Consider the following 277952-nt stretch of genomic DNA (forward strand, 5'->3'; position numbering starts at 1 on the left):
CGTCAGCGGGAGTCCTCCTTCCAGCAGCTGCCGCAAACCCTCCTGGTCCTGGGGCCACTGTGTCCACCCCGTGGTGGGGTGGCTCCAAGGCAGGCTTCCCAGAACCTCAGACCCGAATCGGCTGTCTCCGTACTTCATGCTCAAGAAGGCCGTTGCTGTAGCGGGAGGGACAGAAGTTAGACGTTGGGGCGGACAGGACGGAAGCATTGGTGGGGAGGGTCTTCCTGGTGTTCGTGCGCACGGAACAGCAGGCACGTGGTGGAGCACGGATGAGAGAAAGGGAGAGAGTGCTTGAGTGTGCATGTGTGTGCGTAGGTGCACGTGTGTGTGCGCACGTGTGTGGCAGGGGCAGGGAAGGAGCAGGAGAAAGAGATGATGAGGGAGGCAAGACCATGATCCCTCCCCTCCGTCACTCTTCTTGGCTCTGAGTGCTTTGACATCAGCCCCTGGAGACTGGGGCCTGGGCGAGGTGGCTATTTCCTGAGGACAGAGCCATCTCTCTGTCCCATTCTGCCCAAGGAGGAGGTGGGCTTTCCCTTCCCCTCTGCCCCCTGGAACACCACCGGCCTTACCGAATGGCCCCAGGCTTCTGTAGGCTCCGAGGCTGGCTGAGGCCCCACCCGCCCGCCCCATCTTCCTCACCAGGAGCCTCGGAGGAGCGGTCCCCCCACCCGACTACGGCCCCATCACTTCCAATCACCTGCTCAGCTCCCGCAATAACCCACGCTCCCCATGGCTCCTCAGGGCTAATGTCATGGCTGTCTCATGTCCCTGGGTGACCAGCTCCCCCCACACAGTGATTCAATCTGGGTCTTATCACCCCTCGGCCTAGCCCGATGGTGTCTGCCTCTTGTCCAGGCTGGTTAGTGCTAATGGAGGTCTGACCCAGAGCTGCAGGCTGATTGATGGGGTGGATGGGGGGGGTCTGGTCCCTGAGGGCCAAGTTCACAGGTCCTCCCTCCTCTTCTGACCTGGGGAGGGTGAGTGCAGCCCCACCCAGTGGGGGGGGCTTGCAGCAGGTGGAGTGGGGGGGTGTGGAAACATGGTGGGAGAGACAGGGTCAGCGACCAGATCCAACAGGTAGGCCAGGGAAGGTGCAAAGAGAGAGACAATGCAGAGACGGGGGCAGAAGCTACGGACTTGGAGACATGCAGAAAGACTGTACAGGGGGATGTGGGGACAGAGCAGAGAGACAGACAGACACCGACGGACAGACAGGGGCAGATGGGTGGTGGAAGCAGACACAGGCCAGCCGAATCAGAGACCGTTCTGGAGCTTGCGGGGGCGCCTTCTCTCTCACCCGCGCTCCCATCCTCCCCCTCCTCTGCTCCTTAAGCTTCTCTTCAGGGCTGAGGAGGGGGTGGACTGGGAGACTCCGTGGGTGGAGGTTTGGGGGGTCCTCCCTGAGCGGGATTTGGGCCATCCCCGTGGCAGGGGGGATGGAGGGTCGGGCAGTAGAAGGGACCTGCCTGGGCAAGTGGAACATTTCCAGGGTCCAGAGCATCCGGAGCATCAGGGCATCAGAAGCTCTTAAGACCACAGCCAGAGGTATTGCTGGAAAAGCTGGGCAGGTAAGGTGAGGAGTTCTGGGAACAAGGTCGGGACGGGGAGGGGTATGTTCCGTGAGAGAGTGGGAGAGGGGACAGGAACAGGAGCTGAAGCCAGTCACTCAGACCCCTTTCAGGCAACCTGAGCCCCGGGCCTTCTGCTGGTTGGTGAGGAGGGTGCTTGCTTGCACCCACATGGCCAGGCTCATGGCCTAAGAGCCCCCGCTCCCCTTCACTCGCATGCAGATGAGCAGGTCTCACGGGCAGACATACTCACAGCCCCCACCCTCCTCCCCGTAGCTGTTGGATTTCTCTGTCGTTAATGGTGCCCCCCTCCACCCCGGCGAGGCACACGCCCCTCCCTGTTAATTACCTCCTGGCTGTGCCAAGTCCATTAGCTGCCCCCCCCCCCCCGCACCAGGGGCTAAGCACCAGCTGAGATGCGTGCCTGCAGGGGGATCAATGGAATGGAACCCTGAGGACCCCATGGGGAGCTGGGACAGGGACAGCAACCTGAGGCTGTGGGGATGGGACATCTGGGTCCCCTAGACCTAGTGTAAGCCCCACCCTCTTGGAAAAGTCTGTCTGGACTGGAAGGCAGAGGCTCAGACCTGGTGGTGGGTTCGGCAAGGACGCTCAGCATTGAGGGGAGGACCCAGAACTCTCCTCTGAAGGAGGTTGTTGCCAGCTCCACCCTCCCAACACTGGAGAGAGGGCATCAGTGATGCAGAAGCCGGGGGTTCTCCCCCAGGGCCACCCCAGTGCGGGGATGGGCTCTCTGAAGAACCCAGGGGTCCAAGCCATCCGGACCCCCTCAGCCTCCACAAGCAGCCTCTGCCTCCTTCCCGCCCTGCTCCCGCAGGGGCTGGGTTCCCGACAGACAGGGGAACCGCGCATCTGTTCCGGGTTCCGGGAACAGTGTGGGCAGAGGGCTGGGGCAGTCTGGTGGGGACTGTCCTGATCTGCATCCCTGTGAATCCCCAAGGGAAGGGAGACCCCAGAGAGAATCCCAGACTCCGGAGGCCCTGGGCTCTCTGAGTGTCAGCTGAAGAGAGCCTTTTTTTTTTTTTAAGATTTTATTTATTTATTTGACAGAGAGAGAGACAGCGAGAGAGGGAACACAAGCAGGGGGAGTGGGAGAGGGAGAAGCAGGCTCCCCGCCGAGCAGGGAGCCGGATGCGGGGCTCGATCCCAGGACCCCGGGATCATGACCTGAGCCGAAGGCAGGCGCTCAACGACTGAGCCACCCAGGCGCCCTGGAGAGAGCCTGTCTTGCCAAATTCCTGAAGTGGCCTTGGACAGGCTGCCCAGCACAGGAGGGGGGTGACAGTCCCTGGAGGAGCCAGGACCCAGGAACCCCGACTTCTCAGCCAGGCTGAACCCCCGGCCCTGCAGCCCCCCAGGGGCTCCACACCTCACCTCTGACAGCCCTCACTGCCACAGGGGAGCGTTTGAGCAGCTCCAGCTCTGGGGCGGTGGGGAGACAGGCATCTGCCACCAGGAGAGACGGAGGCAGGAAGGGCCTCTGTGCGGGCTGTCTCCGTCCCGTCGTGACCTTGTCTCCGGAATGGGGGTGACAGTGGCAGTCACCTCACAGGGCTGTTTGGAGGTTTCAGCAAGTCCTGTGTGTGAGTCCCTTCCAGCAGGGACTGGCCTGGACGTGCCGGGCACAAGGTGGCTGGCATCATTCCTCTCCTTGTCTCCTCCTCTGCCCTGCTCCTCTCCATCCTTTGCGTGCCCTCCATCCCGGCCTGGCCCCGGTCTTTGGGGGTGAGGCAGGATAGACTGGCAGGCGCCGTGTTTTGTGGGGACAGTGCTCACAGAAGAGGCACTCTTGCCTGGTCCCGACCAGCCCTCCAGCTGCAGAGAGGGAGGACTTAGCTGGCTGTGGGGGCTGGGAGGTGAGGAAGGGGATTCTTCTCCCTCGGAACCCCTGCAGACTGCAGGTCTAGAGAGGTAGGGGCCAGAGCGACCCCCGCTGACCAACCCTGTCAACTCCAGTCCCCTGATTTTCCCCAGGGAGACCTCCCTTCCCCACTGGCCTCCTCCGGGCAGCCCTCAAGGATTAGACAGGGACCTTGGCACCCCTGTAGGGTGCTTCTGAGGTCACAGATCCTCACAGACGCGAGTCAGGTCTCCGACGTATCCGTCCGGGTGTTAGGAACATGCTTCGGAGGCTTCCTGTGTCCTATCCTCGTGACCTCTCATTCCTGAGTGTCAGGAAGTCCTTCTTGCTGTCTACCCTCTTGCTTCCCACCTGGATCCGAAGGGGTTACTCAGCTCCAGGCCTGCCCACTGCAGGTCCCAGCTGCCTGGGCCTGTGGTGAGAGCTAATGTAGGCAACAGTCGGAGGACAAGAGGGGATAAAGTTATTAGCATCTTCATCTTTGAGGGATATCGATTGTTGGGTCTCCAGGCTCGCTTGGTCTTATAACGGGGCTCACGGGGGTGTTGGGAGGGACTTGGAAAAATCTCATGGAGCCTCCACCCCATATCCTGAGCGGGAGCTGGGGTGCCTGCGTCTTCCCCGAGGGCGGCAGGTAGAGACACAATGTGGGACACAAAAGCTGTGCGGAGGAGAGGGCTGAGGGCAAGGAGCAGACTGGGGGGGGGGGACCGGGGCTTTGCTTTAGAGTGTGTGTGATCTGTGCACGTGTGTGTGACACACAGAGGGGGGCGGAGAGGGAAGGAGAGGGAGGAAGAGAGAGAAAGGGGGGGGAGGGTGCAGGTGAGCTGGAGAGATTCAAGGTGGCCGCCTAAAGGGAAGAAGACAGGGTCCCTCCTCCTGAGGCTCAAGTGCATGCCACTCAAGGTCCCATGGTGGAGGCCGAGCCCCCTCCACTAACCCTGGGATGTTCTGTGACACCTTGCTGCAGCTCCAGGCAGCCTCCCCTGTTCCTGGGAACCGAGTGTCGCTGGTGTGGCTCCGTGTGTGGCGCTGGGCGGTGCCACACGGGGGAGAGTTTCGTCCCCTTCTCAGCACAGTGTGTCTGGTTTGGTGTTTGCACGGGACAGTCTCTGGGAGGAGGTGTGTGTAAACTTTGCCCTCTGCACACAGCTGAGCACATTCCTGTTCTTGAGGTGGAATCAGGAAGGATGCAGGCAGGGGAAGGGGCTCGGGGCTCTGGCTGCCCACCTCGTCCAGGTTTTGCAGCCCCTGGCTGACCACCTGGGGTCCGATTGCAGCAAGGCTTGCAGGGGTGAGGGCCTCAGAGAGGGGGTGCAGGTGTGGGTGCGGATGTGCTGGGGACTGAGGGACACTCTCCCTCCCTTCCTTCCTCAAGGCTCCTTCTGGCCTCTCTTCTCCTTCGCTTTCCCTTCCAAAGCCCGAAGCCCGGAGGAGGGGCAGGAGTGGCTTGTTGGGCAAGGGGTCGGATGCATTCCTTTTGCCCCAGAGGAGCTGGCTTCCCCTCTGCTGGGCTGGGAGAGGAGGTAATTAATGGCAGCGAGGCCAGGAGGGGAGAGTCTTCGGGGCTAACGTTGGTATTAATCAGCAGCCGGTCCCCAGCGAGGGGTGGCATTCAGCTGGGTGTGTGTGTGTGTGTGTGTGTGTGTGTGTGTGTGTGTGTGTGGCACTGGGGAGTGGGGGGCTGTAGGGGACTGGGGGCTCCTGACTCAACCGTCAGCTTCCCTCCCTCTCCATAGGGCTCCCCCTTCCCTTGTTTTGCTGGAAGTCCCTCCTTCTATCTGTCCTCGACCTCCTGCGGGCATCCTGATGGAGGGCCAGGATCCCTCCCCAAGTCCAAGTCCACTCCCCAACCCCTCCCGAGCCCTTACTGCCCGCTGGTGCATTAGGTGATTCCTGAGGCTGCCGGCCCTGCTAATTGCCTCTCATACCTCTCTCATCACCAGGGCAGCCCCCCACCAACTCCATTAGCCCCCCCTCTCCCCTGATAGCCCCTAAATCAGCCCCAATTATTCACAGGAGGGGGTCTGGGCTGAGCTGTGATTACAGCTCCAGTGGAGGGGTGAGGGACAGGGACTGGAGTGGGCAGGGCTGGGAGGGGCGGGGGTGGGGGTGGGGCCTGTGGGCAAATTCAGGGCTGGGACCACCAGGGGCGGGGACCTGGGATCCTGAGGCAGGGAGGGGATGCCAGACCAGAAGGTGGGCAGTGGGGGTTGTAGCTCCTTTTCCAGGGTCCCTTACCTGCACCCGAAGACCCAGGAGGGCAAGGGAGGGATCAGGCGGGCACGACCCCTGTGAGTGGGCCATGCTGGCCAGCATCATTGGCACCATGGCCAGGCACCTAGACGGGCTTGGGGAGCAGCAAGGAGGCTCTGTCCTTCTGGGCTTTCCCTTGAGGCTCCCACTGCCCGCCCCTGCCCTACCCTGCTGGCTACCGCGTCTGTGCCTCTGGGGTGTGCGTCTGCTGAGGGGCACTGTGTGCTCAGCTGGTTGCGGCATCAGGGCACTTTCCCCAGCCCTCTCCGCTTCCCTCAACGCAGCTGCCTCTAGGACTCCCCGGCAACCCCTTCCCATCCCAGAGGGAAGAGGCCCCCACGCTCTGCGTCCCCCAGCCTCCCCCCGCCCGGAGCACTGTCCTGGGTTCTGAGCCACCCACTGCACCGCACCCCTGGGTCAGAGCGGTGGCCTCCTCCTGCTCCCGCTGCTTCCAACGCGCTCCCCACAGCCAACTCAATCCCCGGTTATTCTTCTAAAGCTTGAATTGGATTGTGACCCTCCTCTGTTCAAAATCCCCTAGTGGTTCCCTATCTCCTAGAACAAACTCCAGTGCAGCCAACAAGGCCCTGCGAGGCTGGACCCATCCACTGCCCTGACACCCTCTCTGTTCCAGTGGCCTAGCTGGCCTCTGAACGGGGCATGTGCGCTGGCGTCAGGGCCTTGGTACCTGCTTTTCCCACAGCCTGGAATGCCCTCCCTGCAGATAGCTGCAGGGGCCCCTCCTTCACCTCCTCTAGGCCTTCACCTGGAGGTTACCTTCTTCCACTGAGGCCTTCCCTGACCCCCTTTCCAAAACCAGGACCCCCAGCACTCCCACCCCCTTGCCCTGCGTTGTTGGCCTCTATTTGTTTAGGACAGCACCGAGATCACGGAATGCATCACGATTTTATGGATCTCTCACCTCTCCCCCAGCCCCACCACTAGGCCGCAAGCTTCATTTGACCCCTCCATGTTTAGGCAGAGATTTTTCTCTATTTTGTTCACAGCTGTAGCCCCCCCATGCCTGCACACAGTAGGTGGTCAACAAATCTTCCTTCCATGAATGAATAATAGGGTCCCCAACTAGCTTGTGAGCTCTTGAGAACCGGGGAACTTTTATTTCTTGCCTAAATAAGTTATTAAATATAAAGGTCTTAGGCGAGTGCCTGAGTCAGTAGGGTCTGTCCAATAAAAGTAGCTGCCATCACCATCATCATCATCATGGTCATTTCCTCTGCATCCCGGGCACCAGGTAAGCAAAAGACCAGTGCCTGTTGAACAAAAGAATGAAGGAGCCAGGGCGCTGGGCTGGCTCAGTCAGTGCAGCGGGCAACCCTTGATCGCCAGCTTGTGAGGTCGGGCCCCACCTTGGGCACAGAGACTAACTTAAAAAGAAGAAAAGAATGAGGGCCTTGGATCCCCTTGTCCGCCCTTGGGAGAGGCAAGAGGAGAACCTTCATCGGTCCAGCCACAGGGCTGGGCCCCGGAGGTGGAGGTGGGGCCCAGAAAACTGGAGGAGCCTTGCACATGTGGCAGCCCCTCGCGCGGATGTTCATGAGCTCTTACTCTGTGCCAGGCTCCGGATCACAAAGGCCGTTTCGGCCTGTCCCCAGCCCTTGAAACACTCAGGCTAGGGGCGCCTGGGTGGCTCAGTTGTTAAGCGTCTGCCTTTGGCTCAGGTCATGGTCCCAGGATCCTGGGATCGAGCCTCGCGTCGGGCTCCCTGCTCAGCCGGGAGTCGGCTTCTCCCTCTCCAGCTGCCGCTCCCCCTGCTCAGGCTTTCGCTCTCAGCCTCCCAAATGAATAAATTTTTGAAAATCTTGGAGAAAAAAAAAAAGAACACTCAGGCTAGGTGAGACAAGTTTAACGTTCACATGCAAGAGTGGGGAGGGAGGGAGAGGCTGGGCAGGGTCTGGGAGAAAGCACCCTCGGACTGAACCTGAACGTGGAGGGAAGAGAAGACCGCGCAGGTGAAGGGCGGAGCGCAGATTCCCCCCTGGGCCCCTAGAAGGCGCCGCATCCGAAGACTTTCAAGGCCCCTCTGGCCTCGGGCGTGCTGAACTCTATGATCTTGGGCCTCCGGGCCCGGAGCTGTGCGCTGGTTTCTGCTGCCCCCTGCTGGAGACTTTTGGTCCTCCACCCGCAAACTTGTCTCGTGTCCTTCCTGGCGCCAGGTAAGCTGCACCTGCCAGTGTGCTCTCCCCACCCACACCTCCCCGAAGCACCACACTAAGCACTTGCTGGTCTTCCTCAGAGAGGAGCCTCTCAGGTAGAAGCTATGCGCAAGACATGTTGTTGATAAAGGACTCGAAACCAGAATACATAACAGATTCATCACTGTTGAACCCCACGATCCCACTCCAAAGAAGCTACTAGGACAGGGGCGCCTGGCCGGCTCAGAGTGTGCGACTCCCCATCGCGGGGTCATGGGTTCGAGCCCCACGTTGCGGGTAGAGCTTACTTTAAAAAAAGCTACCAGGATGAACGAAAACACGTTCACACAAGACTTGTACGCAAACGTTCAGAGTACCTTTACTCACAGTAGCTCGAAACTGGAAACCAAACAGCAGGTCCCACCCAGTGGCGCGTAAAGATAAGGGAAATTGTGGAATATCCATACAGTGGGATGCCACTCAGTGACAAGGAGCAATGAGCTACCCAAAACCCTTACGGTGAGTGAAAGAAGCCAGACATAAGTAAGTATGGCGTGAGTCCATTTATACGAAATTGTAGAACAAACAATTCTACAGTAACAGATCAGAGATTTCACAGAGCTGGGGGTGGGCATGGGGCATTATTTGCAAAGGATACGAGGGAAATTTTGGGGGACAGAAAGAATTTAAAAAGATTTATTTATTTAATTGGGGGGGCGGTAGAGGGAGAGAGAATCTGGAGTCGACTCAAGACCACGACCTGAGCCGAAATCAAGAGTCAGATGCCTAATCAACTGAGCCACCCAGGGACCTGGCAGACATAGAAAAATTTTTTAAAAATTATGTTGACTGGGGTGCCCAGCTGGCTCAGTCCGTGGAGCATGCAACGCTTGATCTCGGGGTGGTGAATTTGAGCCCCACTTTGCGGGTAGAGCTTACTTTTAAAAAGCTATTTTGATTGAAGTGGGGGTTATACAGGATAACACATTTGTCAAAACTCATCAAACTAAGACATCAAACCAAGTGAATAAGCCAGACACAAAAAGACAAATATTGTATGATTCCACTTATGCCACTTACCAGGAGTAGTCGAATCCATAGACACAGAAAGTAGAATAGAGATGACCGGGGGGCTGGGGGAAGGGGAGGAGTGGGGGAGTTGGCGTTTAATGGGGACAGAGTTCGAGTTTGGGGTGATGAAAACGTTATGGAGACGGATGGCCGTTGCACAATACGGATGCATTTATGTCACCGAACTGTCCACTTTAAAATGGTTAAAATGGTAAATTTTGCCATAATTTTTAAAAATCTTAAAAAGTGTCATCGAACAGTACATTTTTAAGTGGATACATTTTTTATTGTTTGTCAGTCATGCCTCAGTAAAGTTGATTTAAAAAATCTCCAAGTAAGAGTGTTCCTGCCTTGCTCTTTCTGACTATTGTAGCTTTTTTTTGTGGCAGGCGGTGCAACCCGGGGCGGGAGCACAGACCACGGTTGGAATCCTGCGTAGCCACTTAGTAGCATCCTAACCGCGCGGGACAGCCGTCTCATTCTGTAAATGAAACCGATCTCGAGTTAAGGATTCCTGCCTTCGGCTCAGGTCATGATCCCGGGGTCCTGGGATCGTAGCCCCGCATCAGGCTCCCCGCTCCACGGGAAGCCTGCTTCTCCCTCTCCCACTCCCCCTGCTTGTGTTCCCTCTCTCGCTGTGTCTCTCTCTGTCAAATAAATAAACAAACAAACAAATAAATAAATAATCTTAAAAAAAAAAAGGATTCAATGACGTAGTCCACCTGAAGGGCTGGCGAGGATGAAAGCAAATGGTACTCGTCACAAAAATGGTCTGCATCCGCTCAGAGACCGTGCGGTCCCAAGCCCTAAGAAGAGTGGGGCGCGGGTGCGCGCTGTGGCCGCCAGGTGGCGCCCGGCAGCAGGCGGGCTCCGGGCAGGGGCGGAGGCTGGGCCCAGGGTCGCCGCGGGTCCGGGGCTCCTCGGGCCGGAGCGGAGGAGGGGACACTGGGCCGCGGCCCGCCTCGGGTCCCGCGGTCGCCGGACCGCCCAGGGAAGGTGCCCGCTGCAGACGGGCTCTTTGGCCCTCGGCACAACCCCACTTTGCAGACTGGTAGGCTGAGGCGCGGGAGGCGGAGCAACCCGGGGCCCTGCTGCTGCTGGGGAACCAAGAGGGTCCCGGCTCCGGGGACCCCCCTTCCCCGCCCTCTCCGCTCCAGGGCAGGCTGCCACCCCAACACCGCTCCCTCCGGCTCCCAGAGCCCCCAACCGTCCCTAGCCCCCCTCCCCCCGCGACCGCAGCCCCCGGCTTCCCCAATCACCCTTCCCCGGAGCCCCCAGGCCCCCAGCGTCCCCTTCCCCCGGTATCTCCCTCCCCGGGTGCCCATAGCCCCCCTCCCCGGCTCCCCCGGCTCCCCCGGCTCCCGCGTCCTCCCCGGCGCCCCCTCCACACTTCCTGCCCCCGGGGGCCCGCCCCCTTCCTGCCCCGCCCCGCCCCGCGGGCCGCGCGCCCCGCCTCCCCGCCGTCCCACCGCCCCGCCGGCCCCTCCAGGCCGCCGGGCGGTCCCCACCCCAGGCCTGCGACAGACCGGGTCCGAGGCAGGTGAGTGACTGCGCGCCCCCTCTGCCCCGGGGAGGGGCTGCGGACAGCGAGTTCTCCTGCGTGAGGGTGGGGGCAGCGGAGGAGCCGAGGGCACTGGGGTGGCCCTCTCCTGGGGACAGCACGAAAGTGGCATGCAAATGAGGCCTCTTCCCGAGCCCCCCGGAGCGACTTGTGGCGGCGGGGTGGGGGGTGGGGCGGAGGGAGGGCGGCTGGAGAGCCGGGTACCAGGCCTTCTACTAGGCTGAGGGGAGCCTTGAGAGCGCCCACACTGGAATCACGGCCGCTTGAGTTCGAATCTCCACTCTGCCCCTTCCTGGCCGTAGGTCCTCTGTGCCTCAGTCGCTCTTTCTAAGTGGGGACTCATGGAGCATAGTGCCTGACCACGGGCTTATTGGAGGCTCCGATGAACAAAAACTTGTCTCCTCTTAGCACAGCGCCTGCGCAGGGCTATTTATTGTTACTGCTGCCCGGCGCTAAGACCTGACCTGACTCGGCAGGAGCGTTAGGGATGGGGCCCAGGTGTGCAGCTCCCTGGCGCCCCTGGCTTTGCCAGTTTTGAGCACGAGAAGTTGGCCACAGGTCTCTTGCGTCTGGATCGGCAGAAAGCCTTGGGCTGGGCAGATCATTTGCGGTGGCAAGGCTGGGGTGGGGGTGGCCGGCCCCAGAAGCAGGGGCCCTCATAAGGGCACCGCTCAGCCCCGCCCATCTCTTGCCTCAGTGCTGGATCCTCGATCTCCTGTCCTGACCTTGCATGAGCGGCCTCTCCCGGGGCTGGGCTGTGACCCCAGTCCCCAGGGATGGGAACAGCTTGTGGTGGCCTGAGGTTCCCAGGCTCTGCCAGACGTCTGCTCCAGGCAGGACTGGGCAAGCGGTCAGCTCTCAGCTGGGCCTGGGCAGAGGGATGGTGTGGCCAGGGGGCTCTTCCCTGAACCCCAGCCCACCCCAGTCCACGCTCTAGTGCCTGTGTGCGTCGCCTGTGAGCCAGCGTGCGGGCAGCTCTCTGTCCCCGTTCCCCTGCTGCTCCTCTCCTACACCTGCAGCCCACCCCCCATCTACCCAGCCTCCTTGCCGCTGCGGGTGGGGATACCTTCCCTGCGCCTGGGAGCTGAGTGGGAGGCCAGGCTCACCTCTCTGGCCCCCTCTCCTCACTGGGAGGTGAAACCCAGGACTGGCATCTTTCTTCACTCCCCTACCCCATTCCCTATCAGACTTTCCCAGAAGAGGAAACTGGCTCTCCAGGCAGACAGAGGTCACTGCACTGCTGTCTGCCCCCACCCCCCCAAGCTGCTGGGGAGGGTGCTGGAGTCAGGCAGGGCCGCCGCCGCTGTGCTTCCCAGCGTCTCCTTAGCGTGGCCTGGGAAACATTGAGAAAGAGCCTCCCCGGACGCAGGATGGCGCGGCCATTCTCGCCCCGAAGTCCTAGCGCCGCCGGGCTAGCTCGGGAGGGTGTTGGCACCATGCCTGGCACATAATCGGGCCCGGAGAGGCTAGCAGGAGGAGGGGGAGGCCAGGAAGGAGAGAGAAAGACAAAGATGGAGACATAAAGAGAAATAAGAGAACAGAGACGTGACACTGCAAACAAGAGCCGGAGGGAAGAAAGGGCGGACCTCGGGGAAACAGAGCGGCGACCTGGGGAAAGAACAGAAAGGGGTGGAGACAGAGGAGAGTGGGGAGTCCCAAGCCCAGAGGGAAGACCGGGGCTGGGGTGGGTGGGGGAGGATGTAAAGGGTTAGCACAGGCTTCGGGGTCCCTATCCCTGCTCTGCCCTCGCCTGGCTGTGTGACCTGGGGCAAATTATTTACCTTCTCTGGGATATTTCTTTATAAAATGGGGAGCATGATAGCACCTACTTCTCAGGACTGCCGAGGGAATGAGCAGAAATCATCTGGCACACATTTAACGAGGGCTGGCGGTATAGCTCTCCCACGCGAGCCAAGACAGAGGTCTCTAGAGGGAACCAGCATGTGGGGGGCTCTGGGACATGGGGCCTCCTGGGTCCCCTCCCCTCTCCCTGCCTCCCACCCAGGGCCCAGTCCCTCTGATTTCCGGGGAAGCGTGTGGGTGGCCAGGGAGGGGGCGGTGTCCCAGGCCTGAGGCTCAGGGATAAGGGTTCAGGCGGTGAAAGCACACCGCCTCCTCCCCAGGTGACTCAGAGCCTTGCAGGACTGTGCACTCATCCGTTAGGATCTCGGAGGCCGCCAGAGGAACGCCTGCTGGAGGTCAGGAGGGCAGTCTGGGGCCGCTTTTCACTCCACAAGGGTGGAGGCTCTCTATGAACTCCAGTTTCCGGCGTCTTGCCAATCCTGGGTTTGAGGGCCCAGTGCCGCTGCCTGAGGGGCCGGGGGTGGGGGGGGGAAGCCGCGTCCTGGGGGCCGGGCATCCCTGCGTGCCCTGCTGGCCGGGGCTGGGGACAGTAGCGAGGAAGGTGAGGAAGGCAGAAAAGCGCCCTGAGCCCACTGAGCTCCGTTCCAGTGGGGAAGACTAACCTTGATAAAGACATAATGGCCATGGCGCAGGGGCACCCAGCCCGCTCATGGCCTCGGAGAGGAACGGACGGAGGGTGCCCAGCCTGCTGGGGAAGCCAGAGCACAAACCTGCAGTCCCAACACTGGCCCCAGCCCAGGCCAGCAGACCCCAAGGCTTCCAGGGGCTGTGGACTCCTGGCTTGGCCTGGGTCGGCCCCACATGCCCCCCGAGGAGGGACACGGGTGCTGACCCTTTGGCTGGGGTCTGGGGAAGTGTTGGAGCCGGCCCCGGGGGAGAATAGCCCAGGGCCCCTCTGGGCCACGGGGGCCTGCAGGCCGGCCTGGCTCCTGGTGCCCTTTCCTGCGGTGGTGGTGTGGGGAGCCACAGGGGGCGTCAGACAGCAGCGGTGGCCAGAGAGGCGTGGCCCTTTCTGGGGGCATCTGGGGGTAGGCAGGGAGCAGGGGGCCAGAAGGGGAGTCCCTTCCGGCCTGTGTCGTCTGGGGGTTTCTCTCCACCCAGTGCTTTGTTCTTTGAAGCCGATTCTAATCCCGCTGCTGCTGCTGACCACCAGTTGGCCCTGAGCAAGTCGTTTTCCCGAGGCCTCCGTGGCCCTCCTGGGACTGAGGACAGCAGACGGCGGCACCTGTAGGCCGTGGCCGTGGCAGGGCTGGGCCTGGCGTTGGCGCCAGCCTCCAGGAGGCACGCGATAGACGTTCGGTGAATCAGAATCCCCGCAGTTTCCCTGTTTCCTGATGAGTAAACAGGTCGGGATGAGGACCCTCTAGCTTCTGTTTCCTGAGCCACAGAGAACACAAGGCCGGCCCCTCACCCCTGCCCTCTTCCCGCCCAGCCTCTGGCCGGCACACAGGCTTCCTGTCCCTCCATCCGGCAGACAAGCCTGGAGTGCCTGGCAGCCTGGCTGAATGTAGGCGGGGCTCTGGGCTTCTGTGTGCAAGCGTGGACACGTGTATACTGAGTGGCACGGGGGCCGGGATGCATCCCTGTGTGGGGAGGCGGCAGACTGGGGTCTCAGGGCTGAGTGGGGAGGACTAAGTGATCCTGTCTCCATGGCCAAGATGGGCTTGGAAAGGGCACAGGGAAACAGACACAGACAAGGGAGGTAGACCCGGGGCCAGGCTCCGTGGCTAAGCTAAGACACATGGCTTGGTGAGCTTCTGCTGCACACTGAGGGTGCATGCCCTTGTGCAGTGAACACACTGCACAACCGTGCTGTGCCTGGCAGCCATGATAGAGGAAAGGAAGAAGAGGGGTGCCTGGGTGGCTCAGTCGGTTGAGTGTCGACTCTCGATTTCAGCTAGGTCGTGATCTCAGGGGCCATGAGATCGAGCCCCGTGTCGGACTCCACGCCCAGCATGGAGTCTTTTGGAGATTCTCTCCCTCTGCTCCTCGCCCTGCTCTCTCTGAAAATAGACAAATAAATTTTAATAAAAAAAAAGGGGGGGGCGCCTGGGTGGCTCCGTCGGTTGAGCGTCTGCCTTTGGCTCGGGTCATGATCCCAGGGTCCTGGGATCGAGTCCCGCGTCGGGCTCCTTGCTCGGCGGAGAGCCTGCTTCTCCCTCTCCCTCTGCCTGCCTGCCGCTCCCCCTGCTTGTGCTCTCTCTCTCTCTCTCTCTCCCTCTCTCTGTGTCAAATAAATAAAATCTTAAAAAAAAAAAAAAAGGAAAGGAAGGAGAGAGTCAGAAAGACACAGACCAAGAAACTGATGGAGGAAGACAAAAAAGGCAGAAAGCAGAGAGGTTTTTTTTTAAGGGCTTTATTTATTCTTATTTATCTGAGAGAGAGAAGAGGGGCAGAAGAGGGAGAAAGCATCCGAGGCTGACTGTGCTGAGCGTGAGCCTAACATGGGGCTCAAGCTCACACCCGCGAGATCGTGACCTGAGCCCAGTTGGATGCTCCACCGACTGAGTGCCCCAGTTGCCAGAAAGCAGAGAGTTTTTGATGAGGAACAAAACAAAAACAAAGAGAAGAGGCCAAGAGCCTAGCACCTGGGGGATTCTGTCTCTGCCCCCGCACTCTGCCGAGTGGCTTCTGGTCTGAGGCTCTGCTCCAGGGTGGTTACCGGCCCTAGCGGTTCAACCCCCACTGTACCCTGCGAGCTGTGGGGGCCACTCTCCCATTTTACAGAGGGGGAATCGAGGCTTACAGGGCACAGGTGACATGCCTGAGGTCACACAGCTTGTAAGTACTAGGACCTCTGGACTCTGCGACAGGAGGGGGACACAGAGAGATGGGAGGAGGGGCTGGGGGCGCCAGGGGTTGGTGTTCACGTTGGGGGCTGGGGGCAGCAGAAGCCAGGCGTCCTGTCTCAGCAACCCACTTTGGCTTGAAGATGTACCTGGCGGGCAGCCCATCGTTCTGAGGGATCAGGTTTTGTGGGGGGGCTGGCCCCCTCCCACCCCCATTTCCCTTCTCTGTGTCAGCAGCTAAGGCCCCATTCCCGGATCATCCTGGGGGTTCTTCAGAAAAAAACAAGAAACAGCTTTTCTTGGAATTAATACCCAAAGGGTATGACAGTGCCAAGGGCAGTGGGGATGGGGATGGGGTGCGGGAGGTGGGGAGATGCAAATGTGAATTGAGCACGTTGGGGATCTCGCAGCACTTCATCTGTATTAACTCCTGTATTGATGTGCGGGACAGCTCTGCTGCTAGCACCCCCTTTTACAGAGGGGGGTACTGAGAACTGGGATTCGTTGCCCAGCTCAGAGGCTGTCCTCCACTGTCCCCACTCCCAGAGAAGAGCTGGGGAGGGGAGCCGGCGGGGAAGGCCCTCCTGCTCTCTGCCTCCTACCAAAATGATGATCACCTCCTGTCCACCAGGAGCTCTGCCCCCTCCCAAAGACCCAGACTCCTTTCCCTCCTGCTAAGGGGGCTGGGGCAGCGGAAGAACAGGGGCTCCCCACGGGAGGGAATCAGGCTGAGCGGAAGAAGGGCTGGGGCCGGCTGCGTGTGGGCCTGGAGGCCCCCGGGGCAGGGCTGGGGGAGGCCGTGCTCCACTCGGGCCTGGCGACTCGGGCCCTGGCCAGGGGCCCAGCTGCCTTGCATCTCGAGGTGGAGGAGAGAAGCTCCACTCATTCTTGACCGCAAACATATCCCCGTTCCCACGCCTCTGGTGTGTTCTGTGGCGGCCCCCCCCTTCTTCTGTCCGCCCCCTCCCGACTCCCCCTCTGCATAACTGAGACTGTTACAGAGAGATGCAAAGCCCCTGGGATTCCCCGCCTGGGCTGCACTGATGGGAACCACCGGGAGCCTGTGCCAGCAGTCTGGGTTTGGATCCCAGCGGGCTGTGTGGCCCGGGGCAGGGTGCTTACTCCTGCCGGTGCCCTCACCTGTCAAACAGTGCTGCCTCCCGTGGGGGCCCCAGGGCAGCCTGACGTGAGACCCGGGAAACGGCGCAGCTCCCCACCTTTCTCCACACAGTAAAGGATGCCTGGGCCACCCGAGCGTTCTTGGGAGGGAAGGTGTCAGGCAGGAGCCTATGGTGAGGGGGGTTGGGGGGGCGCCCTCTGGGAGTGCGGGTTGGGAGCCAGAGCTGCTGATTTAAAACCCGGGGGGGGGGCGGAGTGTAGGCACGTGGGCCCGGTGCTCATGGGCCTGGGGGTGTTGGGGAGGGACAGGACCAGGGCCTCAGTTTCCCCAGCCCGTAGGGGACAAAGTCTCAGATGGAGACAAGCTGGGGGCCAGGCTGGGGCTCTGGGCTCCTGGTCTGGCCTGGGGTCCCCCTCCTCAGGGGCTGAGGTCGGCCAGGCCAAACACTGCCCGCCCCCGCCGGGATCCTCATGGCACCTCTGCACCTCTCCCCTCCCTGCGGACCCCCCACTGGTCTGACCACCCGCACTTCCAGCCCTCCTCCTGACCCACTGGGCCCCCTGTGTACTCTGGGAGCCCGAGGCCCTTTGGGAAAGGAGAATCTCCCCACCCCTCCACCCCTGATCCCCCATTATCAAGGTCAACCCTGGGATGGGGGGTTGGAGCCCTCCTCACGCTCCCCTGCCCACCTCCTGAAGCCCCCAGGTGAACCATTTCCTCTAGACTTCGGTTTGGGGGGCAGTGGCTGGTGGGAGGGGCTGATGTGAAGGCCCCTGGCCCTGCCTCAGGTCCTTCCTGCTGTGGGGTGTGTGCCCCCCCCGCCACAGCCTCACGCTCTGGGGACACGGGTCCAGGAGAGGGGGGCGCTGGGTGGCGATCTGGATCTGGATCCCTTCAGACCGAGCCCCAGTCTGAGGACAGCTGGGGGCCAGGCAGAGGGCAGTGTGAAGACAGGGTGGAGGCGGGAGGTGTGTGAAGGCTCAGGATCCTGCCGGGGCGCAGCCAGGGGAGGCCCCGCGGGGACAAGGTCAGCTGGGAGCCCACAGGGTGGGCCCTGGAGACAGGCCTGGACCTGGGAAGGTGGCAAGAGGAGCCAAGTCTGTTTGGGAGGCGGGTGGGGGATGCAGAGTTTGTGGTGGGGGGTTGCCCCGGGGACAGACACTCATGACTGAGGCCTGGCTCTCTGAGGACGGGCTGAGTCTCCCCCCCACCCCTTCAGACGGGGCGCTGGCCCTGCCCCCTGCATCCCACCGTCTGAGTTCAGGGTTGGGGAGCAGGGAGCCCAGGGCCCCGCTCCCTGCTGCCCTCCCCCACACATGCACACACCAGCCAGGCTCGATTTCCTGTTTTCAGGCTCCATATCCTGAGCGCTGGGATCCCCCAGGACACTGCCAGGCCCCCCAGGCCCTACCCCTGGCTCCTCCGAGTTTCTCAGGCCACAGGGTGCCTGGTGAGTGCCCCGAGGACTGAGGGTAGGGGAGGAGCACCAAGGAGGCCAGTGGTGGACGTGTGCCCTGGGGGAGCTGTGACAGGGCCACGGGGCGTCCCGCAGCGGGGCAGCCCCTGGACCAGCCGCTGGGAGGTGGCGGAGACAGCGGGCGGCATCCCTGGGGCTGCAGCAGAGGGTGACATGGGGTCAAGTCAGGGCGCATCTCTCTCCCTCGACTTGGAGGGCTGACAGCGGCTGGGGGGCCCTGGGAGTGTGTGGGTGGGGGGCGTGGGGTGGGGCCAGGCAGCAGGCATTCCAGAGATACTGGGGGGGGGGGAAAGGGGCCAGCAACCGTGACCTTTCTCTCTTCTCGGGGAAAATTATAAGCAGATGTGGGCGCCGCAGGGAGACAGGGAGCCAGGAGGCAGGGCAAGTTTTAGGAGCACGGATCCGACTGCAGGGGTGGGTACTCAGGAGCTCAGCCCCTCCTGAGCCCCGCTGAGGTCCTGACCGGCTCCCCACCCGCCGGGGCGAGGCCAGGGTGGAGGAGGAGGCTGAGAGGAGCTGCCTTCCAGATGGCTGAGGGGGTGGCCAGAGGGAGCTGGGGACCGCTTACAACTGAGGCCGGCCTAGGGGCCGTAGCCCTGGGACTTGGGGGCAGTGGTGCGCTGCTGGTGGGGTGGGGATGGGGTTGTCCCTGGTTTGTGGTGTTTGGCGGTGTCCCTGGTGTCAGTAATCCCCCCGAGCGAGCGTGATTTCAGGCTCCTAATGTGTCCTCTCTGGCCGGGCACCGTTGGCTCCTGGAAGGCCCTGGAGACGCACCAGATACCAGTGGTTAGGAGGGGCCTCCTTCAAGGTCACCCGGACCGGCCCTACTCCTAGCCATTTAGCCGCCGGCCCCCAGCTGCATCAGAGGGGTTTTGGCCTCCGCCTGCATGCATGCAGCGACAGGAAGCTCCCCTTCGAGTGGCAGATTCCATGACAGGCTGCTGTGCCTGGGAATTCTTCCTCCAGCTGAGCCCTGGTGGGCCTCCTGCATGACTTCCCCACTGGCTCCAGCTTCCCACCTCCACACCAGCGTCCCGGTGCCCTGGGCAGGGGCTGGCCGGGGGGCTCAGAGATCCAGGGCAGGAGCCCCGCCTCTAGAGGCCCTGGGCCCTGTGTGAGTGAGTGGTGCTGGGAGGGGTGGGGGTGTCATGGCCCGCGTACAAGGTCGAACAGGGATGAGGGCAAGAGAATGAAACAAAAGTATGGGAACAGGAGGGTTGCCCACGGGGATGCCGCGAGCAACAACTTTATTCTTACTTACACACTTTATATAAGTTCAGGTTATATAACAATAGGACATAAACAAGTTCCACAGGTTCCTCCCTGCCCTCTCCTGGCTCCGTCCCGAGTTTTTGGTTCAAGGCCAGGTTCCCTCAAGCGCATAGTTTCTTCCCATGCCTTCAAAGGGCCCGGTGCGCTATTTTTCAGGGCTTATCAATAACACTGTGGTTTTCTTAGCCTAAATACAACTCGGGCTAGCCAGTACCACATGTTCTTGTATGGGGGCAGTCAGGTGGCCATGGTTCAAAGGGATCAGGGAGCCTTTGCTCTACCTGATTAACCCCTTTGTTGCTCATGGCTCCCGACATGGGGGCAGTCTGCAGAGAAGGAGAGGTGTCACTTCGGGGAGCCTTTAAGAGGTGAGGACTCAGGAGAAGAACGGAGGGCGGACGGCCAGGCAGAGGGGAACAGCCACCTGGTCGGGGATGCGACCTTGGGAAGCAGAGCCCTCCCATGGCAGCAGCCTGGTGCACACCCCCTTCTGGTCCCTGCAGATACTTGGTGGCCCGGCACCTGCCCCAGCGCCTGGCCTCGCAATGCTACCCCCTCTGTGCTCCCTCCTTCTGGCCCTGGGCCTGGGCCTGGCTGGAGCCCTCAACCCCAACGACCCCAACACCTGCAGCTTCTGGGAAAGGTGAGGGGCCCTTGCTGCTTCCGCAGCTCCCCTACTGTCTATGGGGTCTCCTCTCCTTCTCCTTCCCCGCCTCCCTGCCTCTCCCCAGCCCCCCCACCCCTCCTGATTCTGTCCCTGCTCTCTCCCCTGCACGGGCTGCCTCCGACCCTGTCCTTCCCTCATCCCCATCCCTGGTCCCTGTGGGAAGCTGGCTGCAGGACAGAGCGCAGGGTGGGAGCCATTCACTATGGAGCAAGCCGGGGGTTGGGGGGGCTGGCCCCAGGGGAGCAAAGGGTTGGGGAACGAGGCCCAGGTCAGGGTCTGGCCAGAAATGCTTCGCCCGTCTCCATCAGCTGGGCTCAGAAATCAGTTCTAGCTCAATCTCCCTGGTGGGGAGGAGGAGGAGGGAGAAATGGAAGGCTCTGGTCCAACAGGGCGAGGAGGGGGCAATGATGGGGGGTGTCCCAGGAATATTCCAACTCTGGGAGGACCCCTCCAGATGGAGGGGGCCAGGATAGGGGTCCCTCCTAGGCTTGGGGGAGCAAACCCCCATGTTGGGGCAGCATCCCCCAGCATGGCCAAGCCCTCATACCTCTGTTTCCGGAGTGCCCCGCGGCAGCCAGGCCTCCCCCCCCCACTGAGCCCTGGCCCCAACCCTGTCCTGCAGCTTCACCATCACCACCAAGGAGTCCCACTCCCGCCCCTTCAGCCTGCTCCCCTCGGAGCCCTGTGACCGGCCCTGGGAGAGCCCCCACAGCTGCCCCCAGCCCACGTGAGTGCCCACCCATCCCCCTGCCGTGCGCTGAGTGCTGCCTCAACGGGCCCTGGGCCTCCACACCCTCATTCTCTTCTCGGAAACTTTGGAGTGCCGAGGAAGCACTCAAGGGGTGGTGGTGGGGGGCTTGTGTGGGCGTGTGTGCACCCGTGGAATATTGTGTGTGTGTGTGTGTGTGTGTGTGTGTGGTTGGGGGGCAGTGAGGGAATGCTCTTTTTGTGCCCCCCACCCCTGCCTGGAGTGGTGAGCCATGCCCGATTCCCCAGTGCCACGTGGTGGTGCCACACGGCGGTGGGGGTGGCCGGCCTCAGCAGGGGGCACTGAGGGCCACCTTTGGGGTCCCCTAGGGTCGTCTATAGGCCGGTGTACCGCCAGGTGGTGAGGACAGAGCACCGGAAGCGTCTGCGGTGCTGTGTGGGCTTCTACGAGAGCCGGGGCACCTGTGTCCGTGAGTCCGGGTGGGGCCAGGGAGGGGGAGAGGGAGGGCCCAGCCCCCGCTTCTCTGCCCCCTCCGGGCTTGTCCTCCCCCCCCCCCAGCAGCTGCCACTAGCCACCTCTGTCCTGGCTGACCCCATGTTTCTCCCTCCGCTTCTCTCCCTGTGTTTGAGCATCTCTGTCTCTGTCTGTCTCGGGGCTGCCTTCGTGTCTCTGTGTCACTATGAGTCTCTGTCTCTTCCCGTCCCTGTCTCTCTGTTGCTGTCTGTCTTTGACTTGTCACTGCCCAGGCTCTCCTGCCCGGCCCCCGCACGCCCCGAAACCCCCGACTGGAGCCTTCTCTGCCTCTCTCCCCCTTCCTTCATCCCCTAGAGACTCCCACCCAGCCTGACCCACTCCCCGCCGGCCCGCCGGCTCTCCGCACAGAGCCAAGTCTGGTCCTGCCCGAGGAGCCCCTCTCTGTTTTCCCAATTTGGTGCTTGGAGAATGTCACACCGAGGGGCTGGGGAGCCTGGAACTCTGAGCCTTTGTCAAGTTCTGGCCTGAGTTGCTGGCCCTGTCTTCTGTGGCCACTTCTTTAAGGCAGAAGTGCTGCTCCGGGAGGGCCAGGCCTCCAGGGTCCAGCTTCGGAGAAGGAAAGGCGGGTAGGGGCAGGGGAAGCACCTCTCGCTCCCTCCATCTCTGCCCCAGCTCTCTGCGCCCAGGAGTGTATCCACGGCCACTGTGTGGCTCCCGATCGGTGCCAGTGCGCGCAGGGCTGGCGGGGCGGCGACTGCTCCAGTGGTGAGTGCGGGGCGGCTACAGGGGCATGGGACTGGGGCTGCACCCTCCTGACCATGCACGGGTGTTTAGTCCCCTAGGACAGGTGCCCCAAGAGCCCCACAGCAGCCAGCTGCCTTTTCTGAGGTGTGGCACGGGGCATGGGTGTGGGGCGCGGGCTGGGACACAGAGCCGGGGACTGAATGGACATTAGGGAGGCGGAGACCCCCGGTGACCCCCTTCTTCCCTCCTCATCCCACAGCTTGTGCCCCAGGCATGTGGGGGCCTCAGTGTGACAAGCCCTGCCACTGCGGGAACAACAGCTCCTGTGACCCCAAGAGTGGAGCTTGCTTCTGCCCCTCCGGCCTGCAGCCCCCACGCTGCCTCCAGCCCTGCCCCTCCGGCCGGTACGGTCCTGCCTGTCAGCTACCCTGCCAGTGCCACGGAGCGCCCTGTGACCCCCGGACCGGAGCCTGCTTCTGCCCCCCAGAGAGAACGGGACCCAGGTGCATAACGGGGTCGCAGACACGGGGCCACGTGGACACGTGGGGATATGAGGGGACTCGGACTTGGTCCCAAATGGGACAGAATGGAGAGGCTGAGGTCTTTGTCCCACAGCTCTCCCACTGGCGAGCTGAGAACCTTGAGCCAATCGAGTCTTCATGAGCTGTGCCCTGTCTGTAAGAAGGCAACCGTATTGTCCACCTGGAAGGCTCACTGTGCAGATGAGCCTGCATGTGTGTGAGCGGGGGTCGCGAAGTGGGGCTGACACGGTCCCAGAGAAGCCGGTCGTAAGGAGGTGCGGGGCCAGGCGGGGGGGGTGGGGGGAGATGCACTAGGTGGAGATGCACGAAGCCTCACAGAGCAGCCCCAGAGGGGGGCCCTCTGGGGCAGAAAAACTGGCAGGCAGTTGCACCCCTGCCCCCCCCCGCAACAGCAGGAGCAGAGCGGAAGGGGCACACCCCTCTCTGGGGTGCTGGCTGTCCCCACCGTTTCTGGGCCCGGAAACCTTTGCTTTCTGACTCCTCCCGCCCCCGACAGGGAAGGCGGGTGGCATCCGACCACTGGATGCCACACTGAGCCCTGAGGTCAGGATTTGCTCCTCAGGGAGCCAGGGGGCAGGGGGCCAGCCCTTGGAGGCAAAGGGGGGGTGGGTGCTGCTGGCACCCACCCTGACCTCGCCACTTTGCCCAGCAGCTGTGAGATGTCCTGTCTCCCCGGCCTCGTTGACTTCTGCCCCAGCACCTATCCTTGCCACAACGGGGGTGTCTACCAGGCCTCCCAGGGCTCCTGCAGCTGCCCACCTGGTTGGATGGTAGGAAGGGTGGGGCCTGAGCCGATGGGGTGCTTCTCTGAGGGATTGGGAGGAGGATGTGTGTGAAGGGGGTGGGCTCTGCGGACCTGCAGGGGTTCAAGGTATGGGGGTATCAAGGGGTCCTGTGCCCATGGGGAGGGGCTGTCCATCTTCCACCTCTCCAGGGCACCATCTGCTCCCTGCCCTGCCCAGAGGGCTTCCACGGACCCAACTGCTCCCAGGAGTGCCACTGTCACAATGGTGGCCTCTGTGACCGATTCACTGGCCAGTGTCGCTGCGCTCCGGGCTACACGGGGGATCGGTGAGTGGCTTTGGCGAGGGCGGGAGCGGCGAGGGGGTGGGCGCCGCCAGGCTCACTGGCCAGGCCTCCAGGTGCCGTGAGGAGTGCCCCGTGGGCCGCTTCGGCCAGGACTGTGCCGAGACGTGCGACTGCGCCCAGGGCGCGCTCTGCTTCCCGGCCAACGGCGCGTGTCTGTGCGAACACGGCTTCACCGGGGACCGCTGCACCGAGCGCCTCTGCCCCGACGGCCTCTACGGCCTCAGCTGCCAGGAGCCCTGCACCTGCGACCCGGAGCACAGCCTCAGGTGTGCCGCGGGAGCGCGCTCAAGGGTCGGACGCCAATGGGAGAGGACTTGGGTGCTGAAGCCGCGGACAGATGTCACAGAAGGGGGAGGGAGGGGCCTCGGGGGTGGGGGTGGGGGCGGGGGCGCGCTCGGAACGGTCCCCCGGTGCGGCGAAGCCCCGCGCCCGCCGCGCCGAGGGGCCCGGGAGCCCGGGGAGGCCGGAGAGCGCGCGCGGACCCCGTCAGACGGCGCCGCCCGCTCCCGCCGCAGCTGCCACCCGATGAGCGGGGAGTGCTCGTGCCTGCCGGGCTGGGCCGGCCTGCACTGCAACGAGAGCTGCCCGCAGGACACGCACGGGCCCGGCTGCCAGGAGCACTGCCTCTGTCTCCACGGCGGCGCGTGCCAGCCCGACAGCGGCCTGTGCCGGTGCGCGCCCGGCTACACGGTGAGGCGAGGTGCGGCGAGGACCCGGGGGGGGCGAGGCGGAGGGGCCGGGCCGCCCCCTCACAGTCCCCCTGCCTTCAGGGCCCGCACTGCGCCAGCCTCTGCCCCCCCGACACCTATGGAGTCGACTGCAAGGCGCGCTGCTCCTGCGACCACGCCATAGCCTGCTCGCCGGTCGACGGCGCCTGCGTCTGCAAGGAGGGTAATGGGGCGGGGCCTCCGGGGAGGGGCGACTTGGGGGCGGGGCCACGGGAGAAGGCGGGCCTAAGGGTGGGGGCGGGCCCCGGGCGGGGTGGAGGCTGCAGGGTGAGGGCGGAGCCCCCGGGGAGCAGCTGGACGGTGGGAAAGTAGCCAGGCTACTTCCTTCCTGGAAAATCCACTTTGCTTTTCTTCAGCCACAAAAATCCTACTTGTGCTTAAAGGCCCAGGTCAGAAGGCACGTCTCGGGCGAGCATCCCTCTCCCTCAGTCATCTAGAACCACGCACTGGCAGGGCCAGGAAGGGCTTCTGAGAGCCACCCCGGTGGCCCGTTGGCAACCTTTAGACTGCGTTCTGACACGGATGTGTTGTATTTGGCTGGCTCTCGGTGATGTGTAACCCACCTCCGGTCTCCAGTCCCCACTCCTCCCTGTAGTCTTACACATGACCTGCACATTTAGTTACCTGGTTTGGGGTTTGCTCTAAGCGTTTGCGTTTGCTGCCAAGCGCCCCCCACCACCACCATTCTGCAGGAGAGGCAGGCCCCAGAAGGGAGCGGTGCACCAGCAGCCCCGGAGCGTGTTACCGGTGTACATGCTTGCCTCCTGCGTGGGCCACGAGCATCCGCACTCCCACCCCCAGGTCACGGCACAGAGCCTGGCACAGCTGATGCCGCGTGTGTGCTTGCTCGGGAGGGGGGCTGGATCCCCATGCCTCTCTGCGGGGCCCCTCTTCCAGGTTGGCAACGTGGTAACTGCTCCGTGCCCTGCTCCGCCGGAACCTGGGGCTTCGGTTGCAATGCTAGCTGCCAGTGTGCCCATGAGGCAGCCTGCAGCCCCCAAACTGGAGCCTGTACCTGCACCCCTGGGTGGCATGGGGCCCACTGCCAGCTCCCCTGCCCGGTAAGTGCTCAACAGCCTGTCTGCCCAGGGGAGGGCGGGTCACAACGACCCCCACAGCTGACTGGCCTGCCCTGCCTTCCACTCCCTCTCCAAGAAGGGGCAGTTTGGTGAAGGCTGTGCCAGCCGCTGTGAGTGTGACCACTCTGACGGCTGCGACCCTGTTCGTGGACACTGCCGGTGCCAGGCTGGCTGGACGGGTGAGCATCAAGTTGTCTCGGCCCCAGGCCCCCCACAGCTGGGATGGATCCCACAGGAAAAGTGTCCAGAAGAGCCCCTGTGGACGTTGGGGGGGTGCCGGCCAGGCTCACCCTACCCTTCCGTCCCACAGGGACCCGCTGCGACCTGCCCTGCCCCGACGGCTTCTGGGGAGCCAACTGTAGTAAGAGCTGTACCTGCAAGAATGGGGGCACCTGCGTCCCCGAGAACGGCAATTGCGTGTGCGCCCCCGGATTCCGAGGCCCCTCCTGCCAGAGATGTGAGGCTCCCTCTCCTTCCCCCCACTCGCCGGCAGGAGGGTACAGGGCAATGTCAGATGCCAAAAGCCCCCCGCTGCCCCTCTTGGTGTCTTCTGCGGTGGGAAGTAGGGAGGGAGGGAGCTAGTGGGGTCAAGGGCTGAGTGAGGGGTGGTCCCTGCCCCCAGTCACCACCGACCTCTTTCCCCCAGCCTGCCAGCCCGGCCGCTATGGCAAACGCTGTGTGCCCTGCAAGTGTGCCAACCACTCCTCCTGCCACCCCTCGGATGGGACCTGCTACTGTCTGGCCGGCTGGACAGGCCCCGATTGCTCCCTGCGTAGGTGGCGGCTTGGGTGCGAGAGCGCATGCGTGCTGAGAGCTGGGCTGAGGACCAGAGGCTTCCGTGCCGCTGCTCCCGGGTGTGAAAGCCTCCCGGCCCACTTTGATTCAGTAGTTTATATAAACAATACGGACACTATATAATGACCCAGGTGCTCGGGGTGCAGCTCGGTACTTGCAGAAAACAAGTCCCCTGACCCTTCTGCAGGGCGGCCTGGGAAGGGCATTTTTGTCCGGGCAGGGCGGGGGGGGGGGGGCGCTAAGCTTGGTTTTGGACATGTTCTTTTTTTGCTTCTAAGGTTTTCAATTTATATTTATTTATATGTGGCTTCTTCCCCCCATAAATATATAAAGAACATCACGGAACAGATTAGTCCAAAAAACCAAGTACGGCAAGTGTTAGAAAGATGAAATAAGAAGCGGTGACCCAGAAGCTGGGTGTGGGCTCGGTGGCGGCGGTCGAGGGGCGTGATGGAGGGGAGCGTCCCCATAGAATTCGGTCCCGGCTACCGTTACAATTATTTGCTAATGTCAGGCACGCAGAAATTATACCTCAAATAGTGTGGGCGCTTACTTCTGTCTTAGGTTAAAGAGAAAAAAAGAATCCAGAGCTAAGCAGTGCAGGGTAGTAATGGTGCCCTTTGCTTGTCTGGCCCTGGGCACCCCATCTTGATATGGCTATTAGATAACCAAGCGCAGGTTCAAGTGGGCAGCTGGGCATGTGATAAACATCTGTGAGTCATCTGTGGGCAGCTCTGGTTCAAAACCTTGGTGTCCCAGGGAGACCAAGGCTGAGCAGATTCAATGAGGCTGGGGGCTGAGCATTCGTCCAGCGGGGGCCGGCCCTGCCCCGCCAGACAGCCATTTGTCCCCTGCAGCATGCCCTCTAGGACACTGGGGAGCCAATTGTGCCCAGCCCTGCCAGTGCCACCATGGAGGCACCTGCCACCCCCAGGATGGGAGCTGTTTCTGCCCCCCAGGCTGGACTGGACACCTCTGCTTGGAAGGTACCCACAGAAGGGGGACTCATGCCCCGCCCCCCAGCCCAAGGAGGAGACTGCAGCTTTGGGGCCCTCGCCCCACCTGCCTCCTTGCCTCCCTCCCAGGCTGCTCTCCCGGGACGTTCGGAGCCAACTGCTCCCAGCCATGCCAGTGCGGTCCTGGAGAGAGGTGCCACCCGGAGACTGGGGCCTGTGTGTGTTCCCCAGAGGACAACGGTGCACCCTGCAGGATTGGTGAGTTCTTCTCTAGGCCCCCGTTGTCCCCAGGGCACCAGGACCCAGACCCCTCATACTCCCGGCCTCCCTCCTGGGGCTTCTCCTGTGCATGCGCCCCACGCGTAGCAGCAGAGCCGGGACATGCCGAGTGGCCACCCTGTCCCCCTAGGAAACCAGGAGCCCTTCACCATGATGCCTACCTCTCCGGTGACCTATAACTCGCTGGGGGCAGTGATTGGCATCGCAGTGCTGGGGTCCCTGGTAGTGGCCCTGCTGGCGCTGTTCATTGGCTACCGCCATTGGCAAAAAGGCAAAGAACATCAACACCTGACGGTGGCCTACAGCGGCGGGCGCCTGGACAGCTCCGAGTACGTCATGCCAGGTGAGCCGGCCTGGGGGTGGGAGGGGGCAGGGCTCCTGTGTCCCCACTCCGGACCTGGAAGATGGGAAGTGGGGCGCTGGAGGGGAGAGGCGAGGTCAGAGAGGCTGGTTACTGACCTGCTGGGACAGAGCAGCTCTCCTGGGCCAGGGCCTCTGTCTGACCGGCCAGGTCACCACGTGCCTGTGTCTGTCCATGCAGATGTCCCCCCGAGCTACAGCCACTACTACTCCAACCCCAGCTACCACACCCTGTCACAGTGCTCCCCCAACCCCCCGCCCCCTAACAAGGTCAGTGCCGGCGGGCTGGGGGGGCGCTGCAGAGGGGTGGGCGCTGCAGAGGGGTGGGCACAGACTTGGTTCTCTGGGGGGCTCCATCCTGACGAGCTCCTGTCCCACGCCCCCTCCCCTCGTTAGGTTCCAGGCAGTCAGCTGTTCCCTAGCCTCCAGGTCCCCGAGCGGCCAGGGGGTGTGCATGGCCTGGATAACCACAGCACCCTGCCTGCTGACTGGAAGCACCGCCGGGAGCCCCCACCAGGGCCTCTGGACAGGGGTAGGAGCCTGGAGGCCGAGGCCTCTGGTGGGGGCGGCCGTGTGCAGCCCGGCATCCTGTTCCGTCTGAGCACGGGAGGCTCCAGTTCCAGAGGAGGTGGGAGCCTGACTGCTCACTGCCCCACTCTTCTCCCTCCTGCTCAGGTAGCGGCCGCCTGGACCGAAGCTACAGCCCCAGTTCCAGCAGCCACGGAGGCCCAGGCCCGTTCTCTAGCAAAGGCACGGGCAGAGCGGCGAGGGAGCGGGCTGAGCTGGGGGCTACGAGCCAGGGCCCCCACGGAGCCTGACTTCCTTCCTCTGTCCTTAGGGCCCATCTCTGAGGAGGGGCTGGGGGCCAGCCTGGCTTCCCTGAGCAGCGAAAACCCCTACGCCACCATCCGGGACCTGCCCAGCCTCCTAGGGAGCCCCCGGGAGAGCAGCTACGTGGAGATGAAAGGCCCTCCCTCAGGGTCCCCCCCCAGGCAGCCCGCTCAGCTCTGGGACAGCCGGAGGCGGCGCCACCCCCAGCCACAGAGAGACAGTGGCACCTATGAACAGCCCAGCCCTCTGACCTATGGTGAGCCCCCCTTCTCCGCTGGGGCAGGGCTAATGGTGGCCAGGACAGGGAGGGGGAGGAAGGGTCAGAGGGAGAGAGAGCAGGGGTGGCATGGCGTGGCAGCAAGAGCATGGGCTCTGGGCTCAGACTTGGGCTCACACCAGGCACGATGTTTGGGAAATCACCTTGCCTCTCAGAGCCCGTGAGCTGTGTACCTACCGCACAGGGCTGAGGACTTGAAATGGTGGTCGCACAGCACCTGACTGGTGGAGTTGGTACCCAGAAAAGAGGGGAATAAGGTTGGTGGCAAGGTCAGGGTGGCCTCGGAGGAGGCCACTGGCAGCGGAGGAGGGACACACATCCGTCTGGCTGGGGGCAGGAGGGGCTGCGGTCGGGAGGAGGGGGGAGGAGCCACCTCCCAACCTGTCCCCTCTCTGTCCCCAGACCGAGCCTCTGTGGGCTCCCAGCCCCCACTGCCTCCGGGCCTGCCCCCTGGCCACTACGACTCACCCAAGAACAGCCACATCCCGGGACACTATGACTTGCCTCCAGTACGGCACCCCCCGTCACCCCCGCTCCGGCGCCAGGACCGCTGAGGGGTCAGGATGGCAGGCGGGGACCAGCATACCCGTTCTTTGCTGCCCGAGGTTGGGGACAGAGCCTGCTGTACCCTGCCAGGCGCAGGGAGAGGACCGGCAGACCGTGAACATGAGCACGTTTACTAGAGGAAGTGAATGTGGAGGGGACAGGGCCTGGCTCCCGGCTTCCAGCGTGGGAGACCCCGGTCAGCAGGAAGCCCGCGTTCCCTTTCATCCATGTTCCAACCTGCTGCTCCCCAAGGCCCCAGGGCCCTTGTGCATAAACTGGTGGGATGAATGTGGCTAGAAAAGTCTGATTTCAGATTAATGTCAAAATTGTACATTGGGTTCCTTTTCTGTGCACTCCCAGGCTGTGTGTGTGTGTGTGGGGGGGGGTGTGTGTGTGTGTGTAGCTTCAGAGGGCTTTGAGGCACACCGCCTGTCCTGGGGCACTCACTGTGTAGTCGAGAGGCAGCCCAAACCAGTTAACTCTAGCAATAGCCTCACTGGCCTCCCTGCATCCACTTGGTACCTGCTCCAACCAACGGCTCAGAATACAAGGTGGTTAGCTGACCTCCGCCTGAAAGTCTTCATGGGCGCCCCATGGCTCTTGGGCCCGAGTCAAAACTGTCAGAGGCCTTAGGGGCTCTGCTGGCCTGGCCTATCTCTTCAGCCTCACCTGGAACTGTGTTCACTGTCACTCCGTTTCAGTCACCCTGGGCTCCAGGTCCTACCAGCCACGCTTCTTCCTACCACAGGGACTTTGCACGTCCATCCTCTTCTCTTCCACTCACCTGTTCACTGCTGTTTGTCCTTCACATCCTCTCTTCAGGGAAGTGCCTCTCTTGCATTGCACGGATTACAGCTGTGTGCGTTCACTGGATACCTGGAGAAGGCCTTCAGGGTGCCAGCTCTCTCTGGAATGTGTTGTTTCTTTATGTGATCATTTGATTAATCTCTGCCTCCCCCACCAGACTGTGGGTTCCCCCAAGGCAGTTACCATGTATTGTGCTCAACATTGGTTCCCCTTGGCACACAGTAGGCACTCAATAAACGTTCCCCAAAAGGCTGAATGGCTGAGTGAGCTGAAAGTACCAGGGATTAAGTGTTAGTAGGTGCTCAGGTGCGGGCGAACCGCGCGCTCTGAGCTCATAGCCTGCGTAAAGTCCCGCTTCCGAGGAGCCGCCTGTCTACAGGGCAGCATCACAAAGGCTCAAAGACCCGCAGGTGCTGGGAGCCGCAGTCGGGGAGCACAACCCTGGGGAGGCTGCTGCGGCTGGGGCGGGACGTCAGGCGGGAGAGGGGCTACTCAAATGGGGGCCCGCCGGTGTGGAACCGACAGGGTCTACACCGCCCGAGGACATTGAATCCGGATCCACTACCACATCTCCCAGAGGCTAACTAGAGAATAGAAACCCAGTGCCACGCCTTTTCCATCAGGAGCCCTCTCCTTCCGGGACAGGAGGGAGAACCCCAGAAAGTGGATCTGCCCCCACCGACTCTCCCTGCCTAGATCCTTCCGACTGCGGCGATCCCTAACATGCTCCCGGCTCTCCAGAGCGCCGCTTCCCGGGTGGATTTGGAGGGCGCCTGGCCCCGCTCCTCCCTCGCGCTCTCTCCTTGGCTCCGCCCCCGGGCTGCTCCGCCGCCGACCGTGGCTTCGCTCCCGAGTCCCCGGCCGTGGCCCGCCCGGTGGCCCGCGGTGGCTCTGCGGCGCTCCCAGGCTCCCCCACCCCGCCCCGGCTTTGGCTCCGCCTCCGGATTCCCCCCCCCCACCCCGGCTGTGGCTCCGCCCCCGGCTCTGGTTCTGCGGAGCTCCCAGGTTCTCCCGCCCCCCGTCCCGGCTGTGGCTCCGCCCTCGGCTGTGGCTCCGCCCTCGGCTGTGGCTCCGCCCCCGGGCTCCCAGCCCTCTCCTGTGGCTCTGCGGCGCCCCCGGGTGGCCCCGCGCGCTCTGCGGTTGCTCCCGCCGGCCAGCCCGCCGCGCACGGTTGTCGTGGAGAGGGACGCGGAGGCGCGCCACTGCGGGTGGGGCGAGCGGTGGTCGCGGAGTAGAGACCCCTGGTTCGGCCGTCGCCTGGGCGGGCCCCAACGGAGTCCTGTCTCGCCTCCTCGCCGGGCGAGCCGTCCCAAAGTCGCGGCGGACCGCGCCGGCATGTCTGGCGAGGCGAGTGCGCCCGGGGCCTCCCCCAGGGCCCCGCGTCCCGGGACCCAGAAATCGTCCAGCTCAGTGACCAAGAAGGGGGATCGCGGGGCCAAGGAGAAGCCGGCCACCGTCCTGCAGCCGGTGGGCGAGGAGGAGCCCAAGAACCCTGGTAGGCGGGCGGAGGGGCTCCGCGTGCGCTCGGCTTTGCCAGGGCGGGTGGGCGCCGTCGTGGTGCCGGGCGCTGCACTGGTCGTGCGGGAAGACGCTCTGGTGCGCGCGACAGCCGAGCGGGCGGAGAATCGTAGCATCTCTGGTGCTAAGGAGCGTTGTGTTCAGCAAGTGCACGTACCCAGCTCTTGGCACTTGGCGGGGTGTTCTGCGTGCTAACCGTTATTAGCAGTGCGGCCTTGGGCACCCTCCTTCTCTGTAGTACGGGGATGTGAGGAGCGGTGGAGTGGACCGTGGGAAAGTGTTTCGTAAACTGCGATTCCTTTGTTCCTCCACAAGCATACGTTGTGCACCCGTGTGACCAGCTCTCTACTCCATCTCGGAATACAAATCCCAGTACTCTCAGCCCAGCTCCTGGAACTCAGCTTGGCAGATGTTTGAATTGAACTTGATCCTAGAGAACCCACACTGTGGTTTGGGATGGTGACAAATGCCATAAGATGTGATAAGATGTATGAGAGAAGAGGGCCCAGGGAGTGATAGGAGGTCGCGGGGGAGGGGAGTGGTGGAGGGAACCCACCAGGCGGTGACTTTGAGTTTCATTCACTCATTCATCCAACAATTACTTTTTGGATACAGAGAGAACAATATGCACACAGTCCTTTTACGTTTTCTGGGAAAAGAAAACCACGGCACAGTACAAGTAAGCATGTGGCTCTGTATGTTGCAAGTGACAGAACCCCAACCCAAACAGATGATACATGAAGGGGAATTTATTGGAATTGGAATTTATTATTATTATTATTTTTAAGTAGGCTCCACATCCAACAAAGGGCTCAAACTCATGACCCTGAGATCGAGAGTCACATGCTCTACCAACTGAGCCAGCCAGGAGCCCCGTTTGGAAGTCGTCTGGATTCAAATCCATCTGCTTTGGGAGGGACAGGGGCTTGCTGTCCCTGGACTCATGGGAAACAGACTTGGGGGGAGGCTCTGATTGTCAGACCTTGGACAGGTGCCGGTCTCCACACACCGCTCTGTATGGACAATGGCGTGGAAGCGGAGAGAATGAGGCAGGGAGGTGGAGTATGAGGCATTTCAACAGGCCAGATGGGTGGTTGGAATTGAGCAGTGAGGGAGAATGGATTAGGCTTCCTGGAAAAATACTTCCCAAGTAGAAGGTAATAAGAATTGGTGGTCTCGGCTGGGGTGGAAAGAGAAGGACAGAGCCAGAAGGATTCCCAGGTTCCAGGAGGCGGGCTGAGGTGCCATTCAACGCAGACGGGAAGGCCTGGAGGAAGGGCGTGTGAGAGAAGACCTCCGAGGGGGGGATGTCGGCTGGACAGCTGGACACTTGGGTCTGGAGCCCTCAAGAGAGGGCAGGGCTGGAGATGTCACTTTGGGAGCTGCGGATGTCCGGGTGTATTTAAGGCCTGGGAAGGAAAGAGATTCCCCTGGGGCAGGAGGGAGTGTAACCAGAGGGCGCAGAGCACTCAGGACCCAGCCTAGAGCTATTAGGGGAGGCGCAGCAGGCGGGGAAGTCCAGCTGGCCGGCCGACAGGTGGGAGAGAATGGGGGTGACCACTGCCCGGGACGCTGGGCAGGGCAACACGGCGGTCAGGGCGGCGCTGCGTGCAGCGCGGCAGGTGCAGGGCTCAGAGCGTGATGGCGGCAGTAGGAAGGTTTTAGGAAGGTTTACGGGTTTAGAGGAAATCCCATCTGCGGGCTTCTGTTTCTCAAGAAGTGCAAAGGCAAGGTCAGTAGTGAGAGTGGAGTGTGCGTGGCGGGGAGCTGGAGCAAGGCCCTTCCGGAGCGGCGCCGGCCCCCAGGTAACCGCTCGCTAAAGCGCAGACGCGGAGGCGGAGCGAGTCGGGCGGGCGGCGAGGTTCAGGCAGGCAGCGCGCTTCTGGAGCCGCGGCGGCCCTCGAGGTGCTGGCCAGGAGCTTTGGCATCGCCGTGAGCTTGTTAGAAATGCAACTCCCCGGACTGCACCGGGTCGGTGGAATCAGGGTCCCTGCGGGGGGCGGGGGGGGGGCAGGAAACTGGTTCTCCCGGTTGTTCAAGTTTGAGAAGGTCTGTTGTAGAGAAAGGTGGCGTGGGTGAAGCGGGAAGGGTTGAGGGGCTCCCGCAGCAGGGGGAGCAGCGCCGGCCGGCACGCAGTGTGCCCGACGCAGCTGTGCGACGGGGTTACGCCGGGGCCTGTCCAGGGAGCTAATGTGTCTTGTGTGTCGCGTTCCCCCTGATGGCTGGGCGCACGAGGAACGTACCTCTCGCTCCTTTGCCACGAGAACCCTCCAACCTCTCATGTCTTGTCCCCACGAACGCCGAGCCCCTGTGCTTCCAGGCCATCTCCCGCCTCCGGGCAGGCTACCTGCTGCCCCTGGGTCAGCCTGCAGCCCCGGCCGCCGGCCGGGTGGGAGTGACGGTGCTGTGGGGGCTCCAGGCTGCTCGGCCCTTGGAAGAGCAGGCTGGCGCCAGGCCAACCCTTCTGCCTGCAGATTCCCCCACGGGCCGGGGACACGCCTTCCCGTCTCCAGGAGCCACTTCTTCCTGGGATGCCCCTGGGGAAGCAGAACCGAGCAGGGGCCTCTGGGGACTCACTCAGTTCTGCACAGCCCTCGGGATGGGATGTGGCGGGCGCCTGTCTGAATTAGTGTAACTCTTGAATGAATTGATTGTTTCTAAAGCATTTAGAACAGTGCGGGGCAGGAGTAAGTGCTATATACTGGTTTGCTGAGTAAATAAAAGCCGGAGGCTCTGCGGGAGCTCGGTGTCCAAGTGGGGTGCAGGGTGGGGGTGGGGGGCTGGGACTGGAGAGGTGCTCCTGGGTTCCTGCCTTTGCTCACAGCAGGCCTGGGCTTCTTTCCCCCCGCGTGACCCCGGGCCGTCCCAGCGAACCAGGGGCACGGGAGGAGGCTGGGTGGGGGACACTGTGGGAGGCGCAGGCCCCCGGGGGGCCGGCGGCGGAAGGGAAGCGGCCTTGACCGGTGGCTGGCTGGAGGCGCCCGTACAGAGGTTAGGCGCCCCGGGTTGTGTGCATCCTGAGCCCTCTGGCCCCCTTTCTCCGGGGTCTGGGTTTCCCGCTCTTTGCTCTCAAGTGTTCTCAGCTGCGGGTCTTTACAACGCATTTTACGTTTAAAAAATGGCTGTAAGGACGTCCTCCTTGGAGGAGGGGTCCCAAGCCCCCGGCGGGTGAGCCCGGGGACACGGGGCCTACGCCGTCCCCGCGGGCGGGGGACACCGCTGGCGCCCGCTGCTCTCTGCTGCCCCCCGGTGGCGGCCTCGGGCCACAGCCGCCGTACCCTCCCGTCGCCCCGCAGAGGAGTACCAGTGCACGGGGGTCCTCGAGACGGATTTCGCCGAGCTCTGCACGCGCTCCGGCTACACTGACTTCCCCAAAGTTGTCCCCCGGCCTCGCCCGCACCCGGCCTTCGTCCCCTCGGCCTCGATGTCGGAAAAGCCCACCTTAGGTGAGTGCCAGAGGAGCCCCGGGGGTGCCTGCCAGGGTCGCCTGGTGCCACCCAGTCTCCCATCGCAAGGCGGGCCGAATGGCTGGGGCGCCGAGCAGATTGCATTATTTACTCAGCGGCCGTGAAGGGAGGGTTCAAAGTCGGGGGGGTGGAGTGAGTGAGTCTCCCGCCTTCCTTCCCAAACCCCAGCCCACCCCAAGAAGCGGCACCCCCAGGCTGGCGCTCCCCCCCCACCATGTGAGCGGTACTCCCCTGCAGCCGCCTCCAGGCCGGTGGCTCTGCTTCCTCCCTCCTCACGCCGTCTCCTCGCTCCCCTGCCTTGTAGATGATCAGCGCCTGTCGGGGTCCTGCAGCCTCAACAGTCTGGAGAGCAAATACGTGTTCTTCCGGCCCACCATCCAGGTGGAGCTGGAGCCCGAGGACAAGTCGGTGAAGGAAATCTACATCCGTGGTGAGCCCGGCCCGCCCCCTAGCCCCGCTGTCCCCCCCCACCCCCCACCCCCCGCCCAGGCCTGAGGCGTCTTCCTCCTCCTCCTCCTGCAGGTTGGAAGGTCGAGGAGCGGATCTTGGGTGTCTTCTCTAAATGTCTGCCTCCGCTCAGCCAGCTGCAGGCCATCAAGTGAGGGGACACAGGGCTGGGGAGGGCAGAAGGCCGATGTGGGGCGGGGGGGAACAGGTGGGCTCTGGTGGCTTGGGGGAAAGAACTGAAGGGGCCCGGAGACCCCGGGACTGTGTGGGGTGGTGCATGAGGGAGGGTGAGGCTGGAGGGGCCGCCAAGGGAAGGTGAGGCTCCAGCTGGGTTTCTGTACCTTCCAAGTCCAGCTTGTGGAAGGTGGGGCTGACCGATAAGACCCTGACCACCTTCATTGCCCTCCTGCCTCTCTGCACATCCACACTCAGGTCAGAGAGGCGAGTGGGGAGTGGGGAGGGCCCTGGCGGGGTGGGCAGTTGGGGGACGAGAGTGGCATCCCTGCCAAGGGGTGTGTTGGTTTTTGAAGCTCCAATCTGACCAGAAGAAGCGGGTCCCTTTGCTGCCGCACCAGGGCCTAGAGAGCCTGGCCTTCGGGCCCCATCCCTCCTCGCCTCTCCCCCAGTCCCACCACCACCCACTCTCTCCCTGGAGGTTTTCCCTCATGCCCGCTGCCTGGGGCCTGCCGCTGGACTGAGGGCTGGCCAGGATCAGGCAGCCTGAGAGGGAGAGGAAGGATTTAGGACAGACACTGCAGGGCTGCATGGGCACCATGGCGGCGGGGAGTGCGGGCAGAGCAATGCCACCCCATTTCATGGGTGTAGGACAGGGAGACAGGAAGGCTGCCTGGAGGAGGTGGTGCTGAGCTGAGCTGTGAAGGAGGAAGAGGAGGGGGGCAGGAGCGAGGGGTGAGGTGGTGTAGCTGCAGGTGCGGATTGCAAAGCTGGTTTGGCCGCTCCTTCCCGAGGCTCCCCCAGCAGCCTTGACTTACCCTGCCTCACAGAACACACCCCCAGTGCTTCACACGGCTGGCCCACCTTCCCCGGTGGGGGAGATGGACGGCTGTCCAGGGCCGGGATGGTGTCCTCAACACTCTTCATATAGAACACCGTGAAACATAACTTGTGTCCGTCATGGGTGGCTCACTTGGTTAAGCGACTGCCTTTGGCTCAGGTCAGGATCCTGGAGTCCCGGGGTCGAGTCCCGCATCAGGCTCCCTGCTCAGCAGGGAGTCTGCTTCTCCCTCTGACCCTCCCCCCTCTCATGTGCTCTCTCTCTCTCTCTCTCTCATTCTCGCTCTCTCAAATAAATAAATAAATACAATCTTTAAAAAAAATTAAAAAAAAACACAGATTAGCCAGCAGAAACAAAACTGTAGAGTTCATTTTTAAGATACAAAAATAGTGGCGCCTGGGTGGCTCAGTCGGTTAGACGTCTGCCTTCGGCTTACGTTATGATCTCAGGGTTCTGGGTTCAAGCTCTGAATCGGGCTCCCTGCTCTGCGGGGAGCCTGCTTCTCCCTCTGCCTGCCGCTCCCCCTGCTTGTGCTCTCTCTTTCCCTCTTTCTCTCTGTCAAATAAAATCTTAAAAAAAATAAGATACAAAAATAAGTCACATCAACATAATCAAATAATTTACAATGAATGTAATCAGCTTTAGGTGAAAGATGAACCAACCCGAAAGGTTGAGCACTGATACTAAATCGTGGGAGAATATTTTTAAGTAGTGAAATTTCTAGCCATTAGTTCAGTTTTTGTTGTGACTTGGAAAAGGTCCTCTGTTCCTCCTGCCTCACAAATTCCCTCTCAGGGTAGTGGCTTAAAAGAACCACCATTTCTTATCTCTGGGTGTGAGATAAATCCGGGTGCAGCTGAGCTGGGGGTCGCCAGCTGCGGGGGGGGGGCTCTTGTCTGGGGATGCTGTCACCTGGTCACCTGGCTGGGCTGCAGCTTCTGCCCCCGAGCTGTGCTGCGCATGGCCCCTGACTGGCTGCCGGCGGGTAGCCCCGCGCATGCCCTGGAGCCCCTACTGGGGCTCAGTCCCCCTACTGAGGCCGCAGTCCCTTTGGAACATGAACTCAGAAGGGACATCTCACCACTTTTGCCATATCCCATTCCGTCAGAAGGGAGTCACTGGGTCCAGCCACCCTCCGGGGCAGGAAGTGATGGTCACAGGGATTCTCGCTTAGGCCACGTCACCACAGGCCCCTGTCGCTGGGGAGTGACCCCGCCACCCTTCTGTCCCATAAAACTTTCTCTGTTGGAAGGCCATCCTTTGACTCTGTTTCCACGCTGCACCCTAGAGACCCACACCTCCTCTCTGACCCCTTCCCTCCTGGGGCCTCAGTGGTGCCTCCTGGTTCTCGGACCTTCCCCGTCCGCAGGAAGGTGTCTCTGGAGGGCAACCCGCTGCCTGAGCAGTCCTATCACAAGCTCATGGCGTTGGACAGCACGTGAGACTGCTTTTTCTCGCCCCCTTTCTCTGCGCCTGTTCCCCAGTCCAGGTCAGCCCTAGTCCACCCTTCCCTTCCCTCCACCACCTGCCATGGACCCTCGGTTCCTGCCCCTCCACCCTCAGAGGTCAGGCCCTCCGGAGAGGCGAGCCCCGACCCCACGTTCCTAGTGAGCCTGCTCTCCCCCCACACGCGCAGCATCTCACACTTGTCCCTGCGGAACAACGACATCGATGACCACGGGGCGCAGCTGCTGGGCCAGGCTCTGTCCACGCTGCACAGCTGCAACCGGACCCTGGTCTCACTCAACCTGGGCTTCAACCACATCGGGGACGCGGGTGCTGGCTACATCGCGGATGTGTGTGTCTGGCGGGGACCCAGAGCGGGGAGTGGGTATGCGGGGAGCGGGGCAGCCGGAGGCAGGGCTCACACACGCCCCGCCCCAGGGCCTCCGGCTGAACCGCGCCCTGCTCTGGCTGTCGCTGGCGCACAACCGCATCAAGGACCAGGGCGCCCTGAAGCTGGCCGAGGTGGGTGCGGCGGTGGGGAGGGTGCCGGGGTCCGTGACTGGCGTCTGACCCGGCCGCTCGGCCCAGGTCCTGCGCCCCTTCGAGCTGACACACACTGAGGTGGTGGAGCGCCGCCGCCTCCTGCTGGAGAAGGGGTCTCAGGAGCGCTCACGATCGGTGAGCCCCGCGGCCCCCCGCCTGTCCTAAGCCGGCCCCTTGGGGCAGGCCTAGCAGGCGCCGAGTGTGTCCCCGGGCGGCAGTGTGTGGGGCAAGGGGAAGGATAGAGTTTGAGCCCGAGCAGGCCGGTCACAGCCCCAGAGCTCGGGCTGTTGGCTCACCTGCGGAATGGCGGCTTCCTGGGGCTGCATGAACTCACGTCATGCACCTGGAGCCCTGAAAGTGTCCTGCTGTTTCCCTCCCAGCGTGAGCGTCTGAGCCCCCACCCCAGCGTCCCCCCAGAGGTGTCCCCAGCAGCAGTGTCGCGTTTGGGGAGGGGGAGGGGGTGGGGGTGCTGTCAGTCCAGCCACCAGGCGTGAGGCTCCCCTCACTCCTCCTTGAGGGAGGGGTTCTGGCTGCTTCTTCCATCCCCTCCCTTTGTGGGCACAGCCCTCCTCCTCCCGACACGGGGACTCCAAAGCAGAGCGCGAGAAGAACCCCCTGATGGGGGTCAGCAATGCTGCACTGGCCGAAAGGTCAGACAGGGACAGGATGCCCACAGCGAAGACCCCGAGGGGCCTGGGCAAGAAGAAGGAGAAGTCAGGGGTGGGTTTGCCGCGACCCGTGGCCGGGCAGGGGGAGCTTCCGCGGAGCGCAGGCGGGGAGGAGGGCGGGGCCTGGGGAGGCCCAGGGCAGGCCTGGGGGCCAGATCTGGCCGTTCCGCCCAGCGAGCAGGGCTTCCCCGGCGAGCAGGCCTCTCATCTCTCCTTGCGCCCCACAGGACGGGGTGAAGAAAGAGGAGAAGTCAGGGTCAGGGCAGTCACCCACACAGGGAACTCCCAAGAAAGAAGACGCCACCAAGGCGGGCAAGGGGAGTAAGTGTCGCCGCCCACCGGCGGCCCCTCCTTGCTGTCGGGGAAGGAAGAGCAGTGGGGGCCCGTCCTCCTGGTGCCGGCCCCTCTGGGCCGTGTTTCCTTCCGTTGGCGAGCCCCCCATCCTGCCCCATGTCCCCGGCCTGGACCCCCGTGGCATCGCCCTCAGGGAAGGGACCCAGCCACAGAGTTCTGTTCCCGTTGCGCCCGATCCCAAGGTTTGAGGAGCGTCCCTCCTCGCCCAGCCCGTTCCCTCTGGGGCCCCTGGGCGGTATGGCATGTCCGCGCGGTGATCCTGGCTCGTCTCCCTGCTCCAGAGGTCACCATCCCCGAGCAGAAGCCGAGCAAGGGAAAGGGGCCTAAGACCGGGAACAAAGAGAAGCGCAGCTTCCTGCTGGAGTCCGAGGTAGGCTAGGGGAGCAGGGGTGGGGGGGGCGGGACGAGTGGGGAAGGAGGGGGCCACGGTGGGGAGTGTGCTGGGCAGCTGCACCTTCCCTGCAGCCCCTCCTGGGGGGGGGGTCTCTCTGGCTTCCATTCGCATCCTGTCGTCCACGTGTGCCCCCCCATCCCCGCGGGCTCGCTGGGCTGGGGGCCCGTAGGGGCTCAGTGCTCGCCTTTCCCTGTTGTCTCAACTCTCCCCACGGCCCCGGGGCCACCAGTCACTTCCCCAGCTCTCCTCCGCTGGTGCGCTCCCCCTTCCTCCTCACCCCTGTCAGCAGCCCCCCAGGAAGGCAGGGCGTCTTTAGGGTCCTGGTGCCACCCCACCTGGGCACGGCTCCTGGAGACCCTCTCTTTTGCTGCTGGAGCCTGCCTTCCCCCTTTCACCTCCGACCGGGCTCGCACCTTGCTCAGAAACTTCCCCGCTGCCGACCCCACAGCGCCCACCCGCCCCAGCCTTCAGCGGCCCCAGGTTCTCTGTCCTCACCTGTCTCAGTCAGGAGACCGCCCACCGCAGGCAGGGAGGGGTCTCTCCTCTTGGGAGTCTCCTCCTCCTTCTCCTCCGAAGGCCCCGCCGGCCTGGGAGCACAGGCCCCTGCTCCCAGAGGCTGTTCTGGGCTGTGGGCCTCCTCCGGGCTGCACGGACCCTGGCTTCTCCGTGTGTGTGTGTGTGTGTGGGGGGGGCGTTGCGTCACCCTGGCTCCCGGCTCACTTTCCAGGGGTGCTTCTGGGCGGTGCCAGCTCATCTCTGTCCCTGCAGCACTGAGGACAGAGAGCGCGGCGGCGCCCCTGGGCTCGGCTGCAGTGTTCTCCTGCTTTAGCAGCTGGTTGCCGAGCCTTCAGAGGTGGTTAGCCCTCTCCTGGAGCCTGTGGAGCACCGAGAGGGGAAAGTGTTCATGCCCGGGAACAAGGTCCTTTTGCACCTCAACCTCATCCGTATGTTTGCCGAGCACCCCTGTCGTCCTCCCCCAAGGCCACCTGGGCCCCGTGCAGCCAGGGGTGGGCGGCCCCGACTCCATGGAGCAGAACATGGTTGCGCCCCAGCTGGGCATCCTGAGGGTGGAGGCCGTTGTCCCGCACAGGGCTTGGGGTGACAGCAGGTCGGGCGAGAGACGTGGGAGGGAGGACAGAGGCAGGAAGGCCAGAGGGGGAGTCAGGGGAGTGAGGGGAAGGGGCGGGGGGCCACCTGGGCCGCTCCCCCCACCAGGAAACCGCATCACCGAGGTGGGGCTGGAGGGCTTCCTGGCCACCGTGCAGCACCAGGCCCAGTTCTCCAAGTCCAAGAGCGCGGCCAAGGGCCCCGTGGGGCTGCTGTGCCTGTCACTGGCGGTGAGTCAGTCCCCTGCTCCCAAGCAGGTCTGGGGGCCCCCTCATGCCTTTCCCACAACCACCTCCACCGCTCTTGCTGCTGGACCAGCAGCGATGACCACCGCGCCTTTTCTCCGTGTCCCCCTGCCCCGCCCCACCCTGTCCCGTCCAACTGTCTCCTCCCAGAGGGACTGATCCATATCCCTTTGTCGTCTGTCACCTTCCTTTCTCTCCTTCAGAAAAACTGCTTCTCCCCGCAATGTCCCACGTACACCATGATCCAGGAGCTGATGCTGCCAAGGGACCCCATCAGTAAGGCCAAGCCCAGGGAGGAGGAAACCATGGCTTCCTCCACCTAGCCCCCTTCCCCTTCTTCCACAGCAGCTCTGCTCCCGGTGTGCTGGGCTGGCCTCCCTGGGGGAGAGCTCCAGTCGTTAACAAACTCTGTCATCACTGTACTTTCTTTTCCCCTTGTGGTTGTCTGAAAGCTGTTTGAGAACGACACGGAACGTTTGGACTGAGTCTGTTCATGTCACGTGGCCCGAAATGGCTGGAGGGCTTCGCAGCTCTGCTGGGGATGCAATTGGGCCCTCCAGCCGGGGCAGCCGCGGGCGGGGCACGACGCTCCCGCCTCTTCCCTGCCTCCTCGGCCGTGCTTTGGCTCTCTGCCTGAGCTCCCTGTAGGACAGGGGACGCGTCAGGGTCCGCGTTCAGCCTTTGCTCTCAGAGGCCGGCGGCGGGAAGACTGGGATTGTAAGCCACCCGCACAGGCCCAGCAGAGGGGGTGCAGGTGGGGCGGACGGGCGGGGCTCGGGCTCCACCACTCCAGGCCCCCGCCTCTTCTGTGTCTGCCTGTTGGGCCCAGGCATCTGGTCACTTTGGAGGAGACGGGGACTCAGCTAAGGAATGCAGAGTTGGCAGGCTACTTCAGAGAGGGGAGAGGGTGCGAAGTCTCTCCGCATTAGCGGAGTGAAGGCCAAGCACCACGAAGCCCAATACCTTCGCCCCAGATGTTGGCAGTTTGAACCCAGCCCTGGCGGCAGGTGGGCCGGAGGAGCCTGGCGAGCGGGGGGCCTCCCCTGAGACACCTATGGACGGGGCCCAGGGAGTACGGGGCTGGCCTCTGGAGAATTTCCAGAAGCGTCCCTTCTGTCTTGGCATACCCCCTGGGCCCATGGATATCTGCTCTCCTCGCCCCAAACTCCCGCTCTGCAGGGCTCTGCGGGGCTCAGGCCTCTGTGCCTCTGGGCACCGGGCTGCTGAGGAATGCGCGTCGCCCCCCCCCCCCCCCCCCCGCCTCTAGGCCCATGGCACGTGCTAGGTCTGGGAGGGAGCACAAGACAGAGCCGAAGGGAGTCTGTCCCCTGGTCCATCGATGAAGGCAGAGAGGCAGGAGGTCTGGGGGACGCGGCTTCCGGGGGAGCTGTCAGGGCTGGTGCGACAGAGTGGAGGATGGGACCGGTAAGGGCCGGCCAGGCCTTTGACACGGCCCTCCCTGTTTTGTCTTTAAAGTTCTGGGGCTCATGGAAGGCAGCTGCTGAGGTCCCCCGACTCTGGGTCCACTGCCTGTTTCGATGCCATGGGTTCTGTGTCTCTTCCCGCTTTGGCCATGGGGCCGTGTAACTTAGTCTGCCCGACGGCGGCTCAGTGAGCACACGTCACGTGTGGGGAGCTCTGGGGGGCGTCTCTGGCCACAGTGGGGCCCGGGGGCTTGATGTCAGGGGTGGGGGCTGCCTTCTGTGTCCTCCACCCAATCCTGAGAACCACCACAGTATCTTTTGTCTGAGCAGTTCCAGAAATCACACGCACACCACCACAGTTGAAGAATATTTAACTTTTCTTAAAAAAAAAAAAAAAATCTTAACCATGAGAGAGAGAAAATAAAAGAGTATACATTATTTTAACAGGAAAACAGTCATTTCCATCTCTATATTTTATATATTATATATATATTTATATATATGTATATATACACCTAGCACAGTGTGTGGGAAGGGGGCTGCCATGGGGACAGGGGCCAATACTGCCGGTGGCCCCTGGGGATGGTCCTGGGTTAATGTGGGGACTCCAGCATTCAAACCCCCTGCCCCACCTCCTGGGCCCAGTTTTCAGGGCCGTACCTGATACACTGGTTTTCTCTAGGGAGAGGGTGGGGAAGGGTGGACAGAGGTGGGGGCAGGAACTCCCCTGAAGAGGACAAGTCCTGGCAGGGGGAAGAAGCTCTCAGCTAGGGCCACAGAGGCTGGGCTCTCAAGCCAGGTGGGCCAGGACACCTTCCTGCCCCTGGGCGACCCGGTGCTCAGGTCTGGCTTGGGCCCTGACCCCGGAGCCGCCTGTTAACTAGGAGATGCGAGCTGGTCCTCTGGACCTGCCTCCGGCACCCCAGGAACACAAACAAAACAGGTCGAAGTTATTTACAAAGCGAGATGCACATACAGTACATACGTATTTATAGGAAACCAAAGTGACAAAGAAGGCAGAGGCGGAGGTACCCCACACCTCAGCCCTGGGGTCCTGTGGAGGAAAGGAGGGAGGAAGAAAGTGCATTGACACAGAGACTCCTTCTGTCCCCTGTGTGTCTGGGGGGCCTTTCAGATGCAGTCAGCATGCTCAGGAGAGGCCTGGGGGGCTGCAGGCAGAGGAAGACACTGAAACTTGACCGGGACCTGAGCAGACCAAGCGGCACGTGGGGCGCCCCCAGGGTCTCCGCTAGACCCGTCCTCCACGGCCTCCACCGCAGGGAGGAGGTCCGGACTCCCACAGCCCTGTGCCCCTGCCTCCGGCCAGTCCCCAGAGGAGTGGGGACAGTCACAGTCCTGGGGACGAGGCTGCGTGCACCGTGCTGTCTTCCAGGAGGGTGTCGGAGCCTATGAGGCAGCAGGAGCCTAGTGAGGAGCTGGCCTTGGGGGGGGGACACCCCCAGCCTCCCCCCAAACACCCCCCCTCCGCGTTCGGGCTCACGAGAGCACCTCCTCCCGTGCATCCACCTGGAGCACCCATCCGGGGTCTCTCATGGGGCGTGCCGCACCCCACTCCGGTTCTGTCGGCCCCCCGCCCCTGGGCAGCTGCGTGCTGGCCCACTCGTTAAGAGCAGGTTTTAGGTGGGACACCATCTCCCTGGTTCATTGTCTCTCTAATCCAAGGAAGGGTTCCCATTTTTAGGGGAGCTTCCGTGGGGTTTCCCTGAAGATCCCTTTCTGAAGCTGAGGGTGTGATTTAACTGCACTCAGGGGGGATGAGGACCCCCGCCCGCCCCCCATGGGTACCCAGAGGACATCGCCTCGCTCACCGTCCTCCGAGCACGGCCCTGGCTGGTGGCCATCCCTGGAGTCGGAGGCCAGGGCTTCCCTGGCTGGAGGTGACAAGGAGCTGTCTGTCCATCTAGCCGCCTCTGTGGGGAAACTGCCCACAGGCGTGGTGCCGCCCGATGACTCTCCCGCGAGGGACCTGAGCAGCTCTCTGTGGGCCAGCTCCATGTCCTGGGAGAGCAGCAGGGGAACGTCTGACCTTGGCCCTGTGTGGCAGGGCCCTGGGGGAGGGGCCAGGCCGCCGCTCCCTCGCCGGGCCCAAGGGTGGCTCTGTGCTCCAGGGTGGCTGTGGGGAGAGACCCGGCCGGAGGGCATGCCTCCCTCGTGGCGCGATGGCTCTTGGGACAAGGGACTGAAGGCCCCAAACGCCCCCCCACCCCGGCCCACCAACCTTGAGCCTGTTGAGTTTGACGGTGAGCTGCTCGATGGTGCGGAAGATGCTGCCCACGTCCCTGAGGACCAGGCTGGACGGGGAGCGGCTGGGGTGCCGGAGACCTCCACTGCCTCCCCGAGGCTGCCAGGGAGGGAGGCCGTCGGGCTGGGAGGGCTCGGTGCTGGAGTCCAGGGGTCCTGCCGGCATGCTGACATAGAAGCAGTTCCCTGTCCCCGGGCAAGAGAAGGACGTCAGGAGACAGATACAGAGGGAGTGGGAACCACCTCCCAAGCCCCCAGTGCTCCCCACACCGACCCGGGGGGCTGGGGATGCCATCCTGCGGACAAGCTCAGCTCATGCTGGCCTCACGCTGCCCACCCGTCCCCGAAAGGCCCTCCTTCTCCAGAAAGCCTTCTCGATGGCCCTTCTGCTCAGCTTGGCCTATGCGGGAGGGAAGATGCTCAGTGGTGGAGAATAAGGAGACGGGAGCACCTCCCAGTCCTTGAAGGAGTAGAGAGGGCAGCTGGTGGGAAAATGAGCACAGGGAGGCTCCTTCACGTCTGCCCCGTCTCAAGCTCTGCCACGAGCCTCCACACAGCGCCCTGCCCCCCTGCCGTCTCCTGCAGGATCCCACAGGCCCCTGGGCTCACACGGGGTCGGCCACGGCGGGAGGGGAGGGGAGACACCAAGAACGTGGGGCTCTGGGCCCCTTGCACCTCCCGACCCTGTCTCAGGACTCAGCACCAACTAGTGTCCCGACTAGCGCCCGGGGCTCTCCCCTGGGGTCCAGAGGATGCACAGGGGAGCGCCCTGTGACTGCAGGCAGGGGTCAACTCCCAAAGCCTGGCTCTGCCCCCCGCAGGCCCCACACTCCAACCCTGGCCTGGTTCTAGCTCCAAGGGGAGATCGTTACCAGCTGCCTCTGCTCCGCCTTCCACTTCAGGTGGCTCAGGCCCTGACTGGCCGCTCTCTGGGGGCACAGCCTTGCTGCCCACCACCTCAGCTGCACCAGCCGCCACCAGCCGCCGACACCACCAGGGAGAGCAGAGACCAGGAGAGCAGGGAAGGGGAGGGGGGAGCAGGGAGGGGGGAGCAGGGAAGGGGAGGGGAGAGGGGAGGGGAAGGGGGAGCAGGGGAGGGGAGGGGGAGCAGGGGAGGGAGGGGAGGGGAATGGGGAAGGGGAGGGGGGCAGGAGGGGGAGCGGGGAGGGGGAGGGGGAGCGGGGGAGGGGAGAGAGGCAGGGAAGGGGAGGGGGCGGGGGGGAGGGGGAGCAGGAAGGGGAGGGGGGAGCGGGGGAACAGGGGAGGGGTGCAGGGGAGGGGAGGGAGAGGGGAGGGGAACGGGAGAGGGAGGGGGATCAGGCAGGGCAGGCAAGGGGGAGCAGGGGAGAAGTGGGGGGCAGGAAGGCAGGCGAAGACAGCAGGGGGAGAAAAAGAAGGGACAACAAAGTGAACACAGGTCGCACTGAAGACGCCCAGGGGGCTGCAGAAAAGCTGTCCACCGGTTCACCGAAGGGCAGAGAAGAAAGGTCAGTTCCCAGAAAACAGGAGGGGGGGCGCCTCGGGCAGACAGGGCGAGAAGTGCAGCGGAGGACGGGACCCCACCCTGGCCCCCGGGAGCACCTGCTTCACTCCATCCTTCCGTTGGGGGACCCCCCTCCCTTGGCTCACTGCTTTGCCCAAAGCCTCTGGAGCCCCCATCCCAGCTGCTCCTGGCTCTTCTGGCTTTGACGTGGCCCATGGCCTCCCCCGGCCACGTTCGGCTGGCCACGCACCCTCCCGGCTTGGAGGTGTGGCCCTCCCATGCCGCTGGGGCCCTCGGCGAGGCTGCGAGCATCTGCCCCGTGTAGGGTGTGAGTGTGAGCCCCCCCCCGGGAGAGCCACAGTTTCCTCAGGACACCGGTGGACAAGGCAGTGCTGACGTCCTCAGGCTATGGTCACGTTCAGGGTCACACAGACGCTAGGGGACGGGCTCTAAAGTCCGGTGGTCCAACCCCAAAGCCTCTGTGCAGCGTCAGCGTCCCCTCCCGGGCCCCGGCGCGAGCCTCTGCCCACACAGCCGGGAAGACGAGGCGTCCAGAAGACTCGCCTCTACCTGGTAAGCCTGTCTCGTCAGGACGTCCCGATTTACTTTACCTTTTCTCACGACTTTGTAACTTCCTGCTGCCTTGGTGCTTGAGGCCTCTTCCTCCGGGTTCCTGTCCAGCTCGGGAGACTCCCAGACCCCAGAATTCCTGGCCCGGGGGGCAGCCGCTCCAGGGGGCATAGAGCCGTGTCGTCCTGCTCTGGTCCTTCAACTGCAGGGGGGGCGCACCGCGGGGAGCCGCGGCCCGCAGGGTGACAGGTGCCGCTCACGAGAGACGGTGTAGGGTGAGGTCGTCCTCGACTCGCTGCTGGCGGGCTGTGCTTCCGGGCGGTGACCTGGCAGCAGGCTCCATAGGATCAGGCGCCGCAGGCTCTCCACTGGAGGAGAAAGAGGAGGCTGGCTTCCCTGGCACGGGGCCCGGGGGTGGCCCGGGGGTGCTGCTCCCCCCGCCGACTCCCAACGTCACAGGGCGGAGCCGGTGGTGGGGACAGGGGGTCACCACGGTCTCCTCCAGGAGGTGCAGGGAGAGCCCTCTGGCAGGTGGAGGCTGCAAATGGAGGCTGCAGCTGTCAGCCAGTGCACCGGGGCCCCCGGGCCTGCAGGCACTCACCGTCTTCCAGGGCTGAGTCGGCAAGCCCGTCCAGGAACAGAGGAACGGGGAGGGGCAGGAGGATGGGGTCTCTCGTCCGGCCGCCCCTGTTCTCTCCATCCAGGGCTGCAGAGGGGTGAGGCAGGGCACCCAGCTCCTCCTCTAGGCTGCCCTCCTGCTCAGGATCCTCCAGCAGGGCCGGGTGCTTCCCCTTGGCCCTCGGCTGGGGCCCAGTGCCTGCTGCGGATGGGAGGGCAGCGTGAGGCAGGGGAGGGAAGGCACGTGGGGGCCGACCCCATGCCTGGCTCTGGATTCGAGGGGCTAGAACCCTGACTGATTCATTCCACGGACGTTTACTGAGCACCTACTACGGCCAGACACCATCCCAGGCTCTTGGCATACACCAGAAATAAAACAAGGATCCCCGCCCACGTGGAGCTTAAATTCTGGTCAGGAGACACTCAGTGAGCTCTCTGGGAAACACAGGTGGGCAGTGCTGTGGGAAAGCAGAGTGCAGGCCGGGGGTGGGGGTGGGCGGGAACGCTCTTTACACCGCCAATGGAGAGCCAGAGAAAGCACAGACCCGGAGAGGGCAAAAAAGGGACCCAGATGTGGAGCCCGCCAGGAGATTTCTCTCTAAACCCAGGGTCCTACGTTCTTCCCTGGAGAAACTCTCAATGAGATTCCTCTGTGGGACCCCTCGCCCTCCGCCAGCCCCATCCCAGGGACGGTGTCCCACGGGCATGTCATTCTCCACGGAAACCCCCAGCTGCAGAAAGCAGGGGCCCCTGGACTCCACCCCACTGCCCTTCTCCCTCCACGGCCAAACACCTGTCCCCAGAGAGCCAGGGTCGGAACCTTCATCCAAGTGAACTCATCTATACTCACTCAGGTCCGTTCTCCTTCCCCTCCTGGACCCCCTTTTCTCCCTCACTTCTCTGTTCTTATCCAAACCTCACACTGCTGGCCCTGATGGCCTCTCCCATCACCTCCCGACTTGTCCTACCAACACTGGACCAGGGGGTTCCCGCAAAGACAGTTAAGGGGACATACCTCCGGGCACCTCCCCGGGCTCTGGTTCACTGTGGAACACTTCTGAGCCATCCAGCCGGACCCTGAGGGAAAAAACCACCAGAGGTCACCCGCCAGGCTTCTGACTCTCTGCCAGCCAGGAAGGCTGAGGTCTTGGGTGCTCCCTGGCCTCCTGCGTCAGAATGGGCAGTGAAGGCAGGTCTGTAAAGGGAGGTGTGAGGCTTCGGCACCTGCCGTCAGTCGGCAACCTAGGGGGAAGGGTGGATGCCAGCCAGCTTCTCCTGGTCCCGATGGCGTACCCCGCACCCCACCTCAGGCATGGTCTCCAGGACAGGCAGGTGGGGGGAGAGCACACAGGACAGAGGGCAGGGGTGTGAAGGGCTCAGAGGCAGCAAACAGGTGGCCTACAGTGGGGATGACCAGGGCCCGTGGGTGAGCACCTGCTGGGTGTGGGGCTCTGGTGCGCTGGCTCCTGGGCACCTGGGGGTGGGGGATGGACGAGCGCGGGGGCAGCTCCCGGGTGCCGGGTGGCGTTCCGCACGGCCTCCTCCAAGAGCTCCATCCACCTGTGGCTCGGCAGGAGCAGAGAGGACTGGTGGTGAGGACGAGGCCGGGGCGTGCCCCCCACCCCTGCTGCCAGCCGCCTGCAGGCACCCCGCCCCGCACCGCCCAGCGGCTCCTGTGGTGGCGCGGGACTGGCCGCCACATGCCACGGAACACTGGTCCTCTGCTGTGCTCTGGGCTAGGCACGGTCTAGTTCCTCGACTCCTCCACACAAAGCCCGAGAGGCAGCAAGACCCACACTCCACAGAGGGGTCCTGACCCTGAGACACCGTCCGACTCAACCAGTCTGTGGTCTGAGTCACGCCCCCTCATCGGCCGCCGCGAGGGAACACGGGGTGGGTGGGTGACTGCCCTGGAGGTGGGAGTCCGCCAGGAGCACATGGATGGAGGGAGCTTGGAGGGGAAGGAGGACCCCGAGGGCAGGGAGCGGGAAGAAGCAAGAAGAGCAAGGAGCGCTGGCGACACTGGACTCAGGCAAGGACGGCGGCCCCGGAGCCCCCTGCACCTGCCCTGCCCCCGCCGGCCCGCGCCCCGCTCACGGTGCACCGCTCATACACACCGCCCTGGCCCCAAGGGGATGGCAGCTACACGTGGCCCAATTCTCACGTGTTCTTGTCTGACGATGTCAGTGCCACCAGCTCGTAGATCTGGGGGGGGCCCAGCTTCGAGGTACAGATGATGAAGAAGGCCCGCTTGTCTGTGTGGGGAAGAGGAGGGGAGGGTCGGCGGGGGCGGCAGAGGCTGACAGCAGCCTCGGAGCCCTGACCCTCCACTTGGGACAAGGACCGCGGCAGGACACGCACTGGGTCAGCGGACCATGCGAGACCCACCGCCGGGACAGCACTCGTGTGTGCCCTTCACAGCCACCCCCCTGCCTCCACTCCTAACAGTGAGGGTGGGAGGGCCAGGGGCTTCAGAGCCCATCACCGCCCGCAACCCCCGGAGGCAGGGCGGGCATCACCCCGAGGAAGAGACGGAGACAGTGAGCCCAGGGCCCTTTCCTGCCTCTGTCCCCTGGGCTGCCCCCCCCATCCCGGGCCACGTCTTCCGGCTCAGGGGGTCCGCGAGGGAGTGGGGAGCGTGGCCTCCAGGCTGCCGCCCCCCCACCCCCCCAACCGTACCTGTGGCCACGGAGCGGATGAGCACGGCGTTGAGCTTGAGCACGGGGCTGAAGGTCTGCTTGCTGTCTGAGGAGCCTGCGGCCGTTTTGCTGTGACACTTGAGTAGCAGCTTCTCGTCCTGCTTCTGCAGCAGCACCAGGAGATCCTCCAGCAGCAGCACGTGGAGGTCTGCGGGGGGCACGCCGTCAGGAGCCCCCGGGCCACGCGGGGCCGGAGGCCGTTGGGCAGTGTGCCCCCACCCCCCCGTGGTCCCCTGGGTGTGCGCCCCAGTTCCCGCACACCTACCCAAGCTCTTATCCTTGCTGATCCTCCAGGTCAGGGGCCCCTCGTGGACCATCCTTCTCGCTGTAAGGTCCAGGCTCTGTAGGGCGACACCATCCATCCATCCATTCATTCAACCGCATGCGAGAACCGTCCAGGCGCCAGATGCCTGGCGGAGGAGCTGGGGGCCAGTGGCCAACAGGAGGCGGACTTTGCTCTGACGCTCCCGTCGGGCCTCCCCCCCACCCAACCCCGTCTTATACCCACCCCCAGCACCTCCGGTTCCAGCGTCCAGTCCCGCTGCTGGGGCTGTCTGCCTGGGTGTGCGCGGGGTCCCGCCGGGGCACCCCGTCCCAGGCCGGCCCATGCCGCCTGTTCCGAGTCCCTCCCGGCCCCGGCTCTGCTCCCAGGGGTGCCCCAAGTGGGTGTGGGGGGCTGGCCGTGCTGGGCCTCCCACCTTGAACTCTGCCGCCAGGGGGTTGCTGGCCCTCTCCAAGGACGTGGTGTCCAGGCGCTTCTGGTAAGCCTCCAGCCGGTGCTGGTTCTCTGTCTGCTTCACCGCTTCGTTCACATACTTGAGGATTTCCCGGCACTGGTCCCGCGCCCGGCAGAGCTTCTCGTGCTCAGAGGTGCCACCTGCCAAGGGGGCAGAGGTGGTGGTCGGGGCTCCTGCCTGGGAAGCCTGTCGGAACCCGCTGTGCCTGGCAAGCCGGCAGGCATGGGCACAGGGCCGCCGCCTTGGCCTAATTGAAGACCTTGAACGGAAGGGTCCCTGTCACTGAGGGTCCTCGGTTCCAGACTGCTGCTCTCTGAAGACACCGACAGCTCTTGGGAATTGCCATCTGGACCACAACCAGCCCCAGGGACACAGAGGAGGCCCGGGGGCAATGACGGCCTCTGGGGTGCCACTCCATACCCGAACGCCAGCGCCCCAAATTCAAGGGCACAGAGGCATGCTCAGGACCCCAGGGGGCTGTACTTTTGGGCACCGCACAGAGGCGGTGTCCAACAGGGGGACGGATGGGCGCTGAATGCACCTCGGCCCCGGTGTGGGACCATGGTCACAGGGGAGTCCCTGCGTGCACCCGGACACTACCATCAGATCTGCCCTGGGGCCACACGCAGGCTGGAGCGGCCCTTCCCTCCTCCCACGGCTGAACACCTTGTCTTCTTCCTCAAAGCCCAGGAACAATCACTTTCTTTGAGACTGACCCTAACAAGGCCAGGACGAAGGCCCTGAAGACCAAAGGAGGTCAGTGCCAGAGCAAGGTCGGAGTGGGGCTGTGTCCCCCGTGCCCTACCGTCTGTGTGCTTGAGGACGCTCTCCAGCAGCAGGGGATACTTGGTGAGCCGCTGTATCTCCGAGATGATTAGGTCTCTGAGTTGCAGCCGCCGGCACTGAGGGTGGCTCTCAGCCTCCTGGACGGACAGCAGTCAACCTGGTCAGGAGCTGGCCGACAGGCACGGGGCCCGGAGGGGAGGGAAAATCCCACGTGGGTCCTGACCCCAGAGGGCAACTCCTTAAATGTTTAGGGCAAGGCGGGTGGGGGCAGGGAGAGAATCCAAGGAAGGGACGTGGCCAGACAGGCACCACTGAGTAGCCGCCGTGCCCATTTTACGGACAAAGAGGCAGACATCCGCCTACAGGCCCAAGGGTACTAGGAGGTGAATGGGGCCTTCTGACCGCAAATCGGCGCTCGTTTCAGGGAGTGGCGGTCTGTCTCGAGAGTGGGCATGGGCCAGTGTTTCTGAGGCAGTGGCATGGGGCGTGGGGCATGGGTGGGTGTGGGGAGGCGCTGGGCCACCCCCCAGAGTGGAGGAGAGGCCAGCGCGCCTGCCCCGGCGGGGGGGGGGGGGCAGGAGGGCCGTCCAGGAGGTCTCCGGTGACCCTGGCTCACCTTCCTGGCCGTGGACGCACCTGCATGAAGAGCTGGAAGCGGCTCTCCTTGCGCTGCTTGGTCTTGATGAGCCCCAGGGCGATGGACTGGTAGGAGCAGAACTGGGCAGCCACCTGCTGGAGCTCCTCCCGGGCAGGGCCGTCGAACTGTGGCACAAGGGACACCGCCCAGGCGTCGCACCCCTGGCCCCCATGCCATCCTCCACCACTCCTGCCGCCACGGGAAAGGGGACCCGTCTCCTCCCGGCGTACCCGAGCCAACATGAGATCACCGATGTCTTTGATAATGGGGCCCTCCTCCCGGAGCTTCCTCATGGCCTCGCACAAGGAATCTGGGGCAGAGAGAAGGGACACACAAGGAATCTGGGGTGGTGCTGCGCTGCCGGGCCCTCCACGACCAGAGAGGGGGGGCTTGTGGCAGCAGTGCTGGGAGGGGGAAGGGTCTGGCGGGGGGGGGGGGGGATGCTGGTTTCCGGGCCAGGGAGAGCTGGTGAAGGTCTTCTGCTCAGGGAGGCCCTGGCGTGGGGGCGGACCGGGGACAGAGACCCGAAGGCTAGCCGGAGTGTGTGTGTGTGTGTGTGTGGGGGGGGGGACAGCGGGCGGGGAGGGTGAGCCCCTCACTGTGGATTTCAATGAGCTCAGGCAGGTTGGGGAAGAGCCGGGCCAGCTCGTCCCGGGGCATCAGGTTCTCCTTCTTCATCCGCTGGTAGAAGATCAGGTCGAGGACCCGGAGCGTGCGCAGATGGGAGGCTTCCGTCACAAACAGCTCTAAGCGCGGTGTTGCAGGACGGGGGGAGGACAAAGCAGGGGAGGTCAGCAGGTAGCCCAAGTGACGACCGTCACCCCAAACCCCCTCACTTCTGAGGCAATGGGGCACTGGTGTCTGAAGGTTCGGCAACAGCCACCCCCAGGGCAGGAACGGTGACGCGGACCTGAAGGTCCGGCAACACAGCCACCCCCAGGGCAGGAACGGTGACGCGGACCTGGTCTCGTTCCCGCCCGACTTACTCCCCGCTGAGTGCAAGGTGCACACCCTCACCGTTGATGACCTCCTGCCGGTCAATCTCCCTCTGGCTTAGCCCGGCCACCACGTCCTTGCCCACTGTGTGCTGCCAGTTCTGGGCATCCAGCTCTGGCTCCAGGTCCGACAGCTGGCCCAGGTCATCCTCCAGGAGGTGGGGGAGGAGGGCATCTGTGCAGAAGCCCAGGCTGGGGGACTCAATGCTCCTGGGGCAAAGGGGGCAGCTTCATGAGGAGGAAGGACACACACGAGGGGTTTGTGCCCCCCGCCTGCCCCGTGCCCATGGGAAACCAGCGGCTGTGGAGACGAGATGCACGCCCCCCCAGCTGCTCAGGGGTGGGAGCGCGCGGCTGGGGCGCCTCACTCACCTGCGGCCCATTTTGGGGGTGAAGGGAGGGGTTGGGTTCTCCAGAGACCTGTGGAGAGAAGTCAGCTCTCATCACCCGCTGTCCCCCTGCCCCGGCCCCGAGGCCCCCGGGCTGCCCGAGCCCCCCCCCCGCTGCCCGAGCCCCCGCCACCTGGTGGAGAGGCTGGAGGCAGAGGACGAGGCTGACTGGTGGAGGCGGGCGGCCTCTGCGGCCGCATCCATATCCACATCACTGCGAGAGCGGGGCACGTTCTCTGCCTTCCGGGACCGCTTCATCTCTTCCCGGCCCTTCAGGCTCTCAGAGCGGCCCAGGCGGATCTCTGAGCGGGAGCTGGGGGAGCAGGGCAAGAGACCCCGGGGTCTTACAGCCTGAACGGCTATTAACTGCTGCCCTGACTCAGGGGTCCTCCCCCCGCCCCCGCAGGGCCTGAACTTCCCAGGGACAACTCCCGCCGCTGCCCTACAATCTCCTGCCTCTGCTCAGCCTCCCATCCTCCCCGTGACCCATCAGGAAGGTGAAATCTGGGACCAACAGACCAGACTTGTGCTGTGTAGAGACGCCAAAGACCCCACACCCGCCAGGACAGCTATGGACACCAGAGGCCCTGCTCCTGGGCCGTGTGCTGGCCAGTCCCTCTCGCCCTCGGCTCCGGAGCAGGTCAGCCCCCGCCGCGGACTCCGCTCTCCTTTTATAGGACTTCCTCCCAGGGAGGTGTAGGGGCCACCCTCTCACTCTCGTGCTGGCCTCCTCACTGGCAGGCCTGGTGGGAAGTCTACCCACCGCCGGGCTCCGGCTTCAGCTGCGGCGTGGGGTCTCCCGTTCCTATCCTGTAGCACACTTCCTGGCTTGCACTACCCCTCCTGGGGGCCGGCTGGCTCGGGGGGGCCTGGCTCCTGGCTGGCAGGAAGCTGCCCCCCGGCAGCCATGTCTGGCCACCGTGTGTCTCTGGGCCTTGAGAGCCTGATGGCCGGTGCCACTCCTGTCTGCGCCCTGCAGAGCACGGTGACAATGGCACCTCTGACCCTGGCTGCCCCTGGATGGTGCCTCCCTGCGCAGCCCTGCTGACATCATCACTTACGTACATCCCACCCTGCACGTAGGACCATGGGCGGCCTGGAGAGCGCGGCAGGCTGCCACAGAGGAGCCAAGTGGCTCGGTCTCTGTTCACTGCGTCTCTCTGAACTGCCCAGGACCCAAGTGCAGCCGCCCCGGGGTCCTGAGGGTTAGAAGCCCCGCTGCCATCTCCTCAGAACACCCCCTGCGGCCTGCTAGAGCGCCTCCGACCGAGCCTGCCAACAGCACCCGCACCAGTGTCCACAACGGGCCGCCCGGCGAGCTCCTGCACTGAGCCTCCCAGTCCCCATGGGTGAGGAGCGGGGGGCACACCCTCCGCTGGGCCCCAGTCCCTAGAACACTGCCTTCTGGAACTGCGGGCCCCTTTCATCTGCCAACCCCTGCCCCACGGTGCTGCTGAGAGGGCCGGCAAGCTGACCATGGACTCAGGAGTCTGGTGAGTGCCTCAGGGCCCGGTTCGTTACCTGGCAACTTCAAGAACATAAGTTTGCAAAAGGCCTCACCTTGTTCTCAAAATGTTGATGTTACGTCTATATAACCATTCGTTTGATGCAACCTTGACATCAGGCCTACACGTCACATACTTTATACGTTTAGTTCACTCGCTAATATCAGAACTCAATCTCTCAGCTCAGGACAAACGTAACCTTCCTCTTCCCTTAAACCTCTGTCTGTTCTCACTACGGCAGTCTTCCCGCACGCACGCACGCACGCAGCTTAGGGGCTTCCTACGAGCAGGAGGGACCTTGTGCGGGCAGGGACGGCAGACTCACGCTGTGATGATGGTTTTGGAGGTGAGATGGGTGACTACCCAGGCCGTTCCCCGGTGAGTGGGTGCACGCCCGCTCAGGGGCTCAGGCTCGGGTGCACACGTGTGTTATTTCTGCACACGCGGGACCACGGGGACTATGGCTCGAGGGTGACTGAAGGAATGTGCTCGGAACTTTCCGACCACAGGTGGTTTTCACTGAGAGCTGGCTGGAGAGTGTGAGACAGGATGGAACTGCTGTCCCACCACGGTCGAGAGCAAGTCCAAGAGCACATTTCCAGCCAGAGAAGGGTTCTCATTAGAACCTGGCCAAGATGGACAACATGCTTGCAGACCCCTCTTGTTCTTGAGAGGAGAAGAGCAGTTTGCTCCGACATGGCAGAACCCCATCTCCAGCGCTCTTCCTCACCGGCGCCACAACCGTCCTTCTGTGACCTCGCTATTTCCCAGGACCTCCCCCTGCCTCCCTGCCCCATGGTCTTTCTGACCTTGTCACCTCCGGTGTCGGGACTAGCTGCTCTATTCCAGCACAGACGCTGCCTAGTAGCCTGGGTGAACTGGAGCAAATGCTAAGGGCAAGCAGTCCCTGGGCTGGGAGGTCAGGGGCCGAGCTCCGTCCTCCACTGGCCTGATCGCCAGCACACAGCATGTCCTTTCCTGACGACCCCCAGGCGGGGAGGCTGGGGGAGCGGTTGCGAAGTCTGCAGCGGAAACCTTATGGTCTAGGGGAGTGGACGAGGCAGCCGGGATCAACGCTGGCTGCAGACCCAGCCTGGGCTCCCCTCCTCGGGGAGGTGGCACCTGGCCCCCCTCACCTGTCGCTCTCCAGCAGGTCCTCAGGGAAGCTTCCGGTGGACAGCCGCTGCGTCCCAGGCTCTGGGGCATCATACGGCTGGTTGTTCTCAAAGTGCTGAATGATGTTCCTCACGTTGCCTGGTTTGACTGGAAGCGGAAAGATAATGAAGGGTACTCTGCTTTCTGTTCAGGGATGGTGTCCCAGGACCCTCGCTCCCCCCTCGCCCAGAAGAGAGCAACGAGCAAGCATAGATGACAGTAGCACTGGGCACAGAACCCGGAGACGCGGTGCTCGTCCTCTGGACGAGCTCCTGGTCCTCTCCCACTGATGTGCAGAGCGACCCGGGTGGCCACTCTCCCTCTCACATGTTTCTTGTTCAAAGAAACAGAGGGCAAGTAAGAAAGTCAAAAGGCTCATGTGATGCTCTGCAGAGGGGCTCTCCTCAAAGACAGTGAGCTCAGCTCCAGGGACCTCAGAACAGGAGCTGGGCTCCCAGGGCCGATGGGCCTGAGACCAACAGCAGAGCGAGGGGCCTGGGAGGCGGGCGAGGCCCTGATCCTACCCACACTAACTGGGGTCCCACCTACGAAAACGTACAAATCTCCCCAAATAGCCAAACTCAGGTTTTGTAAGAAAGCGTCCAGGCCAGAGGAAGTAGAACTAACTATCCTTTGGGCAGGCAGCTGGGGTAACAGTTTCACAGAACTGCGTGAGAGGGGGCTGTAAGGATGTGTTCGGATGAGGGGCTGCTACCGTCACCCCCACTCTGGGGACCAGGGCCACATCCGCCTGACCCAGGGTCAGCTATGCGACCACAGCCTGAGCAGTGCTGCTGGGCGATGGTGTGGGGCCCAGGAACACCCCGGGACAGGCGGCCATCAGCTGAGCCCCCACTCCCCTCCTGTGGGCCATGTGTCCTCGGCATGCAGCTGCATCCCGGTGAGGGGCGGGCGTTGTCTGGCAGCGAGCATAACTGAGTCAGGGTAACGGGAAAAACAGGTAGGAAGGAGCACAATTTGTTAAAAGAGCCCGTTTTTCACTGGTGTCCCCTATCCTCCGTCCTCTGTTCTCCAGATGACAGGGAAACGAGAGAAGTAAACTCCATGTCATTAACAATCACATACGGTCACGGCTAATCAGGGGTGACAAACTGATCACCCCAAATGGTCCAGTGCTCAGTGCTAGGGCATCTACCTCTGGGGGTGTGTGGCCTTCAGATGTGGATGCAGACTTTTCTGATATCCCGGGAACTCGAGAACACCGAACCCAATCCGTAAACTACTGTGGGAAGCTCTAGCTCGCGGAGCTGGTGGACGCCCAGGCCCCTCCCCTCCCCAGGCTAGGGCAGCTTGGTGGGCCGCTCACTCTCGGGCAGGGCGGATGGGAGGGGGTGTGTGCAAGAACTAAGGGCCTGGGAGTCAAGACCGTTCTTTTATTTTTCCACTGTCTTCTAGGCCTTTTCTCAAAATTTGAAAGTGTTTCTAATTTAAAACAGCATAATGGGTTTAGGAAGTTAAAACTTTGAAATAATTTTGAAAATCATTATTTTCTGCCATCACTTTACATAAAATGATTTCTAGCGACTGGACAAGTTCCTGATTGCATCCTACAGCTCTTTCTCCACAGACCCACCGCAAAACTAGACGGTAACAGTCACGTGACTGTATTCGCGGGGGCCGCACCCACCGCACCTGGGCTCACCCGCCTGGAGGCGCTCAGCCTCTTGGGGTTGACGCGAAGAACGTGGTTTTTCTGTGCTCAGAGCCTAACGTGCACGGTGGGGGCATTCTCCCTGACCATCGCGGTTACGCGGTGTGGTCCACGTTCAGAGTCAGGGGCAGGGAGGGGCCACACCGGAAGGCTTAAGCAGAGCAGGTGACAGACAATAAAAGGCCCCAGAGAACCGTTACAGACCGCTGTCTACTAAAGAAAGCCCGCATAATCCTCAAAAATGAGGATTTCGGTTATTATTTCAATGGAAACAAAACTCTGAGGAGCTCGTGCGGGACGTGGCCTCCCGCGTGCACACAGAGCCCCGGACCTTCCAAGGAAGGGAGGGAGAGAGAGAGCAGTGCCCGGGGAGGGCCGTGTCACAGGGCCGGTGGGGCAGCAAGGACGGATGGACGGGCGGAGGCAACGGATGGACGGAGGAGGGGGCGGACAGGCAGAGGAGGAGACACAGACTTGAGAGATGGAAACTCAAAGCTAAAGCAAAGAAAAACCCACAGAAAATGGTCCTTTTACCTTCCACAGGGGACAAGGGAATATGAAATGCTAAAAGAAAACAAACAAAAACAAAAGTAAACCATGAAAAGTCAAATTAATGTTTCAAGACTCAAAACAAAACTTACATCAAGCTGGAAAATGAAAAGGTAGTGGCAAAACTCAGGTCTGATAGAGAAGAGTCCCCCCCAAGCCCCCACCCCACCGGCAGGCAATTTCAGAAAAGGCTGCTGGCCCACCCCAGGGCCCTTCCCAGATTCCCAAGACTCATGCTGGGGGTTGAGGATCCTGACTGGGGACCAGCGGCAAGTTCCAGACCAACGACAGAGCCGGGAAGACCGGTGACCAGCCCACCCGAGCTCCGCGTAAGCGGCAGCAGCAGGGGGGCCTCTGGGCCCCAACCCTGCCCCCATCCGCCTAGCTCTGCTGCATGGTCACTCGGACATCTCGCCAAGGGCCTGCACGTGCTCCCCACACCCCCCCGGGGCACGGACAAGCCCACTGGAGAAGGTGAAGGGGGCATCTACTGCCGACAGAGCTTGCCGCGGGGGTAATGTTCCTCTGTGTGGTTGTGCCTACAACAGGCTCTGAGTTCCTAGACTCAGGCCCAGGCAGTGGCACGGCCTCCTGGTCCCCGTCCCTGGAGGAGCCCACACACGTGTGACAGGGGAGACTAAGCGGCACTGACAGGAAGCGGTGCGTGGGCACGTGGCTGCGCCCCCGCCCAGGCCGCTGCCCCCCAGCCCCCTGACTCACTGCTCTGCGAAGAGCTTTTGGGCTTCCCGATGTACTTGAGGATAGGGTTTCGCCTCTTGTCCTCCAGGGCGTCCTTGTCTTTTTTGGAATTGTTGCTCTGCTGAGACAAGAGACACGGGGTTTGGAGAAGGTCCCAGTCCCCAGACGTGGCTGCTGGCCCCAAACAACTAACTAGAAGGCAGACTCCTGCCTGTTCCTGAGCCAGCACGGGTGCTTCTGGCCCAGGTCTGAGCTAGTCTGTGGGTTCTCACGGACGCCCCTGTGAAGGCAGTGGGGGTCAAGTGCAGTGATGGAGGGGCTTTCCCAGGCTGCCCCCCTGCAGAGAACCGCACCAGAAGATACTGTTGAGATAGCTCTGTCACCTTCTTGGTCTTTGGGAAGAAGGGCAGCCACTTGTCCTTGTCAGGAGCTGCCTGGGCCTTTTCAGCTGTGCCGGAAGGCCGTGCCTCTCGGAGACGGAGCCCAGCGTGGCTCATGTAGGTATTGAGGACGAATTCCATGGGGGTGCTGCGGGAGAGGGGGCGGGCGTGGCCAGAGTGCTTGAGCTGTCCTCACCACCCAGGTGGTGGTCCCCGAGCAGCAGTGGCCTGGACCCCATGACCCCGCTTTGACCAGGGCTATACTCAGACCGTGACCCCCGAGGCTAGGGGCCCCCCTGTGACTGGAGGATGGCCGGCACACTGCATACTCACCTCCTGTCCTCCTCGTACTTGGACCTGGAACAAAAGAAAGGACAGATGACTCGCACTGTGGGGCACAGGTGTGTCCACTGCGCACACATGGAGGATGGGGGCCGTCGGGGAGGGAGGCTGGGCCTTGACTCTTGGGCTCAGCTCCGAGCCAGCGTGGGGCCCAGGAGGTGAAAGCCCTCACTCCCCTGGGGGCCTCTGCACAGTGACGGTGATATCCTTCCAGCTGAAAGGAAGGGGATGCGGCAAACACGGCCTTGGGAGGTATTATGGAGGAAGGGGCTCGTGCAGTGCCCCGCTGAAGGAGGACAGAAGGTCGCACCCTGAGACCAGATCCAGGGGAGCCTATTTACCAGGCAAATGGTAACAGCAACGGACGCTAGAGAGTGCGCTACCTGCCAGGCACCACTCGACACGTATTAACTCGATGAATTCTTGAACAGCGCATGAGTAGATACCAGATCTTGTGAGACCGAAGCTTCCCGGCTTCACCCCATCACAAGCGGGTGACCACGCTGCCGGTGATAATGCCACGTGACTCTTGGGCGTTAGGATCTCAGAACAAGCACAGGCTGGTGTTGTGCTCACCCTTGGAGCGGTCGGGCTGATTCCTGCCATCAGACCGCTAGGGAAACTGAGGCCCAGACAGGTCCAAGGCTTAGCTCAAGGCCAGGGGGCTGTTTCCAAGAATATGCCCCCCGTGTGCTCTGATCCGTTGCAAGACCGTCCCTGAGGCCGCGTCCTGGAACCTTCGGGTACGGTCTGACACGGGGCTCCGACTGGCTACTGCGAACTGCCCTGCACACAGCCACCTGGTCTCGGCTGATGGCACCTTGTCTTTCCAGCGGCTCAGGCACAAACTGCAGAGTCTTCCCTGACTTTTCTCTCTCCCACAACCCACACTCAGTTTTTAGGAAATGCCTGTTTGCTTGACCATCAAAATACCTCTGGGACTGACCACTTTTCACTGCATCCTTCGTTCCAGCCCCTACCCCGTGGGTTCCTGTGCAACCCCTTGCCTGGGACTCTCTCTTGCTCCCTACCACCCTCCACCCACAGCCCAGCCCCACTCCTGCCTCCCCATCTGTCCATCTGTCCACCCCTACAAGCGTTCTCAGGCTCTGTGGCCGCCCTCCCATCACCTCTGAGGTCAGCACAGACCTTCTCGATGTGCTCTGGCCAAGCTGCCCTCTGCTGCCCCCAAATGCCAAGCAGGCGCCTACCCTGCCCTGCTGCCCTCTGCCTGCGATGCTCTTCTCCCAGATGTCGGCGAGGGCAACGACCCCACTTCCTTCAGGTGCTCTAGTGTTACTCTCTGGGTGCGGCTTGCCCTGACCCCACTATTTAAATCTGCCATGCACCAGCTCTGTGCTCTGGACCACTTCCTTCGGCCTGCTGTCTCCCCCTCATCTCGAACATGTTATAGATCTTGCTTATTTATCAAATGCTGCTTTCTCTTCCCGCTACAACGTCAGCACCATGGGAACTGCTGTTTTGATCACGAACACATCCCAGGAGCCTAGAACAGACTCCATAAATCTCGCTGTATGGAATGACAGCATAAACAGACTATGGAGATGTCTCGTCTGCTTTTGTCATTTTGTAGCTGAGACCAAGGTCACACACGATGAAGCCTGACATGTGCCCAGAGTCACGTGGGTGACGCTGGGAGGACGGGCTGGAGAGGCGCAGCCCCTGTGCCGCGAACTCCTTCCTCGGAGAGTTAGGCGTCTTCTGATGCTGTCAGTTAAATACGGCTCACCCTCCGTCTGCCAGCTCATCTGCCTCCTGAAGGCAGCACCCACGGCAGACCTGAGGTGTGGCCCTCCCGCCGGTGTCCACGGGACATCCAGGCAGGAGGCAGAGCGGGCGGGAAGAGGGCTCGGAAGGAAGCAGAAGTTCCTAACGCCTGAGTCCCCGTGGGCAGCCCCGGGTCCTGCACCTTGCGTGGAGTGCCGCACTCTCCCTGTCCTTCAGGGAAAGGAGGGCTGGCAGGCGTGGAGGGGAGACATCGGGGAACAGACCCACGAGTGCTCGCATCTGTTCCGCACTCACAGAATGTCTGCCAGGGCAGCCAGCTGCTTCTCGGCCACTTGGCGCTCTCGGACAGGGTCCCCGTCCAGGTCCAGCAGGTCATTTTCTCCATACAGACTGCCAAGCCCCAGGGTGCGCTTTGTTCTAAGCCAGAGAGAGAGACAAATGTACACAGATGCCCGGCAGAGGCCCAGAAGCAGCGAGGCGCGTGCACATGCACGGGAGACATGGGGGCCAGCAGGCGGGCAGGCAGAGGGGGCGGCGGGCTGGCACCTGTAGTCCTGGATCTGCTCCTGGATCTCGGGCATGGCCGCCTCCTGAGCTTCACGGAGCACGGCGCGGACGTCCTCACTGCTGCGCAGACGCAAGTCTGGTGGGAACCCAGGGAGGACACGAACGGGGTGTCGGGAGGAGGGGGCCGCGCCTGCGGGGCCCCCTGTGGCCTGGAGGGAGGCCGGCTTTCCACCCTCCGGTGAGCCAAGGGAGGGGGAGGCCTGGACCCGGCCAGTCACTCCTGAATCCAAGACTGGAGCCCTGCCGTGCGGGGCCCAAGGCGAGGACAGGACACCTGGGCGTTCCAGGCTCCATGACGTGGAAGGACCTTAAAGCCCTCCCTGCTGTCAGACGTGCCGGGGGCTGCCCTCTGCCGGCACAGTGGCAACCTCTCCTTCTCGGTGGCTGCCCGGCAAGCACCTCATGTGACCCTGGGCGGAGTCCGTCCTCTGTCCCTGCAGCAGTGTCACGCGGGTGAGGACCAGTGTCCGCCCAGCTCTGTTCACCCCCTGGCCGTGGGACACCTATTCTCCCAAGCTGCCTGGGACCTGCTCCTCAGGCTGATGCCCTCTTATGCCGCCTTCCCTCAGCTCTTCTACTCACGACCTGAGAGCAAGAGGGAACGGAGCGACCAGCCAGCAGGCCGGGTCCTCACTGGACCAGCTGCTCTGGGATCAGTGAGGAACTTACAGAAACAAAAATGCTCCGCAGATCCCGACCCTGAAGTGGGACGGAGTAGGCCCTGGTTTCTGGATTTTTCAGAGTTCCGTCAGGGATTCTGATGATCGGCCAGGCTTAGGAATCCCTCAAGTCCAACCACCCCTTGCTACTGACGGCCCCGCAGGGCCCAGGAAGGCCCCAGGGACGGCTGGCGGAAACGAGCGCATGTCTCACGGGGTCATGTCTTCCCTTCCTGGGACGAGCTCCCCAGGCAGCGCCTGTCCTGTGGTTGCTTGTCCGCCAGCCACCACCCCCTCCTAGAGGGAAGGGGTGCCCAAGGACGGGCTGTGCGCCCTCTGCTCTGGAGCCCCCAGGGCCCAGGACGAGACTAAGTGGCCCATGAGCCGACTTACCAATTTCAGCCTGTAACACCTCTGGGACCTTCACTCTCAGCGGCTAGAAGAGAGAAGTGGGGGCAGGCGGTGAGACCCACAGCCCAGGGTGCGTGGGAGATGTTGCCCCGCGGCAAGGAAGGCCTCCCAACACCCCCTTGTCTCCTTCCCCGACACCTGCCGCCCGTCCTCCCCTCTCTCTCCTTGTAAGCCTGCACACGAGGTTACGGCATTTGGGAAATGGAATCTGAAGCCACAGGGCCAGCAGGCCATCTTCTGGGGCGGCCCATGTGGGTTTACGGGTTCCCCACTGCCACTGACTCAGCAGCAATGCGGAAATGTCACTGGGCCCTCTCCTCTGCTCCCCACTGTGGCCGAGCGTCCCAGTAAGCACGGAGCACGAGGGGCTGGCAGTGGGGACAGGCTGAGTCCACCACCCCTACAGGGCCACCCCTCCTCCAGACCCACACAACGGGACAGGCATGGAAGTCCTGGGGAACACAGGACTCATTAATCCCACGAGCTTACGCTGTGGAACTGAAAGTCACTTGGGCGTTAGCACAGCTGGTCAGACTGCAGGCCCCCCATGTCCTGTGCGGGTGGGCGCCGCCACGGCCCTGTCCACATGCACGGCACTCCTCCGCCCCCACACTCCAGGCCTCCTCCCTGCGAACCCTGCTTTGGGCAGGATCCCCGAGGGCGCTGAGTGTCAGAAACCTGGCTTCTCATCTGGCTCACTGATCTTCACCGCCATCGGGAGTCTCTGTGCCTCTGCTGCCTCGTCCCCCGATGGGCGGGCAGGGAGGGTTGGGGGGAGCCAGCACTGGTCCAGGGGGCAGGCAATGTGCCTTCTACCTTGCACACGTGGAACGAAGGGGCTCAGGGGTGACAGCAGGGCCGCGAACAGGACGCAGGAGCCCTCAGCCCTGACTTCTCAAAAACCTGTCTCCATCCGGCCTAAATGTGTGGCTTCATTTTTCCTCTGCTCCCGAGTGGCCCCAAGAGTCCAATAAAACTGTAATTCAATCCGTGACTGCCTTACCGCATTTTTCTCTAGGAAAATATTCCAGATGTCTTTTCCTAAGCCACGGGAATCCTTGGGGTTTGTCTGCTGGTAAACCTCTGTGCACAAGTAGAAAAGCTAGGAGAGAGAACGGGTTAGAGCAGCAGTCCCCACGCCCCCACTCCGCGGAGCGGGATTCTGACCCCGGGGACACAGGTGGTGCCTGGAGCCATCTGTGACCCTTCTTGGGAGAGGTGCTGGGGCACCTGGCAGGCGCAGTCTCGTGACGCGGCTGAGAATGGAAGACGCACACGATAGCCCCCAGCAAGCAATCCTACAGTTCAACATGGCCACGCGGAGGCTGAGAAGCCCCGCTTCGAGGTCCCGAACCCTCCAGTAGATCAGCGCCAGCCTCGGCCTGGCAGCTTCCAGCACAGGCAGCCTGGACTCTGCGTCCCCCCAGACCTGAGCCTTTGCCTCGTACTTGTTTGTCTCTTGTTTTCTAGGGGTTCGTGTCAGGCGCTCAGTGGGCACCTGCTTGGGTGCATGATGTTGACCCTGGCTCCCGATGGCGGTCAGCCCCGCAGGAAAACAGTGGTCGGGGTCTTGTGAGGGACACAACATTCTCCTCTCTTGTCCACCTTTTCCTCTGAGCCCAGAGCAGCATGAGAAAAGCTGCTGAGGCTGGTGGCCCTGAGCCCCGTCGCCGCACACATCACCCCATCACCTTTGTCATCTCGCCCCTCTGCCGAGCCTCCCCACAGTCACGTCGCGGGGCTGCAATCCCCAGTGTTACCCTAGAGAGACCGTGTCCTCCAAGCGGACCGAGAACAGTGGCGGGTGTCCTGGCCTGGCTCCTCCCCACACCACATGCAGTCCCTCCTGCTAATCTTGCACCTTCTCGGCCCTGCCTCTGTCCCCGAGCTGCCTGCCGCTGCCCGCGGATCCGACTTCTCTTGAGAGCAGAGGCAGAAGCGAGGGCAGAAGCGGGCCTCAGTCAAGACGACGCTCCTGACTTACCAGCGGGCTGGGGTCGGCCTGAGAGAAGATGTAGCGCAGGAAAACGCCCAAGTGAGCTGGCCGTGCCTTCAGCTTCTCGAGGTCCTGGAAGATGATGTCGCTCTGCAGGGCAGAAGGGCGGGGGCGGCTGCCGTGCGTGGACACAGGGCACAGGAGCACGGTCTGCTGCAGCTTGGCCCCCATGGCCCCCGCCGCCCCAGACCGACAAGCTGTGGCGCCCACCCCGTGCCCCCTCACGGCCGCGGCGGCTCCAACTGCTTCCAGTCAACAGCAGCTGGTGTGACCGTGACGAAAGGAGAAAACCAGGAAACCGTTACCTCGTTGTTGAAATAACCCGGGTCATAATCTTCCTCTGGGCCAATAATTAAAGGCTTCGGGCTTTGGTCTGTGCCCTGGGGAGAGAGGCCGGTCACAGGGAGGAGAAGGTACGGGACAGGCGTCCCAGCCCTCCACGACGCGTGTGGGGATGGCGTGGCAGGAAGGACCACACGGGTCTGGAGAACGTTGGCATCTCCCCACCTCCCCCAAATCTCAGAGGCAAGAACCACGATTTCCACTTGTGGAAGTCAAGTGCTCCCGGGCGGGGCCGCCGGGGCACGTGTGCGCGGGCATGGGAAGCGAGAGAAGGCGTGCTCTTCCTGTTTGCGAAAGCTCTGGGGGGCGGCGGCTCCTGCGACGGCGGGCTGGGGCTCTGCTGTCCCCTCGGCAGCCACGCCCGCGCCCACCATGGCATGCACCAGCGCCTGCAGGTACCGGTCTCTGTCACAGGACAGCTCGGGGCCTATCTCTGCCTCCCGGAGGCAGATGACGGAGGGGACGGAGCTGACCTCTCCCCAGCGTGGCCTGCTCAAGGGTCTCTGGTGGATCTCCATGACCTGTCTCAAATCCAGCCTTCTTGGCGTGGTTTCCTTCCTCGTGCCAATTTTACTAAAGAGCTGAGCCTAACTGGTGTGCCAATATTAGGTATGATGACAGTGTTCATACTGCACAGGCCTTCCAGATGCTTCCCTGGACAAGCTTTCTCCTGAAGGTTCCTTGGGCTTTCAGACCTTTTCTCCCAACTACGTTTTCCACTCAACGCAATCTACCTCATTTCCAGGGATTCCCCAAGAAGGACCCTGCTCTGGAGCCCACGTGGATCACTCACGCCCACTCTCTCCCAGGCCTCAGATGCCTCCCACCCCACTCACTCAAGCAGCTTCACCTGATGGCGCCTCCTGGTTGCCCCTCACTCATCCTGTTCTCCTGGATATTTGTGGACCCTACGCTCAGCATGAGACACACAGAACCCGAGACCCAGAAGGTACGTCAAGAGTCTGGCACTCACTGGCAAATGAAAAAGTGAGGCCCGCAGAGGCTGAACACAGAGGCAGGCCACATCCCGGGCCTCCCCTGTCCCGTGACACCGTGGGGCCCCCAGGGGACACGAGATGGCCACTTGAGGCTCCACCTGGCTCTGGGGTGAAACCTGAAAATACCAGGTTTTTGCTTGTTGTAAGGGGGAGGATATTTTTAAAGGCTTTACAAATACGCAGTTTTTCTGATCACAGAAAGCAGAAGACGCTCATTATTAAAAAAAATTAGATGTTGTACAGTGATGCAACAGAAAGTAAGAGTTTCCAAAGGGTCCACCTGCTGTGCTGAGCCCGGACGGCCCCCGGCCCCGCCCCCATCAGCACAGATTACGATTCAGAAACTGGGGCCGTGCTGAGGCCGCTCCATTAGTTCAAAGATAACAACTTCAACAGTTTTCAGAGAAAGGGAGAAAGGACACCATGACCAAGTTACTCCACACCTGCTCCCATCAGCCGCCCGAGGGAGCCCTCGCTCCAGAGCAGGATGTGCCTGAGCCATGGCCCGCAGCGCTCCGGGGAGGGCAGGTGGCCGGTGAACACTAAAAAACGCTGTTTTTCAAAACCGGAAGCTCTCGCCGTCTTGCTCACACGCAGTGACCCAGCTTCTGGCTCCACAACGTCAGGCAATCCCCTCAACAGCTGAAGTCTCTGCACTGAGCCCAAAGTGCTCCTCCTGACGCTCCCCTGCACCTAGTCTACCCCTGTAGGCAGTGGCGTCCACACCAGGCTTTCAGGACCGTGGGGCCACAGGGAAGTGCCCTGAAGGGCGGACAGGGCTGGGGCTGGTCCCAGGGTAGCTGAGCTTTCATTTGGTTCCTATATTGGCGTGCCAAATGTAAGACTTTGTGTAAGACAGAGGATTTTGCTAAAGAAAGAAAAAACTGAACATGAGTATTCTGGAGACACCAAACAAACCTATCTGCCGTTCCACACAGACGCCCTCTGCTCCTCCACGTCCCTTCCCTGTGGAGGTGTTCACGTGTCCTCACACGGAGCCCGTTCAAGTGCCTGTTCACACCATGTTCTTCCCTCGCTTTCGTTCTCTAGACAAAGTCTCCCTTAAAGGGGGTTTAGCCTGAGTATTCCTGGCCGGGCCCGGGGAAGCTGGTTCTGGAGGAGGGGAGGGAGAACTGCAGGAGGCTCTGGGCCCCTCACCTGGTCGCTGGCGCTGGGCACTGGTGCGTCCGAGCCCTGCCGCCGGTGGTGCTGGGCCAGCCGGGCCATGGTCACAGGCGAGGTTTGGGGACTGTCCGGCCCAGGGTCCGACAGCGCCGAGCTCCGATTCATCAGCGCCTGGAGGAGCAGAGCCCATCCAGAAAGTGCCCCTCCGCTGGTCTGGTAATGCCCACGCCCAGGGGCGCACGCATGCGTGCCCGGGGCTACGCAGAGCCCTTGGTTGAGTGGCACCCTACTCGGTGCCCAGGATGGCGCTCTGGGGCAGATCCCACTCCCCTCCCACCCTTCACACAAGGGAAACGACCACGCAGACGGGTCGCGAGACTTGCTCAAGGCCGGGAACCCAGCGCTGGGGTATTCCCCGGACGCAGCTCCGGCACCTGAGCCCAGCCCGCAGCCGTCCCCTCTAAGCCAGGCCACCTCCCAGACGACCAGCCCTTAGGATACGTCGACTGTGGGCCACCGAAGACCCTCCGCCCCTTCTCGGGGGTCTTTCCCACAGATGGACCCCTGCACATACGCTCACCGTCCTCCACGGACAGGCGGCAGCAGTAAGGAAATGCAATGCCAGCTATTGTTTAAAATTAGAGTTCAAATGTGTTAATTAGCCTGGCTGACCAGATATCTGACTGATGGCGTTATGACTTCTTCCGACCTCTCGTACTTTTACTTTGCAAGTTTACATGTGCAGCTTCTACGTGTAGGCAGACAATAGCTGGAAGGGAACGTGAAGCCGAAAGCTGAAATGCGTCTGACCCTCCAGAAAAGATGAGCTGTTCAAGTGAGATCTGTGAGGGAGCGAGACAGCCTGCCGCCCCGACTCGGCCGGCTCCGTGCGCGCATCCAAGACGGCGTGGCCGCAGCCGAAGTCCTGTGTGTGCGGCTGAGACTGAGGCTCTGCTCCCCCGCGCCCAGAGGCTCCTGCCGTTCTCACGGCTGCCTCCGCCCGGCTTTTTACAGGACGGAGCTGTGGTAAAGGAGACACTGGGTCTGATGGTCCTGCATGCAGAGCAGAGTGACTGAAACCCCGGGAGCTGGAAGTGTGGCCGAAGTGCACCTGCGGCAGGTCGGAGGCCGCGGCACAACCGGCCACAGCAGGACCTCTGGGTGCCTGGACAGGGGACGCCGACCGGGGTTTGAGACGGGGCTGGCCCCTGCGGGCACTCACCTCACTGAGGGAGGGGAAGCGCTCTGTCCCAGAGTCCCAGCCGCTGTCCGCCTCCTGGGAATCCAGAGGCAGCTGGCCTGGGGAGCAGACAGTTTACACGGGAGGTGGCGCCGTGGCCTGGGGGCCTGTGTGCGGGGCAGGAAGGCGAAGCCACCACTTCCCTCCTTCCCTGGTCTCTCTCGGGTCAGATGCTCCACACCCGGCTTTCGCCTCCCTGAGGGCCTGTGCCCAGTCCTATCACCTCCTGGAACGAGACTCCACGGCTCTGTCACCGTGAGTCGTACCCACCCCACCCCTCTTCTGGCTCAACTCACTTTGGGTCACAAGAGCACCAGGGGCCGGGAGGCGAGCCGGGGTCTGGACCCCCATCGTGCCAGTAGCGCTCTGGCTCTCCCGAGGGTGGGAAGCTTACGCTCTCGCGGCCCTGTCCCTGTGTGAGGACGCTGCTTTCTCTCCCCATCCTAATGCCTGGAGAGCAGGGACTACAGCCAACCTTTCCTGAATCGGCCCCATGGGGAGGAACGAGGAGGAGGAAACCAGGGCTGGAGGTCTGGGGTGAGGGGGGTACTCACCTTCTGATGCTCTCTGGCTGGCGTCGCCATGTAGGGGGGGTACGTCCTGAAAGAGAAAGGTCCAGAGGGTGGGCACATTCCACGAACCTCTCCCGCACTCGGTCCTTCCCGCAGCCAGCCCTTCCCTCTGTCGGCAGTGTCTGCTCCAAGTAGTGGCTCTTCCTGTTCATTGCCTTAGAAGTGCCCAGGCCGCGGGGCTCCTGCTTCGTTGGTAGTCTGGGGAGGACGGTAAGCCCTAACGCCGGAGAGGGAGCTCGGCCCTTAGAGAAAGTCTCCACACTCACTGTTTTATCGCCCCAGGCCCCACAGCGCCCACTGAGGAGCTGCCCCAGCGGGGCCTGAGGGGAGAGGAGGAGGGGCGGCCTCTGAAGGACTGAACCATGGTCACCGTGCCCCACGCTCGCGAAGCACGCCTTTCTGGGTCTCACTTAGGCTTTCGGCAATGCTGAGGCCCGTGTGACCAGTGAGCAAATGAGGCCCAGAGACTGTGCGTGACTTGCCCGAGCCGTGCAGCAGGACAACCCATGCCAGGGTTGGCGCTCAGCCCCGCAGCTCCCGGCCGGTGTTTTGGCCTCAACCTGCGGAGCACGTGAGCACAGCAGCAGCGCAAACACGCACGGCCCATGAAGGTGGCACGTTTTGGCTCGGACCATAACCCCCGGGCAGGCCCTGGTGGGCTCTCCAGCTCACAGACGAGGACATGGGGCTCCTGGGGCTCAAGCAACTTGCCCCAGAGTCTTAGCGCTGGTGAGCTCAGAATCTGAGTGCCTATCGGCCACATGACACAGATGTGCCTTTCAGAAAGTGGAGCAGTTTAAATTTAATTAGCCTGTGGTTCCCAGACATTTTGATCTGCATGGTCTAAAAAAGAAAGTAGATGATCCTCAAAGAACTTTTATTCGCTTTGGCAAATATGATTCTTGGAGATCTTAGTTTCTGGAGAATTCCTTCTCGTTTGCCTGAAGGGTCATGGCCTGATGAAGACTGAGCAGGACGCCAGGAAGAGAGGCTCTGACTGGAACAGGTAAGGGCATCTCCTCCCTGGGGTTTCCCTACAGACCCTGCTCCATCCACGGTGCGGGTCCCTTACCGCGCCTGACGTGGGAGGTGCCTGCAGCCTCCAAGGAGACCCACTGCTTGCGGTGCCAGAGGCTCCAGGAGCCACCGGAGGCGCGCTGAGTAAAACCGGTGCAGGAACGGCCACACTCCCCGGAGGGAGCAGATAACGGAACTAAAGCCGCGAATGCAGGCTCTCGGAGCACGAGAAAGGGCCCCCCCGCGCCCGCACAGTGCTCAGCCCTGTGGCGCCGAGTGAAGAATTGCTGCCCTTTGTTTCTTTGTAAGATACCGAACGCTGACTAGGCGAGGCCGGCATGGCTCAGAAAGCCTCTGCCCAGGCTCTCCTCCTCGTCCTCCCTGCGGCCACCTGCGCGGCGCCCCTTCCTGGAGCCGGGCCGCGGCACTCACCCCGAAGCCCCCCGTCTCCTGCTGGATCTTCAGCTGTAGCTGAGTGACGCGCCTCCGGGCACCTTCAATCCGCTCTTCCAGCGGGCTGGTGGGGTTCCGGCTGTACACCTCACAGATCCGCTGGGGACGGCAAGGGCAATAGTGAGGGAAGGGCACCAGGGTGGTTAGTGGAGGCTGGACGACTCACCCAGGGGCGAGAGCAGGCAGTCACCCCAAAACCAAGAGGAGAGATGGGAGCTCTCTGCCTTCGGGAGATGCACGGGAGCTCGCCGTCGCTCAAGAGAAAGGTGTAGAGATGGTGAGAAACATCCCGGAATGCCAACCGGGGCGAGAAGACAGAACACAAAGGCCCGTCCAGTCTGAACCACCGTCCAAGGCATTGCCGCCGTCCCAGCGCCCAGACTCAGGGCATCTCTTGTTCTTTCTGCCCTGCCCTGCTACCTCCCCCCTGCAGGCCGGCCATTCACCCTTTGACCCCTGACATGTCCCCTGTGGCCCGCCGTGTCTCCCTGGGCTGACTCCTACACAGCACTCCACACAGCAGCCGCGGGACGGTCTCTGGGTATGTCTGCGCACTGAACACACGTCTCTGGGGAACACTGGCTTGGAGATGTGATCACGTCCCTGCTCAAAATCCTCTGAGACCCATCCCAGGGTCTTCAGAATAAACTCCAAGCTCAGCGTGGGTTTCAAGGCCCAACGCACCTTCCAGAGTGAAATGGACTGAACCCAAACTCAAGTGCCCACCTCGGGAAGCCCTCCCTGATTCCTGTAGATTACTCCTTTTGAGCTTCCGTGCACTTAATATTTTAGAACCTGTTGACACACAATTCACATGAGATAAACCTCAGCATTTTAAAGCATACAACTGAGTGGTCTGCACACATTTGCAGGGTATACAGAGACGGCCCCCACCACGTAGTTCCGGAACACGGCCACCACCCGGCAGGATGCGGTCACTGCCACCTTCTCCCCGCTCCACCCCCACAACCACTAATTTACTTTGTGTCCTTGTGGACGTGCCTACGCTGGACCTCCCTTTAAATGGACTCACACAACCTGTGGCCTTTTGCTCCCGGCCCCTCCCTGAGCGCCTCTCGTGTTGTAAGCGTGTGGCAGGCTTCCCGCCCGGGATGGGGGTGGATCACGAATGTCTGCATACACATGTGTGTCTGATGTACGTTTTCAGTTCTCTGGGGTCAGACCTGGGAGTGGGGCTGATGGAGCGTCTCTGTGCTGTTCTGATGAGCCGCCAAACCGCGTTCGCGGCGGCCGTGTGACTTGGCGTCCTCACCAGCGATGGTGGGAATCCATTGGGATGAGGAGCACACAGGACATAAACTAGAATTTCCCCAATTTCTCCCTTCACCGACACCTGCTACTCTCTGTTGTTTTGGTTCCAACAATCCGGTGGGTGTATGGGGCGGCTGTGACCAGCACCACCCTGATGACCAGTCGCCACGGGCTTACCGGCCATCTGTATGCGTCTTCACTGTCCGTTCAAATCCTCTGCCAACTTACCAACTGGCTCAGATTTCTTTTTACCGTTATGTTTACAGGGTCCTATACGTACTCTGGCACAAGCCCTGGATCGGACAGAGGAGTTACAAGTATTTTCTCCCATTCTGCGGGCTTTTTACTTTCTCGATCGTGTCCTTTGATGCACAAAGGTTTTTAATTTGGATGAAATCCAATTTATTTATTTTTTGGTTGTTTCTACTTCTGGTGTCATATCTAGGAAAACACCACCTAATCCAAGGTCATGAAAATTTACACCTGTGTTTTCTTCTGAGAGTTTTGCAGTTTTACTTACTTATTTTTAAAGATTTTATTTATTTGACAGAGAGAGACAGCGAGAGAGGGAACACAAGCAGGGGGAGTGGGAGAGGGAGAAGCAGGCTTCCCGCTGAGCAGGGAGCCCGATGCGGGGCTCGATCCCAGGACCCTGGGACCATGACCTGAGCCGAAGGCAGACGCTTAATGACTGAGCCAACCAGCTGCCCCGAGTTTTGCAGTTTTAAAAAACACTTTTAGTTCTTACATTTGTCTTTGATCTATTTGGGATTATATTCTGTTTACTGTGTGAGGTACGGATCCACATTCATTCTTTGCATGTAGACGGCCAGTTGGTCCAGCACCATTGGGTGGAAGATGATTTTCTCCACCAAATGGTCTGGACGCCTTTGTCAAAATTCAACTGACCCTATTTGTGTGGTTTAACTTTTGGACTCTGAACTCTATTCTACTGAGCGATAGGTCTGTCCCATCGTTCTGTGCTGCTAAGCATCTGCACTTACTACAACGTGGTATATGCCACATGCATGCATCTCCATCCACCCACAGATACCCCACTGGATCACAAACCCCATGAAGGGAAGCTCCACATCTCACTTTTCTGTGTAACCTTTCCAGCTTCTGCCCCCACATTGCTCGGATGCCCTGCTCCCCCTGCCCCACACACGAGCACCCAGCATGCAGCAGCAACTCAATCCTGCCAAACACAGGAGCATAGTTTCACATGTCCGTGCCCTTGGCCTGTGCTGTCCACTCACCAGCGGACCCTCCTCATCTGTTCTGCTCGCAGAAGGCCCACCCGTCGAGGCCCAGCTGAAACACAGCCCTGTCCCTGAAGTGTCCCTGCATCCCCACCATTCACGGACTGCTCTCTTCCTTGTCTCCCTATTGACTCTCCTGCTATGCTGTGAACTTCCTCTGCTACTATAGAGCCGTGCAGAGGGCAAGAACCGTCTAAACTTTCCACGTCTATATACCATATGACCTAAAACAATGCTTTATATGAGGTGGGCACTGACAGAAACGTGCTGAACGGAAATGAAAGGGCCAGCCCAGGACTTGGCTGCCCCACCACACCCCCTCGACCAATGGGGTCCCACCGCCTCCTGCCCCCCGCCCAGAGACCCCGAGACCTTCCTTGGCTCTGGTGTTCCCCTGCTGTGTTCTCCCCACTCCATCTCCTGCTGGGACGGGGCTGTGTGTCCACTATTCGAACCTATTACCCAGGAGCTCTGGTCCCTGTTCACTTTCTTGCCCGAGTTCTGCTTTAATGAATCCCACGGTCACAACAACCGTTCAGTGGGCCGCAAGTTTTGGGTGCTGGGGTTTAGGGGTGACGGGCTGTGTCCCGAGAGTAAGGCTGCGGCCAGTGGCCCTCGGCAGGACCTCACCTGTAACTCCTTCTCCTCCTGCCTCAGCATATTACGAAGGATCTGGGTGGCATGTTTTTGGAATTCGGGATCCTGGAAACAGAACAGACCAGTGGTGAGGGCGGGAGCTGCCTCGCAGCTTGTCTCCCACCTGCTGGTTCTCAGGCAGGAAAAGCCGGCAGAGCCGTCGGGGTCGTCCGTATGTTTGAGTGACCCACAGCTCCTCAGCAGACTTCAGGCACCGGATGTCCCTCCTGAATTCCTAGAGGCCTTGGCAGCAACCACCCCTGGTACCGAACGGCTCCGCGTTGGTTCCCAGCCCACTGCTCGGTCTTCTGTCCGACCGCAGATCCCCGCCCCATTCCTAACCGCACCTCGTCCTTCCCCTGCCTGTGCGGGTTCACCCCTGCCGCTGCCCGTGCTTCCCCAGCTGCTCCTTCTGTCCCCTTTCGTCCCTCAGGCAGCCTTCCCCCGACTCGTCCGTGTGTCCCAGTCTTGTGACAGTGGCTGGCCGCGGTCTTTAATGGACGCCCCCGTCCGTGCCTGGAGGAGTGCACTCTCCCTGCTGGCGGGCGGCACCCCAAGGGCCTCCGTAGGGTCCCCCCCGTTGAGGAAGCACACTGCCCGCTGCTGGCTGGCAAGGCCGGATGCCTTCACGTGGAAGGCAGACACTAAGGGTGGAGTGGCCCCTTCCGTGCAGCCAGTCCTCGTTTTGCTCTGCTGACGCTCTTCACGGATCTCTGGCTTGTCTCTGCCTACCAGCACGCCTCGATACAACCCGCTTTCCTCCCCACGGGGTGACCACGAGGACCGTTACCTGCAGTGGTTTGGGCCCTGTGATGCGCTGTGGAGGGGGCAGAGGTGGTGGTGGAGGCGGCGGGGGGACCACAGGGGCGACTCGGGGGGCTCCAGCTGGGGCAGGGTCCTGCTGCAGCCCAGAGACACCGACGGATGAGGGGGAAGAGCCCAGAAGGGTCAGTGCGACGTAGGCGCCGGCTGCAGGCAGACAGACAAGGAGAGGTTTGCTCAAGGAGCGTCGTCCTGGGTGGTGGACAAAGCTACAAAGCGGGGGGGCACGTCTTCTCCCTTCTCCTTTCACGAAGCTTAAAATTCTGCAGATAAAACTCTCCACACTTCAGTGCCCCGCCGCCCCCTAATTCCAGCCCACCGGCCCTGTGTCCACACTGGTACCTCTTCCTTCCCCTTCTTCACACAGGATGCCCAAGCAGAATTCCACCTAGGTACGTGGCTGCCCTCCCCAGAGGCAGCCAGCCCTCGTGCCCTTCACCTCACTCAGTTCCCTCAAGCCCCTGGTGCACAGAAGGCACTCAGACGCTAGCCTCCCACCCTCCTCGGGCCACCCGCCCGTGAACCCTTCCCTCAACTCTTCTTGCTTCTGTTGGATTACCTGGGCAGCCCCGATGGTTGGGTCTTCCTGGCTGCAAACAGAATGTTTTTGCCTTTTCCCCCCAATAGGCAACCACTGAGGAAGGCTGTCCGTGGAGGGGACAGGGGAGTGAGTGGCCCTGGTGGGAGCTGGTGCAGCAGGGTATGGTCTCCACGGGTGTGCAGGGAACGGGGCAGGCCCAGTGGATCAAGATGACACACGTGATCCTAGCTGCCTCTCTCACCCACAAAGGCCCCGGGTCAAAGGGCCTGCTGCCCCAGCCCACCTGCCCCCCTGCCGCCTTTCTGGGCTCCGCTCTGACTCACATTTGATAAGCTTCACCACCTCCAGGTGTGAGCTGTTCGTCACCATGGTGCCGTTCACCTGTCGGGGGACAAACGACAGAGTGACCAGGATGGATGCAGGGGATCCTTCCGAAGCTCAAACGCCACTCCTTCACAAAGCCACTTTCCAATGCTCCGCAGACCCCCCTGGTCACTGGGACTTTGCTTCCGTTCACATGTGCTGTACATTCTGTCTTCCCGGCTGGCATGCGAGCCTCCGGCCCTCGGCCCGCGCCCCCGCCCGGCGTGCTTCCTCCTCACTGGAGGGCTAAGGCCTTGCCTCGCCTAGGATTCCCTTAGTGCCTCCAGGACTGTGTGGCACCACAGGCCGGGCAGGTCCCAGCAGGTGGCAGATGGCAAGGCCCTCAGGTCAGCAAGCACTGTGTGGGGACAGAGTCCGAAGGCCCTGGGCCCCTTGCTGGTCTAAGCCTCCCCATCTTAGGTGTATTTTTGTTGTTTGTTAAATGGGAAAATAAAACCCATTCCAGAAGCTTGGTTACTTAGAGTCAAGAAGGGCCGAGGATGGGGCTCCTGGGGGCTGGTCCCCACATTCCTGGAGTACTCTCGTGGCACCGCCCCCAACACAGCAGCCAGCCACCCCGGGGCAAGGCGGGAGGGTGCAGGGAGCTGGCCAGAAGGTGGGGGGGCACTCACTTTGATGATCCGGTCGCCCTCTCTGACGCCAGCTCTCATAGCTGCCCCTCCTGTAGGGAGAAGACCTGGTCAGCAGAGCCCAGCCCCCCTCCTCTGAGGTCCCTGACCCTGCACGGCAGTCCCTCCAAAATGTCTTCTCAGCCCTTTGTGCCAGGCCCTCAAGAGGCTGGCTATGCCTCCTGTCCTGCTCTGGGGACGATCCCATGAGCTGCAGGGGGCGTGCCAGCCACCCAGCTCGAGGCCAGGCTGCTGGTAGCCAGGGGGGCAGGCCTGGCTCCGGAACAAGACATGTGCTTTATCGGAACATGTCTGGATGGGTCCCACGATCTGGTGGGAAGAATGAGCTATCGTATTAAACGTAATTGTCAATGTAACAGTAATTATCAAGAGGAACAGGGAGAAATGGGTGAAAACAAAGAGTTTTCAAACTGCTTCCTGAGCCCTGAGAGGCTCCTTCTGGGGTTCACACCAGTAAAGATGACAGTGACCACTCCTTTATCGTCTGTTTAATTTGCTTTAGACCCTTTGCAGTTTCTCCCTTTATTTATTTTTAACGGATTTTATTTATTTGGGAGACAGAGGAAGAGCGAGCACAAGCAGGGGGAGAAGCAGACTCCCTGCCGAGCAGGGAGCCTGATGTGGGGCTCGGTCCCAGGACCCCAGGGATCATGATCTGAGCTGAGGGCAGACGTCTAACTGACTGAGCTGCCTGGGCGCCCCAGTTTCTCCCTTTAAAAGGGGCAGGATTCAGAGCTCCTGCTGTGCATTACTGGAGGCTGTCCCTCGGCTGGAGGCCACAGCACCGGTGACTGCTGTGTGGTTTCCAATGACTCAGTCCTGGTCTGGTTTACATCCAGGAAGCGTAAGCAGCACGAGAGCCAAAGCAAGCTAACAAGCGGCATACAGACTGTGTTTCGGTGAATCTGCCCCAGATGATCATTCAATGTGTAAGCTGCATCCGTCTGATCAAAACAAAACTCCCACGAAGCACATATAGATGCTTCTGGTCTAAAAGGAGCTTCTACAGTGGAGATGCATTCCCAGTTGGGTTTCAACCCAGGGACTCAGTATTACACCCCCGTCTGCAGCCTGCTATTTACGGAAGAGCACTCGTGAGGATCTTAAAGCACTCTAGGCTGTGTCTGGAAACCAAAGGTGGGAAAGAGCTATCTCGCCTGATTTCGAAAAAAAAGCAGTCTCCAGAGTAAAGGAACCAGAGAAGTTCTCCGGCTTCAGCGAGCACGAGGATCACTGGGGGAATTTGTTCAAAGGCATGTCCCCTGGCCCCCTTGCCAGAGGGTGATTCAGTCCTTCTGGGCGTGGGCTCGGGAAGACGACGGCAGCCCCCCTGGGGTCCGGGGGGAGACTCTCATGTCGGCACTGACCACACTCTGAGAAACAGCGACCTAGAGGAGACTCACGTCAGGGAAAGACAGTAACAACCACTTCGTTACTCTTGTGAAGTCAATGCTGACGCAGATGTCATCTCTTCGTGTCTCCTCGCCCAAACACACACGCGCATGCACGTGTACACAGAGACGCACGCAGACAGACGCAGACACACACGCTTTCCAAAACTCCGGTTTCCCTGGCAAGCCACCTTTCTGCCATTTTGTGTCCGGGTCTGACTGTGCTCAAGCCTCTGGCCACCCAGTCCATCCATCAAGTCGTCATCTCTCCAGTCCAGGAACAGGGAGAACGAGGGAAGCAGAGAACAGAAGCATCTCTTCGGAGCTCCATCCTCAGACAGGAAGACAAGCCTGCCACAGACCCAAGGGAACTCACAAACACACAAGCTGCAACTATTTACATCCTCCTGCAACCCACATACCTCGTTTGGGTCATAAATTTGAAATTCTCCTTTTACCTTCCCCATAAACAAATCCCAACTATTTCTCCAAAACTACCAATATTTTTCTTCCCATTTTACAATGTACTGAGTGTGAAATGCTGGCCTGCTCCCGACCTCCTTCCTCGTTTTACTGTGCTCGGCTGTGGGGGCTTCACTGCTGTTGGGTTTTTACAAACGGGAGATTTGGGGCAACCCCGCGTCGGCGCCCGTGGTCCGGCAGCAGGTGCTCACTTCCTATCTCTGTCACAGTCTGATTCTCACAGTATCTAAAACTTTTCCATTACTCGATGTTTATGATAATCTGTGCCAAGTGATCGTTGATGCGCTAGCATCATTGTTTGGGGGCACCGCAGGCTGCACCCAGATAAGACGGCCGCAGGCTGCACCCAGATTTAACCAATGTGTGTGTGACCACGGCTCCGCCGACGGCCGCTCCCCCGTCTCTCTCCCTCCCCGCAGGCCTCCCTCGTCCCTGAGCCATGGCAGTGTGGACATGAGGCCGGTTAATAACCCTATGACGGCCTCGAAGCGTCGGGTGAAGGGAAGAGTTGCACATGCGGGGCTGGGAGTGAGAGGCGAGCAGGGGTGAAGCTTAGCGAGGAAGGCGTATCCAGAGCTGACAGCCCGAAAGCCTGGGCCTCTTGCGCCAACGGTCCGCTGAGCTGTGAGCGCACAGGAAAAGTCGTTGGAGGAAATTAAAAGTGCGATTCCAGTGAACACACAGGCCGAGGAGAAAGCGAGCTGGCCTGCTGCTGGCGTGGACAAGGTCGGAGCGGTGTGGACCGAGCATCCGAGCAGCCAGCACAGCCCCTCCTGCTGAAGTCTAGTCCAGAGCAACGCCCCAACGCTCCTCCTGATTCTGGGAAGGCCGAGCCGGGGTCGGAGCTGCGGGAACGCAGCCTGGAGCCGGCAGGGGCTGGTTTGTGGGGTGTTGGCAAAGAAACCGTCTCTGTAACACAGAAGCGACCGGTGAAGCAGCAGGGTCCCCAGAGGATGGAGCTCAGAAATTCCTGAAGGTGGCTACGCGACCAACCAACTTCCCACGTGGACGAGACTGCCTTCTACTGGGAGAGGATGCATCTGGGATGCTCATGGCTGGAGAGCAGGGCTCAGTGTCTGGCTTCCAAGCTGCAGAGAACAGGCTGCCTCTCGTTAGGGGCCAACGCCGCTGAGACTCTAGGTGAAGCCCATGCTTGTTGACCATTCCAAACATCGCAGGGCCCTTCAGGGTGATGCGGACTCTGCTCCGCCTGTGCTCTGGAAATGGCCCAGCCAAGCCTGGATGATGGCTTGTCTGCTTACAACAGGGTTGACTGAATGTCTAAAGTCCACCTTTGAGACCTGCTCAGAAAACAGATCTCTCTCAAAATACCCGGCAGGGTCCCCTGGCTGCTCAGTCGGTAGAGCAGACAACTCCTGATCTTAGTGTCGTGAGTTCAAGCCCCATGTTGGGCGTAGAGCCTACTTAAAAAAAAAAAAAAATGCACCTGCCCCTCCCCCCAGTCCCCCGAGCTCTGAGAGACGGACAAGAGAGGAGTGTTGTTTTCATGCCCGCCAACACAACACCCACTCTGCAGCTCATGGATCAATGAGTCATTTCGACTTTCAAGTCTTTTTTTTTTTTTTAAATATTTTATTTATTTATTTGTCAGAGAGACAGTGTGCACGAGAGCCCAAGCAGGGGGAGCTGAAGGCAGAGAGAGAAGCAGGCTCCCCACTGAGCAAGGAGCCCGATGCGGGACTCAATCCCAGGACGCTGGGATCATGACCTGAGCCAAAGGCAGACGCTTCACTGACTGAGCCACCCAGGCATCCCGACTCTAGTCTTACTATTTGACAGATACACTTTGTGAGGCCCCAGCTGCCATAGATGATTCTGCTGATGGATCTGGGCAAAGTCAACTGAAAACCTTCTGGAAAGGATTCATCATCCTAGATGTCATTGAGAACATTGATGGTTCGTGGGAAGAGGTCCAAGTATCAACATTCACAGGGGTTTGGAGGCTGACTGTAGCCCTCGTGGAGGACTGTGCGGGGTTCTGGGCTTTGCTGGAGAAGTCGCCGCAGATGTGGAAACAGCAGGGGGCAGGAATCGGGACGGAACTGCTGTAGTCTCAGGGTGCAATCTACACGCACGTGGAGCTCTCCTTAAGGAGGAGCCAAGCACGTGCTTTCTCCGCAGGGGAGCTCCTCCTGGAGGGGATGCTGTGAAGACCACGGCCATGACCTCGACGGATTTCGGATAAACCTAGTGGATCACACAGAGGCAGCGTGGGAGAGGACTGGCTCCAACTTGGAGAAGACACCGCACGCATGCTGCGGGAGATCGTTCACGGAAGGAGGGGCCCGTTGATGCCGCAAACTTCACCGTCTGATGTTTGGAGACTGCCACGGCCACCGCCGCTTTGGCAGCCACCAACGCAGAGGCAAGACCGCCGCCAGCACAAAGGCTGTAACCGGCTGATGAGCAAGAAGGTGCTTTTCGCGAAGGCTCGTGTGTCGTGGTTTTAGACCTAATGCTACCGCACATGGCAAACCACGGTGTGGCTCACCTCATACACTTAGAAACCAAAATGTGTGTGACTTGCTTTACAGTGCTATTTGCTTTACCGTGGCGGTCTGGGACCGAGCCCGCCATGCCGCTGCCGTGAGCCCGTGACGCTCTCCACGTCGCCGCCCAACCCCATCTGCCACACTGAAGTTCACTACTTTCAGGGACACTTCCTTCACACGCTTCTGCACTCCTTCCCACTTGTCAGCATCAGCCGAGGGCACTCGCAACAAGACCCCGCCCGTAAGTGCTGGCTGGACCGACCTGCGTGCAGGCCCTCCCACCTGATCCCTAGCCTGCCAGCGCGTTTTCACTACCCCCCCTTCCAGACGATTCCTGAAATCCCACGTCTTCCAGAGCGGCTTCAGTCTCAAACTGCCGATCTCCCAATGCCGACTCCTCCCTGCTGTCCCGCACTTGTCACTTGTCACTCTTCCTTTGGTCATTTACCATTTAAGGTCAGCTGCATCCGCAAACGCAGGCAACCGCTTGGGCCGGCACGTCATCCCCAACTGTAAAGTGGGGTCTCAGATCCCGCCACAGTGTCTTCTGACCCAGTGTGAGAGGCTCCCTGACGTCCTGAGGGCCACTCTGCTGTTCTTCCCCTTCCCAGCTGGGGAGCATCAAGTGTGACCCCTAGAAATTCTGTCCTGTGGCAGGGAGTTCTGGAGACGTCCCCAGACATCCCTGGGGAACAGGCCTAGAGCCAGGCATTCACGCCCAGACCTTGCCATGAGCATGTTCTCTGGCTCCCACGGCGGCCGCACACGCAGCTCTCGCACACGCAGCTGCACACACGCAGTTTTCGCACACCCAGCTCTCACACACCTGGCTGCACACACGCAGATCTCGCACACGTGGCAGCACACATGCGGCCCCCACACGCGGCTCTCGCACACGTGGCTCTCACACACCCGGCTGCACACATGCAAATCTTGGACATGCAGCGGCACACATGCAGCCCCCACACTCAGCTGCACACACGCAGCTCTCACACCTGGCTACACACATGTGGCTCTCACACTTGGCTACACACATGTGACTCTCACACTTGGCTGCACACACGCGACTCTCACACGCAGCTCTCACACAGCCAGCTGCACACGCGGCTCTCACACTCGGCTACACACTCAGCAGCACACACGTGGCTCTTGCACACGTGGCTGCCCACATGCGTTGGCACACACAGGTGGCTCTCACACACTCAGCTGCGCACACGCGCTCACACTTAGCTGCACACACGTAGCTCTCACACATGCGACTGCACACACGCGGCCCTCGCACACCCCCTGTGCACACGCGGCTGCACACACCCAGCAGCACACACGTGGCTCTTGCACATGCGCCTGCCCACACACGGCGGCACACACGCGCTCTCACACACCCGGCTGCACACGTGGCTCTCGCACATGGCTGCGTACATGCGGCTCTCACATGTCCGGCGGCACACACGCGGCTCTCACATGCGGTGGCACACACGTGGCTCACACTTGGCTGCACACACGCGCTCACACACCCGCTGCACACACGTGGCTCTCACACGGCTGTGCACACGCGCTCTCACACTCGGCAGTGCACACGCGGCTCACACACCCGGTGGCACACATGCGGCTCTCACACACTCGACTGCACACATATGGCTCTTGCACACTTGGCTGCACACAGGCGCTCTCACACTTGGCTGCGCACATGCGGCGGCACACACGCGGCTCTCGCACACTTGGCTGCGCACACGGGCTCGCGGCGGCACATGCGGTGGCACACATGCGGCTCTCACACACGCAGCTGCACACACGTGGCGGCACACATGCGGCTGCCGTGTATAGACGGGCAGGCAGCACTCACCAGGCCGCACAGACTGCACCAGAACGATACGGTCCCCACTGACCGTGAAGCCGAAGCCATGCTGGTCCTTCTGGATGATGACACAGCGCTGAACAAGACCTGACAAGAGGTGACAAAGAAAGAAGGGGTCAAGGAGGCACAGTCGTTGGAAGGTTGGTGCGTATGAGCTCGGACCAGCCCAGGAAGGCCCAGAAAGCCTTTCCAGACTAACCAATTCCCCAGACTCTTCCTGTCCAAACACTATGTTTGGCAAGCAACAGGCCCTGTCACCAACTCTGTGTTCCACCTGAGGGATGACCCTCCTCCCAGCACCGAGCTGTCTCTCTTGCATGGGTCTGTCTCTTTGGCTCTGGCTGGGTGAGGCTAGCCAGAGAAGGGGCAGGGCCAAGTCCCTGCTGAAGAGAGGTGTGACAAAGCAGCAGCTCTATGACCGAAGCCCAGGGGAGGCTGAATTTCCATCAAATGAAGCCCAACGGGTGCAGCAGGTACACCACCACGCTGGCCCTGCCGAATCCAGGAAAGGGTGTGTGGAAAGAGAAAATGTATGTCTACGCACGAACGGAGAGGAAAAGAAAGAAGGCTGTAACTGCCGGCCGGTCCCATCCCTGTGGGTGTGTACTAGATGTCACACGCGCCTGCCAACGTGTGACCACCTCCTGCGAGGGGCAGAGCGTGAGTTCCAGAGCTAGAACCCGACGGGTTTCAGGCCCTGCCTCTCTCCCCTCTGTGCTTGGGCACTGGGGCAAGTTTCTGAACCCTCTGTGCCTCAGCTTCCTCACCTGTAAAGCATGATAACATTACTTACTAGACTGACAGAAAGACAAATGAGCTAATTTATATAAAACATGTAACGTCATGCCTACCACATGTTACGAGCTCGATATACAGGCTAAGATCTGTCTGTGTGGGTGTTCATGTCCGTGTCAATGTGTTAATGCCCCAAGTTTACCTGCTGCCTCAGAGGTGTCAGAGGGCTGGCGGAGGTGGGAAGGGGACCTGCGTTCAGGTGCCGGATCTCCCAAAGACAGGCTACTTAACCTGGAGGGTAATAAGGAAAGCACATTGGTGAGTTGGGAGGGGAGGGACCAGCCTTAGGTGCTGGTAAAAGGGGCCCCGAGTCTTGGGTAAAGAGAGGCCAACCCTCTCACCCGGAACCCGCTAAGTCTGGTGGGAGATTAGCCAGGTCTACACCACTGCCAACACCACCTATTTGGAATCCTGGGCTGGCAAGGCAAGCATGGTCTCTTTGATACCCAGCAAGGCGTGAAGGGCAAGAGCCCTCCCTGGAGTCAGGAGACAAAGAGACAGTGCAAAGGACGGGATGTGCACAGACACACACACTTGTTGAGTCTTACCAGGCTGCAATGGGGCTGATGGAACAGAACGAAGCAGCAGAGAAAATGAATGCAAGAAAAAGACAGGAAAAAACAAAAAAGCTAGTTAGTTTTAGGCGATGATTTGCAAAGGAAAGGGAGACTGAAGAGCAAGATTGTGGATGGTCAAAACCACACGGAGACCCGCGTGCACCCAGCAGAGGACAGTGGTGGGTGCAGCAGAAGGCCTCCCCAACGCGAACTTCGTCTTGCTGTCCCCCTCCAAACCAGTGTCTCCGGGAGAATAACTGGACATTTGATACTAACCTGTTGGGTAACCAGCATACACTTCTCTAGATAGGAAGGGCAGGGCAATGGCCCAAGCCTCTGAACACGCCACTTCTCCTGTGGGTTATGGGAGGAGTCTGGCCTGTCTGGTGGTAGTATTCCAACCCACGTCCACCCCCTGCCGGCAGCCAGCCCGAGGCACATTGCTTAGCAACTGTTAAGACCCTAAACCAAAAAGGTACCCCAGGTTACCAAACCAGATTTACCACCCGACCTTGTCTTGAACGGGACCCCTGCAGGAGTGGGGTAAGCTCAATCATTGCCATGCCTCTCCCTTCCGGAAGAGTGTACCTGCTGCCCCTCCAAGGGGGTCTCCCAGGCATATCTACAGCAAATGACCAGGTAGAAGAATATTCATGGAGGCACTGTGTGCAGGGGTAAAGCACAGACTCCTGTAACTGTTCCCATAGGCGGCAGGTTCCCTAAACCGCAGGGCGCTCAGCTGCGTGTGAGGGGGAAGCTCAGAGCAGAAAGCAACGGCCTCAGGATGTGTTGCAGAGTGAAGACAACAAGGAGCAGAATTATGTGCACAGGGAATTATTTGTTTCTATGTGTTTCCATACTTGTTTGCACGTGCACAGAACGTCTGAAACAACTCTGGGAGGACACAAGAGAAAGCCGCACCCTGGGTGTCTGGAGCGCAGGGCTGCAGCTGCAAGCTTTTCACGTTCTTGAAAGTACCCTTTACATTCTGTCACGTGAAGGTGCGGTTGCTTCAAGTAATACGTACAACACAACATAAATCACTTTTAAAGTTAAAGGGGGGGTCTTCTTCCCCCCTCACCCTGGCACCCCTCTTACCTGGACAGGTGAGACTGCTTTTTACTGGCTGATCTTTGGATCAGAGAGAGAAGGACACCAGGGAAGAAGAGAGCACGGAGCCCAGGAGAGAGCGAAACAGGAAAGGAGGAAGAAAAACAACAAAACAAGACATAAACCAGACAAGACACTGGAGCGGGCTGGTTCAAAAAAAAGCCACAACTGAGCTCAGAAGGGCCCAGGAGTAGAAACCAGCCAGGGCGCAGGGGAGTCATCCTGCGAAAATGCATCTTGCTGCCAGGAACGTCGCAGAGCTTCGCTACGGTTCTCAGGGAAGCTGGGCCACAGCGTTCAGCAGGGACTCCTGCCGGTCCTCCCACAGCCCCCGGGGCCACGGTGCTGCAGCAGCAGGGATGCGCAGGGGACTGCCTCCTCCCGACTGCGGGGCTTACAGGGGGCGGCTGTGGGCCCACCATGGCGGGGCTCTGGCGGCGCTGAGCTCATTGCTGGTCTGCCTACAGTCTTTCACCTGCTCTGGTTTCTGGCTCCTGCCTCTGCCCATACTGGGCCTGCCCCCTTGATGTCCTTCCTACCCCACGACCGGTACCGCGTCTGGAAGCCAGACATGAGGGGGCACAGCCAGCAGCTCCAACTTCCGGCCGTCTTCAAATGACCCGACCGCTCCACCCATGGCGGGTCCTCCACTGAGTTCAGCAGCAAGTGTTCTAGAATGTGCAGATGGTAACTGCACTCGCTGTGGCGACCGTTCTGCAACAGATGCATGTGCGGTCATCATCGAGCTGCAGCCTGTCACCTACGGCTCCGTGAAACTGAAAACGGTGTCCCAGCGTCCAGACCCCTGCTATCTGATAGCCACCAGCCACACGTAGCTATGCAAATTTACACTCAAAATTACATTTAAGATTCAGTTTCTCAGTTGCAAAGGCCACGTCTCAAGGTCTTCAAAGCTACATGTGGCTCGTGGCTAGCACAGCCCCTGGACCGTGCGCATCACCACAGAAAGTCCTACCGGACGGCACTGCCAAAGCACAAACATGAGATGCGGTCACGCAGCGAGTGGGTGAGGTGAATGTAGAGAACTTCCGCACAGACATGGGGGCCCCCACCCCTCCGAGAGGCCTTCTATTCCAGCCGTTCATCTGCTGTCTTTGGCCGGATCCACACACCACACCACTGGGTGACTGCACACAGGCGGGAACTCCTCCTCCTAGCCAGCTCAGGAGAAAGCCCGTTTCGCCTGGGACAGCTCGGGCCTCCTCCTGGCCGCCGCTGGCCTCTGCAGTCCACTGGCTTCCCAGGCCGGTCTCAGAGCCCAGCAGCGGGGAGCTCTTAACCTGCTTTGCTCTGCACGTGAGCCGGCCGAGCGCCACTGCACACAATTGAAGGCCCACGAGGCCGTGGAGGGCATCCGGGGCATGGACTTCTCTAGCAGGACATTTTCTCTCTGAGAGCTTCACAGAGGGAAACCCAGCACAGAAGCGGAGAAGGAGGACACGCGGGGGCAGCAGCTCAGCTGGATGGAGACCCCCCCGCCCCGGGCTGTGGGGCCCGCTGGGCTTTGAGCCTGAGCAGAGACGCTGAGGGAGACCACAGCAAGGTTAAAATCTGAGAGACGAGGGTGGAGGGAGAGCGGGAGGAACGCAGTTTGGCATGAAATAGGGGCCGTCAGAGAAGAGAGGACTTTGATGCGGGCTCCCCTCTTCCTGATGACATTCCCACGGAAATGCAGGAGCAGAGATCGGATTCCAATTGGCCTTCACCTGATGGTTGTGGGGAAGGCCCGGGAAGAGTGCAGACTCCCCCCCAAATTTGGGGCTTGTTAAATGGCAGCCGCGAGGCAGATGGCTGGCCCAGCTTCTCAGTAAGTCCCACGCCACCACGGCCGGCCGTGGCTTCCAGCCGCAGGCCGGGATGACTGCAACAGCCCCGTCTCCGCTCCCCCGCAGCGGCCTTCTCTGGGCCCCCAATGGGGACCTGTCATTCCCGCCTCACTCCCCAAAGCCCCAGTGTGCTCACTCTGCCGCTGCTGGTGATGGCCCCCACCCTTTCCCCCTGCTTCTCAGGGCTCTGGTCAAGTGGCAACGACCCCACCACGCTTCCCCTGGCCACGGCAGCCTGCATGTCCCTCACCCCAAGATTTTATTCTGAAAAATTTCAAACCCACATTAATGTTGAGGGAGTGGCACGATGAATACCTATACAGCCTTCATCTAGACTCACCAATTAACATTTCACACTTGCTTGATTTTTCTATGATTATACATTTTTTTTTCCCATTTCAAAGCTAGAAGACCACATGGTACTTTATCCCTAAATACGTCAGCAGAGATCCCCCAAGACCTTCAGGCTTCTATACAACCACAGTGATATCAGCACACCCAGGAGTTCATCTTTGACACAGAAAGATGACCTCATGCATGTCCCCACTCCACCCCCCAACTGTCTATTGCTCTTCTACATGGCTGTGCTCCAACAGCCTCGGACCAGGTCCCACCGTGGAGCGCAGATTGCATTTACTCGGGCTCCTTGGTGTTCATTTGATCTAGAACCCCCACCCACGCTGGTCTCTCTGAACACCGGTGTGTTGGAGAGCTCAGGCTGGTCGTCTTTGTGGATGGCCTGCAAAGGACTTTTCTGTCTCTGCATGATTAGATTCACATCAAGGCTTTTAAGAGAGTATTACATAAGCGATGCTCATTTCTGGTTCCACTAGGTTCGATTACTCCGGGGAGTTCACAGCGGTACAAGCAGATTTCCCATTTGAATGAGCGGGCGATCTGGGGTGCTATTTGAATTGTTCCTTCTACATCTACCAGTGCGCAGTCTCTTGTAGAGAATGCTGTATTCTCCCTCTTCTGGAGTGGTGTCGTGAATGCATGGTTTCCCCAGTGCAATGCATTATAGTCCATTACCACCATGACTTTTCTTTTAAATGTGTTTGTTTTGCTTTTTTAAGTTTTTTTTTTTTTTTTTTAGAAATCTCCACGCCCAACATGGGGCTTGAACTCAAGATCCTGAGATCAAGAGTTGCACAACTCCACTGAGCTGGCCAGGCATCCCTGTAATCATCACTTTTTTTTAAGATTTTATTTATCAGAGAGAGAGAGAGCGAGCTTGAGCACGAGCAAGGGGAGTGGCAGGCAGAGGGAGAGGGAGAAGCAGACTCCCTGACGAGCAGGGAGCCGAAAGCAGGACTCCATCCCAGGACCCTGACTGAGATCATGACCTGAGCCAAAGGCGGATGCATCACCGACTGAGCCACCCAGGGCCCCCTCCTCATCACTTTTTAAAAACTGTCGGAGGTGCTACATTTGGCTGGTAGGAGCTCCTGTTCAAGTGTCACCATCTGTCTTCGAGTGCATCCTTGCCTTTTGGACAACCAGATGCTCCCGGCTCACCTCGTACCTTCCCTGAGCCAGACCTGCCGTCGAACATTCCTGTGGGGAGCCCTGGTTCCTTTCAGCGGGACACATACGTAGAGACAGGGTCTGGGTGCCGGGTGCTCCCTGTGGCCAGGTTGTTGCTCCTCCAGCCCCTTTGGTGAGCGGGATATTTGTGCAGGAAGGGCGAATTCACATGGAAATCTCCAGTGTGACTGTGGCATGACAGGGTCCTTCCTCGTCCCCCCAATTCTGTTACTTTAGCTTCTCTCTCCTACAGTGAGAACCCGGGTCCCACACAAAAGCAACATGTTTGCTCGTTTGCCTGCTGCAGGATACACGCCGGACGGTGGTGGGAACGCCGCACCGACTCATGAGGTGGGAGTCTCCCTGCAGCTCCTTTGGTCCTCGGACTGTGTCCCATCGCCTTCGTGCCCATCCATCTGCAATGCATGCAGGCTTCTTTTCTGATTTGCACTTAATTTGGGGGTTTGCTTTTCTCAGACTTATTTATCTAATTTCATTTTTTGAACTTGCTACGCATTTACGCGGTTGAAAACTCAAAATGAAACTTTAAAAGAAGTACATTCAGGCGGCGCCTGGGTGGCTCAGTCCTTGAGCATCTGCCTTTGGCTCAGGTCAGGATCCCAGAGTCCTGGGATCGGGCCCCGCGTCGGGCTCCCTGCTCCGCGGGAAGCCTGCTTCTCCCTCTCCCGCTCCCCCTGCTTGTGGCCCCTCTCTCGCTGTGTCTCTGTCAGAAAATAAATACAATCCTAAAAAAAAAAAAAAAAAAGGTGCATTTAGAACTGTCCGTATTCCGTCTTCCCACTCCTCCAAGGAAACATTTTCATTTGTCTTCAGCTCCCTTTCTGGATTTCTTCCTGGGAAGTTAAGCAAATACGCAGAAATATTCTTTTTCCTTTCTTGCTTACACAATAGGTAGTATCTCATGTATTCACACCTTGCCTTTCTCATTTCACCTATCCTAAAAGTGACGGTATCAGTTCACAGAAATCTGCCATTTCCTTGTCCTTTCGCTGGGCCCACGCCCTGCGCGCCGATGTCCTTCCCTCGACTCCGCTCCCTGTCACCTGCTAGAGGGCAAAGGTCTCAGCGTGTACTTTCCGGTAGGCTCTCCAGCAGCACGAGGCCCCGAAGAGCCACCCTGCAAATACAGGCCGAAGATGCCCTCCTCATTGTAGCCCACAGGGTGCATGATACAGCCCGGAAACGTCTGGTGACCTTCCAGAGTGCAAAGGCACAAGTGCCCACATATTCCTTCTGTTGGCCTATGGGCATGGGTGTATGTGTATATATATTTTTTCAAATTAGTTAAAAATTGAAGATCAGGCAATTGTTAAAAATTGAAGATCAAGCAATTTCACATTAACAAGATACAGGTTTCTGGTTTCTTGGAAACGGGTGGAGTTTGGCACCACTGTGCTTCTGATCTCACTCGGTGACCGTCGGCTCGTGGGAGCTCCTGCCCTCCCCATCCTTACTCCATCCCACTGGCAACATGGAGCAGAGGAATAGCCTAGAACGTCCCTGTTCCTGGATACCAGTTACTAAGTGCCTCCCACCTTCCAGGCAGGTGCTGCCCACCCGACATACACCATCCATGGCCATACTTAGAGCGAACACGGGGGTTAAGTAAGTGGAATTAGGATTCACCTGACTTCAAGGTCTGTGCCCCTAAAGGAAAAGTTATCTCACCTGTGGCCTTAGGAAGATCTAACTGGCCTTTAGTGAACCTTTCCTCCTATTTTCTTTTCCACACACATGCATACATGCACACAGAACATGTGTACATGGGACAACACATGCGCACACACGATACATACATGTCACACGCGAGCTCACAGGATACACACTAGACTGCACGTGCCCTGTAGGTCTGGAAAGATAACACGATAAACACAGGATTAGATCGCACACCATACGTGGGCTGACCAAGGTCTCTGCGTTTGGGCAAAGTCACGTTCCCAGGCCCCTCCCCGAAGCCAGGAGCAGCAGTAAACCAGGAAAGAGCTACCTGGCCAGGACCTTCGTTCTAGATAAAGTCCACACTTGCTGAACCCTGACCTGGTCTTACTGGTCTGGTCTCCCTTATCTCCCAGGGTGGAGGAGCTCGAAGCAGGCTCCCGGCACCCTAACTTCCCCAGGATTCCGCATCTGGGTGGAATGTTCCCCACGGTCGGAAGCTGGCAAATACTCCCAGGCCTGCACATCCCCACGGTGAAGGGAAGACACACACATCCCCTTCGAGCTCGTGTCCTTGAAAACACTGGGACACAAGGGGCGCAGATCAGACACGAGCAGTGTGGATCAGAACCAGGGTGCAAAGTTAATGCCTCGAAGAGTGCTGTAAGAGACACCTGGGTTTGGAGTCAAGGACACTCAGGAGCTAATCCCAGTTCTCTCTCCCAACTGCTCGACTTCACGCATGGGGGGGGGGTCCCGTCAGCTGTAAACCAGGGGGCGGCCAGGTCACCTGCTGGCTGCAGAGAGGCGTGGGACTCATTTGACGCTCCGGCCGGGACCTGACTCAGCGGCTCTGTGGTGTGCAATCGATCTCCGCTTCCACAAGCAGCCCAGGCAACGGCCGTTCAGGGAACCGTCACTGTGTGGAGCTCTGCACCGTCCCCAGGGTCCCCAGTGGACCTTAGCCCTCCAGGTCAAGGTTGCCGGCCACGGCCCAGGGTGGCATCCAGGGCATGCAGCGTGCCCGTGCCACACGTCTGCTGAAGGGCTGTGCACGCGCCTCCTTTTGGGGCCGGTATGAGGGTCACAGAGGCCTCATTCGTCAGCTTCCCTGACGGTGCGAAGTCCTGCGCAAATCCACTCAAGTTCCACACCAGGCGACTGACACTCAACGTGCCAGAGGTGAGGGCCACAGATGGTGCGTGGACGAGAGACGGAGAAGTGAGGACGAGCCCGGTGTGTCCGGTCCTCTCTGCTTCCATGCAGCTCTCAGACGGCTGTGTCACCCCAGGCACACAGCCATGTGTACGGGGAGGCTGAGCTCCGGCGGGCTGAGCTTCAGCACCAGTGTTTCACACATGGCCCACGCGCTACAGTTAGGAAAACACACTTTCGGGGTGAAATACGGGCTCAAGCTTAGCCTTCTCCTGGCTGTCACCCCACTGAGAAGCCCCCGTTTCTCAACGACAAATGCGGAAAATACCACTTTTGTCCAAGGGTGACTGGGAGCGCCGAATCCCCCCACCGAAACCTCAAAGCCAACCCGTGCAAGCAGAAACCCACCTCCCAGCCGAGCCCAGCCCTACTCCTGAGCAAATGTCTCCTCCCGAGGTGAACGCCGGAGCCCAATTACCTTGGACACCCTGTAAATCGAGTTGCTGCTCAGTTTTACTGCGATTACCCTCCACTAGGTCTGGACCCACCTGCCTCTGCTCCTCCCGCCCCTCCCCCAGGACTACCGCTCCCCTCCCCAGAATCCAGCTGTTCTCTACACAGCCATCTTTTAAAGAGACACATCAGAACGTCACCTGGGAGTGCTTTCCCGGCGTCCAAATCCTAGCCCAGCCTACAGGTCCCCCAGCGGCCACCTTCGCCCTTCCTCCCTGCACAGCAACCCCAGCAGCCAGCCACTCCGCAAGGCCATCACACACTCACTTGCCAGGGTCGGCACAAACGCCTCTCCCTCTGCGAGACCTTCGCTGACACCCCGCTATGCGGGTCTCCCCTGAAGTCTTCCCTGTAGGGCTTGCTCAGAGCTGACCAGTCATTTGGTGCTTTGGGGATCGTTTCATGTCTACTTTCCCCGTTTACCGATAAGCTGTTGTCTCCTGTTCCCTAGAGCACACAGCAGCTCCAGAACACAGCAGATATTCAATAGATAGGAGTTGAAAAATAAAATCAGATAATACGTGCCAAGGAACTCTGCAGACATCCAAATATTACAAGCACACACTTGTCCTCAAGAGTCTGAGTGGCCTCCACAGTGCAGAGAAGTCAGGACTAAATTCACAGCCTCCTGGGTTTAACGAAGGCCGACTGAAGTGGGAGGCTGTAGCCTCTCCTCAGGTGCATGCGAGGAGCGCCATCAAGGTGCGGTCAGAACGGCTGAAGCTCCTACAGTCCTCCGTCTCCCAGATTCCTACAATTCCGTTCTGCACACAGAGCACTAAACAAGAAAATGCGTGTTGAAGTGTGTTCGTAAGGACAAGGTGGGTTGGGGAGAAAGAAGGCCAAAGAAGGAACGGGAAAGGTGGTCCACGGAGCAGAGCGTGGGAGCAAGGGCCGAGTCCCGAGGGGCAGCTCAGCGCGGGAAGACGCTGGAGGGGAGGAACAGTGTGAGACAGCAGCTCCGAGGCCGTCAGTGTGACCCGGGGTGGAGGGAAGGACCAGACAGGAGAGAACATGACATAAAACAGAGAAGACGTGGGTTTCCACCCCCGCTCTGCCACGTGCGAGCCAGGGCTGGGGGGGCGGGTCTTAGGAAACTCTCTGGAACGCTGAGTTTCTCCACCTGAACAACATGGACAGTCCACCTGCCTGCTCCACCTGTCTCAGGAGCAGCTGTGGGAATTAAATGAGGGGGCGTCCGAAGGCTTGGGAAACACTGAGGCACATGGCAATGACCGGGGAGAGGCTGGGCCAGCTGCTGAAGGCTTCCTGGGGCTCACGGGATCAGGGCAAGCCTTGGTCAGCACAGGTCTGAAGGGAGAGGCCGGAGTGGGCCGGAAGGGAGAGGCTGGAGGCCCAGAGCGCCCGTGGGGCCGGGCTGATGTGCGCCTGAGCACGAGCACTGCTGTGGAACAAACCGGAAAGGGCAGGTGGGAGAGAGGCTGGGGGGGGCGGGGGGGCACACGACTGCCTCCCGTGCTGCCCATGGGGAGCTGGGAGCCACTGGGGCTGCCGCAGGGCACCGCCAACGTGCTGGTTTGAAGTGAGAGACTCAGTATGAAATATCCACGAGGTTTCAGACAGTACAAAAAAGTGGAGGAATGTAAAATATCAATACTTTCAATATTGTTTACATGCCAAGATAACAATATTTTGAGTAGACTGAGTTAAATGAAATGTATTACTAAAATTCATTTCTCCTATTCCTCATTTTCATTTTTAAAAGATCTTATTAAGTAACCTCTACACCCAACGTGGGGCTCGAACCCACAACCCCAAGATGGAGTTGCATCCAGCCCCCCCTCCCTGCTACTTTTTAAAGTTTTTTTTTTTTTTCTTTTTTATTTGACAGAGAGACAGAGAGAGAGCACAAGTAGGCAGCAGGTAGAGGTAGAGGGAGAAGCAGGCTCTCCGCTGAGCAGGGAGCCTGACGCGGGGCTCAATCCCAGGACCCTGAGACTGTGACCCGAGCCAAAGGCAGCCACTTAACTGACTGAGCCACCCAAGCGCCCCATCTCCTTGCTATTTTTTTTGTTGTTATTTTTTTTTCCTTGCTGCTACCTTGCTACTTTTAATGTGGCTACTAGAAAGTTCCCAATGCCACGTGTGGCCTGTGTTCTGCCCTGCTGCACAGTACGGGTAGGGCCTCCCTTGGCCACACTCGGCCTTCTCCCCCATGGCGGGGCCTCCAGCCCCTCAGACCAGGCAAAGACACCAGTAGCCGGCCCAGAGTCACCGCCCAGAGTCGCTACAGCCTTCTGCCAAAGCACTGGGCGCACGGGCGCTGACCTCTCTCCCCTGTTCTTGTCCGCTGGGCTGTGAGCTCCCGAAGGGCCCCTCTCAGCGGCCTCAGCAAGGAAGGAGTGAGGGGCTCTGAAGGGCGGCCCTCTCCAGCGCTTGGCAGACAACAGGCTGACTGGCGGGCACCCTCTCTGCAGTTGGGACCCAGCACACATGTGCCTCCCTGCTCATCAGCATGGGCACAGACTCACATCCGATTTACTGAATTGGTCACACATTCCTCGGAAAAACCCCAGGACCTGGGCTGCACCCAGGGAGTCAAATGGGTATTGAGCCGCAGGGTGGTCAAGTGTGGAGCTGGACGGGGTACGTCTGCATCGTGGCTCTGGTTCTGACCGCCTGTGGGGCTTGGGGAAAATGACTCCCTGGCTGTGACCCTCGGTGTCCTCATCCACAGAACTGGAACACTAGCTACCTATCTCACGGGCACTTGCAGGAGCTGGTGAACGCGGAGTATCTGGCGTAATGCCCGGCACGCGGCCAAGCCCGAAAAGCGGTTGCCGTTCTTGCCCTGAGGCCCTGAGTCAAACCGCACGAGTGAGCTACCACTGAGCAATCCCATCGTGGCTTGAGCACAGGAGAAAAGGACGTGGGGTTCTCGCACGCCGATGTGACCGGCCCCTAGGCCTGCTCCGGAGCAGGCGCCCCGCTGCGGAGCCCGGTCCCCACTGCCATGCTCTGGTCTCCGCGTCTCGGGACGCCGGTGCCGAAGCTGCCCTGCACCAGCGCGTCACTGCAGACAGCAAGACCACAGGGTCTCCAGAGGCCCGGCCAGGTGCGCAGGGCGGAGGCGGGGCGGGCAGCACACGCGAGGGAAGCCACGGAGGCCGGCACGGCCGCAGGGAGGGGGCGGCACGGGCCGTCTAGACATCTGGGTTCTAGACCAACTCTGCCCCCGTCTTTCTGAACACCCTTGGAAAAGGAGAGGAAAATTATATGGAATCAGCATGTAATACGTTACAGACCTTCATTTAATCCTCACAACAACTTGATGAGGTAGACGCTGTTATTTGCCTTGACTGACGAGGAAAACAAGAGTCAGAGAAGCTCAGTAAGTTGCTCAAGGACACACAGCTATTCAACGGTAGAGCCAGACATGAGCTCAAGCCTGCCAGACGCCAGAGCCAACGTTCCCCTCTGGGCGCCTTGGCTTCACCCCTACCCTGCAGGGCTGGGCCAGGTTACCTTCCCCCGTCTCGTTCTTATCACACACCATCCTCCACCCCTCACAGGGCGTCCTGGGCACACGGGGTCTGTGCACCCCGGGCGGACGCACGCAGAACTCAATTTATACACCTGAGAGGGAAACGACAGACACCATCCCCAACAGTGGCCTAGAAGCACGGTGGAGTCTGCGCTGGGGACGTCCGCAAGGTGGCCAGGGAGTTTTATTCCGTTAGCTGGTACGAACAAGAGCCAAGGAAGAGCAGAGCTCAGAACCCACAAGACACAGGCCGAGCCTGTGTCCCAGGGCCCGAGGCCGGGGAGTGGGGGTAGAGGGCCTCGGTCTGGGGCCTGACGCGTCCTCCTCACCTGCGTAACGGCCCCGTGTGACAGCAGACAAGGCACCGAACACCTCCCAGTCCCAGCTTCCATGCCGGTACCGTGTGCGACAGAGCATCGTCCTCCCACAGGGCCCTGTGATGCCACCATTATTTGGAAACCCAGAATCACTCTGCTGGCGTATGCCGCCTCACCTCCAGTTTTCCTGAAAAGTAACTACCTGTGTCCTAAGTAAATCCTCCGGAAGCAGTGACAATACACAAGGCACACCACGCTGGGGACTTGGCATCAACAGAGTTATGCTCTGATTAGTCCACAAATAAAGGACGAATCGCAAATCAATCCCGAAAAACAGCCAATCTAAGAAGTCTCCATCTGCCTGGAAAAAAGCTGTCATCTGGCTCAGAATTCACCTTTCTAATTTACTTTGTTAGGGTGGATTTTAAATTTGTTTTCGTTCCCTGAGTTCGTATCAAAATTGATGGGAAATAGTGGGTGGCAGGGGAAAGTTCGCCTTTGGTTTTGAAACTGCTGAGCTTCAGCCACGGAATGACAATTCAGGCAAGCTGCTGCCCTTCCTCACCATCCCTCTGCCATAGGACCCTCTCCCTCAGCTGAGGCACCTGCAGGTCACAGCGCGGGAGCCCCCAGCGGTACTGAGGAGCCCCCGAGTCAGGAGAGGGACAAAGGAGGGCAAGCGGGGGAGGACCCAAATCCCTCTTCCACCCTTCTCAAGACTGCCCGGACACTCCCCGCCTTCCGGAAGCTTCTCTCAACTGACTCGCCGGCCACTCCTGTTGTTTACACCGTCTGGCCCTTAGGCTTTTGACTTGTGCTCTAAGGACACATCCCTGCACCGATGTTGCTTTAAAAGGGAACTGGTAATAAAACACCTGCTCCGAAGGGGGGACTGCTGTCCTCCATTTTGTGTTTCCTCAGCTCCCCTGACCCTGGTCCCCATCAAGAACGCCAGCTCCACACAGGTCACTTGGCAGACACAGCTGGTTAGGACGCTGATGGAAGGCCAGCCAGAACATGGCCTCAGGACAGGCCCATCCTTATGACAGCTCTGAGCTGCCACACCCCCAGGAGACCCCCTGCTGCCCTGAGATGGGGCCTGCAGGACCGGGTTTACTGGGGCAACTCCAGGCAGCCACTCAGAGGGGCCTGGCCGGGAGGAGTGGGGAGGGCAATGGGCGGGCTGCAGACCAGGCTGTACAGGCCCAGGCCGCAGGCTCTTCCGAGCCTGACACAGGCCGTGCTGTGGGAAGACTAGGGTTTGCAGAGCAGGGGCTCCGACCACTTCCAGCAAGGGCTGGCTCATACCCTTTCCTACCGAATCCAACCTTCTGAGTGGAGGGGTGTCAGGAGACAGGAGTCACTGGAGCTGGGAGACTGGACACGCCCACCCCGTGCAGGTGAACAGACGGAGCTATATTTCAGAGCACTCAGTGCGCCTCAGAGGTCAGAGATTATGATCAGGCAGCACGCAGTGGTCTCAACGAGGCCTCCTGATGGTTTGAAGGCCTGGATTAAACCTCAGCGGCAGATCTTGGCTTCCTCACAGATTGTGGGGCGTGCGCACACGTGCGGGTCGGGCAGTGATGGGGACAGGGACGCACAAGCCAGAGGGCCCTGCGGCCCCTTTCTGGGGACCTAGAAACACACCCTCCTTCCTCCAGGCACAAATCACATCTCAATGAGGTTTGTTCTAGCAACAAGGCACCCCCCACCCACCAGCAGAGCGATACGGTATTTCAACTCGGAACCTGCCGGACTGCGGAATATCATCTTTAAGAAACAAACCCGGACTGGCCCTGGGACGACACATGGATTTTCCCCGTGGGGCCAGACACGCACACATCTCAGGGAAAATGTGCTGAACGATGAATGACCAACCTTGAAATTCCAACTCCTCCCAAACCCCGGTGTGCAGACAGCTGCCCCACGCCCTGCACCCGGGCTCCCATGGCTGAGCTCAAGCCCTGCCCTGGCCTACCTGTGGGCATGCGGTCCCCGGCCCCTGCACCCGAGTCCACAGGCACCACTAATGCCAACATGTCTCGGCGCTTCACTGCTCTGAGTCACTCACCCGTGTCGATCACGTCTCCCTCCAAACAGGCAACATCCCTTTTTTGTGAGCGCTGTGCCGGGCACGCGGGCACCCACAGACGGGTTCCAGGAGGACGCGACGCACACACCTTGAGCACTTCCTGACACAACACGCGAGCGACGAGGAGCGTGGGCTCCTGGCACATCCCCAGCTGTGAGCGCCACATTGGCGCATCCCTGAGTGCTCTGTGTCCCAGCTTGCTCACCCTCTCCTGGCGCTGCTGTCAGAACTGGATTATTTAAACATGAAAGAAGAAAATGCTCAGGCCGGAGCCTGGCACAGTAAGAACTCAATAAACAGGAGCCCTTATTTATGTGACTCACTCTGCACAACGCCCCCAGGGGTAGAACCACGGCTGCCTTAACTTCACAGCAGAGGAAGCCAGGCCGTGGAAAGGCCGGGTACAGGCTTAACTTCAGGCACCCAGCGAGCGAGGTGGCGCGGGTACACGATGCCCACCAGCCCTGGCTGGCCGAGGCCGCGCCCTCTGGCTCAAGAGCGTCCTCACCACCTGCGCCCCCCTGCCTCAGACCCATCCTCTACTTCCATCTACGTCCCAAGTCCCACATGCCAGAGCTGCCTGCTCATCTCTCCTTCTGCTAGCATTTACTGAGCACCTGCTGCGTGGCAGGTGCACAGCTGGGCAGCACCTTGTCGGACCCTCAGAACAGCCCTGCACGTGTCTATTTTATAGACGAGGAAGCTGCAGTTGGAGAAGACACAGGACCCGCCGAGGTCCCGGGGTTAGCGACAGCTGGTGCCTGGGCTGGGGCTGGAACTTAGACCCCCGAGCCCTAAGCTCAGCGGCAGCCCCCACTAAGCCAGGCTGACTCCGGGTGTTTCCCTGCCCACACGTACAACACAACGTGGATTACTGTCTCTACACCTGCAGGCCAAGTGCTTGGGCTTCAAGGACGGTTCCCTGGGTTGGAGATCTTGCTGCTGACCCTGGCCCTGTGACCTCAGGCGTCCTCTCCTGTCGCAGAGGTTAGGACTGCTTCGTGGGATTGTTACGAGATTTAATGGTGCCGTTCATTAAAGCATTCTGCGCGGGGCACACCATAAACACTCAAAATATATATTGCTATGATTATCATCAACATGGGGAAAGGGAGTCGAGCTGTTCCCCTATTTGAGGCTAGCATTTCCCTGCCCATGATGATGGATGATCCGGTAAAGCAGGCGGATGGGATGTCAAAGTCCATGACAGGCAGGGAAACCAAGGCACAGAGACAGGGGGTCCTCACCGGAGGGCGGGGCTGGCCTGCGCTCCCAGGCCCTACTGCCTCCCTGAGCTCTTTGAAAATGTCCAGGATTTCAGGGTACACAATCTCTCATCCAAAGGAAAGCCTTGTTGCCCTACTCCTAACTGCCCTGTCAGAGCTTTAGGGATTCACCCTACCCCCCAACCAAAAATGGGCGATGGGCACGCTGTTCCAAGTGGAAAATCCAAGCCCATCCCAGGCGGAAACCCCAAATCTCTGCTGCTCCAGCAGATTTCCAGGACGCGCTGGCTCCCAGAAACCACAATTACAGGCAAGCTTGAGACCGAAGCGTAATTAGGCCCATACCGTGGGCTCAGCAGTCTCGGCCTCTCCCACCCCCTCCCCAAGCCCCACGGCAGCCAGTGCGTGGCAGGCCGACATGCCATGGGGATTTCCAGCCCTTCTCCCTTCCAGCCTCCATTATTTCCAGGAAACTGAAGAAGGGTGGGTGAGGGAGGAGAGGATCCATCTCACGGGGAAAACTCATGAGGAATGGCAGCAGGAGCTGAAAATGACTTCCAAAGAAAGAAGGCGCTCTTGAGGTCCCTCCCTCACTCCATCCTTTCCTTCCACAAAGATGACTCTAGGGAGGAGTTCCCTGGGCGAGACCCCCAATGTGAGAAGGAAAGGGGTGCTGAGTAACAGGAACACACTCTCAGTGCCCCCAGACAGGGAACACTCTCCACTGCAGACCAGATGGGGAGAGCATGGCATCCAGGAGGCCAGAGGAGTCCAGGCCTCTGACTCTCACTCCAACATCCTGGGGGGGTGCTGAGTAACCCCGCTCCCAGAGCCCCTCCTCACCCAGGCGGGCAAAAAGGCAGGCCTGGCCTTGCCTTCTCTTGTAAACACCTGGCTCTTCTGTTCGAAATGTGGGGCTGGGGTCCCCTGTGCTGCATGCACCAGCACAAGGGCGCCGTTGCCTGGGTGATGGGTTTGCTCCGTGTCGCTCCGAGGACTGCTCCGGACACACCATTAATAACAGAGTGCTGTCCCCACTCCCGCCCCCTTATGCCGCGGCTTTCAGGGGGGCTGAGAGCCCAGGATCATCCACAGGGACCCTCAGGTGGTGCAGCAGGTGTCGGACAGAGCAGAGGACAGGGACAGGGGCATCCCAAATAGGGTGTCGGCCTCAAAATTCTAAAAGGCTTTGGAGCTTATGGTGGGAACAGGAGGCTGTCCAGGTGGTTTCTCGAAGCCTGTCCAGAGCCCCCAGAATAATGGCCGACAGAGCAGACTGGTACCAACCCAAGTCTGCCCATCAAAGTTGGACTTCAAACATTAATCCCAAGAAGCTTTCCTTGATTTTGTCTGTCCTGGACAACCTCTCCCCCCAGGCAGGCATCACCCCCGCCCTCATAAATTCACTCTATCACTGGTTCGTTACAACATCAATGAAGAACAAACAACCGTTCCACCCACGGATCCCAAGATCCATCTGACATTCTGGCATGACGGGAAAGACGAACACTTCCCTGGAAGTCTCTCTACGAAGACCTGATTTGTGCATTAAATGACACTTGTGTGGACACTCTTAATCGGCCTCCGCGTCTCTGGTTCCCCAGCTAAGCTAAGCCATACACATCTTGAGAGGAGAGGATGTGTCTTCCACTTTTGGGGTATCTCTGCATCTCGCCTCCCCACGGGCCAGGTCGATAACCTGGGTGTCCTCCCACATGCACGCACATGCACACACACGCACAGCATCCATGGACATGCACACATGCACAGCATCCACGGACACGCACACACACAGCATCCACGGACACGCGCACGCACAGCATCCACGGACACGCGCATGCACAGCATCCATGCACACGCATGCACATAGCATCCATGGACACGTGCTCACACACACATGCGTGTGCACGCATAGCATGCACTATAAACTCTGGGACTCTGCACACAGCCCTGCTCCATCCACCTGTTAGGCAGACCAGCTGACAAGCGGTCGCTGGCACACGTCCAAGGGACCAGAAGCCAAAGAGAAACGAGATATTCAAGAGGGAACCACACAACCACACCGACTGAGAATCACCGCGGAATCCCATCCGGTACCGAGGCTGGTCCTGATCCGGAGACGGAGGGGACTGAGGGAGAGTGCAAAGAGCAAGGACGCATCCCATCAAAGGCACTGGACTCACAGGACATGCGCACACACAGCATCCACGGACACGCGCGCATATGCACAGCATTCACAGATGCAAGTGGCAGAATCTAGTTTCTCTGTGACTCTTTCCATTTCTTAGAGAAGAGGACCCCTGGGGCGCCTGGGTGGCTCAGTCGATTAAGTGTCTGCCTTCGGTTCAGGTCATGATCCCGGGGTCCTGGGATCGAGTCCCGCGTGTCGGGCTCCCTCTGCCTCTACCCCTCCTCGTTTGTGCTCTCTCTTGCTTTCTCTCAATAAATAAATAAAAAATCTTAAAAAAAAGAAGAGGACCCCTCTTGGATCCTGTTTGCCATCAGGTGCAGAAAGCGGCTCGGGAATGGGCCTCGAGGCTCTGGTTCTCGGTAATACCAGGGAGGTCAGGTGGCTCTGACCTCCTGGACCCTTAGGCAGGGCTGAGGTCAGAGACGGCGATGACCGATGAAGGTTTCCACCAACGGCTGGACCACTCCCCGGAGCAGGCTGAACCCTCAGTGATTTGACTGACAGGCGATACCATCCCCATATTCACTGACTGCAAATGTGCCAGGGGCCTGAGCCAGAAGACCAAGGACCCAACGAGGCAGCCCCAGGGCTGCAGCCTGAGTCCCACGTGAAGGCCCGGTGAAGCCGGGGCTCCTGTGGGGCCAGCAAGAAGCAGCCCTTCCGGTCCTAACTGACTGGAGTCAGCACATGCAGGAGGGGACGAGACAGGGGGGCGTGACCTGGCATGGGGAACCGGAGAGCCCCTCCCCTTGTGAGCCCTGCTCCCACAAGGAAAGGACACGGGGTGCGGGTGGTGAACGCGCGAGGTGAAGGGAGAAAAGAAGGCGCAAGAGAAGGGCCAAGAGTAAAGCAAGAGAATATGCCTGAATAAAAAGATCTGGGACGGAGGATTTCCCAGAAGGATGTAGAGACGGGGGCGAGCCAGGGCTACAGAGGGAAGGCCGGCTGGGGAGAAGGGGCTCGGGGGCGCTCTCAAGACACCTGACGGCCTCAGGAGCGGGTCTAGATCCTCCCCGACTCCAGTGGCAGGGGCGGGAAGTAGAACTCCTCACTACTGTCTTTGGGCGGAGATTTAAAAAGGCTGTGCAATCATTAATTGGCGCAGAGCATCTGGCACAGAAGTGGGTGATGGGGAGCGGGGAGGACAGTTATGGGAGGGGGACAGGGCAGTCGGCGAACGGGCAGGAGGCCGGCTGGGGGTTCTGCACAAGGGCGCTTGCCTTCACAGGGTCTCCGCTTCCCACCCGGCCATGAAGAATTAAACACATGCTCCCGCCCCTTGACTCAAACAGCACCTTCCTGAAAACTGCAACTCCACGTTCCTGACATTGTCTCCTTAGCAACGGTTACCTAGTGCACTACCATTTTATTTTTTATTTTTTCAAAAGATTTTATTTGAGAGAGAGAGAGCGCAAGCAAGCAGGGGGAGGAGCAGAGGGAGAGGGACAAGCAGACTCCTCACTGAGCCCAGAGCCCGATGTGGGGCTCGAACTCACGACCCTGAGATCATAACCTGAGCCGAAATCAAGAGTTGAACGTTTAACTGATTGAGCCACCCAGGCGCCCCCCAATTTTATTTCTTACTTAATCCGCCTAGAATGGAAGCTCCAGGAAGGCAGAGTTCTGTGTGTTTTGTTCCCCACTGCAGCCTCGGTGCTTACAACACACCAGATGCTCAGAAATACCCATGGAATGAAAGAATGCACCTAGCCCCACGTAACTCCTAATGTATTCAGTTCCGTGCTGCCTGAGAGAATGCAGGGGGTGCATCTCACAGAACTCAAGATAGAAAACCGTGCACATGCCCTGCCTGCACCGCCATCGTCGTCAGGAGCAAGCGAGGATCTCGATGTCCCCAATCTCGTTACGCAGACATGGAGACTGAGGATCATCTCATCAGAGCCGTTGTTATGGGCCAAACGTGTGTCCCTGCAAATTGCTGTGCTAAGCCCTGACCCCCAGTGTAGTAGAACATGGGCCTTTGGGAGGTAAAGAGGGTAGAATGAGGTCACGGAAGGCCCTCACGACATGGGATAGCGGGCCCCCCACCCTGGGCGTGCACGTGCCGAGGACAGGCCGCGGGAGCACATGGCGGGCACACAGCCATCTGCAGGTCAGGAGAGGTCTTGCCAGAACCCAGATGCGTGCCACCCTGACCTTGGACTTCCAGCCTCCAGAACAGTGAGAAAATCACCACCCAGTCTATGGTATTTGTTACGGCAGCCTGAGCTGAGCAAGACAGCTTTTATGTGACATCTTCGGGGCCCCTTGGTGTCAGCGTGAGAACCAGAACCCAGGGCTCCTGGCTCAGGCCGGGGTGTCTTTGCACACTGGTGTTAGCATGCTGGCCATTCTGGAAAGAACCACCCTGGGAGACGCTGGAAAAATGGGCTCGGTGTCTCTTGCTCTGTCCAACCCCTCGGAGCTTCTCGCTCCGGGCCTGGAGCCCGCGGCTTCACCTATGAGTGGTGCAGAGGGGGCTCCTTCACAAGGTGGGGAGAGGACGAAAGGCAAGCCCTGGCTCTGCTTTCATGCCCCCCCCCCCCGCCCCTGCCCGGATGCCGCCAGGTCATGAGGTTGCATAACACGTGGCACTTAGGAAAGATCAAGTCCACAGGAAGTGAGAAGTCGGACTCCCTGGCGCGTCACCGGTCGATAACGAGGGCTAAACTTAAATTCTAGGGGCAGTTTAGAGTAACACCCTTGCACATCTCTAAAACCCAAGCATGTCTGCATTAAACTTAAAAATCATGACTTTCAGGTAACCTCCTTCATCTCTGCCAAAAGTCTGCTTATCAAGTACAAAATGGATTGACTTAATATACTTCCCCAATGGCTCAGAAACCTTTGCATTTACCATCACAGTATTTATCAATCGTTAACGACTATCGGTCCACAGACGTGACTTAGATGTTTGGGCACACATGCTGGTGCGCACATGATTCTTGTTTGGGAAATTCACCATCTTGAGGTGTTAGGGGCACGGTGTGCAACGTATAAGTAGAGAAGCACAAATGCACAGCCAACTATATACAGAAAGCACTGAGTCACATGTGCAGGCACCAGAAATCGGGGCTCTCTGGCAATGCTGACATCAGTGGATGTGCTGAGCTCTGAAAGGGACAGTGAGTGCGTGAATGTGCTTCTCTTCCTTGTCCTAGGTTCTCGCCCAGTCTGAACCATGAGCTGACCCAAACACAAGAGGACTCCTTATCAATGCAAATTCATTCGCTAGTCTAAGCTGGCTGGCAGAAAATTCTGCAGAGGTACAGCCAGTCTACCTGACTGCGAAATTCAAAACACACGAAGGAGCCCAGGACTTGCCATCTTAGCTCTGAGCCATTTCTTCACCATAAAAGCACCCACCCCACCCCCAGGTGCAACATTCATTCGCTGAAGCTCTCCTGCCTTCTCCCAACGTGACCTTGCTGCCTGGGGCACTACACGATTAATCTCACCCTTCCCCCAAAACGAGTAAGACTCACTTTCATACTCAAAGGACAACATCAAGAAAGTGAAGAGGCAGCACACATGATGGGAGAAAGAATTTGCAAGTCATATATCTGGGAAGGGACCTGTAACCAGAATATATACAAAACTCTTACAAAACAACAATAAAAAAACCTTTTTTTAAATGGGCAAAAGATCTGAATAGACCATTCTCTAAAAAAGACATACAAATAGCCATAAGCATGTGAAAATATGCAATATTAGTCTTTCAGGAAACGCAACCCCCTGCTTGTGTTCCCTCTCTTGCTGTCTCTGTCAAATAAATAAATAAAATCTTTAAAAACAATGAAATGCAAATCAAAACCACAATGAGACACCACCTCACTCCCACTAGGACAGCTAAAACCAAAATAATGGGAAACAACAAGTGTTGGTGGTGATGTGGAGAAATTGGAACCTCGTAGGCTGCTGGTGAGGACGCGAAGTCACATGGCCGCCGCAAACGCGGTTCGGCGGCTCATCAGAACAGCACAGAGACACACAGAGACACGCTCCATCAGCCCCATTCCCAGGTCTGACCCCGGAGAACTGAAAACATACATCGGACACACACGTGTACGTGGACATTCATGATAGCATTAATCACAGTGTAGCCCCAAAGAGGAAACAACCCAAAGCCCATAGCAGGCACACTGAGGTGGTGTGTCCGGACCATGGGATGGACACCCCCAGGCAGCAAGCGCTGCCGCACACGTACCACACAAAGCACCAACGCGTGGTGCTCAGGGAGGAGCCAGGTGCCAAGACCACACGTTGTGGGGGTTCTGTTACATGTGAGACATTCAGAAGAAGCACGTCCCTGGACACAGGGAAGACAGCAGGGGGCTCTCTGGGGCTGGGGGCAGGGGGGCAGGACAGGGGAATGACTGCTAACGAGCACGCGCTGCTTCCCAGGAAACTGGAGAATTCTGAGATAAGACTGGGTAATGGCCTCACAACTCACCAAACCACCTAACGCGGATCCCATGGTCCGGTGGCTCTACAAAGCTGTAAAAAACACACGGCTTTTCTGGTTTTACTGAGTGGAGGAGAAGGCCTTCCCTAGGACGCTAATGGACACCTACCCTTCATCCAAAGGAAGTTGTTTCTCTAAGTGCTAGTTCAGGATTTTGGTCAAATCCCCTATGTCGAATCTGGAAAACAGCCTGCCTCACAGGACGGTTCTGAGCACCGCACAGCATTTGGTGCTGCCACCGTCTGGGCTCAGTGACTGCGCCAGGCCCCTCCGTGTCCCTCCCTCCCCGGCATCGCCTGTCGCCGATGCCCAAGAGCGGGTAGTGCCCCCCCAACCAGTCTGCTGCGCAAGGGCTCCCGCCTGTGGCAATCCTGCCGCTGACCCTGCCTCGCCGGCCGGCTCACCCCACTTCCTACCACTGCCCCCAGGTGTGTGTTCAAGGTCACCCTCTGCCACGAGACTGTCTTGCCTCTTGCCTCACAGAAGGAACAAGAGCCCCTTCAATTTCCCTCCCACAAGCTCCTCAGGGTATGCTCATTTGCCTCTTCACCCCTTCCCCCTGCCCTGGCCCCACTCCCCTCTGCTTCCTTGGGAACCCCCCTAAACCCCCACCATCCCTCCAGTTCCATGGCTCGACCCCTCAACCCAAATTTACCCAAATCCCTCTTGACCTGCGGAGAACTGCTTCCTGAGGCAGCAAGCTCCTCCAGCCCCACCAGCTGACCCCTTCCCCTTCGCCCACCCGACTTCTGGGAAGGGTCCAGGGCTCGTCTGCCCTGCTGGCTCACCTTTCACCTCCCATCCCTCTTCAACCCACTGCCGTTTGGCCTCTGCTCCCAGGACTCTGTTCTCAGTGAGATCACTGACCCCTCACCCTTGCAAGTCCCTCAGCCGGCAGGGCTTCTGCAGATCTCGTCTGACCAGGCCCCACTCTCTCCCACCATGTAGGCCACTAACCCTGCCCTACACCCCCTTCGTAGGGACCCTGCCTGTTCTGGTGCCATTAGCCAGCTCTGGAACACTGAAGACCCCACGTCCGCTTCAGCCCTTGGTCTCCCTTAAGTTCCCGACTCCCATTTGTAACTTTCAGGGGCGACACTCGACCTGCAGATACTCAGTCAATGCCCCGGAGACCTCCAGCCTCCTCTTGCACCCTCTGTCCCCCAGGGCAGATACTCCCAGGCTGCCTGGAGTCCTCCTCTCTAACCGCTCGCCAGTTAAATAATAAATCCTGTCAATTCCACACTAATGTCTATTTCTCCTACACGAGATGGTGCAGCAAAGAAGAGCAGACCTACAGCTTTGGTGCCTGGACTCGGATCCTCCTGCCCTACATCCCAGCTATGTGACCTTGACTCCCTACAGCTCCTTACCTTGGCTGTAACATGGAACACTAACGGTACCTAACTCATGGGGCTGTTACCACGTGGGCTGAGGGGGCTATTAGGTGCAAAGTGCTCAGAACAGCCCCTCACTCCTGGCTGGGTCAGCGATTTCGGCGCTGGGCCCTAACTCTCCCCACCCCTGCATCCAGCGTGTACGGCACGGCTGACCCTGAACAGCATGGGGAAACCGTGGGTTTGTTCGGGAAGTATACTACAGCACCGCAGGTGCGCGCTAAGTCTTCCTCGGGACTTTCAGTGTCTTCTCTCCAGCTCACTTTACTGGAGGAACACGGCGTATAACATAACAGACCAAACACATGTTTGTCGATGTTAAGTTGTCGGTGAGGCTTCTGGTGATCACTAGGCTACTGGTAGTTAAGTTCTGGGGAACCAGAAGTTATAGGTGGGTTTCTAACTGCCCGGGGCAGGGTGGTAGGCACCCGACTCCTGTGCTGTTCAAGGGTCAACTGTATAGTCTGTTTAACGGCCTGTGAGCTACCGGAGGCAGGGACTGTCCCCTCTGTGTCTGCAGCCTGCAGGCCACCACCACTCTCTAGGGGCTCTGTGAGCAGAGGGCGCACCGCGGAGGGTCGTGAGGTCACGGAGGGCCTTACCACACTCGGCACAGTAGATGCCCCCACGGGGAAAGAGGCACCGGTGGAAAACCCACCACCAGACTCCCGTTGGCTGCCAGCTGGGCTTCCCGTGATGCGACAGATGCACTCATTCGCTCGGTCGAGAGCACCAACTCAGGCCCCCCTCCCCTACACCAGCTCTGTCGGTCCGCGTGCTCTGTGAGGGCTCGGTTCAGGAAGGGGAGAGACTCTTCTCGAAATGGTGGTAGGAAGAGGGAGGTCACGGTGGCCGAGGTCTCAGACACAAATGAGCAGTGTGGGCATCTGCAAGCTTTCTGTCACTGACGAAGCAGAAAAGGAAGAACCCGGGTCAGGTTCTCAGCCCGGGGTCAGCAGCACGTGCGTCTGCCGGCTGCCGGCTGCCGGGAGCCGGGAGCCACGGCCCATGCTGCCACTCACAGGCCGGCCTCCGCCCCTTGTGCTGGGGAGGGCACGCAACAGAACAGAGCTACTTCTCATGTTACTGGCTTTCAACTGTCTTCCTCTGTGAGCAAGCGAGGCTCCCCACTGCCGAAACGAGGAGTGCTGGTTTGGTTGGTGTTGCCTAAGTCATCCCATTTAACAAACCAATAAAATACAAAATTCTCTACCAAAAAAAGTACCTACCACCATTTACTCCCTGGTGCCTGCAGACATCTTATCTGTAAAATGGGAACAATCCTGTATTATCTAAAGCATGACAACCGGGCTAAAAAGGAGCTACACCAATACACACGCACCTCCCCCATGCCAGACCCTGGGAAATATGCCGGGTGTACGAGGTCGCGGGCATGCGCCCCCAAAATGCATGTGGTGGGAGAAGCGTAAACATCTCACGAGCTGTGGGGCGCCTGGTGGTGCAGTCAGTTAAGGGTCCAACTCTTGGGTTTTGGCTCAGGTCAAGATCTCAGGGTCCTGGGATCCAGCCCCAGCCACCTACCCCCCTCGGTCCAGGTCAGGTTCCGTGCTCAGTGGGAAGTCCGCATGGGATTCGCCCTCTCCCTCTGCCCCTCATGCACGTGCGTGCCCTCTCTCTCTCAAATAAATAAATCTTAAAAAAAGCCCCAAAGATCTCAAGAGTTACTTGAGTATACAGAATAAGAGGATACATGCTACCGTGCGTTTAAACAAAACAGAGCCTTGCAGAAATGGGGCAACAGGGTCCAACTCACAGGGTTCTCCGAGGACGTGGCATCATTCAGGACTAAGACCACCATGTCCGGTACCCCTGCTTGCACTGCCCTTGGCCTCAGGTCAGGGAGGCTTCGGGCCAGAAGCACAGGCTGCTGCCACACCATGTGAGATTTTCAAAAACACAAAGAAAACAAGAGGAAGAACAAGAGCTATAGATAAAGATGTACTCTTTTCAGACTCTCAGTAATAATGAAGTAAACAACCAATCAGTACAGGGAGGTTTCACTATTTTCCCATCCACCATCTCTGAGTATTTGTTCCTTCGTCAATCACGGTGCCCGGGGCAGCAGGCCTATAACACCATCTCCCTGTCCCCGGCTCTGAACGGTCCTGCCTCTAAGCTCCAGACGTGCTTGGATCACGAAGACGGTGGTCGATGCTCTGCTCACTTCTTCACATGTCTGCCTCCTCCCCCGCTCATGAGGGTGTCTGACACACAGATGTCTGATCCTACTGGAGAGAAGTACTTAATGATCTTCTTGCTTCTTATTTTTAAAGATTTCCTAGGGAGGGAGAACCCAACATCTACTCTACAGGTCTAGCAAAAAGTAGTAAAATCCTGACTTTTTCCAAAACTCAAAAGTACACACATTGGAAACGAAGAGGTAAACTGATTTAGAACCAGACAGGAAGATTCTAAAATCTTGGGGAATTAACAAAAAATGTACAAGAACTAAAAAGTAAATTTAGCAAGGCTGCAGGATCCGAGGTCAACATACAACAATCAGGGCGCCTGGGTGGCTCAGTCGTTAAGCATCTGCATTCAGCTCGGGTCATGATCCTAGGGTCCTGGGATCGGGTCCCACATCGGGCTCCCCGCTCCGCGGGAAGAGTGGGAGAGGTCCCACTCTCCCTGCTTGTGTTCCCTCTCTCACTGTGTCTCTCTCTGTCAAATAAAATCTTAAAAAAAATACAACAATCAGTTGTGTCCACATGTATTCACAGAAATAACTGAAGAGTGGTTTGTAAAAACTGCTGTTTAAAATATGAAACATGGGGGGTACCTGGGGGGCGCCATCGGTTAAGCGTCCGACTCTTGGTTTCGGCTCAGGTCATGATCTCAGGGCCATGAGATCGAGCTCCCCTTGGGCTCCATGCTCAGCGTGGGGTCTGCTTGAGATTCCCCCCTCCTTCTGCCCCTCCCCCTGCTCACGTGCACTTTCTCTCTAAAATAAATAAACAAATAAAATATGAAACCTTTAGGGACAAATCTGACCGAAGATGGAGAAAGACCGGTTCACTAGAAACTATGAAACAGTGCTGAGAGAAATGAACAACCTCCACGTGGGGAAACACATGCTCATCAGTACAAGATGGGGTAGCCTCAAATGATGGTGTTGAGTGAAAGAAGTCAGACAGGAAAAGGGGTCACAGTGTATGACACAGAATTACAGAAGATGTAAACCAATCTACAGTGAAAGGAACACCCCCGAAAGTCCCCCGGCGGGGGGGCAAGAGAGAGACTAAAGGGACATTTGGGGGTGATCAGTCTATCCGTTATGTTGGCAGTCGTGACGATGTCACAGATGTACACACCTGTCAAACTGCATCCGGGTACATACTCCACGTGTGTGCATTTTGACGGCGCATGAAATATACCTCAATAAAGCTACTGAAGGGAAAAAACCAGCATTAAGGGAAACAAGTACTCTGCGCCCACAGCAGAAACTAAATTAAACATTGCCCTTCTCAATTATAGAGATGCAGGCAGATGTTTTTTCCTGGTGATACAAGCCTGCCCCAGGACATTCTGTTCATTACCCAGGTCGCAATGTTGCTAGATCATAAGATGAGGCAATGGCCTTTGGATTTAAAACAGGGAAAATCACCCTATGTACATACACTCTTGCATTCTATCTACTTGTATGTACACACGATCATTTAATTAATGCATGGGCAAGTCCCAAACACCCCTTCGGGGAGGCAGCACAAATAATCAGCAAAAACAGATAATCCAAAAAGCAATTTCATCTGCCTTTGTAATTTAATACACGGTTTTGTTTTGCAGGAGACATATTCTCAGGGACGTCAGGCTTTGACTACCACTGAAATGAACTGTCACCCCTCCTCCCATCGTACACTAGAGTGGGAGCTAAGGTGATCGCAGAGCAAGGATGAATTATGACGCTGACACGCATAAGGCAGCTGAGTTACGTGTCGACAGTGAGGGTGCAGAAGCATCCATACCTATCTGCCAGTATCACATACTTAAAGGTAACTGCCCACGTGCCCCCCACTCACCCTCCTGAGCTGCCCCAGAGCCTTTCTGGGTCTCCAAGTGCATGTACCTCAATGTGAAATGTATTCAGTCTGTTGATGCTCACATCAGAAAAGATAGAAAAAGCCAAAGATTTAAGGCTGAGATTCAGTGTTTAGAGTCTGATGAACCAGTCGCTCTGCAGGAAGGAGGGAGAGAGACAGGTATGACAGAGCACACAGTTCAGGCAGTGGACAACACCAGATGAGCACGTGGCCAGCAGCGGATGCTAGGGACCTCTAAGGGGTGCTTTCAGGCGGGCGCTCCAGAGATGCACCCTTCCTAGCCTTCGGCCTCTATTAAGGCTTTATAAGTATGTGTTTGGGCCCAGCAAATGCTGAGCACTCCAACAAGAGAGAAGCATCACACACACGTCCTTGTTCTGTAACGCTCCTGATTCCATAAACGGACAATGACGCGTTTACAATCAAGTCAATGACCATCAAGGATATAAACTTCATTATCATCCAAACTGTACCCAACGTTAAGTCCTACCTGTGTGGTCACATGACAAGAGCATTAGGGAGACCACACCCTCTGGGAATTTTCAATCTGAGCAATAACGACGAGGTTTCCAGCAAGGAGAGCAGCCCCAATAAAGGAAATCAACCGCTGGTTATCTACACCAAGAAGAGGGGCAAAGTGAAGCGTGGGAAAGAAAATGAGACTACGTTGGAAAGTCTTGCATTCCTGGTACAATTCTGATGCTAGGCAGTCCTGGGCACACTACCTACCTCATGTCGGCCTCTCCATGAGGACCCTGACCTCAGGGGGTTGTCATCATGATTAAATAAGACTAATGCACAAACGTTCATCAGAGTACGAGTGAATCCAATTCATCAACACAGAAAAGGATTATGCATCATGACCAGGTAGGATCTGTCCCAGGAATGCAAGGTTGGTTTGAGAGACATTTCTCTAAAGAAGGTATGCAAGGGAGCAGTACGCACTGGCACAGCTGCTCAACGTCATTAGTCATTAAGGAGGCGCAAGGTCAGGGACCACGTGGCCCCATTACCTCCCTTAAGGCAACTGGAAGACACGCGATGGCGCAGCACAGGCCGGGGTGGATGCTGGCAGAGAGGATGCCAAGCCCAGTGAGATGGACTGGGGTCTGGAGGAGGGGACAGAGCCTGGGGTTCCCGTTGGATCTGGGCTGCCCGTGGTTCTCTCGTCCTCCCCCCTCGCCCTGTCTCCTGCATGCCTTCCTGAAGCTGTGCGCACCTGGCCCCTGAGCTGGCCAGCCTCCTGCCCTGGCCAGTTGATTTTCCAATCCCGTAGCTTTCGTAGAAAACGCTCTCCACCTGATGATGAGGACAGACGGGGCAGCCATATGGACGAGCGGGTCCCCCAGGGAGGGAAGATCCCCCATTCGTGAGAAGACAGAGGAGTAAAGCTGAATCAGAAGGGAAGCAATTCCAACACGGGAAGGAGCTGTTCAAACAGTGTGTCCTGGGGCCACCAGGTCCGAGGGGGGACGGGGGAGAGGGAAACCAGGTCAACCTCCCTCATCCACCCCAGGCTCCCATCACACGCCCACGGTGAGGTTAAAGTACATGACAGGTGGAGAGTGCTCCGCGGAGGGGAAGCACCCTACAGATGCTCAGGGCCGCAGGGTTATTATATTATGTGAGTTCTTAGCCTTTGCCTGCTTTGCATCCTGGTTCTTGCCACAGCAATCCTAATAAAGCTCACCAAGACAGGAAATGAAATGAAGCAGACTCTCGGGGAGGTGCCCTGATGACCGAGCATTGGTCTGGAGGCTGCGCGGGTCGCCAGCAGGTCAGACGCTGAGAGAGCATCCGTTTCGCATCTGCCAGGACTCTTCGCAGTTGAAGGAAGGAGCACTTCATGGTTACCGCGTTTGGAGATTCTTTTCTCTACCTCTCCAGCTACCTTCCCATCCCCCACTCCTCTGTGCTTCTTACCTATTAAGCACCATTCCTCAGACTGTTCTGGAACAAACACGTGCGCGCGCACGCGCGCGCGCACACACACACACACATACACACACACACACACTCTGACCCCTGTTGGGAGCACACTTTTCCAAAGTAACTGAGCTCACAGGGCTCCCAAACAACTCAGTCTCTGGGGTAAATAACCAAAGCAGCAGCGGCAAGATCCCAGAGCGAAAACAAAGCTCAGAGTCCCAGATCAGCAAGATGACTGTTACAGAGAACGTGGGGACGTGCATCTCAGACATCAAATCCCACTCTCCCATTTTATGACGGAACTGAGGCCAGCGAGGGTAAGTTTGCATTCCTCAACAATAAAGAAACAGATAATCCAAACAAAAACGGGCAAGGGGTTTGAACAGACATTTGTCTAAAGATATGCAAACAGCCAACAAGCACATGAAAAGACGCTCGACATGAGTTGTCACGGAGGAGACACCCGTGGAAATCACAGGGAGAACGCACCTCACGCCCGCGAGCACGGCCCCGGTCAAGACAGACATCAGCAAGCACTTGCGAGGACGTGGGGCTCCGAGGCTCGGAGATGCGCAGAGCGCGCTGGTGGGAACAGAGAATGGTGCAGCCACTTTGCAAAGCAGTTTGGCAGTTCCTTAAAACACGGCATAGGGAGCTACAGTCGATCCAGCAATCCCTCCCCCACCCCCAGGTGTAGACCCAAGAGGGATGAGAACATATGTCCCCACAAAAGCCTACACGTGATGTCCTCAGCGGCACTGCTCACACCAGTGGGAAGCAGGAGCAAGCCAGGTGCCCGCCAACGAAGAACGGACAGACAGGTGGCCTTCCCGCACGGCGGAGCACTTTCGACCACAAAAAGGAACAAACCGCTGACACACGCCAGGACGTGGATGAACCCTGAAAAGATCATGCCAAGGGAAAGAAGCCAGGCACAAAAGGCCGCAGACGGTAGGATTCCCTTTACAGGAAATGTCCAGAATAAATGAACCCACAGAAACAGAAAGGAGATTAATGGTTGCCTGGGGCTGAGGGAGGGGCAGTGGGGAACGACCGCTGTGGGCACAAGGGTTCTTTGGGGTGATGAAAATTTTCCAAAATTAGCAAGGGTATATGCTAAACAACACTGAACTGTACACTCTAATGTGGTGAATTTTAGGTATGTGAATTATCCTCTATAAAGCTGCTAATGAAAAAATTGCCGGGGTGCCTGGCTCATGGCTGTTGGTAGAGCGTGTGACTCTTGATCTCAGGGTTGTAAGTCTGAGCCCCACGCTGGGTGTAGAGATGACTTAAAAATAAAATCTTTAAATAAAGATTGCATCCCTTCATTCAGGAAAACTCCCCCCTCCCCCCTGGGACACAGTCCCAGTACCACAGACACAGAGAAGCTCCTGAGCAGCTCGGAGGTGCCACACCATGTGGTCGAGCACAGAGTGACCTCTGAGGACACTGTGTTCTTCCCGTCACCCCCCCCAACCCACCTGGCCCCCACCCGCGTGCCATCCTCTTCTGGTCAGGAACCAAGCAGGAGGCAGAAGGGGGGTGGAGTTCCCTGCTTCCAGGACAGTCCCGAGTGGGCCACGCAGGGAGCGCTTACTGGGAAGAGCCTGGCTCCCTCCCAGGATGCGCATGCCCAGCAGGCCCAGGGGTGAGGGAAATGGGACAGTGCTCTGCTCTGCGGGGATGCTATGCTGGGCTCTAATGCCAGCTCCGTCCCTTACTAGTGCATAGACTCGGGTAAATCACTAAAGCCTCTCTGGGCTTGCTTCCCTGTCTGCAACGAGTGAATGCAAATCCCTGCCGGCGGCCCCCATGAGACAAGGGACAAAACCGCTCTACAAACGATGCATCATACTGCACAGAACAGAGGGGCACCATCCAGGCACTCCTTCCTGGGTCCTGAAACTTCCATCCCTCTCTCCATCACCCACGGCCTCCCTACTGGACACGCTGACCACTCTCTCAACTGATCTCTCATTTCGCCTTGACAGTTATGAACCCAGCTTTTACTAAATTCACTTACGTCTGCATCATAAATAACAAGCTACTTACTTGTCTGTCTTCCCCAACAGCCTCTAGTCCCAGCGTATGCCCAGTGCTGAGAACACTTCCTCACATTAGTATGTATCTGATGAATGTGCTGAATACGTAAAAAATCCCCATATCCCAAATCAAGCGCTGTGCAGTGTGATCTGACAGGGGAGGGGTCTCTGCCCCCAGGCCCCATGCAATCCTTTCTCACCCTGTCAGGTTCCAAGTTCAGAACTGGGGAGAGGCCAGAGCGGAAGCAGAAGCAGAGCCATCAGGCCTGGCCCACGCCCTGCTGGGAGAACCAGGATCTCCTCCGGCTTTCTGCCGTGCACTGAGATGATCCAGAGGCCTGGAGTGGGGTTTAGGAAACCCACAGGGACTGGCAGGTCGTGTCCTGCACCGACCACGGTCCACTGACCCATGCCTACACCCGCGCAGGCACCACCCGGGAGGTCATGAAAGATGCAAGTGCTCGGGCCCAACCCCAGTCCAAGTTCACGGACTCAGAAATGGTGGGTGTAAGGGAACGAGTCTCTAGCCCTCTGCTGCATGCCTCCCAGGGCAAGCTCCACCTCAGGCAGCCGGTCCTGCCTTGGAAAAGTTAACTCAAAGTCCTACTGACAGGGACCGGGAGCTACGTCTTTCCTCCGCTTCTTCCTGAGCAAACTTTGTAAAAGTTCAGACTAGACGGTCTATCTCCGTTGCTTCATCTCTTCTTCTCTGGCTCCTGCCTGAGTTCTCTCTCTCTCCTCTATGGCCCCCGGCTCCCCCCGTGGGGGCATCTGACCCTGCTGGCCTTCTGCCTCTCTGCCGCTCCCCCGTGAGCCTCTTCTGTGGGACCCCGCCCCTCTGTCTCACCGAGACGTGTGGGCAGCCCATGTGCGCTTCTCCACCCCGGCCCACCACACCCAGGTGCCGGCTTGCACCGAGCACCTGCCCTTGGCTCTGCCCCAGAGGGGTGCGACCCATCCCTCTGGCGCTCATCGAGGGGGACCCCCCCCACCCCACACCCATGCCAAGAACAGGGGCGTCGTCCGCCCCCACAGAGCCACCTGCTCAGTCCCCCACCCGTCCTTCTCCACCTGCAGCGACGGCTCCCTGCCCCCATTGCCCCTCTCCACTGAAGCCGCAGGGACGCGGTTTTCCAAAGTGCATCCAATTGTGTCGCTCCCGACATACGTCTGGTGATGGCGCTCCGTGGCCCTCAGGATAGAGTTCAAATGCCCTAACACAGGGTTCCACGGTCCCCAGGCCCCGGATCCTTCCTGTTGTCCAGGTTCACGGATCTACTGTTCTGTGGTCTCAGGACAGACCATGGCGAACCGCCACCCCGCCGCAGCATGCTGTCTCTAGCGGTCAGGCCTCTGATGCGTGCCCCCTCTGCCTGGACGGGCCCTCTCAAGCCCGGCTCTCAGTTTTAGACCTCCATTTAAAGTCCCTTCCTCCAGGAAACACTCCCCAGAGTCCCTCCCATGTGCTTCAGCTGGAGTCACAGAAGAGTTCAGGGTGCTGTCACGCCCCCAGCCACGGGCTCCTGGAGGGCACAGCATGCAGCTTACTCACATTGAACCCCGGGGCCTGAAGATTCACGAAGTCGACCACTTCTTAGCTGACAGATGGCACGGACACTCCTAAACCTCAGCCCTGTTGCTGTGAAGACACTGGAAGCCGAGTGGTTCCTGCCCCCAACCCCAGAGCCTGAGGAGAAAGGGTCTGCGGCTCAGTCTCATACAAGGTCCCATTCACAAAGCTACTTACTACACTCTCTCCACCACCTCCCCTAGAACAACAGTGGCCTTTCTCTGCAGGGCAGTCTGCTCTGGGAAATGAATGGGGCCAGCCTGGGGCAGGCGGGACAATAGCAGGGTGGGCCCAGTGCCGTCAGACCCCTGCGGGAAAAGGCAGCCCGGAAACCAGGCCGCCGAGGGGGAACTCTCCCGAGCTCTGAGCCACTGGAGGCCAGCAACCCCAACAAGGATGCTCTGTCCCTACAAGAAATACCAAGTGCCCAAGACCTAGAACCACTAAGAACAAGGGGAATTCTTGGTCTCCGTTCCTGGCAGCAATGTTTAGAGTTGCTTTCTTGAAACCCTTGGCTAGGCAGGCTGGGGACTGGAAATGTCCGGAAGGAGCTGCAGGTGAAGGTAGCCAGCAGCAGGCAGGCTTGCGCTCTGCAAACTGACAGGGCACCGGGAAGCAATCCCGAAGGACGAACAGACATCGCTTCGAACCCTGGGCAACCGAAGGCACAATCACCAACACACGACATGGAAAGAACCAAAGGACACCAGCACTTACCACAGCGTACCAGGGGCGAGGCATTCTGCTCGAACCTCTACATAAATTATTCTACACACACCAATAGAAGATAACAGAGTCCAACTTCTCTGTGTGTGCGCAAAAGGAATGCTCAATGACAGAAATGTCGCGGTCTGTGCTGTGAGCCAGCAAAGGTCTCCCTGCAGCGGTGAGGAGAAGGAGAACGCCCATGTACAGGTGCGGATGGAGGCGTGGGGGCCCAGGAAGCCGGTGGGGGGCCCGGGGAGAAGACCTGCAACGGTCAGAGGGGGCTGAACAGAAGGGAGGAGCCACAAACCCCAGCTGTGGAGTCTGGGCTGGAAAGGAAAGACACTGAGGCTGTCTGGCAAGGGACGCTGTGAGGATGAGACCCCGCGCACCCCAGGGCCAGGTCTGCCGGTCCCTAGTTTAGGGCGAGCCCAGGCCGGAGCCTCCAGCCCCAGGTGTTCCGTGGCAGCTGAGCAGAGCCCAGGCCAGGCTGGGTCCTCGCCCAAGCAACCGCCTTCCCAACACCCACCAAGTCAGGCACCACAGAATCCACGCAGCTAGTTAGTGGCCGAGCGGGGGCCCCACAAAGACCCTCTCGCTCAAGATCCTGGACTCTGGAACTCTGGTCCTAGCACCCTGGGGCTTGGTGTGGGGTTGCTCTGTGACCAGTTCATGGAGATCCACCAAACACCCGCCCACCTCCTCAGATCGGGACCAGTTTCCTAAGGGATCTCCCAGACCCAGCTCCCCTCCCCGCTCCCCCCAGGAGGGCTCCCTGAAGAACCACAACCACTTGGTGGAGGAGGCCCAACCGAAGGGTCGAAGGGACATACTAGTGGGGTAAGTCTCACTGGCTGTGCCATAGTCAGCCCACTGCTGGGCACCCATGGGAGGCGGGACTAACGGGCGGTGGTCTCTCTAGCAACAGCCCGACCCTTCTCCCAGCCTCAAAACCTTGGGAATCAAATTTGATTCAGACTTAACAGACCTTGTTGATTTTCCTTCCAAAATGTCTTTCAGATCCTGCCCCTCTTCAACATTGCCTTTCGCCAAGACTGCTGCGAAACCCCCCCGGGGCCTCCCAGCCCCAGGCACTGTCCCATCTCTGAATCAGTGTCAGCATTCTCTCTGTGAACACTGTTTCTGTTACCCTGGAACACAGGAACCTCCCCAGCTCCCAACATCTTCATCCCCCCATCCTGTCCACCTCCACAGCCTACTCTGTCCTCTCCACAAAGACCAACAATCCTGCCATTCTGACCTTTGCCCAGGTTGTCCCCTTGTCTGATGAGGCCCCCGCGTCTCTTCCCAATTTCTTTTTTTTTTTTTTTTAAAGATTTTATTTATTTGACAGAGACAGCGAGAGAGGGAACACAAGCAGGGGGAGTGGGAGAGGGAGAAGCAGCCCTCCCGCCGAGCAGGAGCCCGATGCGGGGCTCGATCCCAGGACCCTGGGACCATGACCTGAGCCCAAGGCAGACGCTTAACGACTGAGCCACCCAGGTGCCCCTCTTCCCAATTTCTAACCACCCCCTCCTGGCTGCTCTCCTTGGCACCAACCTTCTGCTCTTCTCTAAATGTACCTTCTGGTACACATCGAGATTCAACAATTACGTACTATCCCTGCATTGTTTCCTGCTGTTTCACCAATAACCTTTCGCACCAAGAATGTAAGCGCCACATTCTTGCACATTATCTGCCAGAACACCGAGAACTGAGCGAGGCGAGCGGCTCGGTGATAAATGTTGGCTGTGCAGCAGACTGGCTGTAAGTTGCCCAGATCACGGGGAGGCGTCCCCTGGAAAGCTGCTGGAGCCACCAGGTCCCCTCTGTGACCGGAGGCCATGACCGGTGACCTTGGTCCCATCAGACCATTTTAGAGTAGCTGCACATAGTGGCGGAGGAAGTGCAGGAAGTCACCTGCTCTGACTTCTCAAAGCTCCTTCCTGGTGCATTCGTGCCTTAGTTTACCGTTCCTTACAACGAGAAGAGAAATCCTGAAGAAGTCAGTAAAGATGACGGAGGGACACTTTAGGGCCTCCGCTGAAGTCAGGATTAAAAGAACGAAATGAGCTTCAATTGTAGCGGAGGCAAGTCTGAGACCCTGAAGGGGTCCTCGCCACATACCGTGTGGCACCGCCTCTGAGGGGCCACTGAGCACTGGACACATCTGCAACACAGATGAAAATGACCCCTCAGCCCTCATGTCCTCCGGGACCACACACCGAGCGAAGCCCTTTCAGCATCTGAATCCCAGACCTTCAGAGGGCGGGCCGGGGAGCGCCCCCCAAAGCTTCCAAACTCCAACCAGTGCAGGTTAGGAGCTTCCAGGACTCCTTTGTCTTTATGCTAATTTGGGAGTTGGCTATTGCCCTTCATAGAATCTTCTATATTTTTGATGAAATCATACTGTCATTTAACTTTTCCTATTTTTTATGTATTCTTGTAAATGGATGGCAGGAACTCTGACCGTAGTCTGACAGATTAAAAAAAAAAAAAAAGCTAAATAAATTTGTTAATCAAAGGGTGCTCTTTCAGAAATGTTTTTGAATATTTGAAGTTAAGCTTAGCCTGCTCCTGCCCATAACGGTAATTATGCATCAAAATCCACGCAAATCCACGGCCACCTCTCATCTCACCCCAGACAGGACAAGGGTAGTTCTGGAGAAGACTCAGCACTGCGGGGGGCTTATTATTTGTAGCTCTGAATGGGAGATCAACCCTCTAAACTCAGCTGAATGGGGATTCTAGGGCCCAGGGCTCAATAAGAACCTGCAACCAGGGGTGCCTGGGTGGCTCAGTTAAGCGTCTGCCTTCAGCTCAGGTCATGATCCCGGGGTCCTGGGATCGAGCCCCGCATCGGGCTCCCTGCTCAGTGGGAAGCCTGTTTCTCCCTCTCCCACTCCCCCTGCTTGTGTTCCCTCTCTCGCTGTGTCTCTCTCTGTCAAATAAATAAATAAAATCTTAAAAAAAAACAAAAACAAAAACCTGCAACCAAGGTGGGAAGAGTTCCAGGAGCCACCCCCTCCCTTTCTAGATAAGCCCAGTCTGGGCTTCCAGCAAATCCTCTCTGCAGACCTTCCCTGAAACCCAAGGCTCATTCCTAGGACCTACGACCACCCTCCCTCCTTGCCCCCCCCCAACCTCACCTAAGATTGCGCCTCTTCTAGAAAGGGGAAAGGTTACATTCAACCTCAGATTCCTGATAAGGACGGTTGCTGGGTCTGGATTTATTTTGAACTGGGAATGGCCAGAGATCACTAAACACATCCTCTCTATTCCTGTCTAAGGCAGCCAAGGTAACTGCAGCCTCTCCCATTCATCAAAATTCTTGGGAAGGCGCTTCTGTTTCTCATATTCTTCTAGGACCATCACCCAACGCTCCCTTCCAACCCCAGGCTCATCCCCACACAAAGCCTGTTCACTCTGGTCAAATGCTTCAGAACAATGCAACGATCCTTCAGTTACTCAAACTCTCTTTGGGGCTAGTTCAGAAGAAAGTGGTGCATGAGGCTAAACCAAACTCAGACGTTTACTGCCTGAAATTCACAGTTTTACAGCTTGGAAAGCAATTTGAAATATATGATCTTGGGGCGCCTGGGTGGCTCAGTTGCTAAGCATCTGCCTTCGGCTCAGGTCATGATCCCAGGGTCCTGGGATTGAGCCCCACATCAGGCTCCCTGCTCAGCAGGAAGCCTGCTTCTCCCTCTCCCACTCCCCCTGCTTGTATTCCCTCTCTTGCTGTCTCTCTGTCAAATAAATAAATAAAAAATCTTAAAAAAAAAAGTAAGATATATATGATCTTATTTGATTTGCTCCAACAGCCCCAGGAGATGCAACAAATGTTATAATCCTCAAATGACACTCAGCGTGAAAGTGTTTGTGAACCGGAAGGCCTTTCATATACAGGAACCCTTGCTTCGCCCTGGAGGAAATGAGAGGAGGTACGTGGCCTGCTCAAGGTCACGGAGTTAAGGGGAATGCCAGGGTTCAAACCAGGACCTCTTGGCTTAAATCTAGTGCTTCCTCATCTGGGCTGGCCCACAGGGCTATGGGACTCTGCACGGAGGACAGCGGTTTCACGGATGCAGACACCTAACCCACCTGGCCAGCTTGGAACCATCTGCCATTGGAGATGAGGCAGTGGACAGAGACGGCTTAGCAAAACTCATCACCAGCCCCGCAGAAGTAACTCAGTGTCCTTATCTCTGCTTGCAGCATCAAACACGCTTTCAGAAACTCTTGAGAAGAACAGGTGTCCACGGACAATAAGCTGTCTGTGGACAAAACGGGCAGAGGCTGGAGCAGCTCCATGAACCTGCGTGTCAGGGACGACCAATCAATACAGAAAGATCAAGATTCGTCACAAACACTTCTCGTTCCTTTGGACCCAGGTGTCAGTTCCCGAGAGGGGGTTAAAGACGCTTCTGAAGAAATATTCCAGAGGTTTACTTTGGGCCACAAGCCTTCTCTGTCACATGGCTCCTCCCTAGGGAATACACACCACCTCGGAGGCCTTCTCTGACCTTGCTCTGACTACGTGGGCAACCAACCCAGGAGTGCTGAAACACTCTGAAATGGAAGAATTTACACTTGCCGACACGCTCGCTCATCCTGCACTCACGTGTCCCGTACTGATGGAATGCTCACCACAGGCCCACTGCGGAGCAAAGGGGACACAGTCCCTGCTTTTCCAGGACTTACTGTCGAGTGTCACTGTTCCTCGGTCTTCTTCGGGAACCCTACCCTTCCCTCGCTCCCCAATTAGACTGTGCACCCATGGCAAGCAAGAGTCACGTACTTTGATTTTCTGAAACACTCGTTGGGCGCCTTCCACTAGACTCTCTACGCGGCACACCGATGGACTGTGTGAGAATCCCTGACTCCACAATCTGGAGCACGTCCTTCTGCTCAATCTCCTAAACTTAGGAGTTCTTTAAAATCCACAGAGTCTTAAACCTGAGATGTCAAAAGGTCCAGCAGAAAGAGCCTGCAGCCTAAGGGGTAAGATATCTAGAAGGGGACCTGAGCCTCTGATGGGACAGAGGCAGGGAACCCTCTCAGTCTGCAAAGTTACATTACCCCACAGGACAAATGGGTGCTTTGCTACAGAAATGACGGCGCCGGCCCCAAGACTGTTGAAAACATAAGTCGGCCCCAAGACTGTTGAAAACATAAGTGCAAATGGAATACCGGAGAACATCTTATCCTACTGTCAAAAGGAGACATGGAAACCACAGTCCACAGGACCAACACACAAACCCAGTTAGCCAGCGTGGGGCAAGCAAAAGAGCCTGGGTTAGAAGACGTGCATTTGGGCTCAGATTCTGCCACTAGTCCAGCAAGATGGCACTGGGCAAGCCAGGTGTCCTCCCTGGGCCCCAAGGACCCCCACTGTACAACAGGAATAATAACCTCCACCTTGTCTGCCTCACAGAAACGCTGTGAGGCTCAGATGAGACCTGTTCTATGAAAGCACTTGGGGTCATGTCCCACGCCATCCGCATCCGCACAGACGGTGAGGACATACGAGCTCCCAGAGGAGCATCTCGCATCAGCTCCGAGCCCTCATGGCCTCCTCCTTGCACCCCCAAACCTGGGTTTCCTTCTGCTCACATCCCTGATTTCAGAGAAATCACTCACCATCCACATCTCACAAAAGGCAGGTGCGCTAATTCCCAAACTCCAGCACGACGAAAAGAGAAGGTGGCCACGTAACCATGTCACCCCCCTACCTTGACGCACCTCGGGCCTCCCTTTACAAGATGCGAACTGCAGGGAGGCCAAAGGCAAGGGGAAGGGACACACACTTTATGCCCTTTGTGGCCGGCTGCCTTCACCCCACTGCCAAGTCAGGGCCCAGGTGGAGGGCTGCTGAACCGGTCTGAACAGCACTCGGAGGCGATACGGAGACCAGTGTTTGGGAGGGATTATATTTACGTCACATTCCACAGCCAAAAAGAAATTACCACTGGCACGGATGATCAAAGGTTAACTGGCATGGAGAGACCACGGCTCCCCGCTCTTCCCTACCTCTCCAGCAACACTGTCCAGTGCTTTCATTTGCTTGCTCAGTCCTCCAACCACCCATCCACCCAGTTAGGATGTGTGCAGCCCCCTCAAAACAACCTTAAGATTCTTAAGGAGTAAGGGTTGGGGGGGGTTGGGGAGGCAGACACCTCATAAGGTTGTAAACTGCAGCCCCCGTGATCCAGAGGCTGGTGAGGGGGCTGGATCCTGGGCTCGGACTCCAAGGACCAGCGACTCTGCCCATCCGGCCTGAGAGCCCAAAACGACTCTCTCTAGCTCTAGGCAGAGGGAAGGCCCATCTTGCAGAGTCAAGCTTATTAAGGATGGCTTGGAAGATTAAACCTTAGTGCATCCGCCGGTCAGCAGGTCTCAAGTTAAACCCTAAGCTTGGAGAAGAAGAAATTCTAATGCGACCTGTGCATTTTGGAGCCATTATCAGTCACTGGCAAAAATCTAGACCTGTATGGGTGCAAAGGGTGCTTGTGTCCCATCAGTCAGGCCAAGAAAATGGAATCCACCCCATCACCAAGCCCCACCACTCTGTAGCAACCAGCCGGTGGAGGCCCCCGCCCCTCCCAGGGCCCTTCCCCCAGTAGCTCAACACCTAAAGCCAGTCCCAAACCACCCTGGGGACTCACGTGACCAGGCTTGTGCCGCCTCCCGCCCCCTAAACTTGCAAGTTAGGGGCCCAAATTCAGCCTGTAGCTGGGCAAAAGTCAAAAGACTGAGGGGGGCACTTCCCCCATCTCTCCTCTCCTGGCTTCACTGTTTATTGCTCGTCTTTAAAAAGCACCGAATCAGGACAGGGACACACACAGAGGACACATAAACACACAGGCCGGCACAGTCCCCAGAGACCCGTGCTGGCACCCCGACCCTTCCTTTGCAACCTTTTACTGAAATGCACCACCCTCCCTCCCAGTCTTTGGTTAAGAAGCTGTTGGAAAGCACATTATTAGCAGACCTACCTGTCTATGCTCTGGGGTAACCTCACACTCATGGTTTCTCAGTGTCTTCGCGGAGCTAGGATCCTGCAGTTTTGATGTCTTGATCGGGGCTGAGTCGGCTGCAATTTTTAAGAAAGGTGGGAGGAGGGCCTCCCAACCTCACGGTCGGATGCTCCGATGCTCGAATGCTCTCTGCTGGCTCTCAGGACCCTGGGAACTCAGGCTCCATTCTACTTGTACCAGCGAGCATGGTGTCCGTTCTCATCCCCCCGCCCCTCCCCCGTCGGGGAAAAAAACCGAAAGAAAAAGAAGAAAAACTATGACCTTCTTAGAAACCCAAAACCCAACCACAAATCTCTTCAAGGTTAGCGCTATAGGCTAAGACATGAATCACAGAAAGAATGTGCCTTCAAAATATCAGTCTTCACTGCAAACTACAGATGAAGCCCATGCTCGAGACGCCGTTCCCGCAGCTGTCCTCCCGCAGGCGGGCGCCCGGTGGCCGGCGGGGCCGTGCCGGGTCCCCCCGCGCTCAGCACGACGGCGACGCCGACGCCAGGGCAGGGGCCGCGGAGGGCCGGTCCGAACCGGCACCGGGGGAGGCCCCGGGCCGCGCGCTCGGCGGGGAAATAAATGAAAGCATACAACGGGACGTGCGCCGCGGCACCCCTTCAAGTCCGGGGCGGCCCTGCGACCACGGTTATGGAGCTCCTTAAAAAACAACAACAAAAACAGCTTTTACGTGAAAGGTTTGGAAACCCTTCACTGAGCCGACGGCACCGAGCAGGAGCGCGGCGCCCCCGCCTCACGCCCACCGGGCCCCCGGCCTCTCCGCGCCCCGCGCCCGCCGCCCGCCGCCCCGGCCGCCATCAACCGCGGACGCCGCTCGCGTCCCCGCGCCGCCCGCCCCGCGGCCTCCTCCGCGCCGGCCCGCGGGGGCCCGGCCCCGGCTCCCCTCCGCCCCGCGCGGCCCGCTTGCCCGCAGCCGCCTCGGCTCCGGCCCGGCGCGCGCGGAAGGCGGCTCGGCGGCTCCTTCCGGGCCCTTCCCCCTCGGCGCGCCGCTCCTCGGGGCGCAGGCCCGGCCGGCCGCCCGTGCCCGCGCCGCCCCCTCCGGCCCCGCTCCGGCGGCGCGGCCCGCAGGCCCCTCCCCCGGCCCCTCCCCCGCCCGGGACCCTCCCCCACTCCCGGCCCCTCCCCCTCCTCCGGACCCTTCTCCTCCCCTCCCACCCCCACCCCGCCACCCGCCCAGGCCCTCCCCTCCCCTCTCCTCCCCTCCCCTCCCCTTCCCCGGACCCTTCCCCTCCTCCGGGCCCTCCCCCCTCTGCCCTTCCTCCCGGCCCTCCCCCTCTCCGGGCCCTCCCCCACTCCAGGCCCTCCCCTCTTCCTCTCCGGGCCCTTCCCCCCTCCGGCCCCTCCCCCTGCCCCTCCCCCCGCGCCCCTCCCCCTCCCCCCGCGGCCCGCAGCCCCTAGCGCGCCGCCCTCTCTCCGCGCGGCCTAGCCGGCTCTGGCGCGGCGGGATCCCCGGCTTTTCCCCGCCCGGCCCGCCGGCCGCCCCGGCTCCGGCCCCGGCTCCCCGAGGCAGCGCACGCCGCCCCCGCCTTTCCCTCTCCCTCGGCCCGGGGCCGCCTCCCCCGCTTTGTCTGTGCCCCTTCCCCCTTCCTCCGGCGCCCGGCCCCCTCCCCGCCGGCGCGCCTCTCTCCCGCCCCGGCGCTCCCCCCGCCGCAGCTCACCCTCTCTCCACCTCTGTCCTCTTCGTATTTTCCAGAAATCTCTGCGGCCTCCTTCCGGGGTGCCGGGAGCTCCTCAAACTGTTCCCGGTCTCCGTGGCCTCCCCGCGTCCGACACGCACCCAGCGTGGGGGCAGAGACCCTTGGTTCTGGCCCTCCGCTGCTGCCTTCTCGGGCGCTTTGGTACCAGCTGGGTGGTGTTTTTGACTCGATGGAAGAGCCTTTCAAGGCCGATTCTATTTTCATAGGATCACAGTTCCTAAATTTCTCCAGGTTACATGACATTAGTCAGAAGGTCCCTAGCGTTACAGTTAAAAATAATGAAGATAAGAGAAGTTTTTCACTAGGACTGGGGAGTGAACTTGGTCTTCTTGCCGAGGTAAATGCTGTTGTAAGGCACCCTGCAGGCCGTGCTGTTTGCGGGGTTCTTTGCCTTCCACGCCACCTGGATTGTTCCTGGGGGAAATTACGCAGAGTCCGTTGTACTGACCACACACATCGTGAGCCGTGTGTGGGGGGGTTGGGGGGGACCCCAGCAAGGTTACCGGGGGTAGGTTTGCAAATTGCAAGAGGAAAAAACTAATAAGCATCGATTGACCATTGGAATAATCCAGGAGCTTCTCCTAAATTATACAAGCTACAAGTTGGCAAATACAAGGAAGACCCACTGCCCTCACCTCCGAGGTCAGAACTTAAGGAAGATAGGTGGTCGGCTGGCATCTGAAGCACCACAGTCGGAATTCCTACTATCCCCTTGTTTATTCCCTTCCCACAGATCTGCAAAGACCATGCTCCCAAGTGTGGACATTCCCTCTGTGCTGACAGACCAACCTGTGATCACCAAACACTCTGCTTTCTTAATAGGTGCAGTATTTTAAAATAATTATGTACACGTGTTTTATTACGTATCTTATAAAACATGCCCTAAAGTAAGAATATTAAAAGATCAAAATAAAGATGAAGTATGTATTTTTTTTAAAGTAGGCTCTACACCCAGTGTGGAGCCCAACGTGGGGCCTGGAGCCACGACCCTGAGATCAAGACCTAAGCTGAGGTCAAGGGTTGGGCACTCAACTCAATGAGCACCCCAGGCACCCCAAGAGCCCCAGGCGCCCCAAGATGAAGTACATTTTTCAAATCCTACTTTTTAGTGAATGTCATTGGCTCTCTAACTGGAAGAGATAATTGTCAAAGAGGTAGATTAAGACTGAAGAAGTGCATCCTTGATTGCCTTTATTAAATCATGACATTCATTTTCCAGTCCATTCACCACGATGCAAAGGTTTTAATTGAAATTCAACTAGTAAATTAACATTTTAAGTCAATTAATCCTTGAATGGTTGGAAGGTGTTGCATTTTATAATTTTAACAAATTATAGATTTTAAAATTCTGTTTCTTAGTTTTTCAAGCGTACAGACAAAAGTTTTAACAGCTGATGGGACACCAGCCAGGCTGTAGAGCATGCGGCTCGCGGTCTTGAGGTTGTGAGTTCGAGCCCCATGTTGGGCGTAGGGTTTGCTTAATTAAAAAGATTAAAAAAAGTTTTATAGGTGACACACATTGCTTTTGATAAATACATTTTAAAAATCACGATATTGGGAGCATTTGTAGTCATACATTTTCAAAATGTTTTCTCCATAGGTGTGACTTTCTCACTCATTAATAGATGGTCATGTTCACTTTGAAGGAACAGATTAAGTGGATTGTTGCTGTTTGTTTTTGAAAGTAAGCACTAGTACCCTCTTGCTGGCTAATCCTCAACACAGGACCTTGTAAAGTAAAAATGTGTATCTCCTCTATGTTCAGTATCTCTTGTTGGGCCTTTCCCTGGAGATAAACAGTGAATCTCTGCAGAGCAAGGATTTTCATGGTCATTCTCCCTGTCTTTACCAAGAATTGTCAAGTTTGTAGCAATTAACAGGCTCGTTTTTGTCTGGCAGATGGCATCACATTATAAAGAAAATGAATGTCTGAACCATGTGCAGCATGACTGCTGGTTCCTGGAAACACATCACTCATGGCCCGGGACAGATGACTTCTGAAACACGGGCCCAGAGAGGGGGCTAGGTTGGCCCGTATGTCAAAGATGGGTATTAGTAGTAAAGCTTAGACAAGTATTTTTGCTCTAGTTAAATACTACTCTGTATATGTTCTTAAATGTTTTCCTCGTGCACACCTAAGCATCTCTTTGTATGTTCCACTTTGAAGTCTATGGGGCAAGGGGCGGCGTTAGCGGGATAGAGTTACCTGAAGTTAACTAAAGCAAATTTTAAGTCTTGGTTTAGAAAAAGACATAGCTTAGATTAGACTGGGCACAAGACAGACTATGTGGTAGGAAGCTGGAAGCAGCGGTTGGTTAATGGAAAGAGCATTAGACTAGGAGTCCAAAGAAGTGAGTTTGGGGGGTAGTGGTGTATCCCTTTTTAGGTCCGGGACCTGCTGTGTGCAGGTTGTAAGGACTAAAGATCAAGCACAGGCTCTGTGAACTCTAGAGCGCGGGACAGAAAAATCAGGATAAACATGAAGATGTCCTGAATTGACATAGTCCTTTGAACTCTTTTTTCCCACAGAACTCTATTAAGAAATGAATCCTTGTCTCTGCCCAGCGTCCTGGGGGATGGGCAGGATACTAGTTGTTATGTTACGTTCGTTCATTTACACTTAAGGAAACTATGGCACAGATGGGTTTTAGGTGATTTGCATGAAATTTCATTGATTGCTAGTTTGGAACAAGAATTCATACCTCCTCATTTTTAGGTGTGAGAAGCAAAGGAACACCACAGGTGTGGTCAGCTTCTACTTGCTGGGAGGGTTTCTAGAAACTTAATATTTAACTGAATAGCTGAGGGAGAGCAGTGATACAGAACCTGGAGTGGCTCGGAGCGTGAGTTCCAGAGAAACGGCTTCTCGTTCATGGGCAGGCATCCCCAGTCCAAAACTAGTGTATCCTTGAGGGTGGCGGCTCCAGGTTGCAGCCACTCTCCTTCTGGGGGCAGGCGCAGCAGGACCACATCACCGCGGGAGCAGAGGGCTGCTGTTTTTATTGCAGACTTTTCTCCCTCTTCAACCTTTGTCCATGGGAAAGGAGATGTGGAAAGGCTTGCTTAATTAAGGTATTGTTAGCCCTAAGGCTGACTTTCAGCCGATTTAGATTTCTCTAGAATGCTTCTGGGTAGCCAGAAGAGCCAATATTAACCCTCTGTTACAGAGATCATTTCACTGTCACTCAGAATATTCTGTTCCTTCGACCTGATGGGTTCCCAATAGTATTTTAATATGAAGTAATAATAATACCCAAACACGTGTAGTGCTTACTGCGTAAACACCATTCTAAACGAACAGCAAATATTAACCACTGGATCCTCTCGAGCAACCTTTTGAGGCAGTAACTATTACCCCCATTTTCAGGTGGGGGTAATAGACAGCCCAGAGAGGTAAAATGACTTGCTCAGGGTCACAGAGCTGGAACCCAGGCAGTCTGGCTCCAGAGTCTGCTTCTCTGTCACCCAGACCGCCTTGATGATGTAGGCATGGAGCCAGCACTGGAGGAAAAGATAAACCCAAAGAACAAAGCAGAGGCAGAAGCTTCTCGGGAAGATGGAGGAGTACGGGCTTACAGCAAAGAGACTGGCGAGGGTGTTGCTGGACGGGGAGGCCCACCTGGCATGGTCCTCTGGCCCATGGGGCAGTGACCGGCAGATCTTACCTGCATGCTCTCAGTTCTGTTGGCTCTTGAGACGTGACCCCCAGAAACTTGCCCTCTTGTCACTTGTGAAGATCTCAAGGCATTTAGTGGAGAAGGGGCTTCTCACCTTACCTCGCACTGAGGGGACGGCCGCATTGCCTATGGGGTCACCTCCTGGGTGCGCACTCCAGCCTCCCAAGCTTGGTACTTTGCTGTCTGTGGTTACCTTAGAAACCAGCTGTCTCTCACCAACACCCCTGGGAGCTGAGACGAATTGAATAACAGGGAAGGTGCCAAGATACATTGTAAAGGAAAATGTGTGAAAGAAAACCAGTTTTAGATTGAAGGCTAATATTTTGGGAAGTTGGGTGTGTATGTGTGTTATTTTTTTCCTCCGAATAAGAAAAAGTTCCCAGGATCAAAAGTGAGCTCCAAAAAAGGTGAGATGCCAAGGGGAAGATAATTTTTAAAAACTGCCCAAAGCTTGCTTTAAAAACTGAAAAATGTTCTTAAATTTTTAAAAAAAGTTAATGACATATAATAATTTTTTCATGTTTAAAAAATGCAGTTCGGTAAAGTTTTGACACAGACACATGAAACAATCACCACAATCAAGATAATGAATGTATTTATTACCTCGAAGCTTACTTTTTCTCATTTCTGGTTCTTCTCTTCTACTCCTTCCCACTGGACCCCTTTGCCCCTCCTAGTTCCTGGGCAATGACAGGTCTGCTTTTTGTTCCTGTAAATTCCTTTGCATTTTTTAGAATTTTATATAAATGAAATCATACAGTAGGTATCCTTTTCTGTATGACTTCTTTTGCTCGGCATATTTTCAGGTTCATCTATGTTGTTGAGTATATCGATTTATTGCTGAATGGTGTTTTTGAAATTTCAATTTCTTTTTTTTAATCTAAGTTTTATTTATTTAAGTAATCTCTGCACCTAACATGGGGCTCAAACTCATGACCCCAAGATCAAGAGTCACATGCTCCTCTGACTGAGCCAGCCAGGTGTCCCTAAAATTTCAATTTCTTATGGCTTACTGCAAATACACAGAAATACAGTAATTTTTGTATATTGATTCTATATCCTGCAATCTTGCTAAAACCACTCTAGTGGTTCTAGTAGGTATTTTGTAGATTCCATCAGATTTTCTGTATCGATGAGCATGTTATCTGAGAATAAAGACTATTATACTCCTCTCCTTTCAATATGCATTCCTTTTATTTCTTTTTTCTTGTCTAATTACACTAGCTAGAACTAGTAAGAGCACACATCGCTGTCTTGTTTCTGATCTTTCGAGGAGAGCATTTGTTTTTCCACCATTTAAAATGATGTTATTTGTAGGTTTTTCATAGAAGGTGCTTTTCAAGCACCTGTGATTAGTGCTAACACTAATCAAAAGAAAATAGGAGTAGCTACATTAACTTCAGACAAAGTAGACTTCAGAGCAAGGAAAGTTATCAGAGATCAAGAGGGGCATTATGCAATGATAAAGGAGTCAATATTCCAAGAAGCCATAACAATCCTTATATGTATGCATCTAACAACATAGTGTCAAAATACGTAAGGCAAAACCTGATAGAACTGCAGAGAGAAATATATTAATTCACTATTATAGTTGAAGACTTTACACTCCTCTGTCACAAATGGACGGATCCAGCAGGCAGAAAATCAGTAAGGACATAGTTGAACTCAACAGCACCATCAATCAACTGGATATAATGGACATCTACAGACTACTTCACCCAACAACAACAGATTACACATTCTTCTCAAGCTCATAGGAGACGTTCACCAAGGTAGACCACATTCTGGGCCATAAGACACACTTTAAGAAGTTTTTAAAGGACAGAAATCATACAATGTTTGCTCTTAGACCCCAGTGAAGTTAAATTAGAAATCAATAATTGAAAGGTAGCCAGAAAATCCCCCAATGCTTGGAAATTTAACAGTATGCTTCTAAATAACAGATCAAAGAAGAAATCTGAAGATAAAATTTAAAATATTCTGAATTAGGGGCGCCTGGGTGGCTCAGTCATTAAGCGTCCGCCTTTGGCTCAGGTCATGATCCTGGGACCCTGGGATTGAGCCCCGCATCGGGCTCCCTGCTCAGCGGGAAGCCTGCCTCTCCCTCTCCCGCTCCCCCTGCTGTGTTCCCTCTCTCGCTCTGAGTCTCTCTGTCAAATAAATAAATAATAAAAAAATAAAAAAAATCTGAAATAAGCAATTCATCAAAATTTGTGGAATTCAGCAAAAAATGTGCTTAAAGAGAAATTTATAGCATAGAATACATCTTTTTTTTTTAGAAAAGAAGAAAGATCTAAAATCAATGATCTAAGGTTCCACCTTAGGAAACTCGAAAAAGAAGAGCAAATTAAATCCAGAGTAAGCAAAAGAAAGGTAGTAAAAATTAGAGCAGAAATAATGAAATTGAAAATAGGAAATCAGGGGTGCCTGGGTGGCTTAGTTGGCTAAACATCTGCCTTCGGCTCAGGTCATGATACCAGGGTCCTGGGATCAAGCCCCGCCTTGGGCTCCCTGCTCAGCGGGGAGCCTGCTTCTCCCTCTCCCTCTGTCACTCCTCCTGCTTGTGCTCTCTCTCAAATAAAGAAATAAAATCTTGAAAAAAAAAAAGAAAATAGGAAATCAGTAGAGAGAAAATAAACAAACCCAAAGTCTCATTCTTTGAAATGATCAATAAAATTGATAAGTCCTTAGCCAGGCTAACTAAGAAAAAAAGCAAGATGACACAAGTTACTAATATTGGAAATGAAAGAGGGGCATCACTACACAACGCATGGACATTAAAAAGATAAGAAGGGCGCTTGTGTGGCTCTGTCGGTTAAGCTGGGACTTCAGCTCAGGTCACGATCTCAGGGTCCGCACATGCATCATGCACCAGGCTCCCTGCTCAGCAGGGTGTCTGCTTCTCCCTCTCCTTCTGCCCCTCCCCCCTGCTCGTGCTCTCTCTCCCTCTCAAATAAATAAATAAATAAAATCTTTTAAAAAGGGATAATAAAGGAATTTTATGACCAGTTCTGTGCCCACATATTTGATAACCTAGATCAAATGGACAAACTCCTTGAAAGGCATAATCTGCCAAAACTCACACAAGAAATTAACAATCTGAATAGGCCATATCTTTTTCAAAAAATTGAACTAATAATTAATAATCTTTCAAAACAGAAAGCACCATGCACAGATTTGTTCACTGGTGAATTCTACCAAACGTTTATGAAAAAAAATTATACCAGTTCTCTTTAATCTCTTCCAGAAGGGAGAAGCAGAGGAAATACTTTGTAAGTCATTCTACGAGGCCAATCTTACCCTCACACACAGTCAGATAAACATATAATGAGAATACTGTAGACCAATGTTTTTCGTAAACATAAATACAAACAACCTCAACAAAATATTAGCAAATCGGGCGCCTGGGTGGCTCAGTTGGTTGGGCGACTGCCTTCGGCTCAGGTCATGATCCCGGAGTCCTGGGATCGAGTCCCACCTCAGGCTCCCAGCTCAGTGGGGAGCCTGCTTCTCCCTCTGACTCTCTCCCCTCTCATGCTGTTTCTCTCTCGCTCGCTCTCTAATAAATAAATAAAAATCTTTAAAAAAGATTTTTTAAAAATCTTTTTTATTTTTAATTTTAATCTATTTAATTTAATTTTAATCTATTTTTATTTAAAGAATGAAATCTTAAAAAAAAATATTAGCAAATCAAATTCAACAATGTGTAAAAAGAACTATACACCAAAACCAGGTGGGAATTATATCAGGTATGCTAGTCTGCTTCAACATTCAAAAATCAGTTCCTGTGGGGGTGCCTGGGTGACCCAGTCGGTTAAGCATCTGACTCTTGATTTTGGCTCAGGTCATGATCTCAGGGCTGTGAGTCTGAGTCCTGCTTGGGCTTCCCACTGGGCATGGAGCCTACTTAAAAAAAATTCCTGTAACTAATAAGGGATTTTAGAAAAGTTGCTGAAGATAAGGTTAATATACAAAAGCCAATTGCTTTTTCATATACTGGCAATGAACAAATGAAATCTGAAATTAAAAACACGTTATCATTTACATTAGCACCCCCCAAAATGAAATGCTAAGGTATAAATCTATAAAATGTATACAAAGTCTATTTGAGGAAAACTACAGAACTGATGAAAGATATTGAAGAATATGTGTGTGTGTGTGTGTGTGTGGGGAACCTATAGATTAAGAGATTATATATTTTTTAAGATTTTTATTTATTTATTTGAGAGAGAGAGCATGAGCAGGGGGAGGGGCAGAGGGAGAGAGAGAATCCCAAGCAGACTCCGAGCTGAGTGAGGAGCCTGACGTGTGGCTTGATCCCAGGGCCCTGAGATCATGACCTGAGCTGAAACCCAGAGTGGGACACTTAACTAACTGAGCCGCCCACGCACCCCAAATTAAGAGATTCTAAAAAGCATATCATGCAGTCATAATATGTGGGCCTTATGGATACTGATTCAAACAAACAAATTGCTAAAACTTTAAAGAGCATATGGCATTTGTAAGTCAATTAGAAATTTGAACACTGTATATTAGGAATTGTTGATAAAAGTGATATATTAATACTGTTGATATGATAACAGCACTATGGTTATGTTACAAATAGTTATTCCTTATATTTTAGAGATACATATTGAGATATTTACAGAGCAAGATGTTTTTAAGGGATTAGAGAATAAAACTGATGTCTTTAAAAATGGCGACACTTAGGGGCGCCTGGGTGGCTCAGTTGGCTGAATGTCCGACTCTTGGTTTCGGCTCAGTTCATGATTTCAGGGTCAAGAGCTCAAGCCCCATGTTGGGTTCTGTGCTCAGCAGGAAGTCTGTTTGAGATTCTCTCCTTCCCTCTCCCTCTGCCCCACCCCCAGCGCACGCTCTCTCTCTAAAAACAAACAAACAAACAAACAAACAAACAAATAAATAAATAAAAATCTTAAAAAAAATAAAAGTGGCAACATTTATATTGATAGCTGACTTCTCAATATCAACAACGGAAACCAGAAAACAGCAGAATGAAGGCCTCCAGGTGATAAACACAAATACTTGCCAACAACTGAAAATACTTGTACTAGAGTAATTCCAGCTTTCATCAGAAATCCCAAGATTTCAGCGGCTTCCCCAGTGGGATGGGTGAACAGAGTATGTTTACTGACTAACTTGTCCAGGCGGGCAGAGATGCTGCCCTGGTCATCAGAACCCTGCACCTGCCCCACTGTTGATGACTGATTACGGTACCGTCTGTTGGCTTCACTGTTCTTGTCACACTCCAAGATAATGTGTGCAGTTTCTTGTTATCAGATGATAAAACTTACCTCCTAGGGCTTTTGGTGATAACTTAATGGTTTATAATGATGGAGTTGTTAGAATATTATCTGGCATAGAGTAAACACTCAGCCAATGTTCGTTATGCTCCTGAATGCTCCTGAATGTGGAGTCTTGTGTGTTGGGCTCATTGTCCAATCATCGTGTTCTGGAGCTTGTGCGGAGCAGGCTTGCCCCGGCTTGCGAGAACCAGTTGTACCTGTCTCTTCCCAGTTCCACATTTAGTGACGTCATGTAGCTGATACAGACTACGCTGCGAGTGTTTATACCATGGTAATCGACACATGCTTTAAATCAGGGCATTTTAGGGGGACGTCTGGCTGGCTTGGTTGGTAGAGCGTGCAACTCTTGATTTCAGGGTCGTGAGTTCAAGCCCCACAATTGGTGTGGAGCCCACTCAAAAAAAAAAAAAAATCTGGGTGTTTTTATTTTTGTTTTTGGAGAGCTGGTTTACCAGCATACCATTATCTGGCCCAGCACCTGGCACTTAGTAGGCACTAAGTAAATATCTGCTGAATGAATGAACATGACCAGGGGGTGCAGTGGGGAGCTCCTGGCTCTCACGTTTTCTGGAGCTTGGACTTGGTTCTGTAGGTTTCAACTCAACGTCCATGAATCTTCTGGGGAAAGGCTAACTTTTGCGTCTTACTTTTAAGGATAATAGGACACACGGATGAGCGAATCAGGTTTTGGGTTGTAACCTCTGTGTTGCCAAAAGATTTCAGTGCCTACATCTGCCTTTGTGTTGGTGATGAGCGGACGCAGAGGAAAGCTGCTTTAGTGGGCTCAGCCCCGAACAGAGAGCAGAGGAGGACTCAGGCCCTGGTGTGCGTGAACAGGGTGTCGGCCGCAGTTCTAACCCGGAGCGGGGGCCGGAGAGGCAAGTCATCACACACCTGCCGAACAGAACACCGTGGGCCCTGTGCGGGAGGGACCCACTTTGCAATGGCACTTTGTTCAGCAGTCGGTTTCAGCAAATACCAACTGTTGCAATGAAACAATGTTATTATTCAAAAATTTATTGGCTTGATAATTTAGTTTCTATTTGGTAGCTTGCCATTGCTGTTATAGTTTGATGTGCCATAAGTGTATATTTATACCTAGTTTTATGTCTCTATCTCTTTAAATGACACTATTGTACAAATAAATCACCCTCATTGGGGGCACAGGGGACTTTTTTTTTCCTTTCAGGGGAGCCACCGAAGGGTTTACAATCACATGAACAGATCGGCATTTTAAGCAGAAAACGTGTGGAATATGAAGAGTGGTCTCTCTGCAGGCTGGTGAGGGCCTGCAAGGTCAAGGGAGGGTTGTGCAGAGGATAGATTCGGGAAATGCTTAGGAGGTGAAACTGGTAGAATTGGTGACTGACGGGGTGTAGGAGGTGAGGGCCTGACCCCCGAGTTTCTTCTTGGGTCGAAGTGGGTATTTTGTGGTATTGTTAACTAAAGCAAGAAACAGAAAGGAAAGGGGAGCGAGGGTCGGTGGGGGGGGGGTGGGCCCAGCAGCTGAGCTTGCGTCCACGCTGCCGAGGCCAGGCCCAGTCTGGGGGCCAGCTGGGAGAGACCCTGTTTGACCCTGCCCTGGGGCAAGACGCCTTCAGGGCGCTCATGCGCCTGGGCGTGGCAGCGATGCTCCCGGGCTGCCGGCCGAGGAGCCTGCTGCTCAGCGCGGAGGTGAGGGCCGAATGTGCGGAGGTGGGCAGGGTCAGCTTGTAGGTGGTGTTCGCGGCGACCAGAGAGGACCGACCTGAGGCGGCCTGGGAAGCAGGTGCAGGGTGAGCAGAGCTGTGGCCAGTGCCCTGGAGACCCCTGGGGGTGGGGGTGCGAAGTGGACCCCAGAACGGAGTTTGAAATGGAACATCTTAGGGGTGGGAGACCTGGAGCGGTGGGAACAAAGGTCGTCACCAGTGGTGCATGCCGGGAGAGGCTGGACAAGATAAGGACCGAAGTGTGGCCACTGGATCCAGAGATGCGGAAGTCACGGACAAACACGGCACCGCCCCCTTCCGAGTCCCCTGAGCCGCCTGGGACTCCTCAACCACGCGCTTCTCAGGTGCCACCCCAGGCACTTAGGTGGAGTTGGCAGGAGAGGGGGCCCCTGCCCGACCTTCCTCGTCTGGTGGGGGTGAGGAGGGCTGCGTAGCTGGGAGACACGCCCCCCCCCCCCCCCCCCCCGGGACTGGAGGAGAGACCCAGCGGGGAGGGGAGCCCTGCTGGGAAGTGGGGCGGACCACCAGGAGGAAGGGGTGGGATAGGAGTGGGAGGGAGGATTTAGGCAGAGCTGCTGGCCAGCCTGGGAGCCCGGTGAGGTGGGGCGGCTGGGGGCTGTGTGGCAGCACCAGGTCCTGGGCCGGGGTGGGGGGGGGAGTTTCTCCATCAGCCCCAGGCTCTGGAGCAGGACACTTGAGTGCGACAGGATCGATGGCACAGGGCCTGACGCATGGCTTCGCAGTTCCTCCCGATTCAGGACACCTGCTGCTTGGGGACCTGGAAACCTCAATTGGAAACCCATGGGCCTGGCGGATAGCGTCCCTGGCTTCATCTCTAAGTGTTGGATGCTTAACTGACTGAGCCACCCAGGTGCCCCTACTTTCCCTTCCTTCCTTCCTTCCTTCCTTCCTTCCTTTTTTTCTTTCTCTTTCTTTCTTTCTTTCTTTCTTTCTTTCTTTCTTTCTTTCTTTCTTTCTTTCTTTCTTTCTTTCTTTCTTTCTTTCTTTCTTTCTTTCTTTCTTTCTTTCTTTCTTTCTTTCTTTCTTTCTTTCTTTCTTTCTTTCTTTCTTTCTTTCTTTCTTTCTTTCTTTCTTTCTTTCAGATTTTATCTATTTATTTGTCAGAGAAAGAGAGCACAAGAAGGGGGAGCAGGCTTCCCGCTGAGCAGGGAGCCGTTTTCGGGACTCGATCCAAGGACCCTGGGATCATGCCTTGAGCTGAAGGTAGACACTTAACGGGCTGAGTAACCCAGGCATCTCTGCTTTCTCTTTCTTTATACGTTTCTATTTCCTCTCTCTGTCCTTACTTGGCCATATATGAATTTAAAATATCTTTTATTTCTTTTTATTTTTTTTAAAGTTTTTTTTAAAAAAGTATTTATTTAAGCAATCTCTATGCCCAGCATGGGGCTCGAACTTACAATCCCAAGATCCAGAGTCGCACGCTCCACCGACTGAGCCAGCCAGGCGCCCCTAAGATACCTTTTAAATATTGTATGGATGAGGTGGTCCTTGTTCCTGGTCCTAAAGCAGGAGAGTGCAGATTAGAACTAGCAAGCAAGCATAACGATGTTCAGTGGCCCTCACTGTTTACTGAGGACAGACTGGGGAAGAGGAGAGAGATGGAGCAGTTCTCTCTCATTAAGAGAAGTGGAGGCAGGTGGGGCAAAGCTGGACCACTGAGGCTCCGGGAGAACCGCTGGCCTCGGAGCCGGCTGCCGGTCTGCACCCCGGCTTGGCCGCTGGACAGGAACGTGGTCCTGAGCAGGTGGTTTGCCTCTCTGTGCCCAAAGTCCCCATCTGTAACGTGGGATGATAGTAATGCCTCCCCCCGCTACCGCTGGGGTAGGCATCAGACTACCACATCACCAGGCGTCAGCTGATGTACGTGAAGCACTTAACGACGTAGCTGGTTCATGGTGAGTGGTGCATAGATGTGGCTTTTTACAATATGAGAATCCTTTCTGAGGACAGCTGGGCAATATGTATCTACAGCCATTAAAATGTGGTTTGAGGGGCGCCTGGGGGGCTCAGTCGGTTAAGCGGCTGCCTTCGGCCCGGGTCATGATCCCAGGGTCCTGGGATCGAGTCCCATATCCGGCTCCTTGCTCAGCAGGGAGCCTGCTTCTCCCTCTCTCACCCCCCTGCTTGTGCTCTCTCTCTCTCTGTCAGATAAATAAAATCTTAAAAATAAATAAATAAAATGTGATTTTTGAGCCAGTTATTTCATTCTTGAGGATGTATCTCAAGGAATTAATTAAAAAAAAAAAGAAAAACAGATTATAACTTAGGACAAAGGTTTGGAAACCACTGTATTTACAAAGCAAATAACCAGAAACAACCCAGAAAGCCAGCGAGAGGCTTATGGTCAAGTGTATGCCCCATCGGCCTGACCGAACATTCCAACCCGGTAAGAGGGCCAACGTCAACTCTCCAGGCTTGGTGAAGCGTTCTCGAAGTAACACTCAATGAGAAAAGTGGTCACGGAACTGTGTGTGTTTTGATAACTTTGATAACATTGGGCACATATTGCCTTGCTGTTTGTGTTTGGGGATTAGAAATGCCTTCTTAAGATTTACTTTCAGGTATTTTAAAGTAGGTTGATCACTAAACGAAATTGTCTTTAAATTCGCTGTTGGATGTTATGAAAAAAGTGTGCCGCTCCAGCACGCCGTACGTACTCAGAACCCCGCGTCCCTCCCCGGGTCCACCTGCAGCTGCACCCACCTTCTCGGCCAGGCACTGGTGTCCACGGCTCTGATGCCTCACAGAGAAAACATCTGAAGGGCAGTCACTTGAACCTCAGTGCCTGGCAGCACATAGTAGGCGTTTTAGAAGTTGAATCATTATTATTATTATTATTGTGTGTGTGTGTGTGTGTGTGTGTGTGTGTGTGTGTAACACATACATGGTACTGGAATTTTCTTCTCCCCTCTTGGGCAGGGTCCTCATTTGGGCACAAAGAAGGGAGAGGGTAGGCATTACCCTCACTGCCACCAACAATTCAGGGCAGCAAACGATTTGCTTTTTTTTTTTTTTAAAGATTTTATTTATTTATTTGACACAGAGAGAGAGATAGCGAGAGCAGGAACACAAGCAGGGGGAGTGGGAGAGGGAGAAGCAGGCTTCCTGCCGAGCTGGGAGCCCGATGTGGGAGTGGATCCCAGGACCCTGGGATCATGACCCGAGCCGAAGGCAGACGCTTAACGACTGAGCCACCCAGGTGCCCCGACTTGCTTTTGTTTTTAAATCCCAAGGCCTCCTGCACACACGCGCCAAGGTTCTAGTGACAAACACCTTCCCTGTAAGGAGCGTGTGCTGGGCCACCCTGAGAATCCTGGCTTCTTCGTGGGGGACACGCTGTCATTCACCTCAGGCAGTCAGAGTGAGCACAAGCTGATGTAATCCAGCGCCCAAATGCACACGGCGAAATGATTGCTACTGCAGTCAAACTAAAAATCACGCAGGAATAATGGAAACCCTCCCTCTCGATATGTAATATGCTCTTATTTCTAAGGAATTTGAGGGCCTCTTAAGCTCTCAGTCCGTGTGATTGTGGTGCGGTGGGAAGAGCTCTCCCCCATAGCTGGGGAGCTTCTATTTTGCCTGGGACCTTGGACAAGCCTCTTCCTCCCTGTGGGCCATGATCACCACGGTCCCTCTGGCTCCCAGTGGAGTCTAAAGTTCGTGAAGCCCGGGTAGGTGACTTCCTCGAACGCTGCTTGAACCCACGAGTGTCCCTGTCTTTGGTGTGACAGCGCCAGGAGCAGGGGTGGTTGGTGCGCTGACTTTGCGAGTCTTGTCCTGGTTCCCACTGCTCCTGGAAGAAGGCTGAGTATCTGCTCTGTGTTCTCCCAGGTGAGGCCGACGGTCGCAGGCAGCCAGAGGGTGTGACGTCCGGGGTTGATGGCTGCACCTGAATGTCCCAGAGGAGCTGGTAACCAGTCTTCTGTGGTCCCATGAGACCTGCGGACCCTTTGTGCCTCATCCGTGATTTGCAAAGAGGGTTTGAAATGGGATGGGTTCATAAAGTGTTTTTATCCTGAAACTCCCTTCCTAACCTGAGAAGACGCCAGGGTGCCCGTCACCCCTTCCCCTCAAACCTAGCCCCCTCCCCGGGCTGTGCCCACACGGCCAGTCCCGCTGGGCGCGTCCGCATCACTGGTGGAGGCTCTGGCCACCAGAGGGCACTCTCATGACGTGGAACCCCCGTGGCTTTCTGTGCTGAGGAGCCCATCTGGACTTGCTGAGGCCACCCTCTGCTTGAGGGAGTCTCAGCCAGGGACAATTTCCTCCCCCTAGGGACAGTTCACAGCGTCTGCTGGTCGGGGGCTGCTGCTGGGGTTTGAAGGCCCGGGATGGATGCACTCAGCATCCTGGAATGCACCGGACAGCTCCCACCACAGAATATGATGCCCCAGATGGCTGTAGTGCCAAGGCTGAGAAAGTCTGCTTTACTGAAATGCAGAGCACAACCCCCCTCCAGAGGGGTATGTCTCCTGGAGCTGACCTGTCCCGGTTCACTTCCCCCAAAGGGAGCTTTTAGATGCTGACTGACAAACATTGCTCATTGCCTGAAACGCGGGGGTCACGGAAGGGGCAGGTAAGGCAGAGGGCACATGGGATCCCCAGTATGGGGCCCCGTCCAGGAGGTTGGCTCTCTGAACAGCACCTAGGCCCCCTGACAGTGCGAGCCAGTTCTCTGTGCCGGAGGGACAACACTAGCTCTTTGTCTCCCAGACTGGGCAGGGTGAGGGGACGCCCTGGCCTGGGGGGTCCTCCTTTCCACAGGGCTGGCGATGGGCCTACAGCTTTGGGAGCTAGCCAGAAGCAGTTCCACGAAGCCCCTGACACCTCCTGGGAGGGAGACATCTGGGGGAAGGAGGGAGGCGGAGATGGTGCTCCCGGCCTATATTCAGCCTGCAAGCCCAGGGGCTGGGCTCCCTGCTCGTCTCAGCCTCTCTGTGGGGTGAGGGCCTGAGCCTGGCTACTCTGGGCCTCCCCTCCTTCCCCACACATCTGCCACAAAGGACAGGGAAGCAGCAGAAGGCAAAGTGCGCCCCCCACCCCGCGGGAAGCACACACCTACTCCTGGATGAGGGACCAGGGCCCTCTGTGTCCCTTTAGATCCCCACTCCGCATCCTCGAAAGGAAGTGGAGTCAAGTCCTAAACCTGCCATTGGCAGCCTAGAGACAGAAGAGCAATCTGGTTCACTCCCCTTGGCTCCTGGAACATTCTGCCCTGCTTTGCCCTCGGTGAGCAGGAGCCCCTCTCTGCCACGTCCCCCTCCCCTAGCCACCCGAGGCTTCCATCAGCTCTGCTTGTCATTCTAAGGCCCCGGGGACAGAGGAGGGGACCATGCCAAGGCCCTCCTTCACCCCAGCCCATTCGACTCTGCTCAGGGGTCACGCAGGAATCTCAGGGTGGCTCTGGGAAGGTCCTGCTCTGTGCTCAGGTTCTCTTCACATGCTGGTCTCCCACATGACTGCGATAGCTCCTCGCCACGGCTTCCTTCAGCCTCTCGCTTCGGGCGCGTGTGATGGCAGCCTCCTTTCTCCACCCCGCGCCCCCTCCCACGAGAACCTTGTGTGACGTTTAGCCCCGCACCAGGTCAGGGCAGTGGGAGTGGGGATGCAGCAGGGGTGGTCAGCCAAGAGGGCAGTGTGCCAAGGGCATTTTATTCACGGTCCGCAGGGCAGAATCACAGAACCGAGGAGGCCAGTCCCTCCCTGCCCCAGGCCCTTGGTCTCGGGGGGATGATGACAGAAGGAAGTGTCTGTGGACAGGAGCTCCCAGGGCTGATGGAGAAGTGCGTGGAGGGCCGGGCAGAGACTGAGACCGTGGCCTGGAGGAGGGGTCTGGGCCCAACACTCTGGGCACACTGACTCCTGACCCCCCCAGATGCCCACTTTTTCCCTAATGTGGGCAGCTGTGGGGTGCTCAGCCCCCTGGAAGAAAGTGGAGATTAAGACTGTCTCCTTAATCTGATTAACAATTGGGTGGGAAGGGAGGGGCCCCCGCCTCAGTCTTCCCCACCCCTGCAATGCCCCCTACCCCCTTTTGTCCATCTCCACCCCTTCAGAGCCTCCTGCAGCTTAAGCCCGTTTCCAGGCTGGACAAGGCTCAAAGCCAGAAAGGAAATAGACAAGAGAAGGGACGGAATTTGGGGGACCCCCTCCTCCCATCTTCTTCCCACCTAAGGAGGATCCAAGGGCCACACTGCCTTGAAGTTCCCCAGCTGGGGGGACACGGGGCTTTTGTCCCCAGTTTTGAGTCTATGAATCTCTGAGGAGAAGCCCTCCCTGGGATCCAGGCGTCCCTGTGCCCCGATCATGGGACAGGCCTTTACCTTCAGCCCCTGGGGCCTCAGGGAGAAGAGCCGGAGCCTCTCGCCAGCCCCCTGCCCCAGCCCAGCCACCAGGGGGAGCCCCGGAAAGGGGCGGGTCACTGGGGGGCCCCCGGGCCCTGGGAGCAGGGTGTCTGGCTTGGAGGTCCCTGGGGACTGCCACTCTGGGGGGACATGGGGCAGGAAGGGCCCTGAGAGGTGGGTCCAGCTGGCGGGGAGGGGGGGCAGGAGGGGAGGGGTGAAGGAGGCGAGACTGGGCGGCTCGTCTCGGGGGCTCCCCAGAAGGCAACCAGGGCCAGGCTGGAAGGGGGCCGGGAGAGAGCCAAGGCCTGGAGAGAGAGAGAGAGAAGAGAGAGAGAGAGAGAGAGAGAGAGAGAGAGAGAGAGAGGATCAGGAGGGATGCCCCGCATCTCCACCCATTTCCCATTTCTTTTTCCTCTTGCTGGAAACTTCCCCTCCCCGCTGTGCGCCTCCCTGTTTTCTTTGCTTCGAGTCTATTTCCTGGGGGCAGCCGGGGTGCGCCCCTCGTGGCCCCCGTACCTCTCCTGGGGGCCTTGGCCCCGTTAGAGGGGGGACATTTGTGTGGATGCCTCCCGCACGGCTGCGTCCCCGGGGGCACAGGAGCTGCTTCGTTCTGCCCTGGACCCAGCTCCTCCCGGGGCTCATTAGGAGCTCAGTACAAGGGTGTGGAGTGACTTAGATGAAGACATTCTTTGCCGAAACTCCATGAATCCTGTCTTCACTTCACCTGGCCTGTAGCAAAGGGCTGAGGCTCTAGCCTGGGGCCTGGGCTTCTTCTCATTCTCCTCTCACCTGCACAGGCGCCTCTGCCTGCGAAGGTCGAGCAGCGAGGCCAGCGCGGGGGGCCCAGCTGCCTTTGCTGGAGCCTCCTCCTCTCCTCCCCAGTCCACCCTCACGCCCCCTGCCCTCCTGCTCTGTGGGCATCCTGCAGTGGGGTGCCCGGCCCTGGTCTGGGTCTCGGGGTGACCAGTAGAACCTCACATCACTGTCTATATTTCAAAAGGCCCAACTCCAATCCCTCCCGGTCCTTTCTTAGCAAGGCCACATCATTTAACCGGGAGGGCAGGGTGATCACATCGGTGGGGCTGGAGTTAATAAAAACTGGAAAAGCACATTAGTTATGATGTCACACCCGACAGATCTGAAAGGAACACTGTTTCTGAAGTCGTAGCTCTGGAGGGGAAAACAGAGGACACAGTCCCGCACAGGGAAAGGATGCACCCTCCCCTGGGTCACGGGCTCACCGTCCTCCTCTGGTCCTCCCAGGAGGCTGTGTCCCCGGGGGCTCCCGAGGCCGCGGCTGTGTGGCGGGCAGTGCTGGCCCTGGGAGGGCAGCCGGGTAGCATGCGGAGGAGCTGGCTCTAAGTGTGCTTCCCCCTCTCGCTCGCTTCCCTGCACCAGCCCCGCACCTGCCGCCTCTGCTTCAACCATCCCGGCCACTCTTCCTCCCAGAGGCAGTGTCCTCTCCCGGTACCAACGCCCTGAGTGGAGGTGGTGGTGACAGGCTGCTCTAGCTGTCTGCTCACCTCAGCCAGGCAGGGCGTGTGTGTGCTCGCGGAGGGCAGGGAAGGGCACGGGGCTCACTCCAAGCTGGGGCTCACCAGGGACACTGGTTTCCCCCTCATGGTTTCCCAAAGAGAAAGCTGTGTGCCCGAGGCATTCCCGGAGCCAGGAGGATGGGTGGAGGGGGAGGAACGGGGTGCTGTGCAGGCTCTGTCTAGCTCCGGGGTGGGGGGCAGACTGGCGGCCGTGCGAGTCCCGGCGCGTCCTGGGCTGCCTGCACCCACAGCCTCAGCAGCGCTCCAGGGTGCAGAGCCAGGCCCTTCTGGGCCCCCAGCTGCCTACACTGGGGGTAGGGCTAAGGCTAAGGGTCTTTATCCCATGAACTTGCCAGCAGAGGTGGGGTAGGTCTGGGACCTCTGCGTAAAGCCCTGGGTTGCTCAAGTGTCTCTGTGATCTTTCTCACAGAGAATCACCTCCTTGTTGACAGCCCCGGGAGAGCCGGCCTCGGCCGACATTTCCACAGTCTCCCCAGCGTTGTCAGTGCTGCCCTGCTGGCCTTTCCCAGAACCTCTTTCCTGCCCCAGGGCCTTTGCAGACACTGCTCTGTCTGCTTGCCATGCTCTCCTCCCTCCCTCTTCTGTTGGGCCTCCTGCACCTGGTACCCACGCCTTGGTTCCGGCTCCATCAGCTTCTGCCTGGATGATCGTCCCAAGCCTCCTCCAACCCCAACTCTACCTATAACCCAAGTCATCTTTCTGAGATGAAAATCTCAACGTGCCTCTCCCCCCTGGGCGCCTCCTGCCCAGGGCATAAAGCCCGACCGGTTAGTGTGGCTCCGAGCCCTCCGTGACTGCACACCAGCTGCTTCGGCGGCCAGCCCTTCCCGGCCCATGCCTGCCGCGCCCGTTCCTCCCGAGCGTGGCAAGCCCCCAGGCTCCTTCAGCTTTGCTGCCCTTGCTCACAGCTCTCCGCTGTACCAACACTGTTCCCTCGGCCTGGGCACCTTCTGTGCCCACTCTGCCTGCCTGGGCCGGCCTCCTGCGGGACCCCCGCCCCTCCTCTGCGTTCCCGGGGCACCTGGCGCTTGCCTGAGTCTCGGCGCTGGGCACCGACTGTCCGAACCCCCACACCTGGGGAGTTGCCGGTGCTCGGTTCGTGGAAGGATGAACGGTGTGTAATATCCCTTGTCTCCAGCCTCCCGCCCCCACCCCCTCGGCCCACGTGTGCTCCGGGCGCTGCGCCTAGCGGCCCTCTCCTCCTCCGCCTCAGATCCCCCGGGCCCTCCCCAGTCCTGGGTACTCACGGGGGGCGCCGCTGCCGCTCCCCATCTTGTCCTCAGCGGCCTCTGGCAGCCCCCGGGGGGTCTGCTGTCCAGCCAGGTGCTCCACCATGGCCCACTGGGCAAGCAGCAGGCTGTGCAGGAGCTGGGGGGGGGGGGGCGGTGAGAAGCAGGGGTGGGGTGGGACGGGCTGGGCCAGCCTGCGTTCCCCAGGTCACACTGTGCCAACAGCCAGTTGTTAACACAATGAAATATTCTCAGAATTGTTGTTCAATGGCCACTGCCCGCACGCCCAGGGGCCTCCCCCGACACCCCGCCACTGAAGGACTGACGCCTAACAAGGAAGGAGCCACCCTCGCCCCCAGGTGCATGCTGCACTGTGAGCCACACAGGGGTGATTCGGGGTGCCACCCCTGCGCTGGGGCACTCAGGGACTAGAAGGCGGGGCGGGGGAGGGGGAGAACGCGCGACACCTGACGCCCTGAGGCAGAGGGGAGGGCTGGGGGCCTCCTGGGTGCAGGGCGGGGGCTGCCTGGCACGGTGCCTACCTCACTGGGCATGCCCATGGGCAGCAGGGCTGGCCAGAAGGGGGCGGGGGCCCCCAGCAGCAAGTGGGGGGCAGGCGGTGCCCGCACCTCCCACAGAGGGTAGTTGATGACGATCAGCCTGCTGAAGTTGAACTTGTACGTGAACCTTTTGCCTTTGGTCTTGTGCAGGATCCTCTTATTGTAGTAATACCTGCAGAGGTGGGGGTTGAGTTGGCCCCGGGGGCAGCAATGAAGCCAGAGGCCCCGCCATGCCCCTCCCCAGGCCAGCGAGGTGAACTCCAGCTGTTTCTGCAGAACCACTGGGCATCGGCCACACTGGGGAGTCTCTCCCAAGCCTTGGGGGGCGGGGATGCCAGAGACTTTGAACTCTGACCCCTCGGGGCCCCTCCCCAGCGGTGGCCCGTTCTCACCTGAGGGCCCGGCTCAGCTTGTCGTAGTTCATCTGGGGTTTGCACTTCCTGCGACCCCAGAGGCGGGCCACCTCGTCGGGATCCTTGATGACAAACTCCCCGTACTCTCCCTGCTGCCAGGCAATGACATGGCGGAACTCTTCCTTCTGCAGCAGCTCCAGGATGAAGTGCCACAGCTGGATCTGCCGGGAGCCCGGGGAGGACTCGGCTTTGTAGGCCCAGTCCGGGAAGGCCAGGCCTGGGCGGAGGGGGTGTGAGTGCCACCCGGCTGCTCGGAAGCACCGCACCCCCCCACCCCACCGCCGCCCCTCTGCAGCTGGGCAGGGGGCTGTCTGGCAGATGCTCACCTGAGATCCAGTGGCTGCCTGGGCCGGTGGGGGCACCCTCGGCCACGCAGCCGCAGTGCATGGTCTTCTTGGGGGGCAGCGAGGGCCGCGGCTGGGCCTTGCGGGAAATGGGCACTGCTGAGGTGGGAGGCAAAGAATGAAGGAAAGAGAAGCAGGGACACTCGAGGGGCGAAGGGGGAACGAGGCAGGGCCCCGGGGCGGCCAGCAGGAAGCTCCCCCCACCGCACTGAGGACCGGCCCGGCCTCCTCTGGGGGCTTCCTCATGGCCAGGGCTTGGGGTGGAGCCACCTATAGGGGTGGAGAGCAATGCAGAGGGTCCTCTTTCCTGCCCCCGCCAGGGAATTTAGACAGGATGAGCTCTCTGCTCAGGGCTTAGTGGGATTGGACTTTTTCCCAAGTGAAGACAAGAGAAAACGTAATGAATTGTTGGCTCCTGGTAAACCTCGAGTAGATGCGTGAACCCATAGCTCTGTGGCTTAGGTTGCGAGTTTGGGGAGAGCTGGGATTGTGCTTTCTCAGCTGGGGGTCTCCCGTGCCTGGCGCATGCCTGGCACACCGGGGGTGTCCAAGAAGTGACTGGCAAGAGCATCTGCAAGTGGTAAGGAAGTTATCAATGGTGCCTTTACGTGTTTAATATCTGTCTTCCCCTCAGAGCGGTGGCTCGGCTCCATTGGGAACCCCGGCTGTCTGGTTCACGACTGGCTCCCCAGAGGTCAGCCCAGCACAGGCCTCAGACTAGCAGGTGCTCTGTAAGTACTTGCTGAGTTACTGAACCCCGGGCTCAGAAGATGGGATCTTGCCTGTCCCCAGTGCGGCAGGAGGCGTGGCAGGGGCTGGCGGTGAGATGGGGAGGAGGCTGGGGAGTGAGCTCCCACGGCATGAGCTTGCCTGAGGCAGGCCAAGGGAGGGGAGGAAATGGATCTGTCCTAGAGCCTTCCAGATGGGGCTGAGGCTGGTGCTCTAGGCCGGCTCCCACTGTCACTGAGGGCAGAGTGCCCAGGGAGCGTGGCGGGGGGGGGGTGGGATGCAGGGTGTGGGCTCGCTCCTGGCATGGACGATCCCTGCACGGGCAGGGCCACATGCGCACTGGGCACCGGCTTACGTGACCTGACTCCGAGTTTCCAGCTCGGGCGAAGTCGGGGCGAGGCCGGCAGGTCTGGAGGGCATGTGGGGGCTTGTCTGGAGTAGCCTCCTCACTTTCCAGCCGGCTCACTGAGGGGCAGCCACCTGAAGAAAGGGGCTTAGCCACTGTCCCTTCCACTCCTAACGCACAGCACCTGCTCACACGCCATGTTGTCCTAAAGCTTACAAAGCGCCCGTCCAGGGCAGGGCTTCTCAAACGCTAACGCGCCTAAGGAGCCCCTGAAAATCTCTCCACAGTGCAGATTCTGATGCTGGGGACTTGGTGGTGCCTGAGATTCTGCATTTCTTTTTTTATTTTTAAAGATTTTATTTATTCATTTGAGACACAGAGATACAGAGAGAGAGAGAGAGCATGAGCAGGGGGAGAGGCAGAGGGAGAGGGAGAGGGAGAAGCAGGCTCCCCGCTGAGCCAGGAGCCCGATGCGGGGCTCGATCCCAGGACTCCAGGATCATGACCTGAGCCGAAGGCAGACACCCAACCATCTGAGCCACCCAGGTGCCCCGAGATTCTGCATTTCTAACAAGTTCCTGGGTCCGTGGACCCTGCTGTGAGTAGAAAGAATCCGTGGGACAGAGCAGAAGGGGAAGTCAGGATGGCTTGGGATCCCAGACACCTCAGCTGGCGAGACTCTCCCATCCCCCCACCCCAGAGGTCATGGGTCTTCTGCTCTTCCTTTCCCAGGGGACGCTTGGGTCCAGGGGGTCAACTGACAAACTGACAGCTCCTGGGGGCAGGTGCTTCTGGGGGTCCCCAGTCTGGCCTGAGCAGAAAGCACCCCTGGAAATTAAGGTGGCTGAGCGGGGAGTGGGTCCACGCCCACTTGGAGTCTGTGGGAGTGGGTTTTCCCACCATCCCTCTGCCCGCTGACATTCTGTAACTTCTCCCATTCCTTTCTGCTCCTGGAACAGACGCCCCCACTCATCTCCCACCTCCCTTTCCGGCCTGGTCCATTGGGAAGTTCCTCCTCTCTTACTGCAAGTGGGTTGGGATCCCTCCCACCTCACCTTAGAAAAATGGGTTGGGAGATGGTGGGGGGTGGTGCAGGGAGGGGTGTGGAGGTGAGAGGTCCCAAGGGAAGACTGTTCTGTGGTGGGATTCCTACAGCTGCCCCCATGCCACTAAGTCTCCCCAGATGGGGTCTCCTGGTCTGGAGGATCGGAGACCTCAGGGCAGATCTAGGACCTGGCAAGAGGAGAATGATAGGGCGCCTGGGTGGCTCAGTCGGTTAAGCGCCTGCTTTTAGCTCGGGTCGCGATCCCGGAGACCTGGGATTGAGTCCCACATCGGGCTCCCTGCTCCGCGGGGAGCCTGCTTCTCCCTCTCCCTCTGCCCCTTCCCCAGCTTGTGCTCTCTCTCTCTCTCTCAAGTAAATGAATAAAATCTTAAAAAAAAAAAGAGAGAGAATGATAAACCCACCGCAGAGCAGACCCTCAGTGCACCCTGCCCAGGAATTAGACATGCCCGCCCCGAAACCTCGCCGGAAGTATCCGAGGAGTTGGAGCTCAGAGGGGTCGAGGAACTTCTCTAAAGCCACACCGTTCTTAAGTGAAAGAGCGGAAAGCAAGGCCTTAATTCAAGATTTATAATATTCTGCCACTCAGGTAGGCTACCAACATCCTCTGTCTGGCCCCGAAAGGGAAAAAAACCCCAAATACAAAAACCAAAGTGGCATCAGTGGCAGAGGTCAAGCCTGCCCTCCCTGCCCCTCCCCATTTCCCGGCCTCCCCTGTGTTTGTGGGAGTCCCTCCTGGATCCCCAAGTCTCTGAGGAGCTTGGCACTTGGATGTGGACGTCCTCACTCCTGGCAAGTCCTGCCTAACGTCTTCCCTCAAGCCCCTTCTTTGGTGTTGGAGCCCCGAGGAGCTGATCCAGCCTCAGACAGGCTCTCCCTTCCCTCTAACCCCTGCTGTGGTGGTGAGGCTCCCAAGGCTGGGGGAGGCGCCCTGCTCCGTCCCCCACCCCTCCACCCCAGGCCCCCAGCTTCCTCCCTCCAGTGTTGTGAGCCCAGCGTGCTGGGCTTGGGGGGCCGGGCCAGGCTCTCACAGCCCCGACAGCTCTGGGCCGACCTGGAGAACCGTCCATCACAAAGGGTCCTAACCCAGTCTGGGATGGTCAGCGTGGCTCTTGGAAGTGCTTTGTGTCGTTGGAAGGGCTAGAGCAGCGCCTCCAAGGCCTGCTGACCGAGAGTTCCAGCAGGCTCCTTGGACGGTGCGAGTGCTCATTACAACACATGTAGGTTTTAGGTCAGGATTTAATAAAGCAGCATAAGAATGCTGGCAACAAGAGAGTGAGCCTTACGCCAGGGCTTGGAGCTGAAGGGAATGTCTCAGGCAGAGCGTCTCTTTCTGAGAGTTGAGTCAATATGAATTGGGCCCCTATCCTGCCAGGCACGGTGCTTGACAGTCCCTCCCACCCCATGCTACTGCACTGAATCTTCACAATAACCCCTGGACGTGGCCGTCCACATCCCCACCTTACAAGGGTTGCAAATCGAGGCTCCAAAGGTAGGAGACTTGCCTAAGATCCCAGGGCAGGTGGCGGAGCCGGCTAGCCCGGAACAGGGCCGTCTGACTCCCAGCTCTGAGCTGTCGTCAGCCAATGGGGCAGAAGCGGAACGCGAGGAGCGAAGCGGCGCGGGCGGTGGGGCCCCGGGCCCTGGGATCCTCCCCGGTCTCAGCAGAGCTGTGACGCCTGGGGACCCTCAGTCAGACGGGAGGGAATGAGAAAGACAGGGACAAACTCAGAAGAAAAAAAAGTTGCGAGTTCAAGACCAATGCTGCCTACCGATCTGAAAAGCAAAACTTGCAGCAGAAATGACTGTTGTTGGGCCTTCTAAGAGGCTGGCCTGGATCCACTGCACCGTCTGGTTGATTGGCCTCAGCCCGGTCCTCTTGGTGAGCCCCTGACCGATTCAGTGGGAGAGCAGCGGAGAGAAAGAGTGCCTGCTGGGCTGGGGGCCGTGACCGAGAGCCGGTGGTGGACACAGGCCAGGACGGAAGGGTCACAGTGGGGAGACCAGCCCAGAGGGGGACAGTGGAAACGCAGAGATGATGGCCTCCAGGTGGGGCGCGGGGATTATGCTGGTCAGCACGGAGCAAACTGCGGACCCCCCACCCCTCCACCAAATCCCCAATCTGATTAGAAGCCTCTGTCTGTCGCCTTGATCTCAGTCCCAAGTGGAGAGTCGGTAGTCCTGAGACCTCCCTTAGTGCTATTAGCTAAAGCTGCTTAGGTAGGAGTGCGAGGGGCCCCGGGGTCTGGGGAGGGCAAGCGAACCACCTTCTCCCCTGGGGAGTTTGGGGGAGGGGCAGGGATAGATGGTCTTTCTTCCTCGAGCCCCCAGGGCATCTTGTCCCTTCTGCCAGGTCGCCAAACCCAGAGAGCCCTTCTTGATTGTCCAGCAGCCGCCCCCCACCTCTCCCCTGTAACATCAGTCCTTCGGGCCCGTGCCCCTACCCGGAGAGACGCCCCTCCTTGCTGCTCCCCCAGGAGGGTCCCCAGGCAGCCCTGCTTCTCCCACACCTCTGTTTCCCCCTCCAGGGGCCCTTGGGTCTCAGGTCGCTGCTCCCCCCCACCCCAGCCCCAGCCCCTTGCAGACCCTCCGACTCTGCTCTCTGCGTCCCTGGGGACCGTGGGCTTTAAAAGGTTTGTGCAACTGTGGGGACCAGAAATGCAAAGCCAGACATCCCCAGGCCCTACCCCGGACCTGTCAGAAGGGCAGCTGCAGGTGTTGGGGAAGGTGGCCCAGCCCCCGGGCCCAGGGGTTGGGGGAAGGGCACTGGGGGTCATGAGGCAGGCTCCCAGCCCCCCCTTCCCCTCCCCCGCCCCCCCCCCCCACCGTCCCCTTTCTGGTCTCTGTTTCACTCGGTTTGACCTTTTCATCTTCAGCTCATTTCCTGCTCCCTGACTGTTTCTTCTCTCTCCTTCCCAGTCCCCGTCCACCAGGCTTCTCGAGTCTTCCTTTCCGGGGTCTCTGTGGTTCATCCTTTTCTGTCTCGGTTTCGAGGCTCTTCCTTTTCTGTCTGTATTTCTCTAGACCGTGCCATGCGCCTTGCCCCATCCCCTCCCTCAGGCCTGTCTTCCCGCCTGCTCCCGCCCTCTCTCTCACCCGTGCTTCGGAGCTGGAAACTGAAGGCAGGACCCAGCTCCCTGGCCCCGGCTCGGCAGCCCCCTCGCGCCGCCAGCCTCCCTCCCAGCGCCCTCCAGCCCCGGACCCCTCCCGGGGCAACCCCAGCCTCAGTTCCTTCCATCTCATTCCCGGCAGGCAGCTCTGCCCCGGGGATCCCCCTGCCTGGACATCCCCGGTCCTTCCCTTTGTCCTCCTCTCCCCCCCCGCCCCCCGGGGCCAAGAAATCCCCTCCAGCAGGCGCTGAGGTGGCTGAGGAGCCAGGTCAGCCAGAGGAAGTGAAAGCTCTCAGCCAAAGGCTAAGCCGGGTGGCTGGCAGCCAGGTCTGAGCAGACGGTGGCCAGCGTTTCAGGACCTCGCCCGCTGGGGGCTTCTGCCACCTTCAGACTCACCCACCCCCTACCGCAGTCCACTTCCAGCCTCCCCCTGAATCCTTGTCCTCACCCCAATCCTAGTGAACCCTGACTTCCCCTAAGCCCCGAGCCTGAGCGCGACCCCTCTCCCCACCTGCCCCACTGCCCCCCGAGCAGGGCCAGAACGGGGTTTGGAGCTGGGGCGACTTGTCCTTTGGCCCTTGTGCTTTGGGAGGGGCTGGGGAGGGGAGCATCACTGTGCCTCCCCAGCCTCACAGAGCCTACACCTGCCCTAGGGCACAGGGGCTCTCAGACTTCAGGGTCCTTGGACCTGGTTCTTGGGAAGGATGCCAGGAGTCTGAGGAAGGGAGACAGGCAGGCACGGGGGGCAGAGGTTTCAATCCGGGTCGGCCTAGCCTGGCTCAGATGGGAGCACAGCCTTAACTCTCCCATTCTCGGGACCTCTGCCCACCCCCTGCTCCTCCCCACGCCCAGGTTGTGATGCCCACTCCCGATGTCAGTCCTCACCCGCTGCCCTTCCCCCTCAGCCCCGAGGACGGTGCGGCGAGCTCTGGGTGAGTGGCTGCAGGTAGAGGCAGGGATGCCTGAGCCGGTGCTCCCCTCAGCCCCACCCGTCTCAGACCCCGTAAATGCCAGAGTCCCATCTGCCCCAGCAAGCTGACGCCTGACCCCCCCCCCCAGTGCCCCACCTGGGGGGAGGAGACCAGCTGGCTTCGTGAGGCCCCCACTTCTTTCTGCCCTGACTGCCCAGCACCTGGCTCTGCAGCCGTCCCACGCCTGACAGACTGACGGAGGAGTCCCCGGGGCTCTCGCCTGCACCAGCGCCCGCCTCTCCTTGCGGGGACCCACTTCCTGCTTGCTCCACAGCTGGATCCTCAGCTGGGGTGGGGCGGGGGCCGGCAGGGCCGTCCCTCGGGCCAGCCCAGCCGCACACCTGCCACCAGAGTCCCTTACCTTGGTGCAGCTGCTGGCCCCGGCTCCGGCTCAGACGGCTGCTTCTTCTGATGCGCTCCTCGCCCAGCGGCCCTCGCTCATCACACGCGAGTTAGGGTTACTTAAAATGAGAGCGGGATCTCCAAGCTCCCAGGGGAGCCGATGTGGTTTTTCAGACAATAGCATTAACCCTTTGGGGGCCAGTGGCACCATGGCCTGCGCCCCCTCCAGCTCGGGGAGGGCTGGGGGGGAGGGGGTGTCTCTCAGTAGGTCCTTAGCATCCAGAGCCTGCCTCTGGGGCGGGGGCTCCTAAAACATGGGGCCAACAGAGAAACTGGTCAGAAGGCTGCCTGTCCTCAGTTCGAGGCAAAGGGACACTGAAGTGCAGGAAGTCCTTCCAGCTGTCCACCCTTCCCTAGATAATCAGTCCTTCTCCCAGGGAACTTTCTGTGATAGAGCCCAAGCCTGAAGAGCATCCCCTCTGAAACCTGGGCCTCGGACCTTCTGGGTCCCAGGCCCCGGGACTGCTCACAGGGCCCACTGAATCCTCTCATCGAATGCTTTCCCTGAGTCGCGAGTATGTGATGATCCGAATGGTTTACCCCCTGGGTTTTCTTTGAGGCCATGTAAGCACTTACTATATCTCTTTCCTCCTGGAGCTCTGGAAAATGATTTTTCCTTTTCTCTACTAATATGACTCAAAGCCAGACAGCAAGAAGAACTTCCAACTCAGGCCTAATAAACCAGACAAGAGGGTGTAACTGCAGGGGCATCGGGTACCTGCTATGGAAATGGGAGGACCAGGGGAAGGGACAGGATTCCAGGGTACACTGGCAGGGGGATGCTTTAGGCACCTGACCTCAGGAGAGGCTTCTCAGGGGGAAACCAGAGCCTCTGTCTTTGAAGTCCTGGGGACGGCTGGCGGACCTGGAGCCCATCTCCCCAGTGTCCAGCGGGCAGGAGGAGGGTGATGCTGTCATCGGGGAATCAATATGATTTTCTTGTTTTCCTCCCTGGCTCTGGGAGGCCAGGTTGCCCCCCCCCCCCCAATTACGCAGCCCCTCCCAGCCCTGAGCTGATGGAGGGCCATGGAATTCAATTCTGGGGGTTGTTTTCTGGTTAAATCAACCGAAGCTAACATGACAGAAAGGTGAGAGAGGGAGACGATGATTGATGGGAGAGACAGGCCGCGGGGGGCCACAGGGAGAGGGTCCTGGGGGGGCACCGAACGCGTGCGCGGTGGCTGGAGGCAGGCCGGCGGGGAGCAGGATTGGCAAGGACAGGGCGGGCTTGGCCCAAGGAAGACGCCGAGCGGCCGCGCGGGGGCTGAGCTTGGCAACCGGCACCAGGACCCGTATTTCCCTTAGGTGCCGGGGGCCTGTCCTTACCCCACAGGTGGTCCCATACTTCTGCACCTTCACCCCATCCCAGCTCCCTCATTAAGGGCTCAGGACCATTGGAGTCAGGAGCCGGTAGACGCCAAGGCCCGGAGGACGCGGGGAGGAAGAGCTCCCCTCTCTCCGCGGAGGCACTGCCCGTGTTCAAAGGATCTGCCAGGCGTAGACTCTGCAGGGGGCGGCCTGGGCCTCGGTGTGGGGCCTGGACTCCACGGCGAGTCGCTCAGGTTCCCCTGGGAGGCAGTATCTGGGCGGCCTCCAGGGAGGGAGGCTCCTGTGCCTTCCCACTTCCTGCCGGCACCCCAGCTCCCAGGAAAGTCCCCCAGTGTCGCGCACTGTGAGTCCTTGCGGGAACTAGACCAGCTGCCTCTGAGCCAGTGAGGGTTTCCTCCTTTCCTCTTGTGCTGCCCTTCGCACTTCCCTGCCCACTTCCTCCCTTATTCCTGTAAAGCTGATCAAAGCGGCAGATCCCTGCCCTGTCCACGTCCCATGCCCCGGGGCGGGGGGGCAGGAAGCCCAGGCACTTGGCGCAGACGCTGTCTTCTAGGGTGGCACACGGGGCCTCCTGTGTCTTCCCCAGGACAGGCGAATGGCCTAGTGCCCTCTGGGGATGGGGTCCCCTTCCCAAATCCAGCCCTTTCCTTTGCGCTGTGAGCATCTGAGGGCCGATGCTGGGCCGGGACTGCTCTCCCGTGACGGCTGCGTGACGGCCCCGAACACACCCGGCGGCCTCTCCTGCTCCAGCCAATCTCACTCCCCTGGCTGACAGCAGGGACCCTGTTCAGGGCTGCCTTCAAACCCCCAGCTTCATCGCCATTCACTTTATGCGGCCTGCTCCGGCTCCCTGAGCTCTCCTGACCCAGTGACGCAAAGAAGGGCGCCAAGTGGGGTGCAGTGGAGACCCCAGCCCCGTCTGGCGGTCTGCAGAAGGCAGCCCTTCCCACTCTGGGGGTCTCGCGGGGTCCACCTGGAGGGGAGTCTCCCAGGGCGGAGGGAGGGCCTCAACCCCCCTGCCAGCCCTGAGGGCTTGGGGGCACGGATGCAGGGAAACCAAAGGATGCTCCATTTGAGCCTGAAGGAGAAGCTTCTTGTTCCAGTTAGTGACCCTTTTTCATACTTGAGTAACCAGCATGGGCCTACGGACCCTCTGTGAGACTTTGGATCAAGACCTCATCACCCTGCATGGATCCTCTCAGGTCTCACTTGGGCCTCTGTGGCCACCGAACTTACAGTGGGCAGGACAGGAGACACAGGGGCTCAGACCCAGGGCGGCCTGCTCACGGGGCTGCATGGGGTGTGGGTTGGGGCACAGGCATGAGGAACGGGAGGGAGGGGAGGAAAAGGCCCCTCTCCTGCTTCTCTGTCAGGGTCTGGCCCGGTCATGGCGGCCGGTGGGGTGGGGTGGGGGCGGGGGCACCCTGGGTAAGGGGCAGGGGCCGGGGACACCCCCGGGTAGGGCTCAGGGGACGGGAACACCTCTGAAGAGGGGGCATCAGGCACCCGGTGGCCGCGATGGAGGAGGGAGCTCAGGAGCCGAGGCCAAGGCCGAGGGAGGACAGGAAGAGGAGCAGGGCGCGGGCCAGGCTGGGGCACCTGGCAAGCAGCCTCCAGACCAGGGTGGGGGAGGGGAGGCGGCGAGTGTGGGCGTGGAGCCCGTGGAGACTCTTCATGTCCCATTAGTGGCAATGGAAGGTGACATGAGGGATCGATACCAATCGAGGCAACAGACTCCCAGTAATAAACCCATTTCACTCACGCTCCCCACCCCCGCCGGCCGCCCCCAGAGATGGAGCCAGGGCTTCCCACGCCGGACCCCCTCTCCAGCGAGGCTGCCCCCAGACCTGTTCCCAGCCCTGGCACCGGGGCAGGGCGGGGGCCCCAACCTGGGAGGAGTCACCAGCGCGGGCGGGGGGAGAGGGTAGTGTAGCCGGTTCTGTGGGGCTCGGGCGGGGGTCCGCGGCCTGGGTTGGTGGGGGAGCGGACTGAGAGCTTCGGCCCAGGCCCACCTCGTGCTCCCCGGGGGGTGGGGGGCGCCAGGGGAAGCTGGGCTCCCCTCCCAAACCCCGTGCATATTTCCAAGGCAGAACAGGAAAAGCTCTGGTATGTGTTGACCTGCTCACCCGCGGGGCCCCGGTGAAGGCGTCTTTGTGCTCCTGGTTCCTCTGCGGCTCCGTGTGGGCCTGTGTCTGTCAGCAGGTATGTGTCTGTGTGTCTGTGTGTCGGCCGTGTGGTTTCACGCGTGGGTGTTCGTCAGGTTTTGTGTTCGCAGCGTGTGTTGTTGGTGTGCTCTGTGTCCACGCACACCTGCCTCTGGGAGCGTGGGCGTGTGAGCCTGGCTTTGTCTGCGTTTCTGTGGGTGTCTGCTCTGGACGCGTGGGTTCTGCTTTGTTTTGGAGCCAGTTTGTGAGTGTCTCTGTGCATCTGTATCCGTGTGTGTGCATCTGTGTGTGCACGTGTGCATGTCTGTGTGTGCATGTGTGCATCTCTGTGTGTGCACGTGTGCATCTCTGTGTGCGTGCACGCGTGTGCATCTGTGTGCATGCACACTGTGCGCATGTGTGTGCGTACGTGCATGTGTGTATCTGTGTGCACACGTGTGCATCCCTCTGTGTGCACGTATGTGCACGTATGCATCTGTGTGTGCACGCGTGCATCTGTGTGTGCACGTGTGCATGCACGTGTGTGCATCTGTATGTGCGTGTGTGCACGCACGTGTGTGCATTGCTGTGTGTGCACGTGTGTGTGCGGTGTGTGCGCCCAGCTTGGTCTCCTTGTACACGTGGCAAATGTTGCTTCTGTCCAAACCCTTAGTATTTTGACCCAAACCCTACCCGCTCCAGGCCCTTGAGCCGGATGTGAGGCCCGAGCGTCCCGCCTTGCCTGGGACGGAGAGCTTTGCCCAGATGTGGGAGTTTCAGCACCAGAACGGAGACAGGCCCCCCCCCCCCCAACCAGGACAGTCGTTCCTGCTTCTTCCAGGCCCGGACAGAAGGAGGTCAGAGCCGAGGGCCTGACAGGTGCCCGGCAGGGAGGGGAGAGAGGTGGGGTGTGGAGGCTGGACAGAGGAGCTGGAAATGTCGAGGCTGTGAGTGGAAGAAGTACTGGGAAAGACAGAAGAAGGCTGTGGGAGTGGCGGGAGGAAGGCCGAGGGAAGAACGGGGCATTTCCTGGGAGCTCGGAGTCCAGAGAGTGGGAGAAGGGCCGTGGTGGGCTCCACGGGGCCGCGGGGTGAGGGTGATGAGGCTTGCTGGTTGGTGGCAGGCAGAGCGCGCTCAGACGGGCCCCGGGGGGCTGCCACCCCCGCACACCTCCCCCCTGCTTGCTCCCGCTCTTACGGATGGGGATGAGTGTGCAGCCCGTGTGCAGATGCCCTGCTTTCCTTGCAGGGGCCGGGAGGGGCCTGGGTGAGCCCGGGGTGGGGGGCATGGGTGGAGTGGGGGGCGGGAGGCTGCTTAGAGTGTCTTAGGGTCTCTAAACTCCAGCGGGAGGCTCCAAGCCATCGCCTTCCCATGGAATTCCTGGTCCCCACCTCCGTGCCTGGCCCGGGGTCTCAGGAAATCTCGTTGACTAAATCTGTAGCTTTGCCCCTGCTCCTGACCGTGCTAGCGGCCGTCTCTCCGGGGCGGAGGCACAAGGGCGCCTTCCGACCCCTGGCCGCTCCTGCCCTCAGCCCCCATCCCTCCTCTCCCTCCCACTGCCGTCTGGGCCGCACAGGTGCGCACAGGTGCGCACAGGTGAGCATGCTGCCAGCAAATCTCATTCCTGCAGAAGTCTCGGCTCGGACGGGACCGTGTTCCAGCCAGCCGAGGGGCCCCAGTCTCTGCCCAAAGATGTGCCCTGCTGTTTTGTCTCAATGCAGTGCTTTTCAAATTGCCCTGACCTTGGCCCTTTGGCACCTTGGGGGTGTTTGAGGGCTTGTGCCAATAACCACGGAGATTCCGTTGCCTTTAGAGGTCACACAAGGCTTTTGTCTGTTTTATAAACCGAGTTCTCAGGAGAAGTTTTGAAGACAGAGCTCCAATGTTGAGCATCTTTGCAGCCTGGTCCCCTCTTGACATGGGCAGGTGCTGTGGAAGAGAACGAACAGGCACTTGCCCCCTGCACCCCTGCTCCAGAGGGCGCGTCTGGGGCATGGTCTGCTCACCACTCCAGTCATCTGGCAGGGACTCCAGGGTGCCGGGAGCCCCGAGTGTGGGCTGGAAGGAGGACGTGGCTGCAGGTGGACGGGTTCCCTTGGCCACAGACTGCAGGCCCCGGGTCCGGTGGTACCGTTTGCAAATTGTAATCTCAGTATCAGCTTCCTTCTGCTCAGCTGGTCTGTGACCTGAGCTCTGGAAGATGGCACAGGAGCCCTCACTGCTTTACTCCCCTCTGGGCCTTGTCTTTTTGTCTTTTGTGTGGGCCTGTCTGGTCCTCAGATGGGTCTGTGTCTTCCTGCAGATGGGGGCTCAGGAAGCCGGGAGCTGTTGCTTCTCAGACTGGGGGCTCCCTGGGAGGGGGGGCTATCTCTCCCCAGGGCTGCAGACCCCTGGGGAGGGTGAGCTCCCTTCCCTGCCTGGGCCCCCGGGGGTGGGGGACTGGGCCGGGGCAAGGACAGGGAGAGCCAGAGAGGTAGGAAGGGGGGGCACACGGGGCTATGGGGGAGGGCAGGTCCGAAGGTGGGGGAAGGAGGTGAGGAGGCAAGAGGAGGCAGGACTCAAGACCCTAGTGAAGGGACGGCCCAAAAGCCTGGCTGGGGAGCGGGGGGGGGGGGGAGAGGGCTCGAGGTCCCAGTCGGGAGGCGGTGGGCAGGGGGGTGGAAAGATGAAGCGGTGGAAGCTGAGGTCCAGGGATTCTATTTCCCCAGCTCCGTCCTGGACCCGGAGCCCAGGAGGGTGGACACTCGCACTCTCTGGAGCCAGGGAGGGCTTCTTGAGAGCGGAGAGCTCAGGGGCTGGTCCCCCTCCGCCATCCGCCCAAACATCAACCCAGGGCAGGCTAACCAAACTTGTATCTATATAGATGCTGTGTGTTAGGGAGCTCTGTGGCCGACTGATAGAAGAAACCGGAGGGAGAGGGAAGGAAAGCCCGGAGAATGCAGAGCTCAAATGAGACCCGAGATAAAGCAATTACCTGATCAATACGGGTGAAATGGAGTAATCTAGCAGATCAATACTGTGGACAGGCGGCTGGCGGGGGGGGGGTGTCCCCTGCCCACCCCTGCTGCAGCCCCCGTCCACTCCTTGAGACTTCATCTCTGAGTCTGCCTCTGCCTCTGGCCCCCCAGAGGATCCCCCCGTCCCTCCCCGCCCCCCTGCCCTGTGCTCAGGCTGCCAACCACCAGACCTCCCCCCCCATCCCCTCCCTCACCTCCCCCTCCTTCCTTCCCAAGCTGACGCCACCCTCACCGGTCCTTCTGTCTGCTGCCTTGGATGCCATTCCCTCTTTCTCCTACTCACCCCCGGGGGGCCACAGCCCAGGCCAGCAGCATAGCCGGCTGCCCCCCGACCCCCGTGTCCTGGGGGCATCAGATGGGGCTCTCTGTGGGTAAGAACTAGGTCTACAGGGGCCAGACCGGACTGCAGGCAGGCTCCAAAGGGGGCCTGCAGGTCCTGGCAGGCAAGGGCCCTAGTCCATCTGGGGACTGCCCAAGGCAGGGGGGGAGACTCGTGGCTCTGGTTTTTTCCAGAAGGGGTGTGGGGAGAGTGTGAACACCTGAGCCCCTGCCTGCCAGCCTGTCAGTATTGAAAACTCCCCGGACCAGGAAGGTTGCCGTGCGCTGGGGATGAAGAGAGAGGCCCTGGCACTCGGGGCCGGGGGGGGGGGAGCATGGCGGGGTGGCGTGGGCGTGGGGCAGGCCTCCTGATTGCCCCGCGGCCTGCAGCCTGAGCTCCTGGGGGTGTAAGGAGTGTCTTCATTGGACTTTGAAACCCCAGGACAGAGCATGGCACGGGGCAGGTGCTCCGGAAATGTTAGTTGAATACATGAACAACTACTGTCATCAGTCACCATCTGCCTTGCATTTCAATGCATTATGTCGGCGTGTTTGACCCTAAATTTGCTGAGTCCTTGAAGAGCAGGGACCTGCTGTCTGGGGACACCCGCAGGTGGCCTGGTGGCTGTTCCAGGAGAGCCCCCGGCTTCTCGGAGCCCTGACCCCACAGGGTCCCCTTAGGGAAATCAGGGGCCTCTTTCCAGCCACTCAGACCTCCGCTGCCTTCCGCCCAGGGGCTGTCCCAGGGTTTGTGCATCACCCCGAGAGGCCGGGAGGTGCTGATGGGGCCGTGGACCTTGGGGTCAGAAACTCGGGCGGGGTCCTGCTTCGGTGACTCACTACCAGTGTTGACCTTGAGCAATTCACTTCCTTGACCTTCCTTTCCTTCATCTGCAAAATGGGGACAGTAGCAGGGCAAGCGGGGATTAAGTAAGTAGCTCAAGTAAGTGCCTCGGGTTGTTCTTGTTCGCAAGGCGGGGGCGGGGCGGGAGGAGCTGACCGGCAGAAGCCCACTCCAGGGGAGAGTAAGCAAACTCTTCACCGGTGTTATTCCCGAGATAGAGCAACACCACAGGCCCCGGGTCCCTTCCCCTCTCCTTCCTGTCAGTTGCCGAGAGGACACAAGTCACCCAAAGAAGACACATCTTGAAACACCAGATTAGGCTGGTTCCCCACCCTGGCACCAAGGAATTCCTTTTTTTTTTAAAAATTTTTTATTGTTATGTTAATCACCATACGTTACATCATTAGTTTTGGATGTAGTGTTCCATGATTCATTGTTTGTGCATAACACCCGGTGCTCCACGCAGAATGTGCCCTCCTTAATACCCATCACCAGGCTAACCCATCCCCCCACCCCCCTCCCCTCTAGAACCCTCAGTTTGTTTTTCAGAGTCCATCGTCTCTCATGGTTCGTCTCCCCCTCCGACTTACTCCCCTTCATTCTTCCCCTCCTGCTATCTTCTTCTTTTTTTTTTTCTTAACATATCTTGCATTATTTGTTTCAGAAGTACAGATCTGAGATTCAACAGTCTTGCACAATTCACAGCGCTCACCATAGCACATATCTTCCCCAATGTCTATCACCCAGCCACCCCCTCCCTCCCACCCCCCACCACTCCAGCAACCCTCAGTTTGTTTCCTGAGATTAAGAATTCCTCCTATCAGTGAGGTCATATGATACATGTCTTTCTCTGATTGACTTATGTCACTCAGCATAACACCCTCCAGTTCCATCCACGTCGTTGCAAATGGCAAGATCTCCTTCCTTTTGATGGCTGCATAATATTCCATTGTGTATATATACCACCTCTTCTTGATCCATTCATCTGTCGATGGACATCTTGGCTCTTTCCACAGTTGGGCTATTGTGGACATTGCTGCTATAAACATCGGGGTGCACGTACCCCTTCAGATCCCTACATTTGTATCTTTGGGGTAAATACCCAGTAGTGCAATGGCTGGATCGTAGGGTAGCTCTATTTTCGACTGTTTGAGGAACCTCCATACTGTTTTCCAGAGGGGTTGCACCAGCTTGCGTTCCCACCAACGGTGTAGGAGGGTTGGGGGCAAGGAATTCTTTTTTTTTTTTTTTTAAGATTTTATTTATTTATTTGAGAGAGAGAGAATGAGAGATAGAGAGCACGAGAGGGAAGAGGGTCAGAGGGAGAAGCGGACTCCCCGCCGAGCAGGTAGCCTGATGCGGGACTCGATCCCGGGACTCCAGGATCACGACCCGAGCCGAAGGCAGTCGCTTAACCAACTGAGCCACCCAGGCGCCCCGGGGGGGCAAGGAATTCTTAACGGCACACGGGAACAAAGGGTCCTGCCACCCTCCCCCAATCTTGGTGCAAGGCTGATCTCGCCTCCTGGAGGGAGGGGTGCCTCCGTCCTCCTGCCTCCTCCCCACCCCTCTCCGGCGAGGTCCCTGCGAGACGGCAGGCGAGAGGCCAGAGGTGGCCTCCCTCATTGGCCCTCGGCTCTCTGGGACCAGGGTTGTTGTAGACCAGCATTTGGACCAAATTTGCCTGGGGCTGGCAGCTGCCAACTGAGGCAAGGGGCAGTGCCACCGGGCAGAGGCCTGCTGCTTCTTGGCTCTACACCTTCCCTTCCCAGGCTCATTCCAGGGCTGGGGCTGCAGGCTGCCCCGTCGTCTGACCGAATCCCCAGACCCTGGAGCCCCAGGGCTCGGAGACCCTGGGGATAGCTCATCTGCACTGGTGACGGCTTGGATCTTTGATCTTCGTCCTCCTGGGCAGCGGGCAGCCCAGTCCCTGGAGCCTGTTAACCGGAGCTAAGGGCCCCTCCCTGGGCCTGCTGCAGAGGCCAGCTTCCCCTCCCGTGCTCCGGACTGGACAGGAAAACACCGTGGCTGGGGTCCCCGCGCTGCCCCCAATCCTGTGCGTCTGATTCTTCAAGGTGTCTTCACTCTTGCCTCAGAGACCCGAGGGCAATGCCCGGGGAAAGCATGGGGTTCAGGGTCGGGAGGCCTGTTTGAGTCACCTGGCAGGGTTGCCCGCTAGGGCCCTCATTCCTCTCCTCCGTAAATCAGGGATCCTAGCGTCTCCCTGCTCTTGAGAGCGGCCGAAGAGGGAAGTGAGGGCACAAAGCCCAGGAGGGCATAGGAACCAAGAAGACAGAAACATCCAGTCACTTCACTGAAAAACTAATTCTCAGGGGCGCCTGGCTGGCGGAGTCAGTTGGGGAAGCGTGCGACTCTTGATCTTGGGGTTGTGAGTTTGAGCCCCACGGTGTGTTGTGGAGATTACTTAAAAATAAAATCTTTAAAAAAATGATTTTGAGGGGCCCCTGGGTGGCTCAGTCGGTCGGGCGTCTTGACTCTTGATTTCAGCTCAGGTCACGATCGCAGGCCATGTTGGGCTCTGCTGCGCATGGAGTCTGCTTGGGATTCTCCCTCTCTCTCCCCTTCTGCCTCTGCCTCTGCTCGTGCGAGCATGCACTCTCTGTCAAATAAATAAATCTTTAAAAAAATGATTTTGAGTACTAAGTGCTTTATGTACATCATCTAATCCCCACAACAATCCCATAAAATAGGGAAGTTGAGGCACAGAGAGTTTGTGTAATCTGCCCGTATACTCCTGGCCGGTACAATGGCGGGTGTGGGCCCGTGGGAGCGAGGCCAGCGCCGGCTTATCTCCCTCCCTCAGGGTGTCAGCGCACCCTGCCGCTGGGAGCAGGGCCGCAGGAGTGTGACTGCGGAGGGGGGTGTTGGAGTGGGGGCTGTCTAGACAGCAGGCCTTCTTGGGGGTTCTCAGCTGCCTTCTCGCACACCTTTTATTTTTTTTTATTTTTAAAGATTTTATTTATTTGAGAGAGAGAGGGAGAGGGAGAGAGAGAGAGAGCGCACAAGCAGGGGGAGCGTCAGGCAGAGGCAGAGGCAGAAACAGACTCCCAGCCGAGCGGGGAGCCCGATGCAGGGCTCGATCCCAGGACCCTGAGACTGTGACCTGAGCTGGAGGCAGACGCCTCACCGACTGAGCCACCCAGGCGCCCTCACACACCCTTAAAAAACTTTTATTTTGCAGGCCCAGGGGCAGGTGAGTGAAGCGGGCACGTGTGGGGCAATCCTGGCAAGCAGCAGGAAGGGAGAGACCCTGGAGGGGCTATCGGGGAGCACCCTGAGTGGAAGGGGCGCTGGTTCCTTTTCCTCTTGCCCGCAGTCTGTGTGAGAACATAAGCACCGGGCACCCCGGGGAGGGGGCAGGTTTGCAGGGAGGGAGGGAACGTGGCCGCAGGGAGAGGGGAGACAGAGCGTGAAGATGGACGGTGGGAGGGTAACCGTGTCTGCGACAGCGAACCCAGGCTGCTGGGGGTGGGGGCTCAGTGCCCACGGCAGGCGGCACCTCCCTGGGGCCTGGAAGATTGCCACAAAGATACCGTGTACACCACAGAGCCACTGTCCCCTAGTCCCTCTGCCCGTCCAATTCCAAGTCTGTGTCCCCTGCCCCACCAACCAAGGCCCCTCCACGCATTTCCCGTCACCCACTTAGCCAACAGCCGTCTGTCCCGCAGCCTGAGGCTTCAGCCCGTGCTGGGCACTAGAGCGCCAGCCCCCCGCTTCCTGCCCACCCCCAGAGCCCCGGCCCCAGTGGGCGCGGGCGGCAGCGTGAAGGGCGATGGTGCAGGGTCTGCGCAGCAGCAGAACCCCTCACTGGGGCCCGGGAAGGAGGGAGAAGGTGGAGCTGGCCAGGCAGAGGGGAGGCAGGGAGGGTGTTGTGGGCGGTGGGGCAGACCAGCGGGTCAGCAGGCCCGAGCGGCCCTATGGCTGAGTGGTGGAGAGCACGGGCACTGGGGCTCGCACGCCGGTCATACCCATTACCTGCTGTGACTCAGTGTCCCCCCAGTGGCCTGGGGATACACGGCTCCTGCCCCAGATGGCCATCACGAGGCGGGAGGCACGAACACCAGGCAGCCCGGCCCGGGGTCACTGCCGTCTGCAGCGCAGGCTGAGCGCGCGGCCCGAGTGTGTGGCAGGGAGGTAACCCCGAGCCACCACAGAGGGCTCCAGTCCCCACCCAGACGCCCGAGGGGCTGAGCCCTACCTTCTCGCCTCCTGCCACCACCACCTCCACACAATTCTGCGCGCTGATGGTCAATGCAGGGCGGCAGAGCCAGACGCTTGGGGCTTCATCTCAAAACTACACCCTGTTGTGTTCCTAACCAGCTGTCTCCTTTGGCTTCCAGCAGCGGGAGGCCGTCCCAGCATGGGGCGGGGGGGTCTGCCTCCGAGCTCACTCCCAGCTTGACTTGGGTGGTTCGGGGACTCCACCAGTCTCTGTGCCTTCACTTGGTCCCGAGCAGCGATCTTGACAGGCTGGGCGGTTCCCCAGGGCCGTGACCGCCATGCTCACCGGCTAGTAAAATGGTACTCTTGCAAAATTCTGGGGATAGCCACCGCTAGCCGAGTAAAATGTGGCCTCCCCAGGCATCTCCGAAGGCCTTTCATGATCTGCCCTAGCTTGCCTCTCCAGCCTCGCCCCTCATCGATCCCAGCCTTGCTGAACTCACAGGACCCTTCAAGAGGAGTCAAACTTAACACCTGGCTCTGATTCGACGAACATGGGGCCCTCAGGGGTGAAATGAGGTGACTTAGCCGGGCACCATCTTTTGTAGGCTGTGTTGTGGGACATTCAACACCCCAGCGAGAACCCTGCCTGCCCCTCTGGATTCCTGTCCCCCACTGGCTTCCCGAGTACTGGCTTGTCACATATCTCACCAAACCACCTGTATTGAGATATAACTCACATACCATAGAATTCACCCTTTCAGAGTAACCGTGACTCAGTGGTCTTCATACAAGTTGGCAGCTCTCAGCACGAACTGCACAACACTGCCATCCCTCCACGAACACGTGGCCCATCAGCAGCCCTGCTCTCCTTGGCAACCGCCAGCCCAGGCTCTGTCTCCACAGACTTGCCTATTCTGGACGTTTCCTATAAACGGAACCATATAACGTGTGGCCTACTGGGTCTGGCTTTGTCAGGAGCTTTCTTTAATTTTAATTCTAAAGTAAGCTCTCTGCCCAACACGGGGCTTGAACTCACCACCCTGAGATCAAGAGCCGTGTGTTCTACCGACTGAGCTGGCTGGGTGCCCCTGTGCCACGCACTCTTCATCTTCAGGACAATCTTGAGGCGGAAAGCTCCCCCACGCACTGGTGTCCCTGGCTTCAGCTGTCCCTTCTCTAGCAGTGGCCACTGACGCCAGGATATGGACAGTTCCCGAGGCTGTCAGACCTGCCCCCTCCCTGTGCGACTGGACGAAGGGGGGGTGGGATGGGGTGAGTGGGCACAGGCTCGGTAGGTTCTCGGCCACGGCCGCCCTGGCGCAGCGTGTCAACACCACCAACACCCTGCAAACGTTATTTAAAAGTATTTTTTTTATTTAACTTTAATTTCTGAGGTAAAATACTTTTTTCTTTCAACTTCCATAACAAAATACAGAGCTATCAGATACCCCTGGAAAAAATATGTATATTATACATATATTTCTATAACATTACATCATATATATATAATATATATGCAAAAATCTGAAGACTTTATAGAAAGTGGAACATCTAAAAGGCACTGCACAATGGAGTCGATTACTTACATCTATGTACATATACACACTTTATTCTGCTGAAGCGGGTAACTAGTGAAGTCACCTTTCACATGTGAATGTCTCACTCACAAATCCCTGCCTCACAATTTTATAACTCAAAGAACGCCCAGATATTTCAAAACAAATTAACTGGTAACTCCCCCCACCCCCCAAAGTGAAAAATAGAACAGTTCCTGAAAGATTGGATCAAAAAAATTTTTTAAGCAGAATTAAAATGTTCCATTACTCTTTACAAAACAAAGAGTACAAACATAATTATGGAATAAATAAAAAACAGGGGACAAACCGCCAACTAACTACCCGCTTGGTGAGAATTGATGTACCTCAACTACGTTTTTTAATGCTTCTGAAAGTTTCTTGGCCCATGGAGGACTAGGGTGCAGTATTTCCCCGCGTTAGCTAGCCAGCTGGTTTAGTGCAGTGCAGCCTGAAGACTGGGGTGAAGGGGCCTGGGGCGTCACTTATAGGGCACTCCTAGCCGTCCTTAAAAAAAAAAAAAAAAAAAAAAAAAGGAGCTCAGCAGTGCTGGGTGCTCGAGATCTTTTTTCTCTATAGTCAAAAGAGCAAACTGTTTGCACGAACAAGTTCTTAATGAAATTTCAAGATTTATATCTGCAAAGTTTTAAACGTTTGGCACAGCGAAATTTGGAAAAAATGGGGGAGAAAACAGGCCTGGTTTTGTTCCCCTTTTCCCCACCCGCTGCCAGTGATGAAACTCACAGAGAGAGAGGCCTGGTTTTGTGCTGGGCTGGCGACAGGTGCTGCCAGGAGGGGATCAGGGGGTGAGAAAATACCCCCCACCCCTTTAGCCCAGGAAATGTCAACGACTTCCACACTCCTGGTTCCCTTCCTGAGCAAGCCCAAGTTTGGCTCTGTGTAAGGACCCCCACCCCCTGCCCCAGCCCCAGTGTGCAGTGCAAATCAACCAATGATTTCCTGGTGGAATGGCAGTCAAAGGAAACAGTAAAACACCAAACAATTTCTTAAAGCCAAAAAACATTTTTCATGGAGTTGAACATTTTTCGAGTGTGTTTTTTCAAGTTAAAAGCAGTGACTTTTTGTTCAAACAGAAGCAGCATCTAGGAATTAATTCTGGCACTTGGGTTCCAGGGGGTTACAGGTATGCATCACGGATTTCTCTCCCTCTTATTTTAAAGGCCTCGAGTTTCTATTCCTGAGTTCATACCGACACGTGCCGGCCCTCTGCTCTCGTGGACAGAGGTGGGGGCCAGCCAGCCTCCCTGGTTAGATTGAGCAACGCCAAGCAGAGAGCCGTCCTGCACCTGCCCGGGCTTGCTTTCTGATCCGAGGTAAGAGGTGCAGAGAGAGAAATGGACGAAAAACCAAAAGGAGCCTGAACAGGGAGCCCTTCGCAGCCCGACCAAAGCCTGAGTTGACAGAGACCGCGCTCCCGATCCCTTCCCTAGGGAAAGACAAGTCACTATTTGGAATCTGAACTGAACGAGGAGGTGGACATTTGCCAGACAATAGCACGGTGGACTCAAGTCATCCCAAGCCACCTATCAACCCACTCACCTGCTCTGACCCGTTCCCGCCTCTCATGCATGCACTCGTTTCAAAAAGATCCTCCCAACCCCCATTAAAAGATAACCCTCGAATGCTTCTCGGTGTAGAGTTCACTGAGGCTAAGGTGGAGCTGGGGATTCCTCCAATTCCTAGACGGTGCCCCTGTGCCCACTTCTCACCTCCACTGGCTCTACAGGGCCCTCCTCTCCTCTCTCCCTGCCTCGACGCCAGGCCGACTCGAGCCACTTCAGCGTCTCCTCTGTTCGCCACAGCATGCAGTTATGAGCACGCACACGTGGGTGGCTGTGGCTTCTCTCTGCAGCTCCCCCCCCCACCCCATCAGGCCCCTTTTGCTTCATGCAAGAGTGATACTTTCCTGTTCCTTTGTGCTGACGGAAGGAGCTCTCCCTCAGAGAAACAGCTTCTCCCTGTAAACTGGAGTCTCCTGTGGGATGGTCAGCTGATCATGAGAATGAGAACAATCTAGGGAAGTGGGTATGGCAGGGACGGCAACACCACAACAGGACACCGACTCCTTCGTTCCTACCAGGCTCTGGCATCTAGCTACCTGCTGTGTCTCTGTCCACCTCCGCCTTCAGCCTCCACAAGCATCCACTCGCACCCCAGCTACCTTCTGCACTTCCGGGCTTCATCAGCCCCGAGCTCCCATAACCGTGCCTTTCTGCTCCCCGGCCCCAGGAAGTCAAGAGGGGACCACTAAACACTAGCTCGACATGTAACCATGTTTCCACATTCCTGGGTTGTCTGAAGAGTTGTCCGTCCCTTTTACAGGTTTATGCTGACAGACCCGTATCACGTGATGAAAGGATGTTCATTGTTAAGGCTTCACTTAGGAGACGATCAGAGACCCAGACACGTCGCCGCCATCTCCAGGGTTGGGCTGCTTGGCGAACTCACTCCCAGTCACTCCGCAGTCTGGCTCCCCGAACCCACGATGGAAAAGGAAAAATGACGATCATTTTTGTGTTTGTTTTGTTTTTAAAGGCATTGGGTTACTTCCTCATGCCCTCTTCTGTCTTCCCTGAACGAGAGCTTACGAGTCCTCATGGCTTCTTAGCAGGTGAAGGAGGGGCGAGTCCAAGGAGCCCGCAGCACGAGTCCCGCCGCCCCGCCTGGCCCTCCCAGCCCCGGGACTGGAGCCACGGCTCCCGCTTCCTGCAGCCGGTTTTTTTAAAAAGGAAAGGAAAAAAATGCCAAACGACGACAAAGGAAGAAAGAAAAAAAGCAACATCTGAACATCCCCCTGTCCCAGTTAGACTGAGATTACCTTACTCCTCCCCCGAAGGAACTACACAGAAACATTTCAGGCAACACACTTAGTATAATGGTCTCTCACTGCTCAGCCTCCCCACCACGCCCTACTCCCTTCCCCTCCCTCTCCGAGCAAAAGAAATTCATTAATGGCTTTTCATATATAAATACAATAGAAAAGAAAGAAGTCTGGAACCTGAACTATAATGGGACCAAGGGCACCTTGGCCCCCTGGGAGTCTATCAGAAAGTGTAGCCTCCCCAGGAAGCAGAGGCTCTTCCTCCTCTTAGTTCGTTTCCCTTCCCGTGTGCTGCTCACCAGGAAAAAAGTGTTCACGTCCCACCTAATTTACAACAGAAGATACCCATCCCATCCCCCAAACATAAAAAGACGTCTATGCCCCTAGAATGATCAAACCAGTCTAATTCCCTCCCCTCCCCCCAACCCTGAAATCTCGCTACATAAATACACGTCTGCATGTGATTATAGTATAAACAGCTCCCGATCCACCTCCAGTCCTAGGCGTCAGCAGCGGCCGTGGCCAAGCCCTGGGGTCCAGACCCACTCCACAGGCACTTGCCATTCTTACTCAGCTCTCGGGCTTCAGGGTCGTCGTTCCAGCGCCGCTTCAACCGGAGCTTGGGGGGCATCAGGGCATCTTCTTTCTTCTCGGGCGCGCTGGGCTCTTTGCCAGGCCTGTCCTCACTGTCTTCAGTCACCTCTAGGGGTTCTTCACTCGGGCTGCTAACAGGGACAGAGGGCCAGACTGGTGCGGCCGGGCGGGCAAAGATGGTGCCTTTTTCCTCCTCTGTGGTCCTGCTGCTTGGCACAGTGCCCTCCTCGTGGGAGCGCTGCTCCTCTCGCACCAACTGCCGGAGACTTTCGGGATCCTTGTCAGAGGCTGGCTCCACCTTAATTCTTGGGGGGACAGGAGCCACGGTGGGAGCGGTGATGGGGGCTGAGTCCTCACTGCTCTCTACCCTCTCCCGGTTCTTCCGCCCAGCTGGCGGCGGCTGCAGCTTGATGGAGAACTGGGCCGACTCCTCGGGATGCACTTGGCACTGCAGTGGTGGGACCATGAGTCCTGGGTAACGGGGAAAGGTCCGGGGACTCAGATGGTAGTTGAACACAGAACAGGCTTGAGAATGAAGGTAGTGTTTCATTTCCTCGGGGTTGAAGGAGAAGCAGCTGCTGCTGGTGAAGGGGCTCAGGCCTGGGGACGGGCTGTAGGAGAAGATGGTGGGAGTCAGGGAGAGGGCCGGGGAGATGGGGACGTTCAGAACACCTCCGCGGCCAGGGAGCGGAGAGACAGCGAAGGGGCTGTGGGGGTCAGGGTACATCCCTGGTCTGGTGAACAGAGGAAGCATTATGTCAGGCTTGCGTTTCTGATGGCCAAGCCCTCCACCAGCGGCACTCCGGGAGGAGGACAGGAGATCCACGCCCCGGCGCCAGTCGGCGGCTGAGCTGTCCTCCAGCTCCGGAAGCTCTGCCTTTCTGTCGGCGCCACTGGCCGACTCCTGGCCAGAAGCAGCGAGGGAGCCAGCAGAGAACCGCCCCGGCCGCACGGCACTCGTGGGAGAATGCGTGTCCAGCGGTGGGAAATGGAACCGGGAAGAGGCGGTTGGCACTGGTGGTGCACTCTGCGGAACCACACCTGTGATGGTGGAGAAGACAAAGGCCACTTTAGAGAACTGGTCACCCATCGTCAGCACGGTTACTTATGCTTCGTGAGCCCAAGATGTTTACATCTTGTTCTGACAGGAAGCCAACGCTCCAGCCGCGTGGAATCCCTCCGCTCCCCGGCTTCCCGGGAGCATAGCTCAGCTTCCTCTACCCGAGCCGGTGGCCGTCGCTCCCTAGCCCTCGCCCACTTAGTCCTCACAGTACTCGTTACTGCCTGAGATAACCGCTGACTTATTCATCTGTGCTCTAAAACATCAATTCCACAGAGTGGGGGGGGGGACTTCCTATTGTTCACAACTAGACATCAAGCAGTTTGTGGTTAACAACTAGTTGGGGCTCAACACAGGTTAGCTGAATGAACGGATGGATGGTTACGTGAGGCTTCTCTCCAATCCAGATACTGTGCGTACGTCACCTGCCGCAATTCTCAGCTTGGTAAGTAGTCTGTTTTTATTTTCATAGTTTTGGCTTTATCAAGCAAGCAAGCAAGCAAACCAAACACAGACACCACTGGAAATGATGTACACGTAAAGCAATGCATCAAAAGCCCAAAGACTCTGCACCTCACGTACTCAGACTCACACAAGACCAGATTTAAGAACAAAAGAAGATTAAAAAAGAAAAGGCCATATGGTCATTAAGGTGAGTTCTTATGGTAGATCTTTTATCATTTCTGATATAAAATCACCAGAGATTCAAGTACCTTTTGATCTCTCTAAATCTGTTTCCTCTAACACATTCTACATAATGATCTCCATTCCCCTCCTGCTTTCAATGCTCCTCAGGCCCCGAGCAGGCTGGGAGACAACACAGGACCCCGCCCCCCCCCCCCACCGCCAAGTCTGCCCGCTAAAACTGAAACTCGAGTTGAAGCAGAAGCCACCACCACACTAAACACATCAAATTCAGAGGCCCATAGGTTCTCCACTCCCCCAAAAGGTCCTTCTCTCAACAAGGCATAAGAAAGGTGTGCCAGCAGAGGCCTCAGAGCCCCCTCAGGGTTCCTGGGAGGTACCGGAGGCTTCGATCAGTGATGATGTCAGGAGGGCTTTTTACACTGAGGCAGAGGTAAGGGAGAAGGAAAAGTAAGGAAACCCAGGTAAGTATGGTGACCTAGGAGAGGAAACAGGAGGGCGTGAGGCCTGGCATGGCTGGGAACTGCGCCATCAGCTGCTTCCTTCCGGTTCTGGAGTAATGGGCGCTGTGGGCCAGGACTCTGGGGTGGGCTGCCATGTGCACTGTGGCCCTCGGGCACCTGTAACTGAGTGACACTACCAGAGCATTTCCCACACTGAAGTTCCACGGAAACTGCTCCTTGTCCCCCTAAAGCCAACGACCTGATCTTTCAATGAGGAAAAACTGATGCATGACCTTGTATACAATTTGACTAGAATCAAGAAGGTCCCAGGCCTGCCTGGGTGGCTCAGTCGGTTGGGCATCTGCCTTCAGCTCAGGTCATAATCCCAGAGTCCCAGGATCGAGTCCCACCTCGGGCTCCCAGCTCGGCAGGGAGTCTGCTTCTCCCTCTGACCCTCTTTCCTCTCATGCTCTCTCTCAAATAAAATCTTAAAAAAAAAAAAAAAAGGAAGGTCCCAAGCCAAAAATCTCTCTTCTGCCAGCCTATTACAGCAGTGAAAATTCTATCTACTCGAACAGAACACACACCACTTTCCAAATGAACTTAGGGAAGGTGTAACCCAGGAGCAATGCTGGAGGGAGCACTCTGGACCCTCACCTCTGACCAAGCGTAGCTGTCCTACGGTTACATGGGGTATGCTGAGACAACAGGTCTACGGTTCTGTTTGAAAAAAATAAGCTTACTGCTTCCACAACTTTGAATAACACTGCTTTGAAGAAGATGACCTTCAAGGAGCCACTATGAAATCTGAGTGGCTGAGCTGAAAAATCTGGGTGTGAATCTCAGTCCTTGCACCTTCTATTTCGTGGCATGTAACCAACTGGTTTTTGACCCCCTTTGGCAAAATGGAAATAAAAAGACGTTTGCTTAGGTTCAAACCCTGGCTCTACCACTTCTTAGCTGTGTGACTCTGGATAATTTACTTACCTTTCTGCGCCTCAGTTTCCTTACCTATGAAAGAGTCAGCAACAGGACTAATCCTCATGTTATGAAAACTTAAAGGCTTAGTATTTTTATAAAGCCCCTAGAGTAGTATCAGCACACAGCAAATTGCATGTTAGGTATTTGTTAGGACACGTAATTTTTTATTACACAATAATCACACTTTAAAAACAAAAACTGTAAAAGGCACATACTATTAGACAAGAATAGTAGAGTCATGTTAAATTTCCTAGGTATGTTAATGTTACTGGGGTCATGGAGGAGAATACCCTTGTACCTAGGGGATATGCGCTGAAGTATACAGGGCACACATGTCATGATGTCTGTAACTTAACCTCAAAAAAACTTAAAAAATATATATAAGAGAAAAAACATGTGGTTACGTTGTCAATCATTAGTGAACCTAGAGAGAGGACATATGGGTGTTCACAGTTCTATTTTTTCCCATTTTTCTATAGGTTTAAAGTTTTCCAAAATAAAGAGAAATACAAAACACCAGGGTGGGAGGAAGGGCGGCACAGAGGAGAACTCTTGGACCCGTCCCTGAGCCGGCCTGTCCCACCTTGCCAGGTGAGCACTGTTCCTAGTATCTTCTGTATGTTCCCAATGTTTCTGATGGACAATAAACATTCAAAAATACAGAATAACGTATTTTATAACACACTTTTAAGAGTAATGATGAGATAGCATACACAGAAGTACTTCCACACCATCCAAATGTCAAGCATTCTACCCTTAACGGTCAATGGTGAGGAGGATGGTGGGGGAAGGGAAAGCGCTTATTGTGCTTTTTACTCTAAACCTCTGAATTATTTGGATACGTACCACCACCATCTAGACATGATCTCTCTGACCTCCAGGATCAAAATCCACACAGCTCTGCTACCTAGAGAGCTTGTCACACTCCACACTGTTATTTCGAATTGTGCTCAACCTCTATCTTATCTCTCCTGCTAAATTTTATGTTCCTTGAGAGAAAGAACTCCACCATAATCTTTTCTTTTTGTCTTCGGGGCTTAACACATTATCTGTTGAGCAAATGAATGAATCCCAATCTGGGGGAGGAATGTATGAACTATTCAATAAAAGCTGGATTTCAAAAGCTCAGTCTCTCAGGAATGGTTTCCTGAGAAACCGTTCAACAGGTAACTGTATTCAACAGACCCACATCAATCTGGGGCTTTGCTGTCCTCTGTAATCTTCTCACTTGTAAAATGTGAATACTGAGATATACACTTTATAGCAGCCTGGGAGAGTTGAATGTGGTAACTCACAAAACACCAAACAAAAGTACCTCCATGAAGCAGATGCTCAGTAAATGTTATGTTTCCCCTTTCACCATAAAAGTTAAACCAGAAACAACATTTGGCCTATCTAGGTAAAAGTTCTTTATGAGTTAATGACTCCCGTTCTTTAGAGTTACCTGTACCCAGGACGTAAGCAACCAAGTATATACGTAAACGAAATGCACACTGATCTGCTTTCCCTGTGACTTCATTCCGCTAGGGTCTTGAGCTTTGTTAAGGATCAATGTTGGTCGCCCTGCTTTCAGGCCGACTAGGCTGTGCCTGGCCATTACCGCTAGGTCGCTGGTAGACCAGAGTCTTCCCTGAGTGAGGATCCAGATTTTCTTGCCCTGGAAGGGCACATTACTCCCAAGGGCTGATGGGTGTGCCTTGTTCCAGGCTGGGGGAGTGGTATGGAACACCAGCACATTCTTCAAAATTGCTGATATATCCACGTAGAGTCCCAATTCCTCTAGGTACACAGGAAAGGGGCCGGAGTGAAAACTAGAGGAAACAGGATTCCAGTGGCTAGAATAGGTCTGATTTCCTAACACCTCTCCCTCAGGCACCAGGAAAGAAAACAGGTTGTAATTAGAGAGATGCATTCCAATACCACTTTTTTTTTTTTTTTTTTTTTTAACGCACGCCCCAGGGAGAGGAGGGAGTGGCTACAGGAGAGATGAGATGGAACCGTACCGATAGCAGCATCAAGCCCAAACTGCCCTAACTTGTTGTGTGCAGTTAATGACCTATCTGCAATGGATCTCAGCATTATATTCTCAGCCACACCCCCGCTCTTATTTTTCAAGTTTCTTTCGACTTTTCTCTGAGAAGTCAGAATACTGCAGCATAACACACAATGCCACAGAAACAGAGTACTGATGGACTGGTCAGAAACTATTAAGTACAATCTATTTTCCTACGGAGGGAGAGGTCTTGCCTCTGAACTGAAACAAAACCAACCCCCTTCTAAGAGACTGGACAGAGGCTGACCTGAAACCTTTGTGAGGAGCTGTGACGGTGAGCTACCTGAGAAGAGCCCGGAGGGGAAGCCCTGCTGCACTTAAGAGCAAAGAAGGTCAAGTAACCCCAGGCCGTGCTCTCTGGGGAGGTGCTGGTGCAGATCAAAGACGCTGCTTTTCACTGCAAACATACGAACCTCCCCTTCTGTGATTAAGGATGCTGTGGTTTTGATGATATTCACTTGATAAGGGAGAGCTTGGTAGTTTCATAGAAAATCGGAAGTGTTTGTAGAAACCGGTTCTCGTCTATGAAAGAGCCGCTGGGCAGGGTGTTAACACTGTGAGTTCTGAACTGAAAGATGAACACGAACCTATGGAACATAACTCCTAAAGACGACAGTGGAAAAGTATCTGGGAGACACAAATAATATGCACAAAAGAGAACCAAATAAACAACTAAACAAATCTCTCTTGATGTAGCAGACAAAGCCTGTCACTCCCTGCAGGGGACAAACAGAAACCTGAGCAGGACCCTGGGGGCAGTCCACCGACTCTAGTCTAATTTCTAAAAATCCTTTAACATGCCAGGTCTTAGACTTGGGTTTCTAAACTTCTTTATCAAATCAAAATTCATGGGCACCTGGGTGCCTCAGTTGGTTAAGCGACTGCCTTCGGCCCAGGTCATGATCCCGGAGTCCTGGGATCGAGTCCCACATCGGGCTCCCTGCTCCGCGGGGCGTCTGCTTCTCCCTCTGACCCTACCCCCTCTTGGGCTCTCTCTCTCACTCTCTCTCTCAAATAAATAAATAAAATCTTTATTAAAAAAAAATCAAAATTCATTCCCCACCGAAAGTTTGCTTCTTACCACTTGACCGAATGTTGATGAATGGGTAGTTGGGCATCACCAGCTTGTTGAAGTTAAATTTATAAGTAAACCTTTTCCCTTTTGTTTTATGAAGGATCCTCTTGTTGTAATAGTATCTGTAAAAACAGGAACATGTGTCAATTTATCTTCTAGCTACTGACAATTTTTGATACACACAGGTAACCACTGAGATCAATAGTTCTGGCTCTAAGTATTACATGGAAACATCACTACCATTCTTTTGCAGCCTGGCCTTGAGGTTAGGGCTGGTAGACTTATTCAATTTTCAAACGGAGTTCTAAGTCCTTGGCTGGAGCTTTACAAAGACAATGTCACTTTAAGATCCCAAACACCTATCCTAGCCCCAACCACCCTTCTCCTCTGTCCACTCTAGTTTCAGTTCCATAGTCCATTTCCTTCCTGTTCCCCTGTGTGTCACTGCCGTGCCCAGGCGGGAGCAGACAAGTCTCTTGGGATGCCTGACATGGCCAGTGTGGAGGCCCGAGCACAAAGCACAGGCGAAGAGATGTCCAACTTCTGTGGCAGCGGGTCCAACAATCATGTGCCCTCGATGTGGGCAACAGCAGGCAGCCTGGCCTGCCTCACTTTCACAAGGATGCGAGAGAGGCTCCAGCGCAGCTGCCCAGCTCTGACATTCAAGGTCACCAAGACTGAAGAGAGAAAGGGGCCTCTGGCGGACCTGCAGCCTCTGGCCAGGCACCTATTCAGGAGCGCCGTTTACATATGGCCTTCTGGCCCCTTGAGGGTGAAGAGGTTATGAAATGTAAAAATTGACAAGGGGGAAAAAAAGAAATGGGAAGAACCTGAAGTGGTCAATCTTTAGACATGTCAGAGCAACCTTTGGACTGACAATCGAGCTCACAGATATGGGACCTGAACAGCAAGGTCAGGACCATTCAGGGAACCCTCCTCCTGTGTGCTCTGCTTGCTTCACATTTCCCAGTTTCTTCCAGGAGAGCCTAAAGAAGAGAAATTCTAACAGATTTCCCACAGGGAAGTCTAATCTTTCAGATTACAAATGAGCTCCAACCCGAGTTTCACCACACACGCTCGCCCACTACAGAGCAGAAATCGGTGGTCTGTCAGGACCCAATGCCAACCACGTTGGAATTCCCTCCTACATAGAACCAAAGATATGCTTTTCTCCTCCTGTGCCTGTGCTACTCAGATTCAGCAGCTCCTCTCCTCCCACTTCAAAGCTACACATATTCACTTAGATAGTGCAGTCTCTTTCCACCTGATACCCTTCTTATCCAACATTCACCCCACTGCTTCATCTCCTTCCGATCTGTTAACAGCATGGATTTGGGAACCCTTTCCCTCACCTGAGGGCCCGGCTCAGCTTGTCGTAGTTCATCTGGGGTTTGCACTTCCTGCGGCCCCAGAGGCGGGCCACCTCATCGGGATCCTTGATGACAAACTCCCCGTATTCTCCCTGCTGCCAGGCAATGACATGGCGGAACTCTTCCTTCTGCAGCAGCTCCAGGATGAAGTGCCACAGCTGGATTTGGCGGGAGCCCGGGGAGGACTCGGTTTTATAGGCCCAGTCAGGGAACTGATACCCTTTAATGTGAAAAGGGCAAGATCAAGGTAGTCAGGAGTTAGGTTCATACACGTCAGTATCCCTGACTTCACATTCCGATGCTCAGAATCTCTAGAGTGCTGTGCAAACCTGCCGTAAACAGCCCTTCGGTCAGCTGGGGCTAACCACAACACGGGAGAGGAAAGCACGGAAACGTCACCTTTCCCGTGGCAATCACTTGATCTGCTAGAGCTGGACAGCAGCACCCAGGTGTGCCAACCTCTCGCTCTTTCCTCCATTACTAAATCTCACACCTACTTTCCATGAGGGCAGGAACATTCCGACAGAAACAACCAGGAAAGACAAACTAACATTTTAGGGAAATACGTGGAAAACCCCTTGTCCCTGAGGGTGGAACTGTCTCTAACAGGGAGGAGACGATAAAGGTGTGGTGACCAGCCATGTTAATATACACCCATAAGAAACAAACCTACAACTGTGCTAGCCCTATCCACCCAGTCAAGAGGCTGTCTAGCCACGGTCTGACATTTGTGAACAGAGCCCAAGCGGAGAGAAAAGGAACCCCTGAGGGACATTCCAGGTACATCAGAGATGACGAACTTCGGCTCACCTCCACCTCCTTCAGGCTTTTCCACGATGCTACAGCCTGCTTTCATTTTCGCCCTCCTGCTGAGAGACACAAGCCACATCAATTACTTTAAGGTGCTATTTATTTATTCTCCTCCCAAGGTTTTCTGGCACAGCCTTTCCCCAAACTTCCTTTCCTTGTCTTTTCCTCCTTATGTAACCCTCTTTCTTTCAAATATGTCACCTCCAAACTGCTAATCCCCAAGTCCTCAAATGATGGTCCTCAGGTCATCAGCTTCAAAGGCCGTAATTATCTCTCACCTGACTTTAAACCACAAAGTGTAAACACTGTCTTTAATATTTGCTTTCTTCCTCCTGACCAGCCCTTCAGATGTTAAGAAAGGAAGCGGGCAGTGAAATGGGTCCAGAAAGGCAGCCAAAACAAGCCAAACGGTTTTCTTCTATTACTAGACAGGCCCAGATGCCAAGACACACATGCCTGAGTTCACCCAGATGTACCAGTTTTAAAAAGAGTAAAAAAAATCCAAGTCCATCTGACTGCAACTGCAGAAAACATCTGATTTTGATTTATTTTGCTGAATTATGGGAGATGGGAGAAGGAAAACTCCTCCCAGTCAGAAACTAACCCCCTCCTCCTTGAAAAACACCGTGGGATACAGGAAGTAAACACACCACATGTACAGTTACTCACATTACTTTGAGAAATATTTTTACATTTTTCTCCCTTTAACAGGAAGGAAAAAAGGCAGGCATTTCTGAGAAACTTCTGTTCAAAAAGCGCAGGGGGTCTCGCTGTGATCTGAATTCATTCCATCCAGATTTACAGATCCTCAATAAATTTCCTGTTCCTAGTGGCAAGCAGCTTTGTATCAGTCAATCCTCTAGCAAAACGGAGGGAGGGGTGAAGCTGCCTGAGGGAGAGGCGGACAGGAGAGGGCAGATCTCCGCTCTCTGCTCCCCAGGGTGGATGACAGGGCCGCAGCACCCACATTAGCAAGAGCGCTCCTGGACGGAACGTAGGTGCCTTAGTGGCCTCGGGGTGGGGTGGGGGCGAATTCCTAATCTTGGAAATTTCATCTAACCTCGGATTCCTCTAGATCTTTCGAGCTTTTTTTCTCACCACGTACATTAAGATAATCAGCGAGTTTGTCTATAAAACTATGAGGACGACATAAACACCCCAAAGGAAAGAGAAAACAGACGCAAACACAGACACGCAGTCACACAAGGCGCACAATCACAAGGCCTCGGAGCCTCTCCCGGCTGCTCCCATCTCCGCGACAACCAGGGAGGAAAAACACCGCTCCCCACCGTTCCAGGAAGCCGCCCGGGCTCCCAGCCGCGGATGGCTCCGTCGGAATGCAGGCCCTCCATTCTGCCGCAGGAGTGCCCTCCAAGCGCACGACTCGGGGGTCCGGACACCGCCGCGGCAAGGACTTGACCAAGAAGCTTCCTCCCGACACCCCGGCTCCCCGATCGCCCCCTCGCCGGAGTCAGCAGACGCCTTGTCCACGCCGCCCATAAATTCACCGCGAGGCCGCTCGTCTCGAGTCTGCAACCCCCCCGGGCCCTCGCCCTTCCTCAGCTCGCGGCCGTTCCCGGGAGGGCGAGGCGAGCGGAGGCCGGCGCTGCGGCTGCCCCGCGGCGGCGTGCAGCCCGGCTCCCCGGCCCCGGAGCCTCCCTCCCTCCTGCCTCCGGCCGGGCCGGCCTCCCCCCGGGGCCCCGCGGAGCCACCGCACGAACGCGCCCCGGGTCCCGGCCGCCCCTCACACACCGGGGGCCCGGCCGCCCCCGCGCTGCCGGCGGCCCGGCCGGAGCGGTGGGCGGCCCGCTGGGGGCCCGGCCCCGGGGACACTGCCCGATGAGGCCCGGGGTCGGCCCGGGAGGGCCCGGCGACGAGGCCGGGACTCACCTCTCCCCGGCGCGGCCCGTCTTCGCTCCCGTCTCCTCCGCGGCGTCTCCGGCTCCTCCTCATCCACCCTAGCAGGAAGTGACCTCCTCGGCTGCTGTCGTCACTTCCGCCCACGGCCGGGGGCGGGGCCGGGGCGGGGCCGTCCGCCGGGCTCTCCCCCTGGGCCGCGCCCCCGTCCTTCTCCTAGCCGCAGCCGCAGACGCCGACTTCCGCCGCCCCGCCCCCGCGCTCCTCCCGCCGGGCGCCGCGCTGCACCACGCCGCGGGGGCACGTCACGCACGCTCGTGGGGAGCAGGACGGCCCCGACGGCCGGCAGGGCGGGTTAGGTACGCGCGGCCGGGCGGAGGCGCAGGGACCGCAGTCCCGGGGACTTCCTGGCCCCCAGGCCGGCGGGAGTCGGAGCCCCCTGCCCGCCGAGGGCCCTGCGCGCCCGGGGGAGGGACGCCGCGGGCGCCTCGGGGCCCGGCAGCGCCCCCCGGGTCCCCGTCGGTCTGCGTCCAGTCCCGGTGTCCAGATGCAAGCAGCTGGCTCGCCTCTCCCTGAGTCGCTAGAAAACATCTCCCTTTCTTTTTCTGCCTTGTGTTACCCGGGCGAGCGATCGCGAGTGTCTTGTCGAGAGCATTTTCGGCCTTGGCAAAGGCGCATTCGTGGTGAGGGCCGCCAGCAGCTCGCCCTGGCTTTCGTCCCCAGCTCCAGGCCCACCAGGGGCGGGAAAGGGGGGAGTGGGTGTCGGCAGGGGTAAACAAATGGGCACGAGCACTGAGTGGGGGTCGGCAGGGGTAAGCCGGAGTGAGCACTGAGAGCGGCAGACGTGGAGAATAGGGATGGAATCCAGCAGGATTGAAGAGCTAGTGGGGACCTTTACCTCCCAAGGGCTACAGAGAACACGGGAACATCACCGCCCGTCCGTGCTTGGCTTTGCCACTAGCCATTCTCTAGCTGTTGATAGGTTAACTAGTAAGTTGGTCCCTTCTGGGCCTCAAGTTGTGTGTTTTTTTTTTTTTTTTTTTTAATTTAAGAAAGAAAGGATAATAGCATGGGGGATGTAGGGTCTTCTCTACTCCTAGAAAAGGATACAATGTAGGTGAATAAAATGAGCAAAATTTTAGGGCCGTAGGGAGGATTACCAATATCTGTAACTATACCATGAGCTCTTTGTGGGAACTGTCTATATGTCCTTTGTGTCTTCTGCATAGTGCCTAGAACAATGTCTTCTATGTAAATATCAGATGTTTTGTTGAACATTCTTATTAAAATGCTGGGATTTAGGGGCGCCTGGGTGGCTCAGCTGGTTAAGCAGCTGCCTTTGGCTCGGGTCATGATCCTAGGGTCCTGGGATCGAGCCCCATGTCAGGCTCCCTGCTCAGTGGAGAGTCTGCTTTTCCCTCTCCCTCTGCCTGCCTCTGTGCCTACTTGTGCTCTCTCTCTAGCTCTCTGTCAAATAAATAAGTAAAATCTTTAAAAAAAAATACTGGGATTTAGCTGAACAATGTAAATTGTAGTTGGATCCTAGTGCCTTCAGTTACTAGCTGTGTGACCCCCATTAAGCTACTTAACCTCTCTGTGTCAGTTCCTACAGTACCTGCTCATGTGGTTTTATCAAATGTGTTAATACATGTAGAGTGGTTAAAAGAGAAGAGCACATTGTAAATAGGGCAGATGAACAAACATTAGCAAAAATAATCCTAAGAATCATTATCACAGAAGTCTTTAATCTTACTGGTTGTGTCAACTCAGAAACTAGGGTGGTCAGGAGCAGCTTCCTCTGAAAGTGTGGAATTGCTAACCTTTGGCTCAGGGCTCAAACTGTCCTGGTGAGAGCCAGAACCTGGCCTCCAAGTGCCCTGTGTGGTACGAAGGGCCAGCAGCCAGAACCAGGCACTCTCGGCATATTCTTATTCACCCTGGTCTCTTAGTGGTTCTCTGCTGCTGCTTCTCTGGCTAATTAGGGTCACAAAGGATGACTTGAGTAAGTAAACACCGTTAGCAGAGATAAACAGGTCTCTCTACCTGGCTGGAGTCTGAACTGGGGTATCGAGTGATGTTTACGTCCCAGCAGAGCTCCACACAAGTTTTTTACATTAAGAATCTAATCACTGGCCTCAGACTCAACAAGCAGATTTGGGTTTGACCACGCAAACTGGGAATTTCCTGACAATTACAGGGTCCAGATAAATAAGTTTTGCGGTGGGAATCGCTCTGTGGTGGCAGAATCTGGAGAGACTGGCACGGTTAGGGACCCCTCACCCAGCGCACTCAAGGTCCCCATCCTGTCCCTCACCGTGGAACCTGCTGCCTTCAACTGCTCCAGATAGACTTCCGCAGCCATGGAGGTTCTTCTTGCTCCTGAAATACGGAGAGCATGAGCTTTCTGAAAGCATGCGGGTGGAAACACCGTAGGCATAGTCTAGGAGTCAAGACAGGTCGTGACCTCTTGAGCTTCCACTTGCTCCGGGCCCCGCTGTAGCCCTCGCCACTGCCCACTGCCCCGCTTCCTACCTGTCTTTGCAATTGTCCCATGTGCTGGGGGGCGAGTTCTGTTCTAAATCTCACGCTGTCCAGTCCGCTCTTGCCACAACACAGCGACTCCGGTGCTTCTTAACTTTAAAAAAGAAGAAAAAGAACCAAAGTTTATTTTTCTTCCATCCTTCTTCCAATCTTCCTGGATTGGTGTGTGTGTGTTTCTTCTTTGCCCTGCTTGCTCTTCTTTATCGCTCCCATTTTTATTTATTTATTCTTTTATTATCACTCCCAATTTTATTTATGTTTTATTTATGTACTTATATTCTCCACATCCCAAACTTCCCTGGCCATGTATGTGGTAGAAATACTTCCCTCTCTACCCACGGAGTAGATCACTGTGGCAGATCTACTGCAGTAGATAGCACTGATGCAGCATGCGCATGTTTGCTCTATTGGGTGTGTTTGGCTTAGATTGCAGGCCCTCAGAGGTTAGCGCTGCAGTGGGTCCCCAGTGCCCAGAACACTTCTATGTCATTGTTCGAAATGCTTGATGACGATAATATCCTTCTCTGCCAACGCACAAGCTGGTGTGCTGCCAAGACTAGCTCCTTCCCACCTCCCTGAATCTCCTCACGGTCTCCCAGTAAAATTCAGGTGTCCTCTTCCCCCACAAAGGGTGTTCTCACTGAACTTGGATTCGGAAGACCTGAGTTTCAGTCCCAGTTCGGCCCTTTGCTAACGGTGTCCTCTGACAAGCCGCTAAATGAGTCCTAGCCTCCTCACCTGTAAAAGGGTGACACTATCGATGTCCCTGATGAGGACGGGGTGTGGTCGCAGCTGTGGAACACTCATGAACCGTGAAACTCTGCATGAAGGTCAAGGATCATGCTTACTCTCGCAACCACCCCAGGCCCCACACTGTTTTTGGTATCAAGAACTGAAACTTTACAGCCTTTATCACCTAATTTCACAAACCTTGAGTGAATTGAATGTTTCCAACTTGGGTAGGAAGCTAATGGGAAAGAATTTTGCTTTGAGCATTCGGGTTCTTGAGTTTCTCATCCAGGCACTACTTCACGAGGCGTACCTGAGACAGTACATTTCAATCACTCTGGGCCTCAGTGTCCCCATCCATAAAACGACCATGACAAGAATTTTCAGAAAGAAAAATGTGAAAGAAAAATTTATATTGACTCAGTTTCCCCTTCAGTAACGTGAAGATAAATTATGAGAAAATAAACTTTGACTATGGATTATTTGTATTTTACCACACTGGACTCAAGTAGATCATAAGACTTTTGTATTTTGGTTTATTTTTCCCATTAACTTCAGGTTGTTGTGAAGTTGGAGGACTTAATGTCAGTAACATGAGTGGGGATCCCCAGCTTAAAGGTTAAGTGAGTCCAAAGCAGAAGTAACTTGGCCCCAAGTCACGGCTCAGCCAGGAGGGGCAGAGCCTGTCTGTTTGTTTTGCAGTGACTTGGGGACTCAAGGACTCTCCCTGATTCCACATCTATCACAGTCGACAAATACCCCTTCCTCTCATTTCCCGTTTTCAGGTCTTGGTTCCCCCATCTCAGGGGAGCGGGTAGTGAAAGATCACAAAGGAACAGAACAGGAGAACAGGATAACCACGAGGAAATGGCCACTTAAGCTGTTTTGGCTTTTTTTCTCTCTTTTTCCTGGCAGCCTAGGAGAAAAATGTTCCCCTAACCAAATGTACGATTGCCAGAATCTATGTTTTTCCGAAACCTCGCTTCTCCCAGGAAGCCTGCCGAAGTTAATTGGAACGGAGGGGTAGCTCCTCCCGATCTTGACCCAGCTAGGGTATGTTTCTCAAGGCCCTTGTGTATTTATTCCCCACTCTGGTAAGACCTGAAACCTTGACCTGTCTGCTACATGGACCTTTTTCCTGTCTTTTGTATTTGTTCGCTGTTTTGTGTCCGGCTCTGGCCGGAACTGGGAATCCATACCCTTTATGACTGTCTGCATCATTTGTCATCCTAAGAGGGCAGGGACTGTGTATCTGATTCTCATTATACGATGGCCAATAAACACGATAATCACCATAATAGACACTTGGGATCATAGTCTAACAAATGCCCATAATAATTGTAGCGAACGATGGACCGGGGCCTCAACTCAAGTTAATTAAAGGGCTTTCACCTTGAAAATATTTTAGAAAAGCTTCCCTTTACTAATTGTCCATGGATTTTTGGATGTGTAGAATCCTAGAGATGGACTGAAGTTCAGAGGTCATTCTCCCATCCTCTTGCTGAGTGCTACCAGCCTCTCCTTGGACCCTCACCATGACGAGGAATTCACTACTTTGCCTAACACCTAGTCAACCTAGGTTTCTCATTGTAACATATGTCATACTTACAGAGGAGTATATGGAAATCTATATGTCAGTTGAAAAACAATAATAAAACAAAGGTACTTAAGGACCTACCACCCAGGCAAAGAATAGAAGTTACCACACCCTAGGATTTTCTTTGCTTCTCCCAGTTTTATCCAAGTTCAATGTTTAGATCACCCTAACTGTGGAAAGCTCTTCCTTATATGGAGCTGAAATGCATCCTCGTGACCGACTACCCATGACTCCCAGTTCTGGGCACTGGGGCTCTGTAGATTAAATAGAATGTTTCTTCCATGTGGCAACCTGTCAGCTATTTGAAGACAAGTACCATGCCTTCTGTCAGGAATTACTGGAAGAGACATCCTTACTTCCTTTCCTCTTCAAATGTGGCTTCAGTAACTAAACACTGGTCATCCACGAGCCAGTCTGATCAGCAAAGCTAACTTCTTCTTTGTTTGGACACTCTCATTCCCCCTCTCCCTCTTTCTCATTCCCTCTCTCTCTCCCATTGCCCCCTCCCTCTCTCTCTCTCTCTCTCTCTCTCTCTCATTCACCACCCCCCTTCTCAAGATGGCCTTGGATAGGATAGACTGTTTCAGAGGCCAGAAGGTACTACGAATAGGTAGAAAATCCCTGTGGTTTTGTTATGAGAACCATCCAGGTCTTCTGTTAAGTGGTTTCAAAATCTAAATGGCAGAGTTTACATTAATGATATTCATTCTTGTCAACTTTATTTGGTTGGTTTTGATCTGTTATTCATTCCAGCCTGTCTATATCATCTTGATTTATTAGAATATATTATTGTATGATTTACTGGCAGGGAGACTCTACTTGGAGCAAGCATTAAAAAAACTTCTGCAGAATACATTAAAACACCAAATGTGAAACTATTCTAAACACAATCAAACATTTTCTGACTGGCTCAGAAGTCATTGCAGGAGCTTGGAGCGTGTCCTCAATTATGGGACCTTTCATCTGTGGGATGCCAGTTAGTGGAGTTGTAGGTATTGGGATTCCAAATAGCAGAGTGCTCAGTGCAGGGGACTCTGGCACAGAGCTAAAGCCCCTGGGGAAAGTGGGAACCTCAAAGTAATGCTGCTCATGATGCTGGCCGCAGGGAGAGGGGAGTGGGAGCTCCTCTACAGGAGGTGGCCATCAGAAGGAACTGGGAATCTATCATATTTTGGCATCAATTCAGAGGGCGGAACTTCTAGATACATGTACTGCCAGGACATTTTTCTTCCAACAAGAGATTATTGTCATGGGCTGGGCTCATGTGCTTGCATTAATGCCTTCAGACCAGGTTCATTGGCATGATGAAAAAAAAATCACCATCCTTATAATAACAAGTCTTGATTTTGCAGCAAAAATCTGGGCTGCCAATACTTTCAGGAAAGAAGAAAAACTCAAGCCTTGGAAGGAAAACACCCCAGTAAGCTCCTCTTCCTGCTGACTGTTGGGAAAGCACCCGGGGCTCAGAGGAAAGGCACTGCAGGAGCACAAACGCGCATGTGCATGCAAGTGTCGTCTCGTCTTCTCGTCCGCCTTCGACGCGGTGCGGCCTCCGCCCTCTCCTGTCCCTACGGTGCTGCTTTCTTTCAGGTTCCTCGTGGAAAATATTTTGCCCTGCGACTGTCCCTGAAGGCCTGAACACTAATTGAACCCGAACGTTTTAAATGAACCTCATAACTTGAACTGTGTGTGAAGGAGGGGTGATCCCCTGGGTCAGCACCGGGGTGGGAGGAGGCTCCGCTCCGGGTGGCACAGGGGTCTCGTGGCACCAAAATGCACTGCCCCTGGGAGCCCAGTTACTTGTGGCAACTTTGTGTTCCTGGTCATCATTTACTTCGCGTACCTCACGCCATCGCTGCCTGAGTCCTTCTCCTCGAGGCAGAGAGGGAAGCAGCAATGAGACAGAGTCACGAGAGGCTCTTCACCGTTGGGGAGGCCAGAATTTGGGGAACCTCCACAAAATTGGCCCCTGATCCCCACAGCTAATACCATTCATTAGTTAGGCGCTCGGTTCTTCCCTATTCTGCAGAACATGAAAGGAAAAGACACGTGGGGTTTTGTGGAGCAAAAGTGACATTCCAGTGTCGGGCATTCTTTGTGTGGATTTGTGGTATGCTCCCTGCAACTCTGCAGAACCAGAGTGAGACGCCACTTAGAACAGCTCAGCTTGTAGCCACTAGAGCAGCGTCACCACTCAGACGAAGCTGCTCGGAGCACTGTGGGCCTACTGGCCAAGTTCATGGGACCATTCTTTAGTAGAATAGAATAGAATAAAAACAGGTGACATAAGTGCTGGTGAGATAGCCTCTTTGCAAGTACCAACAGAGCAGACTGCATGCCCAGTTCTGGAAGACATTTTTCTAGAAAACACGATAACTCCTTAAGTTTAAATAACAGTATTTTTTCAAAGCATTTTTTAAAAAAATAATCTCTAAAGCCCAATGTGGGTCCTGAACTCACGACCCCAAGAAAGGTATGGCATACTTTACCAACTGAACCAGCCAGGTGCTCCGTTTTTTTTTTTTTAATGACTCATTTATCCATTATTCATGCCACAAACGATTCAAGCAGCAGATATTATGTGCTGCGCACTATGCCAGACTTTGGAGGGATGAAGCCCACGAGCTTGGTTTCCTATGACTCTAGAAACAGTTGCGTTAGCAATACTCCCTACAATTATTCAAAGGTGTGAACCACAGACTATGTAAGGCAAACATATGGACAGAGTTTAATGTTGTAATCAAATGTAACCTAAACAGGTTCATCTAGTTCATTAAGTTCTACATGTTCATTCTTTCAATACATATTGGCTGAGCACCTATATGAAGTGTGCTCGTCATTAAGGGTACACAGATGATTGACACGCTGGTCCCTGTTTCAAAGAGCCAAGAACCTATTGGGAGAGGTAGGCACAGAAGCAGACAGCCCAACACAAAGCGGACCCCATGCCAGAGGTCGGCAGCACGCCCCACCGGTCATTCCTGACGCTTGCCTTCTGGCTGGCAGAACTCTCCTCCCATTATAAAAGTGAAAATGCTTCCCCAGCTTCCCTTGTAACTGGGAAAAGGGCATGTTACCAAATCCTGCTCTGCAAATTTACTGGAAGGATTCTGGCAAAGATTTTCACTTGAAAAGAGAGATTCCCAGAGAGGGATTCCCGAAGGTGCATCTCCCTCTGTCATGAAGGAATTGTGCCCCCCCACCTCTTTTGTTGAAGTCCTAACTCCCAGTACCTCAGAATATGACTGTATTTGGAGACAGGGTCTTTGGAGAGGTCATGAAATTACAAGGAGGCCATTAGGGCCCAGAGAAAATTGCAGTCGTGCTTACTTAGAACCCCAACATCACTGAACCAGTTCAGGAACCATCAACTTCCGGGCTTCTTGTAAAGAGACAGTAAGTCCCTGTTGTTTGAGCTGCTTTAGATGTGGGAGTTCTGTTACCCAAACCACAAGCATCCTAACTAATACATGCAAGGACACAGGCTTTGTCCAGAGATAGATATCACGGGGACACTGAGAAGTGTCTAGGTGGCAACTCAGCCTGGGCCTTTCAAGATATATGGAAAGTAATCAAGTAAGTGCCTAGACAAAGGGCATTTCAGAAAGGCAGGATCATACGGAGAGCAGAAGCCACCAGCTTTGTGGGAGAAACTTAGTAGCGACAAGCCCTTGGTGTTGTTGGAGTCCCAGGGTGGAGCCGGGAGGGTTGGGGAGTGAGGCCTTGAGTTCTGCGGGAGAGCTGAGCCATGCTGGTCCCTCCGGGGGAGTGTGCGTTCCCGGGGTGTGGCGGGGGGAGCCGCATCGTTCCCTCTGTTGGTCAGAATGCCACCAGCAGAGGCAGGGGACCCAATCAGGAGTTTCACGAGAGTTCAGGAGAGAGAGGAAGGAGCTGAATTCAGGTGGAGTAGAGATGGGGAGGAAGGACGGGCAGCAGAAAGTTCTGGAGACACACTTGCATGATGTTGCATACAGCCTTATTGTGCCGTACAACAATTAGGCATAAATGGCAAATGACTATATTTATAATGTAGCTGAGAGCAGAATGTTGAACCTTAACCCAAATGCCAAACTTTGTCTATTTGCATCACTTTTCATGCAAAATTTTAAAATGTACTACCTACTTCCCTGTCTTTTTCAGCAGAGTCGTCTAGACGTCAACCAGCCCTTTCCCGATGACTCACGAAACAGAGACGTCACAGTGTAGAGGGGAGGGCATGCTGCACACCGTCGGGTCTGCCTTTATTCCCAGCCCCAAACTTGCTAATCTGTGTGGTCAGGGAAAAGGTCACTGAGCCTCTCCCAGTATTTCTTTTCTCCTTGACTGCCTACTTCATAGGCTCGCTGTGGGATAACTCAGAACCGGTGAAAGGGCTTGGTGAACCAGCACAGAGGGAGGCGTTAGAATCTTTCCTCTAGAGCCAAGTGGCATAGGACACAGCGCTGTGTCTACTTTTGAGTCCTACTGTCTTTTGCTGTAGGGTCATTGGCTGTCTCTTCCCTGTCTGGGCGTTTCCCCCGCTAGAAGGCCTTTTACCCATGGCCCACCTCGACCTCCAAGGGCCATGGGCTGGGAAGTCAGAGGTCAGCCTCTGACTGCTTTGTCCAGTGTAACCAGTAAGGCTCTGTGTGGAGGCCTGTGGACCTGGCTCTGGTTCAAGAGATTCGTGTCAGCTATTTTGGGTGCTTACAGGCCTTTTTCACTTCTGGATTTGGGGCTGCATTCCACAGAACTGAGGATGTTGGAGCCAGACCTCCAGTGTGCTCAGATCTGAACGAGGTGTCCGGCGTCCACCTCTCCTGCTTCGTTCTTCATCGGTCGCAAGGCCAGGCACAGATTCATCCTCACCACTGATGCATACACCAAGAGGTGGAACTGGTCCAAATCCTTGGTTGCAGCTGTTCCCCAGAGCTGTTCCTTGGATTCCCTCCTTGAAGGATGTAGGGTCCCTGAGTTTCCACCTTCCCTCCCTTGCCATCTAAGGGGTCCTTGATGAGCACGTGAGGGGTGTCCAGCCACTCACACTGACTGTGGGGACTTGGGATATATGGCCCAGGCATAGGAAATGGGCAGTTTGCTGAAATGGTAGAGAATTCGATGAGTGGGTGTACGGCCTGCTGCTCGCGCCTGGGCCCTGGCATGCCGCGTGGCCCCTCTGCGGCTCAGTCTCACCACCTGGAGTGTGAGGCCAATGTCTTGGTGCAAGGAGCCACTGCCATAAGGCCTCTAAGGCACTGAGCACAGACCTGGTACGAAGTCAGTGCCCATTAAACGGAAGGTGGTGATGCTGGTCAGAAAAACCAGTCCCAGGAGGCCGTGAGGCCAGGGACGGGGGGCACAGGGTCTGAGCTCCTTAGGACAGAAGGGGAGCACAGGAGCTGTTAGGACACAGGGATGGGGTGTTCGTAGAGGATGGCTAGGTGTCTGCGTCGAGCAGGTTCTAGACCACGGGCTGGATTTTGAATGATCCAGTGAGGGTAACTCCTGGGATCTGGGCAGGCTAGGTGGGGGGTGCAGAGAAATGGGGAGACACTGGGAGACTGAGGTGTTTGGGGACTGCAGCCCAGTCTGGAGCTTTAACTTTCATATCAAGGAGCTCTCCATGGCTGTGGCCTCCCAGGTCCCGTCCCCCACATCCTTCCTGCCAGGTCCCCATCAGCTTTCCCTGTGGCTGTGGCCTCCCAGGTCCCGTCCCCCACATCCTTCCTGCCAGGTCCCCATCAGCTTTCCCTGTGTGCCAGGTTAACGATGGCCAGAGATCCTCTGACTCTCCTCCCTGCAGACGTGGGGTCTATTTCCCCTTCTCCGGAATCTTGGCTGGCCTTTGATGGCTGTGACCGACGAAGGACAGCAGAAGTGACTCAGAGTGGGTCCTGGCTTAGCCTGCACGAGGCCCTCCTTTTTCTCTTGTAGTCTGGAACCACCCCTGCCAGAGAAAGCACATACAAAGACCTCAGACCTCAGACTGCACGGACAGGGAAAGGGACCCAGCCTTTCCATCATCTCAGGCAAGACACCACATATGAGAAGAGTCATCTTGCTGAGCCACCACCTGAGACCACCAGGTAACTCCAGTCTGAGCAATGGGTTGCAAAAGAATCGCCCTGTGGCATCTGTCCAAACCCTGTGGGCTCCTTGCACCAAGACATTGGCCTCACACTCCAGGTGGTGAGACTGAGCCCACCAAATCATGAGATATGATAAAATAGCTCTTGCCTTAGGCAAGACATTTTTGTCTTAAATTTCGGGGTGGTTTATTCTACAGAAATAGAAAACAGAACCAAATAAGGACAAAATAAAGTTTATTTGCAATATTTTGAACGAGAACAAGGAATTTCAGAGATCAGAAGGGCTCTCCATGATGTCGCCATCAAAATATTCCTCGAGATAATGATTCGACTATAGAATATAGTCAACCCCATCACTGTAGCTGATTAAGGACCGAAAGCTCATTGACCTGAGAGAACCGAAGGGTGAACCGTCTCACGCGTACAAGGGTGGGCTCTCAAATGATCTCATGGGTAGATGGAAGAATTCAGGACATATTTGGGAGAGGAGGCCCTCTCCTCTATTCCCACTGAGTATTGGAAGAGGGTGGAAGGTCTCTTAGCGGAAAGAACTGGAAGCAGGACCCCCAGACACAGTTTCCAGAACTCGGCCAGCTCTCTTTTCAGTTGAAAGTGGGCAAATACAAGTTCCGCCCTCAGAGGGCCAGCCACATACAAAGTCTGGGATTGGCAGGTACTAGCCCCCGGCACTCAGAACCCCACATCCCGGGGAACTGAATCCCTTCCCCCGGCACTCAGAACCCCAAATCCCGGAGAGCTGAGTCCCCTCCCCAGCACTCAGAACCCCAAATCCCAGAGGGCTGAGTCCCCTCCCCTGGCACTCAGAACCCCAAATCCTGGAGGGCTGAATTCTGAAGTCCCTTGCTCAGGTCATCTGTCATGTCAGTGGTGGAGCTGGAGTCAGGATCCTGGCTCTCCTGGGCTGTTTTCCGGAGGGATTTTTCTACTGTGCCGTGATGTTTCCTGTTCTCTCGTGGCTGAGCACAAGAGCACACTTAAGTCATAATTATCTCACAATTCTCTGGGATCCTGACTCCCAGAGGTTCAGCCTTCTGCTGAGTGGTTACCTTCCATCACTCTGAGAGGGTAAGAAGGGGCAGGCGTGGGTTTGTTGTCTTTGACAGAGATGACAGTGGCCCAGAGCAGGGGGCTTGCCCGGAGCTCAGAGCTCAGCAAGAGAAATTCTGATGCACTGGGGAGAATTTCAAAGGGGTCAGCTTCGGTCCTCAACCGTTTACTTTCTAGGTGGGGATGTGGCATCTGCTTCCTCCAAGTGGGTGGGGGAAGGCAGGAAGCCATGACTAAGCAGGTCTGAGCTGTCTCGCTGCTCCTGGAATGGAGCGGAGAAGGGGAGGAGAGGCGCTAGTCACAGAAGGCCTCTTGGAGGAGGTGATAGGCCTGGATTGGGAAGGAGGAGTGAGAGAGAATATCTAGGAGCAAACGTTTTGTGCAAGGTTTCAGAAACAGAGACAAACATGTTCGTGTTTGCGGCCTGATAAGAACGTGGCCAGAGATAGAGAGCAGGCCTGGCTGAGGGAGCAGGAGAGGCGCCATCAGAGCAATGGGGGGCCTCCCGGACGCTTGGGAGAGCTTTCTGTGATCCAGGGGCCTGGTACCACACGTCTGGTCCCAAGGCCAAGACTCCAGCTCTCTCTGTTCTATGCACATTCCCACCTCCCCTCTGCCTGAGCGAGTCCCAGCAGCACGCCTGATACCTGTCGTCTGCCTTGTGCTTGCCACGCGGCTCGGCCCGAGGCTCCCGGCACATTCTCCTGTAGCCAAGGGCAATCTGCACGTTACTGACTAGGAGAGCGCAAGTGTGAGAGTGCTGGCAGCAGGGTGACGGAGGCCTGGTACCTGGACCCAAGGAGCCCTGGTCCTTCAGGGTGGCCATGCCCAGAGGAGCTGGTGTCACGGTCCCCGTCCTTCCGAGTGCGGGACCCAGTGTCACCACCCCTGTCCTTCCAGTGTCACCGTCCAGGTTGCCGCCTACGAAACCGGCTGACAGTTGTGGAGACACGGGAGGTACAGACCTGCGTTTAGCCGTTACTCCTCTCCTCTGCTCGGGCAGTTGCTCAGCACCCTCCTTCGGGGAGGGAGGGAGGGAAGACAGGGAATTGGTGCTGGGAGCTGTCCTTTGGCTGATCCATCCTCAAGGACCCTTCGCTCCTGGCAGCCGGGAGTGGGGGTGGGGTTGGGGGGGAAGCCGCTCCCAGGGGAGGTTCAGGCTGCGTGCAGCCTGGGTGACATGTCGTACAGATACACATCCCTACGTAAGGTGTGAAAGTGGTAAATAATCCGGGAATTTCTGCCTCTCTAGTGCCCTGTAAGTCTGTTTATTTAAGGCGCCCTTGCTGTGTGCCCCCCACTCTGCTCAGTAGTGAGGGCAGGACGCAGGGTAAAGGGCAGGAAAATCGACACTCCTGGCCTCAGGAAGTTGTGCACTCTGTTCGAGGATATAAGACTCGTAAACATTGAATAATCAGAAGACAATGCCAAATAATGTATAATTACACTGTCAATTAAATATGATGAAGTGCCAGCATATACGCCGAGCGTGTTACATACTGTGTACGGTCTGGGCGGAAGTCCGGGTGGCTCTGGTGACTGAGCACGGGAGGCGTCCTGCCATGGTGGGCTTTGTAGCTGGACCTTGAAGGAATCGGAGAAGCGAGGGGGCTGCTCACAGATGGTGCGGGAAGTGCGGGAGAACGTTCATGAGGATGCAGGAGGGGAGAGCAAGCCTGGTGACTGCGTGAGCCCAGCAGGTGACCAGACGGGCTGAGCCCTGGGTGGGTGGTGGGCAGGTGCACAGCCACCTGTCAACGCCCAGAAAAGGAAAGTGAGTCCAGTCACTGTGAGGATGAGGAGCTCTGGATGGCGGGTGGGGAGGGGTCCGTCTAGGAGCGCTTCCTGGAGAAGGAGGGGCAGGAGGGGGGTGGGGAGGGAGAAGGATGCTCAGCTTTGGCCAGGAGGGAGGACAGAGCTCTCGTGATGCACAAGCTGCAGGGAACCAGGTGGGAGAGCTTCAGCATCACATCACCTTTGCGAGCTGTGATTTTCTCCTAAGACGGTAGTATCTGCCTTGCAAGGCTGTTCTGAGTGATGTGGAGAACAGAGGAAAAAGAAATGTAGATAAAATTCAACTTCCGTATAACCTGCAGCCCACTGGCAAATACTCTGAGGCAGGCAGAGGAGAACCTTCCTCCAGGAACTCCCAGCTCTCTTACTGTTAACGCCTTTCCCAGGGAAAAAACCTTAGCCTGACCATAGCCAGGCCTTCAGGATTCTGAGTCGTCTTTAACATATGAGAGTCCTTTTGGGAACTTCCTTGGTCACGACCTCCCCCAGCTCCCAAGTGTATAATCAGTCGCTCCTCACAATCCCAGAGCAGCTCTTTCTGCCCACAGGTCCTGTGCTCATGCTTTAGTAAAACCACGTTTTTGCACTGAAAATGTCTCCAGGATTCTTTCCTGGCTGTTGGCTCACGGACCCATACTCCAAACCACATCACTAAGGACTGAACAATCAACATAGAGCCTGGCACAGAGTAGAGCTAAACACAAAAGGTTAGCTGTTATGACAATTATTTTGAAGACACAGTCGCCTGGCCAAGTAGGGTCAGAACGTTGCCTGCATCAAATCCTGGCTCCAGTCCGCTTAAGCTCTGAGCCTGTTTCTTCATCTGAACGTAGAGATGGCAGCAGCCCCACCTCATCGGGGGGGCAAGGGTGAGAGGACACATGACATACAAACCCTGAGGCCTGGTTCCTGGTGACCAGTAGCCATTAGGGGTCGTGATGGTGAGCCCCCCGACGGGCAGCAAGGGCTTTGTCATTCCTACACTGTCGTGGACAAGAAACAGTGTCAGAGGTTAAGTGACTAGTCGAGGGCCACGCGGGCACTCACTGGTGAGCCAGGACTTCGTCCCTTCCATGACGAGCAAACACACCGGTCCAGCCTGCCTTCCTCGGGCCGCCGGTGGACACCCAGCTGTTGGATTCCACAGCTCTCCGTGCTTCCGGGATAATACTTCGCACAGTCGGACCTGCCCTGCGGTGACTCCCTCCAGGGCGACTGGCCCAGTCTCACTCCTGCGTGCACCAGCGCCTGACATCAGCCAGCCCCTGGAAGGTGCCGTTGACCTGAAATGAAACGAGGTGCCCCGGGTTGGAGCCCCAGAGCAGGGAGGGCTTGCTGTGAGCCTGCATCCCGAGGCAAAGACGACTCCACTCCCAGGACCGAGTCTGGACCAGGAGGAGGAGGGCGGGGCTGATGGCACAGAAGGGAAGTTGGGAGAAGCTGCTGGCTTCGGTCAGAGAGGAGAGCGGGGGAAGGGGACACGCGCAGGGTAGGTGGTGATGGAGAGACAAGGGCCATTCACTCAGGATTCTGGGCTCTGAAAATCCACTGATGGCTCCCTACCCCGAACCCGAGGACTGGCTTGTGAGCTGGCCTCACGGTCCCTGCCCGGGACTTGGTCCTACAGGAGAGACCTGAGACACACCCAGGAAACCACAGGACTTCGAACACATGCACAGCCACCTGCCAAGGCCCAGAAAAGGAAAGCGAGTGCAGTCGCTGTGAGGATGGCGGGTGGGGAGGGGTCCGTCTAGGAGCGCTTCCTGGAGAAGGAGGGGCAGGAGGGGGGTGGGGAGGGAGAGGAGGACGCTCAGCTTTGGCCAGGAGGGAGGACAGAGCTCTCGTGATGCCAGGAGGGAGGAGCTAGCTGCAGAGGAGGAGGGGAGGATCGGGGGTGATAGTCTTTGCGGGAAGATGAGGCTTCCTGCCTGTGGCTGGGATGCTGGGCGTGGTCCCCTAGCCCATCCACGGGAGTTGCTGGAGGAAGAGACCATCACAGGTGTCTGGAGGGGGCCCAGAACGAGATCTCCAGGGAAACGGAACGAGGATAACCATTGTAATGCACCCTTCCAGCTCAGCTGCCTTCCCTCCCCGCGGGGGCTTTGCTTTCCGCCTTGAGGACACCCTGCACGCCCACGGCCTCCGTCCTCCGTTCCCCAACTCTCCCCCCGGGGAAGACTGCCGGGAGGAGGGACCACCACCTCCCAGCGAGGGAGGCCGGCGGGTCTTGCCAGCTGTCTGCGCCCTCACCTTGGCCCATCACGATCCCTCCCCCCTCTCTCTCCCGGGGCTGGCAGCACCAGCTCTGGTCCTGACGGACAAGTCGTGCATCCCTGCCTGTGTCCCCCACCCCCTCCCCACCCTCCCAGCTCTGACCCTCTGCCCTCAGCTGGCTGAGAGCCATATCACCCTGATGTCCGTGGAGTGAAGGCCTGGATGAGGCCGCCTCTCTCTCCCTCTTGGGTTGCTGGCCCTGGCCTGTCCCCAGGTACCTATCTCCCAGGACGTTCTCCATCCTCCTACCTCACCCTCCTCCCCTGTACACCTCAGCCCTACCCTCTGCCCCCAACCCCTCTGCTCTGCTGTCAGGGGACACCCTCTGCCCCCAGCCCCTCTGCTCTGTTGTCAGGGGACACCTTCTGCCCCCAGCCCCTCTGCTCTGCTGTCAGGGGACACCTTCTGCCCCCAGCCCCTCTGCTCTGCTGTCAGGGGCACCCTCTGCCCCCAAACCTGTGCTCTGCCATCAGGGGACAGCTTCTGCCAAGAACCCATCTGTTCTTCCGTCAGGGGCACCTTCTGCCCCAACCCCTCTGCTCTGTTGTCAGGGGGCACCTTCTGCCCCCAACCCCTCTGCTCTGCCATCAGGGGGCACCCTCTGCCCCCAGCCCCTCTGCTCTGCCATCAGGGGGCACCCTCTGCCCCCAGCCCCTCTGCTCTGCCATCAGGGGGCACCCTCTGCCCCCAGCCCCTCTGCTCTGTTGTCAAGGGACACCCTCTGCCCCTAGCCCCTCTGCTCTGTTGTCAAGGGACACCCTCTGCCCCCAGCCCCTCTGCTCTGCCGTCAGGGGGGCACAGCAGTTCCCTGCCCTGGTCTGGGCCAGCTGTGAGTCCCTGGGGGACTGGGGCAGTTCTGCTTCTGGGATTTCCCCAGCCTGCACCAGCCGGAAGTCTGCATGGAGAGGGAAACCTTATTCTTGACATCAGGCCAGCTACTTAACCAGACCAAAGGTCAGGCCAGAAGCCTGTTGCCCTGGTCAGCTGGGGAGTCCCACTGACCTCTACTCTTCAGATCTGGGTGGGGAGGCCTCGGAGGCCCAGAGAGCAGGGTCAGGTGTGGGGCAGGAGAGAGAAGGAAGCATCGGAGGGCCTGGGACCCCATGCTGAGCCCCGCCCCATCACCCTCTCCTGTCTGTCCCTGCCCTTGGCCGTCCAGCAGTGGGGTGTGCTCTGTGAGCTGCCTTTACCCTGCCAGCAGGCTCCGGGCGACAGGCAGGCGTGGCCTGAGCCCAGAGTGTTCATAAAGGGTGTGTGGCACCACCACCCTCCCCCACCCTCATGGGAACCCCAGTGTGTCCCTAGAGCAGAGCGGGTAGGTGGGCATCCTCCACTCGGGTCTCATCCTGAGGCACCCAGGAATTAGGGGCAGGAGAGGAGGGTACCTGGCAGCCAGTGCATTCCTTTGGTGCTTCAGTTTCCCCTCCCTGGGGCTCTTGCTGTTGGAGAAGACAAACCCTGGAGTGGGGTGGGGCATGGCCTCTTTTCCCAGTGGCTCTGGAGGGGTGAGGGCTGCCAGTCACCACCAATCCTCCCTGCTCTGCTCTGCCCTCACCCCCACCTCCCTGCCCAGTTCCTCGGCTCCACAGGAGCCCCTGGGGACCCACAGCAGCAAACACAAGAGGGACAGGCAGGAGCCAGCCCCAGGGAGCACGGCAGACAACACGGTGACTGTGCACATTGCACCTGCCCAGGCCGCCCTCCACTGCCCTTCCTCCTTGCCCCCCACGGCCCCTGCAAACCAGGCTGGCTGCCCTCAGGGCTCTTCTCGGGGCCCTGGCCGGGGATATACCCGAAGACCCGGGCAGCGAGGCTGGGAAGGGCCGAGCCCATGGTCTGGGCTGCAGTCAGGGCACCAGACCAGGGAAGCCTAGGAGACACAACCCTGGCAGGTGTAGGGACTGAGAGCAAAGCTGCGCGAGCAGCGCCCCCTGGTGGAAGGAGCTGCAGCGACAAGCCGCCGGCACCCAGGTCCCCCAGCCATGCCTTCTGGGACAGGAGGAGCAGGTGTTTCCCCGACACTTGAAGGGAGGACAGCACAGCCCTGCCCCAGGCCCAGGCCAGCTCTTCTCTGGCCAGAGTCGGGTCTGAGAAAGGCGTGCAGGAGCCAAGTTCGATCCCAGCGACCCAGGCTGTGCCACCCACCTGTCCCTGGTTTTCTCACCTGTCGTGACTCCCCCAGATGCCCACGGTCACTCCTCACCTTCCAGTCTTTTCTCAGAAGTCTCCTTCTTGAGGAAGTCTCTTCTGACCTGCTGGTGTAACCTGGAAACCACACTCCCAGGTGCTGAGCCCCCACCCTGCCCTTTCATCCTGAGCCCTGTTCACCTTATTTACTGTGGTTCCCACGCACGGCCTTTCCCCTCCTAATACAAGGAGGAAGGCAGAGGGTTTGCTGGGTGCACTCGTGCATGTGTGTGAGCCCCTGGAGCAGGGCTGGTGCACAGTAGGAGCTCATGCACTGCCTGTGGAAGGAAAGAGTCCACCATCGGGGAGGGTCTGGGTTGGGGGCTGACGGGTCCACCCTAAACAGCTCACACTCAGTGAATGGATAAGGTTGTGCTATCGTGACCATATAGGGGTTCAGGGAAAGGAGCCCGTAGCCCAGGAGCTGCCCTGTGGGGAGAGCGAGAAGGGGTGGAGGGCTCGTGGGGAGAACACAGCACATCTCGGCTGCTGTCACTCACCGTGTCCGAGCACTGGCGCCCGATTTGGCTTCATCAGAGATTCTCAGTGGGATCCATGGAGCATCAGCTGTGAGAGATGCTCCTCAACAGTGGGGATGGGGGCAAAGGTGAGATAAATATGGAAAGGCTACAGACCAGGTCCCTTCTGAGATATTCACACTCCCTTCTCCGGGGGAATCTTCACAACATGTATGACCGTCGGATTCAGGTTCCTTCTTTGTTTTTTGGAGCAAAGGCTCTATGGAGCTCCTGCCAAGTTAGCATCTGAATCATTGCCTACTCTGGGAAATGCCCACATCCACGAAGAAGCTGAACTCTGAGCCCCGCACCCAGGACTGTGAGGTCCCTGCCCTCCCGCAGCGGGTCCTGGGTCTGGGCGTGCTTGGGCGGGGGTGAAGCAGGTGCTCACTGGGGTAGGTCGGGGGTGGTGGGAGCAGGCAGCCTTCTCTGGCAGGACCTCTGGGAACTGGGTGGTGGGTGGCGGAGGAGCAGAGTTCAAGCAGGCAGGGCTCTGGGCTGGGCCTGGAATCTAGAACACCTTCCGGGGAAAAGTCTAGAGGGAGCCTAAGGCCCTTCATCTTTGGTGATGGTGATTCCTCCCGTGGGAGGAATCCTAGGTTGTTTCAGGTGCGGTGAGTTACCCACATCTGAGCTTAGTGTTCAGAGAATTGTCCCAATTCCACCCCAAAGCTTCTGGAAGCAGAGTCGTCCTCCATCCAGCAAACGTGCATTCTGCACCCACTACCTGAAGGGCCCGGGCCCGAGGGACGTCTGAGGACACAGGATGGAAAGTCTGTCGTTGGCCTCTGGGGCCTGGATTTCCTATGGAGGCCCCAGACTCCCCCCAGCCGGTCTGGGACCCACAGTCTGGGAGGAGGGAGTGTTGGTCCTGGGGCTGCTGTGCACGTTCATGACGCTCGCGTGGCCTGGGACACGGCTCTGCCCACAGTCCTGGCATCCCGGTGGCTGAGCTTTCCTGGCCTTAACCCCGGTCAGCGTGGCCTGGCTCTGCTTTCCTCATGTGGGCTGTCCTAGCTCCTCTCCTCTCCCCTCTGGGCTTGTTCTCACTGGATGGCGGGCCAGGACCTGGCTGCAGCTGAGTCCTGCTCTCACCCAGGTCTTCAGGTGCCTGTCCTCAGAGACCATCCTCTTAGGGCTTGGCCATGTGAGTCGCCATGCACCCCTCACAGGGACCCTCTGGCCAGAATCAGAGGGCTGGATGGGACCATGAGGTGCTGGGTTCTCCCTCCTCTGCCCTGTTTGCTCCCCTCCCCCAAGCTGAGCCCCACCTCATTCATCCCTGACCCCCTGGAGGCGTGTGAAGACAGACTGGGACACAACAAGATCCCCGGGCTCACCCCCTCCCCGTCCGTCCTTCCCACCGGGCTGCCACTACTGTAAACTTCAAGGCACGAGGATCCTGTTTTCTCATCTGAAGTGAACTTCAAGGCCATTCCTGGCCAGCTGCTGACCCCCCTTGGAACTCGCTCCTGCCGACTCTGGAGCAGGACTCCCGCAGCAGGGAGCAGCCTGCTCTGCTTACAGCTGCCTGGGCCTCCGTCAGGAGCAGAGACCCGGCCACAGGGCCTGAGCCACCTGTCTGCTCCTGCCTGCAGCTCCTTCCCTTCCTGGTGGCCGCGTGCACCCAGCCTCCCGATGGGTCACCCTGCACGCCTCCTCTGAGCCTCCTTCCTGCTGTGTTTCCCTGTCATCCTGAGCTGCTCTTGTTCCCTGGTGAAAGAAAATGCTCCAGGGGCACCTGGGTGTCTCAGTCGTTAAGCATCTGCCTTCGGCTCAGGTCGTGATCCCAGGGTTCTGGGATCGAGCCCCACGTCGGGCTCCCTGCTCTGTGGGGGGCCTGCTTCTCCCTCTCCCTCTACCTCTCCCCCGCCTCTCCCACTACATGTGCTCTCTCTCTGTATCTCAAATGAATAAATAAAATTAAAAAAAAAAAAGAAACACCTTAAAAAAAAAAAAAAGAAAAAGAAAATGCTCCAGAGCCTCTGCATGGAGGATCCTACACCCTTCCCTGAAAGGATCTGTGCTTCTGCCTCCTGCTGGCCCGTGGGCTCCGCTAAGACAATGACTTAGCTTCCTGTCTCTGCTTCCCCCGTGCTGCACACAGTAGGTGCTCCTGACCTGTGTGTGCAGGTGAGCTGAGGTGGGAAGGCTTCTTTGCAGGAAGTCTCTAGCGGCAGTTCGGTCCTCGGCCGCCAGGTGGCGCTGGTGTCTGCGCTCAGGGCCTGGAGCGAGGCTGCCCAGGGAGGCTTGGGGGGCACAGGCGCTGCCCAAGGGGGGCGGGGCCGCGGAGCCTCTCCCTTTGCTCCCACACCCCCCACAGGGGCAGGTCGGGTGGTCAGCGCCAGAGAGACTGGGACGGGCTGGCAGGTGGACAAAGGCCGGCGGTATAGACCTAACTGTGCAGCCAGGAGTCAGGGATTAGGAGCCCAACCTGGAAGGTAGGAGCCCAGGTGAGCAATCCGGGGTGAGGTCCTGATGTAGGAGGGGTGCAGACTCCGGGTTAGGGCGGGGGATCTGCTGTTCCACGACTGTACTTGGGCCGGGTCAGCGTTGGGTGGGTTACCGTTGGGAATGGGGGAACACTTGAGGATCCTGAGTCTGAGATCCAAGCTCTTGATCCAGATGTTTGGGGTGAAAGCCTCAGGAGGACAGGGGTCCCCGCCTCACCCCTTGAGACCCACCCTGAGACATGAAGGCAGATTGCCTGGGGGGATGGGAGATGGGCCAGGGTTTCCTGGGGTGGCAGGTCATTTGGGGGACTCACCTGGCCCTGAGGGAATGTTTTGATCCCTGGAAGTGGAGCCTGCCTGGAAGGACTGAGAAAAGTCAGCAGCACACCCCGCTCCCCAGTGTGGTTTCTGTCACCCTGTGCCTCCCTGCCTCCTCACCTCTCTGGGCTGCCTTTCTTTTCTAGGCAGTGTATGGTCACCCCATTAGGCAGGTGGAGACACTTCGAGAGGAAAGGTGGGGGTGCTGGGGTCCCTAAGGGCGCTTCCCGCCTGGTCCCCTCCTGGAGCGCTCACAGCTATGGCTCCTGCCTGAGTTCCCCTCAGGGCTGTGTGACCCTGGGCAAGTCACCCAGCCTCTCTGTGCCTCTGATTTCTGCTGGGCCCAGGGAGGATGGTGAGGGGACTGAGCTCATCAAGCTGTTCACAGGATTAAATGAAAAACCCCATTCATCGGGGATTAGCATTAAGTAGTCAACAAGTAATACCTTTTTTAAAAGATAGTCTCAGGGCTCCTGGCTGGCTCAGCCAGAAGTGCATGTGATTCTTGCTCTGGGGGTGGTGAATTTGAGCCCCACATTGGGCATAGAGTCTACTTCAAAAACAGTAGTCTGAAGTTCGTTAACTTAAAGTTTAAAAAATTAATGACACAGAGGAAATAAATTGTTCTATGTTCTCTCGGGCAGGGAGCTCCTGATGACGAAGCTCATGTTGTACATGTATGATTGAAAATTGGAGCAAAAGTTTCCAGAATAAAAGTCTCCCTTCCACCTGTGTTTCCCACAGCCCCTTTGCTCCAGGGGAGTCTGTCCTATTTTCTCACAGTTCACAGTGGCTACTGTGTTTTATTGAAGCTACAGTGTATGGATCATGCAGATACCACTAAGTAACATCAACGTAAACATGTATCCTGATCTCAGAAATGTCCACAGTGAGGAAACCTGAGCCCAAGGGTCCTTGACCAGATGGAGCCATCAGTCCTCTGCAAGGAAAATCACTTTCAATTCTTAAGGATTTCTTATGGCATTTACTTCTGTGTTTCTAAAAAATATTCTTTTGTAAAAATAATGTTCTTATATTACTATTCTCAGACCAATTTGAGGCAGCACATCCTTTCCATCATGAAAGATGAGGAATTTCCTCTCTTCCATGGCTCTCCCTCACCTTCCTCCCTCCAACTAATATGTATATGGCATGTTTATGGTTCAATCAATTGTATTTATAATCTATAATTCTATTAATAGCTCAACTATTTAGCATTTATTATAAGCTAGTCACCTTCCTAAAGTGTGAACATATAACTACTCATTCATGCCATAGATACTATAGAGATCTCAATGTTATAGATTATGAAAGCAAAGTGCCTCTTGCTAGGATTTCTGAGATCATGAAGCCAGTAAGGGGCAGAGCTGGGATTTGAGGCCAGACAGAAGGTCTGCCTCTAGAATATGAGCTTTAACCACTAGGCGATCCCACCTCCAAGCCTGTTGATGGAGTGCTTACTATTGTGCTCAGTGCTGGGGGTACACAAGTGAACAAAATTAATCCCCAGCCTTCAAGAACTTGTATTTTTGCGGGGGGGACACTGGAAATAAGCAAGTGACTGAGGAGATATGAGGTCAGGGGTGGCCAGTGGGAGGAACACAGGAAGCAGAGTCAGGCAGGGGAGCTGGTGTTCCAGAAGAGTCTCTCTGGGGAGGTGGCAGAGGCTGAGTTGGAGTGAGCAGGAGCTGTGGAGGTGCGTGGAAGGACGTCGCAGGCAGAGGTGACGTGAGCCGAGGCCCCGAGCTGGGAGCTGCCTGCAGCGCTGGAGAAGCTGCCTCGGGCTCAGGCTGCAGGGGAGAGACGGGAGCAGCGGAAAGAGGGGTTGGGGAGGTGGCCCAAAACCCCGGGAGCCCCGGGATCTTCCTAGGGGACATGGGGGGTCAGCAGAGCATGCTGAGCGGCGCGGGGGCAGGGCGTGAGGCCGGCGGAGAGGCCCCAGTGGTCGAGTGTGGGGGACACAGTGCAGGGCCACACGGCGAGGGGGGAGCCTGGGAGAGGACCCGGTGGAGGGGCTGCTGGTGGCTTGGCCTTGATTCAGAAGTGGGGCATCTGGAGCCAAAGCGCTAGGTTTCGAAGGTGGCTCTGCCCCCTCCTGGCTTCGCTGCCCTGGAGAGTTTAGCGAGAGGAGCTCCAGGTTCTTCACGGGTAGAATGGAGATACGGTGGAGGGGGTGGGCGTGGGAGATTCGTGAAATACCTCGCAGTCGACAGGACTGCTGATGGGTCAGATGTGGGGTACGTGAGGAGGGGAGGTCCGAGGTGGCCCCCAGGATGGGCCCGGTCACCGTGGAAAGTGGTGGTGCCCTCCCGAGATGGGGAGCCCCGGGGGTGGGGGTGGGGTTGGGACTGAGGCCAGGCTGGACACACACTGGCCTCTACGTGGGACCCTCAAGCAGGCAATTCCACAGTCGCTTCTGGAGTTCAGGGGAAGGCTGTGTACACAGGGGCTCCCTCCTCTTCTCCCAAAGTCTCACTCCCCTCAAACCAGGACCCTTGCAGCCCTGGGGGGCGGTGCTGAGTGCAGCCCCTCACGGCCACGTTGTCCAGCTCTGGCTCAGCCCTGTCCCCGAGGGTGCAGGGGGAGCAGTGCTGTGTCTGTGGGGGGGGGGCTTTGGCACCACGTTTATGCTCTCCTCCCAGTGCACCTGCAGTGCTGGACTATCCTGTGTGCAGATGAGGCCACGGAGGACCCGTCCACAAGTGCTCAGCTTCACCGTGGAAGCTGTAGGAGCATCTCCGTCTGTCTGTCCCCAGAGCCCGGCCACCAGCACACTGGGTTCCCGGAGACAGACCCACTGTGTGCCCTCAGCATGGCCAGGCTGCTGGGAGGGAGACAGGGGGAACCGCCCAAACTGAGCCCTGCAGACTGGTCAAGGGGGAGGGCCGGCGAGGAGCAAGGAGCCCCCGTCTGCTTACTAAAGGGGAGACTTCAGATTCAAGGTGGGAAAGAAGAGTCTCACTGCTCTTGGGAGCCCTGCGGATGCGGCCACACTGCAGTCGCACTCGCCACCCACAGCAAGCTTTCCTGCTGCTTCCAGAGAGCCTCCTTTCCTGGCTGATGAGGCGGTGGGCTGGTGCTGGGGGCCAGGCTGTGTGAAAACCGCGGCCTGCCTGAGGACACATCAGGCTCCCCGCAGAGAGGAGCGAGTGGAGGTGGCCCTGGCCGCCGGGCGCTGGTCTCACGACTCCTTCCCAGCTCCACGGCCCGGGGCTCAGGGGGTCCTGTGAACTGAGGCACAGGTGGGCATGTCTGCCCTGTGGGGACTGGAGACGCTAGAGTCAGGGCACCTGTTGCTGAAGAGCCACCTGGGAGGACTTAGCAGCATCCTGCTGGCTTGGGGGGCGGCAGGTGGAGCAGGGCGGTGGGTCAGAGCCCCGTAGGAACCCATAGCTGACAGCATCCACCTCCAGCTCACTCCAGGGACGCAGTCTTTTATTTATTTATTTATTTATTTACTTATATGAACAAAAATGTGTTATTTGTTTCAGGGGTACAAGTCTGTGATTCATCAGTCTTAACACAATTCACAGCGCTCACCGTAGCACATACCCTCCCCAATGTCCATCACCCAGCCACTCCATCCCTCCCACCCCCCTCCACTCCAGCAACCCTCAGTTTGTTTCCTGAGAATAAGAATCTTTTTTAAAAAATTTTTTATTGTTATCTTAATCATCATATATTACATCATTAGTTTTTGATGTAGTGTTCCATGATTCATTGTTTGTGCATAACACCCAGTGCTCCATGCAGAACGTGCCCTCTTTAATACCCATCACCAGGCTAACCCATCCCCCCACCCCCTCCCCTCTAGAACCCTCAGTTTGTTTTTCAGAGTCCATTGTCTCTCATGGTTTGTCTCCCCCTCTGACTTACTTTCCTTCATTCTTCCCCTCCTGCTATCTTCTTTTTCTTTTTTCTTAACATATGTTGCATTATTTGTTTCAGAAGTACAGATCTGAGATTCAACAGTCTTGCACAATTCACAGCGCTCACCATAGCACATACCCTCCCCAATGTCCATCACCCAGCCACCCCATCCCTCCCACCCCCCACCACTCCAGCAACCCTCAGTTTGTTTCCTGAGATTAAGAATTCCTCATATCAGTGAGGTCATGTGATACATGTCTTTCTCTGATTGACTTATTTCACTCAGCATAACACCCTCCAGTTCCATCCACGTCATTGCAAGTGGCAAGATCTCATTCCTTTTGATGGCTGCATAATATTCCATTGTGTATATATACCACCTCTTCTTGATCCGTTCATCTGTCGATGGACATCCTGGCTCTTTCCACGGTTTGGCTATTGTGGACATTGCTGCTATAAACATTGGGGTGCACGTACCCCTTCAGATCCCTACATTTGTATCTTTGGGGTAAATATCCAGTAGTGCAATTGCTGGATCGTAGGGTAGCTCTATTTTCAACTGTTTGAGGAACCTCCACACTGTTTTCCAGAGTGGTTGCACCAACTCGCATTCCCACCAACAGTGTAGGAGGGTTCCCCTTTCTCCACATCCCCGCCAACATCTGTCGTTTCCTGACTTGTTAATTTTAGCCATTTTGACTGGTGTGAGGTGGTATCTCATGGAGGTTTTGATTTGGATTTCCCTGATGCCGAGCGATGTGGAGCACTTTTTCATGTGTCTGTTGGCCATTTGGATGTCTTCTTTGGAAAAATGTCTGTTCATGTCTTCTGCCCATTTCTTGATTGGATTATTTGTTCTTTGGGTGTTGAGTTTGAGAAGTTCTTTATAGATTTTGGATACTAGCCCTTTATCTGATATGTCATTTGCAAATATTTTCTCCCATTCTGTCGGTTGTCTTTTGGTTTTGTGGACTGTTTCTTTTGCTGTGCAAAAGCTTTTTATCTTGATGAAATCCCAATAGTTCATTTTTGCCCTGGCTTCCCTTGACTTTGGTGATGTTTCTAGGAAGAAGTTGCTGCAGCTGAGGTCGAAGAGGTTGCTGCCTGTGTTCTCCTTTAGGATTTTGATGGACTCCTGTCTCACGTTTAGGTCTTTCAACCATTTGGAGTCTATTTTTGCGTGTGGTGTAAGGAAATGGTCCAGTTTCATTCTTCTGCATGTGGCTGTCCAATTTTCCCAACACCATTTGTTGAAGAGACTGTCTTTTTTCCATTGGACATTCTTTCCTGCTTTGTCAAAGATGAGTTGACCATAGAGTTGAGGGTCCATTTCTGGGCTCTCGATTCTGTTCCATTGATCTATGTGTCTGTTTTTGTACCAGTACCATACTGTCTTGATGATGACAGCTTTGTAATAGAGCTGGAAGTCCGGGATTGTGATGCCGTCAGCTTTGCTTTTCTTTGTCAATATTCCTCTGGCTATTCGGGGTCTCTTCTGGTTCCATACAAATTTTAGGATGATTTGTTCCATTTCTTTGAAAAAAGTGGATGGTATTTTGATGGGGATTGCATTGAATGTGTAGATTGCTCTAGGTAGCATTGACATCTTCACAATGTTGGTTCTCCCAATCCATGAGCATGGAACGTTTTTCCATTTCTTTGTGTCTTCTTCAATTTCTTTCATGACTATTTTATAGTTTTCTGAGTACAGATCCTTTGCCTCTTTGGTTAAATTTATTCCTAGGTATCTTATGGCAGCAAATGGTCACTAGGGCTGCCTGAGGGACACCTGTGCTCAGTAAACACTGCTGAACGGACACCACTGATGGTTGCCCCACCCAGTTTAGCAGAAAGCTGCTGGTCTTACCCAGCACATATGTGAGTCCACACTGTCCTCACGGGCAGGGTTGGGATGGGGGAGACAACAACACCCCCTCCTCAGCTGATCACCCTGCACCTGCACCAGCCTGAAAGTGGGGCCGCCTGCCTCCCCTGAGCCCAGGACCCCAGGCCTCCATCAGAAGGGGGAGGGCAGGAGCCAGTCTGGGGCAGGACAGGGCAGGCTGCCGGGGCCCTGTGAGCTGCCTCTGTAGGGGTCAGCAGACAGGTGATGGGGACAACGGGAGGGAAGGGTCTTACCCCAGGGAGCAGACACAGGTGGGCAGGCTGGGGCTGTGGGGCGTCCACTCTCAGGTCTCTGAGGGTCGGGGCTGGACTGCTCTGAATGGGGAGCTATTTCCCAGTTAACTCTCCTGCTGGGGCTCCCCTCCCCTCTGTATCCCCATAGAGGGGCTCAAAGTTCCCTGGCACATTCTCGGGGGCTGTGAATGGGGATCCGTAGATCCACCCTCTTCCCTGTGGGGCGTAGTAGGGGTCTGAGCCCCTGGGGTGGGCAGAAGCTGGTGCAGGTGTGGTGGTCAGTCCTTCCTGCCCCACAGAAGATGCTGAGAACTATCCAGCCCAGACCCCCCAGGGAGACCTGAGATAAAGGAAGCCCAGCAGGAGGGACAGACTGGTCAGTTGGGTGGGGTCCCCAGGAAGCTGGCTGGCAGGAACCCTGCAGGGGCACTGGACCCGGTCAGGGCAGGAAGCTTCTCTGCACCTGTGGGCTTCCCCAGGTTCTGAGGAGATGGCGTTGGAATGATTGATGGGGAGGTTAAGAGCAAGGGGAATGTCCCTGTGATGCCAGACCCTCAGACCCCCCAGGAGGACAGCATTTATGCCCCCAGGGAAGGAGGGTGGTTTCCACCAGCCTCTCCTGGCTCACAGTCACTGAGGGTCCTCTATCCCTGCTGGGAGACCAGCCTGGGCTTCTCAGGTCAGCACCTTGCAGGAGGTGCAGGGGGGCGGCTGTGGTCGGCAAACGTCCACTGTGGACCTCAGAGGCTGCAGAGATGCCACCACAGGCTTGTTTCCTCTGCCTCGGGGTGTGAGACAGGAGAGAGGCTGCCCTGGGTCAGGCCTGGCCTCCCGCCCCTCAGTGTGGCTTCTCAAGGTCTGCCAGGGACTTGGGTCTAGAAAGACCAGTGGCCTCGGAGGCCTGAGACCTGGGCCTGGCTCCGCCCCATCCAGGTGTCCAGACCGTGGGCTCCAGATCCCCTAAATGTCCCTGACTTTGCTCATCTGTAACATGGACGGTGACCCTGAGCTTGTGAACCGCAGAGACCTAGACTCACGGAGGACTGGTGACCTTAGCTCTCGTGCTGCCCAGGACGGCGGGAGGGGACCGAGGTTAGTATCTGCAGGTGTAGAAAGTCCCAGGGGCTGCCCCAGAATGGCACGTGGGCTGGCTGACCGTCCGGGGTCCCCGGCCTGCAGCTGCTGGGGGCTCCCTCCTGGGCCCTGCGCCCCACCCCAAGCTGTGGTTTCCACAAGCAAACGGTTCTCACCCTGGGAGGGCTCGCCCAGGGCTGTGGGGACAGGGACAGGGGCATAGCTGACTTGGTCCCCATCACCCTGGAGGGACCGGGGCATGAGCTGCCCAGATCAGAACTCCGTCTGAGGAGTTTCTCCCCAAGAGGCTCAGGGACGGCCCGTGGAAGGGATCCCCCATCACTGGGTGGGAGCAGGGGAACAAGGCAGTGCCGAGTGCTCTCTGGTCTGAGGGGCGCAGAGCAGTTCGGGGGGAGCCCAGACGGGGTGCGGTGACCGGATGGAGGCCGCACAGTGGGACGGGACGGCGGCGGCGATGCTGGATTTCTCAGAGCTCCTGGTGAGGGGTCCAGACCCCGACTCTTGCTCTGCTGGGTGACCTCTGGCAGGTGGTCCAAACCCTCAGGACTCGGGTCTCACATCCGTAAAGTGGGTTGAACAGCCAACAGGCTGACCACCTTGAGTGCGGGGCCGCGGGCCAGTCCTGGGATCCAGCCTTAGGATCTGAGGGTCTGAGCAGCTGAGGGGGAGCCCAGGGGGCGGGGAAAGGGGCACCGGCTGTGGTTAGTGATGGAGCTGCTCCCCTGGGGTCCACGGGAGGCCACGGTTCTCAGAGGTTGTGGGGACCCATCTGGGAAGAAGAGGCCGGCCTGACCGTCCGTAGGTGCCGTGAGTCTGAGGCCGCCGAGCCTGTGGCCAGAGCCGCTGTCCCTCTCCACCCCTGCCTGTGTGTGAGCGTGTGCAGGTCCCTCTCCACCCCTGCCTGTGTGTGAGCGTGTGCAGGTCCCTCTCCACCCCTGCCTGTGTGTGAGCGTGTGCAGGTCCCTCTCCACCCTGCCTGTGTGTGAGCGTGTACAGGTCCCTCTCCACCCCTGCCTGTGTGTGAGCGCGGGCCCAGGGCTGGCAGAGCCTCACAGGAAAGGGGGCCTGTGGTGCTGCTCCTGGGGGGAGGGGCTTGTCCTGTGTGTGGGGGCAGGGCCGGCCCTCGGCTGCAGACAGAGCCCTGGGGACCTGCAGTAGGGACATGCCCACGTGTGCATTGGGGTGTGGGGTGCACACTTCCCAGGAGGCCTTTGTTCTCGGGCTCCCAGTTCTCACTTACACACCTGACACTGAAGTTCCTAGAACATCGGAAAGGAAATGTGACTCGTGAAATGGTGTAAAGACAGAGGACAGGCCCAAAGCAGGAGAGGCCCCGCGTCCTTGCCTCTAAGATGTGACCTTGTGCCTGGCCATCGGCTGGCCCTGGTGAGCAGGGGTCCTGGGCTGAGTGGGAACCCAGGGACACAGGTCGGGGGCCCTAGGGGTGCAGGCTGGGGAGGGGAGACCACCAAGCTGGTTGTGAGCACAGGGATGGGGCCCCTCCAGCACTAGACCTCCTGGCAGGGGGGCTGTTCCTACATTTATTCTGCAATTATCTCCTGAGACCCCACTGCAGGTGCTGAGATAACATGAGAGATGGAATGGCTGACTCTACACTGGACAGTGAGGTCCCCGAACTAACGGCCCTGCCCTTGCGGTGGGGAGGAGCTAAGGGCTCTTCTCAGCGAAGCTTTTCCTCTTTGTTTGCCTCTGTGTACTGGATGTTTCTCCTGCAGCCATTAGGCCCAGGCCGAGCCCGCAGGGAGACAGCCGGCCATGGGCACCTGCTCAGAAGACCCCGACCTGTGCAGGGCCTCCTGGCTCCTGGGATTCACCAGCCTCCTCCTCAGTGAGTGGCCCGGGCTCCCTGGGAGGGGGGCCGCTGGGTGGGCAGGGAGGCAGGAGCTCCTGGGCTGCCTGAGGGCTTTGCTGAAGAACCAGAGAACTCAGCTCCGTGATGATTGAGCACACGCAGTGCATTCGGTTTAGAGCCCCAGGGTGAACGGAAGGAACTTAGGGAGCTTTTGGCTGAGGCCAGGCTGGGAGCCCCGAGCCCTGGCTGCCCGGCTGCATGAAGGGAACCCCTCCCAGGGGGGTGAGGCCAGGAGAGCCCGGAGTCTCCTGTGGAGAGGGATGGAGGAGACATAGGAGGGGCTGCGTGGGACCCAGCGTTGGGGATGGGCACCCCCGCCTGCCATGCCCAGGGGCTCGGGCAGCCTCTGCAGCTGCTGTGTGCAGGAGGGCCGACCCAGAGCCCCCGTCTGAGCTGAGGAAGCCACTCTAGTCCAGCTCCTTGGGCAAGATGAGGGCCTGAATGCCGTGACATTCTGTTTGCAAAGGAAGGAAAGGAGCCTCCAGAATACTAGGGTCTGTGCCCACCTGCGTGTGTAAGGGTGAGCACGGAAGAGGAGAATGCGGATGTGGCTCCGGGTACGGGTGACAGGGGGGAACAGGAGGGGCCCCAAAAACGGAACTGAAAGAAAGCCTGTCCTGACAAATGCTGGAATTCCGCGTTCTTACTTCATCAGAGATTATCTGCTTTGTGTAATGCAGAAATAAGAACAAATGAGAAATCTTTTATTGTCTGTAATGTTTGGTGTGATTGTACCAGGCCCTCCCTGAGCTGCAGGGATTTAGGAAATTTCCCGAATCATAGCTCATCTGTAAACAGGGCAATGAGTCATCAGAAAAAGAGCTTTGCAAGGCATGAAGACCCTTTCAAGGAGGGAACTTCCCGTCAACAACATGTGGCCTTTCTCTTCCTTTCTGTTTTATTGAACCGGAGACATACGGGAAATTACATAGTTTCCTCTATAAATGTCTGGGTTGGAAGGTTGAGAAAGAAAGCAAGGAAGAAAGAGAGATAAATGGACAAAATATTATGCTGATGGGTGAAAGGTAAATTTCATCTTATTTAAATAAATTCTGACACTCTTGCTCACTGCTGCCCTGCCCCTGACCCGCTGTCCCTCTTTGGGGGCAGCACCTTCTGCAGATCTGAGAGCTCTCGGGTCTTCCTCCCGTCCTGAGTGGGCGTCCAGCTTCCTCAAGCTCATGCTCTCGTCCAGCTTCTGGGCAGTTCCTCCCCAGCAGCCTGAGGGCTGAGCCTCCTCTCTCCCGGGTTCCCCCCTTTCCAGCAGGTGCTGGTTAACCCTCAGCTACCCCACGTCCCTGCCCTGCCAAAGCCCGCCGAGTACTGCAGTCCCCTCTCCCGGGACAAATGCTGCGGGGTGAGACCCAGAACTGCTCAGACCCCAGGGACCAGACAGCAGTGCTGGGAGGGAGGAGCCCTGCGCAGGGGGAGGGCAGGGGGAGGGCAGGGGAGGGCTGCAGGGCAGCTCCCTGCAGGGGAGGCACTGGGCTGGGAGAGAGGGAAGCCGGCTCCAGGTCTCGTTCTGCCCTGGGGGCTCCAGGACAGGTTTACCCCCGAGGGAGCCTGTCCGCTGTGAAAGGTCCCCTCAAAGGCCTTCCAGCTGTGACATCCTGGGATTGGGGGTCTCCTGTGCAGCACCGAACTTTGCATATTTCCATAGGAGATGAGCCTTGGGTGGACCTAGGGTGGGAACCAGGTCATACAGGACAGAGTTTTTCTGTCTTTAATTCATAAGGGAGCCACCAGGCTCATTTATAACAGAAACACTCATTAAAATATGATGTGATATTATTTTCCCTTATCAGTGTTGCAAAGGGCAGAAAGTTGGGTCAGCGTGGGTTGGTGGGAAACCTAAGCATTATTGGGAGGAGAACAGCTGGGGGTCACCCTCGGGGGGACGATGAGCAAGGTCTGTCAGGGGCTGAGGCGGACCTGCCTTTGGTCTATTAGACCCACCCAGGGGTTATCCCAGTGTTCACACACCCGTGTGTGACACATATACATGCACTCACATGTGACTTATATGTCCTGTACGTGATGTCTATGCCCCCCCGCCCCCGACAACCTAAATAAGTCCCTGTGTGCACAGAATCCACCCAAAGGTGCTCAGGGCAACAGTGTTTGCAGGGACAAGATGAATATACTGTCACATGAGGAGGGAACTAGAGCCCCACTTGGGCGGTGAGCAGCTGTTAAATGAGACACTTCCACGAGTGTGGACCCTGCGGACTGTTGGCTGAGGCTGCCCTCCGCCCTCCCCATGGGGGTCTCTCCACGGGGCCGCCCACAACACGGCGGTGGGCTTCGTCAGAGCGAGCAGGAGACAGGGTCACAGCAAGACCCTGTCACACCCTTGTAGGACCTGCTGTCCTTGAGGGCTGTCCATCATGTTGGCAGCACTCTGCTCTGTAGAGGCGAGTCCCTGGGAGCGGCCCCCAGTTCAGGGGCAGAGCTTGCATGGCCTTGGGTAGGAGGGGTCTCTGCAGCCCTGTGAGAAGCTGCCTCCTGCAGAGATGCACTCGGTGTGGACCGAAAATGTGCTCGTGCTTCGGATCCCAGATCTCCTGACATTCATGCTCTCACTGTTAGGGGTCAGGACACTGCAGGGGAGCAAGTTCACGTGACGCGGTCAAGGGATGCTCCCCGGGGACCAGGAGGGATTCCAGCCTCGCCTCAGGTTCATGGCACTGTCCTGCCTTCCAAGACTCAAGGGGAGCACATGGGATGGATTTCATGAAGAAGATGAAAGATGGGTTCTAGGGTTTTCTCCTTTCTTCCTAATGAAAACCACTCACATTTTCTGTGTCCTATGCCCTAGGAGTCTGCAGCGCTGTGACCCAGAGTGCTGGAGCCCATGGTTCTGGAGTTGAGGATTCTGGAATCCCTGTTTCTCTGAAGGGGACTCAAGGAGGTTCTGTGTGGTTTCATGTGATCAGAAATCCAGAATTACCTCCAGAGGTCGAGCTGGAGAAGATTTCTTGGGGCAATGTATCCAGGGCCAACTACATAGTCATGCTGCACGTGTTTCCTGGGAGAGATGTTCCAGAATGGGTCAACTTCCAGGACAAGTTTGAGAAGAGGGTCCATGTGCTCAACATAACGACCCTGAGGATTGACAACCTGACCCTTGAGGACAGTGGGCGGTACCGGGCTCGAGAGTCCTACAGGCGAGGAAGACAATATGACCAGGATTTCCGCCTGAGGGTCTATGGTATGTGGCGGCCCCGCCCCCAGTCCCACAGCTGACCTCCTTCCTCGGTCCCTGGGAGTGTCCGTGCGCCCCACTTGCAGGATTCCTTCCAGACCCCAGCCTTCAGACTTGATCTTCTCCCCTCAAATTAGATGTCATGTGTCCATCACAAATGCAGGCAGAGCTGAGACTCACACCAGGGATAAGTCACTTCGGTGCTTCTGGAGTGGAACACGGAATGGGGGGGAAATGGGGATTTTGCCATAACTCTCACTGTGCCCACAGGACTCAGGCTACTCAGTGTGACTATTCGCTGTCCAGTGCTGCTATAGCAGGTGACTCACCCTCAGTGGCTGACCACACCACCACCTGCGTGTCCTCCTGGGCTGTAGGGCAGGAGTCAGACCCCAGAGCCTCTGCCATGAGGTCCAGGTGTCGGCAGCGCTGTGCTCCTCTCTGGAGGCTCCGGGGAGAACCCATTTCTGTTCCTGTCCCCCCTTCTAGTGGCGCCCCCTCCCCCTGGCTCGTGGCCCCTTCCTCCCCCTTCCCAGCCGGCACTGGTGGGGTGAGTCCCTCTGACGCTGCGTCCCTCCCACCTCTTCTGCCTCCTTCCACTTGCGAGGACCCTGTGATCACATGGGGCCCGTCTAGTTAGTGTCAGCTGGTTCGCAGCCTCAGTTTCCCTTTGCCATGGCACCTAAGGCACCTGCAGGCTCTGAGGGTCAGCACGTGGCCACGGTTGGGGACACTGGTCTCGAAGCAGGATCCGGAATCCCAACGTGCTTCTCCCCGATTCGGCCCCTCGTCCTTCTCAGCACCAGCCCGAGGCCAGCTGACTCTCAGTCTCCATGGGTCCAGCTCTGAACCTCCACAGATGTCGGAGAAGGTCACAGGACAACCCTCCCTCAGACGCTCAGGGAGCAGCTCTCTCTCCCTGCACCCCTCCCCCGCCCCCGCACAGGGAGACGTCCTGCTCCCGAGAGAGTGGCCTTTGCAGCCTGAGGCCGGGGGGATTCCCAAGACTGGCCGTCTGTCTGTTCCTTGTCTTCCTGGGTGGACCCAATTTCAGGGCATGATGTAACCACACTCAGGGAGGCCATTTCTAGGAACCACCACTGTGTCGCCCACCGCGGTCTCTCCTGGTTGGAGCCTGGGACTGATCTCCGGGCTCCCAGATCTGGCCAGTGGCCTAATGCACCAGGGGCTGTGCAGTCCTGAGCACCATCCGAGCAGGAGAAGCAGGGCCAGGGTCTGGACCAGGAAAATCTTTTACAACTTTTCCTTCTTCTAGGTGACATTCCACTCTCTTAGAATTAATGGGTTTCAGTAGGTGGATCTAGCATTTATTTTATCAAGGGAGATTTTTAAGACGTGCTCAGTCTAGTGAAATCACATAAAGCTGAACTCAGTGGCTCCCATCCTTATGGTCACCTGCTGTGTATTTGGGTCATTTCTGAGCTATCTGTAAAAGACTTCACCATCCTTAGGGGGAGGAAGCCAGAGCTTCGGGGAGATACCGCAGGAGAAAGCGTGAGCTTGGATGTCCTCCACTCACGTGATGCTCTGCCCTCTTGTCCCTCCCGCCACAGAGCCCGTGCCCCTTCCCCAGATCCGGGGCACCGTTCTGTCCCTCACACCAGCCTGGTGCAACGTCACTGTGGAGTGTGACGCCAACGGAACCAGGGAGGACCTGACCGTGACCTGGGAGAGCGAGGGTCTCTCCAGGGAGCTGGAGCAGAGACCCGCCCCAGGACCAGCCCCCAATCCCTGGACCATGGCTGTGAACCTGCCCCCGAGCCAGCCCAGCACCAGCCTCACCTGTGTGGTCAGCAACCAGGTGGACCAGAAAACTGCCACCCGGGACCTTGGGGACGTCTGTGGCCACGGTGAGTGCATCCTGCCAGAGGGGAGGGGCTCTCCGGGAGCTCAGGCAGCCCTGGCTGAGGGTTCTGTCTTCTGTCCCCCATGTTTATGTCACCCCCGGCCACCCGGTCACTCCATCCAGGACTCTGGCTGTCACATCCAACATACTCCTGCCTTTCTCAGTGTCCCTCCCCTGTTCCTCCCCACCCCTCACCCCTGCTGGTCCAGGCAGCCCCCAGCAGGTACCTCTCCCCACCCTCATCCATCATTCCTTGTCTAGGGTGGTTTTCAGAAGGGCGTTGGGGGTGTCAGTGGTCTGTGCCATCTGAGGGGTCTGAGCCAGCGACTCCCTGCAGGATTCAGGGCTCCGGGCTCCTCTGCCCGTTTCTGGTCTCATGGACACACTTCACACCCACCTGCTTGCCTGCATTCCTGGCTGGGTCCTCTGTCCTCAGCTTCCAGCCTCGGCTCAGGCCCCTCCCTCTGCCCTCAGCCCTTCCAAGTCAGGAGACCTCCACTTCCCTACTTATTCCCGTCCGGGAACCCCTTCCCTGCAGCTGGCTCTGGGGGTCTGTGACCCGAGCAGTCCCACAGGGCCACACGCTGGGTGCAGTTCCAGCATGAATAGAGTTTGCACAGGGACTCCTCAGCCTGGATGGCTCAGGGCCGTGCAGGAGCTGCCACTGTCCTGCCCTCACACCTCGTCTCCTCTAAGGAGCGGTCAGTGACCCCACAATGAGAGCTGATGTTCTGGCCTAGGATTAGTCTCCTCTGCAGCCTGAACCCCTGGAGGGCAGGGGCCATGTCTGCTTCTACTTTGAATGCCTGTCCCACCCTCGGCCTCGGGCCGTTTGCTCACAGTCAGTGTGTCCCTGAATGTATGAATGAATGAATGAATGAATGACCTGGTTCGTCGTGTGTCCCCTCGCCCCTCCACCCCCTCCTCCACCAGCTGCTGGGGGACCTGCTGCCTCAGCATCCCTGATCCCAGAGGAAGCTCAGGGCTCAGTGACCCACTGGACCCTCTGGAAAGAGGCTCCTGCCTCCCTCTCATCCTCCTACCCGGCTCCTCCCTGCCTGGTCCCTCTCCCGCCTGCCCCAGGGGGTGCAGGCTGCTCCCAGGGCTGGAGAGTTGACCCGGACATTCCTGTTCATGGCTCTCTTTCCTGGAAGGCCGCACCCACCCCGAATATCGGGGAATCTCCTACTCCTCCCTCGAGACAAGGTTTCCCCATCACCTCCTCCAGGAGGCCCTCCCTGAGGACCCGGGTAGAAGCTGTGAGCTCTCGTGCCCTGGCATGGCTCTGGCTGGCTGCCTCTGGCATGTTCCTGGCCCTCCCCCGGCCGAGGAGCTCCTCAAGGGCAGGCACCATGTTCTGTTCCTCTCAGCACCTCGGCCCCAGGCAGGGGCTCGGGACCTGGGTGAGGGAAAGCACCTGCCATGCTCCTCCCTCTGCGGCTTCTGACCAGGTCCCTTCAGACGTCTGCATGTGCTTGGCAATGGGTGTCCTCAGTTCATTCTCTCTGTGTGACAGAAACAGATTCAGATGGACAAGCCCTCCGTGCCCACGAGGGAGTCATCCAGTGGATTGTTGTTCTTGTGCTTGTGATCCTTGGAGATCTGCCGTGACTTTGTGTGACACGTATGAAGATGAAGAACGTGGAGCCTGGGAGAGGCAGGTTGCAGTTCTTTCTGTGCCCACTGGACCCTGGGTTCCCTCTCTCCTGCATTTTGCTGCTCAGAGAATATCCCTGCAGGGGGCTGGCTGGTGTGGCCATGGCTGTGGGGATCGTTGAGTGGGGGAGGGTCCAGGTTTCCAGGCTCCATCTGTGTATGACTCAGGTGCAGGATGGCAGGAGGGGAGAAGGGACCTTGATATTGGCATATAGTATAGAAAGCAGGAGTCTGGAGACCCCAGAGACAAGGTGAGGCTGGGAGAGGACGCAGCCTGGGTTCTCCCAAGTCCCTCTGCCTGGCTGTGCCTGTCAACCCCAGTCATCTCAGGTTCTGCCCTCTGTGCCTCTCTAACCATTTGCAGACTATGAAGTATTAACTAAGAAAATTCTCCTGGAGTGCCATGCAGTGCTGGGCGCTGGGGGAGGTCACGTCAGCAGAACTGGGTCTGTGTGGGTTGCTCTGTGGCCTCTCTGTTCCTCAGCTGTTCCAGGACCCCTCTGCCTGCATTCCAGGGTTCGGATTTTGAAATATTGTGGAGTTCCTTGAGAAATTTTGGACTGAGGTTGTAATTTTATTTTATTTTATTGTTTTAAAGATTTTATTTATTTATTTGACAGAGAGAGACACAGCAAGAGAGGGAACACAAGCAGGGGGAGTGGGAGAGGGAGAAGCAGGCTTCCTGCCGAGCAGGGAGCCGGATGTGGGGCTCGATCCCAGGACCCCGGGACCATGACCTGAGCCGAAGGCAGATGCTTAACCAACCGAGCCACCCAGGCGCCCCTGAGGTTGTAATTTTAAAAAGGAGGAGAATCCCGCCCTCCGGGGACACCTGCTTGTGAGCCTGATGCCCACAGCTCAGGTCCTGCCTCCTCCCCCTCTCACTGCTCTGAGCAGGGACTGCGTGGATCCAACCATCAGTTATTTCTATGCTAAATCGTTCTGCACAAGTTCCCCATGAGACCCCACGCCCTGCCTCAACCAGTCTTGGACACCACCCAGCGTCAGTCACGTGCCGAGAGCTGTTCACAGACAATGTGAAGCCGTAACCGTCAGCGCGGGCTGAGTGCTGGCTCGGTGACACGCACTCCCTGACCATCCTGCTCGCTCCTAAGTCACCCGGTCCTCGTGGGCTCTCTGTGACGTGGGGACCGTTGTGCCCACTTTACAGATCAGTAGAAGGAGCCAGAAAGGCTGACTCTCCAGGTCGCACAGCCGGGAGCCCCGGAGCCACGACTCAGCCCAGGGAACGTGCCCCAGGGCCCGTCTCTCCGGCCCTCGGCTGTCCCGTGTCCTGGCAAACCTCCTTCAGCCCCGTCCCGTCGGCCGATGGCCCAGCCTCCTCTTGCTCAGGAAAAAGCAGAAGTTCTAGTTCCTGACCGTTAGCGTTAACTGCCTGCAGGGGTGACACCTGTGTCCCTCTCTCTCCTGTCCCCACGGAGGACGCTGAGCTCCTCGGGGCTCAGTGAGGACTTTCCCTGCACTTCAAGGCCCTCCTCTGGGGACCTGCCCTCTCCTGCATTCCTCTCTCTGGCTCGTCCCCCTGACCCTGCTGCCTCCTTCCCTGCAGCCCTCACCCGGTCTCCATGCTGCCCCTGCTCCGCACCTGAGTCCCCACCTTGACCTCACCTTATGGGGACCCCTAGAGAGCTAGGAGGTGACCCCCATGTGACGCCACTGATGCCCCTTTCCTGCTCCAATGCCCTCTGCCCTCGGGTCCCTGACGGCCACTCTCCTGGACCCCCCGGCCCACCTGCCACCCTCCCAGACTCCCCAGCCGTCCCTCCAGGGCCGCTCTGCGTTCACAGGGCGGCCCTTCCGATGGTCTGGGCAGGACCCTTCCCATCTCCCGTGTCCTTCTCTCTCTGGGGCCCCTGCTCCAGGGGTTCGGTGACCAGCCACAAGGCTGATGCCCAGGCCTGCCTCCCCGCCCCACGCCCTCTGCTCAGCCCCACCCCTGCCCTCCAGCCCCACCGGCCACATCCCTGCCCCTGTGCCCTCCTCCGCGCTCTCCTCCTGCGGTCACAGACCCCCACTTCCCTTTCTGTAATACCGGGACCTGGTGAGAAAGAGCAGGAGCTCCTCTCCCACAGGAAGGAAAGCAGAAGCAATTATCACCTGTGCAATCAGACAATAAATGTGCACCTTTTGTTTGTGGGAGAGGTGGGAACACTTCACCTGAGCCCAAGAAAAATACTATAGGGTCACCTCTTGGTATGGGACACATTTTCTCTCCTTCCATGCTCTACCCACAAAGGCTGGGGTTCCTGATTCGGGTCCCGGAGCCTGGGGGGTGGGTGAGCCGGCAGGGAGCCCTGCTGGGTTCTTCTTGGAGACGCAGGTGCATCCAGGCTGCTCCTCTGTGTCCCCAGAGCTCTGCCACTGTTGAGCCTGCACAGTGTCTGTCCCCAACCTCAGAGAGCTGTGAGCCTGGCAGCGTGAGGTCGGCCCCGGAAGCCATCTGTGCCCCCAGCACACCTGTGTGTGTGTGTGTGTGTGTGTGTGTGTGTGTGTGTGTGTGCTCACGCTCTGGGCTGCCCAGCAACCACAGCGGCCGGACATGCCCCGGAGAAGGGGAGCAGGTGTCCCTGCCTCGCCCACGGGGACGTCACCTTACTTGCTGCCGCAGCCAGGTTGCCCGTAGTAACCCTGTGCTGGGAGAGGACAGGGGCGTGGCTGGGGCCAGGTGGCTTTCCCAGGGATGTCCTTTCGGTCCTTCAACACTGAGAAATAAGACTCTTTCTTGGGAACATGAGTTGGAGTCAAGCAGATTTGGGCAGTGCTGGCTTCATGACGAACTCATTTTTATGAAGAATCAAAGTGCACAGGACTAATTGACCTACTGTCCATTATTTCAAAGGATAATGTTTAGGGCTTTGGGGGCCCAGTTGGTAGAACATCTGACTCCTGATCTCAGGTCTTGATGTCATGGTGGCAAGTCTACTCAGAAAAATAAATAAAAGGATACTTTTTAAAACAGTCAAGGAATATGGCATCACATCATCACATTTAAGTGCGGGTCTCTGTCAGTCCGTGAGGGAAACTTCGTGGACGTATATTTGCATGTGTCCTCGAGGCAGGACACAGGATTGTTGGCAGAAACCACCAGAATGCAGAGCTCTTCCCTGCCTCTCCTGGGATTGGATTTGGCCCTTTCCCTGTGTGTTTTGTGTTCCAAGGGCACTTGGAGCATGAACTCCAGGAACCTGGACCTTACAATTGTGGCACCAACGTCTCTCCAGTGGTTTTTCTCACTTTTCCTGTAATTGGAACTCCATCTCCCTGTTCATAGTAAAGAGTCTCTTCCGTAGTCTGTGAGAAATCCCTTCACAAATTGCTTCAACATCAGACAGACAGACAGACAGACAGGAGGGGGGGCGGCTCGCAGACCCACAGGTAGACACGTCACCTGTCCTGCTGGGTGAGCTCCTGCGTCCATCTTCACTACACGGTTGGTCTCTGGAAACTCCCTCAGTCCCAGCTTTTCCTGAAGCCTGGTCACTTGCCTTCTCCTGCATCATGCAGTTCCCTGTTCAAAACCCAACATCGCTGTGGGGGAACCTGTTGTCTCCTACTTCCAGGTGTTTTGTGTGAAAGATAAAATCCTGACTCCGTGGGACCCGGGTACACACAGGATCCCGTCTCTACAATCTTTCCCTCCCTGCTTCCCTGAAAAGCTACGTGCCCAAAAGATGAAATTAAAGTCAGAAATAGCCATAGATACAAAGGAACTGAAACAAAAAATGACTTTGCTGAACTTAATACAAATATACTGAAAACTTACGTGAAATGAGTAATTTTCTAGGAAGTGCAATCTACCGCTAGGACTCCAGAGGAGAAAGACCATCTGAGCAGCTAAGCGTCTGCTTTGTGAACAACCCACTGCTGTGTCTTCATCGCCCCCAGACCCCGCGACAGCGCGGCTGGCCCTGGATGGGGGTTCTTCTCCCCATACCAGGTGCCTTTGTGATTTTTCGGGTCCCCAGCTGGGTGTCCTAGAATCTCAGGCAGCCCGGATGCTGTGTCCCTGCGGCTCAGGTCAGACCCCACAGGGTAGGGTTCAAGGCCACAGCACCTGCGCCTCCACTCGGACGCCAGGCAAGCTGTGGGCTGTGCCTCTTGAGCACCTGCTCTCACTTGCAGGTTCCCATGAGCTGCTTGTCCGGTTGGTTATTTATGGAGCAGCTCACAGAACAATGAGGACGCAGCCCCTTCCTAGCTTACTGGTTGGTTATACAGGGTATAACTCAGAACAGCCAGGTGGCAGAGGGGCCGAGGACAAGGCATGTGGGGAGGGGTGCGGAGCTGCCATCCCTCCAGGTGAGCCCCCTCCCCCCACAGCGCCTGTGTGTTCTCCCACCCGGAAGCCCTCCTAACCCTGTCCTTTCAGGTTTTCCGGAGACATTATTACAATGGGCACCGCTGATTAAATCCTTGACGACTGGGGACTGGGGAACTCACACTCCAACCTTTCTCCCTCCCAGATGGTCAGTGGGTGGGTCCCTAAGTTCCCACCTGCTAACATGGTTGATACCCTGGCAGCCAGCCCCTGTCTTTAGCAATTTTCCCAAAGTTATGTCCTTACCACAAGTTCAGGTGTGGTTGGAGGGACTTGTTATGAGCAACCCAACACCCATTCCACCTTCACTGCTCTGGCCCGATTTCAGGAACTGGGAGCAATCCTAAATATAACAAGAAATGCCCCCCGGGGTCCCATATAGGAAGTACTAGATTTCAGAGGCTGAATGTCAGGCACAGTGCATGAAGACAAATAGCTACTTCTTATTATAAATCACAAGAGAGCATTACATTATTGTCAAAATAGATGACATTGTCTAAGGCCTACTCTGGCTTTTTAATTCTAATTGTAATTAATTCTTTTTTACTCTGGCTTCTGTGACCGTGCACCCAGCAGGTGCCCCCCCTGGCAGCTCCCTCTCCATCTCTCCTACTGGACCCCATCCTCTGCTGGTCAGAGCCAGGCCCTCTGTTCTCCCCTCACAGTATGTGCCCCCTCGTTATTTTAGGGACCCCCAGGGCTCTCAGTACCCCGGCTGTGCTGAGGCCGCAGCTCCAGCCCTGACCGGACCCCCACCTCCGACTGCCGATGAACCTCTGCTCTTCGAAGCCAAGGTGACCATGTGCAGCACCGAGTCCCGTCTCAAGCCTCCCCTCCCCCCACACCTGCTCCTCCCTACCCTTTTCTGATACTTACAGCTCAGGAAAGTCACACCATCCCCAGCTGTTTCAGCCAAACATCTGGAAGTCACCTTGGGTTCTCTTTGCCTCCACCCTGGGGTCCAAGCCACCAGTGAGCCCTGGTTCTCGCGTCCCTCCCCTTCCCTCCGGCACCCATTCTTATCTCCCTGCACCTCTGCCAGGACCTCCTCCCTGGGCTCCCTCGTCCTGCGCTGGTCCGTGTTATTTCACCTGCATTTGGAAATTTATTAATGTGTCTTTGTACATAGTGTTTCTGTATAATTTTCAATGTTGTTTCTATCTGTATTTATGCCTTGATCCTCATTCCTAATGAATTAGGTAGAACATCAACTCTTTGTTCTGATCTCAGTATTTTGTTTTTGATTTGTCATTTTTTAAATCACCTTCTGATGTTGCTGATTAAATCTCCTTCGTTGTTGTCATCCGTGCATAGAAGTCAGGAATAGGTCTGACTGCAGTGAGCATCCAGCTTGGCTCTCAAAGCCTGAAGCAGGTGGGTTACTCCCCATCTTTCTGCTCCTCCATCCTGGGCACGGGGTCTTGTCCTCCTGCTTCTTCCTCATGGTCCAGGATGGCTATGGCTGCAGACACCAGCCCAGAAGGAAGATCGCCAGTGAGAGAAGATGAAGGGCAAAGCCTCTGTTGTCGTGAGGCTCTGTCTTTCCAGGACTGAAGACCCTTCCTCCCATCCAGCACAGGTGCCCAACCTCAGTGCTGAGCCCCGGGGCAGCTGTAGGAAGACTGGACCCCACCCCTGAGCTCTCTAGGTGCCTGCTGGTGAAGCTGTGCGCGCAGCGCCCCCTGGTGGAAGGAGCTGCAGCGACAAGCCGCCGGCACCCAGGTCCCCCAGCCATGCCTTCTGGGCCACGAGGAGCAGGTGTTTCCCCGACACTTGAAGGGAGGACAGCACAGCCCTGCCCCAGGCCCAGGCCAGCTCTTCTCTGGCCAGAGTCGGGTCTGAGAAAGGCGTGCAGGAGCCGAGTTCGATCCCAGGGACCCAGGCTGTGCCTCCCACCTGTCCCTGGTTTTCTCACCTGTCCAGTGCGGGGCGCAAGTGCATGCATTTCTGTTGAGCAGGTGGTGAAGAGCAGAATGGCGGAGCCAGGGGGGTTCCGTGAACAAGGTGTGGATGCCCCGGCACAGGGCCCTGCACACGGTGGGCACTCGATGCAGGACCCACGTGCCAACCCATGCCGAGGGCCGGGCTCCACTGTGAGGCAGGAGCTCCCCACTCCGCCTCCTCCCCAACCTCCTCTCATCACCTCTTACCCCCACCCGGTCCGAGTTCTTCCCCCCAAACCCCAGCTCCCAGGGACAGCGCTGTCTCAGCTTTACCCTCCCTGCCGTCCATGCAGCGCCCCTCCTGGGAGGCTTGCTCCAGATATTGTCCAGGAGCCGGACCCAGCACACCCGGGGGACCCCTCTCTGTGCCCTCCTTCCTCCCAGGACCTTCCCCCGCAGGACGGGGCTGCTGCAGATGCAGGAGGGCATCTTTCTACAAGCCAGTGGGAGAGATCGCATCTGTATTCCAGAGCCTGGGGAAGACTGAGGCTCTTCATTTCTTCAAGGAAATTGAGGCAAGGAGAAGGGACATGGAAATGGGAGCCAGACGGATGTGGGGAGGTGGGAGGCCTGGGGAGGGGGAGCCAGAGAAGTTGCCTCCTTGGGGAGGGGCGGTGGCAGGCAGGGCAGGGACTGGACAGTCAGCCTGGTGCCTCTGCCCCCCTCCCTTTGATGCCCTCTCCTTTAAAAGGGCACCTTTTTGTCCCCACTGCTGTGTCCATGGTCTGCTCCCAGTCTGCCAGGTGGGTCTAACTGGGCTTGCCACCCTCATATATCAGGTCTCAGGCTAAATTCCTGAAAACCCTGTAATTTCAGGAGCAGGCTTTATGGGGCCACTCACCCAGAGACGTTGGCAGGAAGAGAAGTGGAGGCACCCAGGCTCCCTCCTCATCCCATGAAAGGCTCACTGGGCCTCAGGCATTTGCCGGACCCCTGTGCGGGGCTGCGTGCCAGAGGAGGGGCCCTGCTCCTGTTCCTTCTCACAGGGCGAAGGTGAGGGCAGCCTGGAACGGCAGGGGTGCCGAGGATCCCTCACCCCAGAGGCCAGGCTGGGCGCAGCGAGTCTCTGAGGTTTCTGGGAGTGCAGCCTGCCCAGCGCAGGGCCTCGGGGTCGTGGGGCATTAGTGAGTGCTCTGCCCTGGAGAACAGAGGGAAAGATCTTATGGGAAGCTGAGGGCGGGTGCAGACTGTCCAGGGGGCAGGAGGAATGTCCATCCTTGTTGGGGTGGTGTCCAGGAGACCCAGAATGAGCTCCGGACCCTTTCTGCTCATTTTCCTGCTGCCCATGTAGGAGGCCTGGCTGCACTCCACCAATGTTCCCTGAGTCCCAGGATGAGGTGGACACCCGGGGGAGAGAAACCTCAGGCACAGAGTTCCCATCGCTGTCCTGGTCCTGAGGCTGCAGCGGGTCCTGGGTCTGGGCGTGCTTGGGCGGGGGTGAAGCAGATGCTCCCCGGGGTAGGTCGGGGGTGGTGGGAGCAGGCAGCCTTCTCTGGCAGGACCTCTGGGAACTGGGCGGTGGGTGGCCGAGGAGCAGAGTTCAAGCAGGCAGGGCTCTGGGCTGGGCCTGGAGTCTAGAACACCTTCCAGGGAAAAGTCTAGAGGGAGCCTAAGGCCCTTCATCTTTGGTGATGGTGATTCCTCCCGTGGGAGGAATCCTAGGTTGTTTCAGGTGCGGTGAGTTACCCACATCTGAGCTTAGTGTTCAGAGAATTGTCCCAATTCCACCCCAAAGCTTCTGGGAGCAGAGTCGTCCTCCATCCAGCCAACGTGCATTCTGCACCCACTACCTGAAGGGCCCCAGTGACGTCTGAGGACACAGGATGGAAAGTCTGTCCTTGGCCTCCGGGGCCTGGATTTCCTATGGAGGCCCCAGATGCCCGCCGCCCCCAACTGAGCCGGTCTGGGACCCACAGTCTGGGAGGAGGGGGTGTTGGTCCTGGGGCTGCTGTGCATGTTCATGACGCTCATGTGGCCTGGGACATGTGCTCTCTGAAGAGATAGCTTCAGCACCCCACACACAGTAGGCACTCAATAAATGTCCACCACCTGAAAGATACCGGGAGCACCTGCTCGGGGAAACAGGGAGACCAGATGTCCTAGGCCCACAGGTGTATTCAGAGCCCCACAGAGAGATTTTGTTAGAGCAGCAGAGTGTGGCCTCTGCTTTAGGATATGGGTCAAACTGTTTCAAGGTCCAAATTCAGCAACACCCCGCACAGCCGTCAGTGGTCGATTTTCCCCAGGTCGGGGGCCCTGCTCTGTGGTCAGATTCTGGTAAGCAGGTCCCCCGATATTTGCCCACCCTGTAGAGAATGGGGACAGTGACCTGCCTCCCCTGCTCACTCGATTCCTAGGCAGGGGCCCAGGAAAGGAAAGGGTGACGAGCAGTGGCACCCTTACCGTGCTGGGTGTGCCGAGGCCCGCTCTCACGGGGTCCGCAGAGGCAAGGGCAGGGCTCTTCTCCCACGACAACACCAGGTGGGCCGCCTCCTTCCTGGTCCGGTTGTCCTGGGCTTGCTGTGCCCGCTGCCAGGCCAGTGGGGAGCCCAGGGGCGCTGGGCCGCCCGCCCAAGCAGCTGCAAGCTCGGGGCACACGTCCCGCAGTTGTCCCATATTTGTTCCGGTGCCCGAGGGACGTGCACGTCCTGTTCCTCACCCGTCCCTTCCCATCCGACAGCCACACCCAGATCATGATTCCCCCAGTTTCAGGTGTTGCTCTTTGGTGGGGGAAGAATCCAGCTTCCACGTCCAGAAGGACGTTCTGATTCACACCGACGCTTCCTCACTGCACGGGGGCTTCAGGCTCCTGTGTGGAAAAGCAGACGGGCACAGGCTGAGGGAGGGAGCTTCTACCCTCAGGGGCTGCCTGTCCCCAGGTCAGTCCTGTTTCTCTGAAAGGAGATGAAAGGAAAGGAGAGGCAGGAGGCGTGCTCCTGGGAACCTGGTCTAGTAGGAAAGCCAGCACGGTCCTGATGCACGAGGTCTCTCCTGCAAGGCCATTCTGGAGCAAACAGGAGGCCCCTGCAGCCTGGGTGAGCTCACTGGCCCCACACAGAGCCGGGCACTCGCCCAGCGACTCCTGCAGCAGCTGCCCATCTCCACTGTGCTGAGAGCTCGGGGGCTCAGGGCCGTCCAGCCCTGTGTCCAGGGACACGCAGGGAAGGCAGGAGGAAGAGGGGACTCAGCCTCACTGTGGCTGGTCCGAGAGCCCGCGCTCCCCCAGCCACGGACGGAGTCCCTGCGTCTCCAGGAGGGTGTATAGCCCGAAGCCCAATGTCAGCACAGAAGCCACACTGCCCAGTGCGTGTCCTCGGGCTCAGGGTCATGAGCTCTCTGCCGGCCAGGCAGCTGTGTCCAAGCTGGAAGGAAGTTTCTGGAAAGGCCCAAGTATGGGAGAAGCCACCCCCAAACCTGAGCTGGGCTGGAAGTGCTGACCCGAGTGCGACAGCCAGTGCAGGGGGGCGGCTGTGGTCGGCAAAGGGCTGCTGTGAACCTCGGAGGTTGCAAGATACCACCACAGGCTTGTTTCCTCTGCCTCGGGGTGTGAGACAGGAGAGAGGCTGCCCTGGGTCAGGCCTGGCCTCCCTCCCCTCAGTGTGGCTTCTCAAGGTCTGCCAGGGACTTGGGTCTAGAAAGACCAGTGGCCTCGGAGGCCTGAGACCTGGGCCTGGCTCCGCCCCATCCAGGTGTCCAGACCGTGGGCTCCAGATCCCCTAAATGTCCCTGACTTTGCTCATCTGTAACATGGACGGTGACCCTGAGCTTGTGAACCGCAGAGACCTAGACTCACGGAGGACTGGTGACCTTAGCTCTCGTGCTGCCCAGGACGGCGGGAGGGGACCGAGGTTAGTATCTGCAGGTGTAGAAAGTCCCAGGGGCTGCCCCAGAATGGCACGTGGGCTGGCTGACCGTCCGGGGTCCCCGGCCTGCAGCTGCTGGGGGCTCCCTCCTGGGCCCTGCGCCCCACCCCAAGCTGTGGTTTCCACAAGCAAACGGTTCTCACCCTGGGAGGGCTCGCCCAGGGCTGTGGGGACAGGGACAGGGGCATAGCTGACTTGGTCCCCATCACCCTGGAGGGACCGGGGCATGAGCTGCCCAGATCAGAACTCCGTCTGAGGAGTTTCTCCCCAAGAGGCTCAGGGACGGCCCGTGGAAGGGATCCCCCATCACTGGGTGGGAGCAGGGGAACAAGGCAGTGCCGAGTGCTCTCTGGTCTGAGGGGCGCAGAGCAGTTCGGGGGGAGCCCAGACGGGGTGCGGTGACCGGATGGAGGCCGCACAGTGGGACGGGACGGCGGCGGCGATGCTGGATTTCTCAGAGCTCCTGGTGAGGGGTCCAGACCCCGACTCTTGCTCTGCTGGGTGACCTCTGGCAGGTGGTCCAAACCCTCAGGACTCGGGTCTCACATCCGTAAAGTGGGTTGAACAGCCAACAGGCTGACCACCTTGAGTGCGGGGCCGCGGGCCAGTCCTGGGATCCAGCCTTAGGATCTGAGGGTCTGAGCAGCTGAGGGGGAGCCCAGGGGGCAGGGAAAGGGGCACCGGCTGTGGTTAGTGATGGAGCTGCTCCCCTGGGGTCCACGGGAGGCCACGGTTCTCAGAGGTTGTGGGGACCCATCTGGGAAGAAGAGGCCGGCCTGACCGTCCGTAGGTGCCGTGAGTCTGAGGCCGCCGAGCCTGTGGCCAGAGCCGCATGTCACTCTCCACCCCTGCCTGTGTGTGAGCGTGTGCAGGTCCCTCTCCACCCCTGCCTGTGTGTGAGCGTGTGCAGGTCCCTCTCCACCCCTGCCTGTGTGTGAGCGTGTGCAGGTCCCTCTCCACCCCTGCCTGTGTGTGAGCGTGTACAGGTCCCTCTCCACCCCTGCCTGTGTGTGAGCAGGGGCCCAGGGCTGGCGGGGCCTCACAGGAAAGGGGGCCTGTGGTGCTGCTCCTGGGCGGGGGGGCTTGTCCTGTGTGTGGGGGCAGGGCCGGCCCTCGGCTGCAGACAGAGCCCTGGGGACCTGCAGTAGGGACATGCCCACATGTGCATTAGGGTGTGGGGTGCACACTTCCCAGGAGGGCTTTGTTCTCGGGCTCCCAGTTCTCACTTACACACCTGACACTGAAGTGCCTAGAACATCGGAAAGGAAATGTGACTCGTGAAACGGTGTAAAGACAGAGGACAGGCCCAAAGCAGGAGAGACCCCGCGTCCTTGGCTCTAAGATGTGACCTTGTGCCTGGCCATCGGCTGGTCCTGGTGAGCAGGGGTCCTGGGCTGAGTGGGAACCCAGGGACACAGGTCGGGGGCCCTAGGGGTGCAGGCTGGGGAGGGTAGACCACCAAGCTGGTTGTGAGCACAGGGACGGGGCCTCTCCAGCACCAGACCTCCTGGGGGGGGCGGGGAGTGGGGGCTGTTCCTACATTTATTCTGCAATTATATCCTGAGGCCCCACTGCAGGTGCTGAAATAACATGAGGAAGGAATGGCTTACTCTACCTGGACATTGAGGTCCCCAAACTAACGGCCCTGCCCTTGGGGTGGGGAGGAGCTAAGGGCTCTTCTCAATGAAGGTTTCCCTCCTTTCTTGCTTCTCATTTCTGGATGTTTCCTCTATAGCCTTGTTGGCCCAGGCCGAGCCCGCAGGGAGACAGCCGGCCATGGGCACCTGCTCAGAAGACCCCCACCTGTGCAGGGCCTCCTGGCTCCTGGGATTCACCAGCCTCCTCCTCAGTGAGTGGCCCGGGCTCCCTGGGAGGGGGGCCGCTGGGTGGGCAGGGAGGCAGGAGCTCCTGGGCTGCCTGAGGGCTTTGCTGAAGAACCAGAGAACTCAGCTCCGTGATGATTGAGCACACGCAGTGCATTCGGTTTAGAGCCCCAGGGTGAACGGAAGGAACACAGGGAGCTTTTGGCTGAGGCCAGGCTGGGAGCCCTGAGCCCTGGCTGCCCCGCTGCATGAAGGGAACCCCTCCCAGGGGGGTGAGGCCAGGAGAGCCCGGAGTCTCCTGTGGAGAGGGATGGAGGAGACATAGGAGGGGCTGCGTGGGACCCAGCGTTGGGGATGGGCACCCCCGCCTGCCATGCCCAGGGGCTTGGGCAGCCTCTGCAGCTGCTGTGTGCAGGAGGGCCGACCCAGAGCCCCCGTCTGAGCTGAGGAAGCCACTCTGGTCCAGCTCCTTGGGCAAGATGAGGGCCTGAATGCCGTGACATTCTGTTTGCAAAGGAAGGAAAGGAACCTCTAGAATTCAAGGGTCTGTGCCCACCTGCGTGTGTAAGGGTGAGCCCGGAACAGGAGACCGCTGATGGGGCTCTGGGTGGGGGTGACCTGGGCGGGACAGGCGGCAAGCAGAGGGGCCCCAAAGAGGGAACTGAATGACTGTTTTAATAAGAGCCCCATTTTCTGGTTCTTACTTCATCTTAGACCAGCTGCTTAGGTGTAACAAGTTAAATAAGAACAAAGAAGAAAATACTGTGATCTCCAGAATCGTGAATTCTGCAGACACGTTGGAAAGCTTTTATCGTCTGTAATGTTTGGTGTCAGTGCACCAGCCCCTCCGTGAGCTACAGGGATTCTAGGAAATTTCTGGAATCACAGGACATTTGTAAACAGGGAGATAAGTCATTAGATAATGAGCTTTGCAAGACCCTTTTAATGAGGTAACTCCTTGTCAGCAACATGTGGTCTTTCTCTTTTCAGTTTTATTGAATGAGAGAAATATGAGAAAGTACATTGAATTTCCTCCATAATTGTCTGGTTGTAAGACTGAGAACGAGAGAAAAGAAAGAAACGAAGGAAGGAAGGAAGGAAGGAAGGAAGGAAGGAAGGAAGGAAGGAAAAGAGAAAGAAATGGACAAAATGTTATGTTGATGGTTGAAAATTTCATCTTGTTTAAATAATCTGTGACTCTCTTGCTCACTGCCGCCCTGCCCCTGACCCGCTGTCCCTCTTTGGGGGCAGCACCTTCTGCAGATCTGAGAGCTCTCGGGTCTTCCTCCCGTCCTGAGTGGGCGTCCAGCTTCCTCAAGCTCATGCTCTCGTCCAGCTTCTGGGCAGTTCCTCCCCAGCAGCCTGAGGGCTGAGCCTCCTCTCTCCCGGGTTCCCCCCTTTCCAGCAGGTGCTGGTTAACCCTCAGCTACCCCACGTCCCTGCCCTGCCAAAGCCCGCCGAGTACTGCAGTCCCCTCTCCCGGGACAAATGCTGGGGGGTGAGACCCAGAACTGCTCAGACCCCAGGGACCAGACAGCAGTGCTGGGAGGGAGGAGCCCTGAGCAGGGGGAGGGCAGGGGGAGGGCAGGGGAGGGCTGCAGGGCAGCTCCCTGCAGGGGAGGCACTGGGCTGGGGGAGAGGGAAGCGGGCTCCAGGTCCGGCTCTGCCCAGTGTGACCCGGGACAAGTTCCCCCCCGAGGGAGGCTGTCTGCTGTGAAAGGTCCCCTCGAAGGCCCTCCAGCTGTGACATCCTGGGACTGGGGGTCTCCCCCAGACGGGACTGTGCAGCTGCTTCCCCGAGGCCTCTGCTCCGTGTCTTCCTCCCGTCCCGACCTTGTCTTGCGTCCTGACAGGGACTGACAGCTGGGGGCCTGCTTGGGGCCCCTTCAGAACCCAGAGCCCAGGCCTTTCTGTGGTCACGGCCTCAGGCCTCCAAGGAGGGAGGGGATGCTGTCTTCGAGGCCCCCCTTTGATGCAATCCTCTGGCCTCTGCCGTCTCTGTCTCTGCCCCTGAGCGGGGTCTGCAGAGCACCTGCTGCAGGACCCCGGCTCCTGCCCCGGTGGGTGGACCCCGGTCGGCACGGGCCGCTCAGGACAGCGAGGTGCAGCGGGAGCCGCCGAGAAGCGGGGCACGCACCGTGTGGCCGGAGCCGCGCAGGTGCCGCCCGTGGTCACCAGAAACGCCTGCTTCTGTCTCCCTGTCCCCCTGGGGCAGACCCCCCTGACCCACGCGGGGGACACTGAGAGGGACAGGGTGGGCTCAGAATTCCTGGGGAGCAGCCCGCGGGCAGGTGCCGCCCTGGGGACAGAACCGCTGTCCCTCGGGGAGCCCCAGGCACAGCCCCCCTGTTGGAACAAGGCTGCTTCTCTGACTCGGGGTTAGCGTCCTGTGTGCACCAGACTCTGCATATTTCCACAGGAGCTGAGCCCTGGCTGCCCGGACTGGGGTGGGGACCGGGGTGTGACAGGACACTGTTGTTCTGTGCATGAATTCATGAGGGAGCCACCAGGCTCATGTACAAGAGAAATGCTCCTTAAAATATGATGTGATATAATTTTCTCTTATCAGCTTGGCAAAGGGCAGAAAGCTCGGTCAGCGTGGGTCGGTGGGAAACCTAAGCATTGTTGGGAGGAGAAGAGCTGGGGTCACTCTCGGGGGGACGGTGAGCAAGGTCTGTCAGGGGCTGAGGAGGACCTGCCTTTGGTCTATTAGACCCACCCAGGGGTTATCCCAGTGTTCACACACCCGTGTGTGTTGTCTACACACTCACGGTTGACCTATATACACTCAGGTGTGGTGTGTATGAACCAGCGTGTGATGTATATGCCCGTGTGTGTGACGCATGAACACCCGAGAGTGACGTGTGTGCCGCCGTGTGTGAGGCAGAATACGCTCCCGCCTGCTGTGTGTCCATCAGCATGAGATAGACGTGCCCTGTGAGTGACACCCATGCCCCGTGTACAACAGGTACGCCCCCATGGGTGAGGCATGTGCACCTGTGTGACTTCTGTGCACCGAGTGTGACGGATGTGCCCCCGCGTGTGACGTGCGGACATCCGTGCGTGCAGAGGCTCCAATCCCAGGCTGCTCAGTGGGACCAGGTTTGCGGGGACAAGAGCACCCTGAGTGCCCGGCACCCGTGGGGGGAACTAGAGCCCACGTGGGGGCGTGGGCAGCTGATCACGAGACTCTTGCCCGCGTGCAGACGCAGGTGCAGCCCTGCCCGAGCCGTGCAGAGAAGAGGGGGGAGCAGAGCAGCGGGTGGCGTGGGGTCGGGCACGGGGAGACACAGGTAGGCACCTGTCAGTGCAGAGACCCCCTCCGGAGGGATACACACGAACCTGGAACAGCACCGGCCTGTGGGAAGGGCAACTGGGCAGTGGGGCTCAGAGGTCGGGGAGAGGATGCATTTCCATCTCCAGCGCCCCTCCTTTACTGGAATGCAGAATCTGCTTAACATTTAACACAATTTAAAAGCCGCTGAGTGTGGCTGAAATACAACCTTCTCATCCTTGGAACGGGGACAACACTCTGCAACCCGCCACCTTCAGTGGGTTGTCCTGGGCTCCTTAGACGCTCAGCATCTGACGGAGCAGCTGAAATGTAGGGAATGGGAATCACGTTCATGGCGAACGTCTGGTCTCGGGTGAGCAAGCGGCAGGTGTCCCCCGCTACCTGTCAGTTCCCCCCCAGGCCCTAATACAGTGAGGACGGTGACAAGGAAACGCTTACTGTGGGTGATTTTCCTGTGTCGTCACATTTAATCCTTGCAGGAGCCCCGTGGACACGCTCAGCTCTCGTCCCCGTGCTTCCCATGCGGGACCTCGAGGCTTAGACAGTTCAGGAAATCGCCCAAGGCCGCTCAGCCAGAAAAGGGCGGATCTGGAACATGAACCCAGGTCTGTCTCACCCCCGAGCCCACGCCTCGGGCACCAGCTGGCCAAGAGCCCAGGCCTGGGTCCCCAGGAGCCCTCAGCCGGTCCACATGGGGTGCGGACCATGCCAGCTGGGCTCCTGCCTCAGTTACCTGGGGCTGTCAAAAGAAGACAGCATTCACCCTCCCACCTTTGTGGAGCTTGTGGGGGGCAGTGTTCGGGCCTCACCCCTCCGTCCCTGTTGGCCAAGGGTTGCCCTCCGACCCTCCACATGGGGGTCTCTCCACTGACTGCCCACAACACTGTGGCGGGCTTCGTCAGAGCGAGCAGGAGACAGGGTGACAGCCAGACCCTGTCACACCCTTGTAGGACCTGCGGTCCCTGAGAGCCATCCATCATGTTGGAGGCACTCGGCTCCATAGAGCGAGTCCCTGGGGGCGGCCCCCCGTCCAGGGACAGAACTTGCACGGCCTGTGGGCAGGAGGGGTCTCTGCAGCCCCGTGAGAAGCTGCCTCCTGCAGAGATGCACTCGGTGTGGACCGAAAATGTGCTCGTGCTTTGGATCCCAGACCTCCTGACATTCATGCTCTCACTGTTAGGGGTCAGGACACTGCAGGGGAGCAAGTTCACGTGACGCGGTCAAGGGATGCTCCCCGGGGACCAGGAGGGATTCCAGCCTCGCCTCAGGTTCATGGCACTGTCCTGCCTTCCAAGACTCAAGGGGAGCACATGGGATGGATTTCATGAAGAAGATGAAAGATGGGTTCTAGGGTTTTCTCCTTTCTTCCTAATGAAAACCACTCACATTTTCTGTGTCCTATGCCCTAGGCGTCTGCAGCGCTGTGACCCAGAGTGCTGGAGCCCATGGTTCTGGAGTTGAGGATTCTGGAATCCCTGTTTCTCTGAAGGGGGCTCAAGGAGGTTCTGTGTGGTTTCATGTGATCAGAAATCCAGAATTACCTCCAGAGGTCGAGCTGGAGAAGATTTCTTGGGGCAATGTATCCAGGGCCAACTACATAGTCATGCTGCACGTGTTTCCTGGGAGAGATGTTCCAGAATGGGTCAACTTCCAGGACAAGTTTGAGAAGAGGGTCCATGTGCTCAACATAACGACCCTGAGGATTGACAACCTGACCCTTGAGGACAGTGGGCGGTACCGGGCTCGAGTCGGCTACAGGCGAGGAAGACAATATGACCAGGATTTCCGCCTGAGGGTCTATGGTATGTGGCGGCCCCGCCCCCAGTCCCACAGCTGACCTCCTTCCTCGGTCCCTGGGAGTGTCCGTGCGCCCCACTTGCAGGATTCCTTCCAGACCCCAGCCTTCAGACTTGATCTTCTCCCCTCAAATTAGATGTCATGTGTCCATCACAAATGCAGGCAGAGCTGAGACTCACACCAGGGATAAGTCACTTCGGTGCTTCTGGAGTGGAACACGGAATGGGGGGGAAATGGGGATTTTGCCATAACTCTCACTGTGCCCACAGGACTCAGGCTACTCAGTGTGACTATTCGCTGTCCAGTGCTGCTATAGCAGATGACTCACCCTCAGTGGCTGACCACACCACCACCTGCGTGTCCTCCTGGGCTGTAGGGCAGGAGTCAGACCCCAGAGCCTCTGCCATGAGGTCCAGGTGTCGGCAGCGCTGTGCTCCTCTCTGGAGGCTCCGGGGAGAACCCATTTCTGTTCCTGTCCCCCCTTCTAGTGGCGCCCCCTCCCCCTGGCTCGTGGCCCCTTCCTCCCCCTTCCCAGCCGGCACTGGTGGGGTGAGTCCCTCTGACGCTGCGTCCCTCCCACCTCTTCTCCTGCCTCCTTCCACTTGCGAGGACCCTGTGATCACATGGGGCCCGTCTAGTTAGTGTCAGCTGGTTCGCAGCCTCAGTTTCCCTTTGCCATGGCACCTAAGGCACCTGCAGGCTCTGAGGGTCAGCACGTGGCCACGGTTGGGGACACTGGTCACGAAGCAGGATCCGGAATCCCAACGTGCTTCTCCCCGATTCGGCCCCTCGTCCTTCTCAGCACCAGCCCGAGGCCAGCTGACTCAGTCTCCACGGGTCCAGCTCTGAACCTCCACAGATGTCGGAGGAGGTCACAGGACAACCCTCCCTCAGACGCTCAGGGAGCAGCTGTCTCTCCCTGCACCCCTCCCCCCCCCTGCACAGGGAGACGTCCTGCTCCCGAGAGAGTGGTCTTTGCAGCCTCAGGCCGGGGGGATTCCCAAGACTGGCTGTCTGTCTGTTCCTTGTCGTCCTGTGGGGACCCAAGTTCAGGACATGTTCCAACCACACTAGAGAGGTCATTCCTAGGAACCACCACTGTGTCCCCCACCACGGGCTCTCCTGGTAGAGCCTGAGGCTGATCTGGGCTCCCAGAACTGGCCAGTGGCCTCTGCACCTCGTGTCGTGCAGTCCTGAGCACCATCTGAGCAGGAGAAGCAGGGTTGTAGCCTAGACCAGGAACATCCTGTCCCAGCTTCACCTTCTTCCAGGGGACATCCCATTTCTTAGAATTAATGGGGTTTGGGTAGGCGGGTTCCACATGGTTTTCTCAGGGAAGCTTTTAAACACTTGCTCAGTCTAGTGAAATCACGTAGAGCTGAACTCAGTGGCTCCCATCCTTATGGTCACCTGCTGTGTATTTGGGTCATTTCTGAGCTATCTGTAAAAGACTTCACCATCCTTAGGGGGAGGAAGCCAGAGCTTCGGGGAGATACCGCAGGAGAAAGCGTGAGCTTGGATGTCCTCCACTCACGTGATGCTCTGCCCTCTTGTCCCTCCCGCCACAGAGCCCGTGCCCCTTCCCCAGATCCGGGGCACCGTTCTGTCCCTCACACCAGCCTGGTGCAACGTCACTGTGGAGTGTGACGCCAACGGAACCAGGGAGGACCTGACCGTGACCTGGGAGAGCGAGGGTCTCTCCAGGGAGCTGGAGCAGAGACCCGCCCCAGGACCAGCCCCCAATCCCTGGACCATGGCTGTGAACCTGCCCCCGAGCCAGCCCAGCACCAGCCTCACCTGTGTGGTCAGCAACCAGGTGGACCAGAAAACTGCCACCCGGGACCTTGGGGACGTCTGTGGCCACGGTGAGTGCATCCTGCCAGAGGGGAGGGGCTCTCCGGGAGCTCAGGCAGCCCTGGCTGAGGGTTCTGTCTTCTGTCCCCCATGTTTATGTCACCCCCGGCCACCCGGTCACTCCATCCAGGACTCTGGCTGTCACATCCAACATACTCCTGCCTTTCTCAGTGTCCCTCCCCTGTTCCTCCCCACCCCTCACCCCTGCTGGTCCAAGCAGCACCCAGCAGGTACCTCTCCCCACCCTCATCCATCATTCCTTGTCTAGGGTGGTTTTCAGAAGGGAGTTGGGGGTGTCAGTGGTCTATGCCATCTGAGGGGTCTGAGCCAGCGACTCCCTGTAGGATTCAGGGCTCCGGGCTCTTCTGCCCGTTTCTGGTCTCACGGACACACTTCACACCCACCTGCTTGCCTGCATTCCCGGCTGGGTCCTCTGTCCTCAGCTTCCAGCCTCGGCTCAGGCCCCTCCCTCTGCCCTCAGCCCTTCCAAGTCAGGAGTCCTCCACTCCCCCGCTTATTCCCATCCAGGGACCCCTTCCCTACAGCTGGCTCTGGGGGTCTGTGACCCGAGCAGTCCCACAGGGCCACACGCTGGGTGCAGTTCCAGCACAAAGAGAGTTTGCACAGGGGCTCCTCAGCCTGGATGACTCAGGGCCCTGCAGGAGCTGCTGCTGTCCTGCCCTCACGCCTCGTCTCCTCTAAGGAGCGGTCAGTGACCCCACAATGAGAGCTGATGCTCTGGCCCAGGATTAGTCTCCTCTGCAGCCTGAACCCCTGGAGGGCAGGGGCCATGTCTGCTTCTACTTTGAATGCCTGTCCCACCCTCGGCCTCGGGCCGTTTGCTCACAGTCAGTGTGTCCCTGAATGTATGAATGAATGAATGAATGAATGACCTGGTTCGTCGTGTGCCCCCTCGCCCCTCCACCCCCTCCTCCACCAGCTGCTGGGGGACCTGCTGCCTCAGCATCCCTGATCCCAGAGGAAGCTCAGGGCTCAGTGACCCACTGGACCCTCTGGAAAGAGGCTCCTGCCTCCCTCTCATCCTCCTACCCGGCTCCTCCCTGCCTGGTCCCTCTCCCGCCTGCCCCAGGGGGTGCAGGCTGCTCCCAGGGCTGGAGAGTTGACCCAGACATTCCTGTTCATGGCTCTCCTTCTGGGAGGCCGCACCCACCCTGAATATCGGGGAATCTCCTACTCCTCCCTCGAGACAAGGTTTCCCCATCACCTCCTCCAGGAGGCCCTCCCTGAGGACCCGGGTAGAAGCTGTGAGCTCTCGTGCCCTGGCATGGCTCTGGCTGGCTGCCTCTGGCATGTTCCCGGCCCTCCCCTGGCCGAGGAGCTCCTCAAGGGCGGGCACCATGTTCTGTTCCTCTCAGCACCTCGGCCCCAGGCAGGGGCTCGGGACCTGGGTGAGGGAAAGCACCTGCCATGCTCCTCCCTCTGCGGCTTCTGACCAGGTCCCTTCAGACGTCTGCATGTGCTTGGCAATGGGCGTCCTCAGTCCTCTGTGCCTTAACCTTCTTCACTCTGTGTGACAGAAACAGATCTACGTGGACTGTCCCTTTTTGCTCTCCTGCGTGATATCCTGGGTACTATTGTGATCGTGCTGATGATCCTCGGAGCTGGACTGTACCTTTGGAAGAGACGTGGGAAGAAGAAGAGTTTGGAATCTGTGAAAGGCAGGCTGTGTTTCTCCTTCCTGTGCCCAGACACCTCCCTCCCCTGTTCAACCCTGGACACCCTTCCTCCTGCATTTTGCTGCTCAGAGAATATCCCTGCAGGAGGCTGGCTGATGTGGCCATGGCCATGGAGTCATGGAGTGGGGGAAGGTCCAGGTTTCCAGGCTTAGAATCAAGCTCCATCTGTGTATGACGTAGGTGCAGGATCACAGAAGGGGCACGTGGACCCAGATGGTGGCATCCACTATGCAGATCAGATCCATCAGGAGTCTGGAAACCACAGGGGCAAGGTGAGGCTGGGAGAGAGGGCAACCTGGGTTCTTCCAAGTCCCTCTCCCTGAGTGTGTGCCTGTCAATCCCAGTCATCTGCATGTTCTGGCCTGGATGCCTCTGTAACCCTTTCTAGACAAGGCAGTATTAACTACGAAAATTCTCCTGGGGTCCATGCAGTGCTGGGCATGGGACAGGTCATGTCAGCAGAACTGGGTCTGTGTGGGTCCCTCTGGGGCATCTCTGTCCCTCAGTTGATCCAAGAACCCTCTGTCTGCATTCCAGGGTAGGGGTGCACCTCATCTAGAAGAGGAGAAGCTTCTCACTACTGTCTACAGTGAGGTCCACAAACCAGGCCAGGCCGTAAGGAGGATTTAATGGGAAGAAGCAGGAGAATCCCGCCCTCTGGGGACACCTGCTTGTGAGCCTGATGCCCACAGCTCAGGTCCTGCCTCCTCCCCCCTCACTGCTCTGAGCAGGGACTGCGTGGATCCAACCATCAGTTATTTCTATGCTAAATCGTTCTGCATAATTTTGCCATGAGACACACACAGTGGTAGATCAGGGGGAAACTGAGTAAATAAATTGGTACAAACCTGTTCCAGGATCGCTCAGCCTCAGCTACCTTAGCAACTCTAGACGGCCCCGGCTCTCCCCCTCGTTTGTATGACATCAAACTGCCTTTCAGACCCTCAGCCTCTGGGACAAACCATGGTGATTTCACAACATCCTGCCTCGACCAGTTTGAATACCACCCAGCGTCAGTCATGTGCTGAGAGCTGTTCACAGACAATGTGAATCTGTAATCGTCAGCGCGGGCTGAGTGCTGGCTCGGTGACACGAACTCTCTGACATTCTTCTCGCTCCTAACTCACTGGGTCCTCGTGGACTCTCTGTGACGTGGGGATTGTTGTGCCCACTTTACAGATCAGTAGAAGGAGCCAGAAAGGCTGACTCTCCGGGCCGCACAGCCAGGAGCCCCGGAGCCAGGACTCAGCCCATAAGTCTCTCAGTGGATCTCGTTCCTTCTACTGCAACCCCATCCAGCTGGAGTGGAGAGGGACCCAGGTGTCTCCGGTCCCTCTAGTCTCTCTGCCATCTCGCTCCCGTCCAAACTTCCACATTCGGGGCCATTAGTGGGATAGGCCAGACCCTGGGTCCTGGTCGACTCTCCTCCAGGGGAGACTCTCCAAGACTGCAGGGTTCCTGCTTTCCTGATTTCTTTGGCAAAAGTGAGCAGATAGAGCTTGTGAGAGGAACGGTCTCTCCTCTTCTTGCTTCCCTTTCTCAGCTGCTCCCTGTGCGGCTCACAAATGCTGTTCGTGCTCACGGGCGTCCTTAGTTTCAGTGTCATTTCTCCCTCACTAGCCTGCGGGCAGCCTGAGGGCAGAAGCTTCACCTTGTTCTCTGCCCCATCTCCCGTGACTCGGACAGAGCTGCTTCCTGGTAGCTGTTCAGTAGTTGTTGGTGGGAGATGAGAAGCATTTGCTCAGAAATCATTTGTCCCTCGTCTGGGCTGCTAGGGGAGCCCACCCAAGCCCCCACCTCAGATCACGTGAAGTTGAATGTCATTGTCTCTGCAGACGACCTACCCAGCACTGCCCACGTGGTTCTTTTTTTTTTTTTTTAAGATTTTATTTATTTGAGAGAGAGAGAATGACAGATAGAAAGCACGAGAGGGAAGAGGGTTAGAGGGAGAAGCAGACTCCCCGCTGAGCAGGGAGCCCGCTGTGGGACTCGATCCCGGGACTCCAGGATCATGACCTGAGCCGAAGGCAGTCGCTCAACCAACTGAGCCACCCAGGCGCCCTGCCCACGTGGTTCTGCCCAGAGAAGCTCCAGGGTCTCCTGTGTCGGACCCGCTCAGTGTGCATCCAGCCCCGGAATTCAGCGGTGCTGTGATCCTAGCTGCTAGTGATGTGGGAAACAAAGGCAGAAGAAAAATTATTAAATTTCCTTACTCCCTATAGCTCCTTGACAAGTCCTTGAAACAGGCAGAGTGACCTTCCTCTAGGAACTCAGCTGCATCTGTGTTAATACTTTTCTAAGGCCAAAAGGCAATCTTAGCCCAACCCCCAGGACCCTGTAAGTCTACTTTAACATAAAAATTCCTTTGGAAACTTCCTTTATCTCTAAATCCCCCAAGATACATGTTGGCAATCATCCCCCAAACATATGATCCACCGATACACATCCGAAGGGTCTCATGACTAAGGTTTTATTGGACAGTAATAAATATCCTGTTGTTACAGCTAGCCCCCTCAAGGTCCTGGAAACCTTGCTTCCTAATTCCTTAGAGACTTATGCCCTCCCTAACCGCCTCCCAAGTTGAAAGTATATAATGGGAAACTCCTCATGACCCCATTGCAGTCCTTTCTGCCCAGGGGTCCTATCCCCATGCTTTAATAAAGCCACTTTTTTGCACCAAAGACATCTCAAGAATTCTTTCTTGGCCATCAGCTTCAAACCCTAACATCTTTCCTACATGACTAGGATCATGTCTCACCCCTTCTGCCGACATGCTGATCTCCCACGGGGATTCCATCATGTTGATATGACCAAGTGAGAAGGAAGCAGCAGGTACACTAGAAGTCCACACGTACAGAGAAGCACCAGAAAATGGACTTTAAATCCCATGAAAATCAAGGGTCCTGCCGTCCTAGTATAGTTTCTAGGGGGTCCAATCATTTGGGGAAACATCACCATATCCCTTCAATGTTATTTCAGGTTCTAATGATCTTTCTTCTTCTGCATCAATTCTATGTTTTCCAAATTTTATATAATCAGCATGGATTAAATTTCATCAGAAAAAGCCCTTTTTTTCAAATCTATATGCCTGTTGCTGATCAGGCAGCCTGAGTCCAGACACCTGGCTGATTATTAAAGGAGAGGAGGGGCCTGGGTGTTGGGGGGGCTGGGTGGGGCCGAAGGAGGGGAGAAACATGACAGGAAAGGGAGGACCCTGTGTGCTCTGGGTCTCACAGTTATGGACTCCCTTTGGGGCAGCCAGTTCCCCTCCCAGACCCTGATGCTCCAGGTCAGCCTCTTCCTGGGTGAGTGGCAGATCCGTGGGGCAGCTCCGGTTTGGGTGTGGCTGGGAGGGTTGGGGGGGGGCAGGAAGCAAGTGTGAGGGAGGCAGGTGAGCAGTGGGGGCTTGCTGGTATCAACATTCTGATTTCTCCAGAGTCCTGAAGGGTTGAGGGAGAGAAAGGGGTACTAGGGCCTGTCTGGGATGCCCTCAGGTTCCCCAGGACGGGGAAAGCACCCTCAACCCTCTCTTAGGAAAGGCAGTTCTTTGCCCTGCTGTGGGGGCCGAGGCTGAGATCATCAGTAGCTGAGTCTCACTTTCCAGAGTCCTGCTTTGTCCCCGGAGCTGTGCCTACAATCTCAGACCCTTGTGTGCACCCCCTCCCCACCCCGCAGCCTGCTTGTGTCCCCAGCTCCCAGGCTGAGGAGGGCGTGTGTGAGTGAGGGGCCAGGACAGCCTCCCACGGCCCCCGCAGTAGGGACAGCTGAGCTGTGGCACCGTCGGCAGAGGGCGGTGGGGCCGGGTAAGGGGACCTTCCCTTCTTATCTGCCTGTGACCTTTCCGTGTGGTTAGAGCTGTTTTTCGTCTCCTGTGCGGGTATGCCACAGTCAGCCTCGAGTGTCAAACAGACTCCGACTTTGTGGCCTTGTCCCCAGAGCTCCTCACGGGGCAGAGGGGCTGAACTCTGCAGTCAGACCCACGGGGTGTCTCATTCTGCTTCTGCCACATACCGGCGCTAAGATTCTGCTCATGGCAGCAGAGAGATGACACACCTCCTGTGCTCCCCCCGCCCGCCACACGGACGTGGACGCTGAGCGAACCTTTATAAAAGCTCAGGCCCCCTCGCCCATCAGTGAGCGAAGTCGCGCCACCATCGTCGCTACACAAGCAACGGGCGTGAGCACCGGACGCGCAGAGAAGGGACGGGTCAGGCGCCCGAGCCCGAGAGATGGTCGTCCTCACAGCTCAACACACGAATGCAAACTGACCGTTCTGCTCACCCTATCTGCCTGTCAAATGAACACACTTGTGTCTGTGGTGTTGAGAGTCCTGAGTGTGGTGACGGGGAGGGGACAGGCTCTCTCCTGTCTCCCCGGCAGCTGATGAAGGAGGAAGAGCTCCTGGCGGTCGCTGTGGCGTGTCGGAGACCCTGAACCATTTCACACGCTGACCCCCCAGGGTCCTCCTCCCGTCGGAATCTCTTTCCTCTTCTACCCACAAAGGCTGGGGTTCCTGATTGGGGTCCCGGAGCCTGGGGGGTGGGTGAGCCGGCAGGGAGCCCTGCTGGGTTCTTCTTGGAGACGCAGGTGCATCCAGGCTGCTCCTCTGTGTCCCCAGAGCTCTGCCACTGTTGAGCCCGCACAGCGTCTGTCCCCAACCTCAGAGAGCTGTGAGCCTGGCAGCGTGAGGTCGGCCCCGGAAGCCATCTGTGCCCCCAGCACACCTGTGTGTGTGTGTGTGTGTGTGTGTGTGTGTGTGTGTGTGTGTGGCTCACGCTCTGGGCTGCCCAGCAACCACAGGGGCCGGACGTGCCCCAGAGAAGGGGGACAGGTGTCCCTGCCTCACCCACAGGGACATCACCTCATCTGCCGCCGCAGCCAGGCTGCCCAGCGTCCCCCGTGCTGGGAGAGGACAGGGGCATGGCTGGGGCCCACGGATGACCGTTCTGTCCTTCAAACAGACAGATAGACTCTTTCCTGGGAACACAACTTGGAGTCAAGCAGATTTGGGCAGTGCTGGCTTCATGATGAACTCATTTTTATTAAGAATCAAAGTTGATGATACAAATTTGCTACTGTTGTTTATTTCAAAGGAAAATTTTTAGGGCTTCTGTGTGCGTTAATTGGTGGAGCATCTGACTCTTGATACCAGGTGTTGGTCTCAGAGTTGTGAGTTCAAGCCCTATGTGAGTGTGTAGCCTATTAAAAAAATAAAATGATAGGGGTGGCTTGGTGGCTCAGTCGACTAAGTGTTTAACTTTGGTTCAGGTCATGATCTCGGGGTTCTGGAATTAACCTCCACTTTGGGCTCCACTCTCAGTAGGGGGTTTGCTTCTTCTTCTCCCTCTGTCCCTCCACCTCCTTCTGCGCTCTCTCTCAAATAAATTAATAAAATCTTAAGAAAATAAAAAGATACTTTTTAAAACAGTTAAGGAATATGGCATCACATCATCATATTTAAGTGCAGGTCTCTGTCAGTCCGTGAGGGAAACTTCGTGGATGTATATTTGCACGTGTCCTCGAGGCAGGACACAGGATCGTTGGCAGAAACCACCAGAATGCAGAGCTCTTCCCTGCCTCTCATGGGATTGGATTTGGCCCTTTCCCTGTGTGTTTTGTGTTCCAAGGGCACTTGGAGCATGAACTCCAGGAACCTGGACCTTACAATTGTGGCACCAACGTCTCTCCAGTGGTTTTTCTCACTTTTCCTGTAATTGGAACTCCATCTCCCTGTTCATAGTAAAGAGACTCTTCCCTAGTCTGTGAGAAATCCCTTCACAAATTGCTTCAACATCAGACAGACAGACAGACAGACAGGAGGGGGGGCGGCTCGCAGACCCACAGGTCCACACGTCACCTGTCCTGCTGGGTGAGCTCCTGCGTCCATCTTCACTACACGGTTGGTCTCTGGAAACTCCCTCAGTCCCAGCTTTTCCTGAAGCCTGGTCACTTGCCTTCTCCTGCATCATGCAGTTCCCTGTTCAAAACCCAACATCGCTGTGGGGGAACCTGTTGTCTCCTACTTCCAGGTGTTTTGTGTGAAAGATAAAATCCTGACTCCGTGGGACCCGGGTACACACAGGATCCCGTCTCTACAATCTTTCACCCTCCGTCTTGAAAGCCTTAGTGCCCAAAAGATGAAATTAAAAATAAGTAAATAACCCTGCAGCCCCTTGACAAGTCCTTGAAATAGGCGGAGTGACCTTCCTCTAGGGATTCAACTGCCTCATGTTGACACTTCGCTGAGGGCAAAAGTCAACCTTAACCCAACCCCCAGGACCCTGCAAGTCTATTTTGACATATAAAAATTCCCTTGGAAACTTCCTTTATCTCTACCCCCCAAGATACATGTTGGCAATCATTCCCCAAGCGTATGGCCCACCGATATACATCTGAAGGGTCTCGTGACGAAGGTTTTAGACGGTAATAAATGCCCTTTTCCCAACAACAGCTAGCCCCCTCAGGGTCCTGGAAACCTTGCTTTCTAATTCCTTAGAGACATATGCTATCCCTAACCCCCACGCAACTTGAAGGTATATAATCAGCCCCAGTGTAGCTCTTTCTGCCTACAGGCCCTGTCCCTGTGCTTTAATAAAACCACTCTTTTGCACCAAATATTGCCCTGGGATTTCGAGGAGCAACTGTTTATCTACTTTGGGGGTTGGAGGCGGTAAAGATAAGGGAAGTTCCGAAAGGACTTTCATCTGCTAAACAAGACCCACGAGGTCCAGGCGGCCTTGCTATTGTCAAACCAGGTATTTTTCCCCTAGCAAAGCATTAATAGTAAACCAGTTGGGTGCTTCTTGCCTCAAGTATTGTCAATGGGCAGCAGGTTTTAAGGACATTTACTTTTATCTACATTTCGTTCTGCCTTTTTCCCCACATCCTTCCCCTCTGAACAATTCTGACCCTTAAATCTTTAAGGTTGCTGAGGGTGGAAGATCTTATCTTCTGTAACTTCGTTCTGTTGAATAGGGGCGTAGAGATGTCCCTACCTATGTGTCCACATTGGTCAGTTGGGGGAATTTATATATGAGTTACCAAAGGCAGAGGCAACCAATCCAAGGTAGACAACGTATATGATCCGTGAGTAGAAGGGGTCCTCTATAGGCTGGAAGCTATGGTAGTGAAGGAGTCTTGGCACCAGGCAGTGCGACATTGGAAAAGACAACAAAATAAGATTAATGCTATAATGAGAAAGAGAAGCCTGAATAAAAAGACCTTTGATAGTTAACTAAAATTTTCCTCCAGTCCTTTATTGTCATTTGGAGAGAAATTTGAGGTCTTCCACAGGTTCACGGGAATAATAAGAAGGCACGTTAGTTTGCTCATTGGTTTCCTGTGAAGGAGATACAGGTTTAGGTCTGATATATGAGCCCACAAACAGTGCCCCTCTAGTTTTACTGCCTCAGGAGTACATAATAGGACCCACTAGGGAGCCTTCCATTTTGGAGTTAAATCCCCTGCTGTGCTAGACTTCCAGTCTTTTAAATAAACCAGTTATCTGGGGTTTATATGGGGTGGGTTGCTGGTAACTGTCAGATTAGGTTTAGGGAGCATAAAGTTTGCCTATACATTTAGAGATTTATGAATTAACCTGGCCTCAAGTGCATAATTTTATAGAGTGTTATAGTCTCCATCTATTGATAGGTCTACAGTGAGAAAAGGTTTTTCATGTGGTAACTCAAAGAGACTTAACCCTATTGGTTGTTTTGGGGGCAATCCTCATTCTGAGAAGCCCAGCTGTAAAAGAGTAATCCAGTTTTCTTGAGTCTCTCTTCTTAAAATCTAGTATCTACAAAGATGTGTTATTGAAACATTTTCTCTCTATAATAACCCTCATTTTTATTTTATTTTTAAATATTTTATTTATTTATTAGCGAGAGAGAGCACACAAGCAAGGTGAGAGGGAGAGGGAAAAGCAGGCTCCCCGCTGAGCGGAAAGCCCGACATGGGGACTCGATCTCAGGACCCTGGGATCATGACCTCAGCCAAAGGTAGCTGCTTAACTGACTGAGCCACCCAGGCATCCCAATAACCCTCATTTTTAATCAGAGATCACCAAATCTGGACTAATTCGTTTGTAAAACAAGTCCAATTTTAACAAACTTGGTCTAATGATTTATATAAGCTCAGCAAGAATTGTGATTGATCATATAGATCTTCTAGAATCTGCTTTGCTGGAACTTTTATAAGGAATCTCTAGGTTGAACTTTTAGTAGCCTCTCTAGGCCAAAAGTCAAACCAAGTGCTTGCCATCAGACATGCCTGCAATACCTGTAGATGTGGGTGGATTCCTCTTCAGGAGGTCCCCAATATATTCTGAGGTTCCTGCACCTGCCAGAGTGACATTCTTTACTCACCTGGTGAGGCTGCTGGGAGCTCTGTAAGCAAGGTATTGATGGGGGAAACAAAGGAAAAAGAAATGTAACTTAAATTAAAATCTCCTTACAGCTTGCAGCCCACTGATAGATCCCTGAAACCTACAGAGCATGACATTCCTCGAGGAACTCGTGGCAGCCTCAATGCCTTCGTGTTTAAAGGAAACTTATCTTGGCAGCAGCTGGCCCCTTGCTTCCAGATTCCTTGGAGATTTGCGCTATCCCTAAGCCCTACTAATTAGGAAATATACAGTCAGTCACTGCTCACAATCCCAGTACAGCTCTTTCTGCCCACAGGTCCTGTCCTGGGAGCAGGGAGGGGGAAATGACCAAACTTCAAAGAACAAGTAAACATGGTTCTATCTGTGCCAGAGATGTCAAGATTTCAGTTTTCTGGTCAGTTCTCAATAAAAGACTGCCAGTGGCAGCACACAGTGGAAACCCATCCGGGAACCCCGTCACTCTAGAGAGCTTCTTCTTTTCTTTCTGCTCTCATCTTCACTTAATGAACTTCAACTTCACTCACACTTTTGTGTCCACGAGTTTCATTCTTCGACCTTGTGAGACAAGAACACTGCGATCCTGCAACAGTATCAGGCCAACATTTCCAAGGGGCTCTACTGGCTTCATGCTTCATAACGTCAATCTTAGTTCCTTAAAGCTGTTTTGTCATATCTGAGTTTGTGCATGTCTCTCTCAAAAATGAGATTGCAGGCAAAGCCTTGGTAAAATAACCAATATTTCCAATGGTGTCCGGTTACAAAGAGAACAGATTCTTATTGAACTTATGCAAATGACTATAATTGCATTGGAAGAAAGAATACTTACTGAGACCTTTTGAATTTCAGAGAGTTCAGGTAGAGAGAAAAGTTAAAGACATCCATTTGTTCACAGAGGAATACTTTAGAATTATTTCTGTATATCATTGATGTCTAAGAGAAAGTTTTCTTAATCTGGAAGAGCAAACATTAGAGAACCAGCAATGTTTTAAGCATGAGTCACAGACTGTAATCTTCCTGTTTATTTAGTCCCATGTCACTAATTCTTGTCCAGTTTGAATGCAGCTTTTTTTTAGTTAGTTCCAGAAATTCTTCCTCATTTTAGTTTTATGATTTTGAAGATATCAAAAACCTGTGTTTGTAAAAAGTTCTGTTTGTTGATTTTAGCCATTCTGACTGGTGTTAAGTGGGATCTCATTGTGGTTTCGATTTGTATTTCCTTGATATCAAGTGATGTGGAGCATTTTTTCATGTGTCTGTTGGCCATTTGTACGTCTTCTTTGGAGAAATGTCTGTTCATGTCTTCTGCACATTTCATGACTGGATTATTTGTTTTTTGGTGTTGAGTGTGATGAATTCTTTATAGATCTTGGATACTAGCCCTTTATCTGATAAGACATTTGCAAATATCTTCTCTAATTCTGTAGGTCGTATTTTGGTTTTGTTAACTATTTCCTGTGCTGTGCAAAAGCTTTTTATTTTGATGACGTCCCAATAGTTCATTTTCACTTTTGTTTCCTTTGCCTTTGAAGATGAGTCCAGCAAGAAGTTGCTGCAGCCAGGGTCAAAGAGGTTGCTGCCTGTGTTCTCCTCTAGGATTTTGAGGGATTCCTGTCTCACATTTATTTATTTATTTTTTAAAGATTTTATTTATTTATTCATAAGAGACAGAGAGAGAGAAAGAGAGAGAGAGAGAGAGAGAGAGGCAGAGGGAGAAGCAGGCTTCCTGCTCAGCAGGGAGCCCGATGCGGGACTCGATCCCAGGACCCCGGGATCATGACCCAAGCTGAAGGCAGACGCTTAACCATCTGAGTCACCCAGGCACCCCCTGTCTCACATTTAAATCTATCATCCATTTTGAGTTTATCTTTGTGTGTGATGTAAGAAAATGGTCTAGATTCATTCTTCTACATGTGGCTCCAACAATTCACCAGGTGTTGAAGAGACTGTCTTTTTTCCATCGGATATTCTTTCTTGCTTTGTCAAAGATTAGTTATAGAGTCCATATCTGGGTTCTGTGTTCTGTTCCATTGATCTATGTGTCTGTTTTTGTGCCAGTACCATACAGTCTTGATGCTTACAGCTTTGTAATAGAGCTTGAAGTCTGGCATTCTGATGCCACCAGCTTTGGTTTTTTTTTGTCAACATTCCTCTGGCTATTTGTGGTCTTTTCTGTCCATACAAATTTTAGGATTATGCATTCCAGCTCTGTGAAAAATGTCGATGGTATTTTGATAGGGATTGCATTGAATGTGTAGATTGCTCTCGGTAGCATAGACATTTTAACAATGTTTATTCTTCCAATCCATGAGCATGGAAAGTTTTTCCATTTCTTTGAGTTTCCTCAATTTCTTTCAAGAGTGTTCTGTAGTTTTTGGAGTACAGATCCTTTAGCTCTTTGGTTAGGTTTATTCCTAGGTATCTTACGGTTTTTGGTGCAATTGTAAATGGGATCGATTCCTTAGTTTCTCTTTCTTCTGTCTCATTGTTAGTGTATAGAAATGCAACTGTTTTCTGTGTATTGATTTTATATCCTGCCACTTTGCTGACTTCCTGTATGAGATCTAGCAATTTTCGGGTGGAGTCTTTTGGGTTTTCCACATAGAGTATCCTGTCATCTGCAAAGAGTGAGAGCTTGACTTCTCTGCTGATTTTGATGCCTTTTATTTCTTTTTGTTGTCTGATTGCTGAGGCTAGTACTTCCAATATTATGTTGAACAACAGTCGTGAGAGTGGACATCCCTGTTATGTTCCTAACTTTAGGGGAAAAGCTCTCAGTTTTACCTCATTGAGAATGACATTTCCTGTGGGCTTTTCATATGTGTCTTTTATGATGTTTTCCCTCTATCCCTACACTGTGAAGAATTTTAATCAAGAAAGGATGCTGTAATTTGTCAATTTTTTTTGCATCCATTGAGAGAATCATATGGTTCTTGTCTTTTCTTTTATTAATGTGGTGTATCACATTGATTGATTTGTGGATGTTGAACCACCCTTGCATCCCAGGAATAAATCTCACTTGGTTGTGGTATCCAGTCCTGTCCTGGACCATCTTTCTCTGCCTTTAATGTACTGTTGGATCCTATTGGCTAGTATCATGGTGAGAATTTTGGCATCTGCGTTCCTCAGGGATATTGGTCTGTAATTCTTTTTGGTGGGGTCTTTGTCTAGTTTTGGGATCAAGGTAATGCTGGTCTCATAGAACAAGTTTGGAAGTTTTCCTTCCATGTCTATTTTTTGAAACAGCTTCGGAAGAATAGGTATTAGTTCTTTAAATGTTTTGTAGTATTCCCCTGGGAAGCTATCTGGCCCTGGACTCTTGTGTGTTGGGAGATTTTTGATCACTGCTTCAATTTCCTTGCTGGTTATGGGTCTATTCAGGTTTTCTATTTCTTCCCGTTTCAGTTTTGGTAGTTTATAAATTTCTAGGAATGCATCCATTTCTTCCAGATTATCTGATTTGTTGGCATATAGTTGCTCATAATATGTTCTTATAATTGTTTGTATTTCTTTGGTGTTGGTTGTGATTTCTCCTCTTTCATTCATGATTTTATTTATTTGGATCATTTTTCTTTTTGATAAGTCTGGCTAGGGGTTTATCAATCTTATCAATTCTTTCAAAGAATGAGCTCCTCGTTTCATTGATCTGGTCTACTATTATTTTGGTTTCTATTTCATTGATTTCTGCTCTAATCTTTAGTATTTCTCTTCTCCTGATGGGTTTAGGCTTTATTTGCTGTTCTTTCTCCAGCTCCTTTAAGTGTAAGGTTATGTTCTGTATTTGGGACCTTTCTTATTTCTTGAGAAAGGCTTGTATTGCTATATACTTCCCTCTTAGGACCATCTCTGATGCATCCCAAAGGTTTTGAACTGTCATGTTTCCATTTTCATGAATTTTTTAAATTCTTCTTTAATTTTCTGGTTGACACATTCATTCTTTAGTAGGATGGTCTCTAACCTCCATGTATTTGTGTTCCTTCCAAATTTTCTCTTGTGATTGAGTTCAAATTTTATTTATTCATTTAAAAAGATTTTATTTATTTATTTGAGAGAGAGAGAATGAGAGAGAGCACATGAGAGGGGTTAGGGTCAGAGGGAGAAGCAGACTCCCTGCCGAGCAGGGAGCCCAATGTGGGACTCGATCCTGGGACTCCAGGATCATGACCTGAGCCGAAGGCAGTCACTTAACCAACTGAGCCACCCAGGTGCCCTGAGTTCAAATTTTTTTTAGGTTTTTTTTAAAATGTTTTATTTGTTTATTCATGAGAGTCAGAGAGAGAGAGAGAGAGAGAGGCAGAGACAGAGAGAGAAGCAGGTTCCCCGCCTAGCAGGGAGCCCAATGCGGGACTCGATCCCAGGACCCTGGGATCATGACCTGAGCCGAAGGCAGACGCTTAACCATCTGAGCCTCCCAGGCGCCCCCCAAGTTCAAATTTTAAAGCATTGTGCCTGACCCAAGGCTGTGTGCTCTAGGCAAGGCCAGCATCTGAGCGAGCAGCTCTGCAGCTTTGCCTCCTCGTCTGTAACTGGAGAGGCTCATCTTATAAACACGCCCGTGATGTGATGGGACAGCAGGTCTTACAGCAGTGTCATGCTTGTCCACTTCTTTCTTCCCCATCTTAGCTATTTCCTCAACAAGCTTCCAGACCGTGGACAACCCCAGCACCTCCCGCACCCTGGAAAGGACCGTGGGGGAGTCTGTCCAGCTGCAGCTGACCTCCTCCTCGTACCCGAATGTCTGAGAGATAGAGTGGAGTTGGCATTTGGAGCCTGAGAAAGAAGAGATCCTAGTGTCCTGGAAACCTAATGCCACTGGTCCTGACTGGTATGAGCTGGAGGAAAAATACAGGCACAGCCTCTCCCTGACAGAGATGGCAGTTTTGAGCATCAGGAATCTCACTATGTAAATGAGTGGATGGTATACAGCAAAGGTCAAATTCCGCACAGGAAAATCCCAGAAGGAAGTCTTTAGACTCTGTGTATATGGTAAGGTGAGCCCCAATCAGGAATTCCAACAACTGCTTTATGTCAAGTAAGTGACCTAAACAGGTTTTTAAAAAAATCAAATCTTCTTTAGGAGTATTTGCATCTCTTTTGATGCCCTAACCCTAAAGGCTAAATTCTAAAGATATCCTCTTAGGAAAAAGTAGTTAAAATGTCTTAAAAAGTATAAAAAAACACATGAAATGGGGAGGTAGGAAGCCATCCAGAGGGATAACAAAAAACTGTCTTCAATTGCAAATTATTACAAAACTGATTAGAAATGCAAAATTGTATCAGAAAGTTTCTTAGCCAGTTGTTTCAAAAACTAATTTAAAAACTCTTAAGTGACCCAAAAAGTTGGCAGAAATAAAACAAGAAACCTGGACATCAGCACGGTGAGGAGCAACCCCAAGAGGGAGACCAAGTTCTAACCCAAGAGGGTTAGAACTCGACATTGGGTAAAACCCTTCCCACCACTTGCCCTGGACTCCCACCAGGAGGACCGAGGGACACAGCCCCATCCTAGACCAAGAGGAGGCTGCAGGAGACCCAGGCCTGGCTCCTGGAGGTCCCAGGCCAGTGAGGACCCCCCACCCCCAGGAACAGAGACCCAGACAGACAGAGCAGGGGGAGCAGGACAAAGGGAGGAGAGGAGCAGAGCCCGGGGTGTGTGCCTGCCCGAGCTCTCTCCCATTGGTCCCCTGCTCTGGGCACCACGGCAGCCTCCTCCCTGGCTTCCCTGCCCTTGGTCTTCCCTCCTAAATCCCCCTCCACCTTACTGCTCTGTTGGGCTTTCAGAAATGCAGCATCCTCCTGTCCTTTCCCTGCCTACAGCCAACCTCCTCCTGCCCCTACTCCCCACAGGATCAATGGCACTCAGGAGAGGAAGTCTAACCCGCCCAGGATCTGGTCCCTGGCAGTCTGTCCAGCCGCATTTCCAACACTGTTCTCCCTGTGCCCTGTTCCACCTGTGTTGCCCTTCACCACACCTGGCTGCCCTCTCTCTCCTCCTTCCCAGGTGCTGGGGGCTCTCGGGGGACTACCCATACCTCACCCCTTGCCTGCATAGTGAGCAAATGTTCCTGTAGCCAGTCCTGTCCTGGACCATCTTTCTCTGCCTTGCACCGGAGTTACTGGGTGTGGTCTACTCTTCACCTGAGAGCCCCATTCCCGGCCCCACCCTCTGTGGCACCTGCCCGAGGTTGTACCCAGCTCCCGGCAGGCACTCAGCGGGTGTCCTTCAACTGGGTAGGTGTCAGCAATATGTAAAGGAACCATACAGAAACACCTAAAGTTTCTCAAAATTTTGGTTATTCAAGCCTCACTCACATTCCTTCACCTGTTGAAAAGAGCCTATAACAAACATTCATATAAACCAACTCCTGAGCAAATTCATTCCTAAAAGCAGAAGCTTTCTAAATGCCTGTGTGTGTGCTTCCTTACACTTTGTAACAGACTTTCCATTTGGTTTTATATTTAAATTATTACCTGTTAATTAATTCAGTTATTTTATTTTATTTTATTTTATTATTATTTTTTAAAGATTTTATTTATTTATTTGAGAGAGAGAGAATGAGAGACAGAGAGCATGAGAGGGAAGAGGGTCAGAGGGGGAAGCAGACTCCCTGCTGAGCAGGGAGCCGGATGTGGGACTCGATCCCGGGACTCCAGGATCATGACCTGAGCCGAAGGCAGTCGCTTAACCAACTGAGCCACCCAGGCGCCCCAATTAATTCAGTTATTTTAAAAGAGCTACTTAAAAGTACCATTTTCCCTAGTCACATGTGCAAGGAGTTTTGGGAAGGATGGCAAGTTGGTATTTTTATTAATCCCTGATCAGGGGTTGGCAGACTATAGCCTTTGGTCAAATCTAGTGCATGTGTGCTTTTATTGGAACACAGCCACGTCACTACACTGATGTGTTGTATTTGGCTGTTTTCTCTCTATAGTGGTGAAGTTTGTATAGTTGTGACAGACTATATGGCCAGTGACACCAAAAAGGTTTACTGTCTGACCCTTTGCAGTGAAGTTGTCCATCTCTGCCCGGATGATGCTGTAGACACAGCAGATGCGTGTACCTTTGTGGTCATCATGGCGATTGTAGGAAGTAATGGAAAGCCCTTGGAGCTGTGCCTGGGAATATCCACCTGCTCCATAAATGCTAACTACTTCCTTTTTTCATCAGCTAGTGGAGTAAATTGAACTAATAAATTTCCTAATTATCTTGTCCTTGTAGGAATTTAAACTCTCTCTGTGTCTGCTTAGTGTTTTCTACCTGAGCCTGGATTTGGTCTGCAGTGACCATTGTCACACCTGCCATCATGTTGTTGACATGTCCCCTGTGGATGGTTTTCCATCTGTGTGTCTTCAGTCTCTCTGTGCCATAGGTGATGGGACGAGCGCACAGCTGCAAGAGCAGAATTGGAGTCTTGATTGTGTATTAGGGGGACATCAGGCCCGCAGATGTAGTTTACACAGATGCACCTGCTCCTGACGTCTCCTGTTCTCGATTCACCATCGTTTCTTCTTGCCTTTGGTTGGATGGGTAGAGTTTTCATCCATCTAAACATCTGTAGTATTTTGGAAGTTATAACCCCTTGTACTTTCTTTTTTTTTTTTTTAAAGATTTTATTTATTTATTTGACAGAGAGAGACACAGCGAGAGAGGGAACACAAGCAGGGGGAGTGGGAGAGGGAGAAGCAGGCTTCCCGCGGAGCAGGGAGCCCGATGCGGGGCTCGATCCCAGGACCCTGGGACCATGACCTGAGCCGAAGGCAGACGCTCAACGACTGAGCCACCCAGGAGACCCAACCCCTTGTACTTTCATCTTAGTGGATACTAAACTTAAATATTTACCTTGACATTTAAAGATAATTAGTATTTCTCTTTAAATAAAATAAGAACTTTTAACATGTTTTCCTACTATATTCTCAACTTCTTTGATGTTATGTTTATTGTATCTATGAGAGTAGATATAATTATTATCATATGTATAATCATCATGTATATATAAAATTATAGAATTATTGGGGCGCCTGGGTGGCTCAGTCAGTCAAGCATCTGACTCTTGATTTCTGCTCAGGTCATGATCTCATGGTCATGAGATTGGGCCCCACCTTGGTCTCCACACTCAGCGTTGAGTCTGCTTGAGATCCTTCTCCTAGCTTGTGCTTACCTGCTTTCTCTCTCAAATAAATAAATAAATAAATAAATAAAATCTATTTTTCTAAAAAAGAATTATCATATCCATCATGATTACTGAATTATGTAGACATAAGTGAGCATGGAAGGGCCTCAGCCCTCTGTCCTGGGCTGGGAGTCAGAACCCCTGAATGAAGGGCGGTAGGTCCCTTCCCCAGGCCCATAGTGAGGAAGCCCCCACAGCTGGGTCACTTGGAGAATGTGCTGATCCCCTTATGTGTCCTTCAATGCTGACTGTCAGTTTCTCTTTTGTCTCCTCCTCCCCCAGAACCCATCCCCCACCCCCAGATTGTGATTCATTCATCCTCCAACCAGGCAGGCTGGTGTAATGTCAACCTAGAGTGTGGGACCCCAGGAGCCACAGAGAACCGGACAGTGACCTGGCTGAGTGAGGGGCTCCCCAGGGAGCTGGAGCACAGAGGGGCTCTGGGGCCAGCCCCCAGCTCCAGGATTCTAAGCCTGAGCCTGCCCCTGAGCCAGCTGAATGGCCCCCTCACCTGTAGGGTCAGCAACCCTGTGGATGAGAAGAATGCAACCTTACTCCTGCAGAGCATCTGTCTGTGGAGGGGTGAGTGGGATCTGCTGGGAAGGGCAGCAGAGAACAGGGCAGTGCACGCCTGGGAGACTCAGGAAAATCACTACAACAGAGGAACCCTGGACGGGGGTCTCTGTGGAGCACCCCAGAGGCAGATGCATGGCCACACCATCGCTGTGGTCTTCAAACCTGCAAGCCCAGAACCTGGACCAGTACCGGGAGACCGTGCATTGCCCAGAACCAAAGTGTGGGGCTGGCAGATGGTCACCCCTTGGACTGCATCAGGGAGCCTGGGAGGCTGACCTGGTCAGCAGAATGCAGGCGGGGGAGGGGAAGAACTGAAGAGGACAGACCGAGGACCCTGAGGGCACCCCGCCCGCAGCCCTGGAATCTCAAGTCCCAGGACCCTGGATGGTCTGGACGCTCATAGCCCTTTCAGGCTGATAAATGCTGTTTTTTTGCTGTGTGCCAGACATGACCTTTCTGAGGATGGTTACCACCTCTGAGTGCATAAACCACAGTTCAGCCCTCCGAGGCATGTGAGCGCCTGCGGTCACCACACTTCCGCCCCAGCCTCAGCGGTCCCCTTGGCCGTGCAGAGAGGGAGTCTGTGCAGCAGTGCATGGTGGGTAGGGCGTCCTTTACTTTTCCTAGAACCTCAGAGCAGAAAGAACTGGTGTAAAGAAGGTTAATAATCGGTGTGGCTGTCTTGTCCCGCCAGGGCCCTCCTGAGCTCTGACGCGCCCCCCCCCGGCTTCTCCTTGCCAGGTCCTTACTCAGCCACCCAGCACTCAGCCCTTACACGGGGGCTGAGTGCTCACTACGCACGGGGTGGAGGGAAGACGCAGGGAACAGTAAGATGAACCGCCACGGAAGGAACCTCCAGGGCCTTGGGGGCATCTCTTCTTCCTGGCTGTGTGAATCCGGACAAGTTACTTAATTTCTGGAGCCTTTCTTTGAGATGGGTGTTAATTATATCCACTTCATAGGGTCGTTTAAGCTCTCAGCACAGCGTGTGACACACAGCTCATCAATAAGTATCAGGTAACAGTTCATGGACGAGGAGGAGTCCATCTGTGGACATGAAGCCGCATGAGGGCTGCTGAAATTGAGGCAAATACGAACTATATGGTTCCCGTACAAAAGGAAGGAAAACACTGAGTAGTTGCTGCAGGACTTGGGAAAGGCATCGCAGAGAAGGGAACATCTGCGTTGAGTTGGGCCTTGAAGTGGGAGCCGTTTTCGTGTGGCTGGCAAACCGCGGGCAGGACATGCGCCGACGTCAGGCGGCCCTGGAACCTTCCATCCCCTCCCCCTCCCAGACTGGTTCTTTCCCGGGAGTCTGCCAGGGTAGAACAGGGCCAGGCTGCAGGCATCGGGGGCACCTGCAGCTTCTGGGAGCTTCTGAGGTCTCTGGGCAGAAGCAGCACAGAAAGCCTGGTACAAGGGCCACTGTGGCGGCCTGGCCAGGGGGCAGGAACCCGTCGGGGCTGCAGCAGGAATGTGCCCTTGCGACACAGGCTCCAAGCCAGGGGGGGGGTCCATCCTTCTCTCCTGCCTGCCTCCCGGGCCTCACAGGGGCACACCTGAAACAGGCTTTGATGGCAGGTTCTCAGAGCAAGTGGCTTTGGAGAAGCATCCTGCTCACGGTTCTGATGCTGAGCCTGGCCGGCGGAGTGTGCATCTGGATGAGGAAGAAGATGCAGTCCAGGAGGGGTAGGTGCTAGTGAGAGCCTGAGGGGAGCTCTGGGGGAGGGCAGTGGATGGAGGGGACCCCTGGGAGGGGCCGGGCTGGCAGATGGGGCTTATTGACTTCTGTGAATCACCTGGGTAGAAGGCTGGGACCGCACAGCACCGAGGGTAAGGGCTGTGTGCACGCCCAGACAGGAGGGGTGGTGGATGGCAGGGATGGGCAGGGGTCTGGGAGCTGACCTTTTAGCCCATGGAGCAATGGCTGCCCTATCCTGGGGCCGACAAGGGGTCACCTGAATCCGACAAGCTCTCACTGTGCGTGCTGGGTGCAGGCGGGTCCACTCTGCTGCCCGCAGAGCCGGGCTCAGCAGCGGCTCCCCAGGCCCCGTCCACAGAGGAACCTGCTGGCCTGCGGACCGCTGGGGCCACAGCCACTGCCCTCCTGACGTGGAGCTCAGCCTCCTGAGACACCCCAAGGTGGGTCCAAGGGAATCACACCAGGTCAACCGACTTGTGCTCAGAGGCCGTGAGTGCCGACTGGTTCCGGGTACTTGGTTGCTTGTCAGGGCTGGTCCAGTCCTTGCTGTGGACAGTACGGTTGCTGTGTCTGGAACTGGGAGTGAAGGGTGGGAGCCACTGAGAGGGACAATTCCTTGCTCATATGCGCACAATCTCATTAGGTCCTCACCACCACCCAGGGAGGAGGGGTGGCGGAGCAGGAGAGGGAAGGAGGCAGGCTCAGTGAGGTGTGTGACTGACCCAAGGGCACACGACTCGGCAGGGGAAGGAGCAGGAGGGAACCCAGGCTGCTCTGGAGGAGCTCACCGCCCACAAGCTCAAACTCAAGCCCAGGGAGAGGCAGGAGTGTAAGCAACTGCCTGTCAGGTGGGACCTGTCATCCATAGAAGACCCAAAGCAAGTAGGAGTGGGGGCCACTAGCAGGGCCCAGATGCTGGGCACACCCAAGGTTCTGAGGAGCATCAGGAAAGCCCCATCCTCTCCCTCCCACAGTACTCACCCCCCTACCTGCCTGAGATCCTGTCATTAATGCCTCCTTTTGGGGTAAAGGCTTTGTTGCCCCACTGTGAACCATCCCTGGGAGAACTTCTCATGCGCTACTGGCCTCCAGTTAGAAATGGTCACAGAGGGTGTGATTCCACGAGGGGAAGGCCGGGAGACAGGCACAGCCTGGGCCGGGGGGGTGGGCACCTAAGGCACCACCCCGGAAGCAGAGGTTCTCAGGCTGAGCTCACATCAGAAACACCTGGAGGGCTTGCTGGACCCCCTCCCAGAAATTGTTTCAGTGGGTCCAGGGCAGACCTGAGACCCTGCGTTTCGAACACGTTTCCAGGTGATGGCCTCACCCTTTGGGAACCACTGGACTAAAATCGAGCAGAAGGAAAGCAAATAAGGCCACTGTCTGGACTCCCAGGAGCAGCCAGTGGCTGGGTCCTCTCCTCTCCCATCCTTTGACTTTGCCAGAGGGAGATACCTCTGGATCATTGACCCACAGACCATCAGGACCTTAGAAATCCCCTGGTCCAGTCCTAGCAGTTTATGGTGGGGGAAGTGGATCCAGAAGGAACACTAAGAAGGACTTGGGCGGGAAACCATAGTGGCACCAGGCAGAACAGGGCTTCCTTGCTCCCCGTTGAGTGTGTTGTGCGCTGTCCCCAACTGTCTCAGCACCTGCCACACTGTGACTTTCCATCTCAGCCCCTCTGACTTATGTTCCCATCCGACCCGGGCCACAGGGGGCTCAGGAAGTAGTTCCCTGAGACCCACATCCCAATACCCCCACCGGAGAAGCACAGGAGGGTAGCAATGTGTGGCTTTGGGATAAAGAAACGAATCAGGTTACCTCTGACCCAGACCCCCAGCCTTGCCCCCTCAGTCTCTCTGCCCCTGGGGAGCTTCCTAGCCTGATGAAGTAAACTATTTCCTCCCGGGGCACAGGGAGGCAAGCACAGAAGAGACATGGGGGTGGCGTGAAGGAGCAAAGGAGCAGAGTCGGGAGAAGTGGGAAGGAGCCTCTCATGCTGACTTCTCCATCAACCTTACAAAACTGCTGCCTGGGGTTCAGTTTCTTCTTTTATAAAATGCAGATTGCAGGAATAATATCTTTATCTGCTGCTTTGCAGTTTTTCAAAGCACTTTTGCAATGACAGTAGCCAAGGTGAGTTACAAATTTGTCCAACTAATATTTAATGAGTGTCTACTATATTCCAGAACCGTTCCGATCTAGGACACGGAGGTCAACAAAACAACAAAAAATCCTTGGCCTCAGAGAATACACAGTCTAGGTTGGGCGAGGGGAGAACAGCAAATCAAATAAATAAGCAAAATGTGAAGGGTTAGGTGATGATACGTGCTCAGGAGAAAATATGGCAGGAGGGGGCAGAGACAGTCAGGGAAGGGAGACCAGAGAGTGAGCAAAGTGGGGGTCTGGCAGTGGAGGGGGAGGAGAGGGGTAGCATCCAGGGGAGAGGACAAAGACTTTCCAGTGTTCAAGAGGGAGGTCTGCACTGAAGCTATGTTTTGGGGTTACTGGGGTTGAGTCAAGAAGCACATGAAGAGGCGTAGCTTGGCTGACTTCTGTGCCTGATTCTTTGAAGTTGACCACGAGCACCCCTAAACTCTGCTTGAATCACAGAATGACATGGAGAGGGGCATCTGCCATCCCCTTAGCCCTCAGTGCACCCCAACAGGCTACACTGTCTATGAGAAGATCTGGATGAGCCGAGATCCCCAGGAGGACACCTAGGTTAACGGAGACATCCGGGCAGTGAGGGGCCTTGGCAAGATCTGCCTCACCCTACACTCCACCCAGGGCCCCAGAAATCCCTCCTTAGGTAGAGCTAAGACAAGACCCCAGATCTTCCTGACGCACCTCCCCCCCCCGCCCGAAGATGGCAGAGCAGTACCACCTGTCTCTGGGCTCCTCACCAAGGTCTTCTCACTTCCCAGGTGGTGAGCATTAACTGCTTGGGCATCCAGCATGAGAGGCTGATCCTTGGGTGGGCAGTCAGATTTCTGACCTGTGACCCACTTACCCCCATGAGGGAACACCCGTGGTCAGGCAGGACATGCGGACGCATGTCTGGAACAGAGATGCTCTCCCAGAATCGGGTGGGCCTTGGATGGAGGACTTCCAGGCTGTCACTGCCCAGCCTCCCCGCGTGAACAGAAGATGGATGGCCCTGGACTGTGGAAAAGCAAGAGCTACAGAGATGAAGTTCAGGGTCAGCTTCAGCACGGGGAGGGGCAGAAAGGAAGGAAATCGCTTTTAAAAAAAATTTTTTTATTGTTATGTTAATCACCATATATTACATAATTTGTTTTGGTGTAGTGTTCCATGATTCATTGTTTGTGCATAACACCCGGTGCTCCACGCAGAATGTGCCCTCTTTAATACCCATCACCAGGCTAACCCATCCCCCTCCCCCCCTCCCCTCTAGAAACCTCAGTTTGTTTTTCAGAGTCCATCGTCTCTCATGGTTCGTCTCCCCCTCTGACTTACTCCCCTTCATTCTTCCTCTCCTGCTATCTTCTTCTTTTTCTTTTTTTTTCTTAAAATATGTTGCGTTATTTGTTTCAGAAGTACAGATCTGTGATTCAACAGTCTTACACAATTCACAGCGCTCACCGTAGCACATATCTTCCCCATTGTCTATCACCCAGCCACCCCATAGGAAATCGCTTTTGAGTTCTATCACCTGCAGGCTTACTGTAAACACCAGAAATGCCCATATCTCAAGATCTCTCAAAAGTCAAGCAATATATCAACCCTTTTAAAACATTGCCTAACGTACATAAATTGCAAGAAAGTCAAAGGCACGTCTCCTTGAAATTATATTTCATCAGTTGCAAATGGGATCCTGTTCCCGATGTATCTTCTAATTAGTTGTTACGATAACACATACAAAACATATTGTCACATTGGTAAGTTTCTCTACTGTTTGAAATAGGTTTTCATTTGATCCCTTTGAATTTCTGGACAAAGAACCGTATTACTGACAAATAATTAGAATTTTTCCTTCTTTCCTTCCAATTTTATGCTTCATTCCTCTCCTGCATCTCGCTGGGCTGGTGAACACCTCCCAGACCATGTTTAGTAAGAGTGATTCTGAAGCTCATCCTTGTTTTGTTCCTAACTTATTTTAAGTGCTTCTAGGGCATCCGTGTTGAGCATGATGTTTTACGGTTAAGGCATATAAGGCATATCTAAAAAGTATGTTCTTATTGCTATTTTATCAAGAATTTTAACATGAATAAAATGTTAAAGTTTATTCCTTCCCTTTTATCATCTGTGATGATGTCATCTGGTTTTCCTGTTTTTCCTCTATGAATAATACATTAATAGATTTCCTCCTATTGAGCTATTCTTGTGCTATTGGAATAAATCCCAGTTGATGTATTATTCTTTTAATGTGCTACTGTTTGATAACATTTTTATTTGGGATTTTGCATCATTATTCATAAATGAAATTCTCCTATTTTTTTTTTTGTGCTTTACTTTGTCAGTGTGGTATTTGTATTATGCTTATTAGAGTTTCCTTCTATCTCCACTTCTTGTAATAATTCAATAAAAATTTGCTTTCTAGTCCAAAAAAAGATTCTTTTAAAAAAAAAAAAAAGAATTCCTGGGGCTCCGGGGTGGCTCAGTTGGTTGAATGTCTGTGTTCAGCTCAGATCATGATCTCAGGGTCCTGGGATCAAGCCAGAGTTGTTCCCTGCTCAGTGGGAAGTCTGCTTCTCCCTCTGCCTCTGCCCCTCCCCCCACTTAGGCTCTCTCACTCTCTCTTTCAAATAAATACATTAAATCTTTACAAAAAAGTTAAAATGAATTCCCATTACCTTATGTCAATTTAAATTACTTTTATAGTAAATTAAGATCTATAAACATGCAACTATGTAAAAATGTCTTGTGCTTATAGCTTTTATACTATAAACACAAAAATATGTATAAAGTAGATAAAAACAAAGCAACAAAACAACAAGCAATGTTTATTCAAACTCATATTCAAACCCACAACTTTAACAATGTAACATGATGGGTGTTTTTGTTTTGCTAAAATGAAATCATTAAGTTAGGATTATGGGAAAACACTGTAGCTTCACATCCGGCTCTATCTTTAATTTTTAACACTTTAATACAAACAATGCTAGTTCATATATATTTGTTGTATAACGCTTGATTAAAGTTTTTGTTTACCAGTTGGAGCTGGTCCATCTCATCCTTAACCAAAACTCTGCCAAGTGGCAACGGATAGATCTGTAAAATTGTTTCATTCACCTTAAAAAAAAAATGGCAACACAGCATTGTTAGAATCCCCACTCCCTACATACCTCTCTCCTTACTACTGGAATCGGAGAACAAAAAAGGTCTTCACTGAGTATTTGGGCCATGCTGGGTGTTTATTACATTCCTGCTAATGAACATTTTTAAGGTGGTGCCGCAAAGATAGAATCCCATCCCTCTGCCTGTACATCAGATGTGCCCCAGACAGCCACAGAGCAGGAACCTGGGAATCTGACCTGCCTTTTTGAGAGGTGCTGTGGGGCAGAAGTGGGCCAATCTGCTGGGTGCCAATTCAGTGAATGATCGAGTCGCCAAAATGATCAAATCTCTCTTTTTATCAGAAACTTGTTCTTCTAGCTATGTATAAAGCTTAACGCAGTTTAGAGTGGATAGAAGAGTTTAAACAGCTTTTGAAGGTTTCTGTGGTTCTAGTTGACAGGTTTCCATTATTTCTCCCTAAGCTCCCTAAGCAAGCATGGGGATGTTTCCCTCCCTGGCTCCTTGTAGGAGAATGAGAAGGAGAAGTCAGTGCACAGACGGCCTGGATTGGTGTGCCTTGAACTGGGGGAGGCTGGGGGACACAGGAGGACCCTGAGGGCAAGGGAGGATGTCTGAAGCCAGAGCCCTGGAGTCCGCTCCCCAAAGTTCTCACTGGCTCTCTTAATCCATCGATTCAAATATAAATGAATATTTTGTAAGTTTAGCAAATTCAGCAAATAGTGCATTCGGTGATTTGCTCATTTAGGAGATAAACTGATTCTAGATGAATTGACCTTTGAGCAAGTTCATGTGAACCTTACAGCTTAACAGGCAAGACGTGAGGTTTGGGGCCGCGCAGCCTGTGTGGAAACCTCAGGCGCTTCCTGGCTGTCTACTCCTGAGCAGGGGCTTGGCTTCCGTGTGCCTCGGTCTCCTCGTGCGGAAAAGTGGAGTCATCAAAGGCCTTCTCTCACAGACTTGGGCTAAGAGTCACTGTGAACACCTCCGTGATGCCAGAGAGCCCTGGCACGGCGAGGGCTCAGCCACGCTCCTGTTGCCCCTCTGCCCTGGCCCGGCTGGCGGCCCTTCCCCCACCCGTCTGTCTAAGCGAACCACAAAATCCCCTTCGGGACCACGCTCCACACGCAACCTCATCCAGTCCTCCTGGGAGACGCTTGAACATTAAAGTAAACCCGGCCCCTGAAGTTACCTTTGCTCTAACGTGGCCGCCTACAGGATCCAGAATAGGCACAGATTCATGTGCAGATTATTATCTGAGTGAGAGCATGAAATGTGAATGTTCTAAGAGCCCTTGCTAGCCCCTGAGTTTGAGATATACCAGTTTGAGATACACCATTCTAGAAGCAGCAGGGCCAGACAGGAAAGGCAGCAGACGGAGGAACAAGGGTGGGGGGCGGCAAAGCCCATGAAGAGGAAGGCTGATGGGGTGGAAGGCGGGGAGGAAGGAGAAGGAACAGAAGCCCAAAGGGCCTTCGTCGTGGGACCGCATGGGCCGGAATACCCCGCTCAGTGGAGACTGTTTCTCTGGGGCTTTCACAGAGCTGGACCGCTGGAGCACACGGGGTCCTGGCCGGCTCAGGCTCCCCTCCTACCCTGCCAGGCAGCTGTGAGATGACACAGAGCTCTCGCCATCCTGTCTGGTTCTCTAACTCCCGTGCTAAGAGCTCAGTGTCCAGGGGGCAATGTCACAAGGCATACAAATACATGTTTGCTAAACAAAATGAACAGAAAGCCCCCCAAAGATAGGAAAGCAGAAAAAAGGAGAAAAACCTAACAGGAGACCTACATGCATAAGGGGTCTCCCCAAATAGAGGAAAGACACAACCGTTTGCAAAAGACTAACTGAAGCCAGAGAGAAAGGAGAACGAGGACATCGGAGTGTGATGGGGAGACGGAGGGCCAAGATAACTTCCAGGGAGAAAGTGATTCTTCGGCAGAATTGAAGACTGCAAAGAACAGCAGCTGTACTACAAGGAAGCAGGTAGCGGTGAGGAAGAAGCCCAAGAAGGGGAAAGCACTCAGAAGGAAGAAGAGCAGTATGGGTTGGCCGTGGGGATGAAACAGAACACTCGGTTCCCAGAGAAGAGAGAGAAGGAATGTCGTCCCCACCATCCATCTCCTCCCCAGAGCCACTGTTCTCGCCAACAGAACCTGCCCGGCTCAGCGGCTGCCCCGACGCCACAGTGGGCGTGTGACCCTATCGTGGCCGGCGATGAGGAAGAGAAGCTCACTGAGGGTTTCTGAGAATCACTTCCATCCTGACAAGGAGGAAGGAGGGAGGGGAGACGCCCCCCTCCTGCTGCCCACTGGCTCTTACCTCTGAACATGACCCGAACTGAAGGCAGATGCTTAACCATCTGAGCCACCCAGGCGCCCCCTGTTACCTCTGAACAATGTGAGGCTGGAAACCCATGGAGCCCCGTCGGAGCAGAGGGGAGGCCGGGAGGGGGCCGAGGCTGAGCCGGAGCCCTGGCGTTGCTGAGCGATGATCCAAACCCAGCGCAGTTTCTCTCCGGCTTAGGGATCACCGGGGAGCCGCGAGGGTGGGTTACAGCCCTGGAAAGGAGCAGCGTGTCCACAGGCGAAGTGATAGGGAGTAGTCGCGGGGTTGGTCGCCGAGTTGGTTCGCTGGTTTGTTTCTTTTTGCTGAATGACAGAGTGCGAAGGAGTGGTTGGAAATTAAGTCACACGTGGGCGATGAGATCAGGTTTGGGACTTCTTGTTCAAGGTGTTCATAAACCATGCAAATGAATGCGTCTCCTCCCCTTCCCCCAAACCTTGAAACTACAGTAAGTTGAGGCACCTAAATCACAACATCCAAGAGAGACAGGGTGGTCACTGACAGCAGACCAGAGACGCCTGGAATCTCAGGGAGAGGGAAGAGGGCTGCCCGGGTCTGCAGAGCCCGAGCCCGGACCAGTTCCACGAAAATCTCTGGGGTAGTGCCCTGGGAACTGTTAATGACCCATCATGGTGCAGCCGAGGTCGAGAACACCCACCTGGAATGCACACGTGTGGTGGTGCAGCAGAGGTTGGAGCTGTCTGCCTACAGGAACGGGGGTGGGGTGTTGGGGGGGGGACTCTGAGCTCAGAGAGGCCACGAGGAATTGGAGGGGTTCTTGGGGCTGACACAGGAGCGAGCAGTGCTGGGAGGTCTGTGCATGAAATAGTTCCCAACCCACTGCCCAGCTCCAGGCACAGAGCATCCCAGAGCGAGGCACTGCCTCCTCAGCCGTCAACAAAGGAGTGCTCTTATAAAAAAACCCCAAATACCCTACAGAGAACTCGGGGCCGCTTGGGCAAGCCCCGTCAATTTCTGACACGGAGGGGTTCCGGGCATAATAGCCAGCTCCCTGCCCCCACCCTAAGGTGGAGCCTGATCGCCACAGGGCTCTTTTTGAAATATAAGAGGAAAACCGAGGATCACCACACAGGCAAGAAAAGCCAGCAGCACGGGGATCCATTGCTGCCACTGACAGTGGCCAAAGGGGAAGCATTAGGGTGTTAAAGGGAGTCGTGCAGCGATGTCTCAGCTGGAAAACACCAGAAATAACCTTAGAAGCATTATCTAGAGACACAGGAGTAACCACAAGACAACTGAAACCAGAGAACGGCAGACAAGGTTGCCTCTGGGAAGAGGAGTTGGAGCCAGCAGGAGACTGAGGGCTTTTAGTACATGTTTAATGCGTTCATGTGTGATTTGTATGATTTGATGCGCTGTGTATTAGTGTTCTAATACAGGACGTATAACTGATTGTGTGAGCGCTACAAAGAAGAAATTGGACCATGAGGTAATAATTGAGCAGCCTGACTGTGTGCGCGACTTGCTAGGCCATCTTAATCAGGAGCTGATTCTGGTTCAGGGGTTCTGGGCGGGACTGGGGTCAGAGGATGTGGGGTGGCAGGGCATGGCTAGAGCAGGATCCCTGGCAGGGGTGGGGTGTGAGGGCTGAGGGCCGGGACACGTGCTGTACAGTGGAGACGGGGCTGGCCTTCGGAGACCCAGGCAGGAGGGGGGGGGTCCCAGCCTGGGCCCGAGTGTGAGAGCCTGCAGGACCACCAGTGGTTGGAAATTGTGAGAAAATATTTGTATTGGTCTCTGCCCTGGGTTCCGAAGGCAGAGCTCCTAAATCCCTTGGAATTTCCTGGGTGACAGGAGTGTGTTTCGTTCTAATGAGGCAACTCTAGGAGGGGTCCTGGGTGGGGGCTGGTCACCAGAAAGATAGAGCCCTGATGAGAAGCTCGGAATTTTCAGCCCCCACCCCCCTAGTTCTCCAGAGGGGGCACCGGAAATGGAGTTCATGACGCATCATGCGTACGTGAGGAAGCCTCCATAAAATCCCAAAAGTATGGGGTTCCGGAGCTGCCAGGCTGGTGGACATTTGGAGGTGTGGGGAGGGGGGCACGCCCCGTCAGGGCAGGGAAGCTTAGTGCCCCTTCCCTTGTACCTCGCCCTACACATCTCTTCCACCTGCATGATCCTCTGTACCCTTTACTACTTCCTTTAACGAGCTGGGGAAGAGTAACTGGTTTCTTCGTCTTGTGAGCTGTTCTAGCAAATTAATTGAACCCGAGGAAGGGGTCATGGGAATCTCTGATTTACAGGCGATCAGTCAGAAGCACAGGAAACGCTCTCGACTTTTGGTGGCCGGGGCCTCCAGTCTGCCAAGCAGACCAGGGAGCTCAGTTATCACCAGCCCCCACCCCCATTCCAGTATTCTCCAGTTCACAAGCTCATCTTCTGTGAGGGGCTGCAGGGGCTCAGTATTACTGTCCATGTTACAGAAGAGCAAAGTCAGGACCATTTAGGGGATCTGGAGCCCATGGTCCGGACACCTGGATGGGGCGGAGCCAGGCCCAGGTCTCAGGCCTCCGAGGCCACTGGTCTTTCCAGACCCAAGTCCCTGGCAGACCTTGAGAAGCCACACTGAGGGGAGGGAGGCCAGGCCTGACCCAGGGCAGCCTCTCTCCTGTCTCACACCCCCAGGCAGAGGCCTGTGGTGGCATCTCTGCAGCCTCTGAGGTCCATAATGGCCCTTTGTCGGCCACAGCTGCCCCCCTGCACCTCCTGCAAAGTGCTGACCTGAGAAGCCCAGGTTGGTCTCCCAGCAGGGATAGGGGACCCTCAGTGACCTGAGCCGGGAGAGGCTGGTGGAAACCACCCTCCTTCCCTGGGGGCATAAATGCTGTCCTCCTGGGGGGTTGAGGGTCTGGCATCACGGGGACCTTCCCCTTGCTCTTAACCTCCCCATCAGTCATTCCAACGCCATCTCCTCAGAACCTGGGGAAGCCCACGGGTGCAGAGAAGCTTCCTGCCCTGACCGGGTCCAGTGCCCCTGCAGGTTTCCCGCCAGCCCAGCTTCCTGGGGACCCCACCCAACTGACCAGTCTGTCCCTCCTGCTGGGCTTCCTTTATCTCAGGTCTCCCTGGGGGGTCTGGGCTGGATAGTCCTCAACATCTCTCTTCTCGCTCTCCCCACAGGGCAGCTCCTGGGCTACGGGCTCCTTTCCCTGAACCCCTATATGGTCGCGATAGCACAACCTTTTCCATTCACCGTGTGTGAGCTGTTTAGGGTGGACCCGTCAGCCCCCAACCCAGACCCTCCCGATGGTGGACGCACTCCTTCCACAGGCAGTGCATGAGCTCCTACTGCGCACCAGCCCTGCTCCAGGGGCTCACACACATGCACGAGTGCACCCAGCAAACCCTCTGCCTTCCTCCTTGTATTAGGAGGGGAAAGGCCGTGCGTGGGAACCACAGTAAATAAGGTGAACAGGGCTCAGGATGAAAGGGCAGGGTGGGGGCTCAGCACCTGGGAGTGTGGTTTCCAGGTTACACCAGCAGGTCAGAAGAGACTTCCTCAAGAAGGAGACTTCTGAGAAAAGACTGGAAGGAGGTGAGGAGTGACCGTGGGCATCTGGGGGAGTCACTTTCCTGGCACAGGTGACAGCCCATGGAGTGGCCCTCAGGTGAGACCCTGCCTGGCCTGTTCCAGGAGCAAGAGGTCAGTGTGGCCGGAGCATACGTGAGCCCAGGCAAGGCAGGCAGGAGACGGAGATCAGAGAGGGGGCAGGGAGCCCGATCCTGTCCACACCCTGACCTAGAATCCCGGGATGCCGGAGCCGGAAGGGCCTCAGAGGTGGCCCCATTACCCACCCACCACTGGACAGGTGAGAAAACCAGGGACAGGTGGGAGGCACAGCCTGGGTCGCTGGGATCAAACTCGGCTCCTGCACGCCTTTCTCAGACCCGACTCTGGTGTGAGCTGTAGTCAGCAAGCTGTGCCTCAGCCCCGGACTTAGCCCTCGGAGCCCTGCAAGCATGTGTCTTTGGCAGGCTCTCCCCACTCCCCGTCACCCCTCCAGCGCTGACAACCCCGCTCTACACTGTTTCTCGGAGTCCAGCTTTTCTCATTATTTGAATTCCAGTGAGTTAACGTGCAGTGTAATACTGTTTTAGGCGTGCGATGCCGTGATTCCGCACGGCCATGCAGCACCCGGTGCCCATCACGAGTGACTCCAGCTTTTCTAGATTGCTCACCTAAGTGAGAACATAGAGGATTTGTTTTTCTCTGTCTGACTTAGTTCACCCAGCGTATGGCCCTCAGAGTCCAGCCATGTTGTCCCAAGGGGGCAGTTTCCTTCTTTCTGTGGCTGGATACTGCTCCAGGGGATGCATACGCCACTCTTCTTGGTCTGTTCACCCCTCGTGGACACCGAGGTGTTCCCACGTCTTGGCTCTTGTAACTCCTGCGGCAATGAGCACGGGAAGGGGCAGGCTCGTCCACGCCGTGATTCCATTTCCCTCATAAATACCCAGACGCAGAATGGTGGGGTCATGTGGCAGTTGTATTTTTAGTGCCTTGAGGAAGCTCCATCCTGTTTTCCACGCTGGCTGCGCCAGTTTGCATTCCCGCCGATACTCTGTCCCCTGCCTTGTTGATAGCAGCCACCCCGACAACGGTGGTTTTGATTTGCATTTCCCTGGTGATCAGCCGTGTTGACATCTTTCATGTACCTGTCCTCCGTCTGGGTGTCTTCTTTTAAAAACCGTCTACTCGGGTCCTCTGCCCCAGCTTTAGGCAGTCCCGAGCCTTCACGTATAGTTCCTCTGTGTATGTCTTTCTGGCCATTTTAAAATAACATCAAGAAAAGTTACCTTTTAGATAAAGTACTGGTCTCCAGTGTGTGTCAGTATGAGATGATCCACCACAGTATACAAAGAAAATACAAGAATGTCTATTTGTATTTTTATTTTGATCAGGAAAAAACCCCACTTTGAACATATAATATAGAACGTCCCTGGCTCTCGGGCTTGGTGTGTTTGTCAGACGGTCACGTGTGGGTGAACTGTGCCTCGAGGGCCCTGCCCCTCACTGGGTCAAGTCCAGACTCTTGCTGTTTGGGAGCATGGATGTCACTGCACTGAGTGGGCGGAGTTGTTGAAAAGATCTCCTCCCAGCGTTCAGACACTGAAAACGGCACACACACACACACACACACACACACACACACACACACACACACAAGACAAAGAACAAGAAAATGACAGCTGGCCACTGTCCCGCGCCTGGCAGACTTCTGCATCTGCACAGATGACCCGATTAAATCAGACAAGAAGCTGACCCCAGATTCCTGCGTGTTTAGGTCACCAGGGTGAGATCTCTCTGACTAGCCCCTAAATGTGTTTCTAACAGACACGGATGTTTGTTGTAACATGGCTTTAAAGTAGAGGAATAATGTAAACCGTCTGATTTTCCCTAGCTTCTAGATGTCCCTGCCCTGAATTTTTTAACTCAAACTTGCGAAGTAGTCAAGAAGACCGTATGCACTGTGCCTTGGCCATACTGCTGTGATAGAGCTCTTACTCTAAATGCCTTTGGAGCCTTGAGGGATGAGCTAATGTATGAAGTCGTCACCAACTGCAAGGCGCTACAATAGGGTTTCTTTCATGGACATGGATATCTCGTATTTTCATAGGTTTTAATGTTTAACATCTGCTTTAAAATGTATGAGTCACAAATTAATAAATACTCTGTTGTGAGATTGCCTGCTTAAGATCTTTTAACTTATTTTTTGTATCCGGCCATTCAATTGATGGACCACTAACATAGACTTTCTTTGCCTCTCTATCTCCCAACGATTCTGAAGGTAAACATCCTATTTTCAATTTTATTAGCACTCTTCTGTAAATAATAAAGAAGAGTTTAAACCTACTTTGTCTCTAGTCAGGCCAGGAGCAGACAGCTATTTCCGTCCCTAGTTCAATGAGAATGGAGCACATTTGCTCTCTCTCCTACTTCTCAGTTTCTGTTTATATAATTTGGGGTTTTATACACAACTTATAAGTCTTGACTCTTGGTGACTCCATGTCTTCTTTTCCAGGAATTTAGAAATACTTGAACTACACGCTGCTTCTTTGGCAGCGTGGGAGGAATGTGCTCAAGCAGAGCCCAGCTCAAGTTCTGCTATGAGAAAGAGGTTGAGGGTCAGGGTCTTCCTGCTGAGGTGAGGATTGGATCTGGAAAACCTCAGGAAAGGGGAAGCTAGGGACGTTTAGACCGCCTACATTATTCCTCTATTTTAAGACAATGTTACAACCAATATCTGTGTCCATGAGGAATACAGAAGTCCCCCCTTCTCCCCGGGAGACACTTTCCTAGGCCCCCAGTGACGCCTGAAAGCACAGAGTACCGAACCCTATATACACTATGTGTTTTCCTGTACACACATACCTGTGATAACGATTAATTTACAGATTAGGCAGAGTTCAAGATTAGCAATAGTACTAATAAAAATAGAACAGTCATAGCAATGTGCTATATAAAAGCTATGTGGATGTGGTCTCTCTCTCAAAATACCTTCCTGTGCTGCACCCACCCTCCTCCTTCATATGAGGATGTGAGATGATAAAATGTCCGTGCGATGAGGGATGCGAAGGCAGGGCTGTCGGCACTGTGACGTAGCGTTAGGCTACTCCTGACCTTCTGAGCATGCGTCAGGAGGAGGATCACCTACTTCCTGACCGCAGCTGACCACGGACCATCAAACCACGAACAACAGGGGCTCCTGTATACTGGCTGCCGGTGACAGAGATCCAATCATGGTGACCTAGACAAACCATGGGCTTGTTTCTCTCTTGTGTTCAGAACAAATCTGCAGGCAAACAGTTCAGGGTAGGAATGATAACTCTGTGAGGCATCGAGGCCCCAGGCTTCTTGTATTTTTCTGTTCCTTAGTGTGTGGCGTCCATCCTCAAGGGCACAAAATGGCTGCTGTGACAATCATTCTCCTGATTGTCAGGTTGATATATGAAGATGGCATCTGTTTCATTTCTTATTTCCCTGATCACCGATAAGGAAAATCCGTGTCCTAAGATGGCCCACCGAGCCAGCGCGAGATTCCCAGTCCTTGCCTCAGGGCTCTTCCGGGTTCTTCTCCCTGCTCTGCTTTCGGTGTGCACCCATCCGAGTTCGTCTCCCTGCCCCGCTTCGCGCACGTGCCAAAAGTGCCAAGTATGCAGAAGTCGAAGTGTATAAATTGCCTCCTTTGTGCTCGGGGCTAAGACCTTTGGAGACCACCCTCCTCTGAGCCTGCCGGCATTAAATAAACCTGCTGTCCTCCAAGCTCTCCGGGTGCCGTCCGATGTCTTCCGTCGGGCGATCCAGTCCAGGTTCTGTAACATCACCAGTGAACTCGAGCATCTTCTTACAAGTCAGCTTGTTGGCTTTGAGGAAAAGGGATTTGTCCAGGGCAAAGACTCTTCCACTTTCTCCCATCCCTGCCGTCCCTCACCCCCAGCCCAACGGTCCACCCCGGACTTGACTTGTGGAGAGTATTCAGAACCGGAGACGAGTGAAACGTTGGGTGAGCCGAAGCAGACAGCTCCTGTGACATGGAGTCTGAGGGAGAAATTGAGTTTTCTTCCAGACAGAGTACAATTCAAACTAAGAAGAAAAGTCCAAGGGGGTTGCTTGCTAGTCACGAGGGCTGCAAGAGGAGAGAGACAGAGAAGCCGTTGTTCAGAATGTTCTGGGAAGTTGCTGCTTCAATTTCCATACAGCGTTCACAGCGAGGGGCTCTGTCTGGGGTCGTGTCCGGGGGAGGGGCGGTCATGGCTCAGAGGAGGAGGGCCGTCAGCGCAGTCCCTGCTGAAGGCGAGGCTGATTCCTGCTGCGGCTGACTCACCCAGCCTGATGGGGGGACGCCGGCCCTGTCCTGTGGGGTCTCACACTCTGTCCTGTTCCCCCGGGGCACTTGCAACGGTCCCATCCCTGTAGCTTTGTGGTCCCTTAAGGCTCCGGCGCTCTCCTCAGCGGCACCAGTTCACCGAACACGGGTTTACCTGTGCGCCCAGCAGGCGGGGTCCCCCTGTACCAGCCGGAGGTGCTGGGGTTCGAGTGGGGACGTGTGCCACTCTTGTTGGATCAAATCTGGCCGCATTCGGGCTTTAGAGCGGGTCTGCCGACACTGCCTGCCTGCCGCGGGCCAGAGCCCACCCGGTATCACTCCCTGCCCGAAAGGAAGAGACACTCCCTCTGCCCGAAAGGAAGAGAGCATCCTTTTCTAGGTGTACCCCCTCATGTCCTGGCTTTAATTCCTGGACCCCCAGGGTGGGGGTTGCTTCTGGAGCCGGTTCTAATAATACCCTTTCTTGCCTTAACTTGAAACAAGCCAGTAGGACTTTCTGCTTTCCAGGATCCAGGCAGCGCTTTGGTTTGCCTGAGTCTACACCACGTATACCAGGACTGCTAGGTACTAAGGGCAGGTGCTCATAACTGTGACAACTCCTTGTCCCATCCCACGTGCATGAGGATTAATTAGTGGCCATTGCATGTGACAGTGCTCCCTACACATCTGGGCTGAGGCCCCTTCCATGGTGGGGGTGGACGCTCTTTGCCCCCCCTAACCCGGAGAGCTGCTTTGCACAAATCTAGCTTTAGGGGCTCAACATCCCTGCTTTGCCTCCCAATCCTTGATCCTGACTGATGTCCCCCACCCAACCCAGTCGCTTGTGAATTGCCACCATCCCTGCTTCCTCCTCAAATGTGCTGCATCAAGAACAATAATTTGGAGGCTCATTTGGTGAAGTCGAGGCCTCCCCTATAAGACTTCCTTGAAGATTCTCCCACAATGCTATGCAACTTTTTGTCACTCTCTAGTAAATATATCTCTCTAATCCCAACACGTCTGCAGAGGCCTCTCCCTCCCTGTGGCTGATGTGTGCTCAGAAGCCTCACATGCAGGTCTCACCGAACCAAACAGTTGTGGGAATCCCACCAGGCATTGACTTCACAAGAAAGAAGCATCAGCAGGTTTAAACCCAGATCTGGTCTCTAATAGCGGACTTTGCAGACCTTCTCTACCTGTCCCTTGTCTGCCTCCAAACCACACTGTGGCCTGCTTTTGGGTGTCGGTCCTGCACTTCTGCAAAGTCTGCTGCTCCTGGGGGCCTGTGTCCCCCAGCAGGAAGGGGCGCCAGAGCCGGCTGGGGGGTCTGGTCCCCCGGCAGCAGTAGGCAGGCTTCAGGAGACTCTGCATTGAGTGGAGCAGGGAGGAGGCCACCCTCAGCCTGGGTTGGCCACAGGCCTCCTTTCCCACCAGGAAAGTTTCTGATTTCTTAAGGACTTGTGGCTCCATCAGATTAACACCAATGTCCAGCTCACAGCTTCATGAGTGACTTTTTAGAATGTACGCGTTCAAATATGCTCACAGGGCAAGATTTCAAGGTAGGAGAGTTGAACCTGTTTTATTTAGCATTTAACCATATGTAGACATATGCTGTGTGGATCTCCATTTGTCCTCTCTGCCTGTCTCCATCAGTGTTAGAGGGCGTCTTGGTAGCAGGAGCGGGTGCATCGGGATGGTAAGGGGCCTGCTCGTGCAACTTAGTTGTGTCCCCAGGTCCTGCTGGAGCCTATGTTTGTATATAACTTCCACCTGATAATGGAAGGTAACTAGACATGACTGATGGTATGATTTCATGTATGAGAAAATGCATGGCTGAGGACAGTCGGCAGGGGAACATGGTCATTTGGTGTGTCCCATGCTCTGCTACTAAGTGTCTTTAGAGTCCAATGTCAAGTCTACATCTATATGGGATAAGAGTTACTTGCCAAAGAAGATGTGGTTCTGCCTAGTATCAGAGGCTCTATCAGGCCCCTATGAGCAATTAAATAGTTCAATTACTACTTCAAATACCTGTGGGCCTCCAGGACCATACGAATCAAGAGCAGAGCTACTTACATTGTAACCTGCACCAGCTAGGAGTCTTCTTTTGCTCTTCCAAGTTGGTTGTTGAGTGGATTACTGGTAAATATAGTGATATAGCACACCCAGTTGTCATAAATCTGGCTCCAGATACACAAACATGCTTAGGAAGCATGGTGTCTCTTTCCTCATGACAGAGCATACAGGAGAGACAAATTTGTTTTTAAATTTGAAGGGATATGTTGTTGTTTCCCCAAATGATTGGACTCTCTATGAACTAGACTATGATGTCAGGACCCTTGATTTTCATGGGATTTATAATCCATTTCTGGTGCTTCTCTGTGTGCGGGGACATCTGGTGTACCTGCTACTTCCTTCTCACTTGGTCACATCGACATGATGGAATCCCCGATGGGAGATCAGCATGAGGGCAGACAGAGTGAGACATGATCCTAGCAGCTGTGATCACAGCACCGCTGAGTTCCGGGGCTGGATGCACACTGAGCGGGTCCGACACAGGAGACCCTGGAGCTTCTCTGGGCAGAACCACGCGGGCAGCTCTGAGTAGGTCGTCGGCAGGGACAATGACATTACTTCACGTGGTCTGATGTGGGGGCTTGGGTGGGTTCAACTAGTGGCCTAGACGTGGGACAGATAATTTCTGAGCAAATGCTTCTCCTCTCCCACCAACAACTACTGAACAGCTACCAGGAAGCAACTCTGTCCGAGTCACGGGAGATGGGGCAGAGAACAAGGTGAAGCTTCTGCCCTCAGGCTGCCCGCAGGCTAGTGAGGGAGAAATGACACTGAAACTAAGGACGCCCGTGAGCACGAACAGCTTTTGTGAGCCGCACAGGGAGCAGCTGAGAAAGGGAAGCAAGAAGAGGAGAGACCGTTCCTCTCACAAGCTCTATCTGCTCACTTTTGCCAAAGAAATCAGGAAAGCAGGAACCCTACAGTCTTGGAGAGTCTCCCCTGGAGGAGAGTCGACCAGGACCCAGGGTCTGGCCTATCCCACTAATGGCCCCGAATGTGGAAGTTTGGACGGGAGCGAGATGGCAGAGAGACTAGAGGGACCGGAGACACCTGGGTCCCTCTCCACTCCAGCTGGATGGGGACGCAGTAGAAGGAACGAATCCACTGAGAGACTTATGGACATCTCAGGTCCCATCCACCCGGATTTTGTCTTCTGCATCATGGAGCCACTCAGTTTCCCTTCCCACAACCCTCTAATGTGGACGATCAGGGCTGGACCACTCGGAGACCACGTGTCCAGTGCCTTCTCAGGGACTTGACACCTCTAGTGTCCCCTGCCTCTGGCTGTGTGGCAAATGAAGAGCCATGCTGCAGCTGGACCACGGCCACTGGGCTCATGTGTGTCAGTGTCTGTCAACCTTTCTCTCCTTCCCAGCTGGCCCTTTACTGTTGTAAACAGCATTTTCCTAAAAAACTTCTACAGGGAAAATCTGCTCTGATGAGCAATACTGATTTCATGCGTTACCTTCTTCTTGTTCAGAGAAGCTCAGCAGGGGTTGGAAGGACGAGACCTGTCCAGGCATTACTGCTCGGTTCCTTCCCCACACTTGTCCTCCCTCTTTATCCAGGTCTGGGTGTGATGTTCATGCACCTGCTGAGGTCCCCCTGGGACAGAAGGTCCCCTGTGAGTCCCCTCGGGCTGGTGGACCCCTGTGACAACAAGGGAAGTGTCACACTCACTGGGACCATCAGTGAGACTGGGAGAATACGTAGGAAGAAAAGGGTGAGTGAAAAGATCGCAGGAAAATCACCTGATGGCAAAACCAATCAGTGAGACTGGGAGAATACGTAGGAAGAAAAGGGTGAGTGAAAAGATCGCAGGAAAATCACCTGATGGCAAAACCAAAGCCCCGTGTGGAGAGTGGAGTGATGGGATTTGTGTGGGGTCATTCAGTGTGGGTGCTCGGACGGATGGGGTAGGAACAGGAACAGGTAGAGGAAGGTCAATGAGCACCTCAGGTGCGAGAGCAGATAGGCAAGTGGACACAGGACCGAAGGGCCCAGGTCACTCTGGAACCACAGTTCCCAGTCTGGTCTGATAGAGCTGGGTTAGCAGGAAAAAGATAGGAAAAGATGTGCTGTGGATAGTACTCAGGATTCTCCAGGAAAACAGAATTATAGGATGCTTATAAATCCAGGGAGATGTACTGTAAGGAATGGCTCACATTATTATAGAGGCTGGTGAGTCTAGAGTCTGCAGGGTGGGTGAGCCAGGCTGAGAAGCAGGGAAGATCTGCTGCTGGGTTTCAAGTCCGGGGTCATCAGGAGGAGACACAAGGAAGAGTCAGTGCTATAGTTCCAGTCCGATGGCCATCTGCTGTAGAATCCTTTCTTGCTCAGGGGAGGTCAGTCGTTGCTCCTGCTCAGCCTTCAACTGATTGGATGGGCCCACCCACATTGTGGAGGGCAGTCTGCTTTACTCGAAGTTCATTCATTTACTCAAAGTGTATCTC

At 56.6% G+C, this 277952-nt stretch overlaps 7 protein-coding genes, 1 long non-coding RNA gene and 1 pseudogene across 16 annotated transcripts; 6 read left to right on the plus strand and 3 right to left on the minus strand.

Moving 5' to 3' along the window:
• The first annotated feature begins 10405 nt into the window (after positions 1–10405).
• On the plus strand, positions 10406–30150 carry PEAR1 (platelet endothelial aggregation receptor 1). Its single transcript, XM_028090353.2, has 23 exons — positions 10406–10473; positions 19519–19658; positions 20305–20409; positions 20760–20860; positions 21538–21630; positions 21869–22112; positions 22804–22921; positions 23086–23222; positions 23294–23506; positions 23756–23930; positions 24011–24131; positions 24866–25029; positions 25124–25226; positions 25358–25504; positions 25694–25819; positions 26700–26828; positions 26928–27056; positions 27208–27420; positions 27619–27707; positions 27834–27969; positions 28113–28187; positions 28276–28524; positions 28948–30150. The coding sequence occupies exons 2-23, from the start codon at positions 19561–19563 to the stop codon at positions 29097–29099; spliced, it is 3117 nt and encodes a 1038-aa protein (XP_027946154.1). The 5' UTR covers positions 10406–10473; positions 19519–19560; the 3' UTR covers positions 29100–30150.
• Positions 30151–31002: 852 nt separating this feature from the next.
• Positions 31003–41425, plus strand: LRRC71 (leucine rich repeat containing 71). Of its 2 annotated transcripts, none has more exons than XM_028090051.2 (15): positions 31003–31393; positions 34713–34862; positions 35188–35313; positions 35406–35481; positions 35685–35762; positions 37715–37783; positions 37982–38141; positions 38230–38313; positions 38380–38469; positions 38899–39054; positions 39230–39323; positions 39638–39726; positions 40580–40694; positions 40966–41087; positions 41306–41425. In XM_028090051.2, exons 1-15 carry the CDS (start codon positions 31234–31236, stop codon positions 41423–41425), a joined length of 1689 nt encoding a protein of 562 aa, XP_027945852.1. In that variant the 5' UTR covers positions 31003–31233. The 2 variants fall into 2 exon arrangements, with proteins under 2 accessions (XP_027945852.1, XP_087873227.1); XM_088017101.1 differs by having other exon boundaries at positions 31234–31393; positions 40583–40694.
• A 1455-nt stretch (positions 41426–42880) lies between these two features.
• ARHGEF11 (Rho guanine nucleotide exchange factor 11) lies at positions 42881–125409 on the minus strand. The gene is given in 43 exon segments (XM_028090086.2): positions 42881–43933; positions 44356–44545; positions 44766–44974; positions 45661–45750; positions 46883–46987; positions 46990–47116; positions 47118–47209; positions 47443–47661; positions 48475–48536; positions 48894–49019; positions 49624–49714; positions 50139–50306; positions 50424–50499; positions 50857–51035; positions 51701–51818; positions 52318–52443; positions 52549–52628; positions 52918–53064; positions 53336–53523; positions 53686–53733; positions 53836–54015; positions 56344–56470; positions 58569–58598; positions 59304–59400; positions 59666–59810; positions 59996–60019; positions 62048–62170; positions 62300–62396; positions 63373–63415; positions 64394–64492; positions 65375–65476; positions 65692–65766; positions 67885–68022; positions 69074–69150; positions 69646–69691; positions 71113–71232; positions 74298–74369; positions 75094–75272; positions 75990–76047; positions 76662–76711; positions 82910–83008; positions 83859–83947; positions 124604–125409. Coding segments are annotated over 43 exon segments (4602 nt in total). The 5' UTR covers positions 124636–125409; the 3' UTR covers positions 42881–43874.
• Positions 66046–72909, plus strand: LOC114198595 (uncharacterized). Its single transcript, XR_003607140.2, has 3 exons — positions 66046–66337; positions 66474–66677; positions 68866–72909. It is a non-coding gene; the product is annotated as an uncharacterized LOC114198595 (long non-coding RNA).
• A 17849-nt stretch (positions 125410–143258) lies between the features above and the next one.
• On the minus strand, positions 143259–147577 carry ETV3L (ETS variant transcription factor 3 like). The gene is made up of 5 exons (XM_028090050.2): positions 147517–147577; positions 147170–147407; positions 146760–146949; positions 146236–146356; positions 143259–143737 (listed from the first exon to the last, which is right to left on the minus strand). The coding sequence occupies exons 1-5, from the start codon at positions 147575–147577 to the stop codon at positions 143259–143261; spliced, it is 1089 nt and encodes a 362-aa protein (XP_027945851.1).
• A 19808-nt stretch (positions 147578–167385) lies between these two features.
• ETV3 (ETS variant transcription factor 3) lies at positions 167386–181419 on the minus strand. Of its 3 annotated transcripts, none has more exons than XM_028090172.2 (5): positions 181330–181419; positions 179440–179495; positions 178612–178849; positions 177266–177381; positions 167386–172043 (listed from the first exon to the last, which is right to left on the minus strand). In XM_028090172.2, the coding sequence occupies exons 2-5, from the start codon at positions 179483–179485 to the stop codon at positions 170908–170910; spliced, it is 1536 nt and encodes a 511-aa protein (XP_027945973.1). In that variant the 5' UTR covers positions 179486–179495; positions 181330–181419; the 3' UTR covers positions 167386–170907. The 3 variants fall into 3 exon arrangements, with proteins under 3 accessions (XP_027945973.1, XP_027945972.1, XP_087873226.1); XM_028090171.2 differs by having other exon boundaries at positions 179440–179498; positions 181330–181397; XM_088017100.1 differs by lacking the exon at positions 181330–181419 and having other exon boundaries at positions 179440–179518.
• A 30219-nt stretch (positions 181420–211638) lies between these two features.
• On the plus strand, positions 211639–221527 carry LOC148162713 (T-lymphocyte surface antigen Ly-9-like). Of its 2 annotated transcripts, none has more exons than XM_088017110.1 (4): positions 211639–211796; positions 214639–215031; positions 216600–216896; positions 218409–221527. In XM_088017110.1, the coding sequence occupies exons 1-4, from the start codon at positions 211724–211726 to the stop codon at positions 218501–218503; spliced, it is 858 nt and encodes a 285-aa protein (XP_087873236.1). In that variant the 5' UTR covers positions 211639–211723; the 3' UTR covers positions 218504–221527. The 2 variants fall into 2 exon arrangements, with proteins under 2 accessions (XP_087873236.1, XP_087873237.1); XM_088017111.1 differs by having other exon boundaries at positions 218415–221527.
• Positions 221528–221624: 97 nt separating this feature from the next.
• Positions 221625–241840, plus strand: LOC114203851 (SLAM family member 9-like). 5 transcript variants are annotated; one of them, XM_088017102.1, is made up of 10 exons: positions 221625–225345; positions 225647–225823; positions 228520–228678; positions 229913–230069; positions 230429–230542; positions 235221–235613; positions 237177–237473; positions 239001–239141; positions 239340–239431; positions 239697–241840. In XM_088017102.1, the coding sequence occupies exons 5-10, from the start codon at positions 230470–230472 to the stop codon at positions 239787–239789; spliced, it is 1089 nt and encodes a 362-aa protein (XP_087873228.1). In that variant the 5' UTR covers positions 221625–225345; positions 225647–225823; positions 228520–228678; positions 229913–230069; positions 230429–230469; the 3' UTR covers positions 239790–241840. The 5 variants fall into 5 exon arrangements, with proteins under 5 accessions (XP_087873228.1, XP_087873229.1, XP_087873233.1 ...); XM_088017103.1 differs by having other exon boundaries at positions 229940–230069; XM_088017107.1 differs by lacking the exons at positions 221625–225345; positions 225647–225823; positions 228520–228678; positions 229913–230069 and adding exons at positions 233485–233618; positions 234291–234416 and having other exon boundaries at positions 230463–230542.
• A 557-nt stretch (positions 241841–242397) lies between these two features.
• Positions 242398–260715, plus strand: LOC148162714 (CD48 antigen-like; annotated as a pseudogene).
• Positions 260716–277952: the final 17237 nt, after the last annotated feature.

Source organism: Eumetopias jubatus, unplaced genomic scaffold (genome assembly GCF_037043125.1).
Source record: "Eumetopias jubatus isolate StellerSeaLion01/CBP00866 unplaced genomic scaffold, mEumJub1_p1.0 scaffold_12, whole genome shotgun sequence".
Lineage (NCBI taxonomy): Eukaryota > Metazoa > Chordata > Mammalia > Carnivora > Otariidae > Eumetopias > Eumetopias jubatus.

Coding starts and splice junctions, on each gene's coding strand:
- LOC114203851 (XM_088017102.1), top strand. CDS start 230,470: ATGGGCACCTGCTCAGAAGACCCCCACCTGTGCAGGGCCTCCTGGCTC. Junction 239,142..239,339: donor GAGTTTGGAATCTGTGAAAG/GCAGGCTGTGTT, acceptor TGTATGACGTAG/GTGCAGGATCACAGAAGGGG. Junction 239,432..239,696: donor CTGGAAACCACAGGGGCAAG/GTGAGGCTGGGA, acceptor TCTGCATTCCAG/GGTAGGGGTGCACCTCATCT.
- ETV3 (XM_088017100.1), bottom strand. CDS start 179,518: ATGTGGCTTGTGTCTCTCAGCAGGAGGGCGAAAATGAAAGCAGGCTGT. Junction 178,850..179,439: donor AAAGCCTGAAGGAGGTGGAG/GTGAGCCGAAGT, acceptor TTCACATTAAAG/GGTATCAGTTCCCTGACTGG. Junction 177,382..178,611: donor AAGCTGAGCCGGGCCCTCAG/GTGAGGGAAAGG, acceptor CTGTTTTTACAG/ATACTATTACAACAAGAGGA.
- PEAR1 (XM_028090353.2), top strand. CDS start 19,561: ATGCTACCCCCTCTGTGCTCCCTCCTTCTGGCCCTGGGCCTGGGCCTG. Junction 20,861..21,537: donor GAGCCGGGGCACCTGTGTCC/GTGAGTCCGGGT, acceptor TCTCTGCCCCAG/CTCTCTGCGCCCAGGAGTGT. Junction 23,223..23,293: donor CCGGGCTACACGGGGGATCG/GTGAGTGGCTTT, acceptor CCAGGCCTCCAG/GTGCCGTGAGGAGTGCCCCG.
- ETV3L (XM_028090050.2), bottom strand. CDS start 147,577: ATGCACTGCGGCTGCGTGGCCGAGGGTGCCCCCACCGGCCCAGGCAGC. Junction 147,408..147,516: donor AGGCAGCCACTGGATCTCAG/GTGAGCATCTGC, acceptor CCCTCCGCCCAG/GCCTGGCCTTCCCGGACTGG. Junction 143,738..146,235: donor GAGCGGCAGCGGCGCCCCCC/GTGAGTACCCAG, acceptor CTCTCTCTCCAG/GCCTTGGCTCTCTCCCGGCC.
- LOC148162713 (XM_088017110.1), top strand. CDS start 211,724: ATGGGCACCTGCTCAGAAGACCCCGACCTGTGCAGGGCCTCCTGGCTC. Junction 211,797..214,638: donor ATTCACCAGCCTCCTCCTCA/GTGAGTGGCCCG, acceptor CCTATGCCCTAG/GAGTCTGCAGCGCTGTGACC. Junction 215,032..216,599: donor TTTCCGCCTGAGGGTCTATG/GTATGTGGCGGC, acceptor CTCCCGCCACAG/AGCCCGTGCCCCTTCCCCAG.
- LRRC71 (XM_028090051.2), top strand. CDS start 31,234: ATGTCTGGCGAGGCGAGTGCGCCCGGGGCCTCCCCCAGGGCCCCGCGT. Junction 39,324..39,637: donor CACCAAGGCGGGCAAGGGGA/GTAAGTGTCGCC, acceptor TCCCTGCTCCAG/AGGTCACCATCCCCGAGCAG. Junction 39,727..40,579: donor GCTTCCTGCTGGAGTCCGAG/GTAGGCTAGGGG, acceptor CTCCTGCTTTAG/CAGCTGGTTGCCGAGCCTTC.